Source organism: Dama dama, chromosome 13 (genome assembly GCF_033118175.1).
Source record: "Dama dama isolate Ldn47 chromosome 13, ASM3311817v1, whole genome shotgun sequence".
Taxonomy (NCBI): Eukaryota; Metazoa; Chordata; class Mammalia; order Artiodactyla; family Cervidae; genus Dama; species Dama dama.
Genome location: NC_083693.1, coordinates 33,503,455 through 33,791,812, shown reverse-complemented (window position 1 = coordinate 33,791,812; position 288,358 = coordinate 33,503,455). Strand labels below are relative to the sequence as shown.

The window sequence follows — 288,358 nt, the reverse complement described above, 5'->3', positions numbered from 1 at the left end:
CTTGGGGAAGGCAGGAGCACATAAATACTACACCAGGTGACAGGCAGTGATAGCGGGGCCTCTGTGGTCCTGTGGGGACCCAGAGTAGAGTCTTTTCCTCTCCTGGGGACTCAGGGAAGGCCGAGAGGCTGGCCAAAAGTGGCCCAGGTTCAGGAAAGATTGGTTTAGGTGCTTCTGGTTTTCACAGGAAGATCATAGGGTTATGTGTGTGTGTGTGTGTGTGTGTGTGTGTGTGTGCCTGGCCGGTGGGGGAAGTGGGGGGAGTGGTAAGCCTCTTAAGTAGAATACAAAACCAAATTTGAATACAAAATATAATATTGATTTAGAATGAGAAAAGAAATCACAACAAAGTATGATTTTTTTTAAGCTGGAAAATCTTACCAGCTTCACAAAAAATCAGAACTTTTTTTTTTAAGTCTTCACCACTACAAACCTAATTTAGGCTTTTTTAGGTTTTCACCACTAAAAACCTAATTTAAATCTCTAGTTATTATACCATACAATAATAATTATATATATAATAATAATATATAATAACTAGAGGGTTAAGTGTAACATAAAATATTTTACTACATTCTGTCTTTTTAGTGGTGTTACTTATTTACATCATTTTATAATTTTTGAAATTTTTTTTTGACATTGGATACATTTTTATTGAGCCTTTTAGTTTACAACATGAGGTAAAAGGCAAATCAGTTCTCTTTAAGTGATATTTTACACAACTGTAGTAAAATATTTTAAAGTTCAAGGGTTTATAATGGATTACATTTCTTAAAAGTTGAGGGATCAAGTAAACATGTTCTAACGAATTTTCCAGTTGATTCTTATCTTAACAATAGTCACCAGCTCTAATTAGATACATAAGTTTCTTCACGGCCATGTTTTATTGTTGATGATTTCTTAACTATTTCAGTCAATATCCACTAATTCCACTTTAAAGATAAGTTTTGCGTTTGGTGGAATTTTGGCATCAGGCTATCCTTTCTTTCCATAAGCCCATTCTGGTTCAGTCTCCAGTCAAGCCTTTTCTCCTTTACTCATGGTCAGGAGTGCTTCATCCCACCCTCTGAGAACTTTGCCTATCCCAACCGTAAAATTTAAAGGCTTGGCATTTTTCTTCTTCTTTGAACTCGTTTGAATATTAGTATCAAAAACAGTCCCATCTTGTAGTGTTCCTGTATACCAGCAGTGAACAACATCTCCCTTTTTGGGAAAGTTGGTTTTATCTCCTTTTTTAAGAACAGATTTTGTATATTTTGGTGGACTCTCATCCAGAGTCTCTTCAGACCTGGTTTCTTTGCGTTTATCTTCATTAAGCTTCACATTTTTCATCTGCTCAGACACTTTACTTATACTTTCAGTACCCTTGAAACGCTTACTTTCGAAAAGATGGTTATAGGCTGTAACCAAATGGTCCTTGTTAGCTGTCTTGGCCACATTTTTAATGTTTCCTAGTAATTTATGTTCTACAAGAAACGAATCTGAACCGTGATCCTGCAGAAACTTGATAATGTCCTTCTTGGGGAGGCTCCACGGTCCAGGCCAGCTGCGGAACGGCCGCCGCCATCTTCCCCCGGTGCCTAATTTTTGAAACTTTTTTTATTTAATTCTTTTTTAACTTTTTATTTTATATTGGAGTATAGCTGATTAACAATGTTGTGATAGTCTCAGGAACACAGTCATACATATACATGTGTCCATTTTCCCTCAAACTCCTCTCCCATCCAGGCTGCCTGCCACATAACATTGAGCAGAATTTCCTGTGCTATAGAGGAGGTCCTTGTTGGTTATTCATTTTAAATAGAGCAGTGTGTGCATGTCTATCCCAAATTCCCTAACTATTCCTTCCCTTCATCCTTCCCCTCTGCTAACCATAAGTTCATTCTCTAAGTTTGTGAGTCTGTTTCTGTTTTGTAAATAAATAGAACATAATATTTTAGTAAAAGAATGCTTAATATCTCTAAAATACTTTTGTCTGCATAATCTCTGATAGCCTCTGCATATGATATAAGTGGGTGAGATCAATTGTTTTTGCTAGAGAGAATATAAAAATAAATCAGCCTTTCCTCTGGCATGATGGATAAGAAGAAAAAATTTTATTGTTTTGATAATGTCACAATTTATTGTTTCCAAAGTCAAATAAATTTTTAAGATTGTTACCTATTTGGGAAAAGTTCTATCAAGGATAGTTCACATATAAACTGTAATATTTCAAGGCATTTCACTTTTCTTTTGCAAAGGTTTATCTTAAATTCTCTTTAAATTGATGGCCATTTTGTTACTGATAGATATTGGTAGTGCATGTTATAAAGTTCACGTTATCTTTGTCAATGTCAGTATTTATTACAAATCAGCAAGAAATTTTCTTTTCTAAATATGTTCATATGATTGCTCCTCTCCATTGACTGGATGATCAAACCATCCAAGAATGAATTGATTGCCTGTGTTGGAAATTTATCTCTTCTTTTTGATGAATTATATGCTTTAATTCACTCCTCAACTGTTGCTGTTGTTAAGTCTCTAAGTCGTGTCTGACTCTTTGCGACCCCGTGGACTGCAGTGTGCCAGACCTCCTTGTCCTTCATATCTCCCTGAGTTTGCTCAAACTCATGTCCACTGAGTCAGTGTTAACAGAATAATTTCTGTTAATTCTGTTGCTCGTCTTTAGAGCTTTTGGTCCATTTATTTTTATTTAAATATTCTCTCAAGTTTTTAATTAACTAACTGAATAATGTCAATAAAAGGATACCTTCATATATGTCCAAATCGGGAGTCTGTGATTTCTTATTTGTTTTATGGAAACATTCCAAAATGTCTTTTCAAACTACAGTTAAAATGGTATATTTGAGCTTTCTCAACTTTTTCAATAAACTTTTGCATCTTGTCTCAGTGTTTGAGTTCCTCTTCCAAATCTTACAAAATATGTCTAGATTCCTCAAAACACCCCAAGCCCACCTTGCAAGGACTGAAGCACACATTTTGGGGTTCAAACCAAGGAGAACTTGAGTTGGGGGTGCATTTAGTTTGTGCTAGTGAGGTTCACTGTCGATCTGATGTGAGGTCACTGTGTGCTGTCACGGTGTAGGAGGCTTCCAGGAATTTCCCCCTGGCCATTGTGCCAGCCCCCTCAGCATCCCAACTGGAGTGCAGGGCTGGGAGACCCATCCTGATGGGAATGTATCAGGTGGCTCCTCTAATGCCATGGACATGAGGACTTGAAGTTAATCACTCTTTTTTAAATTTTAACTTTATGGCTGTGCTGAGCAGCATACAGGATCTTAGTTCCCTTACCAGGGATAGAACCTTCACCCCCCGGACTGAAAGCATGGAGTCTTAAGCCCCCAATGGACCTTCAGGCAAGTGTCTGGATAGCTGCTCTTTGACAGCAGGACTTTAGAATGGTTCCCAGGGATTTCCGGTTTAGGCACTGTGCGCGACCCTGACGTGGGCAGTGCTATTCTCAAGGGCGATGGCTCCACCATCAGGAGGGAGAGAACCTGTTGGCTGCACAAAGCGACACAGTGGTACCGGGGGCGGGTGCTGTACGGTCCACCTTTGGCTCTCAGATTCAGCCCTCACATCCCTGGGAAGCAGCCAGGGTGATTGCCATCATTCCTATTTTACAGTTGAGGGATCCGAGGCCCGTGGGGCCTCAGATGACTCATGTGAACAGGTTAACAAGGCCCAGACGCCATGAGTCATCCTCCCGGGTGATAAGTGCTGGGCCCAGCGCCGTCTAGACAGTCCTGTGAGTTGTCATGAGACCCCTTGCCTTGGGACTATTGTGGGCATCACCCATCCTCTGGGACCACCGTTAACCATGCCCTTCCCATCCCCCACCCCCACCCCCACCCCCAGTGCTCTCCACCTTCAGAACACTGTGTAGCCTCCATCAACAAAAATATCCTAACCACTGGCTTTCTGCTAAACCCAGGAAGGTGTCGCCTACTAAAAACCACTGTGGTCACACAAGGAGTAAGTTATCAGCATTAAAGAAACGGTTGGTGGGGCTTCCCTGGTGGCTCAGTGGTAAAGAATCCACCTGCCAATGCAGGAGATACAGGTTCCATCCCTGATCCGAGGCGATCCCACGTACCATGAAGCAACAAAGCCCATGTGTCACAATGACTGAGCCCCTGTGCTGCAACTACTGAAGCCCTCGAGCCCTAGAGCCCGTGCTCTGCTCTAAGAGATGCCTACACAATGAGAAGCCCATGCAACATAACTAGAGAAAAGTCCACAAAGCAACAAAGACCCAGAACAGCCAATAAATAAGCAAAATTATAAAAATAAAGTAAAATCTTTTAAAAAGAGAGAGACAGAATTAAATGGTGGACAGCAGTCATGTACATTGAGACCATTTGGCCCACATATTCCAAGTTATCTGAAGCTTAGGGGCAAAGATACATGATTCACCTCTAGCGGGACCCCTGGAGAAAACTCCCAGTATGAGAGCCACCCCTTCCAGGTGCTGGACTGGGAGGGAACAGAGGAGAGGGCTGGCGTGTCCTTCAGGAAATGGAATCTCCTGCTCTCTGAGCCATGAAATCAGACATGCTCAGCCCGGGAGCTTCTATCCCTGCCCCATGGGAAGGTGCAGGAAGAGGGTTATTGACAACGAGTTTCCTGATAATTGAAGATTAATTTCCCTGGATCGGGGAGGGGGAGTCACGCTTGGGTGCTCAGCCAGGAGGGGTCTCTCCAACCTGAAGGTGGGGAGTACTGAAACGATCGGATCTGATCACAGGACAGGTAGGATCAGTGATGGCCTTGAGTGAGGCCATCTAATCTGGGACCCTGTGTGGAGTCCCAGTTGCCATCATTTCTAACCCATCTGAATCAAGGGAGTGTGGAATTCACCCTGAGTTGAGGGCTTCTCAAAGGCTGACAGGTGCGTGCTAGGCCCATGGCAACCCCCAGCCAGAGACCAGGGATAGAAAGGAGGGGGCATCGGAGACTAATCTTCAGAAAAGGAGCGTGATCCCAGGTGGGGGCTCACCTCCAGCCCAGCACGGTGTCCAGGGAAGCACAATCATGTGTGCCCAGCCTCAGAAGAGACAGCTGGTGTCCTCGGGAACCCACAGGGCAGCTGGCTGGCAGAAGGAGGTGGGGCACTTGGGTTCAGAGAAGGGTAAAATCCCAGAAGAGCCAGGCAGAGTGAGGGACCCAAACTGAAATGGGGTAGCTGAGAGCCGAGCCCCAGGCCTTGCGAGCTGGTTCACATGGGGCCTGGGGTTCTGAAGCCAGTGTGAACCCAAGTACAACTCAGGTCTGGGGCGGCCACAGGCAGGGCAGCGGGCCAAGGGCTGTCTTGTGCTGGGTCGGCTCGGAAACGCAGCAGGCTGGAGGCAAGGAAGCTGGGGAGAGACAGGTAAGGGCTGCACCCTCCCGCCAACTCAGACACAATGGTCCTCCTACACAAGGAAAGAAGTGTCCGTAGGGATGGGCATGGAAAAAAATACCTCCAAACACAGTGGATGTGGGCAACTTCCATGGAGATGCTCTGCTCTGGGGCCCAGAGAGGGCAAGCAACCCACCCCAGGTCATCCAGCATGTAAGTGGCAGAGTTAGAGTCAGAGCCCACAACACCCTGCTCCCTGCCCTGTAATAATGTGGGGTGGGGAAGATCCCTTGGAGGAGGACATGGAAACCCACTCCAATAATGTCTGACTCTTTGGGACCCCATGGACTGTTAGTCCACCAGGCTTCTCTGTCCATGGGGTTTCCCAGTCAAGAATACTGGAGTGGGTTGCCATTTCCTTCCCCAGGGACCTTCCTGACCCAGGGATTGAAGCTGTGTCTACTGCATTGATAGGTGGATTCCTTACCACTGAGCCACCAGGGCAGCCCTGCCCTTATTTTATTTAGGATTTCTTGGAACTAACTGCATGGAGGAGACTGGCTCCATCATATTATTTTTTTATATTGTCATTGTTAATTTGAACTCATCAGATTGTGCTAGCCCAATAAACTGATTTAGGGAATGTCCTTCTTTTCTGTGCACTAGACAAGTTTGAATATATATCTAATTATTTTTTCTTTTACCATTTGGAAAAACTTTTCCAGCTTGCTTTATTTGTGTGGGAAGATTTTTTTTAATGATTTTTAATGGGTATAGGCTCATATTTTTCATTCCTCTTAAGCAGGTTTTGGTAAATTATATTTTTCTGGAAACTTTTCCTTTTTAATCTAAGTTTTCAAATTTTTGATACCAAGTTCTCCACATCATTTTATGTTTTTAATCCTATAAATTAAAAATTTTAAACATAAAATATACAGAAGAGCACTTGCTCAAACCATGGTAGTTAACATCTCTGCTAGCCCCACCCCTTCCTTCTGTCTATGAAGGCCACCTACAGTCACTGCCCCAGAGGTCACAATGCTTACACTTTTGTTGATTCTTTCCAGACCTCCTTCTGTGTTTAAATCAACATGTGTTGATGTGTGCAGTAGATCAGTCATGGCCAAACCATTCTAAGTATCTGCTGTCTCTTAGAATAACAACAAGTACACATGTTAAAAACAAAACAAATTCTAAAGCTTCAGAGTGTAACTACTAACAGGGGAGGGGAGGACAAACTGGGGGAGTAGCATTGACAAGGGAGAGTGCTCTCGCCTGGAAGACCCCAGGGATGGAGGAGCCTTGGTGGCTGCAGTCCATGGGGTCGAGAAGAGTCGGACACGACTGAGCGACTTCACTTTCACTTTTCACTTTCATGCATTGAAGAAGGCAATGGCAACCCACTCCAGCATTCTTGCCTGGAGAATCCCAGGGACGGCGGAGCCTGGTGGGCTGCCGTCTAAGGGGTCGCACAGAGTCGGACACAACTGAAGCGACTTAGCAACAGCAGCAGCAGCAGCATCAACAAAGACATACATACACTGCATGCATGCGTACTGAGCCACTTCAGTCGTGTCCAACTCTTTGCAAACCCACAGACTCTAGCTTGCCAGGCTCCTCTGTCCACGAGACTTTCCAGGCGAGAATACTAGAGTGGGTTGCCATTTCCTTTTCCAGGGGATCTTCTCCACGCAGGGATCGAACCCAGGTCTCCTGCATTACAGGTGAATTCTTTTCCACTTGAGGCACCTGGGAAACCCCATACACACACTACCATGTGTAAAACAGCTAGCTAGTGGGAAGCTGCTCTATAGCACAGAGAGCTCAGCTCAGTGCTCTGTGACAACCTAGAGGGGTGGGATGAGGGGCGGGAGGGAGGCGCCCGAGGGAGGGTATGTATGCATACAGAGAGCTGATTTACTTTATTGTACAGCAGAAACTAACACATCGTAAAGCAACTATATTTCAATTAAAAAAATAGAATATAAATATAGAGAAAGAGCCTCCTATCAGCAGATCGACTCTGTCCAGCTTCCTCCCGCTCTGTGCCCCGGGGCAGTGGGCGCATAGGACCTGCCGGGAGTGGCGGTGACTCAGTCTGACCGCTGACCCAGGCAGGCCGGGGAAGCAGGCAGGCAGGAAATGTCAGGAGCGCATCAGAGGAACATGGCTCATCGATGTGGCACCAGCACCCGCCTGCGGGGAGCCCCAAGATGTGTTTGCAATCAAGCTGACAGATCCATTAGGGGCTGGCCCCAGCCACGTCTTCCAGGCTGGGGACCCAGCCCACAGCCAGCAAGTGGGAAGACACCCCCAGGTCTGCGAGGATCCTGCAGGGCATAAAAGGACATCGTACCTATGCTGACGATCACTGTAAATATGAGCGGCTAAGCGTGGACTCCAAGCCAGGCATTCTGAGGCAGGATTTCTTTTAACCCTCACAACCCCCATCCTGTAAGATTGTGCCCATTTAGAGATGGGAAAACTGAGGGTCAGAGGAGCGAAGGCACCAGCCTAAGGTTGAATGAAAAGGTGTCACAGACATGGTTCTTGGCCTCCTTAATCAATTGACTAGAGGCCAGACAAGAAATTCAGGAGAGGCTTTCTTGGGGTCTCTGCTGCAGCAGAAAGGGGAATGAGAATAAACAACAGATTCCCTTGCTGGTCGCTCCCTGAGGTGGGGGTGAACTTGTTCCTTATATGGGGTGAGGGTAGGGGTATGTCTGGGGTGGGGCTGGAGGGGTGGCTTAGGTTTCCTCATCCCTTAGGTGGTGTTGTGTGCAGGGGACATGCACAGGGCCCTGCTTTTGCTTCAGGCTCCTCAAAAGTGGCAACTGGATTTTTCAATCTCTTTGTATCTTTTGGTCCAGAATTTGCCCCCACTGCATATGCATGCAGTTATTTTTAGTCCGGTACAGTTTCTTTGTGTTCTGTTGCTGGAGGAGAGGTGAGTCCAGGCGCAAGCACTGCAGCGTAGGGTCCCAGGTCCCAGCCTCTCCCTTTGGGTTCAGCCCACATTCCCATCACAGTCTCTGTGGTTAGAAGGCACAGTGCACTGTCTTTGAACATTACCCTATAGGAAGATGCTTTTCTCCCCACTTGACAGATGAGAAAACTGAGGCCCTGCGAGGTTAAGATCCACACCTTCCCATCCTGAAAAGCCCTGTTCCCCTCTCCTGAATCCCAATGTGGGGGCGGCACTGGGGAAATTCAGAGAAGGATGGGAAGGTTGCATAACATCTCTTGTTTTCCGCCAAAAGCTACAAACACCCACTTTCCCCATTCACGAATCTGGGCAGTGAGTGGTGGGAGTCGGGGAAGGATATTTTAGAAGTTGTCTTCAGTCAGGGAATTTCACAGTATAATTACATAGTGAGGACATAAAATTAGCAGAGAGAGAGGAGAGCGTCAGCTGCGGCAGCCACACACCACTGCCTACATTGCCACACTCGTCGTCAGTTCACAGCCTCCCAGGTGGGCTGGGGAACTCTCCCTGTAGGTCCCAAATGCACACAGGATGCTCAGAGACCCCCCGACTCCAACTCCCACACAGTCACAGAGAGAGAAGCTGAAGCCGCAGAGGAGGAGTTTGGGCTAGAGGTCACACAGTGACCAGCACAGGATCAAGGGTTGGACTCCTGACCCCAGCTCCAGGCCTTCAGACCCACCCAGCCTCTCTGAAGCTGAGAGCCAGAAATAGACTATTGTTGGACTCCCAGAGTCCAAAATAAATTTGTGTAGAGCTCTATGCATTGTTGCCATGGTTATAGATAACAAGGGCCAAGGCGAAGCACAGCAAATTAGTTAATGATGAAAGAGAAACTTCCAACAGAGACACATTCCACACGAACAAATTGCTTTCCTAATTTGGCTGTGAGCTGGACCCCGGCGGCACGGCAAGTGTTGGGGGCGAGGGGAGAGTAATTACAGCAGGGGATCAGAGTGGGCAGGGTATGTTGTTCCCAGCTGTCCCCACCCCACTCCCTCCCTCCATCACCCAAACAGCATGTGAAAATCCACAGGCTCACGTGATCTGTTTCAGCTTTGCTTTCCCCTGGGCAGGAAGATCCCCTGGAAGAGGGCATGGAAACCCACTCCAGTATTCTTGTTTAAGAAATCCCATGGACAGAGGAGCCTTGAGGGCTACAATTCATGGGTTCGCAAAGTCAGACACAACTTTGCGACTAAAAATGCACACATGCACCATAGTATATATTGCTAATGTTGTTGTTCAGTAGTTAAGTCATATATATGCTACCATAATAACACATTGGAGAAGAAAATGGCAACCCACTCAGTATTCTAGCCTGGAAAATCCCATGGAAGAGGAGCCTGGCAGGCTTATAGTCCATGGGATTGCAGAGAGTCTGACAGGACTAATCTACTGAGCACACATGCACACACACCGCAGGCCTACAGGGAAAGGCGAGGCTGTGTTCTCCCCAAGACCCACGGCGGGCAGCAGCTGGCCCTTGCCTTGGTAGGGTGGGTGGTCAGGTCTGAGTGAGACAAGGCTAAAGACTAAGGACTGATTCCTTGGGGTATTTTTGCTCTCAACCGCCTGAGTCACCTGCTTCCTCTCATCACTATGGCAGCTGTCTGCAAAACTGGCTGCAGTTATTCTCCTCCTGGTACCCAGGCCTCTTTTAACTGATTTTGCAGCTCCTTCCATCAGGAGGAGGAGTCCCTGTCCCCCTCCCCTTGAATCTGGACTGTCCTATTGACCAGTATCAACTAACAGAATGTGTTGCTGGTTTAGTATTTTAGACAAAGACTAAAGTCCTTTGTCTCTGCCCCAGATGTCTTTTGTTAGCATCTCTGAACTGATGAGCGTTAAGTTAGGAGCATGTGCATGCAGGTGTGTCTCTGACTCTTTGTGACCCCATGGACTGTAGCCCGCCAGGCTCCTCTGTCCATGGGATTTCCCAGGCAAGAGTACTGAAGTGGGCTGCCATTTCCTCCTTAGGGGATCTTCCCAACCCAGGGATCGAACCTGTGTCTCCTATGTCTCCTGCAGGTGGTTCCTTTACTGCTGAGCTGTGAGCATGTGCATAGGATCCAATCACATCCTGCATCTAACACAACACAGGCCAGCTCTTGCCTTAGGATCCCTACACCTCTGTTCCTTCAGCTTGGAACACTTTTCCCTTAACAATCATATGGCTTTCTCTCTAAATTCCTTCAAGCCTGTGTGACTCCTAGTCCTCTAAGAAGCAGATGCTGAGATGGGGTTAATCATGCCAGTTTTTTATGGAGGGAAATGCCTTTATGATGGGAAATAAGAATGGAGCAGGGGGTTGAGGTCTGACAGTGACACAAGTCTGACCCCAAGGGAAGAAAAGAAGAAAAAAGGCAGAATGGAAGGGCCCTAGAATCTGGTGTTGTCTCAGGAAGTTTCAGCAAAACCTCTGAGCCAGAGTTTGTTGACGAAGGGTCCCAGGCTCCCAGGAGAGGTCAGTCACTGGCAGGAAGCAGCTGTGGAAGATGTAAGCTTCATACGAATGCAGCAGTGGATTTCAAAACTTGGTTAACTGTGGTCCTCAGTCAGGAATGCTCTCTGTAGTAGAAACCTGCAAGACTTATTCTATAGCTGCCATTAAACCTCTGTTTCAATGCCTCTTTCCACCAGGTCTTCCTGATCACTCCATAAAAAGAGAAAATCTCCCTCTATCATCCCCACCATTCTCCCCTACCCCTTAGGCTTCTTTGATTGCACTTGTCACCCACTGATTCTGTAATTACTTGCTTACTTATTAATTTTCCCACCTTTTGCCTCTAAAGGGTAAGCTTCATGGCACAGGAATTTTGCTCTGTTTTGTTCATGGCTGTATCCCTAGGACACTGAAGAGTGTCTGGCACTCAATAGAATTATTGAATGAATGAATGAACAGATGGATGAATGAATGAAAGAATAAATCTTTCCTGATAGGTTTTTTAAATTATTTTTTTATTTTTGGTTGTGCTGGGTCTTTGTTGCTGCCTGGTCTTTTCTTTAGTTGTGGTGAGCAGGGGCTACTCTCTAGTTGCAGTGCACAGGCTTCTCACTGGGGAGAATGGGCTCTAGGGTGTGTGGGCTTCAGTAGTTGCAGTTTATGGGCTCAATAGTCGCAGCCCACAGGCTTAGTTGTTCCGCAGCAGGAGGTATCTTTCTGGGTCAGGGATCAAACCTGTGTCCCCTGCATTGGCAGACCAAATCTTATCCGCTGTACCACCAGGGAAGTTCCTCCTGATAGCTTTTGTAGGGTCATTTTAAATTTGTGCAAGCCCATGTTACAGACTGAATGCTTATCCACCCAAATTCATGTGTCAGAGCTCTAAACTCAAATGTGATAGTATCAACATTTGGAGCTGTGGCCGCTGGGAGATAATTTGAGTTAGTCGAGATCATGATGATAGAATCCTTGTGGCGTGACTAGCACCCTAAAAAGAAGAGACACCGGCCAGCTTGCTCTTTCTCTGCACACACACTGAGGAAAAGCCAGGTGTGCACACAGCAAGAAGGCGGTCATCGACAAGCCAGAAACGGAGTCCTCACAAGACACTGAATCAGTCAACACCTCGAGTTTGGACTTCCCAGTCTCCAGAGAAGGAAACATTTATTTCTTAAGCCACCCAGTCTATGGTGCAGTATTTTGTTCTGACAGCCTGAGATGACTAAGACATTCCCCAGCCCAATGCTAGGTCACACGGGGAGCATCCATAAATTTTCGGACCATTCTGAATGATGTTCTGAAACAGGAATACCTTATCCTCCATAACCCCGTGTGTCAACCAGAAGTGGGAGTATTTCCTGGTGCCGGCTGCCAGTTGACAAACAGACAGGAAGTTGCAAATTGTGGCTGGTCGTGGCAGCTATATATGACAAAGGGAAGGGAGATGATATTTTTCGGTCAAACCTCTAATACCGCATCCATGTAAATTTCCTCTCAGAAAATCCCTGTATCATCCTGGACACACTCACGCAACAGTTCCTGGGAAAATGCAGTGATGGAGCAAAGTGGGCTGGCTCTGGACTCTCATCAGTCTCTGGGGTTTGGGGCAGTTTTCCCTACTTGGTTGCTATGGCAACAGAATCCAGCTACAGGTGCCCACCTGTCACTAACATGACAGCCAGACTTGCACTGCATCTGAGCACGCCTGTCAGAGTGGGGAAGGAGGGAACAAATATGGAAAGGCCTTGTGTAGTCTCAGGAAAATCCAGGTGGCAGTCAGGAAGCAAGTCCAGGCTGCAGATCTGTGGACCTGCCCTGCTAGACGCCCAGGCCCCTGCACAAAACTGCAATGCTGCCCTCTCCTGGTGGCAGGGGGCCTCTGTGAACACAAGGTGGTACCCTCACTCCTGTACCAACCTGCACTGGTGGGTTCAAAATGCAGGTACACAAGGCTATATTTAACATGGGTAACCAACAAGGACCTACTGTATAGCACAGGGAACTCTGCTCAATGTTATGTGCCAGCCTGGATGGGAGGGGAGTTTGGGGGAAAACAAATGAAATGTGCGTTAGTAGCTCAGTCGTGTCCAACTCTTTGTGACCCCATGGACTATATTCCCACCAGGCCCCTCTGTGCATGGCATTCTCCAGGGAAGAATACTAAAGTATGTAGCCATTCCCTTCTCCGAGGGATCTTCTTCACCCAGGGATCGAACCTGGGTCTCCTGCGTTGCAGGCAGATTCTTTACCATCTGAGCCTCGAGGAGAATGGACACACCTATATTTATGGATGAGTCCCTTAGCTGTTCACCTGAAACTATCACAACATTATTATTAATAACTGGTATACTCCAGTACAAAATAAAATGTTTTTTAAAAATGCAGGCAAGATACTTCCTGCTCGGCTCTGCCCACCACCTGCCATCACCCATGCTTCTGCCAGACACCACCTGCCATAGACCTGAGCCCATAGCCCAGATCTGTGACTTGCTCCCACGTCCACCTCCAAACCAAGGGAGGGAGTCGGGGCTCTTTCCTGCTCCCCAGGACATCTCCCCATGTAACATCTCCTGTGACCCACTCTGGCCCCAGCACCAAGACATCTCCAAGATGCCAAAGGGCATGTCAGGATGCGTCACTCCCAGCTTGCCAGGCATGGGGTCCAGGCTCTGCAGTCATTCGCCCAAGAAGCCCTGGGTGGGCTCTTCTCTCCTCCCTTCCCACAGGGAGGGCTAGCCAGCCCCCTCCTCGCCCCCTGGCCACCGTCCTGGGCCAGGCATATTTCTGCTCCCCAACTGGACTCCTGCAGAGCTTCCTAACCCAGCCCTAGTGACCACTTATTCCTGCCTGCTGGGCCCTGAAGCAGCTTGGGCTCAGGGTCTCCCCACACCCTTCCTGAGCATGACTTTAATGTCCTGGTCCCACACTCTCTCCAACAAGAAGCACAGCTGATTCCTAGAGCAGCCCCAGGGCAAGGGGTGGGGGGAGGTGAGAAAGAGGACAATCACTATGCCTCCATTCTCCTCATCTCCCCATCTCTACCACCACGGCTTGTACCCAAACCCTCTCTCCTCTTCTAAGCCAACAAGCCCCACACATACAAACACCAGCAAACAGACCCCTGGCAAAGAAGGTATTCCCAGTGACGGGGTAGCCACATGGCAGCTCTGTCCCAGCCAGGCCACCTGTTATAGCAATAGATGTCATCGTGGTGTTTTTTTAGCAGTGAGACTACTCATGGCTACAAGTCACAGAAATCCAGGACAGAACAGTGCACACAGCTACTATCTCACAGAAGCCCAGAGGCAGGGCGATTAAACGGTGATGACTTCAGCAGTTCAACATTGTTATGCACCCAGATTCGTTTTCTCTTTCTTTTCTGCCATCGACAGCTTGAGGTGGCTCATCTCCCTCTCATCACAGTCTCCAAACATCTGTCTCGGCTCCAGTTATTGCACAGTGACCGTCAACAAGCAGCTGCAGAACAGGACTTCTTAGCTCTCACCTTTTCAGAGCAAGAAAATCTTTCCAAGAATTCCCCTGGCAGTCCTTCCATCACATCTCATTGGCCAGAATTGTGTCCCACACCATTCCTAAGCCAATCGCTGACAAAGGGTGTGGAATCATCATCACCATGATTGGCTTAAAATAGCAAAGAGGCACACCCCTGGGGTGCAGCAGAGCCCTGTCCACTTGCTACTGCACTAAACTGGTGTCTGTGGGCAGGTGAACAGGACGCGGCTGCCGGGACACAATCCCCTGGTCTGTCTTTATATTCATATTTAAGTGACTCCACCAGGTGTGGCCAGTGCCCCTCCAAGGACAAGCTAGGGCCCAACTCTGGGAGCAGAAGAATGGGAGAGATAAAAGGACCAGTGACCAGCAGACACTGGAACAATCATTGCAATGGTTGAACCATGAAATCATGAACACAGAACAACGGCAACGGGGGTTAAAGTAGACAAGAGAAGACACAAGCAAGAGAATTTTTAGCTATTAGAATCAATGAGTCTGGGCAGCTCCTTGGATGTGGGGGAAAGAGAGGGCAAGGAAACCTGGAGTTTTCTAGCCAGATGCTTCTGAGGATGGTGGAGCCACTGGTGTTGATTCAGCTGGATGTATGTATCCCAGATAACTAAGGACGTCAGTGTGCTTGCACAAAGGACAGGACAGTTTTATTTATTTAAAAAAATTATTTTTTGGTCACACCTCAAGTCACATGGGATTTTTGTTCCCCAACCAGGGATCAAATCCATGCCCCCTATATTGGAAGGGTGGAGTCTTAACCACTGAATAACCAGGGAAGCCCCAGACTGGGTAGTCATGAAGGCCTTTTCACACTCACTGCTCTCACTTGTTCCTCACAGCCACCCAGCAAGGCAGGCAAGGTGGGACAGGTAATGGCTTATCTATTTTACAGGTAAAGATGCTGGCACTTGTTGGCAACATAGACCTCAGGTTCCCAGGGTGACAGAGCCTAGAATTGGGACAAAATCTGAGTACGTGAACTGGGGGAGTCAGGCTAACCTGGGCTGGGATCTCCTGGACTGATGCACTCAGTCTTTGCCCAGACTGCACCTGCCTCTATGTTCCGGCTTTAAAGACTGAAATTTCTCTTTTCTCTGTTGTTCATACCAGAGGTCCTTTAATTGGTCAGTTTCAAAGAAACTGACTTCCTTGCGCCATATGAACCTGCCATTTCTGAAGCACAATAATGGGCAGTTTTTGTTTTTGTCTCAGAATGGGGAAGGACCTCCCAAGTATAACAAACTCAGAAGCTGGGAAGGAGAGGGGGAGGGAGGGAAGGGAAAGCCAGGGCTGGAAAATCTAATAAATTGGACTCTGTAGAAGCAATCATTGCAAAAACCGCCATAAGCAAAATCAAAATGCAATCTAGGGAAAATACAGTATTTGCAATTCGTATCACAGGCAAAGGGCTAATTATTCTAATGGATAAAGAGATCTACGAATCAACCTGGGATTAAAAAAGGACCAGCAATCAAAGAAGAAAGTGGACAAAGGATATAAACAGATTTCAGAAAAGAAAACACACATGCTTCTTGAACTTATAAAAATATACTAAACCTCAAATTAAATATACAAGATAAACCATTTTTTTAACCAGAGAGATGGTTTGCCAAGAAGCAAAATGATTGATACTGTCTTGGAGAGGGTAAGAGAAACAGGAGCTGTCATAAATTGTTGGCAGAAGAATGAATTGTGATGAATTCTGGAAGAGAGGCAATATTCATCACTGGTATAAAGCTATACACAATTTCACCCTAAACTTCCACTTCTAGAAATTTCTCCCGCAGAGATACTTACACCTGCATCAAATCACAAATGTAAAAAGTCGTGTTGCAGTATTGTTTGTAAGAACAAAAGATGGAATCCTTCCTAGAAGTCCACCAATTAGAGACTGTTTTTTTAAAAAATTTTTATTGATGTACAGTTGATTTACAATGTTGTGTTAGTTTCGGGTGTAAAGCACAGTTAGACAAACACATATATCCACTCTTTTTTAGATTCTTTTCCCATATAGGCCATTACAGAGTACTGAGGAGAGTTCCTTGTGCTATTCAGCAGGTTCTTATTAGTTATCTATTTTATGTATATGTGCATGTATATGTCAATCCCAGTCTCCCAATTCATCCTTTCCCCACCTCTCCCCCCACCCCCAGTAACCATGAGTCTTTTCCGACATCTGTGACTCTATTTTTGCTTTGTAAATAAGTTATTAAGTGCTGATTTGTGGTTGTTTAGTCATTAAGTTGTCTCTGACTCTTTGCAACCCCTTGGGTTGCAGCACATCAGGCTTCCCTGTCCTTCACTATCTCCTGGAGTGTGCTCAAACTCATGTCCATTGAGTTAGTGATGCTATCTAACCACCTGATCCTCTGCCATCCTCTTCTCCTTTTGCCCTCAATCTTTCCCAGCATCAGGGTCTTTTCCAGTGAGTTGGCTGTTTGCATCAGGTGGCCAAAGTATTGGAGCTTCAGGTTCAGCATCAGTCATTCCAATGAATCTTCAGAACTGATTTCCTTTAGAATTGACTGGTTGGATCTCCTTGCGGTCCAAAGGATTCTCAAGAGTCTTCTCCAGCACCACAGCTCAAAGGCATCGATTCTTTGGCACTCAGCCTTCTTTATGATCCAACTCTCACATTCGTACATGACTACTGGAAAAACCATAGCTTTGACTATACGGACTTTTGTTGGCAAATTGATGTCTCTGCTTTTTAACAAGCTGTCTAGGTTTAATATGCTGTATGAGTGATGATACGTCTATGTAAAAAGAAAGAACTTTGATTGTGTTGATACAGAATGATCTCCAAGACACATTAACTGAAAAACAAGGTGTAAAACAGCATATATGATAGCATGCCATTCATGCAAAATACAAATATGCATGTAATGGTATTTGCACACAGATATGCAGAACTTCCCTTGGAGAGTGAACAAGAAACTGGTAACACAGGTTGTCCCTGGGGAAGGAGACAGAGTAATTGGGAACAGGAAAGCAAGAGAAGACCATTTATTATAAACTCTTTTACAGGTTTACAATTTACCATGTTAATTTACTATCTATTAATACACTGGATATAAAACAAGATTGTGGACTCCCCTGGTGGCCCAGTGGTAAAGAATCTGCCTGCCAGTGTAGGAGACACAGGTTCCATTGCTGGTGCAGGAAGATCCCACTTGCCTCAGCAACTAAGCCCGTGTATGATGACTGAAGCCCACTCACCTAGAGCCTCTGCTCTGCAATAAGAGAAGCCACTGCAAGGAAAAGCCCACTCACTGCAACTAGAGAGTAGCCCCTGCTCACCACTAAAGAAAAGCCTGCGCAGCAACCGAGACCCAGCATGGCCAAAATTTTTTTTAAAATTAAAATAAATAAAACTTTTAAAAAATTGGAGTGAAAAAATATACTGAAAGGATAAAAACTTTAATTAGCATGTAGTGGCTTCGAGTGGTAGGAACGGATATTCTACTGGTTTTCTATGCTGTATCACCAATGACCACCAATATAGCAGCTTGAACAACACATTTTATCACCTCATGGTTCTATGGGTGAGGAGTTCAGGCAGGGCTTAGCTGGGTCTTCAGCTCATGGTCTCACAAGACTGCGATCAAGGTGCTGACTGGGCTGCCTTCTTGTCTGGAGGCTTGACTAGGGAAGAATCCAATTCCAAGTTCACGCTGATTGTTGGCAGAATCCATTTCTTTGCAGCTGTATGACTGAATGCCCTGGCTTTTTGCTGGCTGTTGGCTTGAGGATTCTAGAAGAATTCTAGAATTCTAGAAGATTCTAGAAGAGAGATTTTTATATCATTTTATTTATTTACTGGCTGCACTGTGTTTTTGTTGCTGTGTGTGAGCTGTCTCTAGTTGCTGTAAGCAGGGGCTACTGTCTAGTTGAGGTGCACAGGCTTCTCGTGGTGGTGGCTTCTCTTGTTGCAGAGGATGGGTTCGTGGGCTCGTGGGCTTTAGTAGTTGGTGGCACATGGGCTCTTTAGTTGGAGCTCCCAAACACTAGAGCACAGGCTCAGTACTTGCAGCACACAGGTTTAATTGCCCCAAGGTATGTGGGATCTTCCCACATCAGGGATCGAACCCGTGTACTCTGTATTAGCAGGCAGATTCTTAACCACTGGACCACTAGGGAAGTGCAAGAAGAGAGATTTTTATAAAAACTAATCATGGAAAAAGCATCCCCAAATGAGGAGCTAAGCCTCAAGGCCAATCTGCTCACATCCCTCCCCCCAGGTGGGTCCCTGTGCCCCCAGGAAGGCACTCAACCTCCCCAGCTCGAAATTCTGGAACCATCACTCAAAGGGCCCCACAGCACCATGCAGGCTCATCTCCGGCCACAGCCCAGCTCAAAGTCTACACTGCAGCCATCCAGACAATCCTCGCTGCTACCAGAAAATACACTTTGGTGTCCCATCTTGGGAGACAATGGTCCCTATCCCAGACTGTCTGTCCCTGCACTGTCCTTCCCTTGCTCTATTCAGCTTCTCATTTCTGTTCTGTTATCATCTCTTCTGCGAAGCCTCTACCAACCCCGCAAGAGTCACCCCTTTACACCTCTCCGGATCCCTCTCAGCACTTACAACTCTGTAAATAGCTCCCACCATCTACTGAGCATCTCATGCAGTGCCCTGAGCATGCATCAGCTCTGCATTCGTGTATGTTAGTTGCTTAGTCGTGTCTGACTCTTTGTGACGCCAGGCTCCTCTGTCCAGGGAATTCTCCAGGCAAGAATACTGAAGTGGGTAGCCATTCCTTTCTGCAGGGAATCTTCCTGACCCAGGGATCAAACCCATGTCTCCTGCATTGGCAGGCAGATTCTTTACTGCTGAGCCACCTGGGAAGTAGGTGCTCCATCAGCTCCCAGCCTGACTTCCACTGAGTCAGTGCTCTGAGCTGGCCTCGGGAAAAACTGATCCCTGAAACCAGCAGACAGGGCCCCTGGGGCCCAACAGCCCCAGTGCTAAGCCCAGCCTTCCTGGTGTTAAAGGCAGAAAACAGCAGAAGCTCCTGGATGAAACGCTGGACTCGCCCCCACCCCAGAGGACACAGTGAGTGGGCTCACAGCAGCAGTGCTGTGTCAGGCTCCCAGACCCCACACTTAGGGCCACAGACCTGCTGTGGTGGTCAAACAGCTGAGGCCTGGGGACAGAGAGGAAGTGGCCAGGCAGCGGCCAGGGACGACGGGCTTGATCAGCATTCTGGGCCTCCCCCCAGGGCGGTGGCACCTGCCAGTCAGGCAGTGACAGGCAGGTGAGTTTCATCAGCCCTGAATTTCACCTTCGACTAAACAAAGACTGAGCTTGCTAAGAAACTGGATTCTAAATTTAGCACTGAACTCTGGGCACTGGTGAGCTGGCCTCTGCCGCCCGCGGCTTGGGGGGCTGGGAGGGCGCTGCCCCAGTCCTTCCTCTCTGGCCGTGCTGTCCTGAGACCCAGAACCTACCATGGGCTGCCAGAGGGGTGGACTGTGCCTCAAAGACCCTCCTCTGAAAGCCTGCTGTTCTGCTGGGGGAGGGAGGTGGGAGCAGGTGAGATCCTTCAGGAGCTCATTTCCAAGGCCTGATAGGTACCCCTCCTCCATAGCCCCACACTGTCTTGATCCTGCAGGGCCCCTAATGCCACCACCCCAGGGTCTGAGCTGAGCCTAATCCCCACTGGCCCTGTGTAAGATGGGGCATCTACCCACCTCCACCTCAGTCTTTCTGGGACTGGGGGGAGGTCCTGAGGCTGAGAAAGGGTGACTCCTACCCTATGATTCAGCCCCAAAGCTTTTCCTACAATGCAGAAGGCTGCATGTATGCATGGCTCCTGAATAACAGATTATAACTGGCCTCCCAAGCCCTCGGATCATCTCCCTTAATCCTTTCCCAAACCCTGGGAGGGAGGTTTTATGAGGAACTCATTTTCCAGGTTGGAAAACTGAGGTTTGTCATGGTTAATTAACTTAATTCTATACTACACAAGTGGGTCAGGACAATAGCAGACTCCTACTCTCTCTCTTTTTTTTTTTTTGGCCATGTGACATGTGGGATCTTAGTTCCCTGATCAGTGATCAAACCTGCATCCCCTGCACTGGAAGTGTGGCATCTTAACCACTGGGCCTTCAGGGAAGTCCTGAAGACCCCCGCTCTGAAGGGCTTCTCCTCCACACCACATGTCTCTCTGCACAGGGACATTCCGAGTCCCAGGGGCTGAAGTTGGAGCTCTGCCCAGCTCTTGTTATAGCTGAGTCCCCACAGCCCGCAAGCTGGAGCCTGGGTTAGGAGAAGGCTCAGGAACCACACTGAGTAAGCCTTACTGGCCGTTTGAGCCTGGGCATGTGAACCAGCCTCTCTGAGGCTCACTTCCCGTCTATAAGAGAGGGCAGTTCTCTGGTAAGCCAGCTTGGCCAGGCTGAACTGCATCTCCCAGGGCTCTCTTCCCTATGTCCTTCTGGTTGCTGCCCACAGGGCAAAGTCCAGGGTGAGCTTTAGAGGTGAGCGTGAAGCTGGCAGCCATTGTGTTAGTTTCTGCTGCACGGCAAAGTGAATCAGCTGTATATATACAAATATCCCCTTTTTATGGATTTCCTTCCCATTCAGGTCACCGCAGAGCACTAAGTAGAGTTCCCTGTGCTGTCCCTTAGGTTCTCATTGCTGTTGTTCAGTTGCTCAGACATGTCTGACTCTTTGTGACCCCATGGACTGCAGCATTCGAGGCTTCCCTGTCCTTCACCATCTCCCGGAGTTTGCTCAAACTCATGTCCATTGAGTAGGTGATGTCATCCAACCATCTCATCCACTGTCACCCGCCTCTCCTCTTGTTCTCAATCTTTCCCAGTATCAGGGTCGTTTCCAATGAGTTGGCTGTTCGCATCAGGGGGCCAAAATATTGGAACTTCAGCTTCAGCATCAATCCTTCCAATGAACATTCAGGGTTGATTTCCTTTAGGATTGACTGGTTTGATCTCCTTGCTGTCCAAGGGGCTCTCAAGAGTTTTCTCCAGCACCACAATTGGAAAGCATCAATTTTTCAGCACTCAGCCTTCTTTGTAGCCCAACTCTCACATCCGTACATGACTGTTCTCTTTAGTTACCTATTTTATACATAGTAGTGTGTTTGTCAATCCCAGTCTCTCACTAGTTTCTGCTTGCTTATCTGTCTGCTCATTTCTTTGCTGTGGGGCCTGCAAGTGTCCTACCTTCCCCTGGGCGCCCCCTCCTATCAGCTCCTGTAACTTCCAGGTCAGGTCTCTGTGTCCAGCCACAGAAGAGGGTACTTTCTTCTTCTGTGGGACATCCATGCCATCAAGGTTTGGAGGTAGCAAGAAGAGATACAGTTTTCAATCTGTCCCCTGGCTTCCAGTGAGAGTGACCACCTCCTCCTGGCTTGCCTGGGACTTTCCCAATTTACAAAGTACAAGTCTCACCCCTTGGGAACCCTCTCAGTCCCAGAAAAACAGGGACTTGGTCACCTTGTTCCAGTTTGTGCTTAGAGGATCCAGCCAGTCCTGCATCCAATGCAAATAAACAGCCTTAAAGGACTGCTTAACCAGCAAAGGGCAGCAGTGTAACATAGATGGGTGGATGGATGCATGGGCAGATAATAGATACATAGATAACAGATGATGGATGAATAAAAGATATAGATGATAGATAATAGCTAGATAGATGGATAGATATATAAAGAGACAGGTAAATAGATGAATGTCAACAGATGCCAGGTAGCAACTGTGTTTGCCTCACAGAGTTGTGAGCATTAAATGAGATACTCACATGCCCAGTGCCTGGCACAGAGGAAGCAATCAATATATATTAGTCACTGTTGTCACTTAAAGTGAAAGTGTTAGTCACTCAGTTGTGTCCCACTTTTTGCAACCCCATGGATTGCAGCCCACCAGGCTCCTCTGTCCATGCAATTTTCCAGGCAGGAATACTGACGTGGGTAGCCATTTCTTTCTCCAGGGCATCTTCCCCATCCAGGGATCGAACTCTGTTCTCCTACATTACAAGTAGATTCTTCTCTCTGAGCCACCAGGTTGTTACTTAAGGTGGATCACAAAGTTCTAGGACATAAAATGGTGGTGGCAACACCTGCTCCTCTGATCCTCAGAACCACAAGTTGTGGGTAAAATCATCTTGGCTGACAGCATTTCTCTTTGGTGGGGTACCAATTGAGAGGGGCATGAGGGAGCTTCCTGGGGTACCATGTTCTATGTTGTGATGGAGGTGGTGGTCACATATGAGAAATGTCACTGAGCTGTGCACGTAAGATGGAGACACTTTATTGCAATATGCTATCATCTGATAAAACATTGAAATTTTTCTAATGTGATGGAAGAACCAGAAAAACTATCTAGCGTTCCTCTGGCATCAGTTGAGTGTATGACCTCATGTAACTTCTTTGGACCACAGTTACCACATTCATGAAGTAGGTAAGCCTTGGTAGAGATCAGGGAACTGGTCCACTTGGCCTCCTTGTACCCCAGTTCCCTAGATATTTGTATCAAAACAGACAAGAAAAAAGAGGCAGCTACAAAGGAGGTTTTTTAAGAATTGAGGTGTGATCCAGCCCACAGAGTCAGTGCTTCCTTCAGAGGATGCTTGCCTTCTCAGGCACTGTCCTTCAGACAAGGACAATTGTGAGTTTGTGTGTCTACACCAGAAATGCATAGGAAAGCTCTTTGGAAAAGCTCTAATGCTAGAGACGAAGGAAGGCATTAGAACCACAAAGGAAGGTGTGTGCCCTGGACCTGCCTCATCACCCGGGGGGAAAGGATGAAGATACCCATGATTCATAGGCTCACTATGTACCAGGCTGAGCACCAAGTGCTTCACACACACCATTTCATTTTACCCCACCATGGAGTGATGCACAGTCACTAACAAGGAGATACATGTATGAATTTGGAGAGATTGTGTATTTCTTTACTCATCTGCATTTTCTAATTTTTTATTATCTATGGAAAAAATACTATAGAAATTTAAAAATGGAAAATGCATGATTGGCAAAGAAGCTCTTTTTCTCTCTGTGGGGAGGGGAGGCTGAGCATGATCCTGAAAGATCCTAAATTAATGCAGAATCAGGCAGTAACTGCACCTGCCATGTCACACAGGGACTGTGATTGTCCCCAGTGCCACGTGCTTGATTTCAACTTTGATTAACAGAAAACAGGCTTGGTTGGAGGCAGAGAGAGGAGCCAGGAGGCTACTGCAGTGGGAAAAAGTACTAGCGCTATTAGACCCTGTTGCCATAGAAACAGCACAGCAAAGCTATTTTGTTGTTAACTCCTGAGAGAAAAGGCAGGACCAAAATTAATGTAGTTATAGTACAATTTGGACTGTGGGTATTTAACCTCTCCCTCCCCCCCCAACTCCTATGAGTACAGTCAGTGTGTTCCCAGCAGCTGTCACTATGCCCTCTCTCTTCTAGTCCAGAAATCATACACTAACAAGTGAGGATGCAGGATTTGGGGATGATCCCTAGAACAGCGCTTTCAAACCATATTAAGCATCCCCTGGGGACTGTGTTAAAATGCTGAGTCTGACTCAAAGGCAGGTCTAGGATGTGCTCCAAGATGCTGCATTTCTAACGAGCTCCCAAATGATGCCAATGCTCTTGGTCCATGGACCACACTTTGAGTAGCAAAACCCTGGTCAAGACGGTTAACCCTTTTTACAAAGGAGGAAACCAGAACAACCATGCCTTGTCCCTTGTTGTCTCCTCCCTCTGGATCTAGCTTGGTACCTGGTACCCAAGTCGGGAGGGGAAGGAGCAGAAGGCTCAGTACACACTCTATGAATGAACAGATGGATGAAGAGATGAACATTGGATTCATTCACATTTTGATACTGATCATCTTAATTGAAAAGTAAGGGACTTCCCTGGTGGTCCAGTGGTTAAAACTCCACCTTCCAAGGCAGGGAGTGCAGGTTTGATCCCTGGTCGGGGAGCTAAGATCCCATATACCACTAGGCCAAAAAACCCCAAAATGTAAAACAGAAGCAATATTGTAACAAATTCAATAAAGACTTTAAAAATGGTCCACATAAAAAAAAAACTTTAAAAAATTAGTAAAAAATAAAATAAAATAACCTATACCCATGGCAAAACGTTAAACCTTATGAAAAAGCAAATCTTCCTTCCTGTCCGAGCTTCTGGTCACCTGTTCAACAGATTTTATTTACTTTATTTTATCCTCCCAGAAATTACTGTTAATATATATATTATTTTTTCTTGATGCAAGTGGGAGGATACTACAAGCCAGCACCGCTCAATATCTCATGGATTTTTTATCTTAAAATATGTATTAGAGATCGTTCCATATCTGTACATATGCATGTCGCTTCAGTCATGTCCGAGTTTTTGTGATCCCATGGACTACAAACTGCCAGGCTACTCTTTCCATGGGATTCTCCAGACAAGAATACTGGAGTGGGTTGCCATGCCTTCCTCCAAGGGATCTTCCTGACCCATGGATCAAACCTGAGTCTCCTGCAGCCCCTGCATTGCAGGCAGATTCTTTACTGCTGAGCCACTAGGGAAGCCCATCCATACATATAAATTTACTTTATTCTTTTAAACAGCCATATAGTGTTCTATTCCAAATATATTTAAACACTGCCCTGTTGATGGAAATGTCTGACCTTACAAATCTTTTGGCATCCCAACCCATGCTACAATAGACACCCTTGTATATATGTATTTGTGCAAATGTGTATATGAATGTTATCTGTTGGATAAATTCCTAGATGTGGAATAGCTGGGTCAAAGGGTGCATATATTTTTTAGTATGCTAGGTAATGTTTAATTGCCTACCAAATAAGCTGTACCAATTTTACACTCTCACCAACATTTTATAAGAATGTCTAATTCCCTATACTTTTAAATACTATCCATTTTTATTAACAACCTTATGAATCTGACAGTGAAAAAAGTTCCTGTTTTCATTTGATTTCAACACATGGAACTGTGCTCAGTATTATGTGGCAGCCTGGATGTGAGGGAAGTTTGCGGAAGAATGGACACATGTATATGTATGGCTGAGTCCCTTCACTGTTCACCTGAAAGTATCACAATGCTATTGATCAGTTATATCCAATAGAACATAAAAAGTTAAAAAAAATAGGAATGAGATTGTATATATTTTCACATTTTCCATGCTATTATATTAACTAGTAAAGTGTTGTTTTATTTAGGAAAGTTAATGATTTTTGTATATTGATTTGGGAATCAGCAACCTCACTGAATCTGCTTACTGCTTCCAGTTTTGTTTTGTTTTTTTTTTCCAGTTGATTTCTTGGCTTTTCCAGTTACATGACCATAGCATTTGAGAATGATAATAATTTTGTCTCTTCCCTTACAATTTTTATACTCTTCTTTCTTTTCTTATTGGTTCATAAGCTGAAGAAACTACCAGAAAACAGTACTGAGAGTGGGCAGCCTGACTTTAATCATTTTAATGTGTTTCCATCAGGGAATTCCCTGGTAGTCCAGTGGTTAGAACTCTGCTTTCACTACCAGGGCCAGGTTCGATCCCTGGCTGGGGAATTAAGATCCTACATGCTGTGCAATGTGGCCAAACTAAAAAAGAAAAAAATGGGTTTCCATCATTAAGAATACTGCTAACTTTGGCAAGAGATATATTTTCATTTTATTAAGGAAATATCTGTATTGTTAAGAGTTTCCCCAATTTCTATTTCATTAAATATTTTTTAAAAATCAGAATGAAGCACAAGAAAACACTGAAATATTGAATTATCTTTAACTCATGGAGTAAGCTCCACTTAGTTGTGGTACTGTCTTTCTTTTAACATGCTATTAAAGGAAATATCTTTCTTTTCATTGTTTCCATTTGCTATTATTTGATTAGGATTTTCTATTGTTCTTCATAAGTTAAGTTCATCTCTATTATTCTTTTTTATGCTTCTTGGGATTTGAAATCTGTATCATTCTGGTTTAAATAAAAATCTGGAGTGTTTATTTTGTAGTCCTCAAACTTTGCTTGAAAAAGACTTTTTTACAAATCATAAATGTCCAGAAATGGAGAATGATTAAATTTCTTTGTCTATAATGCTATGAGGCTATTTGTCTCAGCTGGGAAGACTGGGGAGGAGATGGCCCATTTTGGCAAGTTTCTCATTTTGTTCCCTGACAGTCCATTGGTTGGTTTCAGTTCCATTTATAATACTGAGTTGACCAAAAAGTTGGACAATTTCCAAAATTGATTTTATTGGGTTGACCATAAACTATTATGGAAAAACCTGAATGAACTTTTTGGCCAACCCAATATAATCAATTTTAGAAATTTTCACTTTCCTAGAAAATAATCCAGTTTTTTTCACATTTGCTTACATAAATATAAGCAAAGCGTTTTCTTAAAATTTATTTAATTTTTTCCATATCTATGATTACTTTTCCATTCTTATTTCTAAATTTATATATTGGTGCTTTCTCCTTTTTTGTCTTGTGTACATTAGCTAGTAATCTACCTATTTCAATATATGTATATTTTTTATATTTCAATTTTTCAAGCTCTTGGATTTATGTTCTAGTGTACTATTTCCTGAGACAATAATTAGTCTTCATTATTATAAGTCTTTCATTTCTTTCCCATACATTTGCTTTTTAATTATTTTTCCAACTTCTTAGGTTGTAATAACTAAGTCTCACCCTTTTATGTTTAGGAATGGAGTATCCTGAGAACCGGCTCCCCAGATAGAGGTAATGAATCCACCTGCCAATGCAGGAGACATAACAGACTCAGATTCAATCCCTGGGTTGGGAAGATCCCTTGGAGTAGGAAATGGCAACCCACTCCAATATTCTTGCCTGGAGAATCCTATGGACGGAGGAGCCTGGCAGGCTACAGTCCATAGAGTTGCACAGGGTTGGACACGACTGAAGTGACTTAGCACACACACACACACGACCCTGAGAACAACTGTAGCTGTAGCCTCCAGATCAATGCTGTTCAATGCAGTACTTAATAGCTATTTAAATTGTAATTCATTAAGATGAAATAAAAGGAAAACTTCAGTTCCCAGTGCATGAGGCACATTTTAACTGTTCAGTAGCCACAAGCGGCTAGTGGCTCATGTATCAGATACCCCAGATGTAAAACAATTCCTTATACTGGACACCAAGGCTGTAGAATGTAATATATATTTGTACAGGTTCAAACACCTCCAGTTGCAAGTGACAAAAACCCAACTTACACTCATGGAAAGCCCTAAAGAGAAAACATGAGCTCGGTACCTGCACAGCCCTGAAGTATCGCTGGCTTCAACACAGCTGGACTTACTGCTTCATTTCTCTCCATCTTTTCGTTCTCTTTGTCCTGGCTTCCTCAAATTATATCATCAGGGTTCTTCTGCCTTCTCCCTCTCCCAGTTCTCTTCCTCTCTGTTCAGTGTTTCTCTGCTCATCTTAGTCATGATATATAGCATAACAATGTATTAATAGTGTAGCAGCTAAAGGCTCAAGCTACAAAGTAAGACTTCTTGTACATGAACCCTTGTTCCACCATGAATGTAAGTGACACATTAATGAACCTCTTGGGACTTTCCTGGTGGTCCAGTGGTTAAGACTTTCCCTCTAATGCAGGAGATGTGGGTTTGATTTCTGCCTGGGGAGCTAAGATCCTACATGCCTCAGGGCCTAAAAGAAAATATAAAACAGACACACTACTGTAACAAATTCATGCACTACTGTTCAGTTCAGTTCAGTTCAGTCACTCAGTCATGTCTGACTCTTTGCAACCCCATGAACCACAGCATGCCAGGCCTCCCTGTCCATCACCAGCTCCCAGAGTTCACCCAAACTCATGTCCATTGAGTCGGTGATGCCATCCAACCATCTCATCCTCTGTCGACCCCTTCTCCTCCTGCCTTCAATCTTTCCCAGTATCAGAGTCTTTTCAAATGAGTCAGCTCTTACCATCAGGTGGCCAAAGTATTGGAGTTTCAGCTTCAACATCAGTCCTTCCAATGAACACCCAGGACTCATCTCCTTTAGGATGGACTGGTTGGATCTCCTTGCAGTCCAAAGGACTCTCAAGAGTCTTCTCCAACACCACAGCTCAAAAGCATCAATTCTTCAGCACTCAGCTTTCTTTATAGTCCAATTCTCACATCCATACATGACCACTGGAAAAGCCATAGCCTTGACTAGACGGACCTTTGTTGACAAAGTAATGTCTCTGCTTTTTAATATGCTGTCTAGGTTGGTCATAACTTTCCTTCCAAGGAGTAAATGTCTTTTAATTTCATGGCTGCAATCACCATCTGCAGTGGTTTTGGAGCCCAAACAAATAAAGTCTCTCACTGTTTCCACTGTTTCCCCATCTATTTGCCATGAAGTGATGGGACCAGATGCCATGATCTTAGTTTTCTGAATGTTGAGCTTTAAGCCAACTTTTTCACTCTCCTCTTTCACTTTCATCAAGATGCTCTTCAGTTCTTCACTTTTTGCCATAAAGATGGTGTCATCTGCATATCTGAGATTATTGATATTTCTCCCAGCAATCTTGCTTCCAGCCGTGCTTCTTCCAGCCCAACGTTTCTCATGATGTACTCTGCATGTAAGTTAAATAAGCAGGGTGACAATATACAGCCTTGACGTACTCCTTTTCCTATTTGGAACCAGTCTGTTGTTCCATGTCCAGTTCTAACTGTTGCTTCCTGACCCGAATACAGGTTTCTCAAGAGGCAGGTCAGGTGGTCTGGTATTCCCAACTCTTTCAGAGTTTTCCACAGTTTATTGTGATTCACACTGTCAAAGGCTTTGGTGTAGTCAATAAAGCAGAAATAGATGTTTTTCTGGAACTCTCGTGCTTTTTTGATGATCCAGCGGATGTTGGCAATTTGGTCTCTGGTTCCTCTGCCTTTTCTAAAACCAGCTTGAACATCTGGAAGTTCACGGTTGACATATTGCTGAAGCCTGGCTTGGAGAATGTACTACTGTAACAAATTCAATAAAGACTTAAAAAAGAAAAGCAATTAGAAATTTAAAAATAAAGTGATACATTGCTTAACGTCTTTATGTCTCCATCCCAATGTGCTCATTTCTCAAATGAGGACATAATAAAACCTAGTTCATAGAGTCGTTGCGTGGATTAAATGAGATAAGGCACATCTTACACGTAGCACAGCACCATAGTACACACTCACCAAATACCAGCTGTTGTACGAGTGAATCATCTCTCCGTGTGCTGGGCTGTTTGACCAGTGGCAGTTGCAGGCTCCTATCATCCAAGCCTGGTAGAAAAGAGGGAGGCTTCTCTGTTAGCTGTAAAATCTTAGCTGGGACTCTGCTGGCCCAACCTGGGTCAAATGTCCATCTCTAAAACAATCACTGTGGTCCAAAGAATGGTTGCTCTAGACTGTACAGGCCTGGGTCATGTGCCCCAATTCTGCAGTCAAAATACCATTAGTCACCATGATTAACAATCCCATTAGGGATTTTTCTGGTGGTCCAGTGGTTAGGACTCCACACTCTCACTGCCATGGCCCAGGTTCAATCCCCGGTCAGGGAACTAGGATCCCACAAGCCATGCAGCTCAGCCAAAAACAAACAAACAAACAAAAACAAATCCCATAAAAAGAGCAGAGTTTGAGGCAGAGATAGCTTCCAAAAAAAAAAAAAAAAATGGATTACTTTTAGCAGAAAAGAAAGTGAAAGTCACTCAGTCGTGTCCGACTCTTTGTGACCCCATGGACTATATAGCCCACAGAATTCTCCAGGCCAGGATACTGAAGTGGGTAGCCATTCCCTTCTCCAGGGGATCTTCCCAACCCAGGCATCGAACCCAGGTCTCCCACATTGCAGGCGGATTCTTTACCAGCTGGGCCACCAGGGAAGCCCAAGAATACTGGAGTGGGAGGCCTATCCCTTCTCCAGTGGATCTTCCTGACCCAGGAATTGAACCGGGGTCTCCTGCCTTGCAGGCAGATTCTTTATCATCTGAGCTACCAGGGAAGCCCACCAGGCTCCTCTGTCCATGGAATTTTCCAGGCAAGCATACTGGAGTGGGTTGCCTTTCCCTTCTCCAGGGGACCTTCCCGATCCAGGGATTGAACCTGGCTCTCCTGCATTGCAGGCTGATTCTTTACCTCTAAGCCACCAGGGAAGCCCTTTAGCAGAAAAGGAATGTGGAAAACTATGCTCAGTCATCAGAAACTCAAGCAGACAGTCTATTACATTCCACCTCAGAATACCCAGCATGTGTACACATATATGTGCACATATACACACATGTCTTCCCAGGCATGTAATCTTTAAATGCCTCCCTAATACAATGCAACTATCCTACATACATCAAATATATATAAACACCTGTGCATTTCTCTCAGTCACACATGGATGTGGCTCCTAATGGTCACACAACCTACAGACAGGGAATCATCCTAAACACAGTATACAGTGGTGAAGGAATAGTGGTACATACACGCGCGCACACACACACACACACACATGTTGAGAAAAGGAAAAAGGAAAAAACAAGAAGCACAGTCCTTGGTGGCCCAGTAGTAAAGAATTCACCTACCAATGCAGGGGATACAGGTTCGATCCTTGGTCCAGAAAGATCCAACCTGCCCCAGGGTAACTAAGCATGTGCCACAGCTACTAAAGCCCATACTCTAGAGCCCACACTCACTAAGCCCACATGCTGTAGCTACTAAAGCCTGTGCTCCGTAGCAAGAGAAGCCACCACAATGAGAAGCCCGAACACTGCAACTAGACAGTAGCCCCTGCTTGCTGCAACTAAAGAAAGCCTGTGCACAGCAACAAAGACCAAGTACAGCCAAAAAAAATTAATTAATTAAAAAAGAAGAAGCTCAGTCTCTAATCAACAGGCCCAGCCACAACCTCTACAGAGGATTAAACTGGCTCCGATGTCTGGCCATGGAGTGAGTTTCTTGGTCTCTCACTGTGGGTGCCCCAAATTTTGCACACTGAGAAAATCTCTCCTGTCTGAGATTTCCCTTCTGAAGAATACATAGCCCTAGAAGCCTATTTCCTGCTGGACTCCTAGGACTAAGGGGTCCTAGGAGTTTCCTTTGGGTTTAAGCCATGATAGATCCACTCCACCAGTGTGAGGGTATTAAACCACACAAATGTCTTTAAAATTCTGATCTTCTGCCAGAAAAAAATTGCTTCCTGGGGTCTCCTTTGAGCTGGAATTCCCACAATAGAAATCCTGCCAAGCTGTGGTCTTTGAATCTGAATCCTTCTCTTTTCACATCTGCCACTTAAAAATAATCTTTCCAGAAAATCTGGACCGATACAACTTTTGGTCAGTAGACTTTAGCTGCATTCTCATGTTGAATCTGAATTTATCCTGAAATTTTTAAAGAACAACTTGATTTAAGTATACCTGGAAATAACACAATGAAAACATTTTCTAAGATATCCAACCTTAACTCTGTCATAATCACATGGAAGCAGAAAAACCCACCCACTCTCCAAAAGTTCAATGGAGAATAAAGATCTACTTTTTGTACAACATGACTGAGAAGCACAACCATAATTATACTGTCAGCCATTCCTGCCATAATAATTCAGTCAGCTGGCACTCCGTTTGAAAACCAAATAAAATGTCATCATATTAAACTTTGGGGTACTCTGTAAAAATGGAGTTCAAACTTCACTCATGAGTATAAGAGACCAATTTTCGGGCTTCACTGGTGGCTCAGTGGTAAAGATTGCCATTGCAGGAGACTCAAGTTCCATCCCTGATCTAGGAAGATCCCACATGCCCTAGAGCAACTGCGCCTGTGTGCCACAACTACCGAGCCTCTGTTCTAGACCACGTGCTACAGCTACTGAAGCCTGTGCACCCTAGAGCCCGTGCTCTGCAACGAGAAGCCACTGCAGTGAGAAGTTCATGCATCGCTGCTATAGAGTGCAACTAGAAAACAGCCTGCGCAGCAACAAAGACCCAGCATAGCCAAAAAAATAAATAAAATTTTAAAGAGAGAGACCAATTTCCCCACCCACCCTTAATCACATTTGCGTGTCTGTCCAAAACAAACATGTTCATGAGTACCTAAATTAACCATCTTTCTGTTGGGTGGATCTACTCTCATTTGACAGAGTGGTCTGGCAGTTATCTGGTTCTTTTGATCAACACAGATAGCCATACTGATCAGGGTTCCTGGCTGCAAGCACAGAGACTGTGCGTAGCTGATGAGACAGCAAAGGAGTTCATTAAAGGGCAGTGCATTGCTCTCTGCCCTGTAGGGAAAGCTGAGCCCAGAGTCAAAGAATCCTAGACCAGGGATGAAAACCACACCACACTACTGTCCTGTTGATGAAGCCTCCCTCATGGCTGCCACCTCCACTGTCCCGGGGGGCACTCCACTTTGCAGTCACCCCACCTCCAAAAGTCAGACATCTCAGCAGCGCCTGCACCTGCAAAATGGCTTCCACCCAGAGCCTCCTCCTCACCTTCCTCTCTTTCGAATTAAAGCCTCAAGTAGATGAGCCCGATAGGGCTTCCCAGGTGGCACTAGTGGTAAAGAATCTGCCTGCCAATGCAGAAGACACAGGAGACGTGGTTTCAATCTCTGGATCGGAAAGATCCCCTGCAGAAGGGCATGGCAATCCACTGTGGTAATCTTGCCTGGAGAATCCCATGGACAGAGGAGCCTGGCAGGCTACGGTGAAGCAATTTAGCACACACACATGCAGATGCGTCTGATTGATATATATGAGGTCATGTGCATGTGTCAGACAGTAAGCAAGCTGGGGAAATAAGTTTTCAATGTTCTCCTTTAGGGAAGAAGATGGGACCTGTAAGCCTGGAAATTCTCTGAATGTAGCAACATGGCTCAGAAGACTGGAAGCATCCAAAGAATCATAGAATATGGTCAATGCCCACTACAAACATCCAAATGCCGTTTTAGTCAAGATATACACATATGAAAATTTAATCGGATAACTGCCAAAATTCTGTATCTATTGGAAGGACTGATGCTGAAGCTCCAATACTTTGGCCACCTGATGCAAACAGTTAAGGAAAAGGCCCTGAAGGCAAAAGGAGAAGAGGGAGACAGAGGATGAGATGGTTGGGTGGCATCACTGATTCAATGGACATGAACTTGGGCAAACTCTGGGAGATAGTGAGGGACAGGAAGCCTGGCATGCTGCTGTCCATGGGGTCACAAAGAGTTGGATACAACTTAGCGACTGAACAACAACAAAAGCTATAGAGATCAACTCTAAGAAGCCTATAGGGTAACTCATGGATAAAAAAATTGAGACCAAGAAATCGCTCTTCCTTCTTCCCCCAATTCTTATTAAGTTGGCTGTGAATAAACCACTACTGAACGGACTCCACGATGAACAGGTTTTGTTTAGAAGGAGTCTCTGCTCTTTACAAGACAATGAGACATTTCTTCCAGGCAGAGAATTTGCAGAGAATTTGAGACATACTTGGCATTCAGGCCTCCATTTACATTTGTTACGCCAGGTTGGTTATTCTTTTTAATTAATTAATTTGGCTGCATCAGGTCTCGTGGCACACAGAATCTTCACTGTGGTGCTCGGGTTCTCTAGTTGTGGTTCATGGGCTCAATAGTTAAGGCACAAGGGCCTAGTTGCACTGCAGCATGTGGGATCTTGGTTCCACTGCTAGGGACAGAACCCACATCCCCTGCATTGCAAGGCATATTCTTAAGCACTGGAAAACCAGGGAAGTCCAGGTTGGTTATTCTTAATGTGGTTGGTCACCTGACTTTGGATGGACCTCTTCTGGTTATAGGGGGGTCCCTTAAAGGCTGCTTTCTTTGTGCCTTCTCCCCCACCCCTTATGAATACCAGGAGCTGCAGCTAAATCTCAGTTTTTATTCCAGCACTTCATTTGATGAACTGGCTTTTCTTCAGCATATGGACAGGTCTTCCAATGCATTCACCAGGATGATAGCAGGTGACAGATCAAGACTTCTCTCCTTGGGAGTCACAGCCACAACAGAAGCCACTGTAAAAGGGAACACTGTCTTTTACCCCATCCCACCCCTGATTACTGGCACCTCCACAGCCCTCCCCTGAAAGTAGATTGTTAGGTTGATAATAGGGAACACTTGTCAATCCTCCTACAGAGACATTATTCAATATGAAAGAACGATGCAATTTGGAAAAGAGTGGGTCTTCATTTGCATACCATGAGCCCTGAAGGTTCTTCTGGAGCATTCTGATCCAAATTTGATAAGTAGGTTGAGCAAGAACAGACCAGATTCTAATTTCTACCTCGCCCTACCTCAATATCGCAAACACAAGACGACGAGGAACGAAGTCATAGATTTGATCATGTAGATCGGTGGCCTGGGCCACACAAATCTACTTATTTAGTTTTCTTTTGCCCTTAAATTACTTTTATTTTTTAAATTAATTTTTCTTGGAGTACAGTTGCTTTACTTACAGTGTTAGTTCCTGCTGTGCAGCAAAGTGAATGAGTTATACATACACGTATGTGGTGCTGGTTTAGTTGCTAAGTTGTGTCCAATTCTTACAACCCCATGGACTGTAGCCTGCCAGGCTCTTTGTCCATGGGCTTTCCCAGGCAAGAATACTGGAGTGGGTTGCCATTTTCCTTCTCCAGGGGATCTTCCCAACCCAGGGTTCAAACCTGGGTCTCCTGCTTTGCGGGCAGATTCTTTACCACCTGAGCCACAGGGAAGCCCTCAATTCATCCCACCCTAATTTGAAAACAGAGTTAACAAAGGCAGCAATCTCCTGTCTTTCCTCTTTTCATCTCCATATTTTTAGCTGATCTGGCATTTACCTCCATATTATGATATAATAGGTTTTCACCACCATTTCTTAATTGATCAGTTTATTGCATGGTTCAGTCTTTGCTATATTAGATGAGGATGTGGCTGTCTGAAACCTCTCCCTTCCCTTCACCTTCCCCCAACATCCTGAGATAATCATAGCACTAGTTGTGTGCAGTTGCACTCAGTCGTGTCCAACTCTCTGTGACCCCATAAACTGCAACCTGCCAGGCTCCTCTGTCTCTGAGATTATCCCAGCAAGGATACTGGAGTGGGTTGCCATTTCCTACTCCAACAGCTCCTCTTTTGGTTACTTTTGTAAATGTGAGCAACAAATTAATGCTGTATTTCCTATTTTATCAAGTCCTTTTCCCTTTCCAAGACGAGAGGCACAGTAACCCTTGCTTGCCTTCAGCTATTTCCCCCTCCCTCTATATTTCTATTTTCATTTTAACACTGTTTTCTGGAGCATCCTGTTTGGAAACAAAAATTAAGTTGTCTTTGCTTGTCTGTAGGATGCAACTAAATGCTGACATTCAATAAGCAGTGTTTGTATGCTTGTGGTTCTGGGACAATCATTCACTGCTAAGTAAGAATTACCGCTCATTTTTCACATCTATTTGCTTCTCCTGAAGTTTATAAGTTTATGTTATGCTCTATTCTGTATTACCAGTATTTCCATTCCCCGCCCCTACAGGCTCCATAATATCACCTATCAAGCCACCCTTTTCCCCAGGAACCTCATTCACAGAGGAATCTGCACAACCACCTCCTCCTGGCTTTTTCTTCACTGCTTTTCTGGGTTGATTTCCTGTTTCCTGAACCCCAGGTTTTTGCTTTCTTTGGTTTACTCCACATTCTCAAATAGCTTTTCCCCCGCAAAAAGTGGTGTAGAAGGTAATAGTTCAGGGTCCCTGATTGTCTGAAAATATCTTGATCCTATATTCTAATTTCAGTTTGGCTGGCTATACAATTTTAGGTTAAATTTTTTTTCCCTCAGCCCAAACAAGAAATTACAGGCTGAATGCAGAAGCTCATATGAGACTCCAGCTATCTTCTACCAAATTAGTCATTAAAAAGATTTCCAAAAATGCTATTTTTTATGAAAATGTTATTCCTGTTAACATATAATGGGTTTATTATTTTAAATGGATTAATACATTTTTATTGGTGTATAATTGCTTTACACTGTTGTTTCTGCTACACAACTCAAAGTGAATCAGCTATATGTATATCTGCATCCCCTCCCTCGTGACCCCCTCCCACCTCAGCCCCCACCCCACCCTCTAGATCAAGACAGAGCAACGAGCTGAGCTTCCTGTGCTATACAGCAGTTTCCCACTAGCTATCTATTTTATTCATGATCGTGTATATGTGTCAAAGCTACTCTCTCAATTCATCCCACCCTCTCCTTCCTCCTGTGTCCACATGTCCATTCTTTATATCTGTGTCTCTATTCCTGCCCTGAAAATACATTCGTCAGTACCATCTTTCCAGATTCCACATAAATGCATAAATATATGATATTTGTTTCTCTTTCTGACTTACTTCACTCTGTGTGACGAACTCTAGGTCCATCCACATCTCTACAAATGTCCTAGTTTCATTCCTTTTTATGGCTGAGTAATATCCCATTGTATATATGTACAACATCTTCTTTATCCTTAAATGGATTAATACATTTAAAAAATTTAATAATAATTTCCCCTCAAAACTTGGAAGGCAGTGTTCCATTTGTCCAGAATTTAGTGCTGCAAATGAGAAAGCCACTGTGAATCTAACTCTTGTTTTTCTTGAGATAACATGCATTATTTCCGGAGTTTTTAAGCTCTTCTTAGTGGCTTAATGTTTCAAAACAGTGTGGCTAGCTAGTGGCCTTCTTTCCTTGTTTTTACCACTCGCTAATCAAAATATTTGTGCCCTCAGCTCAGGGAAATAATTCTGCATTACTTTTTTTATTATTTCTGCCTATATTCTCTGTTCTAGCTTTCCAGAATTTTAATATTTCAGATATTGACCCTCCTCAATTGATTCTCTCATCTTTTTTCTATTTGTCTTTTTATTCAACTTCCTAAAGTATTTCTTCATATTTATCTCCCATCTCTTCTTAGAGATGGAAAAAAAGTTCTTTTTGAACTTTATTTTGGCAATGTCATTCTTAATTTCTAAGTGCTTTCTTTTTCCCTAACCATTACTTTTTCATGGGATCCTGTTCTTGGTTAATGAATATATCTTCTAGAGTCTCTACAGATACTAATTCAAGGTGTGTGTGAGTTTTTTTTTTTTAAGTTCTCTTTTGCCCCCTCCCTCCAAATTAATCTATTTTTTTCCAGCATAATTTTTTCTATTTGGTATGTCTCTTTCATGCTGGATGATTTCTTCAAATACATGATGGTCTCTGTTTTTCCTTCATGTGCAAAGATGAAATAGTAAGAAAGCTAAGAGAGAGAGAGAGTTCTCTGTGCATTCTGGTGGCCTTGTTAGCTTAGGGTAACAAGCAGGGAACCAGCTGGTGATCTACAAGTGTGACTCCTACATGCCAGATGGGATGTTCTTGGCTCAGGGCCAGTTTCTTTAGAGAGAGTCCTCCAGTGTATTTTCTTTTTTTATGGTAAAAAAGTGAGATTTATTGAGTACACTGCAAGGGAGCAGTGGGAGAGACCAAGAGGGGGGTCTGCTCTCAGGGGAGCTCTCAGAGGAGATAAACTGGGCTTCTTTAATGGCCCATTCTGGTCATGCTTGGTTAATGTTCCATCCATATGGTGGTTAGGGCTGGGCGTGTTGCTGTTCAATCTTCCTGGAATGCTGACTACTTCTGACTGCTGGTAATTTTCCATTAGAGAAGCGTGTGATTGTCTTGTCTTGAAAGAACCTCCCCAGCCTAAGATGGCTGTTCTATTGTTACATTCCACATTTCTCCCCTGAGAGACTGGCAAAGTCAGATCATTGACATCTCATGAGGACATCACTTTGGGCTCCCTTCTGCTGAGAAGGGGTGGTGTGGGATCCCAGTTTGCTAATCAACAATAGAACTATGGGAGTGAATGTGAATAGAAATTTTAGGAGGCCTGGACAAGAGTATATTGGTTCCAGAGGTTGGAATCCTTGTTTTGTCATCATTCATAGCTTGATGGAATAAAGTCAGTTTTGAAGCAATTCATTTAAAGTAGCTGGAGATGTTGGGAGATCTGGGTGGACTGTCCTCAAGGGAGAATGGAAAGCGAAAAGGGATCTCACTGCATGCCTGGAATCAGCCAGGAATCATTGCCGCTGCTGACTGCACCAGGTATGGAAGCGAGCAGTCCCAAGGTTAGGGCCAAAGGACACAGCCGCCTGAACAGTCAGGGATGGTCAGTCGGGGTTCAACCAGGTTTCAGGTCTGCCAAAAGTCGCCTCTGCCAGGGTGTACAATCCCCATCTCCAGGGACCTCAGACCATTGGCAGTGCTGAAGATGAGGAAAGATCATTTCCACAATGTACGTTAGGGCGACAGTGAGTTGAGTCCCATCCCAGAGGCCTCCGGGTCCCGCTGAGGAGTGGCCTCGACCAGAGACCTTTAATTGCCCTGAGTCTGTAGGCCAATTGATATCAAAAGCTCAGCTTCTCTGTGCATTGGTACAGAATTGAATCTCAGAGATAGAAATAGAAAAAGAATAGTTTTGGGTGAAGTGGGGGCACAGACAAAGGGGGGCACAGTGGGCTCCTGCCTCAAAAAACTATGTGTCCCAACTTGGAGAAGATAGTGAGAAGTTTTATAGTAATTGTCAAAAGAGGGCAAAATTGGCTTGTGGACATTCTTCCAATGGGCTAGTGGTGAGGTAAGAAGGAGTCAGAATCATCAACCTTCAGGTCTGGGGTCTACATGCTTGTGGGCACCATACCATCACTAATTGTTAACTTCTCCCACCTGGAGGGGTTTCAGTATCTGCAAAACAGCTCAAAGGTATTGTTGTGTGTATCCTTTGATGGGAAACCAGGACCTTGCCCCAAGGCTGCATTACTGTTTCTCTTGACTGTTTCTCCCTGATCTCGCATCCCCTCCCTTCCCTGATTAACAACTGCATGATTCTGCTCCATGGAACTCAGGGAAGGTCATGGAGGCTGAATGAGGGCTGTTCCCTGTAATCCAAGAAATGGTGGGGGGAGCACAGAGGGGCTTTGTGCTCTGTGTTGGAAGACAGATCAGAAAAGGAAGAGAGAGGAGAGAGATGCCTCCCATGTGCCACCAAAATGCCCTGGAGTGTGGCAATGGGGCTAGCAACGCAAGTGGTAAAAGAATTTGCCGAGTCTGAAGGAAGGGTAGAAAGTGAAATTTATCAGATACACTGCAAAAGAGAAGTGGGTGAGACAAAAGAAGGGGTCTGCCCCTCTGGTGTATTTCTTTTCCCCTGAAGGACAGACTCCTGGGTGTGTGTATACAGTCTGGGGGTGGGAAAAGGAGGATCAGTTCCTGTAAACAAAGATGTTCACCCACTGAAGCCTCACCCTCCCCTCCGCACCCCTGCTCCTCCTCTGCTCCCCGTGAGCTCGGTGTTGACACCTCAGCTCTGAAAAGAGATGATGCCAGGAGGTGGCACTCTTAACAGCTGACCGTCCTCATGCAGATTGTCTCCGCTCCATGAAAAATCGAGTCTCTACTTAAAGTAGCTTCTGTTGACGGTATAATGACTTTTATCAAAAGAAAAAAATAGATTCTATTCTGCCCCCTCTCCATCTCATTTTCTTCTCTTTATCCTGTTCCTCCTCCTCTTCGTCCTCCTCCTCATTCCCTCTTTCTTCTCTGAGCCATAAGCTGGCCAAGAGCAACCGTTGGCACTTGCTTCATTCCCTCTCGGGCCTTCAGAGATTGTTAAAAATAATAAACTCCCAGCTATGCTGAGTGTGGCACTTGTGTGCTCACAATCCATCAGGTGGCATCATTTAACACGGCAACAGCTTCATCATAATTACCAAAACCAAGGATTTTATTATACATCGAGTGTGCTCCTGCCATATGGTTCTGAAAGACAAGACATTTCTCAGAAGAAAGACTAGCTCAGGAAATGTGACTGTTTAAAATTCCCCCACAGTATTATAGCTCTTTGAAGTTCCTTTGCTTCTTAACATGAGCTTCTGGCAACTTACTTCTCCTACTTGAGGATACATTTGGAATGCAATCCTTTATGTTCAGAACATTTCAACCTGCTCTCTCCAGTCTCTGGGCGGGCCTGTGACTTGGGGTCTGGGCCACGCTCTGACATTAGTTCATTGCACAACCCAGCTTCTGAAATCTCCTTGCCATTCCTTCTCTGCTTTTTGTCTAAATATCAACATCTCAGGGAAGCTCCTGGTGGCTCTCAGACAATAAAGAATCTGCCTGCTATGCAGGAGACCTGGGTTCAATCCCTGAGTCAGGAAGATCCCCTGGAGAAGGGAATAGCTACCCACTCCAGTGTTCTTACCTGGAGAATCCCATGGACAGAGGAGCCTGGCAGGCTACAGTTGGGTCGCAGAGTCGGACACCACTAAGCAACTAACACTTTCCCTTTCAGGACAACTCAGTTCTCAATACCTCCCTTAGAAAAGCCTCATTGGCTTAAGTTTCTGGTCCCATAATGTCACAGCACACCAAGTTTCCCAAAGCTTCAGAAAAGATGCTCCCACCAGGAGACCTCTGGAAAGCTGGCAACTTGAGAAACCTGAAACCCTGAAACCTGAGATTATGTTAGATTAGATTTTGTTCAAAGATTTAATGTACTTATAAAAGTCAGAATGGACCAACAGCTCAACATGCAAATACTCTAGCTGAAATATCTGAGGGGCTTGGAGCCTAGGCAGCAAGCTTGAGCTCAGGAATACAGAAGTCTCTTTGAAAACTTTGGGCTTCCCAGGTAGCTCAGTGGTAAAGAATCCACCTACCAGTACAGGAGACCTGGGTTCAATCCCTGGGTCTGGAAGATCACCTGGAAGAGGAAATGGCAACCCACTCCAGCATTCTTGCCTGGAGAATCTCATGGACAGAGGAGCTTGGCAGGCTACAGTTCATGGGGTTGCAGAGAGTTGGACATGACTGAGCCACTGAGCATACATGCACACTTTGAAAATATTGAGAAGGCAGTGCTAAATGGTGACCAAAGAAACAAGCAAACACATGCACTGGTCTCCCTTGTGAAGAGTCTACCATGTCCTAAGCACTGCTGGGGGTCCAGGAGCAAACAGGAAGATGAAGCTGCTGCTCTTAAAGACCTTGTATTCCAATAGAGAGAGGTTAAGAACAGAAAGGAAGGAAAGAAGAGAAGGGAAATATCAGCTGGTGATAAGAGAAGCAGAATGGATTCTTGGGATGTCCAAGAGCTTTCTGTTTGGACTTATCCCTGGATCTGTGTCAAGCAGTAGGCTGCTGTAGGTGAACTGAACACAGGTTTTCTGAAGTAACTTCTTTAAGGAACTCAGCCACAATACACAGAGATGCAGGCTGGTGCTGCAGAACGCCGGGGGTGTCACAGGCAACAATGTGAACAGCACCCCCTGGAGTTGTGACAGGTACCAAATGTTCCCTAACTCAAGTGATGTGTTGCAGGAATAGCATCTCAGGTCTAGGTGGAGCCAGAAATACTAGTGGATTCTTTGTTTCTCTAAAAAGGTAAAAGAGGGACTTCCATGATGGCCCAGTGGTGAAAAGTCCACCTTTCAATACAGGGGACATGGGTTCGATCCCTGGTCAGGGAACTAACATTTCCACATGACTGAGGGTAACTACGTCTGTGCTGCGTGGCAAGTATTGAGCCTGTGTGTGCTACAGCTCATGCTCCACACAACTAGAGAAGCCTGTGCACAGCAACGAAGACCCAGTGCAACCAAAATAAAAGTATGCATCATTTTTCTAAAAAAGCACAAGAAAAGACCCTTCATTATCATCTGGCCCAGAATGCCAGCTTCTCCTGAGGCTGATGTCGGAGGACCACTTCCAGGGTTGGCTCTAAGCAGATGCCTCGTACTTCCTGGGCAGAGTAAATGAAGGGAAAAAGCTGGATACGGTTTCCTCCTCCTTCTATAATTCCCCAGCACCATCCTCCAGAGCTTTTATCAAAACTTCATAATGATATCCTCCATGAGTGCAGTTTTAAAATGTTTGGTTCTGGTGGGCGTTGGGGAAATACAATTAAAAACAAATCTCCTCCCAATCCAGAAAACCTCTCCACCAAGGTAGCAAAGAAAGGAAACAATTTTATTATTGAATAAGCATGAAACCAGAATGTGATGCACCTCTCAGGCAATCCACTAGGAGATGGCAAAGGCAGAAAGGCATCTCCTGCTTTTATACAGCAGAGAAGATACAACCAATTACAGAGATGGTCTCAAGGTAAACCATGACTAACCCGCAAGTAAAAAGTCTTGGAAGAACCGGTGGTCACACATAATTCATCTTAATTTAAGACGCATTCACTTGGTAGTTGGGATTACCACTCATGTTAGTTAACTGGCTTCATCCAAAGGAAAAATCAACTTCTCGTACCTTTAGGACTGGAGGCAGTTTTGCAGCTTAGAGGCTCCTGTCCTCCCAGAGAAACAGGCAGATAAAGGCTCCATCTTTCTCAAGGCTGACGATTCAAAGAGATGGTTCCGGTGGCCTTGAGAAAGACACTCCTGGTCATAAAGCTGGCAAGAGGCTTATTTAGCTTTTAAAAAGATTTGCATACATTTCAAAGAGACAGAGGAATAATTGACAATTACACGTTGATGAAATCAGTGCCCTAAGAAAAGAGAAGGGGGAAGTCTCCTCTTGTTTTCAACAGAAAGGAGTAAGCTTCTTATTTTTCATTTGTATTTGCCTTTACAAGCACAGAAGGAAGCAGTTGGCAAAACTTTGGTTTAAAATGGTTCTTTTATGTCTCTATATGTGGAATCTTAAAAAAAAAAAAAAAGGTACAAAGCAATTTATCCACAAAGCAGAAATAGAGTTATAAATGTAACAAATAAACATATGGTTAAGGAGGGGGCATTAAGGGAGGGAGGATAAACTGGAAGATTGGGATTGACATATACACAGTACTATATATAAAATAGATAACTAATAGGGACTTACTGTATAGCATAGGGAACTCTACTCATCACTCTCCAAAGGGGCTTCCCGGGCAGAACAGTAGCTAAAATTCGCCTTCCAATGCAGGGGGTGTGGGTTCGATCCCCGGTCAGGGAGCTGAGATCCCACATGCCTCACAGCCGAAAAAAACAAAACAAAACATAAAACAGAAGCAATGTTGTATTACATTCAAAAAAAGACTTTTAAAACATGCTTTTAAAAAAAAGAAAAAATATTCTGTACTGGCCTATATGGAAAAACAAGCTAAGAGTGGATATATCTATGTGTATAACTGATTCACTTTGTTGAAAACCTGAAACTAACATAACATTATAAATCAATTATACCCTGACAACATTTTTCAAATGATTCTTTTAAAACTAAATTATGAAATGCTTCTAACGTAGGGAAATCTTAATTTCTTAAAGAAGAATCTCAAGGGGAAAGGAAAGCCACACTCTTGGTGGTGTTAAGTCACTTTATGCAGAACGGTTTGCGCATTTTTAAGCAACTTCGAAAGTCGGTGATAGCACAACAGCAGTTGCCATGGCAGCAAAAGTTGGTGTTATTCTCATCTACTTGATGATGAATCGTCTGGAGCTGCTTCTCAGTAGAGGAAGCCATGTTCTGTGTGTGGAGTTGTTAGTTTTTGCACCATCTGATGGGCAGGAATAGGCTGAGCGGACAGTATGGAAGTCAGGGTGGAAACTGGAGCAGACATAACATAAGATCTGAGCAGCCCTGAGTCAGAAATGAGAGAAGCCTTGGAAAGGAGAAGGCCTTGGTTTCCGTCTCTCCAACCAGCCCTTGCTAAGGACTAGACTTGGGTTGGGATGGGGAGAGTGATGGCTACACAGAAATGTGGTAATTGTGTTAAGGGTACCACTGACTGAAACTGCCTGCCCCAGCCAGGCGCCATAGTAACCACTTGCACCAGTTATCTTACAACAGGAGGTCCTGGTAACGAATGAGGAATTGACAAGCTACCACCAACCAGAAGAATTTGGGAAAGATCAAAAGGAGAAAGGAGACACCAGTCCAAATGTCCTCCTAGAATCCTCCTCGTTGAGGAGGAGCCATTATGGCTGAGTGATGCATGTGCCACCAGGAAGGACCCTGAGTCGCAGTGACTGGCCAGAGACAACCCAGAAACTCACCCCATCACCATAAAACCCGAGACTTCAAGCCACACAGCAGAGCAGTCCTCCTGAGTTCCCTTACCTGCTGCTCTCCACCCAGGCGCCCCTTCCCAGTAAAGTCTCTTTGTTAGCAAGCGTCAGCAATTCCAAGTCCTTGGACAATTCATTTCTGAATGAAAGGCAAGAGCTCACTCTTGGGCCCTGGAAGGGGTCCCCCTTTCTGCAACAATCATTCCAATCCCTCCAATGACTCAGTATTGTGCCCATTTCCCCTGAGGACATGAGGGTTTATGAAGGCAAAAGAGACAGGTCCAAGGTCACAGAATTGGTGGCTGAGTGAGGAACAGAATCTAGGCTCTCGCTCTCATCATGGGAGGAGCTGGCATACTGATGTGAGAGGAAATTCAGAGAAGAAACTTGTTTCCCTGGAGGAGGGAGTGGCTGATCTCAAAGTCAGGAGAAAGAATAGAATCAGTATTGTTGGTGATTTTAGGTTCACGCTACCTAGAGAGAGAAAGAGATGGATGAAAAAAAGGGAGAAAGCCAATGGCATATGTCGGTGCTTCACAAGGATGGGGACTTTGTCGGTTTCATTTACTACTGGCCTTAGAGGAGGCCTGGGCACACAGAAGATCTTCAATAAAAAGTGGCTGAATGAACACTAAAGGAATTCTTGCAACAACTGAAGGCTGAAGGAAGAACACGATAGGAGTTTAACCATGTGGATTTAGGGTCTCAGTACATAATAAGAGCTGTGAACGACTGCCCAAGATTTATCCAAATAGATCATCTTCATGCAAGCTTTGGGAGGAATCCAGGCTAAGATACTTAAGGTCTGATGCATTTATGAAATTAAGCTTGCATTATAAGTCACTTCTATATTCTTTCCTTTTATTCATAAGAATCTGACTGATGAATGGTTACAACACCAAAACTCAGTATCTTGGGACTTGCCACGTGCTCCAGTGGCTAAGACTCTGAGCTCCCAACGCAGGGGGCCTGGGTTTGATCCCTGGTCAGAGAACAAGATCCCATGTGCTGCAACTAAGAATTCACATGCTGCAACTGAAAGATCTCATGTACCACAACCAAGACCTGGCACAGCCAAATAAATAATTAATATTTAAAACCTCAATATCTTCCCAAACTCCTCCCCAGCCCTCGGGCAAGGCGCTGCCATCCACTTTGCTGCTCTATCATTGTTTACCCCGACTTGCCTCTACAGAGGGATGTTCTCAGTATCATTACATAGAGCGATGATCCTGCAGCCAGGGAAATTAGTGCTAGTTTATTGTTAGCAGATAGTTTGTTAGCAGATAGTGGGACTTTGACATTTCTGGCTGTCTTACAAGCTAAGACCTCTCTGCTTGTTCCAGACGGTTGTTTTTCAATGATGTCTACGAAGTGAACAGCTTTAGAAGACAGAGATTGTGTTTCTGTCTGGAGCAAAGGGCAGGCATGTTTACTGACCATTAAAAGATGCTCAGGTTCCCTAAGTTCGGGGTTCCTGTCTGTAAATGCAGGTGTTACTTTCTGTCACCTTGAACTTTTTACATCATCCTGTGGAAGCAAAAAAAAAAACCCAAAACCAAACAAACAAAAGCCCCCGCTATCTCTCTGGCTATTGTTAATACCATGAGTCCCCAAGTCCTTTCTCTGACCCAGGAGATTTGTGGTCTTCTGCCACCATCAGTAGAACTCTGACAGGATATCGTAGTAGCTTGCAAGATTTTACTATGAATTCGTGCTTGCTTTAAATGAATACAACAGATTTTATATATATATATATATATATATATATATATATATATATATATATATATATTTTTATTCACAGGATATTGCTGATTAGGAAATAATTTGTTTTTAAAGTGATTCTTTGTGGGAATTCCCTCGTGGTCCAGTGGTTAGGACTCAGCATTTTTCACTGCCTGGGTGAGGGATCAGTCCCTGGTCATGAAACTAAGATTCCACAAGCTGTATGGCATGAGCAAAAAACTTTTTAAATAAATAGATTCTTTGTGCTTTCAAAGTCACAATGTTAATAGCTTTTTGAACATTCCCATTATAAAATAAAGATTTTAAGAAATCTAAGTTTAGCTTTATAGATGTGTGTGCTTACTGGATTCTTTTTGTATCTAAATTAAAGACATGTGAACACATACTTCAATTAGTGAATAAAATGCATGGACATTTGTTTTATCAAGTCTTTAGAGGACGTGAACAAAGATGTTTAGTATGTGTGTGCATGCTCTTTGCTCAGTCATGTCTGACTCTTTTTGACCCCCAAGGACTGTAGCCTGCCAGGCTCCTCTGTCCATGGAGTTTATCAGGCAAGAATGCTGAAGTGTGCTGCCATTTCCCTCTTCAGGGAATCTTCCTCACCCAGGGATCCAACCAGCATCTCCTGCATTAACAGGAAGATTCTTTACCTTCCGAGCCACAAAGGAAGCCCCAGTGTTTAATACAGTGTTGTTTCAAGTGACCAAGGGTTGGAGGGCATCAAGGTGTCCATCCCTGGCAGAATTAAAAGGTGGTAGGGGCAGATGAACATCACGGAATGTTCTATAGCAGTTACAATCAAAAGATCAGTGGTTCATATAACTACATAAATAGATCTTAGAAACATAGTGCTGAGTGAAAATAAGCAAGAAACAATGGGATTTATAACATAACACCAATAACAGCACTTAAAAATACATATCTACTGGGACTTCCTTGGTGGTCCAGTAGTTAAGAATCTGCCTTCCAATGCAGGGGACGCAGGTTCAATCCCTAGTTGGGGAACTAAGACTCCATATTCCATGAAGCAGCTAGAGAAGCCCTCAAGAGACCTCTTAAGTTGCAACTAAGACCCAACGCAGCCAAATACATAAATATTTTTTAAATTGTTCTGTATCTGGTTTAAAAAAGCATATCTACCAAACAGTGCACATTTACAGGAACACATACATATAAACCAATACACGTTAAATATATTAGAATGGTCTCCTGTGGGGAAGAAGGTAATGAGAGTGGAGAATGGGGATAAAAAGGGACTAAGAGGAAAAAAAGACTATTTTATAATAATTTTCCCATTTCTTTTTCCTTTGTGTGTACTTCGTATTTAAATTGTGCTTTTCCCCCTTCTAAATCAGGAAAAAAGCTTCCCACCCACACTATTCTAGGGAGAGAGATGAATATTCACCATCTAACTTTTGAAATTGACATTTATTTTGTGATTCAAGAAGAAAAGGTGGTGGGAATAAATAACCGGAGAATTTAATCCATAAAACTGGGAAAACAGGTTTTATTAATAAAATCTGAACTGGGTACATTCATCAGTTGGGGGGATTTATTTAGTTGATGATCTTAATTTGGATGGGGGGAGATTTTCATTAGTAACTTTGCTCACTTTTATGGGAATTAAGATTTTTTTTTCGTGTACTGTGGGTATACCTTCACCACTGGATGCAAAACCTGTTGTTCAGACATGATATTTGTGTTTGGTGGTGATTTTTGCATGCCAGTAGCAAAGGAACCCAAGTTTCCCTGGTGGCTCAGACCATAAAGAATCCACCTGCAATGCAGGAGACCTGGGTTTGAGCCCCGGATCGGGAAGATCTCCTGGAGAAGGGAATGGCAATCCACTCCAGCATTCTTGCCCGGAGAATCCCATGGACAGAGGAGCCTGGCGAACTACAGTCCATGGGGTCACTAAGAGTTGGACATGACTGAGAGACTAACACTTTCACAGCGATGGAACCCAAGGAGCAATCCTACAGAACTCTGAGCTCCAATACTGTTTTCTGCTTCTCCTGGGATTGGCCCTGCGATTTCAGCAGCCTCTGTGGCTTTTCTGAGCTGGTTCTAAGACAAGATTGTGAGCAGCACCTGGGTTCAGCTGAGCCTCCTGAAGAGGTGAGGCCTCTAGCTCCGATGGGTTTGGGGAGAGATCTCGAGCTGGCCTATGACTCAGGGCTCCCTGTGGTCTCTTTCTGCCAGGCCCTCAGAATTGGGCATCCCATTCTCGCTCTCTGGTGAGAGGTCAGTAGTCCGGAGTGAGGCAGGGAATTCACCATGAGACAGGCCAGAACCCGGGACCCTTCGCTGCAATGCTTGTAAACACAAAGAAACTATATTGGACTAAAAATAACTGTGTGCATGAGCAATTGGGGCAGACTCTGGACCTAAAGATACAAAGAGACCAAAAGACCCAACTGCCACTTTTGAAGCATGTATAAAGTCACTTCAGTTGTGTCCGACTCTTTGCGACCCCATGGACTGTAGCCCACCAGACTCCTCTGTCCATAGGATTCTCCAGGCAAGAATACTAGAGTGGATTGCCATGCCCGCCTCCAGGGGATCTTTAAGACCCAGGGACTGAAGAGCCTGGAGCAAAAGCAGGGTGGGCAAAGCACCTAAGCCACCCCTTTGGCCCAACCTCTGGACCCACCCTTACCCTCACCGCATAAAAGGAACATCCTCACCAGCCTATCAGGGAGCAAGCAAAGGGACCTACTGTTTGTTCTCACTCCCCTCTGCTGCATCAGGGACCCCAGTAGGGTCTCCTCTCCTGAATCTTTTGTCTGACCTCTATCAATCTCTACTGATTGGGGAAGGCCAAGAACCCTGGTGGGTAATGACCACAGGGCTTGCTGAGACCTTCTGTGGCATCTCTGGGCAGCGCTGCAAGGCTGCACCATCAGACCTGCTGCTAGAAGGCCCAGGGGGCCTTTCAGCAAGAGGATGCCCTTCCAGAGGGGATGCACTTACTTCTCAGACTTGCAGTGGTGGCTGCCCTAATGCACCACTTCCTCCAACTAGCAGCTGAGTGTCTCTGGGTAAGCACCCCCTCGACTTACAGAGTCAGTACATTTCAGGAGCTGCAAAGATGCATACAGCAAGTGAGTGTGCAAGGTCTTAAGTGCTAGTTCAGTTACCTATTGAGGTGTAACTCCCCAAAACTTAGTGGCTTCAAACGACAACCATCTTCATTTGCTTGAGGTTCTGAGGATCAGGAATTCAGACAGAGCACAAGTCCTTCGGCTCAAGGACCATCCTGGCATGGGTGACTGGGATGAATAGGAAGGTCCTAAAAGGTCTTACTCACCTGTCCAGGTGGTTTGTCTCTCTCTCCATGTGTTGGTTTCTTCATCTGATATCTCTCCAGAGGATGGCTTGGACTTCCGTATGGCACTGCAACTGGGTAAGAAAAAGCAGGAGACAAAAGCATTTACTTATCAAGCCTCTGTTTGCATCACACTTGCTGGTGTCCCATTGGCTAAAGCAAGTCATGGAACCAAGCTCAGAATCAATGTGGGAAGAGACCACACCAGGATATGAGAACAGTAAGTCCCGTACATAGGAACCTTCAAGTTGCAGGCTTTCAAGGATGCAAACGCACCCAGAGAAAGGGCAAAGAGAGACAAGAGGAAGAAGAAGTAGCTGAAGAACCGAAGAGATTCATGAAACAGGAAATGGCAGGGGAATTTTCTTTACTTGAGGAGGCACTGTTAGCTTTTGAGACACAAGACCCAAATGTGGAACGGTACATGAAGGTTGCAATAGCTGTTCATAATGCAATCCAGCACTACCGTGTCATCTATGATGAGAAGAAAAAAAAAGAGCGACCACCTAGACATCATTGAATCATTTTTTCAAGAGGGTAGAGAGAATTGTCTCCAATAAGGAACCAGAACCTGTGCCATCAACATCAGGCATGAGTGACACCTCAACTTGTCCTCTGTCTCCTATTGCTGATGACCCTTCAGCTCTACCAACTCCTACCTCCTCCATCAGTAACTCTTCTTGCCTGTTCACTCGATACCGTCCCCGGTGTGCCAGCTGTTATACTATGCTACTTTACCTTTCAAGGATGTACTATGAGATTAAAAATGTTTTCTTTATTTTCTGTGTTTGATTTTTATGTATTATTTATGTGAAAAATGCAAGGAGATCAAACCAGTCAACCCTAAAGAAAATAATCCCTGAATATTCATTGGAAGGACTGATGCTGAAGCTGAAACACCAATACTTTGACCATCTGGTATGAAGAGCCAACTCACTGGAAAAGACCTGGATGCTAGGAAAGATTGAAGGCAAAAGGAGAAGGGAGCAAGAGAGGATGAGATGGTTGGATGGCGTTACTGACTCAACAGACCTGAGTTTGCACAAACTCCAAGAGATACTGGAGGACAGAGGAGCCTGGCATGCTGTAGTCCATGGGGTTGCAATCAGACATGACTTAGTGACTGAACAATATGTGAAAAATATTATAAACCTACTACAATACAGTACTATATAGCCAAATGTGTTACTTGGGCACCCAGATTAACTTTGTTGGACTTAGAAACAAATTGGACTTATGAACACGCTCTAGGGCTGGAAACTCTTTGATATTTAGGGGACTAAATACTAGGAGGCATAGATCTTTGGCAGTCACCAAAGCATCAGTCTACCACAAGGTCTAATTACAGCTCTTACAGCCAGGCAGGACAGCCTACGGGTATAAGCAGAGGGAACTGTTTGTCATTCTAGAAAAGTCTAGAGTTTCATCAGCTGCTAAAGAGCTCAGCCAGGTTGTGGCATGTGGCTCCAGAGTAACCAGCAGTAAGGCCTCCCTAGCCAATAAGAAACCTCTAGAACTGGGAGTGAATGAAGCTGTCCTGAACAAGCCCCAAAAGGAATTCAATCACCAGTTCCATGAGTCTGGGATGGGATCTAGGCAGGAGAGTAGGAAATGGGAGGATGAATATACCAGCTTCCTGGCCCCTTCAGGAGAGCTCCACACCACCTCCCAGAAGTCCCTGGCAAGACTGAGCTCTGGTTGCCACAATGTCATCTGTTCATTTAATAGTTCCCATCCCTTTCCTGTTTTGCTTCTCCACTTATCTATCAGGGTTTCCACCCAAATAAGCCACTGATGCTCAAACTGGGCCTCAGGATCTGCTTCTGGGGAATTTCAGGTTAAGACATTGAGGGTTGTGGACCACTGTGTGATCTCAAGTCATTTCCAGCTGGAAAAGTCTATGATGTGATCAGTGATGTGGAGGTGTGGACTTGGTATCAGACAGTCATGGGCGGGAGCCCCCGCACCCCTGCTCACCAATTCTGTATAGAGAGCTTTCCTTCTCCAAGATGGCCACCAACAAGGCTTCTCATCCCTGCCTCCACATGCCATTCCTCTCATCAAGAGATGAAGTCTGTTTCTCCTCTCCTTGATTCTAGGCTGGCCCTATGCCTTGCTTTGACCTGGAGGGAGAAAAAAGTGATATTCCAGGACCTCTGAGCCCAGACCTTAAAAAGCCTGTAGCTTCTACTCTTTGGCCCTTTTGGAAGCTACCTGTCATGTAAAAAGCCCTGCCATCCCGCACGAAAAACTGACATGGAGAAAGAGAGGCCCAGTCAGTTCCCAGTTATTTCCAGGGGGTGGGTACTGGGAGCTTCTGAGATGTCCAGTTGAAAATGTCAAAAGGACAATTAAGATATAATTAACACTTCTGTATTTCTCTGAAGAAGAACCAGGGCCTTGCCTGGCACTTTGGCTTGGGCAAAAAGCTGCGTTGTGCCATCGGAAGAGCTCACAATTGTAAACGGGCAAGGCTGTACGCGTGTACGGGTACGAGCGCGTGTGTGGTGTGTGGGCTGAGTGTTTGAAACAGGCTGTTCATTTTCCCGTGCCCTCACAGGCTCCCTCCTACAGACCAGGCCTCAGCCACACCTGCCCCCGCGATGTCCAGACTGCGAAACCATCAAGCCTCCAGCATCGCCAGGACCTCCCTCTGCCAGCAGCTAATGTAACACTTGAGACCGGCGCGGGAAGCCTTTGGAACCATCCCAGGGTGCTAGCTTCTCCTCTAATGCGACCGCGGCTCTCCTGGAGGATGCCCTTCCCCGAGTCCCATGGAGGGGTCGCTGCTCAACCTTGCACACATACCCCCCACCTCAAGGTCTGGAACTTGAGTCACTATGCTCCGTGGCTTAGCATCCTCTGCTTCATCACACCACCGGGCACAGCACAGATAACCCGAAGTGGTGAGCCTAAGCCAATCACAGAGTTTCTGGTCTCTTGCTAGTGATTGGTATAGGAGTGAGCATGTGACTCAATTCTGGCCAATGAGATATGAGGGCAAGTCTGCTCAGGAGGTTCTGGGAAAGGATTCTTTGCTCCTTCTGGAAAGGAGACCCTGAAAGCTTTGGCTTATCTTTACTAATGACGGCTGGTGGGCCTGGCTGATTTGTGGAGCTTCTTGCTGCCAGCATCTTAGAATTATGAGGGACAACAATGACTAGAGGAAGCTGAGGCAGAGAGCTAGGAGGAAGCTTGATAATATGATTATATTACTGAGTCCTATTAACCTGGAAGTGAAAGACCTTACCTGCCTCCTGAGAAACCTGTACTCAGGTCAAGAAGCAACACTTAAAATTAGACATGGAACAATGCTAAGTCACTTCAGTGTCCGACTTTTTGCAGCCCTATGGACTCAGAGCCCACCAGGCTCCTCTGTCCATGGGATTCTCCAGGCAAGGATACTGGAGTGGGTTGCCATGCCCTTCTCCCAGCCCAGGGATGGAACCTGTCTCTTATGTCTCCTGCATCGGCAGGCAAGTTTTTTACCACTGGCATCACCAATCAGTTCCGTTCAGTTCTGTCACAAGTCTTGTCCGACTCTTTGTGACCCCATGGACTACAGCACGCCAGGCTTTACTGTCCATCACCAACTCCCAAAACTTGCTCAAATTCATGTCCATCGAGTCGGTGATGTCATCCAACCATCTCATCCTCTGTTGTCACCTTCGCCCACCTTCAATGTTTCCCAGCATCGGGGTCTTTTCCAATGAGTCAGTTCTTCTCATCAGGTGACCAAAGTATTGGAGTTTCAGCTCCAGCATCAGTCCTTCCAATGAATATTTAGGACTGATTTCCTTTAGGATTTACTGTATCGATCTCCTTGCAGTCCAAGGGACTCTCAAGGGTCTTCTCCAACACAACAGTTCAAAAGCATCAATTCTGCGCTCAGCTTTCTTTATAGTCCAAATCTCACATCCATATATGACTACTGGAAAAAAATATAGCTTTGACTAGATGGACTTTTGTTGGCAAAGTAATGTCTCCACTTTTTAATATGCTGTCTAGGTTGATCATAGCTTTTCTTCCAAATAGTAATTTCACGGCTGCAGTCACCATCTGCAGTGATTTTGGAGCCCAAAAAATATTCTCTCACTGTTTCCATTATTTCCCCATCTATTTGCCACAATGGACTGGTTCAAAATTGGGAAAGAAGTACATCAAGGGTGTATATTGTTACCCTGCTTATTTAACTTTTGCCAGCTGAAATATCAACAACTTCAGATATGCAGATAATACCACTCTAAGGGCAGAAAGCAAAGAGGAACTAAAGAGCCTTTGATGAGGGTGAAAGAGGAGAGTGAAAAGGCTGGCTTACAACTCAACATTCAAAAAACTAAGACCATGGCATCCAGTCCCATCACTTCATGGCAAATAGATGGGGAAATGGTGGAAATGGTGACAGATTTTCTTTTGTTAGGCTCTTGAATCACCGCAGATGGTGACTTCAACCATGAAATAGAAAACACTTGCTCCTTGGAAGGAAAGCTATCACAAACCTAGGCAACATATTAAATAGCAAAAGCTATCACTTTGTCGACAAAGGTGTGTATAGCAAAGCTATGGTTTTTCCAGTAGTCATGTATGGATGTGAGAGTTGTACCATAAAGGAAGGCTGAGTGCCGAAGAATTGACACTTTTGAACTGTAGAACTGGAGAAGACTCTTGAGAGTCCCTTGGACAGCAAGGAGATACAATCAGTCAATCCTGAAGGAAATCAACCCTGAATATTCATTGGAAGGACTGATGCTGAAGCTGAAACTCCAATACTTTGGCCACCTGATGCAAGCAGCCAACTCACTACTAAAGACCCTGATACTGGAAAAGACTGAGGGCAGGAGGAGAAGGGGCGACAGAGGATGAGATGGTTGGATGGCATCAGTGGCTCAATGGACATGAGTTTGAGCAAACTCCGGGAGATGGTGAAGGACAAGGAAGCCTGGCATGCTGCAGTCCAAGGGGTTGAAAAGAGTAAGACACGACTTAGCAAGTGAACAATGAAAAACAACATTAACCTGGAAGCTCTTTTACTTCTGGATGTATAACATGAGGGTGTGCTGTTTGTTTGTTACCTCTAGTCACCCTAGTGAGGCAGCCCTGGGCTTCTTTCCCACCTCCAGGGGCTGCTTCCCTGGAGGCCTCCCCTGTGCACTCAGCCACCTGTGTCAATCCAGAGGGTCAGAGTCCCCCTGGGTGTGCTACTGCCAAAATCTGCCTGCCAGGTTGAATATACATGGCAGAACAGGTGTGGGTTCAGGTTTTGGCATCACCCCTTCCTCACTGTACTGCCCTGACTTGTCTATCATCATCCTCTCTGAGCTTCAGTTTGTCTGTCTATAAAATGGGGGCAACACCTCTCCCACAGGGTTGGTAGGAGAATCAAATGAGAGAGGCTTTATACATGGTCCAGGGTAGGAGACTGTGCTCCTCTCCTTCCGCCATGATAGCCGCAGGTTCTCTATCATCATTACAGTCCCTATCTTCCTGGAAGTCCCAGAGCCTGACTGTTCCATTGCCCCATGGACACACTGGGGGGCACCGGCGTTTAGAATGGGCACCTCACAGTGCTATGAGATTCCTGCCTAAGCTCGGCTCTCTTGTCCTCTCTGTCCAATTCCGACCTGACAGACCAGTGAGAGTTATCTGTTTGATCCTGTCAACAACCAAAACAGAAACCGCAATCCAGCGACCCTGGATACAGCTTGTCACTGTCTTTAGAAGACACACATAGTGATGGGCTTGCTTCAAATTCTCTCTAGTAAAGGAAGGCGTCTCAGAAGCTAGAGGTTGAGCCCCTTCATCCAGGTGTGTGGTGGCAGAAGGAGGCATGATAATAAACTGGGGGATGGGTGGAATGCCCCCTTTGCCATGCAGAAAGCTGTTTGCTAGTCGTACCTGTACTGCGCTCCAGCACATTTTGCTCAGATTAATGGGAGCCATCATTTAAGAAAAATCTGCTCGGGGACTTCCCTGTTGGTCCAGTGCTTGGGAGTCCCCCTTCCAGTGCAGGAGACAGGGGTTCAGCCCCTGGTCAGGGAACTAAGAGCCCACAAGGGGAAGGGTGACTAGGCCAACTCACCGCACTACTGAAGCACCACAACAAAGACCCTTCGTGCTGCAACTGGGACCTGATGCAGCCAAGGAAATAAACATTTTTTTTAAAGTGCTAGGACAGCACATCCAACACTGCCAGTGCTCAAAGCCACTCTGCGAAGCCAAGACTGCTGTGTTCCTTTTATGGATGAGGAAACAGAAGCTGCAGAGAGGGTTAATAGTTTGTCCAAAGTCACTCAGCTGCAGAGGGCCCGCCCCAAGCTTAGCTCACAACACCATACTGTCTCCACCTCAGTGATGGACAGTTCCCATCCCTGCCTCCTGTCCCTGGCCTCCCTGGGTTCTGGCAGGCACAACTGGTTAAAGTGAAAGTCACTCAGTCATGTCCAACTCTTTGTGACCCCCATGGACTGTAGTCTGCCAGGCTCCTCTGTCTATGGAATTCTCCAGGCAAGAATACTGGAGTGTTCTTTCCACTGCCATTCCCTTTTCCAGGGGATCTTCCCAACCTAGAGATCAAACTGGCATCTTCTGCATTGCAGGCAGATTGTTTACTGTCTGAACCACCAGGAAAGCCCAAGAATACTGGAGTGGGTAGCCTATCCCTTCTCCAGGAGATCTTCCCGACCCAGGAATTGAATCAGGGGCTCCTGCGGTATAGGCAGATTCTTTACCAGCTGAGCTACCAGGGAAGCCCTGACCCCTTTGAGACTCATCATTGTTAAACAGACTCAGGGAACAATGCGCCAAGTGTTCCCAGGGGCCCCTATGTCTGTGTTGACTGAGTCCCCACCTTGATGCCTACTTCTTAGTCTGACTTTTGCCCTGCTAAAAAAAAAATCAGAAAGCGTCTGGGACACACAAGCAGAGTCTGCCCCAGGCCACCTGTTGATCTCCATCAGCCAGTCACCATCTCTCAAGCCTTCTAACTGGCCTGTGCTTCCAATCACACTGCCACAAGGATGGCGTCCAGCACTGGGGCATGGACTACTCCACTGTTTGGACCCTGGAGCTCAGGCAGCCCTTCTGTCTTGTTTAAAGTCCCAGAATTCTGTTACCAGAAGTACCCTTGAGAGTATCCTGCCTTTACTGACGTTTCTCTGTTGATAACCAGCCTCCAAGTATAAAGGCAGGAACCATCGCTCTGCAAGAAATGATACTCACCTAGATTGCTGATGGAAGAATGGTCTTTACCCATCTTGCCCACTCCTACACTGCAGAGAGGAGACCTAGGCCCAGAAAGGGGAAGAAGCACAGGGTCTCCTTGACCCAGAGTAAAATCTAGAACCCAAATCAGGTGGCAGCTAATCGATTATCAGGACATCTATTTGTGATTAGCAACTGGAACGGTTTACAGAAGCTAATGCTATAAAAATGTGGGGCTAGAGCACTATGGCCAGAATGGGACTATATAGGTTTTTCACCACCTAAAAAAAGTACCCCTTCTTCAGGCAGACCTAGCTCCTCACAAGGCAAAGGCCCAGCAAGCAGACCAAGGACCAGATTTCAGGTCCTGCTTGCCCTTTCAGCTGAGCATATTTGTGCAGTGAAGCACCTGAACAACTGTACACGGCAGTCCTGCATATAGAACATTGAAGTTATTTGCTTAAGAGTCTGTTTCTTTTACCAGAATGAGGGCTTGAGAAGGGAATTCTGTTTCATTAATCTCTGTATTGGTCCCCCTCTTGGCAAAAAGTCTGGCACACAGGGGCTCATGGAAGCTTGCTGAATTGATGAATGCATGAAAAACAAAAACAAAAATGAGTGGATAAATAAATGATTCACTCTCCCAACTTCACTACTTCCCTTCTTAAATATTCACTTAAGCAACTCGCATCTACATCTTAGTTAACTTTCTATAAGTTTTAATAACATTCTCTGTATCAGGGTACCCATGCAACAGGGAAGCACCAACTTCTGCTTGCTGTCCTTCTGACAGGAGTGCTGAGAAGATGGTTGGAAGTAACAACAGTTTTCTTATCTCCTTGGAGAAGGATCCAAGCTATTACTGGATTATTATAGATGAGATCCCCACTGTTCTCCGTAAACTCATGTTTTGGAGCTTCTGTCTCCCTGGTTCTGCATTGCTGACTGGCTGAGGTTATTCTGGGCATTTCTTCAAGTGTCACCGGTAACTTAGAACTCACCAGTGACAAGCTGGCAGATTCACTTACAGAATGCAGCTCTTGAAAACGACTAATGATGCTGCGAAGAGACAGGAGGCAGGAACCAGCAGTATTTGGTCTTCGGTTTAAGGCATAAATATCTGAAAATGAGAAATTCCTTGGAGCCAGCCTCCCAGATGGAACATTTAGTTCTTGGGTTACATAAAGAGCCACAGAAGTCGAGAGGTCAGGGCACAGATGCAGTAAGGTGGGGATGGGGGTGGGGGGGTGGGGGTGATGGGCCCCAAGAGGAATGAGCATCGCAGGGGGGGGCGGGTGGAGGGGGTTGAGGGTATGACCCAGTTGACTGTGAGTGGTGAGTGCTGAAATTCCTTCCATGCACTGTCCTGTAACCTTGCTGAGGTCAGAGCACAGCGCCAGGCACTGCAGGGAGGGGGTGGGGAGGGTGGAGGGGACTTTGAATGTGGCAGAATTCAAAAAATGAGCAAATCAGTGGTACTTTATGACACTGCAGGGCTTCCCTGGTGACTCAGAAGGTAAAGAATCCACCTACAATGCAGGTTCAACACCTGGGTTGGGAAGATTCCCTGGAGAAGGGAATGGCAATCCACCCTAGTATTCTTGCCTGGAGAAACCCATGGATGGAGGATCCTGGCTGACCACAGTCCAAAGGGTCACAGAGTCAGATACGACTGAGGTGACTGAGCACCATGATACTGCAGATTCATTTGAAAGAGAAAGCCTCATAAAGCAGTATGAGAGGAATCTCCTTTCTCCTCTCCTAAGAGCCAGCAGGGCTCACTTTGAGGTCTGCCCTAGGGCAATAGGGGGAGGCTTTTAATTTTTCAGAGCCAGACTAGGCTCTGGGCGTGTACAGATGTGAGAGTTGGAGCATAAAGGAGGCTGAGCACCAAAGAACTGATGCTGTCAAACTGTGATGCTAGAGAAGATTCTTGAGAGTCCCCTGAACAGCAGGCAGATCAAACCAGTCAATCCTAAAGGAAATCAACCCTTATCATTGGAAAGACTGATGGCTGAGGCTGAAGCTCCAATACTTTGGCCACCTTATGTCAAGAGCTGACTCATTGGAAAAGACCCTGATGCTGGGAAAGATTGAGGGTAGGAGGGGAAGGGGTCAACAAAAGATAAGATGGTTGGATGATATCACTGGCTCAATGGATATGAGTTTCAGCAAACTCTGGGAGATAGTGAAGGACAGGGAAGCCTGCTGTGCTGTTGTCCGTGGGGTTGCAGAGTCGGACATGACTGAGTGACTGAACAACAACAACATATTTTGTTAGACTTACACCTGAGTGTATGGGCTTCCCTGATGGCTCAGTGGGTACAGAATCCGTCAGCAAAGCCGGAGATGCAGGTTTGACCCCTGGGCTGGGAAGATTCCCCTGGAGCAGGAAATGGCAAGCCAATCCAGGATTCTTGCCTGGAAAATCCCATGACAGAGGAGCTTGGCAGGCTACAGTCCAAAGTGTCGCAAAGAGTCGGGCACAACTGAGCACAGAGGTGTATATATATATATATATATATATATATGTATATACACCTAAGTGTGACCTGTCTACTCAACTGGGCTAAGGGATGCTCAGATGGCCTGGGTGTGTCTGTGATGGTGTTTCTGGAAGAGATCAGCATTTGAATCAGTAGACGAAGCAAAGACCGTAGAGTGCCCTCAGAAATGCTGATGGGTATCATCCATCTGTAGAGGTCATGAATACAACAGAAAGGTAGAGGAAAGGTGAATTTGCCCTCTGTCTGAGCTTGGACAACTATCTTCTCTGCCCTTGGACATTGGTTCTTAGGCCTTCAGAATCAGACAGGGTCTTACACTGTTAGCTCCGTTGGTCCTCAGGGTTTGAATTCAGACTAAATTCTACCAGCAGCTTTCTTGGTTCTCCAGACTAATACACTAAGCCTTTCTCTCTCTCTCTCTCTCTTTTTTTTTTTTTTTTTTTGGCAATAGTAAATGACACTATTTTTAATCTTGTTTTTCATGTATTATTGCAATTTTATAGAAATGCAATTAATTTTTGCATATTGATCTTGTAACCTGTGACCTTGATGTACTCATTTATTAGTTCTAAGATTTTTTTCTCTTTGTAGATTCCTTGGGATAGTCCATCAAGTCATCTGCAAATAGGCATAGTTTTATTTTTACCTTTCTGACCTATATCCATTCTATTTCCTTTTCTTGCCTTTGAGCTATGTAGGACTTCCAGTACTATATTGAATTGTTCAAGTAAGAATTACTGCCAGTTCTGCCACTTCCCTGGTGGTTCAGTGGTTAAGACTTCATCTTCCAATGCAGGGGGTGAGGGTCTGATCCCTGGTTGGGGATCCCACATACCTCTTGGCAAAAAAAAAAAAAAACAAAAAAAATGTAGAACAGAAGTAATATTGTAACTAGTTCAATAAAGACTTTTAAAAAATTAATGCCAGTTCTATACAATCTCTTCCAGAAAAGAGAACACTTTCTAACTCATTTTCTAAGACCAAATTACCCTTATACCAAAATCAGACAAATACAGTTAAAAGAAAGAAAACTACATGTCTCCTTCATGAATAGGTGCAAAAATTCTTAAAATATTAACAACTAATATTCAGCAATATATAAAAATAATAAAGGGTTTCTTCTAGTGATGCAAGGTAGGTTCAGTATTTGAAAGTCAATCAACCATATCAACAACCTATCATATGAATAATCCATCACATTAACATGCTAAGGAGAAAAATCATTAAAAATTCACATTTTAATATCAACCAATACCCCAAAAGCACTCATTTTAATGTATATTTTCCTTTATGACTCACCCACCTATTGGAGAATGGTCAATAAAGAAACCCAGAGACTTTGATTTTGAGATGTCAGAATCCTTTGACCCACTTAGGTGACCTTGGGGAAGGGTAAACGCTCTGCTAAAGACAAGATGGGTGGTGAGAAGATCCTTATATTCTGGACATAAGAACCCAGTGCCATTTTGGACTTGAGTCCCAGTGTCCATAAAGCTTGGAGGAAAGTGTTAGTTCCAAGAAGGAGCACAAAGCTCCCCTTTGCTCCTCAGTGCTCAGAATTGCTGTAATTCAGTCCCCTGCAAGAGAAAGTCCATGCTTTTATTTAGGAAGCCATGTACCAAAATTCACACCAGGAAACATCAATAGAATTGGAAGGGTTTGGACAGTCTGAAGCAAAAGTCTCTTATTTCCCACATGGACCTGCGACCAATGAACTAGCTGGTTGAAGACTGAGAGGTCCCAAGTCATAAGCAAACATCAACCCACCATGGCTAAGAAAAAACCCCTAGCAGATTCAACCTTCTTCTCTGACAGATGGCAGATAGCAACCAGTGACCCAGAAAAAAATATGAATGGCCCCAAAGCTCAGACTTTGTTTTGATATGACTCTGGGTTCTGCCCTCAGGTTCATGCACAAAATGGCCTTTTGTGTACCTCTGTCATATCTGTCATCCAGGGCAGACAGAGAATCCCTCTGTGAGCCTCAGAAATCCCATCCCAGGGACCAAGAGTGTTTTTTATTTTTCACAATATGTCACACCCACTGGATGTGAGGGAGGGACACAGCAGGGCAGCAGTCAGCACCTGCTGCAGAAACTCTGCGGAAACCCTGAAGCTGCTGTGTTTGGATGTGACCTGCCACACACTGGCATGTAAGTCATTCCAGGCAGTCAGTTCCCCTTTCTGAGCCCTCATTTCTTTACCTGTCGAGTAAGGTTGGCAGGAAGAGGGATTCCCCAAGAAAGCCTGCCTCTTCAACAAGGGATGGTTCCAGCTCTTTTAATACTTATTTCTAATTTTTAAAATGTATTTACTTGGCTGTGCCATATCTTAGTTGAGGCATGCAGGATCTAGTTCCCTAACCAGGAATTGAACCCAGGCCCCCTGCATTGGGAGCTCGGAGTCTTAGCTGCTGGACCACTAAGGAAGTCCCCAGGGATGGCTCCAGTTTGAGCCACACATGGCACATACTGAAGGCAAAGCCATTCCATTCACATCCCTGGTACTGAAACAACTCTGGAAACAGAAGACAAATGTCTACTGTGTTCTAGCCATAACCTTTTAGATTCATTTGTGATAGAGCTCAGTCTATACCAACTTGGACTCTGAAGCTGACCTGGGGATTCATTTTCAGTGCCTCTGGGTCATGAAAAAAAGGCTCCTCCTTCTTGCCCGTGTATTCCAGTAATTGTACAAAGTGTAAGGTTTGATATATACACTACTATGTATAAAACAGATAACTTGGGACTTCCGTGGTGGTCCAGTGGCTAAGACTCTGTGTTGCTAATGCAACACATTGGTTCAATCCCTGGGTTCAGTCCCTGGTCAAGGAACTAGATCCCACGTGCCACAACTAAAAGATCCTGCATGCTGCAACTAAGACTCAGTGCAGTCAAAATAAATAAAATATTTTTTAAAAAACAGATGACTAATAAGAACCTACTGTAGAGCACAGGGAATGCTCAATGCTCTACTCAGTGCAGTGGGGTGACCTAAATGGGAAGGAAGTCAAAAAAAGAGGGGATATATGTATATGGACAGCTGATTCACTTTGCTGTGCGGCAGAAACTAACGCAACATTGTGAAGCAATAAAAATTAATTTTAAAAATATTTTTTAAAAGTGTAAGATTTGGAAGGGTGGAGACATCCTAAAAAGTTATCAGTTGATTATCCAATTCGGTCGCCTCAGCTATAATGAGAAATTCGCTCCTTGGTTTTTCTTTCTTTATTTAAAATACAGAAGAGTCTGATGATACTAGATTGATTTTTAGATCCATCTGAATTCCATGTCTTAAAATCCTCTCTTATTTTGGACTCTGCACAAAGAGACCCCCAAAAATCTATATGGAACCTTGGGACAACAATTCTTCATTTAATAACTCAGTAAAATCTCTCCTCCAGAACATTCTAGAACTGTGCCACACAAATAGATAAACTCTCTAAGTAGCTGAAGATTTGTCTCCTCTTTTAAGCACCACATGGTTTTGACTGAAGCCATCTCTCAAACTTTTTGCATGTCCCTGTCTTATTTCTTTAGTAGAGTAATTTTTTTATTACAAAAAGTAGAAAATTCAGATTTAAAAAAAAGAATACTGAAGGAAAATGGAATCAAAATGAGAAGCAGAGCACATATGCCTCTTCCCCTCCCACTCCCCTAAAATGATTCAAAAGATCAGATTAGCTGGGCCTGATTCCAATGAAGGGGGTGGGAAATCTTTGACTTACTGTTCCTATTCCTCCACTGTCCATGGAATTCTCCAGCAAGAATGCTGAAGTGGGTCCACCATTCCCTTCTCCAGGGTATCTTCCTGACCGGGTGGCTCAGACAGTAAAGAAACTGCATGCAATGCAGGAGGCTTGATTTCGATTCTTGGGCTGGGAATATCCCCTGTGCAATATTAGAAGGGAATGGCTACCCACTGCAGTATTGCCTAGAGAATTTCGTGGATAGAGACACGTGGCAGGGTACAGTCCATGGGGTCTCAAAGAGTGGGACACGGCTGAGCAGCCAGCACTTTCCCATTACTTTTCCACACTTTCCTATTCCTCTGTGGTCATGAGTAAATCATAGCCCTCTGTATGTCACAAAATTTATCGAGTTGCTAGATATTTGTCAAACTCCATATGCTGTGAACAGAGCATGTATCTTCTTTCCCAGAAGCCTCAGAACAATCACTAAATCGACCACATGCAGGGCATGATGATGAGGGCCAGATTTCAAAATAGCTGGTAAAGCAGTAAGAAAGAAATCACTGGGATAAGAACAGACCGGGGAGGGTGGGACTAACTGAGAGAGCACCAGTAATGCACACACACTGCCCTGTGTAAATAGATGGTTAGGACAGCACAAGGAGCCCGGCTCCGTGCTCCGTGATGACCTAGAGGGCTGGGATGGGAGGCCAGGAAAGGATGTCCAAGGAGGAGGGGGCATATGTACACACAACTGATTCACTTTGCTGCACAGCAGAAATTAATACTATATTGTAAGGCAACTATATCACAATTAAAAAAAAATAAGAACAGACAGAACAATAGGACAAAAAGCAACATCTTGAAATAGTCCTAAATAGTGACAAGAATTTGATCCCTGATAAAGATGCTACTCCTCATCAGTGGTAGAATTTGGGTTATTCAATCAAGGGTATTGGGACAACTTGCCAGCTCTTTGGGAAAAATTAACAATAAGCAAGACCCCAATTTCACTCTTAATGAATTAAAAGCATAAGTGAAAAAAATAAAATTGAAAAAATGAAGGAGAAAATATGGGCACATATATTTCAATCTTGAAGGAACTGGCACAAGAGGGCAGGAGATCTAAAATAAGAAACCATAATGAAAAAGATATATTTATCTGCACCCAAATTTTAAAATTTCTTACAACCCAAATAAAGACATATAAAATATATAGTTGTGAATGCATGCTCAGTCACCTCAGTTGTGTCTGACTCTTTGTGACCCCATGGACTATAACCCCCAGGCGCCTCTGTCCATAGGATTCTCCAGGCAAGAATACTGGAGTGTGTTGCCATGCTCTCCTCCAGGGGATCTTCCAGACCCAGGGATCAAACCCACATCTCCTGCATTGCAGGCAGATTCTTACCACTGAGCTACTGGGGAAATCCCTACAATATATAGATACATAGCATTAAAGATAGGCAACAAACTGTGGAGATTATTTGCAACACAGATTAAAACTGATGGTTAGTATCAATATCCAGGACTGACAAATAGATGGAGAAATGAATGCTCTCATCTCTGTGGACAGCCATGTCAAGAATAAAAGCTCTCTTTGGAAATCTATTAATAGGTATTAATGTTTCAAATGGATGTTTCATTAACCTAGAAATTTCAGTTTTTTGCTTAAGGGAGGGAAATGTATATACAAATATACTAATTGCATCATTATTCCAAAAGCTTAGAGAAGGGCATGGCAGTCCACTCCAGTATTCTTGCCTGGAGAATCCCATGGACCGAGGAGCCTGGAGGGTTACAGTCCATGGGGTCACAAAAGAGTCAGACACGAATGAAGTGACTTGGCACGGCGCAGCACAACACAGCATTCCAAAAACTGTGACTTGAAGATAACCCAAATGCCAAATCATAAAGAATCTGTTGATTAAAATTTGTAGTAATATTTGATTAAAATTTGCAGTAATATTGAGACAAACCTGGAACCCTTTGCTGCAGTGCTTGCACCTGGACACACCTCTCCTCCAGCAACAAAATACAAAGAAACTGTATGGAGCTAACAATAACTGCATGCAGGTGTAGTTGGGGCAAATTCTGGACCAAAAGAGACCAAAAACCCCAACTGCCACGTTTGAGGAGCCTGGAGCAAAAGCAGGATACTGCACATGCCCCCTGTACACAGCACCACCTAAGGGTGGGCAAAGCACCTAAGCCACCCCTCCAGCCCAACTCCTGGACACAGCCCTACCCTCACCCCATATAAGGAACCAGCTTGTCCCCCAACCCATGCCAGGGAGCAAGCAAGGGAACCTGTTGTTTGTTCTCACTCCCCACTCTCTCCCACTGCAGCAGGGACCTCGATAAAGCCTCGCCTGAATCACTTGTCTGGCCTCTGATCAATTTCTATTGATTAAGAAGGCCAAGAACCCTAGTCCATAATGATATGAAAATATGTCCTCACATACTGTTAAGTAAAGAGAGATGATAAAACAGCATGTGTTTCAGAATCTCATTTTGGTAAATATGTTAGCAACGAGGAAAGTCAAGGACATTAAATAGAAAAGAAGAAAATCAATGGAGGAGTAATCTCTTTATTTTCTACATTGCCTTAATACTTTACAAAACGCCTGCATTACATTTACAGTCCGACAGTATAATAAGGCTATTTTCACTGGTCAGAAAGTAAAAGTATAAACCCCTCACATCTACATATGGATCCTGGAGCAAAGCTAACAACCGAGCCCAAAGTTGGAGGAATGAATCCCCATTGGCAAAGCCTCTGTTTCCAAAACTCCTCTGACTCAACATATTAAATTCTTCACTTTTTTAGGTGATGTGAAAAGTACATTTTTCTTTTGGAGTATGGTGCCAAAAGACCAAAGTTTCTCTAAATGTTACACCTACACCACACATGCACCTCTCATGTGTACATCACACCACACACACACACACACACACACACACACACACACACACACACACACACACACACCCAAAGACTCCCTCTTCCCAGGGCCTAAAGGCAGGTCAGACTGACATAACTCCCAGGTCAACAAATGCCCAAGCTGAGCACTCTTCTGAAGCCCCACAGAAATCTCCCCATAAAGACTTATTAGGATTTTGGACTAAGCAATGTCCATGTCACTTGCTAGTCATTTCTAAATGCAGATCTCAAACCCACCAAAATACTCCTTAATTCTCCTTATTGTTTCCTTATCTGCAGAGACCTCAGCCCAGAGAGCTGGAAGTTGGGAGACCCAGAGAGCAAGTCCTCTGTGATGAGCTGTAGTTGAGCAGTCAGGATCCCCAGCACAGCGCCACCCTACGAGATTCTTTGCAAATGTTGCTTCCACTCTCCAGCCTCAGTTTCTCCATCTGTGAAATGGGATTATTAACCATTGTCCAAAAGCCTTATGGAGAGGATGGAATGAAACAAGGCAAAGCCCAGATGCACTTGTGAGGTCTGGTGGGCATCTTTTCCACCTTCGGAGAAGAGCTGGTCTCTGGCCTGGTAGACAGCATACACCATAGCTAGACATGCCCATCTCTGCCCGCTATGGCAGGACATGCCTACCTGCTCCCTGGCACCCCCACCCCAACCCAAACTGCAGCTGATGTCTCCTTAAGCAACTCCTCTGAGTGCATTCCAGTGGTCCTGAACTCTGGCTGGAGACCAGGGGGATGACCAGAGGGCCCCTTCACAGGCTCTGCTCAGGTTTCTGCCAATGGAGATTAGAGAGAAAGCAGTGTGTTTGCAGCTCAGATGGACATAATTAAAGTCCTAGGGCTGCTGTCACCTCCTCTCTCCCACATGAATACTTTGAGCCACATCCAACCTTTCAGTGTGGCCTGACCCACAAGGAATTCCTGCAGTTCCCAGCAGGAACTCCAAAACCAGCCAGAGGGGGCCATGCAGCCTCCCCAGTGCCAGCTGTGGAGAGCGAGGAGGTTGAGAGGGGATTTTCTTCATCCAAGCTTTAGATTGATGCTTCTCAGCCTTGGCTGTGCATCTGAATCAACCGGGGAGCTTTCCAAGTACTGATGCCCAAGTCCCACACTCAGAGGCTCCAATTTAACCAGCCTGGGGTGCAGCCTGAGCACAGAGATTTAAACAATCTCTCCGGAAGCTCTAAGCCCACCAGAGTTGAGGCCCACTGCAGTGCATTCAGCCCTTGTCTTGATTTTCACCTCTTCCCCAGAACCAGAAGATGGTTTTCCTCCTGCCTTCCTAGAGAGAAGGAACTCCTGGGCTGGTCTAAGCTCCAGGAAGCAGGAACTGTGTTTTGTTTATCACCATGTCCCCAGTGGCCCAGCCTCAGCCCTGACACAGACTAGGGGCTCAGTGAACACTGGTGGGATGAGGTGCATGTGACTGAATGAATGAAATGATGAACAAATCCTATCCCTTTCACCTTTTGGGTACCCGAAATTCTCGAAAGTGTGGTCTGCAGACCAGCACCGTCATATCAGCTGGGAGCTTGTTAAAAATGCAGATTCTCAGTCCAAGGCCCAGCCCAATCTCAGGTGGTTCATGGGCAACAACTATATTACTGGTTCTACCATTTATTAGTGGTTCTCCCACTTTGCTGCACATTAAAATCACCAGTGAAAGTATATTACCTGCCTGTGGCCTTTTGGGTCCCCAGGTGATGGCTAACTGTCCCCAAGTGATTCCAGTGTGCTGTCCAGGTTTGGAACTCCAGTACCATAAGTCTCTCTGGCCACAGCAGCCTCTAAGCAGACCCAATCTTTTTCTTTTCTTTTTTTTTTTAACCAGAGTATAGTTGCTTTTGAATGTTGTGTTAGTTCAAAGTTTCAACGTTAGTTTCACTTTGTGGCTGTATCACAAAGTGAATCAGTCATAGGTATACGTATACATATATCCCCTCCTCCATGAACCTTCTTTCTATCCCCTTCCCATCCCACCCTTCTTGACCATCACAGAGCACTGAGCTGAGCTCCCTGTGCTAAGCAGCAGGTTCCCTCTAGCTATCTGTTTTACACACAGTAGTGTATATATGTCAACTCCAATCTCCCAGTTAATCCCCCCTCTCCTTCCCCCACTGTTTCCACACGTCAAGCAGACCCAATCTTGGCTCTGGCCCACATGAGAGAGGCCCCCTTTTAGGATAAAGGCCAAACCCTCTGCAACACAGCAACCAGTCATTCAACTCTACATAGCCAGTGGGGAGAGACCACCAAGTTCAAATCCTGCCCCTGCCACTTTCTAGCTGAGTGACTCTGAACAAGTCATTCAACCACCCCAGGCCTCCATTTCCCCCTTCTGTACCATGGAGCTGATGAGGGGAGAGGGGAGGGGATGGACACTACTCCTAGAGCTGTGTGACAATTAGATGGCTTAGTCAATCTGAAGCACTTAGAACTGAGGCTGAAGTTTCCTTGGCCTCTGTATCAGGCTTCCTAAGAGAAGAGTTTAGAGGAAGAGAGACTGGATTAAGAAACTCACTTCTGGAAACTCTGCTTTCACAAAGAGGGCAGAAGAGAAGTGAAGGTGGTCACAGTGCAGGGACCCTCTTGGGAAAATCGAGACTAAATGAAGAGTTTTAGCCATCACCCTTCTTTGCTTTCACTATTCGTGAAGAAAAATCCTTAGAGAGCGTTCCCAAGCCCAAGCGTGGGAACTGAGAGGCAAGAGTAAGGCTAACTCGGTCAGTTCCTCCCTCAGAATGGTCCCCATCTTAAAAAGGCAGGCTTTCGCCATTGTGCCCAGGACCGGGGCTGTTCCAACTTAGGCACGGTCGGGTGTCTCTCCGTGGATTTCCTGGGGCCTTCCCAGAGCTTATTCCCAGGCCCTTCCCTCGCTCCAGACCAGGGTGAGTGGGTGTGGGGTGTGAGTGTGTGAGTGTGTGTCGGGGGGGGGGGGGGGGTATGTGGATGTGTCTGTGTGTTGCGCGTGCGAGGGAGGGAGGTGGGGTGCCAGCAGATTCTGTACTGAAAAAACGGTGCCCTTCCTTCCTCCCTCCCGAAGGCTGCGCTCCCGCCTGTCCCCGCTGCAAACAGGCCAGGCCTGGCTGGGGGGCGCCGCTCCCGGCCTGAGCTGGGCCGCTGCCCTCTGCGGCAGACGACGGTGCGCGATTCCAGCTCCAGCGCCCCGGCTGCCCGGCGGCCAGCGCGCCCTCCCGGTGCAGCAGGCGGGCGCTGTGACGTTCCCGGATAAATGCCGTGTAACTGTGTAGGCGAATGCGAGCTAAAAATAAGAACGGAAAATCTATCATTAAGGTATCATTGCGCCAGCGCAGCTATTTGAAGGCTCCCATGGTCCCTGGCGCCTGCGTTTGAAGCCCGCCTTCAGGCTTTGGAGGGTATTTGCAGAAAACTGCCAGCAGCGGCTCGCTAGCCAGACCTCGGGGCGCAGGGGTGGCGCCCGTAATTAAGGCAACACTCAAATTAAAATAAATGCTCACTTCCCCCCTCCACATCTCCGCCTGTATTGTCCTCAGGTCTCTGGGGAAGCCACCAGAAGTAGGGTTGGATGCTGAAATGATGTGACCTGGCCGGTTAGGCAAATATTAGAACTGAAAGCTCTTTCAGGTCCATTTCGCCATCCACCTTCCTCCATCCACCTCGGAAAAGAAAAATAAAAGTACCAGGAGGAAGCCTCTGGAGGAGAAAATGACAAATGGGACTTAACCCCAGGTCTACAGTGCGCTGCGGCGGGGCGCAAAGACGCCAGCTCCCAGGATGGCGAGCCTCTGGTGTTCCTTGGGTTAAACGAAAATTGATCTGGTTTGTTAACACCCAAAGAGAAGAGGAGATCGGGGGAGGGAGGACAGGATTTGTGTTTGTGCGTGCGCGTGTGTCCGGGGAGAAGGAGGAGGCGCCAAGGTGCAGCCTGCGCGCGGCTCTGCGCCTCGGCGGGCTGCGTGCGTGTGTCCCTGTCCGCGCTGCTGAAACGGGCTCTTCGAGGGATCAGCGTCACATGACTCCGCCTGCCCCTCGCCAGCGCGCAGCTCGCCAGTCCCTCCGTTTGCCCGGCGCCGGGGGAGGGTCGGGAGGCATCTCCAGGGCCCGGGGGCTCTGCGGAGCTGAGAGGAGGTTCTGGAGGGGAATGGTACATCTGGATTCCTGCAGCCGCGGCTCGGCGCCAGATCCCAGACTGTAGAGATTTGGGCGGGGGAGGGGAAAGCGCGAAGGAGCGAGCGACAGAGAGAGAGCGCGCAGCGCGCACGGACCGGGGCTGCCGGGTTCCGCGCGGAGAAGATGTAAGCGCGTGGAGTCGAGCTGGCCTCCGAGCACCATGCAGAAGGGGATCCGGCTGAACGATGGCCATGTCGCGTCCCTGGGGCTGCTGGCGCGCAAGGACGGAACGCGCAAAGGCTACCTGAGCAAGCGGAGTTCGGACAACACAAAATGGCAAACCAAGTGGTTCGCGCTGCTGCAGAACCTGCTCTTCTACTTCGAGAGCGACTCGAGCTCGCGGCCCTCAGGGCTGTACCTGCTGGAGGGCTGCGTCTGCGACCGCGCGCCCTCCCCCAAACCTACGCTCTCGGCCAAGGAGCCGCTGGAGAAACAGGTGAGGCCAGCCCCGGGGTTCCGGGCCTTTCGCCGGCCGAAGGCGCCCGAACTTTATTCCCTCTACTTTCAGCGCCCTCGGAGAGATGGGAAGGTTGGCCTAAGCGGGCTGTAACCCGCGGTGGCCAGAGGGGGCCGGGACTGCAGGCAGGGAGCGGGTGTGGGCTGCGGCTGTCCTGCACCCGGCGAGCTCGGCAGGAGGCGGGTACAGAGCGGGCGAGACGCGGAGGTGCGGAGGGAGACGCGGTTTGGAGAGAGCTGGGGTTTCTTGGGACAGACAGAAACAATGAATGTAGAAGCACATCTAGCCAAAAATGGTGCTCCCACCCCGGAGAGCCCCGGACAAGGTAGCTGAATTTCCCCGCGCTTAGGCCCGGAAAGGGTGAGACCGAGACGTCCGAGCGCCGCGGCCCCTATCTCACCGCGGCGGGAGCGAAGACGAGCCAAGTTGGGGACTGCGCGCAGGGGTCGGTTCGGTACCATCGACCGGTGGTGAATTCCCAACCGTCTCCAAGCCCAAGCAACAAACCGAAGGGTTCCGGGGACCCTTCTGACGCGCTGGGGCCGGGTCTGGGGCCGGGGCCGCTGCGGAGGCCGCGGGACAAGTGGGCACATCTCTCACCCCCGCCCCCTGCGCCTCCGCCGCCGCCGCCGCCGCCGCAGTCGCGCCTCTAGCGCTGCCCTGGGGTTTCCGGAGTTGCGAGGCTGAAAGTCGAGGCCTGGATGGACCGGGAACCGGGGTGCCTCGGAGGTGAGCCTTTGGCGTGGGGGGATGGAGTAGGACCTGCGGCCGCCGAGTGAGAGCCGCAGACAGCCGGAGAACGATTTTTATGCTTGCTGCACTCTCCAAAGGCATCCATCCCGATGCCTCGGGGAAGGTAAAGTCAAAGATAGCTGATGCTAAAATGTCACCGCTGCGAGGGACCTGCGATCCGAGGGGACCTAACCAGCTGGTTACTGCGTGGATGAAGACCAGAGGCCAAAAGAGAGAAATTTGCTTGCCCAGTGTCATCCCAGGAGTTAAGGCCACCTTAAGGTTCTGAGAAGAGAACTGAGGGCTCGAAAGCCGTTACTGCAGGCAGACTGGCAGCGATTGAATTGAATTAAATACAAGCATCCTTGAAGTCGCCCTCCTGATGGTCCAAGACAGAGCTCTGAGCTCAGACCCTGCAACATGTCTCTCCCTGCCCTGCCCACAGCCCATAGGTGTTGGGAGATGAATTGGGAGGCTGGGAAAGGTGGACAGGAGTATTTGAGGATGGATCTCTGAGAATGATGTGCTGCCTGGCAGATAGGGGCCCTCAGAAGGCAAAGTGATGCAAAGAACGGGCAGCTCCTTAAGCTCAAGGCAAAAATGGGGCCTGGAAGACTCCCCTGGGAGAGGCACACCCAGCCTGGGCCAGAGATGCTCTCACAGCCCTTGACAACCTGCTCTTTGCTGGCCTTCCAGAACAGTACCAACACTTGCCGGCCAAAGTTCACCCATGGCCTAGAGCCCCAGGGGCGCCCATCCTCAACCTCTTATACCAGAGCACAGAGCTGAGCTCCCAGGCAGGCAGGGAGAAAGGGCTGGAGGAAACTGAGCTGCTATTGGGCTCACAGTGTCTGCTCTCAGCCCCGTGGACCAGGAACAGGCCTGAGATGATTCGCAGCTCTGCAACTTCCTGTCTGTGTGACCTCAGTTAACACACTAAACTTCTCTGAGCCTCTGTTTTGTAATCTACAAAGTGGAGGTAATAACATTTATCTTTTGGGGGTTTTGAGAACACGTATAATGTGTATGCAAGGATGCTCACAGTCCATTTTAGTTTGATGTTTTAGTTTAATCTGAATGATACCCACCTGGCCAGGGAGTAGAGGCCTCACATAAAATGTTGAAGCTGAAAGGAACCTCGGAGAGATCATAGGACGCACTCCTCCCATTTTACAGACAGGGAACCCTGGAGAGCAGATTGGGAAGAGCATTATCTACCTTATTCAGATTGAGTGGCAGAATTAAGACCTAGAATTCATCCAGTGTCTAAGAATTCCTAAAAATGCCCTCTTACATAGATTCTAAATCATTCACCTTTGGGCTCAGGTGTTGAATCATGCTAGCAGTGGATTATGGGAGGGATGAGTGCAAAGCCAATTGGTGGTGTCCTCACGTGATCCAAGCCATTTTCCCAGAAGAGCAATGGTCAAGGGATCCTCCAGTATGGTCATGAGAGTAGCCTTCCTGGCACAGGAGAACAGAAGAGGGTTGAGAATAGTAGGTGGCCATCTGGTACTGCCCAGCTCAGGTGCAGATTTCTGTTAAAGACGTGTGCTTTGTCTTATACACTTCTGTAGATGGTCCATTTGACTCCAGGCCAAATTTGGCTGCTCCTTTGCACTGCAGGTGTCTATAAAATTTTATAGCTTTTTGTTTTCTAAATCTTTGAGTAAAATTGATGGTGCCAGCAGCAGATCAGTGTTCCTCCTTGAATTGGAGTCCCTGTGGCACCCACGGTGCACCAGCATGAGAGGCCCAGCTCCAAGCCATTCTGTGACTAGATTTGCCTTGCAAACCACAGGAAACCTTGATTCAAAACCAGCTGGGCATGTGGCAGAGAACCCACATGTGAGGGGCCACAAAAAGGCTATGAGTTTGACTGGACTGGCCAGTATCTAGTGAAGACTCGATTTTAGCAGAATGTCATTTTTATCCAGGTCTAAGCAGGCAGTGGAGAAGGACATGGCAACCCACTCCAGTACTCTTGCCTGGAAAATCCCATGGACAGAGGGGCCTGATAGGCTACAGTCCCTGGAGTCTCAAAGAGTTGGACACGACTGAGCGACTTCACTTTCATGTTTCACTTTCATGCATTGGAGCAGGAATTGGCAACTCACTCCAGTATTCTTGCCTGGAGAATCCCAGGGACAGAGGAGCCTGGTGGGCTGCCGTCTATGGGGTCGCACGGAGTCGAACACGACTGATGTGACTTAGCAGCGGCAGCAGCAAGCAGGCAGCATGTCCACCTGGGAGGATCAGGGTTAGTTTCTCTAGAAATAAAAACCAAGTCTTGGCTGGAAACTACCCCAGTGACAGGGATGCGTGAGGAATGAAGCACACAGTAGGTGCTCAGGAGGTACTTATGAAGCTGAACTTATTGGTGTGTCCTTGTTAATTCCACACTCCATGTCCTCAATACTGACTGTACAGCAGTCCAGGCCCTGAGCTGTGCCATAGGCCCAGGAAGCTTGGGTGTCATAGTCCGCAACCCCCCAGGAAGATGAACACAGCTAGCCTGTGAACCCAAGTCCGTGCATGTGTGCTAGAGCTGTATAGGCTGTGAAGATGCTCAAGTAGGATATGCTGGGGCTCTGGGAGCCCAGGCCACCCTAACATGATGTACTGTCCTCTGGCTGCTTCTGTGCTGGTCTGACTGCCTCTGGTGCAGCCCTAACGTCTTGGAGCCCTGACTTGGGATCCCAAAGCCTCATAAAGTCACAGGGGCTCAGCCATGCTCCCCTGCCAACCGTGAGCACTCCCTACACACTGGCCTGAGCCCTGCTTGTTCAGTCCTGACCCCCTCGCCTCTGACCCTATGGACCACACACTGACGACCAGGAGGCTCTGAACGGAAAATTTGGGTTCAGAAATTGACCCTGGATGTTCTTTTTTTTAAGATTTTTTTTTTATGTGGGCCATTTTTAAAGTCTTCATTGAATTTGTTCCAATACCGCTTCTGTTTTATGTTTTGGTCTTGTGGCCACAAGGCATGTGGGAATCTTAGTTCCCTAACCAGGGATCGAATCCATACTCTTTGCATTGGAAAGTGAAGGCTTAACCACTGGACCACAAGGGAAGTCCCAACCGTGGGTGTTGTTGCTCTGCTTTGGCATGGAGGCACCCCACACTGGCTTTTTCTACTGTCATTCCCAGCTCTCTGAAACAGAGCTGCCAGCCCCAACTTCTCAGGCGTGGACTTGACCAAACCAACCATAGGACTCCCTTATCACCCCACCAGGGAGGGTCAAAATGTAGACCCCAGGCTCTTCCTGATCTCTTCATCCAGAACCTCATCATTGATATGAGCAGAGGGTCCAGAAGCTGGGGGCCCACAGTACCTGTTGTCCACCTGTGGGTGCCTTTCCCTGGAGACCAGATGAAGGCCCTCTCCTGGTCCTTTTCTCTGGGTGGCCTGGTGTCTCCATGTTAAAGACAGCCATAAGTCTATGAGCATTCCCGCTTTGCAGATGAGGAAACAATCTCATCCGCACCACCAAGCAAGGTAGTGGCCGAAATGCTCTCTGGCTTTCTCTGCAGAGGCACTGTCTTCACCACAAAGCCTGCCCTCCAATTGCTATAGCTCATCCTGCCTCTTGGCCAATCAGAAAAGCACAAACCTGGATGCAGGGAAATAAGCTTACTCTAAAAGCAACACCCCTCAGACACAGGGACGTTACACACACACACACACACACACGTGGGACCAGCAGCTCAGCCTGCCATACTTGCACCTCTGGAAGGACCAGCAGGGCTGTCCCCTTCTCCGGTTTCAGACCAGGGCCGGGCCAGGAGATGTGGGACCCCAGGGTTCACTGTGGAGGGGACTCATGTCTCCATCCCAGCCCCCAAATATTTCTAGCACTGACACGAGGTTGAAGAGCCTCAATAATTACACCGTGTGTGTGTGTGTGTGTGTGTGTGTGCGCGCGCGCGTATTCAGTTGTGTCCAACTCTTTGCGACCCCATGGATTACAGCCCACCAGGCTTCTCTGTCCATGAGATTTACCAGGCAAGAATCTGGAGTGGGTTGCCATTTCCTCCTCCAGGGAACCTTCCTGACCCAGGATCGAAGCTGAGTCTCCTGCACCTCCGGCACTGGCAGGCGGGTTCTCTACCAGCTTAGCCAGTGGGGAAGCGCTAGTGACACCTTAGTTGGGATGTTTATTTGTGCACTACACAATTTGGCTCTCGGTGTCAGGCCGATACCCGGTCCTGTGGATACAGAAAAAAATGAAATTGATTCCCTGTCTTTAAAGAGCTCACCATGGAGTAAAGCACACCGTAAATGCCAAGTGCCAGAATTCTCCATACTCAGGAGTCCAGACTCTCTTCCCACCCCTGCCTTGGGTCAGGAGCTCACAATGTTAGGCTTGATATGTTGGACTCGCTCACATGGTCCCTCCTTGCCCCACACCAGTCCCTGGCCACATGGCAATCCTTGGGACTGAGCTTCTAGAGGATAAACGTGACTATGTTCTAGGTCCCTGAGCATGTCGCTGTCTTCCATTGCCTTTGGGAAAAAATGCAGGTTCTCCAGCATCACCCAGAGCACCCAGCAGGCTCCAGCCTCCGCCTGCCCTGCCAACCCTGCCCCATCCCCCCCCCCCAGCCCTCCTTCCTCACCTGACCCTGCCTCCTCTTCCCCACCTCAAGGCCTCTGCAGAAGCCGCTCCCTATGCCTGGAATGATCCCCCCATCCCCAGGTTTAGTGACCAACTTCTCCTCCTTCAAAGACCTCCTTTTAGGTCTTAGCCTAAAAGTCATCTCCTGAGCACCCCCACCCCCACCCTGTGGGAGCTAGAGGAGCCCCAGATCCCCCATCACAGGCTTGCACAGCCCTCTCTCCTTAATCCACATGGCTTATCAGGCTAGGCTTATTTGATGTATTTAGCTGGTGGTTTGTGAAGGGTCTTCCTTCTCCCTATAGAATGTAAAGGCTGGAGGGCACGTCTTACATCCAGTCCCTTCCCCTCATTGTCTTGACAGCCCCATGAGGTTATCCCTGATAACCATTTTTGAGGTGACAAAACTGAGGCTCAGAGATGGTCAGTAACTTGTCCAAGATTACAGAGCGCATACTTGGCAAAGCTAGCCTGTGAACCCAAGTCCGTGCATGTGTGCAGTTGTGTCCAACTCTTTGTGACCCCATGCACTGTAGCCTGCCAGGCTCCTCTGTCCATTGGATTTCTCAGGCAAGAATACTGTAGTGGGTTGCCATGCCCTCCTCCAGAGGATCTTGCCTATCAGGAATTGAACCCAAGTCTCCTGCATTGCAGGTGGATTCTTTACAACTGAGCCACCGGGGAAGCCCGAACGCAGGTCCATGTGACTCTAAAACCTGCGCTTTCCAACCACAAGCATAGCACAGAGACGGGCTGAGAGACTGCTTGAGTTTAGCATCCTCTGCCAAGAGAAATGAAGAAAGAGAGAGAGAGAGAGAGAGAATTAACAGCAAGCAAAAGGATGGTGCTGTCTCTCTGGTGACACCTGGGAAGCAGCTTTTGTTTCTGCTTGGGTGGGAGACTTGCAGCCTGAGTCCCTGGAGTTGGGGATAAGCCCCCCAAGGCAGGCATCCATACCCCATGGGCTGTCTGGCATCTGTGGGAGCCTGGAGCCAGTGCCTGCATGCACAGAGCCAAGAACAGGACTCAGCCCCCTGATGTTTATGCAGGAGAGTCGGTGACGCGTGCACTTAAGGGGGGCCCAGAACACTGCCAACGCCTAGACGCCTCCAGGAGGGCCCCTGTCGTGCTGGGAGCAGCTGTGAGCCTCGGACACCCCCGCTGCCCATCCCCTCCCCAGGTCGGAGAGGAAGGCGCAGCCCCCAAGCACATGGCTTCAACTCCCGGCTCATTCACTGAGGGGTTTGTCCACCCCCAGCAGTGACGTGGAATTGGGTAAAAGCCACATGGACTGACTTTGGATTCTGGCTCTGCCAGCTCCCAGCTTGGGAAGGTCTGCAAGCTCTCTGAGCCTCAGCGTCCCCATCTGTGAGATGGAGTCTGTAACTCAGCCTGCCCTGCCACTTGTTCTGAGTGTCCTACTGGGTGCTGTTTGTAAAGCCTTCGCTTAGTACAGTTGCTGTTGTTTAGTTGTTCAGTCATGTCTGACTCTTTGTGGCCCCATGGACTGTAGCCCACCAGGCTCCTCTGTCTGTGGAATTTTTCAGACAAGGATGCTGGAGTGGGTTGCCATTTCCTTCTGCAGGGGATCTTCCTTATCCAGGGATTGAACCCAGGTCTCCTGCGTTGCAGATGGATTCCTTACCACTGAGTCACCGAGAAGCCCCCTCATAGCACAGTAGGTCCAATCAATACGTTATAACTATTGTGGCTTCCCTGGTGGCTCAGACCGTAAAGAATCTGCCTGCAACACAGGAGACCCAGGTTCGATCCCTGGGTTGGGAAGATCGCCTTGCAGAAGGAATTGGCAACCCACTCCAGGATTCCTGCCTGGAGAATCCCATGGACAGAGGAGCCTGGCAGGCTACAGTCCATGGGATCACAGAGAGTCAGTCACGACTGAGCAACTAACGCTTTTGCTTTCATTGTGGCTTCACCTTTCATGGTTATGACAAGGCTCTTCCTCCACAAAACAAAGACCCAGATCCCCTGTGTCTCTGGAAGGTTTGAAGTGAGCCAACACAGACCCCTGACCCTGGATATAAAGATAGGATGGGAAATCTTAACTCAAAGAACCTATGGGTTTCTGAAAAGGTATGAGTGAGCATGCCCCTGAAAGAGGGAAAGTGGTTGCAGGAGCTTCCTTCATCCATGGTGACCATGCCATCACCCAGCCCTATGGATTTCACCTCCTAAATCTCTCCCAGACCATCCTGTCTGGTCCCTCTCTTCCTCCAATGCTCCGGTCCAGGCCACCATCATCCCATCTGGACTTAGGTGCAGGCCTCCTAACGAGTGTACTAGTCAGCATGGGTGACGTCATGCTGCAATAACAAGCAAGCCCCCAATCTCCAGGAACACAACAGAGGCTTATTTCCTGCTCAGACTTTAGGTCCCATATGGTTGGCAGGACGGCACTGCTCACTGTGACTGCTCAGGGACACAGCCTGACATAGATTCATCCTGACGCCTGCCTCCACAGTCACCTCCACCGAGGGCAGATATGTGGCCAATCTCTCCCTGGTTCTTAAAGCTTCCCCCCACACACAGAAGTGGACCACTCTGGCCACAGTTCAGGGTGACAAGGCAGGTCACGTGGCTTCAGTTCAAAGGTGGTAGGGACATGCAGATCAACCATGAAAGCCGGGCTCTAGAGGTGTTGGGAGAACCGTCTCCATACATTCACCGCATCCTGCCACGTATGTGCCTCTCTGCAGCCAGAGCACTTTCCAAAACGCAGATCTAGTCGTCTCTCTCACACACACACACACACACACACATACACACACACACACGAGTAGCTGAGAGAAAAGCAGAAGCGCCGTCGTGATGGGTGTAATGACAGGAAGCAGAGATTGTGCCCAGCAATGTGTGCTCACACCTACAGGGCATCTCTTCCCAGCCTGGGGGCATCAGAGAGACTCCACCCAGAAAGGGGCAAGTAGGACGGTGAATGAGGCTTGCAGAGAAGACAGAGCTGGCCCCTAAAGCCCATGTGCAGGTTACAGAGCACAGCGAGGAGCTGGCACAGGTCTCGATGCTAGAACGGACTGCTGTCAGCTCCAGGCTGGAGAGATCGAGAAAGAGGGAGGAGAGAGAGGAGGAAAACCCATCAGGAGGCAGGAGGTCAGGTCGGAGAAGGCTGTCGAATGGAACCGTCACAAAGGCCTGAATTTGGGGAGTGTGAGAGCACTGAAGATTCCACCCTCTCTATTATGCGTCACCCTGCACTGTGCCCCTGAAACCATCCCTGGCTCCCACATGCCCTGGACTGCACAACCTCTGGATCTTCCTACCTCCCGGGCTCGGTAGTGAGCCCGTGCAAGCTCCAGGTGGTCTCCATACCTTCTCCTCCAGCCACCACTCTGATAGAGCACCTTTGCAGCTGACGGCTTACAAAGCTCTTTCCATGCCTAGCATTTCGTGCAACACCAAGGTAACCCTGCTGCTCCTGCAGTTGTACATGGGTAAGAGCTCACCCTTGCTCGGAAGAAGCTCAGAGAGATGGAGCTCATCTCTCCACAGACACCTAAGTGTCTGTGTCAAGCCAGACCCCGAGCCCTCACTAATAAATGTCAGGCTTCCTGGTTCTGGTTGTTAAGATCAGAGGACATCCAGGCCTCTGTTGTTAAGTTCAGCAATTTATACTTAAAGACCACATCTTACTAAACGAGCAAGGCTAATGCTGTTTCTTTCCCCTGAAAAAGAGAGAATTATTTTCAAGAAGATAATTCCTAGTTGAATTTTGATTTATTTTTCAAATTGGAAAATCTAACTAAGACCTTAAAGTGAAATTAATTTTAGAAGTGTGAATGAATGAATTTTTAGCCGCTGTAGCTGGCATTCCAAAAACGCGTCTGGAAATTCAGACAGACTTGATTGACTTTTCCTCTGTCAGACTATATGAGTGAAATATAACCAGCTTTGTGGAATTGCCTCTTAGACTCTTAGCCAAACTCAAGGAGTTAGTGAAATAGCTTGGAAGCACTAGTCAATCATGCAGCATTCTCTGTGTGCCCGTTTACCTTACCCCTAGCCTGCTGCTGCCCGTCTACCCTTTCCCCGACAGTGGGTCTTCCCTGCCCTACAGCTACACTGGTTGTCGCCTGGACTCCCCTCACCTCTCTGTCGGATCCACAGGCTTTGGGGAGCTTGGGGGAAGGACTGGTGTTCTGGATGGAGAGCCCATACAGTGTGGGCACAGGTGAGGAGAGGCAGGTGTGTAATTACATCTGAGAGCTTCCTGGTAGTCTGGGCACAAAGGGAAGCCAGCCAATTATGGAACACTCATTGCCTCCCAGAAAGTCACAGTGCAGTTCATCCAGTAGGAGCACTTGTATACCCCCAGGGGCTTACATATGGGAGACTGCTGGGAAGTGATGAGGACTTCAGGGGCGGAATCACTGCAGAAACAGAGCTTCACCCCCCATCAGTGGCTCCCACTGGCTCTCAGGGCAGGCTGATCATGCTCACTGAAGATCACACTCCTTGAGGCTACAATGCTGAGGTCCAAAAGATAGTGTCCTGGTGACTGGATAATGCAGGGGGCAGCTTGGATAACCTGGGAAGTGGATGGTCAGTTAGGCACTCTCAAACAGCCACTGCCTTTTATTTTAAAATTTTAGAATTGGTAATATAGTCCCATGGTTTGACATTCAGAAGTTACAAAGACGTATGCAGTGATAATGCTGCTTCCCACTGCTAACCCTGGCAATCTGGTTCTCCTCCACAGAGGATTTTGATGTCACCAGTTGCTTATGCATTCTTCCAGAGAGATTATACATGCAAATATATGCAAAGGTATATAGATGTATGGCCATATATATGCATGTCTGTATAATTATATAAATGGCAACATACTGCAAGCACTATTCTACACGTTTTTCTCACTATATTGTGGAGATAGTCCTCTATATTGATTGTCTTCATCCTTTTTTACAGCTACATAGAAGGAATTTTTGCTTTGCTGAAAGAAGGAAAAAATTCCAGTCTGGCTAGGTCTGTCTTTCACCTTCTGTCAAAAACCCAGTTAGAAATGACCTATGTACAAATGTGTTTACTAATTTCAGGTCTGTTTATAAGAAAAAAGACTATAAATTACCCAAATGTCCCTCAAGAGGAGATAAGCTAAATAAACTGCAGCACATCCACACAGTGGAATACTATGCAGCTATAAAAAAGGTGAGGGCAGTAAATATACTTATAGAGAGCTATCTCCACAATATAGTCAGAAAAACACATGTAGAATAGTGTTTGCAGTTTGTTACCCTTTGTATAATTATACAGACATGCACATATATGGCCATGTATCTATATATCTTTGTATATATAATCTTTCTGGTGTGGTAACCAGGCCCTAGGAGGACCATGACTTGAGAACTCAGAGGCAGAGGTCAGTGAAATGAGGCCACTCAGAGCAGGGTAGGTGGGAGGGCAGGTAGGGAGAAAGTCATGAAGTGGCTTCCAGACTCCAAGTGGAGTCATGTCAAGTGAGGTGGAGGGTGTGAGTAGGCAGGGTCCTTTCTGGGTTGGTGTGAGAGTACCAGTGGGGCTGGTCAAGGCCAGTACTTCTGTTGAGTCGGACCATTTGGAACACACTGTACCCAGGGACACCCCTCTGTATGCCCCAGACACAAGGGTGGTGCAGCCAGGGCAGGGAGGAAGCAGCCTGAAGAGCCATTCACTGTGCTACAAACACTGTGAGACAGGGCAACGTGCAAGCGTCTGAGGGGGCCTGGCCTGAGTCAGCAGGACCTCTTCTGCAAAATCCAGAGAGCAGATGGGCTTCCCCTGGGATCTCAACGGTGAGAGGTGGAAAGGGGCCTCAGCTGATGGGGAGCCTGAGTGGGTGGCCCCTTATGGAGGGAGAGGTGGACTTCAGGCAGAGCACTGCACACACACACACACACACACACACACATATATACACATGCCGATGAGGCCCCTTCAGGTCCTCTCTAGCACAGTCCTGTTTGCACTGGGACCTCCACAGCATCAGGCAGAGAGGGCTGACTGAGGGACAGGGCCAACTGGGACCATGGTCCCAAAGATGGACCAGGAGGGAGGAGCCAGGCCCGTGGGGGAGAAGCTAACCGTATCTAACCAGGCCACTGGAGTGGAACCAAGAGGAAGGGGTGGGGCTGACCAAGAGTGATGGCCTCCATCCTGCCGCTGACCCCAGCCGACCTCCCTCTTGGAGGAGACAGCGAGCAGAGGCCCAGACAGGACAATGGGTCTGGTTTCTGGTCAAGGAGCATGAATCAGAGGGGATAAGACCAGGGGCAGGGAGACCAGAGGGAATGGTTTACCCAGTTGGAAGATGAGGAACCTTGGAAGCAGGCACAGTGGTGAGGATGGAAGAATGCACAGTGCCAGAGATATCCAAAGCAGAGAACTTGGTGACCCATTGAATATCAGAAATGAGGAAGAAACAGGAGCTGAAGGTGTTGGAAACAACGCCCCAAATGGCTGATTCAGAGTAATCCTTTGATCTTAATACAGCTCTGACGCTTCAGTTTCTAAGCCTCTCCTGTGCCTCTCGTGTGTGTATCTGTGCATATGCATTGTTTATTTGAGGAGGGTTAGTTTACAACAGCAGTGTATTCCCTCATAGCTCCAGAGGCTAGAGGTCTGAGACCAAGATGCCTGCGGGGCCATGGTCCCTTTGCAGTCTCTGGGGAAGAGTCTTTCCTTTCTTCTGCTGGCTCCTGATGGCTGCCAGCAATCCTTGGTGGTCCTTGATGTGTAGATTTATCTCTCCAGTCTCTGCCTCCCTCTTCACGCGACTTCCTTCCCTGTGTGTCTGTCCAGATTTCTCTCTTTTTATTAAAGCCTCTTCTTGTTAATCCAGTATGACTTCATCTTCCCTTGCTTACATCTGTAAAGATCCTATTTTCAAATAAGGTCTTTTTAAAAAAAATTTTATTGGAGTAGAGTTGATTTACAATGTTATGTTAGTTTCAGGTGTGCAGCAAAGTGAATCAGCTGTACGTATACATATATCCCCTTTTTTAGATTCTTTTCTCGTATAGGCCATTACAGAGTATTGAATAGAGCTCTCATTAGTCATCTCTTTTACATAGAGTAGTTAGTATATATCAATCCCAAACTCCCAATTTATCCCTCCCTCACCTTTCCCTATTGTAACCATAAGTTTGTTTTCTACATCTGTGACTCTATTTCTGTTTTGTCAATCAGTTCCTTTGTACCATTTTTTTTACATAACACATATTTGCAAATAAGTTCTTAGTCACAGATTCTGATGGACATGAATGTTAGGAGGGCACAATTTGTACCCAGCATGTATATGCACAAGTGTGTGGTTTTTCTAGTAATTGGTCACTGACTAGTTGTTTTGATGGGGCTTCCCAGGTGGCTCAGTGGTAAAAAATTCCTCCTGCCAATGCAGGAAACTCTTCCATGGATCAAGAAGATCCCCTGGAGGAGAAAATGGCAACCCCCTCCAGTATTCCTGCCTGCAAAATCCCATGGACAGAGGAGCCTGGTGGGCTACTGTCCATGGGGTCACAAAGAGTCAGACATGACTGAGTGACTGAGCACACAGCTTGTTTAGACCCATCACTTGGACCTGGCAAATGATTTGAGTGGTTTAAAAACCATTATTGAGCACTTTTATGAACCAGGAGCTTTCACAGCATCATGTTTTGCACAACCCTGTGAGATTTGTAATATCCTCCCCTTTTTGTGAAAGAGAAAACAGGTCCACAGAAATGAAGAGATATATTGAAGACACCAAGGCTAATAATATATAATGAATTTAAACCCAAGTGACTCCAAAGCCTAGCATGTGCCACAGCTCCAGGGTCCCAGAACACTGGTTTCATGGAATGTTGATAGATCTTCCAAAAAATGAAAAGTGTTCCATGGTGAGATAAGTTCTGGAAGAAGTTCCTTCAGGGACTCCCCTGGTGCTCCAGTGGCTAAGACACTGCACTTCCAAAGCAGGGGCCTGGATTTCAATCCCTGGTCAGGGAACTCTATCCCACATGCCACAACTAAGACCTAATACAGCCAAATAAATAAATATTTTTAAACAAGATGCATCATTAAACATATTTAAGAAAATAAGTCCCTTCATTGCACGACTGCTCAGGGCCTTTGTGAAGTGAGTGGGCCTCCTCTCCCTAAAGAGACATAAGCCTCGTTAATGGAAAGCCATGGCCCACACCTTTCCAGACAACTCACCCACCTGAGAAGTAAATGCAATGCCACCTGCTTTGTGGCATTTGCTGTGCATCAATTAATTAATGATCTGGGCTCCCGTGCCGTGGTGACGCATGCATTCAGTCACCCATTCAGCAAACGAAGGCCATTCCAAACCATTCCAAACCCAGGCCAAGGCACAGTGCCAGGCTCTGGGGACATTCTTGGTCAGGAATCATTTGTTTGAAAGGAGCAGGAGCCCATTTAAAGCAGCTTAAGCAATGCAGGATTGTATTGTATACAGTAGTACAAAGGAATGGTTACTGTGGTAATTAATGGAACCCACGGAGCAAACCTGTGTCCAGGTCTCCAAGGCCTGGACCAGAAACATCTCTCTCTGCCCTGTCCTCCCCACCCCCACTCTAGTTCCATGCTCTCCTGTCTCCACTTCTCTCTGAGACGTTTCTGCCTCCTCCTTTGTTGTTGATACTTCGAGTTCAACACACACTGCTCATTAATTTGGTCTCTCCCTGTCACTGTTCCAAATAACTGAAAATTCCTGAATGGATGGCATGCGTCTATGGCTGCTCCAGGACGAGGAGCTCCAGGAGAACATGGGGGGATGAGTAGGGGAAAGAGGTGCTTCTTCTGCAGACACTGCTCCCTGTTAGGGGTTCACAGCACTGGGTGAACACTGGGACCAACAGGAGGGCTTTGAAAAACACCAGTGCCTGAAACCTATCCCCTCCCTGTTCCCTGCTCCCACGTTCTGGTTTAATGTGCCTAAAAACGGCTCGAGCATCCATGTCAGCTTAGATTCTCAGGTATCTCTACTGGGAGGCCCAGATCGAGACTCTCTGCTCTACAGCAAGTCCCCTACATACCAACCTTCAAGTTGTGAACTTTCAAAGATGTAAACGTGTGTTCGCATGTCCAGTCACTTGAGTTAGTTCACGTGTCTGGCGTACCTTGTCACGTGCGTGCATCCTCTCCAAACGGTTGTGCCTCTGTGCACTTTACTGTCCAGTACTATGTAGAATACAATAGTGCAGTGTCTTTTTTGCAAGCCCAGGATGTCTGGAAGCAAGCATAAAAGCAGCGGTGATGTGGCTGGTACTACTGTGCTTTTCAAGGTACTGCATTGTTAAGACTAAAACTGTTTAATTTTTGTGTTTGTTTTTTATGTATTGCTAGTGGGAAAAGTATTCTAGACCTATCACAGTACAGTACTATGTAGCCAATCTTGTCAGTTGGGTACTTAGACTTATTTTGTTGGACTCATGAAGAAATTGAACTTACGATCGTGCTCTTGGAACAGGACTTGTTGTATATAGGGGACTTACTGTGATAGGAAAGATAGTAAAAAGTCATTACAAGAGGATAATGGCTTTGATGGAGAAGCATAGGGGCTGGCATGCCAGACAGTCCAGAGGGAGCAGGAAAGACATCCGTTAAGGCCTGAGGGTGAGAAGTGCCCGCACCTTGCAGAAAGCACTAGGTTTCACAGGCTTCCACGTTTGTCGCTGATTACTACCGTGAGATGGACAGTGTCTGGGTTTACAGTGGAGACAAAGAACATAGGCTGAATTCACAAAGGAGAAGTCACTCAGGTAGAGAGTGAAAGGTGGAGAGACCTTGACTTTGCGTGACTGAGACCACTCATGCGTGGTTGACCAGGTGGGTGTCAGAGTCATGCCCACTTGCCAGGAAGCTTCCCAGCTGGCTCAGATGGTAAAGAATCTGCCTGCATGCAGGAGACAGGTTCAATCCCTGGGTCAGGAAGATCCCCTGGAGAAGGGAATGGCAACCCACTCCAGTATTCTTGCCTGGAGAATCCCATGGCTAAAGGAGCCTGGCGGGCCTACACTCCATGGGGTGGCAGAGTTGGACATGACTGAGTGACTAACACTTTCACTTTCCACTTGCCAGGGGGAGAAGCAGAGGCTGCCCAGAGTCCCTGGTTCTGAGTCGCACAGCCAAGCATGGACCCCACTGTTGGGACTTCCACCTGCTCCACCTTTTGTAGGGTGACCAGGGGTCCTGGTGTGCTCAGGACTATCTTGGTTTTAGCTCCAGAAGTCCTGTGCTCACAGAAGTGCCTCAGTTCAGTTCAGTTCAGTTACTCAGTCGTGTCCAACTCTTTGTGACCCCATGGACTGCAGCACGCCAGACATCCCTGTCCATCACCAATTCCCAGAGCTTGCTCAAATTCATGTCCACTGAGTCGGTGATGCCATCCAACCATCTCATCCTCTGTTGCTCTGTTGTTCCCTTCTCCTCCTGCCTTTGATCTTTCCCAGCATCAGTCTTTTCCAATGAGTCAGTTCTTTGCGTCAGGTGGCCAAAATATTGGAGTTTCAGCTTCAGCATCAATCCTTCCAATGAATATTCAGGGCTGATTTCCTTTAGGATGGACTGGTTGAATCTCCTTATAGTCCAAGGGACTCTCAAGAGTTTTCTCCAACATCACAGTTCAAAAGCATCAATTCTTCAGCACTCAACTTTCTTTATAGTCCAATGCTCACATCCATACATGACTACTGGAAAAGCCATAGCTTTGACTAGACGGACCTTTGTTGGCAAAGTAATATCTCTGCTTTTTAGTATGCTGTCTAGGTTGGTCATAGCTTTTCTTTCAAGGAGCAAGCATCTTTTAATTTCATGGCTGCAGTCACCATCTGCAGTGATTTTGGAGCCCAAGAAAGTAAAGTCTGTCACTGTTTCCATTGTTTCCCCCTGTATTTGCCGTGAAGTGATGGGACTGGGTGCCATGATCTTAGTTTTTTTAATGTTGAGTTTTAAGCCAATTTTTTCACTCTCCTCTTTCACTTTCATCAAGAGGCTGTTTAGTTCCTCTTCACTTTCAGCCATAAGGGTGGTGTCATCTGTGTAACTGAAGTTACTGATATTTCTCCCAGCAATCCTGATTCTAGCTTGTGCTTTGTCCAGCCCAGCATTTCGCATGATGTACTCTGCATATAAGTTAAATAAGCAGGGTGACAATATGCAGCCTTTGATGTACTCCCTTCCCAGTTTGGAACCAGTCTGTTGTTCCATGTCTGGTTCCATGTCTGGTTTCTTGACCTGCATACAGATTTCTCGGGAGCCTGGTAAGGTGGTCTGGTATTCCCATCTCTTGAAGAATTTTCCACAGTTTGTTGTGACATATAGTCCCAGGCCAACTGGGATGTTTGGTCACCGCATCTGTCAGTGGTTCCCCCATGTTCTGCACCCTGTGGAGGTGCGGAAGCCCCCCAGCCAGTTGGGATAGGCAGGAGGCGAGGGGGAGGCTAAGCACAACCAGGGTCGCTGGTCATCCCTAGAAAAGATGGATATTGATAGCGTTTACCCAGAACACCCAGAGACGCCCCATCTGCCTTCTGGACTACAAGCCTGTGAGATCCTCAGGCGGTCGCTGGCGGTGGAGCACTCTCTGGTTCTCTATGGTAGTTACAGAGCTCCAGGGAGCTGGGCTGGCCAAAACGAGGCCTTGACCCCAGGATCTAGAACCAAAGCAGGCCAGTGGGTCCCCCATTCCTGCCTAAGCCCAGGCCCCTGTCGCAGGTCATAATTCTCTGGCATCTAGAAAGTCTGTCCCCAAACACCCAAACCAACTAGAAAGGAGTTTAGGGAGGGGAGAGTGTGTGGGGGCCCAAGGACATGTGTCTGGGCTTCCCGGACAGGGTAGAGAAAGAAAGAGGAGCCCCTAACCCTGGAAGCAGCCAGTCACCAGCCTGAGCAAGAGGAGCCTGAGCAACTCAAGGAAGACAAGGGCCCCATATTTGGGCTGGTTTCTGCAACTGGTGATGCAGCTGTGGCCAGGTGATCTCACTTGCCATGTGGACAGAGGCTGGGAGAAGGGGCAGAGGGACTTGGAGGGGTAGAGAGGAGAGAGGCAGCGAGAGAGATACAAGGGGAAAGGGACAGAGAGGTGCAGAGGTTCAAAAGGGGCCAAGAGACAGAGAACAATGGAAATAACAAGATTAGGTGACTTTCCTGGTGGTCCAGTGGTTAAGACTCTGCCCTCCAGTGTAGAGGGTGAAGGTTCCATCCTTGGTTAGGGAATTAAGATCCTACATGCCTCATGATGGTTTAGTTGCCAAGTCATGTCTGACTCTTGTGACCCCATGGACTGTAGCCCCCCAGGCTCCTCTGTCCACGGGATTTCCCAGACAAGAATACTGGAGTGGGTTGCCATTTCCTCCTTCAGGGGATTTTCCCAACCAAGGGATTGAACCAGAGTCTCCTGCATCTCTGGCATTGGCAGGCAGGTTCTTTATCACTGAGCCATAGTGCAGCTGAAAAATAAGAACAAAATCAAAGAACCAGAGAGAAGGGGAGATGGTATTTTTCCTGCTCTAAGAACCAAGAGGTAGGCTCCTTGGAGCAGCCAAGCCAAAGGCAGCCCCACTCCCCACTGAGGATTCAGTGATGGGAAACAGCCTCACCCTGGGTCCTGAGGGCCATCATCAGGACAGAGCTTCAGGCTCAGGCATACCAGGCCAGCCGCTCTCAACCTGGCATCCTGTCTCTCGTGCACACCTGTGGGCAGCCAAGCCCAAGGGTTGGCATCCAGGGATGGGAGTGGGGTGGGGTGATTGCAACCAGCAGAGGATGGGAGGTCAGTCTTGAACATCCTTTGGGTAGGGACCAGCCTGTTTCTTGCTGTGCGGCAGTGCATCTACCCACAAGATGGGCAGTTGTTCCTTTGATGTTGCCCTGAGCTGCTGAAGTGGCTCAGGGCTGGACAGTCATCACATTTTTGCTCCCAAGTCCACAGCAACCCATACAGGCCAAGAAGTCACCTATTTTGGGAACTCCCTTGGTGGTCCAGTGGTTAAGACTCCATACTCCCAGTACAAGGGGCCTGAGTTCCATCCCTCATTCAGGGAACTAGATCCCACATGCCACAGCTTAAAAAAAAAAAAAAAAAAAAAGATACTGTGTGCCACAAGGAAGATTTGTCACAGTCAAATAAATAAATTGTTTAGTATCTGGCCTTCTCTAGTTGCTCAGATGGTAATCTGCCTACAATGCAGGAGACCTAGGTTTGATCACTGGATCGGGAAGACCCCCCTGGAGAAGGGAATGGCAACCCACTTCAGTATTCTTGCCTGGAGAATCCCATTAACAGAGGAGCCTGGTGGTGGGCTACAGTAAACTACAGTCCATGGGCTTACAGAGAGTTGGACACGACTGAACAACTAACACAACAAAACATCTAAAACATCCTTCTTTCTTAGCATCCTCCTGGAGCCTCTGGCTCACCCGTTCTCTCCGTAGGTGTGGGTTTCGTTCTTTCACGGTGAACTGCACTTCCTCTCTCAGTCTCTGTGCCCCTGTGTGCTTTTCCTTCTGTCTCTCTGTACTTCCCTGCAGCTCTCCCTCATCCTTTGTCTCCATTTCCCTCATCTCCCAAGTCCCACGTCCAGGGAAGTCTCATTTATTTGGCTGCCTGAAGTCAGGTGGGGTGATGACTCAGAATTGCCAGGTGGAAGTTTTACTTTCCCTTAGTGAACACTTTCTGCTAGTCAGTCAGGCAACGTGGTTGTACAGGCCAGCTCTCAGTGGGGAGGTTTACAAGCACAGAGGGAACACTCTAGTCATCTGAAGCGCTTACATTCCAGCCCAGGGCAGCCCTCAGTCCTGGCTCAGCTGGGCCGTTTCCTGGCTGGTGACCTTGGGCAAACCATGGTGCTTGCCTCCGCTTCCCCAGTTAAGTGGAGGTGATCCATTTCACACCTGGGGTTGAGGTGATAATGTGTGCTGAGAACCTGGCCTGATGCCCAGGGCCTCTGATTTCCCCTTTATCTACAGCCAAGCGCCACCACCGCTCCCAGCTGCCAGCACTGCAGGCCCTTTGGTTTCTGCCCTGAAGATGCTCTGCAAGTTCTCCAGAGCTCACTGTGACATCCGTAGCCAGCTTCCTTGGAGATGCAGTGGCTCTTGCCTGCTGTTATGGCCGTATGCACATCCCTCCAGCCAGCAGGCCACTTCACCTGCACTTCTAGCCAGTCGGTTATTCAGGGTCTAGGTGCTATCTCTAAGGATGAGAGATGCAGGATGCTTGTGGGAGAAAGGTCCCAGGACCTGAACTGGAACAGTGGCGATGGGGACACATGCCAGGCCACACAGTAGTGGGATGGACGGAGGGGTAAACTGGCAGCTTGCGGTGGAGGGGGTGTGAGGGGCTGGGGAAGGGGCCTCTGGGAGCCCTGTCTCTGGTCTGAGGGACAGAGAACTGAATATCAGCACCTGTCGAAAGCCAGAGAACTCTCCTAGAGACTGCCCTACGGAGTGACGTAAGTCAGGAAGAGAAAAACGAATATCGTATCTTGACGCATATATGTGGAATCTAGAAAAATGGTACTAATGAAGCTATTTGCAGGGCAGAAATAGAAAGGCAGATGCAGAGAATGGGCTTGTGGACACAGGAGGGGACGGACAGGTTGGGACGAATTGAAAGAGTAGCACTGACATATATACACTGCATGTGTAAGACAGATAGCTAGTGGGAGGCTGCTGCACAGAACAGGGAGCTCAGCCCTGTGCTCTCTGATGACCTCGAGGGTGGGCTGGGGTGGGGTGGGAGGGCGGCCCAAGAGGGAGGGGACATATGTATACATAAAGCCGATTCATTTTGTTGTACAACAAAAATTAACACAACATTGTAAAGCAACTATATTCCAATAATAAATAAAGTTTTGGATGTTAAAAAAAGAAAAAACAAAGCCAGATGTTTCTGAAGGCCAGATTCAAGCTGGGGCTGGGGAGGAGAAGGGAGGCGACTTTCCTGGCTTCCTTCCTCACAGTCAGTCGTCCAGCTGAGGTGAGGTGGCAGGGGGTTACAGTACACAGGGTGGCAGGTAGACATCTGCTTATCCGTGAAGCAAGACTGCTTAGAAAGAAGGTTCTTTTTAAAATTATTTATTATTATTTGGAGGATAAATGCTTTACAATATTGTGTTGGTTTCTGCCACACATCAACATGAATCAGCCATAGGTATACATTTGTCCCCTCCCTCTTGAACCTTCCTCCCACCTCCCACCCCATCCCACCCCTCTAGCTTGTCACAGAGCACCGGTTTTGAGCTTCCTGCGTCATACAGCAAATTCCCACCAACTATCTGTTCTACATACGGTAATGCATATGTTTCAGTGCTGCTCTCTCAATTTTTCCCACCCTCTCCTTTCCCTCCTCGTGTCCACAAGTCTGTTCTCTAAGTGTGCGTCTCCACTGCTGACCTGCAGAGAGATTCATTAGTACCATTTTTCTAGATTCCATATATATGCATTAACATACTATTTGTTTTCCTCTTTCCATAATATTTGTTTTCCTCTTTCTGTCTTCACTCTGTATAACAGGCTCTAGGTTCATTCACCTCAGTAGAACTGACTGGTGTGTGTTCCTTTTTATGGCTGAGTGATATTCCCTTGTGTACGTGTACCACAACTAGAAAGAAGGTTCTGCTGGGAGGGAGGGGCCTCAGCCAAGCCCACCACCTGCTTGCAGCTCTGAGTAGCCAGACTCCGGGGCCTCCACCAAGCCCAGCTGGCTCCTCCCCAGGGCGAGCAGCTCCGGGTCCCCCCACGGCTCTTGGGGGAAGGAAACTACGCCTGCCCTGGGAATGGCCAGGGCCACGGGTGAGTCCAGCCAGCTCTGACTGTACCGAGTTCCCCTGGGGACTCTCTGGGGACCCGGCAGCCCTGCTGAGCCCGTGTGGAGCTGAGAGGACCTTGTTTTGGAGTTAGGACCCTGAGCCTCCCCTGGCCAGAAGTGCCTTCAGGTAGGGACCTTGCCTTTTCCATCCTTCACCCCAGCATCAAGCCCAAGATCTGAGTGGACGGTAGGTGCCCGGGGGAGGTGTTATTCTGGCTCCTTTCCTTTCCAGCTATGTGACCTTGGGCAAGTGGCCTGACTTTTCTGCACCTCACATTTATCTGTGGTCAACAGATCACAAGACCTGTTCCACTTGATGCATTTGGGGATACACAAGATCACAGGGCTCCCAGAGGCCCCTTCCCCAGCCCCTTCTACCCCCTCCACTGGCATTTCATCGTATAGCCAGATCTCTGAACCTGGAGCCTATTAGACAGAGTGAAGTTAAGTCAGGCATGTGTGAGCTCTCAACCCCTGGGGATATGGAGAATGTGCTAGCTTGTCGCCCGCAGCTGCATGTGTCACCCGCTGCCTTCTCCAGGGAGGGGGGAGTGCCCACCGGAGCCTTCCCAATTCAGTTACGTGTGGCTGCAGCTGACATTTCATTCTACAGCCAGATCTGTTTCCTAGGAAACGAGTGAGAGACATTGACTGTGCAGCGCACACGCACATGCACACACACACACACACCCCACGGGCTGCCACCAAGAATGACAATGAACAGAAAGACAGTAATGTCAGCGGAAGCAAAAAAATAAGTTTATGCCCTTGTGCTGTTGCTCCCTGCTGCCCGGGCTGCAGGGGAGGGAGGAACAGGGGACAGCACTCCCTGACGCAGGACCACACAGTGGCCTGCAGGGCATCTTGTGAACAGGCAGGTTTTGGGGGGCCCCCTCTGCACCTCGCAGCCTCTCTCCTCCAGGGCCAGACCCAGGTGGCCTCCGCAGGTGGGGTCCCAATTCGTTGCTTATGCACCTTCTCTCTGACTGAGTCTGCTCCCAGCTTCCCTCTCCATCCTGAAACTGGCACCCTAGACTCCTGTCTGCAACCAGAAAGACACAGTCCTCCAGGCACACACAGTCTGCATGTCCACTCCCATCCTTGACTCCCTGACACCTGCCCTTTATCCTGCCAATGCCTCCTCCAGTCTCTTACATCCCACCCTCCTAAGGTGCTCAAGCCAGAGACCTGAGAATAGTCCTTCCACTCAGTTCCACCATGCAGGCCTCTCCTCCCGCCCAGCCTCAGCTCTGGCATGCCTTATTCCCACCCCTGGTACATGCCGTGCACTCTAGATGTCCATGCTCCCTCCATGTTCTTCCATCGACTGAAGTAAAACCTGGACAAACACCTCGTCCTCTGGAAAGGCCTCCGCTTTTCCTGGGCTGAATCAGTGCGTGACTTTCCCTGGGCCCTTTTTGCTTACCTCCATGAGGGTAATGATCATTGCACTGCATTAATGATAGCAAACATGTGGGCTTACTAGATTTCCGGCATTCTAACAGCTTAACAGGTATTCGTTCATAGAATGATATTACACTTGTGTCTATTGTTGGCTCTTTGCTGGCCTGGCAGCTTGGAGAGCAGGCCCCCCATGTGACCCAGCTCTAAGTCGGCCACCAGCTCCCAACATAGAGCTGGCTTCTGGTGAGCTCTACTAGGGTCTGTTTCTTGCTCTAAGGCCAGGACATAGTAGAATACACAGAATGTTTTTGTGGAGTGAATGAAATGAATGCTGCCCTGAGTGGGTATCCAGTTCCCAGAGGGGATGCTCTCTTGGTGTGTTTCCTCTGCCTTTCTCCCAGCATACCTGATGGTTTAAAACCGGCTTTTGTGCAGTCTATTGGCAAAGAGGGCTCTGTGGGTTTTGCTTCCTTCTTACAATAACCTAAGCATAGGTTCTATTACATTGTACAAAGCCTGCCTTAATCAGAGCTTGAAACTGCTAAATAGAATGGCATTGAGATGATCATAGATAATGAGTGTGTGCCTAGCAGATGTGGCAGCAGAGGGTTTTGCAAAGCAGCCAGATGGATGACAGGAGACGCTGCTGATTCCCTGCCCATCACCCTGGTAATTGGGGCTGTCTTCTTTTTCTTTGGGCAGCACTATTTCACGGTTAACTTCAGCCACGAGAACCAGAAAGCCTTGGAGCTGAGGACAGAGGACGCCAAGGACTGTGACGAGTGGGTGGCGGCCATCGCTCATGCCAGGTACGCCTCGGCCACCCCAAGGTCCAGGCGGGAGACTGGGCCCCGTCCTGGGCAAACTCAAACCCCGGGAGGGGAAGACATGGAGAGGGAGCACATGGAGGGAACATGAAGCTATAAGAAGGGCGTCTTGACAGGTCCACCCTTAGAGACCCGGGGCTCTGATGTGCTTCTCCGGGGTGCACAAGGAACCAAGCGCCCCTGAGGAACAGCAGGGTGGCCTCCTGCCTCCAACCAGATGAGCTTCTTTTATTATCCCAGGAGAACTGAGTCCAATTTGATTGGATTATAGGGTTTTATTACAGGACTTCCCAGGTGGCTCAGACGGTAAAGAAGCCACTCACAGTGCTGGAGACCCGGGTTCAATCCCTGGTTTGGGAAGATCCCCTGGAGAAAGGAATGGCTACCCACTCCAGTATTCTTGCCTGGAGAATTCCATGAACAGAGAAGCCCGGTGGGCTGTAGACCATGGGGTCACAAAGAGTCAGACACAGCTGAGTGACTAAGCACAAGGTTTTATGGTCACCAAAAGCTAAGACTACCTGAGTTCTAACCCGGATACTGCAGGAATGTGCTGGTCCTGTCTTTTTTCTGGGCCTTGGTCTTCTCTATAGACTGAAATTCTCTGTGCTTAGATGTGCAGATTCTTGGCCAGCTCTTCCCCTCCTTCCCATCCATGTGTGCCCCTCTCTGGAGGGACTCACTGGGCCAGGTGGGGAGAAGAGCAGAAGGAGAGTGCATGCAACAGAGAAAACAGGGGCTTCAAACTGAACGGAGTCTTCCTAGGTTTGGGGGAAATGATGGGCTTGGGGGCTGGGGTGTGGCCCCAGAGCTAACAATCCCCAGCAGGGCTGAGTACTCTCAGGGAGGATGGACACCCAGACTCACCCCTTCAAACAATAGACCTTTCTGGCTGAGTGGATAATGCTGTGTTTCTGTATCTACTTTTCTACAAAATGTAAGCTTTTGGGAGCAGGGACCAAAGGCCTTATACAGACAGTTCAGTTCAGTTCAGTCGCTCAGTAGTGTCCGACTCTTTGCAACCCCATGAATCACAGCACGCCAGGCCTCCCTGTCCATCACCAACTCCCGGAGTTTACTCAAACTCATGCCCATCGAGTCAAAGATGCCATCCAGACATCTCATCCTCTGTCGTCCCCTTCTCCTCCTGCCCCCAATCCCTCCCAGCATCAGGGTCTTTTCCAATGAGTCAACTCTTCCCATGGGGTGGCCAAAGTACTGGAGTTTCAGCTTCAGCATCAGTCCTTCCAATGAACACCCAGGACTGATCTCCTTTAGGATGGACTGGTTGGATCTCCTTATAGTCCAAGGGACTCTCAAGAGTCTTCTCCCACACCACAGTTCAAAAGCATCAATTTCTCGGCGCTCAGCTTTCTTCACAGTCCAACTCTCATATCCACTGGAAAACCATAGCCTTGACCAGACAGACCTTTGTTGGCAAAGTAATGTCTCTGCTTTTTAATAGGCTATCTAGGTTGGTCATAATTTTCCTTCCAAGGAGTAAGCGTCTTTTAATTTAAAATAGCTGTGAAAAGAAGAGAAGCGAAAAGCAAAGGAGAAAAGGAAAGATATTCCCATTTGAATGCAGAGTTCCAAAGAATAGCCAGGAGAGATAAGAAAGCCTTCCTCAGCGATCAATGCAAAGAAATAGAGGAAAACAATAGAATGGGAAAGACTAGAGATCTCTTCAAGAAAATTAGAGATACCAAGGGAACATTTCAGGAAAAGATGGGTTCGATAAAGGACAGAAATGGTATGGACCTAACAGAAGCAGAAGATATTAAGAAGAGGTGGCAAGAATACACAGAAGAACTGTACAAAAAAGATCTTCACGACTCAGATAATCACAATGGTGTGATCACTCACTTAGGGCCAGACATCTTGGAATGTGAAGTCAAGTGGGCCTTAGAAAGCATCACTATGAACAAAGCTAGTGGATGTGATGGAATTCCAGTTGAGCTCTTTCACATCCTGAAAGATGATGCTGTGAAAGTGCTGCACTCAATATGCCAGCAAATTTGGAAAACTCAGCAGTGGCCACAGGACTGGAAAAGGTCCGTTTTCATTCCAGTCCCTAAGAAAGGCAATGCCAAAGAATGCTCAAACTACTGCACAATTGTACTCATCTCACACGCTAGTAAAGTAATGCTGAAAATTCTCCAAGCCAGGCTTCAGCAATACGTGAACCGTGAACTTCCAGATGTTCAAGCTGGTTTTAGAAAAGGCAGAGGAACCAGAGATCAAATTGCCAATATCCTCTGGATCATCGAAAAAGCACAAGAGTTCCAGAAAAACATCTATTTCTGCTTTATTGACTACACCAAAGCCTTCGACTGTGTGGATCACAATAAACTGGAAAATTCTTCAAGAGATGGGAATACCAGACCACCTGACCTGCCTCTTGAGAAACCTGTATTCGAGGGTCAGGAAGCAACAGTTAGAACTGGACATGGAACAACAGACTGGTTCCAAATAGGAAAAGGAGTACATCAAGGCTGTATATTGTCGCCCTGCTTATTTAACTTATATGCAAAGTACATCATGAGAAACGCTGGGCTGGAAGAAGCACAAGCTGGAATCAAGATTGCCGGGAGAAATGTCAATAACCTCAGATATGCAGATGACACCACCCTTATGGCAGAGAGTGAAGAGGAACTAAAAAGCCTCTTGATGAAAGTGAAAGAGGAGAGTCAAAAAGTTGGCTTAAAGCTTAACATTCAGAAAACTAAGATCATGGCATCTGGTCCCATCACCTCATGGGAAATAGATGGGGAGACAGTGGAAACAGTGTCAGACTTTATTTTTTTGGGCTCCAGAATCACTGCAGATGGTGACTGCAGCCATGAAATTAAAAGAGTTACTCCTTGGAAGGAAAGTTATATAGACAAGGGCTCAGCAAATGTTGAGTGCAGGAATGCAAGGATGGATGGACAGAAGTTGGATATTGAGTGTATGTGTGGGTGGTAAATGATGGATAAGTGGATAAATGAATAATAAATGAAAGATGGATAAGTGGTGAAAGTGAAAGTCGCTCACTTTCACTTTCAAAAAGTCGTGTCCGACTCTTTGCGTCCCCATGGAATTCTCCAGGCCAGAATATTAGAGTGGGTAGCTGTTCCCTTCTCCAGGGGATTTTCCCAACCCAGGGAATGAACCCAGGTCTCCCACATTGCAGACGAATTCTTTACCAGCTGAGCCACCAGGGAAGCCCAGATAAGTGTTAGAAGTGTACACAAAGGGGACTTCCCTGGTGGTTCGGTGGTTAAGAATCCACCTTGAAATGCAGGGGACATGGGTTCGATCCCCAGTTGGGGAACTAAGATCTCACACACAGAGGGGCAACTAAGCCTACGAGCCAAACTAGAGAGTCTGTGTGCCACAATGAAAGGTCCTGAATGACCCAACGAAGAGTCCTCCTGCCACAACTAAGACCTGATGCAGCCAAAGAAATTAAAAAAAAAAAAGACAGTAGCAAATGTTGGAGAGGGGGTAGGGTAACTATAAATCACACGATGCTGGTGGGAGCATAAAGTGGTTCAACCACTTTGAAAAATTGTTAGGCAGTTCCTTTAAAAGTGAAACATATACCTACTCTGTGACCTAGCAGTTCCACTTCCTAGTATTTATCTCGAGAGAAATAAAAAACATCCACAGAAAGTCTTACATGCAAATTTCCTTAGCAGCTTTATGCACAATAGCCCCCAAACTAGAAATAGCTGAGGTGTCTATCAACAGGCAGATGTAGGAAAGAACCTTGATGCATCCTTGCGATGGAATACCGCTCAACAATACAAAGGAATCCACTGCAAATATGTGTAACAAAACAGATAGCCAGGATGCGGAGTAAAAGAGCCAGACACAAGACAGTACATGCTGTCTGATTCCTGTTATCTGAAAGTCTAATAACACAGGCAGAACTAAACTGTGGTGACAGAAATCCAAACAGTAGCTACTTCTGGGGTATGGACTGATGAGGAGGGGCACAGGGGAATTCTGGGGTGTTGGGGATTTTCTTTATCTCAATCAGGGCATATGCATTTATCCACCTCAATCAAACTGTACATTTACGGTCTGTGCATCCCATTCCCAAATTCCCCTCAAATTTGTTAAATAAATTATGTCTGTTAGCATGTTTTAGTTCTCTACTGCTACAGAACAAATGTTCACACACTTAGTAGCTTAAAACCATACCCATTTCTCTCAGTTCTGTGGTCAGAAGTCTGGACTGAGACTTGGCTGTGGTCTCTGCACAGAGGTCATGGACTGAAGTCAAGGAGTCAAACTTCTGACCTCGAAGTTCTGGAGATATCTCTGCTTCCAAGCTCACTCCTATTGTTGGCAAGAGTCAGCTTCTTATAGGACCACATCCCTGCTGGCTGGTGGTCAGGGAAGGCTCTCAGCTCCATCCTGTAGCACAACAGTCTGGCCATGTGGTCCCCTCCATCCTTGAGCCAACAGTGATTCACCAAATCCTTCTCCAGCCCCAAATCTCTGACCACTCCTTCTGTGACAGCCAGAGAAAGCTCTCCATTTTAAGAGGTTCATGTGGGGCCTTCTCTAGTGGTCCAGTGGTTAAGACACCACCATCCAGTGCAAGGGATGTGGGTTTGATTCCTGGTTGGGGAGCTAAGATCCGACATGCCTCAGGGCTGCAACTAGGACCCAGTGCAGCCAAATAAATATTGTACAAATTAGATGAATAAATAAAATAAAGGCTTATGTGATTAGGTAAGGCCCACCTAGAGAATCTCCCTATCTTAAGGTCAGCCCAAAGAGTGGGCGTCCCAGGTGACTCACTGGTAAAGAATCCACCTGCCAGTACAGGAGACATGGGTTCGATCCCTGGGTCAGGAAGATCCCCTGAAGAAGGAAATGGCAACCCACTCCAGTATTCTTGCCTGGAGAATCCCATGGACAGAGGAGCCTGGCAGGCTATAGTCCATGGGGTAGCAAAGGGTCGGACACAACTGAGTAAGGAACACATTCACAGAGGAGCATCTTCTGATCCTTTTCTGAGGGAAAGTTTTATTTTCAAAGAGAATGGGAAGAGAGGTTGGAAGAAGAAAAAGGAGAGACCAGAAGTCCCAAACCAATTCTGACTCCTCAACTCTTGCCAAGGCCACACTGGACTCAGACACAGGCTTTTTTGCTTTGGGCCAGCACATTTAAGGGGAAGATAAAAACTAGCTGCTGAAGCTACAGTTAGGTTGTCTAAGAGATGTGGGCATTTTGGCCCATGAGATACCTGCAGAGAGACAGTGAGCTGTCCCCGGCTGGTGTCAACCCAGAAGTCATGGCCACCCAGAAGCTCTTCAGGTCAGATACTATGCGGATGGACAACCGTAGCACAGACTGAAGGGCTGAGAGAAGCCAACAGGGTCCAGTCTGGCACCGAGCGTGCAGGTCTAGATGTGTTTTCAGAGGCATCTTTAATTTGTGGAGCAGGTTGGCTGGCCATAGGTCTTCCATGGTGGCCTGGCAGGCTACAGTCTGTGGGACCACAAAAAAGTCAGAGACAACTGAGGGACTAACACTTTCACTTTGACACAACATAGTAGAAGATATGTACAACAAGGTATGTACAAAAATAAGCACATAGTGTAGGAACAGGTATAGAGACACAATGTACTCTGCCGCTGTATGCATAGTAGTCTAGTATTATGGGATGCCTTTGGGCTATGTGTCTGTACAGCAATGTATAAAATGTAACACCAAGTGTGGCTTATGGTCTGGAGCTCAGTAAGGAGAACTAGATGGAAACTGGACGGCCACCTGGAGAGCGCAGACCTGACTCTTCAGGAACTGTGCTGCGATTCCAGCTCCAGCTTCAACGCTCAGTGACTGACTGTCATTCAGGGGGGCAAGTCACCTCCCCTCTCTGGGCCTCAGTTTCTATGTTTATAAAATGAGACAGTTGGCCTTTCGTGATTCCTGAGTGTCCTTCCAGCTCTGAGAGTCTGTGAGTCTATAAAGACAGTGCTGCACAGAGGTGCAGATGGGCCTAGCGTGTGCTATACAGAGTCAAGGAAGTCAGAAAGAGAAAAACAAATTTCATATAGTGTCACTTATATGTGCAATCTGGAAAAATGGTACAGATGAACTTATCTGCAACGCAGAAATAGAGTCACAGATATAGAGAACACACTTACGGACACCAAAGGGGCAGGAGCAGGGGGAGGAATCGGGAGATTGGGATGGACATATATACACTGTGTATGAGACAGATGACTAACAAGAACCTGCCGTCCCACACAGGGAACTCTACTCAGTGCTCTGCAGTGACCTAGAAGGGAAGGAGCTCCAAAGAAGAGGGGATATATGTACACATATAGATGGATCACTTTGCTTATAGCAGAAACTAACACAACATGGTAAATTTATGCTCCAATAAATCGTGTTTTTAGAACAGGAAACTGGGGGAGGAGGAGGCAAGGGAGGCAGGCAGAGAAGACAGGGGAAGGGGAGAAAGGGAGGCAAAAACAGACCAAACTGTCCTGCCAATAAGACTCCAGATCCCAGTTTTGAAGCACCAGTAAGAACAAACTGATGAAGGCTCTGAATTTTCACACTGGTGGAGCAAGGAGGAGAGACCAGCGGTGTGAAAACGGACTCCTTCCTGCTCTCAACTGCATCTCCTTTGCAAGTCAAGATAATTAAGCCTCTTGGGAAGTTGGGAAAGCATTAACACCTGATACTCTAGTTTAAATTCATTATAAGAGATGTACCAAAGCCTTATTTTAACCAAAGAGTTCTCTCTTGTAGCTTGTCGTTTACCTCTAGAAGGGGGTAGGGGAGCAAGCATGGAGCTTTGATTTGAGGATCAGGTGTTTTCCTCCAGGTACGGGCTCCAGGTCCTCTGCCCACCCTCTGCCCCTGCCACCCCCCTGAGGAGAAGCTGCCAGCTCTTTCCACCACCCCTCCCTGCCCCTTCAGAGCACCGCTGGGCAGAGCCTCCTTCTCTGACACCATCAAGGGTCCAGTCTCCCCTCCCCACCGCCTCCGTCACGTAGCCCCTCTACTAGAGCAAAGCTGTTTCCCTGTCCTCAGCCTCCTGGGATCCTCATCTCCATCCTGGGGGCTTGTAGGGAAGCAATTATTGTCCCATTTTGCCATGAGGGTCCCCCATAGTTCTCTGGGACTTAAAGAACTTGTGTGAAGTGGCTTCTGAGTTTGTGACAAAAGCCACTGTCTCTAAGCTGGCTTGCCACTGGCCAGCTGCATCCAGGGAACCTGGAAGGTCACGTCAGTAGATTCCAGACTGAACAGTGTCCCCCCAATTTAAGCAGGAGGTCATTGGTGACCCCAGAGAGGCAGCCGCTCCTGTGGGTGCAGTGTCCTACCTGCCCTTTCCCTCTGTCCACAGCTACCGGACCCTGGCCACGGAGCACGAGGCGCTGATGCAAAAATACCTGCACCTGCTGCAGATCGTGGAGACCGAGAAGACAGTGGCCAAGCAGCTGCGGCAGCAGATCGAGGACGGGGAGGTGGAGATTGAGCGACTGAAGGCAGAGGTGACCACAACCCCGGGAGCAGAGGAGGCTGGCCAGGGATCCCGGCCTCCAGCCTCACAACCAGGCTCCCCAGGTTCAGGGAGACACAGGGTGGGCAGGAGGGACCCACTCCCAGCCACAGCTGTGCCAGCCCCAAACTTAAAAGGTCGGGTGGTCAGATCTGAGTTCAAAGCCCACCTCTGCCTCATAACAGCTGCAACCTGAAGCAAGTCCCCCAGTCTCTCTGCACCTCTGTCTAGGTTGTTGTTTAGTCGTTAAGTCATGTCCAACTCTTTGCGACCCCATGGACTGCAGTACACCCAGCTTCCTTGTCCTTCACTATCTCCCGGGGTTTGCTCAAACTCATGCCTTTTGAGTCGATGTTGCTATCCAACAATTTCATCCTCTGTCGTCCACTTCTCCTCCTGCCTTCAATCTTTCCCAGCATCAGGATCTTTTCCAGTGAGTCAGCTCTTTACATCAGGTGGCCAAAGCATTGGAATTTCAGCTTCAGCATCAGTCCTTCCAATAAATATTCAGGGTTGATTTCCTTTAGGATTAACTGGTTTGATCTCCTTACTGCCCAAGAGACTCTCAAGAGTCTTCTCCAGCACCACAGTTCAAAAGCATCAATTCTTTGGTGCTCAACCTTCTTTCTGAAGAACAGGCTTTTTATCGTTAGCTGACAAGGTTGTGAAGATCAAGTGAGGTCACTGATTAGCAAGCTCCTGGTTACTCTGCTGACAACCACGTGGACTAAGGGGGCAGGTGTGGGGCCAGCGTGTGGCTGGTAAGTCCTCAGAGTGTGGGCTGAGAATCAGCTCCAAGACGGTCCCTTCCTTCTGCCTGCTATGGCCGTCTGGAGGCTGGTTAAGTCTTCTAGAACTTCTAGAACTAGTCTTCTAGCCTTGCTAGGTTAAGTCTTCTAGACCTTCACTACTCAAAGTGTTATATGGCCCATCAGAAATGCAGAACCTGGGGTCCCACTTAGACATGCCAAGTCAGAACCTGCACTTTAACAGCATCCCAGCAATTCTCCTTTACCTGAGAGATGCTGACTCTCAGCCCTTAGATGCCCCTCGCCAGCTGTTCTTCGCCTGCACATGATGATCTGATCACCTCTCACTGCCTCATCTCACCAGGAGGTCACAATGTGTGTGTTATTTGCTCAGTGATATCTGACTCTTTGTGACCCCCATGGACTGTAGCCCACCAGGCTTCTCTGTCCATGGGATTCTCCAGGCAAGAATACTGGAGTGGGTTGCCATTCCCTTCTCCAGGGTATCCTCCTGACCCAGGGATCGAATCCCAGTCTCCCACATTGTGGGCAGATTCATTACCATCTGAGCCACCAGGGAAGCCCCCCAAAATGCAGGGGCATCAATTCTTCAGAGCTCAGCCTTTTTTATTGTCCAGCTCTCACATCCATACATGACTACTTGGGAAAAAAGTCATAGTTTTGACTATATAGACCTTTGTAGGCTACAGTCCATAGGGTCCCATAGAGTCGGACAAGACTGAGTGACTAAGCACACATGCACAGGGAACTAGATCCCACATGTCACTGCTGCTGCTGCTGCTAGGTCACGTCAGTCGTGTCCGACTCTGTGCAACCCCATAGACTAGACAAGACCAAAAAACTTAAGGAAGGAAAAAAAAAGGAAGGAAGAACTGAGCTGTGTGGCAGCTATCTGAAAAGCAAGAACTACAAAGGTCTTTAGTAAAACCTTGGTGGGTAACAAAGAGGAAAACACCTGGGTTAATTCCACCATAAATAACTGCTCTGACTAAATGCATTCTGGACTAAAGACACTGCCTCTTGAGGAGGGAGCAGGATGGGGCAGAAGCTGATGCACCGTGTCTCAAAGTTGGGGTGGCAAGCGGGGTTTTTCTCTGATGGATCAAGGAAGCCAGACCACCGGTGGCGAGTGGGCAGGATCCAGCAGAGACACCTGGCTTTGAGCCTGGTCAGGCAGCCGAAGCTAGACTCTAGCCGGTGAGTTGGGCGTGAGCCAAAGTCCCCACCCTGCATGGCCTTCATCAACAAGGGTCAAGTGAGCAGACCCTGGATGTCTAGCAAGCAAACCAAGGTCCAAAGCAGAGCCATCTCCAGAAGAGACCTGCCAGGGTCGGAGAAAGGCTGCCTCCGTGGGCTCACCTGACCCTCGCTCCAGGCAGAGATGGGCCACAGCCCAGGACTTGTGCGGGGTCCCAGGCTTGCAACTCCCTCACTAGAGCTTTGCCCCCGACCCTGGACCTGATGATCCTTGAACAGAGGCTCCAAGGCTGCCAGTGCTACTGTGCATGCAGCATAGCGCCTGACCTAATTGCATCTATTTTTTGCCCTGGTCCCTGCTGAGTGGATGTCCTGGAATGCCTCTTTCTGAGACAAGTGCCAGGTTTAAATACAGGACGGACACACACACACACATATAGCACACACACACACACACACAACCCACCATGCTAAAGAAAAAAAAAAAAAAAATGGTTCCATGTGCAAAGCTCAAAAGTGGCAAAGAAAGCAGAAGGTGATAATAATCAGGTCGAATGTGGGCATTGACTGGGCATTCCTGCATCTCTCAGCTCTCTAAGAGCCTGCCTGTGCGTCTGTGTGTTCGCATTTGTTCCTCAGCCCTTTAAAATACAGATCAAAGAACCAGCCTTTATTTCACTGTGCAGATGTTCCCAGAGAATCGAAAGAAAAGGTGGGGGGTGGGGGAGAAAGAAGAAAAGCCTGTGTCGGCGCTGAATATGTCTCAGTTAGATATTTTCAGCCGCTCTTCAAGCATAGGCCAGGGTAATTTTAGCAACCTGCGAGTGGAGAGCGGGTAACTGTTCCATTTTGCTTTCAGAGTGCTCAATTCGCTCAATTGTGAGAGCCCATTCATTCTGCAGTTCAGCAAGTGGCCTTGAGGGGACAAAGCCACGTGCTCTGAAGAGGAGCAGAGGCTTTGTGGCAGTGTTTGTGGAGTCCCCTGGGCTGTGTGGGGCTCGGTGACTGTGGTGTTTTCCTGTGGTTGAGGTTTTTGTCGCTGCTGTGGTTCTGACCCTTCTCTAATTGACTTATTTCTGTAGCCAATGAATATCTTTCGGGTGCCAGCCCCATGCTAGGCACCCAGAACCCATGAATGAATGAAACGGTGTGGTCCTTCCCCCATAGATACTATAGTTGTGATGGCATACACAGGCAGTATCAGCATTTTCAGGCTTCCCAGGTGGCACTAGTGATAAAGAATCAGCCTGCCACTGCAGGAAACCAAGAGACACGGGTTCAATCCCTTGGCTGGGAAGATTCCCTGGAGAAGGAAATGGCAACCCACTCCAGTATTCTTGCCTGGAGAATCCTACTGACAGAGGAGCTTGGCGGGATACAGTCCATAGAGTTGCAAAGGGTCAGACAAGACTGAAGCGACTTAGTATGCATGCATGCCAGCATTTTCACTGGAAAGTACACAGCCCTGGGAGCCCTGGTGAGGGATCCCCAGCAGAAACTTGCGGACTCTGGGGTGGCATGATGGAGTCCCACCAGGGAGGCTGCACCACTGGCCTGTCCACCTGAAGAGTGCCTGAGGCCCCCGGCCACAGTGTGGCTTAAGGCGCCTCTTCTCCTGGGCGCCACCCTGTTGGCTTTATTCTTGCAGCTGGGCAGACCTGTCTGATCCCAAATCTGGCAAATATAGATTCTTAGATCAGCTCCAACACTCGTTTAAAGAGCTGTTCCATTTTTCTAGGCCAGCAGTTCCCAGGCTGTGTTCCAAAGAGAGCTCCAAGTCAGAGAAGTCCTTCAGGGTTGTCCCGGGAGGGGACAGCCAAGCCAGCAGCACTTCCAACTGAAGTCCTGCTGGGGTTCCAGGACAGTTTTGTTTGAAAAGACAAAGGGACTACCCAAGTGTCCATTGATGGATGAATGGATCGCAAAATAGGGTTTGTACATACAATGGATGTCCTCCCTAGTGGCTCAGCGGTAAGGAATCCGCCTGCCAGTGCTTGAGAACAGTTTGATCCCTGGGTCAGGAAGATCCCCTGGAGAAGGAAATGGCAACCCACTCCAGTATTCTTGCCTAGAAAATCCCATGGACAGAGGAGCCTGGCAGACTACGGTCCATGGAGTTGCAAAGAGCTAGACACTACTGAGCAACTAAACAACAATACAGTGGATATTACTCAACCTTACAAAGGAAGGGAAGTCTGACATAGGTGAACCTTATGCTGGTGAAATAAGACAGACACAGGTAGACAAATACTGTCTGATTCCACTTAGGCAAGGTACCTAGAGACATCAGATCCACAGAAAGTAGAATGGTGGGTGCCAGGGGCTGGGGAGTTAGTGTTTAAATGGGGACAGAGTTGGGGAGGATGAGAAAGTTCTGGAGACAGATGGTACAGATGGTTGCACAGCAGTGTAAGTGAACTTGATGCTACTGAGCTGTGCACTTAAAACTGGTTAAAACAGTAAATTTTATGTTATGTCTATTTTACCACAATAGAAATTCGAAGATAAAGGAACTGAAGGTTTAGGAAGTAAGGAAGATGATCACAGATTTGGACCAAAGCTCCCAGATTACAAAGGGATTGCCTGCAGCCCTGAGGGTGCCCCGCCCAGGGTCACTCAGAGTCAGATCCCAGCTGCCCTGGACCCGGGTGGACGAGCACCAGGTCCAGTGCTCACTCACAGATGTCCGGCTTGTAACCTCTGGCGGACAGGAGCTGCAGTACCTCCGTTCTCATGGAGTTCGTGGGACGGCACTTGCCCACCACGCCGCGCCTGGTGGTGCCTGGAGGGGTGGGACTTCTGCCGCTGCCGCAGCCCCCCCACCCCCAGCAGCTGACCCATGTTTCTGTTGCAGATCGCATCTCTGCTCAAAGACAATGAGCGCATCCAGTCCACCCAGACCGTCACCCCCAACGACGAAGACAGTGACATCAAAAAAATCAAGAAGGTCTGTACCGTCCCTCAGGGCTGGCAAAGCTGCCTCAGTCCTCTTTAGAGAGCCCCACCCCCAGCACAGCCCCGTGTCCACAGTGTCCCCCTCTGTCCCCCTGCTCCCAGTGTGTCCTTCCACTTCCACTCCAAAGGCAGAACCAATAGCCCCTCACCTCTGACCGGCACCTCATCGAGCCATTTCTTCGGGCTGTCTCTGTGAGGTAGGATGGTTCAGCCCATTTGATAGATAAGAAAACCCAGGCCCCAAAAGATGAAAGAGTGGATTGAGCCAGGGCAGGAACCCAGGCTATGAGACTCATAGCTGAGAGCTTTCCTCACGACCCTGGGCAGCCTCAGTGAGACCCCAGGCCACTCTTCCATCCTCCCAACCTTGCGTGCCTGCCCGCCCCCTCACCCCAGCCACTGTCCTGCAAACACTGCTTCTCCCAACTGTACCCTTTGGTGCCCAGCAGAGGTCAGCATGGCAACTGACCTCTGTGACACACCAGGTTGGCCCAGCTGGTTTTACTCTGTTGGAGTCCAGGAGGGGTGGACATCTCAGGAGGTACCAGAGAGCTGCCCAGTGGCAGGGATACTGACCAGCACCGTGGGCCACCCTGTGGAGGGGAAGAACATGGTCTGTGTTTGCAGCTGGCCAGACTTGAAGCAGGGAAGCCTGACTCACCCTAAGAAAAACAAGCAAAACCAGAAAACCCTCCTTGTTAAGAGCATAAAAGGACCCCAGCACCATCCAGACCAGAAGCTGCAAACCGGCTTCCCACAGGCCAAGTTCAGCCTCCCGGCGTGTTTGGGGTTTTTAGCCCATACGGTGTCTTTTTTCCCCCCTTTTTAATGTGTTGCCAGTGCTATAAACGCTAAACATTTCACATTAAAAAAAAAGTCTATATTTCTGGTTTCTCAGAAATAGAAAAAGCTAACATCCATTATGCACTTTCTATGTGCCAGACACTATTCTAGGAGATTTATGCAGATTAATCTCTTCCGAACTGAGAGCCCTCTGGAGTTTGATTGTTATCTGCATTACACAGATGAGGGTACAGAAGCCCATAAGGGCAAAACGATTTGCTCAGGTCACACAGCCAGGTATTGGCAAAGTGACATTTAAACCCCAGTCGCTGAGCTCCAAAGCCCACATCCTCAGTCACTGGGACACACCATCTCTTGGAAAAGCAGGAGGTCTTGCAGCCCCAGGCCCGCCTCCTGCACACAATGTCTGCTGGCTCTAGGCCACGTGCCTGCCCACCTATGATCCATAGGACCCCCTGGTACCCCATGGACATTGGACTTGCCACCAGGGGTCTGAACCAAGCCCTACCCACACAGGGATGTGCAGACCTGCCTTCTCTTCCATGGCCCCACTGGACTTCCTGGCCCATTTTGAAAGCCATTCTGGTGGGAACACTTGGTTAAGTCCCAGCTGAAATGCACTGTCCTCCTTTTATTGTCACCCTCCTGGGGCCTCTGAGCGAGGCTTCCTATCTTCAGAGAGAGCTACTGTGACAAGGTCAGACTGCTCCTCCCCAGGGCAGTCGGCCCTGGCCACAGGTCTGCACTCAGAAGGCCACACTTGCTGTTCATGGTGAGTGCCCTTTTCAGCTGATAGTGTTTTGATGAGCACCTCAACAGGCATCCCCTGGATCCCCAGGATCCCCCCTCCGACCCAGCACCATGCAGCACCCTTGTTCCTGGGGCCCTGGTCCCTCCCCGTGCAGCCCCTGAGCTTGCCCACAGCTCAGCAGCAGGAATGGTGAGGAGCCTTGACTGGAAGCATACAGATCTTCACACAGTCCTCTGAGTCTGGGAATCAAAGCCCTTCCCAAGTTATCACCAAAATGAGGCCAAGCCAAGCAGCCCAACTCAAGTGACCATGTTCTTTTCTCCCCACGGAGGCAGGGGAGAGCCTCTGGCGGCGGCCGATGAGGTCCAAGCATGAGATGAACTCATCTGCCATGTTCAGTTCAATGTTATAATCGCCTTCTGAGCAGACAAGCTTAAATGGAAACTTCTGGGCTCTCAGACCAGTCATTAGATGAGAAGTGTGAGCTCCACCCAGCACAGCCTGGCAGCTCTCTCTTCTCGCGGCCCCTCCCGTGGTGGGGACTTGGAGCCGCATTTTCCCTCTGTCTGGGGATGCTACCAGAGCAACCTGGGGGACCTGGTTTGAACACAGAGGTCTGGGGTGGGGCCTGGGGTTGGCATTTCTAACAGAATCTCAGGAGATGCAGCGTAGGCTGATGGGCGGCTCTCCTGCCGGTCTCGGGGCCCAGGTGCAGAGCTTCCTGCGGGGCTGGCTGTGCCGGCGCAAGTGGAAGACCATCATCCAGGACTACATCCGGTCGCCGCACGCAGACAGCATGCGCAAGAGGAACCAGGTGGTGTTCAGCATGCTGGAGGCCGAGGCCGAGTACGTGCAGCAGCTGCACATCCTGGTGAACAACTTCCTGCGCCCGCTGCGGATGGCCGCCAGCTCCAAGAAGCCCCCCATCACGCACGACGACGTCAGCAGCATCTTCCTGAACAGGTGAGCACCTGAACCTCAGTCCCTGCCTGCACCCACCCCTACCACCACCACCACCGCTGCCTCAGAGCACTTGGCCAAGGTGGGAGGAGGGAGCCTGGCCAGCAATGAACTTGACCACAAGCTCTCCTCTAGTTCCCGCCAAGTGTGTAGGAGGAAACCGAGCCCAGAGAGGAAGGCGGCCACCCGAGGTCTCAGGCCTAGAAGCCAGTGTTCTGACCCTGACGGGCAGGATACAGATAGAGGCCCACAGAGTAGATGTCTGAACCCGGGGGTTTAGCTGGGGCAATGTCGGGAGACGTTTTTGATTGTCAGAACTTGGTGAGGGGGTTAGGGGAAGAGTTTGCAAGTAGCATCTAGTGGGTAGAGGTCAGAGATGATGTTCAGCATCCTACAGTGCACAGAGCAGTCCCCCCAACCCCAGCAAAGAATTATTCCACTAGAAATAATCGTGCCATTACCCTGGTGGTCCAGTGGTTAAGACGCCAAGCTCCCACTGCAGGGGTGCAGGTTTGATCCCCAGTCAGGGAGCTAAGATCCTATGCACCAGAAAAAAATCAATCAATAAAAATAATCAAGCCAAGGTTGAGAAACCCCAACCCCGGATCAAATGTTTGAGAACAGTACAGAACCCTGTGTTGAGAGGCGGGTTCATTATCACTTGCACCACATGAGACGAGTTGAATTACATGTTTACAAATTATAAATCAAGCTACAAAAAACCAAGCGTGTTCCATCGCTCTACCTTAATATCATTGTCATAATGATCAAGAAACAGGCCTAAATTTTTAGAATTTTCAGGCTCGTTAGAGTTCAGCTGTGTACCATGTTACCCACACACCATATGAAAGTGGTTACTTTTTCCAAATGGTGACCCTGGGCATTTGTGTGGGTTTGGCAGTGCCTCAAAAGGCTGAGCTGACGGTTGCCCTTCTGCTGTCCACCTCTTTTGAAAAGGAAAGTCTTAGGAAGTGGTTTAAAGGAGCTTTGTGGTAGCCAATAAAATGGAGTAAACTAGGTAAAAGCAACAAACATAAAAACATCAACAGAGTGCTATTTCCAAACGATTCTCATCTAGGAATTAAAGTAAATCATATGTGCTTCAGGGTATTCATTCAGCTGCACTTCCTTTAGCATAGTCATCGTTCAGTCACTTCACTAGTTCCAACTGCCTCATCCAGGTATTATGCAGAGATGTTTGGGACCCTCCCCCTGGGCCCTGCTCTGCCCCTTTACCTGCCAGGGTGCTGTAGCAAGTTTAAGGACTTGTGTGTCACCCGGGAGGAGATGGGGGAGCCAGTGGACACGGGTCTGATTCTGAGGGGTTGAGCTGAGATGCTGAAGGTGGCTGGGAGAAGGACCAGGCTGACATCATGGATGTGGAGGAGACGTCAGAGTACAGGGACATGGTGGAGGTGGGAGCAGAGGAGAGGAGCAGCTTCTAGCCTCAGAAAACCTTGTAGAAACTGAATCACTGGGCCTTACAAAGTTGCTTTATTTTAATGTATTTATTTGGCTGTGCCAGGTCTTAGTTGCAGCATGTGGGATCTTCCTTGTGACATTCAGGCTCCTAGTTGCAACAAGAGGGCTCTAATTCCCCGACCAGGGATCCAACCCGGGCCCCTGAATTGGGAATGCAAAGTCTTAGCCACTGGACCAGTTGGGAACTCCTGAGCATGACTGCCTTCTTATCGTTCACACCTCACTACATGATCCACTGTGTGCACAGGACAGTATAAGGGTCAGTCACTGTCTTAAATACTTTGCTTTTTGTGAGCAGAGACCAGCTTAATTATTTTTTTCTTGAAAAAATAGCAGCACTGCACAGCTTCTGTGCATGACTGAATGTTCTGGACTGCCCTCACCTCATTAAGCTTTGCAGGGCCAGCTTTATGCCAGGCTTTCTGAGCACTTGGCCCGAGTGATTTCCAATCCTGGGAGATGCCCCATCAGGCTGGCACCAGAGCTCAGAGAGGTGATGGATGGGATGTGCTCGGGGTTCCAATGGGCTGTGATTTTAATCCAGTTCCGTTTTACATCAAGGCCTCTGCTTGCCCCTGCTGCCCTATTAAATGATGGGCTGGATCTTCGCTTACCCCCATCCTCCTTTTCCCCAACGTGTACTCATCACAACCCAGGTCTTGGAAGGCACTGCCCCCACCCACTTCTGCGCTATTGAGAACTTTCTATTGTGGGTGAGCCCAGCCTCCCCTCTTGCTGGGGAAGTGCCTCCCCTCTTTCTGGGTAAGTGCTGTGATCTCTGGGGTCTCCCTGCCTTGGACCACAGCACAGAGGTCCGTGTGTACCACAGGCCAAGGGCAGAGGCTGCCAGCCCACTCACTAGAAGGCATTTCTACACGTGACTTCCCCCTGGGTTTGCTTTTAGACCAAAATGAATTCAGTGATTCAGCCACACTAGAAACCCGATGCTACTTTGGTGATATCATTTGCCAGAGCTCCTTAAAAGAAGTCCTTGAGAAGAAAGAGGCCTCTCTCCAGGCTGGCAGATTCCTGGAGGGTGCTACGGAGCTGGGGAGGGGGTTAATTGTGTGTTTCTACAATAGTGGAGGGTGGAGGGGAGGGGCGGAGCAATCTTGGAAGTAAACACCTGCAGCAGGTTTTGTTTACCCAAGACAATGAGCGCAGAGACTTGGACTGTTTCCCTTTAATAAAAACATTGCCCGGCGACATGTGCTGAGAACCACAGGCATGGCCCTGTGATGAGAGCATCCCGCCCGGGTGACAGATGGTTGGTACCTTGATGCCGCTCTGATTGATCAGCGGTGGCTGGGAGTCCCAGGCTGAGAAGGATGGTGAGGCTCTGTGGGGGAGTGTGCTGCCATCCATTCGTCATGTCTGCATGGGCTGGGGAGTGAGGAGGGACGGGTAGAGGGCAGGGCAAGAGTGAAGAGGCCTGGTTCTGCCATCCTCCTCCGGCCCAGCCCTGTAGATCTGAGAACGGCTTGGGTGAGTCACATTCCTTTCTGGGATCAAGAAGAGAACCAGAAAAAAATGAGCGCTTCCCAAGTAGACAGGTCGCTTCCTCTCCCTCGAATTCTCCCCACCCTACTGTTCTCCCTGTTTTCCTTATGACAACTCTCTCCTACTCTTCCTTCATGTTTTTCTTGGATGTCTCCGACCACCCCATGCCCCTTGTCGCCATTGGCTTCTCTTCCCTGGTTGTGTGCTTCCAGGGCCCCCTTTTGTAGCATTCATCACACTTAAACATAGGTTTCTTTTGTGTAGATTCCCTGCTGCACTCTGAGTGAGCTGTGGGGAGAGATAGGGCCGGAGAATACAGTTGCCCTAGCTGTGCACTGCACAATTCAGGGACAGCATTCACATAAACTGGGTCTCGGCAGAGTTCTGTCAAGGGCCAGATGGTAAATATTTTAGATCTTGAGGGCCAGAGGGTCTCTGTCAGAAGCAGGTGGACTTAGGCAATCCTTATGATCGGTTGAATGAGTGCGGCTATGTTACAGTAAACCTTTACTGATGGATGTTAAAATGGTAATTCTATATAATTTTTACTTACCATAAAATACACTTTTGATTTTTTTCAACCATTTAAAATTATAAAAGTCCTTCTAAACGTGCAGGCTGTACAAAAACAGAAAGTGGGCCGGCATTCTGGATGGCAAGATTCCATGTCATAAATGTCATTTCACCCAAAACATGCTATGAAGTTAATATAATTGCAATTGAAGTTCAGCCTAGCAGAGTGATTTTAAAGTCCATCTGAAGGAATAAATACATGTAAATTGATAATCATGTTCTGAAAAAAGAACAATGAAAGTAACATTTCCTACATTAATTAAAATATATTGTAGGCTTATAAATATATTAAAAGTAACAAAAACAGCCTGACACTATTGCCAGAACAGGCCAATAGACCATCAAAGTAAAATAGGAAGTTCAGAAACAGACATACCCATGTTTGAGAATTTAGTGACAATAAGGTCAGCTTTGAAAGGCAGGGGAAACAGCTGGAGTATTGGATAAATAAAATGGGACAGTTGGCTAACCAAACTGAGAGAAAGATTACATTTATATCTTTTATTCACAAGCTACACCAAAGTAAACTGGAGTTAAGTATTTTTAAAATTATTTATTTATTTTGGCTGCACTAGGTCTTCGTTGCTGCGTGGGCTTTCTCTAGTTGCAATGAGTGGGGGCTACTCTCTAGTTGTGGTGCTTAGGCTTCTCTTTTGGTGGCTTCTCTTGAGGCTCCTGGTCTCTAGAGCACAGGCTCAGTAGTTGTGGCACATGGGTTTAGTTGCTCTGAAGCATGTGGAATCTTCCAGACCAAGGATCTAACCTGTGTCCCCTGCATGGCAGGTAGATTCTTAACCACTGGACCACAAAGGAAGTCCCCTAGTTAAGTAGTTATATGTAAAAAATAAAATTATAGATGAGTGTGTATGCAGTCTAGGAAAAGACATGCTCAAAGCAGAAAAAAAAAAAAAAAGAAAGAAAATGGTACACCCCACGGCAAAGTAGAAAAACTTTAAATGACACTAAACACAAAATCAATGGAAAATAGCTGAAAAAAAAAAAAAAAAAAGTCTGCAATGTAGATGTTCGATTGTACAGTTAACATGAAGAGTTAGTTTAAATTAATAAAACTGAAAATAGTAAATGGACAGGACTTGGCAGTTCTCAAAAGAAGATGTTCAAATGGCCAATACAAAGGAAAATGGAGCCTTCATCAACTGTATTTTTATAGTCCTGGCTTATGATGTTCCTACTGTGCTACTCTACCAGTCCGTGCCCTGTTGGAATCTAAGAGGGTGGGTTTCCTCCCTGGTGTTTCCGGCAGCCGTATAAGGGGACTCCCTGGGAGTGGGGCCCTGAGTCTTGCTGTCAGTGCTTGGGGTCATTCGTCACCTCCTGGCTCCTCAGGAACCTGTGATAGTCTTTCTGCCTCCACCCTCCCCCACCTCAGGGCCCATGTTCACCCTTCTGTGCACTACCATGCACCCCGGACTCGTCTCATTTGAATTTTCCAAACGCTCTTCCCACGTGGATGACTAAAGCTCTTCAGATTGGCACGGTGTCTATTTATCTGTTCAATTACTAGTTCAGGGGCCATGGACAGGCAGAACCAGCCTGGTCACAGGTGCATCTGTTGCAGACTCGATGCCTGAAAACTGAAGATGACTTCAGCCATCAAAGGGGAACCCTAGTCCAGAAATCACCCTGTCAGCACCCCTGGAGGCCGGTTCTCTTGGGACTTTAGGGAAATGATAGTTAATTCATGGTAATGACTGAACCACACTCAGGAATGAGAACTCGGAATGTTTCCACGACTTTGTTCAGTAGCTCGGTTGTGTCCAGCTCTTTACGACCCCCATGTACTGCAGCACGCCAGGCTTCCCTACCCTCTACTATCTCCAGGAACTTGCTCAAACTCATGTCCATTGAGTCAGTGATACCATCCAACCGTCTCATCCTCTATCATCCACTTCTACTTTTGCCTTCAATCTTTCCCAGCATCAGGATCTTTTCCAATGATACCTGTTAAAGACCCCCCTGGCCCCAGCCCTTCCCTTCTGAACATCCTGGGGGTGTGATCAGTACAGACTTTGCTCTGCAGTGCCCAGGCACTGTGTTCTGTTCTCTTACCACTACCACCACCCCACCTCTCAGCTTCCTTCTCCCTTTTTCTCTTGCAGTCTTTCCCTCTTTTCTTTCTCTCTTCACACAGTATGTTTTCTCTGCAGAGTGGGGGTGCTCAGGGCATTCCAAACCCATCTGGGGTCCAGGAGCCCCATGCCTCTCAGGCCTTCCGTGCACGTGAGGTCCAGGCCCCTCACTGGCCTCCTGTGCCTCGCAGCCCAGGGGCGCCCACCCAGCGCCTTCCACCCTTTGCTCTTGTCCTGAGAATGAGACCTCACGGTGGTGGGAGTTTGCCTTCAGGGCACAGACTGCTGGGAGGACGGACAGCACCCCAAGCTGGAAAACACCAGGGTCTCAGCGACCAGCCAGGGTGCTGGGAGAGCCTGGGTGATGGAGCAGAGAGTGTAGCCATGGAGGGGTGGTGATACGGCAGAGAAAGACAGAGAGTGTTCCAGGAAGAGGGGAAGACAGGGCCCAGAGCCCCAACTCATGGGAGCTCACTCTTCCTCTCTGGGCCTCAATTTCCCTTTCCATAAGTGGAGCGCACATTAAAAAAGAATTTTTTGGCTGCGCCACAGGTGGGATCTAGTTCCCTGACCAGGGATTGAACCCCATACCCCCTGCTCTGCTTTGGAAGCACGGAGTCTTAACCACTGGACCACCAGGGACAAGTCCCCACACTTCAGCATATTTGGTTCTTTTGGCTTCCTCTGTGATTCAAAGCAAGCCCAGACATGCTGGGGAGACCCCCAGGTCTTCAGGGTGTAGGAGCCAGGATGATGAGCAGGAGCAAGGGAAGAACAGGAGGAGGGGGGCCCTGCAGGATGGAGCAGAAATTGGCCCATCTCTTGGGTTCTCTGCGTTCTCACAGATTGGCTGTTCTCTGGAGCCAGCCACTTGGGGAGCAGTGGGCAGAGAGGAGGGTGTGGGAAGGGAGCCACGGCAAATGTGGCTGCCTGGGAAATGTTTTGAGGCCTAATGAGAGTATGTGCACCCCCAGCATTCCAGGTAATGACAAAGCAGGCACTTTAGAGACTCTGGGTTTCTGTCCTTTCCTCAGTGGTTTTTTTTTTTTTTTTCCTTTTCTAACCTTTACTCAAAAGGGGGCTGGTGAAGAGCTAGCATTTGCTGAGCATCACTCTGCTCTAGTAGATGTACAATACTTTCAGAAGAACCACATTTCACCTCCGTGTTTTCCATGGAAGGACCTATGGTTCAGAGATGTTAGGCATCTTGCTCAGGGTCACACAGCTGGGAACGGGCAAAAGGCAGCAGATCTGAGCCTCCATCTGTGTGGGTCTCAAGCCCTAGCTCCTGTCATGTCCTCAGGACATGAGGACTTTTCCTCTGAGTTCTTCAGGATCCCTCAGGGGCACCCCCAGCCAGCAGGGACTTGAGGGAGCTAGGGAAGCCAGCAGCCAGAGCACTACCCTTCTCGGCCAGCTTGACTGGCTTTTGATTGCATGCTGAGAAGAGCCTTTCTGAATTGTACGCTCTGCTGTCACCATCCTGAAATACACTTTATTTTTTTGGAGACCATTTTTTTCTTAATTAATTAATTTTTTTTTCAGCTGTGGTGGGTCTTCTTGCTGTACACAGGCTTTCTCTCCTTGCGATCAGTGGGGGCTACCCTTCATTGAGGGGCACGGGCTTCTCGTTGCAGTGGCTTCTCTTGTTGTGCAGCACGGGCTCTGTGGCGCGCAGGCTTCAGTAGCTGCGACTCACGGGCTCTAGAGCACAGACTCAGTAGTCGTGGTACACGGGCTTCATTGCTCCGTGGCATGTGGGATCTTCCCCAACGTGGGGTCCAGCCGGTGTCCCTTGTGTTGCAAGGCGAATTCTTAACCACTGGACTGCCAGGGAAGCCCCATCCTGAAATTCTTAACCATTTTGTTAACAAGGGGCTCGCTTATTTGTTTTGCATTAGGCCCCACAAATTGCATAGTCCATCCCACTGAACTGATTTTCAGGTTAAGCATCACCTGAGAAGATTTCCTTAACTTGCGGGAGGGGACGCTTGGAGGGACAGGATGTCCTGGCCTGAGCTTACCCTGTGGTTTTTCTTGCAGTGAAACCATCATGTTTTTGCACCAGATCTTTTACCAAGGCCTGAAGGCCCGCATCTCCAGCTGGCCCACGCTGGTCCTGGGTGAGTAGCAGCCCTGGCAGGGGTCCTCTGCCCCTCCGTCCCCACCCCAACCTGGGAAGTCCATCTACAGTGGCCACCCCCTCCCCCGCCACCCCCAGCTAGCAACACTTTTGTCCTTGCAGAATGTACCAGAAGGGCCCTTTAAAAACTCCCAGGAACCCTCAGAGGGCTCAGAGGAGGAAAGACAAATTGGCAAAAGCTACATTTCTGGGAGGAAGTGATATATTTTTAGTTTATCTGTTTTTCCCTTTTAAAAATAAAATATATGTACCCATTTGAGAAAATTCGAGAATCCAGAAAAGTAGGAAATGGTTAAAAATATCAGCCATAGTTCTGCTTCCCAAAGATAACTACTGTAAACACTTGGGTTTGTTTCCTTCCAATTTTTTTTTTCTATGCATAGATCTTGGTGTGTTTTTTTTTTCCCATTTTACATAATTGCAAACATACTGAATATAGAATTTGAATCTTACTGTGGGTTTTTTTTTTCACTTAACATTATTGCATAAGCGTTTTCTCAAGCTAAAGCACACTTTTTGATGACTGTGTAGTGCTCCAGGGCCCTGTGAATCTGCCACCGTCTATGTAGACATCTCCCCCTTCTTGGCTCTTAAAGATGTTCTGCCTTTTTGCTGTTACTAGAAACAATAATGTCTACATATGAGGTGGTCTCCACATTAGAGAGCAGTTCCCTGAGATAGGTGTCCAGAGGCTGAATGGCTGAAACAAGGGGGGTGGACTCCCCGCTCTGTACTGACCATCACATTTCTCTCCAAGTCCTCACTCCTGAGAGTGATGTATAGGGGTACCTCTCGCTTCTTGTCTCTCCCACCCTGGGTAGCATCTTCCTTCCACCTAATTCAACAGGAAAAGGTGAGTTTTGTGTCACTTCTGCTGTGAAGTCAAGGGAAAAGGCTCAGGAAGGTGAAGGGACCGCTGAGAGAGGAGAGTCTCCCCTGCCCACAGGCCAGGAGACTTCCACAGGGAGTGAGTGCTATTTCTGTTTTTCTCAGGTCAAAGAGACCTGTTTTCTCCAAGATCAGAAGAAGAAGCAGGTGACTCAGTGGTAAAGAACAGGCCTGCCAGTGCAGGAGACATAAGAGCCGTGGTTTGATCCTTGGGTCAGGAAGATCCCCTGGAAGAGGAAATAGCAACCTGCTCCTATATTCTTGCCTAAAAAACTCCATGGACAGAGGAGCCTGGCAGGCTACAGCCCATAGGGTCACAAAGAGTTGGACACGACTTAACGACTAAGCAAACACACACACATACACTAGAAAGAAGAAAAAGGCTGTACTTCCTGTCCTCATAGGATTGATGAGGTGATCCACTGGGTAGGTGGATGCCTTGCGTGAGAGCTCCCACTTAAGAATTTGTTACAAGGAAATTTTTTCCTTTTATTGAAGTATAGTTAACTTACAATGTTGTGTTCATTTCAGCTGTACAGCAAAGTGATTCAGTTATATCTATATATACGTTCTTTTTGTAATATTCTTTTCCATTATGGTTATTACGGGTTATTGAATATAGTTCCTGGTGCTATACACTGGATGTGTGCGTGCTCAGTCGTGTCCGACTCTTTGCAACCCCATGGACTATGGCCCTCCAGGCTCCTCTGTCCATGGGATTTTCCCAAGAAGAATACTGGAGTGGGTAGCCATTTCCTCCTCCAGGGGATCTTCCCTACTCAGGGATCAAACCTGCGTCTCCTATGTCTCCTGCCATAGCAGGCAGCTTGTTTACCACTGAGCCACCAGGGAAGCCCTGTGCTATACAGTAGGACCTTCTCATTTATCCGTTCTATATGTAAAAACTTAGAAATGCTAAACCCAAGCTCCCACTCCATCCATCCCCATCCCCCTCCCTCTTGGCAACCACAAATCTGTTCCCTAAGTCTGTGAGTCTGTTTCTGTTTTGTATATAAGTTCCTGTCATATTTAGATTCCACATATAAGTGATATCATATGGAGTTTGTCTTTCTCTGTCTGACTTACTTCACTTAGTATAATCATCACTAGCTGCATGGTCTTTCTCTTTAATGGGGTTAGTAAGCAGATGTTTTAGAACAATGGTCCCTAACCTTTTGGGTACCAGGGACTGATTTGATAGAAGACAGTTTTTCCACGGATCAGGGTTAGGGGGATGGTTTCAAGATGTTTCAAGCACAGTACATTTATTGTGCACTTTATTTCTAATCTAACGCTGCTGTTGATCTGACAGGAAGTACTGGCCTGGAGGTGGGGGGACCCCTGTTTTAAAGGCTCCATCCCATCCCATCAAGTGTTGAGGGGCAGGTCTGGGCTTTCGAGAGCTGGAAGGACAGGATGCTAGACACCCAGGAGGTTGAGACTGACGGGCCAGCAGGGGCTGCAGAGCTGGGAGGGTGGAAACAGGGGACCCTCATGTGAAGGAACAGAGACTCAGGAAAGCATGTCATGGGGTGGAAAGCCCTGGAACAAAGGAGTCGGGAAACCTGGTTCCAAGCCAGCTGCTGACTCACCTTGTGGCTTCTGACAGGTCCCAGTCACAGATGGGACACTCTGGGAGGGAAGCCCCCTGGAGGGAGGAGGGCACTGGGGTGATGTAATTACAACAGAGGCCAAGGGCAACCCCACAGGCGCTCTGAGACCCAGGTGGCCCCTCAGAGAGGGGCATTGACTGGCCCGAGGGGCTGGTCATCGAGGCAGGGGCCGGCCTTCACACCCCCCTCCCGGACTGTCATGGGCCCAGCTTGTGCAGGGCAGCTTCCTTCAGCGGAGAGCAGTTCCCACACAGGGAGGACCCAGCTGATAGCCAGGGGAGAAGCACCTGTGTCCTAAAAGGGGCCCAGGGGCCCCCCCACAGCACCCTCCACACCTGCTTTCTCTGGCCCTCTAGGTGTCAGACTAGATAGGGCTCCATCTCAAAACCCTGTGGTTCTGATGTGATTGATCCTAGTGCCTGGGGCCTCCCTGTCTCTCCTAGGAGAGGGCGGTGGGTCCAGGGTCGGCTCTGAAGGCAGGGTTTTCTCTGGGACCTCCCGGGCAGGGCTGGGGAAGCCGAGGGCCTGGGGGAGGGCGTCAGCCCCTCACCCCACACCGAGGGCGCCCCCGCTGCCCGCTGAGCCCCGCCTTCTTGCAGCCGACCTGTTCGACATCCTGCTGCCCATGCTCAACATCTACCAGGAGTTCGTGCGCAACCACCAGTACAGCCTGCAGATCCTGGCGCACTGCAAGCAGAACCGCGACTTCGACAAGCTACTCAAGCACTACGAGGCCAAGCCCGACTGCGAGGAGAGGACGCTGGAGACCTTCCTCACCTACCCCATGTTCCAGGTGTGCCGCCCCACCTGCCGCCCTGCCAGGGCGCATGCGCACATGGGTGGCTGGGTGGTGGGGCCGGGAGGGGTGCGACTGGCAGAGAGCCAGGCCTGTGGGGCAGGGCAGGGGTGGGGGTGGAGAGGCTCGTCCCACCCAAGACCCTGGCTCCAAGTCTGAGATCGGGAGAGTCTGAGATCGGAAGTGCAATGGGGGTCCTTGGTGCTGAGAACCCTTGTCTTTGCGCCCCCATCCCTCTCCGGGGCTCTGTCTCTCCCTTGTATCACTTCATCGCCACCTCTCTCCTGCCTCACCTCCTCGCCCCTGCAGATCCCCAGATACATCCTGACGCTGCACGAGCTCCTGGCGCACACCCCTCATGAGCACGTGGAGCGCAACAGCCTGGACTATGCCAAGTCCAAACTGGAGGAGCTGTCCAGGTAAGCCCAGCAGCAGGTCCCCACAGCAGGGAACCCAGGTCCCCTCATCATGGGGCAGGCCCAGGCTTGAGGGTGCCCCCACTGGGAGTTCGCTGAGCCCAAATGGCCAAAACTCATGTTTCTGGTTAAGATTGTGAGGAGTGGGGACCCATAGCCTGTCCCACCTGGAGGCAGAATCCCCAGGAGCAGTCTGAGGGGTTTACAGCTCCAGTCCAGGTGGGCACCAGCGAGATGGGATGGGTGGCTTGATGTCCCTGGCATAGGTGGAGCCCAGCAAGGACCTGGGTGGTCAGTGGGCCCATCTCTGGGACTCGCAGACACTCTCTGCCCATTTCCTTGGTTCTCCAGCGTCAGTGTGTCAGTGCTTGTGGCTTTAGGGGCTCCATGGGGTCCCGAGTGTTGGGCCCTCATGTATCCCAGGCTCTGTTCAGCAGTAGGCAGTGTCCATGAGTGGACAGGCCATGGGCAGGCCATTGTCAGAGGCCGAAGCCCCATAGTCAGGGCCTCCCCTGCTCTCCCTCAGTCCCTGGAGCACAGTCTCTGCCCGGGCAGGAGCAGAGGGACCAGGGAGGAGGGCTGCCACACCCAGGTGATGGGGAGGGGGGTTCCCCATCTGTGGGGGCGGGGGCAGCATGGAGGGGAGGAGCTTCAGACTCTAGTGTTTCCTGAAAATGGAACCCACTAGAGTTTCTGATGGATGAGGTAAGAGAACAGAGAGAGAACATAGGAGTCGAAAGGGAGTCTGAGCCTGAGCAGCCTCAAGGATGGCACCGCCACGATGCAAGGTGTAGAAACCGCTGGAGGGGCAGGTTTGAAGGGGTCTTCTTCACTTCATGGGAGCTCTGTTGGGGGTGTGTTGGGCCTGAGATGGACGACAGCAGTGGAGATGACAAGGAGGGAGAGTCGGTGTTTGACTCTGGAGTTTAGGGAGGCGAGGTGGAACAGGTCATCAGCTCAAACATGGTATTTAAAGTCACCAGCTGGGACTTCCCTGGCGGTCCAGAGATTAAGACTTTGCACTTCCACTGCAGGAGGTGTGGGTTCGATCCCTAGTCAGGGAACTAAGATCCCACATACCACATGGTGCAGCCAGAATTTTTTTTAAAAAGTCACAAGATTGATGAGATCATCAAGGGAGTGCGTTTAAGCAGGAATGAGGTATGAACCAAAGGTTGAGCCCTGGGGCATCCCCCAGCGGAGGCCAAGAGGTGAGGAGGGGCCTTATGGTCAGAGATGGGTGGGTCTGCACGGTGTGGGGCTCAGCCACCAGCCCTGCTGGAGCCCCGCCCACCACCCAGAGCCCTCAACAGCTTCCTGAGTTCAACAAGTGGAAGTTGTTGGGCAGCTGGGCAGAGGGAGGACCAGTCTGGCCTGGGGCAGGGCACAGACCCCACAGTGAAGAATTCGGGAGAAGGTGTAAGCAGGGCGTGACTGCAGACTAACAGAACCATTGTGGGGTGTGGGCCCCAGTTCTCTCAGGCCACAGGGAGTCAGTACAGTGTACTCTTCCCCGGGAAGAAGATGTGGACCCCCCTGTGAGTTCCTGGACCCTGCGGGATACCCTGTCCCAGTGCAGGCAGGGGTACAGGAGGCACGTTGGTGCCAGGGAACTTGGCCCAAGACCCCAGTCCCCTCTCCCCCCTGGTGCTGAGTGTACAGACTGCTCTTCCTTTGTCCCCCCGCCCATCACCTACACCTGGTCCTGAGCCCAGCCTGAGCAGCACAAAAGAGGGTTTTCCCATGTGACAGCAGCCCTTTCATCCTCCTCCCACCTTCCCTGGGGCCTGAGGAAAGCTGCAGCTGACTAGAAGCCAGAAGATAACCAGCCCCTCCCTGGGCAACCTCAGAGCCCTGCACCCCTCACCTCTGGGGGCATTTGTCCCACTTCCTCTCCTGAACCCCTCACTCCTAGGCTCCAGGATAACCCAGGTCATCACTTCCAGTTCCCCCAGGAGCCTCAGGCCCTGGAAATCCCAGGCCGCCTTCCCAGAGTCCCCCAGCTTCCCTAACCTAGGCTCCCCCATCACAGACTGCAGCCTGGGTCTGCCGTTTACCCTGAGCCCATGCAGTTTATACACGTCTAACAGCCATGCCCAGATGGCTCAGGGCTAAAGAGCCCACCTGCCAGGGCCAGAGACATAGGAGACCTGAGTTTGATCCCGGGGTCCAGAAGACCCCTTGGAGGGAAAAATGACAACCCACTCCAGTATTCTTGCCTGGAGAATCTCATGGACACAGGATGCTGGCTGGCTATATAGTTCATAGGGTCCCAAAGAGTCAGACATGACTTGGCAACTAAGCAACAAAGTTGTTTTTTTTTTTTTTTTTTTTTGATGTGGACCATTTTTTAAAGTCTTTATTAAATTTGTTACACCATTGCTTCTGTTTTATGTTTGGGTTTTTAATGCTGAGTCTGACAGCGCCTGGGATCTTAGCTCCCTGACCAGGGATCAAACCTGCGACTCTGCATTGGATTGTGAAGTTTCAGCCACGGGACCGCCAAGGAGTCCACCCCCTCATTTTGAGCACCTCTAGCCTCTTCAGCCAATCTCTCACTCTCTGCAAGAGAGTCTGATTGCCTTGGGCTGCTACCAAAAGTGAAGTACTTTTGGAGGCTGGAGGAAGGATGGCTACTTCCATCCACAGAACTACCTGAAAGGTCCCTCCCTGGCCCGTGCCTGTGTGTTTTCCTGAAGAAGGCTAAGGCCTGGAAAGAGAAGAGCATTGCTGGGAAGGTGGGGGGTGGGATGGGTAGAAAACCAAAGCTTCTAAGGCAGAGACCTCATCTCGATGCCCCAGTCTGATAGCCGGCAAAAATGACAAGTTATCATATATCACCTTTTTTTAACAATAACATTTTCGCAGCCCTGATAAGGGCAATGGTCACCACCTTTTATTTAAGCACCTGTCATTGCATGAGGTCAGCCCATGCAATGCATTATTTTCCATCCTCACCCCAACAGTTACAAATGGGAAGCTAAGTATTCGAGGGGTTGAGGAATGCGTTCAGCATCAATCACGCTGATTCCCCTGTTCACAGCTCCAGCTCCACCCATGTCATCTCTCATTGTTACGGGGTTTGAATTGGATCATGTCTACGAGAGAACTCTGTTAACCACTGGATATTCATCAGCTCTCTGAGTGGTCTTACTTGTGGAATTTCAGGCATCAACAAAGAGGAGACTTTGTGCTTTCCTTAGAGTAGGTGGGGTACTTTTTCCAGACCTCCTTCCAAAAAATATATATATTCACTACTTTCCTAAGACTCCTGGAAACACATGGAGGATCTTAGCAAAGTTGTTAAGTCACTCCTACCTTTTCCCACCAATGCTATTTTAAAAAGCAGTTAAGTACTGCCACCTCATGGAGAGGAGCAGTGTTGCAGCAGTCAGAACCAGAACAGAAAGTTGCAAGTGTTCTTAGATGAAGGGGCAAACTGTGTCTTGCTTAAACCTCCTAGTTGTGCTGGAGCCTATAGAAGTAAACTGCAGTCAGTCTTTCCTTGAGCCAACTGGATTTCCAGGTGCTCCAAAAATAAGTCATTCTGGAACCCAAACATTAAGGAAACAACCATATAAAGAGTGTACAAGAGGGGAGAAGGAGGTGTGACAAATTGAGATAGTAGCATTGACATATATACACTAGCACATGTAAAATAGCTAGTGGGAAGCTGCTGAATAGCACAGGGAGCTTAGCTCAGTGCTCTGTGATACTCTAGAGGGTGGGTTACTCTGTGATACTCAGTGGGAGGAAGGATCTAGAGGGAAGGGACATATATGTGTGTGTATAGCTGATTCATCTGAATATTACTACTGGAAAAACCATAGCTTTGACTATACAGACCTTTGTCAGCAAAGTGATGTCTTTGCTTTTTCATATGCTGTTTAGGTTGGCCATAGCTTTCCTTACAAGGAGCAAGTGTCTTTTAATTTCATGGCAGCAGTCACTGTCTGCAGTGATTTTGGAGCCCGAGAAAATAGTCTGTCACTGTTTCCACATTTTCCCCTTACATTTGGCATGACTCATTGGAAAAGACCCTGATGCTGAAAAGATTGAGGGCAGGAGAAGAAGGGGGCAACAGAGGATGAGACAGTTGGAAGGCATCATCATCAACTCGATGAACATGACTTTGAGCAAACTCTGGGAGATAGAGGAGAACAGGGAAGCCTGGTGTTCTGCAGTCCATGGGGTCACAAAGAGTCACATACAACTGAGCGACTGAACAACAACAAATAGCTGATTCAGAGTATTATATAGCTAAAGCGACTGTACTCTGATTTCAAATTTTAATTAATCTTTTTAAAAGAACGTGCAGAGGGGAGAAACAAACACATTTCCCCGAGGCAGGAGTGAGCTTGGTTTGTTTTCTGGATGGAAATGAGGCCGGTGGTGGGGTAAGAGGCAGGTAATGAACAAAGAATGTCTTCTATACGCCCATCTTCTTCCCAGCTCTGCTGTCTCTCCTCCATGTGGGTCAGACCATCTTCTCAGCCTCCCAGAGCTGTTGGAGAATTAGAGGAGCCCGCGCCTGTAAAGTGCACGCACACAGTGGGCTCTCTGTGCGTGTAGGCTCTCTCACCTTTGGTGACCACAGGTTCTATCCGAGAATCCAGGCTCTCTTCCCAGGTCCAGCCAGAGACCCGGCATTGCATCCTCCCTGGGCTGGTCTCTGAGTGTTCATCCTCACAGGATAATGCACGATGAAGTCAGTGAGACCGAGAACATCCGGAAAAACCTGGCCATTGAACGCATGATCATTGAAGGCTGCGAGATCCTTCTGGACACCAGCCAGACCTTTGTGAGACAAGGTATGGCCTCTCTACCCTGTGTCCCGCACCCATCCCCGGCCAGGTGGGCCCCGGCAGCAGGAGGCAGGCCACACTCAGTGACACCACCAGTTGGCTCGGCTGCCGCGTGCCAAAGCCTGCCGGCATGACTGCGGCGTATTCCGGGCCTGCCGGGGGATATGTGACAGCTATATGTAGACGGTGGTGTCTATACATACAGACACCTGATATTGTCAGTTTTCACAGTTTCCTTGTCTCTAGATGTAAACACAATTCTTCCCAGATGGCCTTGGTTTGTCTACTGTATACCATCGTAAACACTGACGTGTCCTTTGAGGGAGAGAATACGGGGTGGAGGATGAGGCCAGGTTCTGACTGGCCCCCTGAGTCGTGAGCAGTTGCAGTGTCCAAGGTGGCGTTGACAAGGGTCAGTCCCTCTGTCCTGTACTCAGCCTCCTTGGCCTCTTGGGGAGGCCGTGATCACAATGGTTCTGGGTGCGGTCCCCTCACTCTTGGGCTTCAGCTGACCTTGGGGACACTGTTGAGAGGCTCAGCCCTAGTGAGAAGGGTGGGTGAAGCTCTCTGGAGCCCAAGGGACTGACTTCCAACTTGGGGATGTTAGAGCCACAGTGCCTTTAAGGTCAGCTCATTCAGATTCGATGGCCTGTGGGAAATTCAGTGTCTCCTTTCATGCCCAGAGGTGATGCCTCAGGACAGACCTCCACCTTCCTTCCTTCCTTCCTTCCTTCCTTCCTTCCTTCCTTCCTTCCTTCCATCTAGTCCTGGAGGTCTCTGACTACATGAAAGGCTGGCCTGAGCAGCTGTCACTGGTCCCCGCTGCCCTTGGCCTGAACCCCCTCTACTGGGAGTTTGTTCTGAGCCCCTGTGTCCTTCCCCAGGGTCCACCCTCGGACCTGCTGAGCCCAGAGCCAGCCTAGCCTGTGACCCACTCCCCTGAGCTGTGCTGTGCCCAAACTGAGGGTCTGGGCTGGACCTGGAGATTAAACAGGGAGCCCAATAAGCCCTTTCTCATTTATTCTGTCTCACCACCTCCGTGGATGCCTGCCCTATTCATGCCAGTCCAGCTCAGATCTCCAGGGATGCCCAGAGAGTAGACCCTGCTCCTCCCTCCAGGGCTGAATGTGCGGGGGAGAGGGGCTCAGGATACAGGGAAGGGGGTCCATGCAGTGATGAATGTGGGCAGGACGCAGAGAGGTGGCCCAGAGCAGGACTAGGGAGAATCAGGGAGGGCTTCCCGAGGAGGTGGCATTGGACTGCAACAGAACACACTGTGATCAATTGGCCATGTCAACAGTGGCTACATGTGGCAGCAGGGACTTAATGTGTCTTGCTAATCTCTCTGGGCCACAGCCAGCTCCCCACTTCTGCAGTCTCCTGCCACCCCCAGGCCCCAGCCTAGTCCTGCATTCTCACCCTAGGGGCTATGTCCTTCAGCGTTCCTTTGCTTTCTAAGGCCCTGGCCCTGGCTGGGTGGGTCAAAGTTCTGGCATGGAGTTTCTCTCGTCATCCCCCGCCCCCCTAAACCCCACCATGCGGCCCCAAGGAAGGGCTTTAGGGGGTGTCTGAGTCACCTGTCTGCTACCAGGAGCCAGGATTGCCTGGTCCCACTGCCATGGCCACCAGCATCGCCACCCACGTGCAGCTTCAAAGCTGGCTCAGAGGCACAGGTTGTCCTGGGAGATGGACTCAGGGTCTCTCCTCCATCCACAGGTTCCCTCATCCAGGTGCCCATGTCCGAGAAGGGCAAGATCACCAGGGGGCGCCTGGGGTCCCTGTCCCTGAAGAAGGAGGGCGAGAGGCAGTGCTTCCTGTTTTCTAAGCACCTGATCATCTGCACCAGAGGTTCTGGCGGAAAGCTTCACCTGACCAAGGTAAGGCCGGGGCTGGGGAGCTGCTGGGGCTGGAGGTCGGACACCACAGTGACCTGGGGGTCCTGACCAACACTGACCAGGGCCCAGACAGTGGGCAGGGGTGTCAGAGACGCTCAAGTATACACACACACACGCTGACTGCTCCAACTGGAAGCTTGGAATGAGCGAACCATTCATGGGTTTTCTACTGGAGAAGTCATGGGAAATGAGAAAGTGAGTACAAAGGCGACCCCCCCCACCCCACAGCTGGGAGCTGGGTCAGAGGAGCCAGGGGGTTCTGAGAAGCTCTTTCTTACATTTTTATTTCTTTATTTTTAATTTATTTCTGACTGTGCCGGGTCTTTGTTGTTGAGAAAGGGCTTTTCTCTAGTTTTGGCAAGTGGGGGCTGCTCTCTGGTTGCAGTGCCTGGGCTTTTCATTGCAGTGGCTTCTCTTGCTGCAGAGCAGACTCCAGGCCCACAGGCTTCAGTAACTGCAGCATATGGGCTCAACAGTTGCAACTCCTGGGGTCTAGAGCACAGGCTTAGTAGCTGGGGTGCACAGGCTTCGTTGCTCCAAAGCATGTACGATCTTCCTGGACTGGGGATTGAACCCATATCTCCTGCATTGGTAGGCAGGATTCTTTACCACTGGACTACCAGGAAAGTCCCCAGATAAGCCCTTAAAAGTCCCGTGTGTGTATGTGAGGGGCCAGTGGAGGATGGTCACATCTGGCTGAGGCAGAGCAGCACCCAGAGCCTTTTTCTCATTTCCAACCAAAAAGGAGATCAGACAGCACCCATTTCTGACGCCTTTGAGCACTCACACCTCCAGCACCCTAGGCAGAAGCTACTGCTCCCCAACACAGCACATGGCTTATCCCACTGTTGAGAGCTCAGGATTTGATCCCACCTCTGTTTCTCACACTGTGTGAGCCCGGACACTTCCCGCGCCGGTCCACACCTCACTTCCTCATCTGCTTTGAAATAAGGGTGGCTGTCCTCACCAGGGGTATGCACAGATGCAGGGAGGTGCCCATAGACCTGCCCTGGGAGGTGTGATGCCCTTGCCTCTGTAGCGACAGCCTCCCCAAACTGTGTTCATCCCCATGAAGGCTTGCTTCAGCAGATTTCAAGTCTGAACACGCTGTGGCCTTGAGAGGGCCAGAAGGAGCCCTTAATTAAAGCAGAACATCAGGGAAACCATTCTTCCAGACCCTGGATGCCTGGCCCGTAGCTTCCTGCAGCGCTAATAGATCAAGCAGTGGCTTCAGGGAACCTACTGCTTATGTTAACGTGTCGACAAATTAGCTGGTCGGCTGCATGGGGGGAAATTAATTTACAAACATGGAATACTCCAGTTTCAACCAAATTGTGTGTCGAGGAAAGCATTCATTATTTATTAGCTCCGGAGTTTCTTTTGGGAAGATCTCTGTCCAGGCTGGAGGAACAGTTCTTCCAGCAGGTGGGAGTCAGTAGGGGTGCTTTGGACCGGAGACTTGAAGGCAGCTTTTCAGTCTGAAAGCACATGCCTTTGTGTTTGTTCATTTTATCTTACTTTGGTTTGGGGGGTTGTTTATTTATTTGTTTGAGTTTTAAAAGTCTCTTAGTATACTGGTAAAGATGGAATGTGGGCACTACTCAAATTCTAACCTTGCTACTTACCCGTGGGTGACCTTACTAAGCCCCAGTTTGCATGCATACTTAGTCACTAAGTCATGTCTAATTCTTTGCAACCCCATGGACTGCAGCATACTAGGCTTCCCTGTCCTTCACTATCTCCTGGAGTCTGCTCAAACTCCTGTCTATTGAGTGGGTGATGCCATCCAACCATCTCATCCTCTGTTGCCCCCTTCTCCTGCCCGCAGTCTTTCCCAACATCAGGGTCTTTTCCAATGAGTTGGCTTTTTGCATCAGGTGGTCAAAATATTGGAACTTCAGCTTCAGCATCTGTCCTTCCAATGAACAGTCAGAGTTTATTTCCTTTAGGATTAACTGGTTTGATCTGCTTGCTGTCCAAGGGACTCCCAAGAGTCTTTTCCAGCACCACAGTTTGAAAGCATCAATTCTTTGGTGCTCAGCCTTCTTCATGTCCAACTCTCACATCCCTGCATGACTACTGGAAAAACCATAGTTTTGACTAGATGGACCTTTGTGAGCCTAGGCTGAGGGATTTCAGACTTCTGCAGACTTAGGGCCACCAGGTGATGCCTCGGAGCTGCTGTGAGACAAGAAGCGACGTGCAAGCTCTCCATCCCCAGCCCAACCTCACCCTCCTCCAGGAGAGGCATCTCTGAGCCAGTCCCAATTGAGTCACTTCATTGGGCTTCTTTTTAACATTTAATTTTCTTTTAAGATTTTTTTTTATGTGGACCATTTTTAAAATCTTTACTGAATTTGTTACAGTATTGCTTCTGTCGTGTGCTAAGTCACCAGTTATGTCCAACTGTTTATGACCCCATGGACTGTAGCCTGCCAGGTTCCTCTGTCCGTGGGGATTCTCCAGGCACGAATACTGGAGTGGGTTGCCATTTCCTTCTCCAGGGGATCTTCCCAACCCAGGGTTTGAACCCGTGTCTCTTACATCTCCTGCACTGGCAGGCGGGTTCTTTATCACTAGCGCCACCTGTGTTTTGGTTTTTTGGCTAAGAGACACATGGGATCTTAGTTCTCCGACCAGGGACAGAACCCATACCCCCTGCACTGGAAGGTGAAGTCTTAACCACTGGACCACCAGAGAAGTCCCTGGGCTCCTCATATGAAGATAAAATTCTTCAACTTAAAAACCAGAATACCCTCTTGGCTATGATGTGCACATACACGTGCGTGTCTGTCGCTTTTAGAGTCCCTCCTCGTACTGACATTCTGGAACTCCGAACCTAGAGCATCTCCCCCCCGCCCCCACCCCCGATTCAAGGTGGCCCCGCTCTTTTTCAGAACGGAGTCATATCCCTCATTGACTGCACCTTGCTGGAGGAGCCGGAGAGCACAGAGGAAGAAGGTGAGCGCGAGGCCACCTGCAGGCCAGTGTGTCCTCACACAGATCACACACTCTCACCCCGAGAGGTGGAGCCCAGGCTGTGGGAGGAGAGGAGGATGCTGAAGTTCGGGGATCATTGTCCTGGATCTGGAGAGGCCAGTCTGGGTCTTTAGAGAAGGAGCTCCCTGGCCCAGCGGGTGACCACCTCCACCGCCTTCCTGGTTCCTTCCAAGCTCCTTGGGTCCCTGGGTTTGGGGGTCCCGCAGGTCAGAGAGCACCCTCATTAATGCATCCATGTGCTGCATGCATCGTTGCTCACTGGACAGCCAGGAAGATGCCAGGGAGGTGCCAGACCCAGCTCTGTCCTCCAGCGCAAACAGGTGGGGTGTGCAGGGACACACGTGCTCCCACCAGAAGGAACGTAGGGGACCATCCCCCACAGTGAGGCTGGTGGGACCAGGACCCAGGACGGGAAACAAGACTCGGGGAGAAGGGAGCATGTGAGGGGGACCTCAGCACACCAGAAGGGCCAGGTAGGGGGGCCCAAGTGCCTGGAAAGCCTTGGCATGGGGCTGTCTCTGGATTTCTGTCTCCCGGGGAATTAGAGTTGGGGGATGGGCCTGTTATTTGGGGTTAAAGGGTGGGGTCACTGCTCTCTCTCGATTGGACCCAAGTTGCTCCTCGTCTTCCTGCTTCGTGACTCCCCAGCGAGGCTCCGGATCCCTGCCCTAGGGGTACACCGGCTGGATGGGCCATCTCTGCCCTTCTCTAGATCAGGACTCCATGGGTGGGGCTGTGTCTGAGGACCTCAGATTCTAGTCCCAGCTTGGTCTCGGGCTCAGGTTTTGCTGAGAGCTGGGAGCCTCATCCACATACTCACATACACACACGCATGCCCTGGTCAGCCCCAGGGAGCTGAGCTCTGCACCCCTCATGACCCTCCACCCAGGGCAGAGCCAAGCAGCCCCCACAAGGCAAGAATAAACCTGTAGTAGTTCACCTGAGGCTCTTAGCAGCATGATGGTCTTCAGTCTTGGCCACAGCCGGTCCAGACCCCGGTGGAACTATCAGTCCCCAAGCCCTTTTTCCTCCAAGTCCAGGAAAGGTAGAGACACAGCCCCAAGCACCCCCACTCGACATGCAGACACCCCACTTCCGAGCAGCCGAAACCATCACATCCCCGGGTCACCACACGGAGCAGGAACCCCTCTCCCCAGCAAGGCACCTTCAGATTCTCAAGTGTCAGCACCAGAAGGGTCGGAGAACTCAGAGCCATCACATCCCACTCTACTTGTGGAAAGACGTCTGAAGCCCAGAGCAGGAAGGGCACCCCCTCCACCCCAGAGTCACACAGCCAGCAAGTAGAGCCCAGAGCTGTAGCAGGCCCTGGGCAACACTCAGGCCCGTGAATGTGGAGACACTGGAAGGAGTCCCTGAACTGTGATCTTAGTCTTTCCAAATAAAGAGAGTTCAAGGAGCCCTACAGGTTAAGAGTAGAAATAAAAATACCCAGGATTTACTTTGGCTTTGGGGACCTCTCAGCTGAGATAAATGTCCAGCCCAGCAGCTCAAGATCTAAGGTTCTCCACCTGGCCCCCGGATCACCTTGGCAGAGCAGGAAGTGAAGTGAAGTGAAAGTCACTCAGTCGTGTCCGACTGTTTGCGACCCCATGGACTATACAGTCCATGGAATTCTCCAGGCCAGAATACTGGAGTGGGTAGCCTTTCCCTTCTCCAGGGGATCTTCCTAACCCAGGGATGGAACCCAGGTCTCCCTTTTTGCAGACAGATTCTTTACCAGCTGAGCCACAAGGGAAGCCCAGGATGCAAAGCAGGAGGACCTGGCTTAACCCCTGCCCGGCAGGGGGGTGGGCGTGTCTTACAAAAGTCCTCCCTGAGGACCTCAGACCCTCACTGGGGTTAGGAGAGCAGAGTCAACTGGGGAATCCTAAAAGCTATTCCGACATGGAATCAGAGCTGTCCCTGTGTGGCTGGAAGCTACTCTGTACTCCAGGTCTGTCTTACCATCTTTGAAATGGGGATTCCTCACCTTAAAAAAGAAACAAAAGTTCTGATTTAGAATATGAACTTACGGTTTCTGGGAGGAACAGGATTGTTAGGGACTTTGGGAAGGTCATGTACACACTGTTATATTTTAAATGAATAACCAACAAGGACTTCCGATATAGCACAGGGAACTCTGCTCAATGTTATGTGGCAGCCTGGATGGGAGGGGAGTTTGGGGGAGAATGGATATATGTATATGGATGGCTGAGTCCCTTTGCCATTCACCTAAAACTACCACAATATTGTTCATTGGCTATACTCCAATACAAAATGAAAAGCTTGGAGTTTGGGAAAAAATAAAAATACACCAAGGCATGAATCCAAAGAAGACAAAAATATAGTTCTGAAGCTAGCAAGAGGCCTGATGTCCTAGCGATGCCATGCCTTCACCACCAGGTGAGGCAGGCATCATGCAGTTGTTTTCCAACTCAAAAAAGGCCCACACTCATCCTGCTAACTCTGTGTTTTGCAACTGGAAGCCAAAGGGTCTGGCCAAGATGTAGACCACTTGGATTTCAAGATCGGGGTGGAACCAAAGGATTCACCACCCTTCACGGTCATCCTCGTGGCCTCATCCAGACAGGAGAAGGCGGCGTGGACTAGTGACATCAGCCAGGTGAGTGGTATCACCTGTCCCTGAGGGCAGGTGTTACCTTCCTTCATGCCTGCACTGTTTGGAGGAAAGGGCAGCTGCAGGGTCCTAATGGGAAAGACGCAGGTATCAACAGGAACAGCCCCATCCAAGGCTGAGCCCCGCTAGCTGTCTACTCCCCCAAGGCCCCTAGGCCTCCTGTAGGTGTGGGGGCCCCTTGCATCCAGAACATCTGTAGGGCAGGTTTGAGAACCCCAGGTTCCTGGGCTCCCTGTTGGTCCCCTGAGTTTACTACATTCACATCTCTGGTATGAGGCCTGGGAACCTACACATTAGCCCTGCAGTGGGCAGAGGACAGAGGAGGCTGGAGGCCCCACTGAGTTGACCTTCAATGAGAGAGACCCCAGATCACTGTGGATCTGATCCTGTCCTTGACGTTGGACCTCAGAAATCACCCCGAGAATGGCCAGAGTGAGACACTTTCACTTTCACAAACACCCCAGGGGAGGGGGTGTAGGAATCATTATCCCCATTTTGTAGATAGGGAGGCTGAGGCCCAAGTAGGTCAAGTAAAGTCCCAAAAGGTCACTGAGCTAGGGACTTGACTTCTGGCCAGAATCCACAGGATGCTCTGTGTTGACCCTGCCCTTGCCTGGATGGTGCTCTTTGACCCTGTGTCAGGCGGGGGCACGTGAACCCTCACTGAGCAGAGCCCCTGCCAGGCCTGTCTCAGCACAGAGACTGAGGCTCTGACTGGGAGCCCTCTCTCTGACTCCAGTGTGTGGATAACATCCGGTGCAACGGGCTGATGATGAACGCCTTTGAGGAAAACTCCAAGGTCACGGTGCCACAGATGATCAAGTAAGTGCCCAAGCCCCATGTGGTCTGGGCTGAGCTCCAGAGACCGAAGGTCACACAGTGACGTCAGGGGGCTCGGGAGATGCTGAGTGTCACCTCTGGGGTGCTCTAGGCATGTGTTTGTTCTGAGTTTACGTCTATTTGGTTGATGGCTTTGATTTAGTTTTTGTGGTTTTTGTCCTGAAAATGTGTATTTTTTTATTGTTGTTCAGTCGTCTGACTCTTTGCAACCCCATGGACTGCAGCACACCAGGCTTCCCCGTCCTTCACCATCTCCCCAAGTTTGCTCAAACTCATGTCAGCGATGCCATCCAACTATCTGATCCTCTGTCACCCTCTTCTCCTGCCTTCAATCCTTCACAGCATCAGGGTCTTTTCTAATGAGTCGGTTCTTCACATCACCTGGCCAAAGTATTGCAGCTTCAGCATCAGTCCTTCCAATGAATATTTAGGGTTCATTTCCTTTCTGATTGACTGGTTTGATCTCCTTGCAGTCCAAAGGACTCTCAAGAGTCTTCTCTAGCACCACAGTTCAAAAACATCAATTCTTTGGTGCTCAGCCTTCTTTATAGTCCAACTCTCACATTCAATTAGGCTGTTTAAAATAGAATATCAGGAATGACACTTAATGCATTCTTTTTTTTTTTTTTTTAGGAGATGGCTTTTTTAAAAAATATTTATTTGTTTATTTGGCTGCACCGGGTCTTAGTTATGGCATGTGGAATCTAGTTCCCTGACTAGGGATTGCGCCCCCTGCATTGGAAGTGAAGAGTCTTAGCCACAGGACCACCAAGGAAGTCCTTATTTTTTTGTAATTTTTATTTTTTCTTTATTTTTTAGTTGAAGGAAAATTGCTTCACAATATTGTGTTGGCTTCTGCCATACATCAAGTTCCCTATTTTTTAAATAGCTATTTTTCTTTGGTTTGAGCACCCCAGGGAGGAGGGACCAGGGGGTGTCCTCCTGCTGAACTCAGCTTCCTGAGCCCCACTGGGCAGTGCAGCCCTGACCTGTACCAGGCCTGCTTCTCCTCCAGCATCCACTCACCTGACCCCCTCATGGCTCGCCCTACCAAGGTGGCCTGCTGGCCCTCTGACCTCCATCTGAACCTCTGAATCCCCAGCCTGCTCTGTCCCCCTTACTGACACCAGGAGCCAGCTGACCCACCCTGGGGATGTTGTCCTGCCCAAAGCAAACATCGGGACCCACTGCCTCTTTGCCTCTTGAAGTACACACTCTGGGGAGCTGCAGACCATTGTGGAGCAAGTGTGTGAAAGGGTCCCCCCACATACCCGGTTTCCACGGCAGGCCTGATGGAGCGAGCGCGCCAGGAGCTAGGGGCTAGCCAAGGCAGTGTGATGTCCATCAGGTGTTCTAAGCATCTGGATGAGTTTATGAGGACTTCTCCCCACCCCAGTGGGTTTCAGTGTATTCACAGTGTCGTGCTACCATCACCGCTAATTCCAAAATATTCCCATCACCCCCAAAAGAAACCTCATGTGTGTTAGTAGTCATTCCAGTTCCCCCCCGTTTCTACCCCCTGGCAACCACTAATCTACTTTCTGTGTCTGTAGATTTGTTCGTTCTGGACAGTTCATGGAAATGAAATCTTGCAACACGTGGACTTTTGTGACAGGGTTCTTTCACCTGGCATGTTTTCAGAAGTCATCCATGTTGCAGTGTATATCAACATTTCATTCCTTTTTATGGCTGAATAATATTCCGTTGTATGAACAAACCACATTCTGTGTATCCTTTCATCAGCTGATGGACATTTGGGTCGTTTCCACTTTTCCACAATTATGAATAATGTTGCTCTGAATATCCATGTCCAAATCTGCTTTGTGAACAGATTTTCTTCATAGCTTGTGAACTCGGCAGCACATTATTCATTAATTTATTTATATTTAGTTTTGGCTACACTGGGCCTTCACTGCTGCACTCCGGCTTTTTCTAGTTGCAGCGAGCAGGGGCTGCTCTCTAGTTGCGGTGTGCAGGCATCACATTGTGATGGCTTCTCTGGTTGCAAAGCACAGACCAGGTATTCAAGGAGTCAGCAGTTGTGGTGCACAGGCTTAGTTGCCCCATTGCATGGGGGATCTTCCTAGACCAGGGATTGAACTCGTGACCCCTGCGTTGGCACACAGATCCTTAACCACTGGACCACCAGGGAAGTGCAAGCAATATATTATTTTTAAGCTTATTGTATTTTATCTAGCATTTCTAGGAGTTTTATAATGTCAGGTCATCAGGCATGATTGGGAAAAAGAAGTTGTAGCCCATTCTTTCACAACTTCAGTCTTCCAAAGCTTTCCTTGTTCCCATCATAAGCCACCGCATCCTTGATTATTGGTGTGTTGGGGAGACAGTGATGTTTGGACCATGGTCCAGCCCTTGGGGAGAGCACGGCCTGGCTGGGGAGACAGCCATGGACTCAGGCACCTTCAGACCCAAGTCCTTCCTCCATCCCTCCCTCCTCCCTCCTCAGGTCTGACGCTTCATTGTATTGCGACGACGTGGACATTCGCTTCAGCAAAACCATGAACTCCTGCAAAGTGCTGCAGATCCGGTACGCCAGCGTGGAGAGGCTACTGGAGCGACTGACCGACCTGCGCTTCCTGAGCATCGACTTCCTCAACACCTTCCTGCACTCTTATCGTGTCTTCACTACCGCCGTTGTGGTCCTGGACAAGCTCATCACCATCTACAGGAAGCCCATCAGTGCCATCCCCGCCAGGTGGGCAGGCTCCTCCGCACCCCCCACCTGACCCCACCCCCCAGCCCCGCCTCGGGCTGATCCACAGACCTCCTGGGCCCCGAGGGAAACTGAGTTCAGCCCCAGGCTGGAACTCAAGGGGCAGATGTGAGAGCCGTCCCAGAAACGAGCCTGCCCTCTGCAAAGACGTGGGAGAGGGCTGGCCAGCCTGACACTCCTGCTCGGCCCCAGCTTCCTCCTCCTGCCTCCAAGCTCCGGGGGTGGGGTAGAGTTTGGGGGTCACCGTGTTGTATCCTCCCTAACCTCCTTGAACCGTAGGGCCTGCCCTTCTTCCCACCTTCCCCACTGAAGAAAGGAAAAAAAACCAGAAAGGGTGGACTCAAGGAAAGAAAGGGGGAGGGTGGGAGGAAAGTCCGAGAGAGGGAGAATCTTATCCCTTTTCTGCTTAGACCGCATCTTGCTGTAAAGAGAGGAGGTAGCCCCTTTTTGCACACTCGGGCTGGTTCCGCCTGTGGAGGGCAAGCACCCAAGTGGAACGGAAAGGACACTGGGTTTAGAGTCAGGAGGCATCAGAGGAGTCATTTCCCGTCTCTGAGCCCCAGCTTCCTTGTCCATAAATTGTGTGGACCTGGGTGAGGTCAGGGCATGTAGGTGACACCAGGCCTGTGCGGGGGACAAAGGGAGCTTTCTTAGAAGCCTACAGGTCAGGGGAACCCACAGAATGTCACGTCAGCCGCTGCTGCTGACCAGAGGGAGGTGAAGAGGGAGCTTCAGGCAGACCCGCTGCCCCACAAAACCCATGCCCGCCCCCCAGAGCAGGACTCTTAGGCCCAGAGAAACCTGGCCACTGGCCATTGAACCACATGGCCCCTCTGGCGTGGCCTCCTCTCAGACCTGCCTGCTCAGAGGACCTGCCCGGGGTCAGGGATCATGAAGATGAAGGAGCCACCACTCTGGTGGGGACCAGAGACAGAGGACTCCCGCGGCCTGGGCAGGCAGGCAGGCTCCACTGGGCTGACCGTCTGTTTTCATCCCCCACCCCACCCACCCCTGCAGGTCACTGGAGCTCTTGTTCGCCAGCGGCCAGAACAACAAGCTCCTGTACGGGGAGCCCCCCAAGTCTCCGCGTGCCACCCGCAAGTTCTCCTCACCACCGCCCCTGTCCATCACCAAGACGTCATCGCCCAGCCGCCGGCGGAAGCTCTCCCTCAACATTCCCATCATCACGGGCGGCAAGGCCCTGGATCTGGCCGCGCTCAGCTGTAGCTCCAACGGCTACACCAGCATGTACTCGGCCATGTCACCCTTTGGCAAAGCCACGCTGGACCCCAGCAAGCTCTACGTGTCCAGCAGCTTTGCCAACAAGATCCCAGATGAGGGTGACGCCAACACCGAGAAGTCCGAAGAACCCTCTGCCCTCAGCAAGCAGAGTGAGTGGATGTCCCCAGACTCAACAGCCACGGAGGCTGGCCAGCTCCCTTGGGACAGGAGGGGTAGGCTGAGGGGGTCCAGCCAGATTACGGTGGCCATGCAGAGGCTTGGTGGGGGAGAAGCAGGCAGAGACACCCAGAAAGGTGGCTGACTGTCCCCGCCATCATCAGGTGTCCCATTGTCCTAATAACTGCTTCCTCCTGCATCCTTGTATCTGTCCATCTCTGCAGCAGACATGCCCTGGGCCCGGCCTCGGTCAGGGCCTGCGAGAGAAGAGGGCAGCAGACCTGGCTCCTGCCCCCAGGATTCACAGTGTGGCTGAGAATCAGGGCTAGACATGGAAATAGGACTCCTGATGCGTATTGTGTTGGAGGGGTGCTCAGGAGACCCTGGGGAGAGTCAGAGAAGGCTTCCTGGAGGGCCCGTCAGATCTAGATGTGTCACATATAGAGGAAGGGAGAACATTCTAGACCAGTGGAATGGAGTGGGCGAGACTAAGGGGTGAGGAAGAGTGTTGTGTGTTCAGGGAACAGCGTGAAGCGCAGCACACACCTGCGACGCTGGGTGTGGAGATGACGGCTACAGGTGATGGTGGCCAGGCTGGGCCCTCACTGCTCTCAGAAACCCGACCATTCCAGGACGGTGTCCCTTTGGAGGGTTGTCTGGCTCTGTCTGGGGTTAGGTCAGCCCATATCCTGGGTGACACCAGCCTTGCAGTGGTTAGCATACATATGCATGCACACACACACACGCACGTATACTCAACCCTGGGCTGGACAGAAGCCCCCAGCCTTCAAGGAGCAGGCCTTGGAAAAAAATTTAAGATGGTTGGAATTTCTCTCCTCTGAGTTGAGAAGGGGGAAGGCAGGGGAACCTCCAACAGAGGGCATGGCTGGGAAGGGGTGAAGCCCCCAGGACCTCCATACCAGGTGACATTTACTGTGGCGCGTGCAGTAAACGGGATGCACACGGCTGAAAGTCAATTACCAAAGTGACAGCCTACCAGAGAGCCCCAGAGGCCATCCTGCAGGACCAAGGGGCAGAATCCTAGCCAGGAAACACCACAAGTAAATGTCATTTGGTTTCCGAGGTAGAATCCTAGACTACAAAGGGGACACTGGGTAGAAACTAAGGAAATCTGAATAAAGCATGGCCTTTAGCTGAAAAAAATGACTAGGGACTTCCCTAGAGGTCCAGGGGTTAAGACTCTGTGCTTCCAATGCAGAGGACCTGGTTTAGATCCCTCGTTGGGAAACTTAGGACCTCGAGTGCCACATGGTGAGGCCAAAAATATTAAAATCTTTTTGAAAAAGTCAACGATTATTTGAGAAATACCAGATTGTTTCCTTCTTTCCTTCCAGGCTCAGAAGTCTCCATGAGGGAAGAGTCAGACAATGATCAAAACCAGAGTGACGATGGTGATGCTGAGACATCCCCCACCAAATCTCCAACAACACCAAAATCGGTCAAAAGCAAAAACTCCTCAGGTACAGCTCACCAACCCAGAACTGCAAATAGATTCCAGACGTTTTGTGAGATGCAGGTGGGGGAGGGCAGCAGGTCAGGCTGAGGGAGACCAGTGGGTGTCACGCCTTGTGTTTCATGAGTGACTCCTCAGTGCAGGAACCCGGCTGCACTTCCCAGCCTGGGGGCAACTCTGGGGGCTGCAGCGCTGGCTGGGAAATCCTGCTGTTCTTCTCGGCAGTCCCCCCACCGACCTCAGACAACGCTGTGTAACCCACCCTATCCAGGTGGGCAGGAAGGCCCATCTTTTGGCTTCATTTATGGAAGATCCGGGTTTCCCTGGTGACTCAAGACGGTAAAGAATCCTCCTGCAATGCAAGAGACCTGGGTTCAATCCCTGGATCAGGAAGATCCCCTGGAGAAGGGAATGGCTGCCCACTCCAGTATTCTCGCCTGGAGAGAATTCCATGGACAGAGGAGCCTGACAGGTTGCAGTCCACGGGGTCATAAAGAGTCAGACACGACTGAGTGACTCTGACTCCCTCATTGAATTTGTTGCAATATTTCTTCTATATTTGGGTTTTTTGGCCCTGAGGCATGTGGGATCTTAGCTCTCTGACCAAGGATCAAACCAGCAACCCCCGCACTGGACGGTGAAGTCCTAACCAACCGGACCACCAGGGAAGACCCAGAAGGAGCTTCTTGAGCTGCTGCTACACGTCAGGTTCTGTGTTGGCTCTTTAATCATGTGACACCTTGCAGCGGGGCCTTCCTGTTTTTCATCTGACGGAAGAGTCTCTGGGAGGTTGTGATGATGCCGGGTCCAAGTCTCAGACCCAAGATCCAGGAGGGCTCTCAGGGGGCCATCCGGGTCTCTGATTCCCGTAAAGCACCTCCCCACACATAAGGGGCAGGGGCGGGGGGCGCCCTGAGGAGCCCAGAGCTGAGGCATGAGCTCATAGAAGCCCCTTGTGTCTCCAGCTGCCTCCTCAAGCCCCTGCTCCCACATACAAAGCGCAGCCTGAACCCCAAACTCCCCGATTTCCCAGGAGACCCAGTAAGTCACAGGGTCACCCACCAGCAGAGAGAGACTGCCAGGACATTGCATGGAAGCAGAACTCACAGACAGCCAAGTTCCAGAAATAAGCCTTGAGTTTTAAGATCAATCATTTGCTCCTCAGTGCCTAAGGACTAGTACTTTGTCCTAAGAATGGCTGCTTTCCAGAGATTTCTCCAAGATGAAGCTAGAGGTTTCTGGAATGAGATTCTACTAATATCACTGCTTAAAAAAAATGATGATTGTTATTGCATTGATATTCCATGGCATATATGTGTTGTTGTTCAGTCACTAAGTCTTGCCCGACTCTTTGCCACCCATGGACTGTAGCCCACTGGGCTCCTCTGTCCCTGGGATTTCCCAGGCAAGAATATTGGAGTGGGTTACCATTTCCTCCTCCAGGACATCTTCCTGACCCAGGGATCAAACTTGCATCTTCCCGCATTGGCAAGCAGATTCTTCACCACTGAGCCACCAGGAAGTCCATGGGCATATATATATATCTTTTCATATATCTTTTCACATATATATATATATATATCTTTTCATATTTTTTTTTTCACACAGTACTAAATACTTTCATCTGTGTTAACTCCTTTAATCTTTACATCCACCTTTTGAAGCAGGTATTATCCCAAGATTACATAGACTCAAAGAGGTTAGGTAATTTACCCAAGGCCACACAGCTAGTAAGGGGGGTGAGGACTTGGACTGCGGTGCTCTTTCCACCCCCACGATGATGCCAGGGAGCCCGTCAGTGTGAGTTATCCACGTCAGACTTTGCACAGGTTATGTGTTCATTCCAAATAGGCATAAAGGGTGAGATAATACACCAGGCTGTCCCTGAGTAGGCCTGGGCCCAGCTGAGCCTACAAGGTAAAAAGTTTGGGGCTGCAAAGAGATGCAAGGGGTGGCTGGACTTTCTCCAGAAGCAGGAGGGCTGGTGGGACCGTCTCATCTCAGCAGGAGAAGCAGAAGGAGGCAGACAGGGGCTTTCTCTGCCCTGAGGCAGCCCTGGGGTGACACAGAGTGGCATGGGTGTGTCCCTCCCCGGGGACCGCAGCAGAAGACCAGACCCCATGCCTGCCACCTGACCAGCCCTGGTTGCAGTGAACACAGCCTGCCTGTCCAGAGGCCTTTCTAGCCTTGAGACCCATGGTTTCCTGAGCCAAGGGCTGGATCAGCGATGGCTGAGGCTTGATCCCCTGCTCCCCACAGAGTTCCCCCTCTTCTCCTACAATAATGGAGTGGTCATGACCTCCTGTCGTGAGCTGGACAGTAACCGCAGCGCCCTGTCAGCAGCCTCTGCCTTCGCGATAGCAACTGCGGGTGCCAACGAGGGCACCCCGAACAAGGAGAAGTACCGGAGGATGTCCTTGGCCAGTGCAGGTACAGGGTTGGCTCACCACCTTGATGACAGCCCAGGGGCTTGTCCCCCTTCTGATATGGAGTGCCTGCTGCCCCAGGCCCTGGCAGTGCTGAGCCTCCTGCCTGGGGGCCCCTTCCTCCCCACCCATCCGCTCTGCGACTTGGCAAACCTTTGCTTGGAGTCAAGCCCACTGCCTGACGGATGCCCTGCCACCTGCTCTGTCTCCCACTTTCATGGTGGAGTAGAGGCCGCCAGAATCCTCCAGCGGCCCCTGAAAGCTGCAGAGGTCCGGGAGAAGCGGGCCTGTATGGACTGTGTCCACAGGAAGTTGAGCCATCCGGACTCCTTGGTCAGAACCTGGGCTGGTTGTCAGATATTTTCTCATCCCCCACCTAGAGCACCCCCGTCCTTCCCCCAGCTCCCCCCGATCTCGGGTGTCTTATCCTCACTACCCTCTCCCCTCTCTGTCACCTGTGTGCCAGGCTTCCCCCCCGACCAGAGAAACGGAGACAAGGAATTTGTGATTCGCAGAGCAGCCACCAACCGCGTCCTGAACGTGCTCCGACACTGGGTGTCCAAGCATTCTCAGGTGGGTGGGACCCCCAGGGATGCCCCACAATCCAGGCGAGCTGCTGGGGACCCAAGATCATTGACCCAGGAACCAGCTGCCCTGATATTCTCGGGAGGGCCTGCTCAGATTCCCTACAAGGGGACCTAGGACATTCCAAGGGGACAAGGGGCCTCTGCTCTCCACCTCTGTCTACATCAAGGCTACCTCCCAGGGCCTGGCTTAGGGCTGTAGCAATCAAGGGATGCTCCTTGACCTTACAGCGCCTTTTACCTCCAGATCAGTCGGCTCCACTGATGCCTGGCAGGCAGCTGGGGAAGAGGGAGATGAGGCAGGAAGCCTGAGTGGGCAGACCCTGCATCCTTCCGCCCTGGCCAGGCAGGGACCACCTCAGGGCAGCTGGAACAGTAGCCAGAGCTGCCCTCCTGTCTTCCCTGCAGGACTTTGAGACCAACGACGAGCTCAAATGCAAGGTCATCAGCTTCCTGGAGGAGGTCATGCATGACCCAGAGCTCCTGACCCAGGAGCGGAAGGCTGCGGCCAACATCATCAGGTGGGGGCTGGGGACAGCCTACTGAATGGGGGCCCTGCCCTCTGCCTGCGCACGGCCAGCCAGAGGCGGGGGGCAAGGGGGAGGAGGGCCCTCCCCAGACCAGAGGACTGTCTCAGGCCGTTGCTCTGGGAGGATCTCGGAGCCCTGGGCAGCCTGGGGGCTGGACAACACCCCTGCAACCAGGATCTGGAGTGGCTTGTCCATGTGTGTCCTCCCCTCTACCTACCCACCTCAGACCTGAAGACAAGAATGGTGCCTGCTTCCCCATCCACACCCACTGCTGATACCCAGCTATTCCACACTGACCTGTGTGATAGCCACTAGTGATGTATGGGTGTTAAATCTAAATTAATTAAATAGGGACTTCCATGGAGATCCAGTGGCTTAAGACAGGGTGGCAGGGGGGCGGCCAATGCAGGGGGCCCAAGTTCGATCCCTGGTCGGGGAACTCGATCCCACATGCCAAAACTAAAGATCCCACGTGCCTCAACTAAGACCTGGCACAGCCAAATAAATAAAAATAAATATTTAAGATTAAATACAATTTAAACTCTAGTTCCTGAGTCACATGAGCCACAGGGAGCTCGTGCCTCCACAGGGGGCAGCTTAAAGAACATTCCCGATTCAACTAAATGGAAGTAAATCCAAAAAAGGGGGGATATGTGTATGCATATAGCAGATTCACTTTGCTGTACAGCAGAAAGTAACCCAACTGTATCCCGATAAAAATTTTAAAATAAAAAAAAATCTAAAATGCAAAATTTTGTTAAAAGAACATACTGTCATGGAGGAGGGCTTTGTCCAATTGCACTGGCGAGCCTGTCTCCAGGTGCTCCAGGGAATATGGTCGAATTGAATTAAATTGTCCCCAGACCTATCCTTTTTCCTCCTGTGCCAGATTGGGCCTTTCCTGGCAGAGGTCAGAGGTCAGGCGGCACATATCCAAGCCCTGCTGGCTGAGTGATGCACTGTGTGACCTCAGGCAAGTCCTGTCTGTGAACCTCGTTTTTCTTCCTCTGTAAAATGGGTGAACAACACCCACTTCCAGGGTTGTGGTGAGGCTGCGGTGAGATCACTTCTGCAGGTCTCAGGGGTGTCAGACGCAGGCCCTGGTCCACCCACCGCCCACCCCTGCTGACTCAGGCTGCCTTCTGGCCCTGCCCAGGTGCCTGGACTCAGGGTTAGGCCTCCCGACCTCACTTCCTGTCCGGCTTCAGCTTTCTCTCCCTGCCCCGTGGTCATAGACTTGCATCCGCTTTCTGGCCGACAACCCAGTCTCCAGGCTTCCTCCAGCCAGACCATCCAGTTTGCTTTCCTGAGGCCCGGGCTACAGGTCCATAATTCCTGCAGGCTCCACATCCTAGCATTGCTTCCAGACCACCCTCCCTGCCATACCCACTGCCTAGACACACACACACACACACACACACGTGCACACACACAGTCAGCCCCCAGGTCCTCCATGCCCTTCCTCCTCATCCTAGGAGACGTGCAGGACTGTGCTAGACCTTAGGTCTATGGGTCAAGTCAGGTCAAGTGACCCTCGGACAGGGAGCTTGTTTGGACTGCTGCTGAATGCAGGGAGTCAAGTGGGCCCTGGTATGGATGGTGGACCCAGAGAGCCCCAGCTGTGGGTCTGCTTCCTTGGAGGGAGAGTGTGGGTGGCTCAGGCAGGCCCTCCGGACTGTCCCCCAGCCATGGCCTGCCTCTTTGGCCCCGTCCCCCAGACTCACGATTGCTGTCAGAGTGAGGGCTCAGCATTTTGGCCTGACGCAGGAGCTCTGCCCTCATCCCCACCAGTGCTCAGGACCCACTGCTCAGTCGCTGTGAATGGCCTCCCACCTCTGGGCCTTTGACCACGACCTTGCTGCTTTCCCCTGTTCCCCCTGCCCCGTCTGGAAGGCTCCCCAGCACCTCTGGCCTCTCTGATGCTCCAGCCTGAAGCTCCTTCCACTCATTCGTCCCATCACCCCACCGGCCGGTGCATCGGCCACATGCCAAGCCCAGTCCCAGGTACCTGAGCTACAGGAACAAAAGGGACACCAGCCTGCTTTCAGAGGCTCCTGGCGGATTTGGAGGAGTGGACCAGGCACAGGCATGGCTGTTCCCAGCTGGGGAGCCTGGGGCTGAGACCACAGGAAGCCTAGGAGCTAAGGGAGCCCCAGAAGGGGGCCTCACCTATCCAGGAGGGTCAAGGAGCTGAATCATTGAAGACATCAACGACAAGAGAGGGGCAAGGGGGCTCCTGGCCTTGGAAATGGCAGAGCAGAGACAGAGGCGGGTTGCGTGTGGGGGCAGGGAGGGGACTGCCTGAAGGCAAGGGGTGTCACCAGCTTCTCGGGGCTCATCATTCCCTCTCACCCCCCAGGACTCTGACCCAGGATGACCCAGGTGACAACCAGATCACACTGGAGGAGATCACACAGATGGTGAGCCAGGCCTGCCCTCTCGCTCGCTGGCCAAGTCTGTCCTTCCCTGGCCACCTGGCTCCCAGGATCCCACCCCCAAGGCCCCCCAGTGGAGCTCAGTCATCCCCTGTATTGGTTCCTGGAGCTCCCCTAACAAAGAGCCCCAGAATGGGGCACTTAAAACAGCAGAATTTTCATCTCGCATAGTTCTGGAGGCCAGAAGTCTGGAATTGAGGTGTTGCTGGTCCCATGCTCCGTCTGGAGTTTCCAGGGGAGGGTCTTCCTGGGCCTCTTCCATGTCTGGTGGCCCTGGGCATTCCCTGGCTCATAACAGAGGATCGCCAGTCTCTGCCTCGGTTGTCACATGGCCATTTCCTCTCCGGCTGTCTCCACGTCCTCTTCCCTCTGTGTGTGTCGGCCCTATGTCCAAATTTCCCCTTCTTAGAAAGACACCGAGATGGTTAGATAGCATCACCGACTCAACGGACATGAACTTGAGCAAACTCAGGGAGATAGTGGCGGATTGGGAAGCCTGGTGTGGTACAGTTCATGGGGTCTTAAAGAGTCAGACATGACTGAGCAACTGACCAACAGTAACAACATACTGGATGAGGGCCCCCTCTAGTGACCCCATCGTACCTGAGTACATCTCTGAAGGCCTTATATCCAGTAAGTTCATGGTCACAGGTCCCAGGGTTGAGGACTTCAACATACAGTATGTCCCCTACATACAAAAGAGTTCTGTGAGCATGCTCCTAAGTCCAACTTGTTCATGAATCCAACAAAGTCAGCCTAGGTACCCGACTAACACAGTCAGCTATATAGTACTGTAGATCATAGGTTTATAATACTTTTCACACAAATACAAATACAAATTTAAACAAAATTCAGAAACAAATACAAAATTAAAGAAGACCGTTTTAATCTTATAATACAGTACCCTGAAAAGTACAGTAGTACCAGCTTCCTCACCTCTGCTTGTTTGCTTGCTTCTGGACATCCTGGACTTGAAATAAAGACACTGCCCTGCTGTCCTCTATATAGGACTGTACAGTAAACACACACAGCACAACCACTTGTAGGATGCATGCATGTGATAGTGTACACCAGACACGTGAACTAACTCACACGACTGGACCTGCGAACACATGTTCACCTCTTTGAAAGTTCACAGCTTGAAGGTTCATATGTAGGGGACTTACCTTATCTTTTGGGGAGGGAGATTCAACCGATAACACCAACTCCTCTGTTTTCTTCATCTTCTGCTTTCATCTCTCCCCTAACCAGCCGCCTCTGTCTCTGCTCACCCTGTCCCTGGAAGGAGGAGGGTAAGAAGTCAGGCCTGGTGTGGACAGGCTCCCCACTGTGTGCCAGAGTCTTAAGGACTTTTCTCAATAGTGCTGTGGATCTGTATCTTTATCCCCGTCTTCCAGATGAGGCAACTGAGGCAGGGGGAGGTGGTAGGTGGCCAGGTCATGGTAGGTGGCCACCTGCCTGGCAGTGAGGGGACCCCGGGCAGAGCTCGAGGCAGGGTTCCATGCGGTGGAAGGGATGATGGTCTATGTGCTTCCGGGACCTGGCTGGGCCCCCTCTGGGCCCCTGTTGCCCTTCACTGCGACCAAGGAAGCTCAGGGCCACCTTTGACCTCCCCGGAGGTGGAGGCCCACTCATCAGACTGAGTGATATCCAGCCTGTTCAGAGTAGCTAATGGGAAGACTCAGGCCTCTGAGTCCTGCACCCACTGCTTCCCTCCCATCCCCTCTCCTGACTCTTAGAGTGGGTTCTCTTGGCCCTGGGGGTGGGGGCAGCCATCCGTGGGGCAGCTGGCGCCCTGCCTGCACCCCAACCTCAAGAGCAGTGCTACAGGGCTGTGCCCCAGGCACCCGCCCAAGGACCCCGGCCAGGACACTCAGGCAGCAGCCACACTGCTCGTGTTTCCCAATAGGGGCCTGACCGGAATGTTCACCCGTCAAGAGCCTGAGGGCCCTCGTTCCAACTTCATGTGTAGCCAAGTCTCTTCAAGAACAAAGGGCCAGCCGCCCACCCAGCTGCACCCCCAGCTCCCCCCCTGCAACCCTGACGTGGTTCCCAGAATCTGAGGGCCTGCGTGGGGCACGTCCAGTCTGGAGGAGGCCCCAGGGCCCTCCAGAGAGCAGTGGGGCTTCTTGTGACGACGCTCACAGGCCTCTGCTCCAGGCCCTGCCCCTTCTGGGGGCCGGCCAGCTCCTCCTGGGCAGCACGCCTCCAAGCCAGGCCCATTCCTCAGGTGTCCATGCCCTGGGCACCCACCCCAGCTCACGGCCTCACCCCAGGACAGGCCTGGGCCTTCAGGGCGGGCTGTACTGGTTGCCTGTCGCCCCTGCTTCAGAGGCTGGGGGCTCCTCCTCATGAGGGTCCTGAGCATCCCAGGTGGCCCATGCCGCTTTCATCCCCACGTCTCCACTGCCTTCCTGAGATCTGTCATTCCTGATGGCATCGTGTCCCCACACCCAGGCTCCTGTATCTGGACTTCTGCCCAGACCATGCCTGGCCCAGGCCGACTCTGTTGGGGGGAGTACATGGATGCCCACCACCCACACACACACCCCACACACACATGTACACATACACACCACACACATGTACACACCACACACATGTACACAGTACACACGTACACACACCATGCACACATACACACCATGCACGAGTACACGCCACACCATGTACACTCCATACACACCATGCACACACACGTACATACCACGCACACACCATGCACACATCACACACATGTACACACCACACACATATGCACACAATGTCACACACACCACACACAGGCTGCAGTAGGAGCTCTTTCCTCCACTTGCCCACACTCTATCCCTGCTCTGAGCCTGTGCCTGCAGCTCCTAAAGCCAGGACTGTGTTTTCTGGTCTTTTCTTCTCACAAGGATCTGCCTGGGCGGTTCTCAATGACCGTTTGCTGAGAACTAGGCAGGAAGACACCGTCCAGGATGGAGGCTTGTTCCCCTGACACGGGGTCACCCCCGCTTTCCTTGTCATTAATGCTACTGGCTGGGCCCTCTGGGTGGGGTAGCTAGCTGTCTCCTCCTATACAGCCCAGTCGGCACCCAGGAGGGGAGCAGGGGCATCTGTGTTCCTGACTCTCCTCCCATGAGAGCCCAGTTACCCTTTCCGGATCCACCAGACTTTCCCAGAGGCCTCTGGGCCGCAGGCCTCCTCTTGTCTGATCCCAGCCATGGGGACATCGCTTCCCTAGAGTGCTTCCTGAAGATTTCCCCAGTCGAGGGCTTGGGGAGTGGTCACCTTTAAACGTGGTGTCCATTGTGGCCCTGGGGCAGGGACTTGTACCCAGGACGAAGGCAAGCAGCTGTGTTGTGGACATGGGTCGGGGGTACAGGAGGTCATTGCACCTGTGAGTCCTCCCCTAAGGAAATTTAAAAGGAAGTTCTGTGAAGCAGGTGTGGACAGACAGGACCCAAAGGAAGAAACAGGTTCCAGCCTGAATCAGACGGCCTGGGCTCTGTCCCCATCAACCTGGCTGAGCGCCTTGGGCTAGTCATTAACCTCCAGACGCCTTTGTAGTCTCACCCGTGTGTTGGCGTAAGGATGACCTCATGAGTGACTGAAGCGCAGCACAGGCCTGCAGACACACACACACACACATGCACACACACAGACAGGGCACAGCAGATGATGGTTCCCAGCTCCCACCGTCACCTGCTGGCCAGTCTCCCAGGGAGGGGGGGCCCTCCCCAGTCATGCCTCACCCTCCCACTTACCAGAATCGAGATGGATGTTCCCTCTAGGAAGGGGCTCCAAAGCCAGAAGGGGCCCCTCACGGGCCTGACTGGGACCTTGCTCCTCTCAGGCTGAAGGCGTGAAGGCCGAGCCCTTTGAAAACCACTCAGCCCTGGAGATTGCGGAGCAACTGACCCTGCTGGACCACCTCGTCTTCAAGAAGATCCCTTATGAGTGAGTGGGCATGGGTTCTAGCCCCCGCCTTCCTCCTCAGGCACCATCACAGCTGAGTCCCCCTCCTGAAGCATGTGCGCTAGATTTCCAGAGCTGCATGGTTGATGCTCCACAGAGAGAAGCATAAATGCATGTGCCGGCAGGGATGGTGAAGGATTCCTGTCCCTTCCTGTCCCCAGGCTCCCTCCTTCCCTATCAACTGCACCTGTGCACGCACACACACCTGCACACATGCACACATACACATGCACACATGCGCGCACACACATACACATGGATACACACACAGTTTTCCAGAAGCATCTCTAACTCTGTGCTCCTTTTCTGGAGGTCTAGAAAGAGTATGTGTTCACATATGTGCACGTATGTACGTGTGAGCAAATGTGTGCACACGCATGTGTATGTGTCTGTGTGTACGCATGTGCAAGAATGGACTCTGGGGACAGCTCTGGCCTTTGAAGAAGCCCCAAGGCCTGATCAATACCTCCTCTGGCCTGTAGTCAGTCACCCCCAAGTAGTCATAACTGTACCACCTACATGATTTGTATCACCTTTTCTTCATCTGCCCCTGTGCCAGAATGGTATCTGTGAACACCACCTTTACTAAGTACACTGTATCTCTAGCAGTGCACCAAGCCTTGAGGTTGTTTTCAGATTTCACTTTTATACTTAAAGGTGGAGGTCAAAAAGCCTCTTCATAACTAAATATATCTCTGGGTTTCTGACAAGTGTCCTAGAATGGTTTCCTGAAATTGGAGTCACCAATTCTGAGGTCATAAATCATCTCAGGACTCCGGATCTCTGCCTTCTAGAAAGGTAGCCCCACCGGACACACACAGAGGCCCCCTCTGACACGGGTGCTGCCCCCGCTGGTTGTGGAGTGTCAGCCTTTTATAAACCTGCCACATCTCCCAGGCGTAGAGGCAGTAGTTACTGCTCACTCTTGCCCGTGGAACTCTGTCACGGTCACTGTCAAATAAGGAGCTTGTCCTGGAGGCCTGGACAGCCTGTGGTCCTGTGAGGTCGCCATTCCCAGAACACGCTGTGGCATGGCTTGTAGGCACCTTTATCTGTCTGTCTGGCCCTTTCTGTGGCCTTCTGTCCTTCCTGTTCTGCAGACCAAAGTCTGCAGTGTGACTTTAAAATGGAGGGTTTTCCCTGTCAGAAGCAAGATCCAAAACCAGACCTGACGTGCTCTCAGCACCAAATCTCAGTTCGGCCTCTCCATGACCCTGTAAGAGTATTGTCATTATTCCCATTTCACAGATGAGGAAACTGAGGCTCCAGGGGCTTAGCCAGAGCCACACAGCTGATATGGGGCACAGCTAGACCTGACCCCAGGGTCCCCTCATCTCAAAGGCTCTGCAGAAAGTCACTTCCCAGTAATGACCACTTCAAAAAGCAGAGAACTCAGAAGAGAAATCAGTAAGAACAAACCTAACCCCACCCACTCTGGGTTTCTCCCTTACTTCCTACAGGGAGTTCTTCGGACAAGGGTGGATGAAACTGGAAAAGAGTGAGAGGACCCCTTATATCATGAAAACCACTAAGCATTTCAATGATGTGAGTATAGGGGTGAGGGGTGCAGTGCCTTTTTCTGCAGGTTTCTCTTTGGTGGGACCCTCAGAACAGGCTGTACACCTGCTGGATCCATAGTAGCTGGGTCCTCTCTGAGCCTGTGAATTATGTGCAAAATAATTTCTTTCAAAGTTTACACTCATCCCAAAAGATGGGGCTGTCATCGCCCTTTAGATATGAAGACACCAAGACTCTGAAAGGCAAATGCCTGAGGTCTCCTAACCTATGTCTGGTAGCTCATGGCCTTCCTCCCCTGCAAAGCCCCAGTCCTGGGGAGAATATCCCTTCCTGATTTCCCCACATCTGTGCTAGTTCCAGCGCTTGAACCACAGGGACCCGTCCACTCCTGGCCTCGTGACAACCTCAAGGGCGTCTGCACTTAGCATCATCATTCCTTTGCATTTAATCATCAACACAAGAGCCTTTGATGGCTGGAAGTGGGAGCGCATGATCCCACTTGTCCTGACTGCCTGGTCAAAGCCACATGACGCCAACCACAGCCAGGGGCGGACCCTCATCCCGGGAGGAAACACAGACAATCCAGGCTTCGGAGCTCGGAGAAGGAGCCCTGTCACGAACACGGCTGCAGAGTGGAAAGCAGCATGTGTGGCAGGAGAGAGGACGTGATGAAGTGGACGGGGCCCTCAGGAAACACACACGAGGCCTGAGTCTGACCACACCTGACTCACAACTCTAACCACAGCAGGAGGCAGCAAAAAAGTCCCTCTTCCCCCCCCCACCCTCCCCCACTGTGTGCCCAGGACTCAAGTAAGTGAAGGACGAGACAATGGAGTGAGCATTTATTACATGTTGACCACGTGCAAGGCACTGTGCTCAGGATTTCATCAGCCTCATCTTATTCTCTGTTATGGATGAAGAAACTAAGGTTTGAGGAGGTTAAATTTCATCCCCAGTCATCAGCAGGAGAGCCCACTTTGAACCCACACAGTCCACCTCCTGCGGAGGACTGCCGTCATCACTACCTGGCGTGTGGCCATCTCTGTTAAAAATTCACCTTTTTTTTCAGGTGCACAGAATGGGCACCCCTTTGATGGTGATAATCATGGCCTGAAACTCTGGTTCTTAATCTCTCCCTGACACAGGGTTTGGTTTTGGTTTTGTCTTTGCTGGGTTCCAGCCCTATTGGCCTTAATTCTTTGTCTTACCTTTTAAAACAAATCTTCTTTTAAATTTTTAAAATTTTATTTAATTTACTTATTTTGGCCTCACTGGGTCTTGGTTGCTGCACCCTGGCTTTCTCTAGTTGGAGTGAGAATGAGGGCTATTCTTTGTAGTGGTGCATAGCTTCTCTTGTTGCAAAGCACGGGCTCTAGAGCTTGGACTCAGTAGTTGTGGCACATGGCCTTCTTTGCCCAGTGGCATGTGGGCTGTTTCCAGACCAGAGATCGAAACTGTGTCCCCTGCATTGGCAGGCAGATTCTCAACCACTGGACCACCAGGGAAGTCTTCTTGGTGTTATTGAATGGTATTGGCTGGAATCTCCAGGATCAGGGCTGAAACTGGTGTGAGTCAAATGAAGTGCTCAGGGACAAATTTAAGGAACTTCTCACCTTCAGGTGCATGCACTTGCACTCTGGGTGCCTCTAGACCTGGCCCCCGGACCACAGTCTTCAACAAAGATGGTGATAGTGAATCTTGTTCTTGGTTTTAATCTCTATCAGTGTTAGTCACTCAGTCGTGTCCAACTCTTTGCCACCCCATGGACTGTAGCCCATAAGGCTCCTCTGTCCATGGAATTCTCCAGGCAAGAATACTGGAGTGGGTAACCATTCCCTTCTCCAGGTGATCTTCCTGACCCAGGGATTGAACCCAGGTCTGCCACATCGAAGACAGATTCTTTACCATCTGAACCACCTTAAAGAGTGCTTCTAATATTTCCCCATTTAGGATAAAATTTGTTTGTTTATCAAGTTAAGGAAATTCTTTTTCTTATTCCTTGTTTGCTAATAATGGTTTTTACCATAAATAAGTATTGCATTTTATCAACATTCTTCTGAATCTATTGAGATGGTCATATGGCTTTTCTCCTTTCAGTCTATTGATGTGATGAATGACAGTTATAGATTTTTCTCTAATAGTCAACACCCTTGCATTCCATGGACAAATCTAACATAGTCATATTATATTAAACAAAAGGATGTGTACTTTTTCCTTCTTTTAAGGTTATCTTTATCTGGTGTTGGTATCAAGATTATACTAGCTTCGTAGAATAAACTAGCAAGTATTCCTTCATTCTCTCTTCTCTGGAAAATTTGACTAATCTATTCCTTTTTTAAAAAATTACATAACGTGTAAAACTGTTTTGAATTCAGTATTTTCCTTATGGAAAAAAATTTCCATTTAATTAAGGCTTATAATATGTGTGCTATTTTGTGCTATCATTCCTTCCTGATTCACTTCAGTAGTTTTCCATTCTTACATCATTTTATAACTGATTCTTATTTATGTATGTCCTTTAGAAATTTTTCTAAAGAAGAATATTTCTGGGTGGTAGAGCCCTATAATTTATATTCAGCTATAAGTGTCCTCTTTATTTTTTAATAACAAGTCATGTTTTTTGTACTTTTTATTTTAAAACAATTGTAGACTCAAAGGAAATGCAAAGAAATGTACAGGCAAGGCCAGTATTTCCTGCTGCCCCAGTTCCTTGCAGTTCTAGTTCTCTGATGTTTGAGCTCCAGCTTCTACCACCTCCCCAACCCCTGGCTGCTCCAAGTCCAGCCCGCATTTAGTTTGTTTGTGTATGTGTGATTATTTGCTTTGGAGGCAGGGTAGAGGAGTCCTTGGATATGTGAACGAGACAAGGGTTGCCCCAAAGTGTGTATCTTCTCCAAGCTTTAATTGTATCGTGGGAGATTCCCTCAGACATTCACTCTTATTAACTGTTCTTCCAGATAAACTTTAGAATCACTTTGTCAGACTTTCAAGATAACTCCCATTGCATGTTTTATTGGATTGCATTAAACGTGCTTGTTAGTTTTGAAAAAAGACGTATTTACATTCCCATTTTGAACTCTAATCCTTTTCTTCCTTAATCAATCCTCTTATTACCTTTGATAACTTTATTTTTCATGGAGCATCCTACATAGTTCTCATTAAAGTTTCCAGGTAATTTACAGATTCCCACTGGTATTTTGAAGGTGATGTCTTTTTCATTGTATTTTCTAATTGGTGCTGTTTTTCAGTCACTCAGTGGTGTCCAACTCTTTGCAGTCCCAAGGACTGCTGCACATCAGGCTTCCCTGACTTCCACTGTCCCAGAGTTTGCTCAAACTCATGTCCATTGGGTCAGTGATACCATCCAAACATCTCATCCTCTGCTGGCCCCTTCTCCTTCTGCTGTCAGTCTTTTCCCCACATCAGGGTCTTTTCCAGTAAGTCAGTTCTTCACATGAAGTGGCCAAAGTATTGGAGTTTCAGCTTCAGCATCAGTCCTTCCAGTGTCAGTGTTGATTTTCTTTAGGATTGACTGGTTTGATCTCCTTGCTGTCCAAGGGACTCTCAAGAGGCTTCTCCAGCACAATTTGAAAGCATCAGTTCTTCAGCAGTCAGCCTTCTTTATGGTCCAACTCTCCTATATGTACATGACTATTGGGAAAACCATAGCTGTGACTATACAGACCTTTGTCCGCAAAGTGATATCTCTGCTTTTTAATATGTTGTCTAGATTTGTCATAGCTTTATTTACAAAGAGCAAGCCTCTATTAATCTCATGGCTGCAGTCACCATCTGCAGTGATTTTGGAGCCCAATTTGGTATTGCTACTATATTTTTAAAAGTTATTTTTGTATACTGAATCTTTAAACAGCTTATGAGCTGATGAGCTCTGTTGGTTATTCTAGCAGTTTTCCAATTCATTCTTCTGGGAATTTTCAATCATTTCATCTGCAAATAATGGTGATTTATCATCTTTACAGTACTTATTCCCTTTACTTTTTTCTCTTGTCCTATTGCATGGGCTTAAAGATCAGTAACTTGATCGCTTCAGAAATTGTCCGCAACGAGGACATCAACGCGAGGGTGAGCACCATCGAGAAGTGGGTGGCCGTGGCCGACATATGCCGATGCTTACACAACTACAATGCTGTTTTGGAGATCACCTCGTCCATGAACCGGAGCGCAATCTTCCGGCTGAAAAAGACGTGGCTTAAAGTCTCTAAGCAGGTACCAGCAGGAAGGTGGGCTGGGCTGGAGCTAGGGCAGGGAGACCAGAGACCGCCACCATTCATAGGCGGATGAAGGACAGGGTGAGGGCCAACACTTCAGGTAAACTAGAGAACTCGTCTCCCGTTTCACCTGAGACCAGATATCAGGCCCACAGTGTGGCAGTAGCACTTTGTGGGACTTTAATTCCCACTTGAATAGTCAGTACCTCAGAGTGGGACATATGACAGTAATTGTTGCTCCCAACATGCTGCTCCTTGAGTTGGGACAAAGGAGTGGTGACTTTTGGGGGATCTCAGTCCAAACCTGCAGGTTACCAAGATGGTGGTCAGATGATCCTGCAAGTCCTCTCCTCAGACTTTGATTTCACAGCCCTTCTGGCCCCGAGAGAGTTAACTTGTCCCTGTTACCCATTAGACAGTTGCTGATCTTATAAATGAACTTAACAGTTATTCACTCAGAACCTGATTCTGAAAAACCATAAGGCAGTGTCTTCCTCAGAGTAAAGCTCTATGCCCTGGGGTCATGAGGAGACAGCTCTCCTGAGAGGAGGCATTTGGGCCACCTCCTAGGTGCACTGGATGTCCCTGAAAGCTGGACAGGGACCACCAGGGGTCAGGGGATGCCTCCAAAGGCATCAGTAATATAGTGTCTGGTCTTACAGCCAGGTGAGTTGTGTGGGGCCCAGGGTCTCCAAGGAGCCTGCTTCATCTGGGCCATTCTGAACTGGCATGCTGTGTCCCCTCATGGTTCTGTTCATCACCCACTCCTCACTACTCTTCTAATGCCAATGACAGCTCATGATTCCATGCCCCCAGGGAGGCAGCAGGTCCATAAATCCCTCCTCTTTAGATAAACAGCCAGACTCAGGGTATCCTGGGACATCTCTGCTGCCCTTCCACTGCCAACCAGTCACTCCAGCTCCAGATGACAGCAGGACTGCAGAGCACCCCTACCATCCACACCTCACCCAGTGAGGCTGGGCCACTTGCTTCTTAGCACACAGGGATGCCGGGCTCAGGACAAAAGCTGAAAGATGCCTCCCTTGTGAGTGGAAGAACAGGGGCTGGCAGTGCAGGAGCTCAGGGAAGCAGGCCACATCTGTTCACCTCGTGAACTCTTGGAGTCTGAGGTTGAGCGAGGCTGCCATAGAACCTCCAGGTCACCTAGGCTGTTCAGTCTGTCGAGGTTCAAACATGGCTATGGGCAGAGTCCAAGTGACCCATTTCAGGTCAGCATCTTTCTTCTTCTGCCCTGTTCCATCAGAATGATGTCATCTTTTCCAGAGGCCTTCTGACCAGGCTTTGTTTTCCCATCCCACTGGGGGTTTGGGAATTTTTTGGCTTCATTCTCTACATCACCTTTGTCATAGAGTTGGGAGGGAATTGCCTAGACCATCCTGAAGTCCCATTCTCTTAGGAGAGTGCAACTTGAGGGCAGTTAGACGGCAAGGTGTGTGATCTGGCCTGCCTCCAGGATGTCATTCAAGACATAGGGCCAGCCAGTGTGTGCATGTGCTCAATCGTGTCCGACTCTTTGAGACCCATGGACTGTAGGCCACCAGGCTCCTCTGTCCATGGAATTCTTCAGGCAAGAATTCTGGAGTGTGTTGCCATGCCCTCCTCCAAGAGATCTTCCCAACCCAGGGATCAAACCTGCATCTCTTACATCCCCTGCTTTGTTACATCCCCTGCTTTGGCAGGTGGGTTCTTTACCACTAGCACCAAAAAAAGGTTGAGCACCATAAAATTGATGTTTTCAAATTGTGGTGCTGGAGAAGGCTCTTGAGAGTCCCTTGGACAGCAAGGAGATCAAACCAGTCAATCCTAAAGGAAATCAACCCTGAATATTCATTGGAAGGACTGATGCTGAAGCTGAAGTTCCAATACTTTGGCCACCTGATGTGAAGAGCTCACTCATTGGAGAAGCCTCTGATGCTGGGAGAGATTGAGGGCAGGAGAAGGGGGCAGCAGAGGATGAGATGGTTAGGTAGCATCAACGACCCAATGGACATAAGAAACTCCAGGAGATAGTGTAGGACACAGGAGCCTGGCATGCTGCAGTCCATGGGGTTGCAAAGAGTCAGACACAACTTAGCAACTGAAAAACAATGACAACGAGCATGGTGATGCCTCACTGGAGCCATGTGAGTGTGTAACTGCTGTGTCACCCACAATTCTGGACTATCTGAATGAGCATTGCCCTTAAGGAACATCTGGACCCACCCTTCCATTTTCTGGATATGTGTTGAGTGTGAACTTGCCTATGGATGTATTGAGTATGGAGGCAACAGAGCCTACCAAGGGCTCTGACCCTCAGTCCCCACATCTGGCCTCAGCAGCATCTCATTTCTCTGCAGGTGGAGGGGACAGAAGAGGAAGCGAGGGCACAGCTCTGGAAAGAGGCCAAGTTCAGGAGGGTGGCTGGGAGCCTGGGGTGGAGGTTGGCCTGGGCATCTGAAAGCAGCCATCTTGAAAGCAGAATCATCCACCCTTGGCCTGGTGGGGCTTCTTCCTTCCTACCATGTGTCTCTTTCATCAGACACAGAATACATTTTTGCTTTGAGCAGGATTGGTCCAAACCAGGCGACCACATTTCTAATTGACATGGAAGGACCAGCATGGAGGGACGGTGTGTTTTGCCATTCTCTCTCCTTGAAGAGCAACACTGATCTCTTCTTCCATCCGAATGAAGACTTGGCTTATTGTTTTCTGTGGGTAGGTTTCTCATATAAAAATTAATCTTATGGTGCATGGCAGGTCTCTGGCCCGATTTCTCAGCCATGTTCTGGATCTTGGAAAGGAAGTCACTACTCATCTCATCATTTTATAAATGAGGGCGCTGAGGAGCTCCGAGGTGAGGGACTTTCCCCAGGTCATGCAGGGGAAGAAGCACAAAGCCAGGCTCAACCCAGGACATGCTTCGCAGCACCCACCTGGACCCTTAAGACAAACACCAGCCACCTGAGTGGCTCCACCTAATATGTGGGCAGGGCCTTCCTTGGTCGTTTGGCAGAGAGGACCCTCTGCTGCAGACTTTACTCTTCTCCATCAAGGGCTTTTCTTCTTTGATGATAAGTTTATTCACCATCTTTTTTTTTTTATTATTAAATTCACGTGCTAAGTCGTTTCACTCCTGTCTGACTCTTTGCAACCCTATAGACTGTAGCCCACCAGGCTTCTCTGTCCATAGGACTCTCCAGGCAAGAATACTGGAGTGGGTTGCCATGCCCTTTTCCAGGGAATCTTCCCTACCCGGGGATCGAACCTGAGTTTCTTATGTCTCCTGCATTGGCAGGCAGGTTCTTTACCACTAGTGCCACCTGGGAAGCCCGTTAAATTTGGGTGGTGCCCCTGATATATAAAAGTGAAGGTGTGAGGAGATGGTCACATCCTTTGGGTACAGTGATGAGAAAGGTCATGATGGTGAAACATCAGTGATGCCCTGTTCTGGGTCCGGCTGTCTGGAGTTACCCATCACATCCTTCCCAACAACCCAGATCTCAGGACCCCAGCACTTGGGCCCTCCTGGCCCCACCCACAATTTCTGAAAGATGTATGAACATGGGCACACAAAGCAAAGATCTTTGTCCACCTCCTCACGAGTTCAGGATCAAGTTTCTAGACCCAGGAAGTCCCCGAACCCACCTGCCCCATCTCAAGATGGAACAAGGCCCTGGAGTGTGGGCCAGAGCTGCAGGCTTTGATCTGTGCTGTGTGCTAGTAAATGCTTCTCATTCCTTCCAGACTAAAGCTTTGATTGACAAGCTCCAAAAGCTTGTATCATCAGAGGGCAGATTTAAGAATCTGAGAGAAGCTCTGAAAAAGTAAGTTGTGTGTCATTTTGTCACCATTATTTTTTAAATCATAGAACTGCATTGCAGTGGCGTTCGTGTGCCTCACCTGGCCAGAGCAGGAGGCCTGTCTGTCTGTCTGTCCATCTGTCTGCCCACAAGACCAATCCCTACACATCCCCAGACCCCCAGGGCAGGGCAGCTTTGTCCTCCATCATCTCCCAAAGAAAACTCATGGTGTTTGGGCATTTCCAGAGAGAGACACAGGAATAGTCTTGAGAAGTGTGGTAGGTGTGATGGCAGTTATAGAGGTGCCAGATTCCTTGATTCCAAAATGCACATTTTATTTTATATTTTACCGTTTCTGATGTCAGGCTACATCTCATAGTCAATGCGTTTATTTCATATGATTACATTTCATTTTTGTACTTGATAATTAGTCATCAAAACAAGAATGCGTTTTATAGACAACGGCATCTTGGAATCAAACAAATACGATTTTACTAATAATTGACACTTTAGAGTTTGCAAAGTTGGTGACTTCCCTGGCCTCGTTAACACTGCCCAGGAGGTGAACCTTCTCAACCTCGGTCCTCTTGTCCTTTTGTTGTTGTTAAGTCGCTCAGGCACGTCTGACTCTTTTTGACCCCGTGGACTGTGGCCCTCCAGTCTCCTCTGTTCATGAGATTTCCCAGGCAAGAATACTGGGTTTCCATTTCCTTCTCCAGGGGATCTTCCCAACCCAGGTACTAAACCTGCATCTCCTGCATTGGCAGGCAGGTTCTTTTACTTTTTTTCCCCCAGTCTTGGGGCGTGTGGAATATTAGTTCCCTGACCAGGGATCAAACCACACCACCTGCAGTGGAAGTGTGGAGTCTTAACCACTCAACCACCAAGGAAGTCCCTAGACCAGGATAGTTTTTGTGGTGAGGGCTGTCCTGTGCATGAAAGAATGCAAACATCCCTGGCCTCTATGCATGGTACCAGTGCCCCCATCCCTCTCACCCCCGCCGAGTTATGAGGACCAGGAAGGTCTCCAGACATGGCCAGATACCCTCAGGGAGGCACAATTGCCCCCACTGAGAACCATATTGTGAGACAAAAATCTCCCATGATGTTTGTCCAAACGAGGACACTGAGGAGCTAGTGGCTGGCCAGAGGATTGGGGGAAATGGTGACAGAGCTGGGCCTTGACCCAAGCCGGTGCCCTGTGGTTTGCCTGAGAGGCCAGGCCATCTGTCTCTGGGCAGCAGTGACTTGGCCCCTTGTCACATGCTGAGGCTGCACACCCACCTGAAACATGGGTTTGCTGTCACTCTCGTTAGATGCTCACTTGGGGTTCCTCCACTAGTCTCTGCCTCCGTGTTCCTCTTGGACACTCGAGCACATGGCCTGTTGGGCTGGCCCTCACCCTTGCTCTCCGTTCCTAGGTGGCCACTTGATGGACCTTCCAGTGCCTGGGAGATCCCAGGGCCTTGGCTCCAATGGAGCCTGGGAGCGCCTCTCCTCCTTTCCAAGAGGGACCCCATGACCACTGCCCACACCAGGCCCGCTAAAGCCCCCAGCACCTGGGGATTGAACCCGTCACACCTCCAGCCCCTCCAGGGACTTCAACACCCCACACCCCCGCCCTGCCAGCCCCGTCCACCTTTCTCATTTCTCTCCTGTCATCCCTGGTGTGTCCCTCGTGCCAGCTCTGTGTCCCATCGCCTTGACCATCATCTCCACTTTGTTTGTGTCCTCAGACAGATGTTCCACCCATCTGTGCTGTCCGGCCGTGTCTCCTCCGCCCGGGCTCCGCGAGCCCCCGTGGACTGTGCTTGTGGGGAGCTGCCCCCCACATTCACCAACCTGTCCGTCCGTCCGTCCGTCTGCCCCCAGATGCTGCTCCATCTGCCTCCTTCACATGGCTTCCTCGCCCAGCGCCACCACAGCCTCACCGCCTCCGTGGTCCCCATTCTGTCTGCGTCCCCATCCTGACTGTCTCCCCTCTTTCAGGTTCCCCGTGGGCTTGTGTAAGTGCCTCTCCTAGACACCTCTTCACCCAGCCATGCAGGGCACAGGTGGCCTTCAGGTGTTCTGGCCACTGAGACCTTTATGCAAACCAGGTTCCTGCCTTACGGAGATGCAGGCCAGGCCAGGCAGGGGAAGGACAGATTGGGACATGTGTTTATCCCCCTTTAATCCTGAAGCACCAAGATTTACGCATAAAGCAGCAGTATGTGAAGACTTGGGGGTCATCTCACCAGGCAGGGGGCAGAGGTCAGAGGGCATGAGGTGGTGGGTGGGCACAGTTGGTGAGTCGCCCAGACAAGGAGCTCATGATGGGCCTCACCGTGTGGGTCCATGGGTCCTCAGACCTGTTCTGATGTCCTGGGTGTCCTTTTGAGTCTGTCATCATAATATGCAGCCTTGTGCAGCACCCAGGCTAGCACATGGCCTTTTAGCTTTACCAGCCAAGACTGCACCCCCAAATCCTACCTCCTGTCCCCAGCTACTCTCTTAAATATCTCCTGGGCCACCTACAAGGCTTGCTGTGTGCACCCCATCAGTCCGCTGCCCCAATGCCCCCACATGGACGTGATCTCACCCTTCTCCTTCCTCAAACCACACCCTGGTGAAACCCACAAGACTGTCCCCTCCTATCATCCACCAAGTGACCAGAAGCTGCCCACAGCTCCACTCAAAACATTTTGTTGTAAAATTTGGTCACAAGCTCTTGAGGGGCCAGTTCCAGCTTTGCCCATCTGTGTAATCTTAACCCAGCAGATGCTTGCTCGTTGGCACATCTGTCTTTAGTTTGAATAGGATGCCTGTGGAGGGCACGCAGGAGCCAGGCTCTCGCTGCTCCTGTCACAGCCCTTCCCCTCTATTCCCCTAAGTGGAGGATGGAAACAACTCTGGGGGAGCAAGTCTGCTGGCCGAGCAGCAGGCCACCCCATGCGACCTCCTGATGGTGTGGACATCCATCTATGTACGTGGATGTGATGGATCCACAGTCCTGGAGTTTCAGGGGCTCCAACAAGAACAAATATCTGTTTGCATCTTTATTTTCAGCCTGTGGCCACAGAGCAAAGCCCAGTCTCTTGCTCATGAAACTACAGAGCAGGTAGAATCCAGGTGGCAAAAATCAACGTTGGATTCTGAGCCCCACCCCACTCCCAATCCATTACCAAAAAAAAAATTTCCCCAAAATCTGAGGACCTGATTTCCCTGCACCACATACCAGAACTGTTGGTCCTGACCCCAGGGATTCCAACCCAGCCCATGATGTCCCTCATCCCCTCCTTGAGAAAGAGAGGAGATCCCAGACTGGACGCTTGTAAGAGAGGGCAGTCCATCCCACAGCCAGGGGTGGGGGACAGAGCAGAGGGTGACCCCTGCTTGTCACCACCCCTTTCCTGGGGTTCGGTGGAGAACCCCATCAGGCAGCTGCATCTTGCTTTCAGTCGCTGGTGCCAGCTCATTTCTTTCATCCCCTTTGACATCATCAGGAATTTCTTGGCAGAAACATCAGGCTTGGGGGCCCCAAACGATCATAGATAAGATCCAGGTGCCAGGAGTCACCAGGTGTTGGCATGCATGTCTAGGTGCTGCCTGGGAAACCAGAAGCAGCTTTTAGACTGGGGGGTGGGCACTTTCTTTCTGCTCCCTAGAACGTCAGGTACAGGCATGTGAGGGCTCTGCCCCTGCCCATAACAGCCTTGTTGGCCAGGCCCTGATGCAAGGCAAGGTTGGACCCCACCCGACAGGCCAGATGCCCACGTGGAGAGTTAAGAGCTAGCCGCACATTGGGTGTTTTGCCCACACGAAGCCCCCAGTGTGCTTCCCGGTACACTCAGATGCTCAGCACGGTCTGTGTCCACACAGTACTGCCCTTTGGGGGCCCTCCTCCAGCCTTCTCTGCCCCCACCACCCCCTACTCTGGCCACTCTGACAACACCATATATTTCCCTCACAGCTCTGGACTCTGGGGCGGAGTGTGTGTGTGTGTGTGTGTGTGTGTGTGTACATGACTGAGTGAAGTCTGCTGTTCCCTAAAGCCCCTCACTATGCAGGTGATGAACAAGAACAGAGTCCGGGACTGGCGGTGCCACATGCAAGTGACTAAATTGCCCGCCCATCATCTTTCCACACCTGGAACATAACCCCCCGTAAATCATTCAGGGAAATCACTGAGTGGCCCGAGGACCCCAGGCATTTTTTCACTGATCTGGGTGGTCAGGACCCCGTGAGGCATTCAGAAACATCCTGCTTCCTTCAGTCATTCACAGTCAGCGAGCAGTCACTTGGCCTTCCCTCTGCCTCTGTCCAAGATAAGGGGCCCTCCAAGCTCTCCAGGCTGCCTGGTGCCCACCAAGCACAGGAGGAGTGGAGCACCCCCAGAACCCACCAGTCAGCCCTCCAGCCCCAGAGTGGCTTCTCAGACCTTTGAACTCTTTCTCCATCAGATCCACCAGCCTGTGCTTCAGATTTGGAGTTTGATGGAAAACCAGGCATGTATTGGGTTGGCCAAAAAGATGATTCTGGTTTTTCCATAAGATGTTAAAAACCGGAACAAACTTTTTGGCCCACCCGATAACAATCATGGACTATTAATGGCCGGAAGGACTCAGAGAGGTCTGCCGGTGACAGCATGATTCTTGCCTTTTTTTTTTTTTTTCTTTTTCACAACCTGCAGTAAAGAAAAAAATAAAATTATATTCGACAGTGTTACCCTGTATACAAACGCATATATGCCTAACGGAGACAAAAATGTCTCAAAGCAATTTTAGACCATGCAGTGGACTCAGATATTCCCTATTCTCTCTTTTGTTAAACTTTTAAAAAAATCTGATCAACACTCACCAAATTGATTTTAACACCCATGAGTCAAGACCGACAGTTCAAATAATATTTCTCCTCTCCACTGTTTCTCAAACTCCAAAAATCCACCTTTAAGACTTTGCCATACTCATGTGTCAGCTGTATTTGCTTGTACTTAATGGTCTCCTTTAAATTAACTATTTCCCATAAATAAATATTTAAATTTATTTATTTAAAGAAGAAAAACTATCATGACAGCAAGTGGGAAACCAGCATATTTGCCATAATATATATGGTTACCATAAAAAATAAATACAGTGAAAACAAAACGATGTTATTAAATTCTTACCAGATCCTGATATATGCCAAGGCTCTGATCCTTAATGAGTCCTGTTAGTGTTTGTTCAAAAAAGAAAAAAAGAGTGAGGGAAATGGCAAGTGTTAGGAAGTGTCAAAACCATGATGCTGACACTCATGATGCTGAGTGGTGGGGGTGAAAATCAAATGTTTATCATCATATGAATCGATTTATCTAAACAGTGTCTGAGCATCACCTAAAATCAACTGTCAAATCACCTAGAATTGTCTCAGCTAATATGAGCGCTGTTGTACAGGGGAGCCTGAGGACCAGAGGGAAAGATATGGCTCAGGGTCACACATCAAGCAGACAGGGGACTGAGACCAGGTTCTGTCCTTGGTCTACCATCCTCCCTGTCTTGACCCCCTCTGGAGAGGCAGAGTTGCCACAAGGAGACAGAGGTGAGATGGGCTTGAAAGGAGGGTCGCTGTGGCTGTGTGCTGAACTGAGAGGAGTCTGTAGAGCACTGTGTGGGGAGTCCCTTGAGGGAGTTGTAAGGAGCTCTGCCGGGGCAGAGTGACCACCAGAGCCATCACAGCATCACCCCCTGACCCAGCACCCCATAAGAGGCACCAAAAGGGCGTGAAGGACCAGTGACTGGAACCCCTGCTTCAGAGCCACAGATCAGAGAGGCCTGGCCCGTCCCCCACAAAGGCCGTCAACCCCCACCGAGACCACATCCAGGACGGAGATCTCAGAGAACAGCGCTTTCTATGCTGGTAGCTCAGTGCCTGGGTGGGCAGAGGTCCCAGTGGGGCGAGAAACAAAGGCAGAGACATCTCCGGGAGAGAGTGTCTGGAGGTGACTGGCGGGAATGGGGGTGGCGCTACAAGGCACCCCCAGGACATGATTCTGGGATTGGGTTGTGATGGAGCGTTTCAGGGGAGAGACAGAAAGGAGAGCCTGGCAGGGGCTGGTGCCCAAGCCCCAGGACTCCGTCTGGGACGGGGAGCAGACAGGTAGAGGGGAACCTTCAGGCTTGGGGTGGGAGGGGATGGTCCACGGAGAAGCCCCAGCCGGCACCATGTCTCCCCCACCATCTGGAGGACCGACCATCTCGCCCAGCTGGTAATTCAGGCCCAAGCGCCACTGTTAACTCTTGGCGAATAGAAACCCCTTTCCGTCCAGCAAAGCGAGCGATCCACAGGGGTGTGTCTGTCCTTGGGAGAGGCGCCAACGTTTTAAGTGAAAAACCTCTGTCAATGCCGTTTGCTTCAAAGTTGCGACCCGCCCTGTGTCCCTTACCTGGGGATGTACCTCACTGACCTGGCCTTCATCGAAGAGGGTACGCCCAACTACACGGAGGACGGCCTGGTCAACTTCTCCAAGATGAGAATGGTGAGTTCCCCGCAGCAGAGGGGGGCAGGGGCAGGCGGACATCAAAACCCGAGCCCGGGCCCACCGGAGCTCTGCCTCCAGGCCTGGCCGACTGGCAGGGAGCCCGAGCCCAGCTCCTCCTGTAAGAAGCGACACCCCCTTAAGTGGCAGTTAGCACTGGCCTGCCCTGAGCCAGCTGTACCTCCATGCCCTCCTCTAACACCTATAGGCTGAGGAGTGGGTGTTGTCTACTTCACAGGGGAGCAAGCTGAAGCTGGGAGTGATCCAGGACCAGCCCAAGATCACCCCTAAGTAAAGGGCAGAGCCGGGTCTGGGGCTCTGTCTGACTCCAAAAGGTCTATCTTTATTCCAAGCCCATCCAGTGTCGTTCAGATAAGCACTTGCTTTTTTTTTTTTTTAACTTTATTTTATTTATTTTTGACTGTGTTGGGTCTTCATTGCTACACATGGGTTTTCTCTGGTTGCGGTGCACAGGCGTCCCATCGCAGTGGCTTCTCTTGCTACAGAACACAGGTTCTCAGGTACACAGGCTTCAGTAGTTGCAGCTCACAGGCTCTAAGCACAGGCTCAGCAGTTGTGGCACATGGGCATATTTGCCCCGAGGAATGTGGGATCTTTCCAGACCAGGGATCAAACCTGTGTCCCCTGAATTGACAGGCGGATTCTTAACCACTGGACCATGAGGGAAGTCCTAAATAAGCCCTTGCTTTATGTGGCCGCAGCAGAATCATTTCTGCAACACCTAAGCAAGTAGGTTTCCAGTTTCCCCAGGGAAGTCTAGAACCTGGGAGGGGAGATGAAGACCCCTTTCCAGCAGGGAGCCTTGTTTGTACCCATCCTTCTCCCCTGTTGTCTGCAGCCAAAGAGCCTCTTTTTGTATTGGTTCTGTGTCATGGGCTTCCTCCTAAGGTTTTGTTTAATTGGTAAGATTTCTCTATCAAGGGCAAGTTGGCAGCACTGTCCTAGTGGCAGGATGGGGAGACTTTGTGTGGTCTTGCACACCGTGGGCAACTATGGAGAGTGGCCTTTAGCTGTTGCTGGAGTTGAGGGGAGCCGTTTTAGGATGTTGGATAAGCTGGCACCACTGATCAAGTGATGTGTTTCTCTCTCAATCACATACAGTGATTTTTGTTGTTGTTCAGTCCTTAAGTCGCGTCTGACTCTTTGTGACCCCATGGACTGCAGCACACCAGGCTTCCCTGTCCTTCACCGTCTCCCGGAGTTCACTCGAACTCAAGCCCATTGAGTCAATGGTGCTATCTAACCATCTCATCCTCTGCCACCCCCTTCTCTTCCTGCCCTCAATCTTTCCCAGCATCAAGGTCATCAGGATTTTTTTTTAGCAATAAAATCACTCATTTATTTTCACTACTTAAAGAAAATGGTAATTTTCTCTTACTATATTATCTGTGAGTCTTTAAAATAATTTTCATCATCTTTAGTGTGATCTGGCTGAATATATGTTTTACATTTCAAATATGCATCTTTTTATTGAAATATAGTTGATTTACAATACTGTGATAGTTTCACGTACATGACATAATGATTCAGTGTTTTTATAGATTATATGAATGGATAAAGAAGATGTGGTGGTGGTGGTGGTGGTGGTTTAATCGCTAAGTCCTTTCTGCCTCTTGCGACCCCATGGACTCTAGCCCACCAGGCTCCTCTGTCCATCGAATTTCCAAGAATTCTGGAGTGGGTTGCCATTTCCTTTTCCAAAAGAAGATGTGGTGTGTATATGTATATGTATGTATGTGTACATACATATATATTTATATATATACACACACGCATACACATATGCTGAAATATTATTCAGCCCTAAAAAAGAATGAAGTTCTAAGAGGTACAAAATGTTATGTATAAAATAAGCTATAAGGATGTATCGTACAACACAGGGAATGTAACCAGTATTTTATAATAGCTACAAATGGATTATAACCTTTAAAAATTGTAAATCACTGTACTGTGCACCTGTAACTTATATAATAATGTGCATCAGCTATACTTCAATAAATAAATAAACTGAATGAGGTTCTGCCATTTGCAGCAACGTGGATGGACCTCAAGGATATTGTGCTTGGTAAAATAAGTCAGATAAGGATAGATAATCTGTGTTACCCCTTATAACCTATAGATTTATTGATTCTTACCAAGGATCAGCCTTTGAGGCAGGTTGCTGGTATAAGAAAAATCATGATGCTTCAGTAGCATCTCCCAGGAGGTGAATTAAGAGGCTGAGTTGATGGCTATTGATGTTCCTTCTGTTCTGCAGGGGGAGGGGGTCCAGGGGTGGTACTAGGAGCAAATTGTTTCTAAAACTCGCCTTCCTGGGACTTCTCTGGTGGCCCAGTGGCTAAGACTCCATGCTCCCAATGCAAGAGACACAGGTTTGATCCCTGGTCAGGGAACTAGATCCCACATGTGGCATCTAAGACCTGGCACAGCAAAATAAATAATAAATATAAGTTAAAATAAATATTTAAAACTCTCCTTCCTTCCTGCAGATATCTCACATCATCCGAGAGATCCGCCAGTTTCAACAAACTGCCTACAAGATCGAGCACCAAGCAAAGGTGAGCTGGCAGCATTTGCAGTCACTTCTGATTTCTCATGAGTGCTGTGGCGGCAGCCCCTTCTTCCTGCCTCTTCCCCTCCCCCTCCAAAGCCAAGCGTTTTCTGCCTTGAGTTCCCTGGGCCCCACTCTTCCAGGAAGCCCTCCTCCCTGTGTCCTGTCCCCTGACCCGCCACGAGTTCCCCCTCCTTCAGACAGAGCTTCTGTTCATCCCATAGTTCCCGTCTGATCTTTACCTGCCACAGGATGGCTTAGAATCATGCCTGGTCTCCCTGGAGGCAAGAGAGCCGTGTTTACCACATCTTTTCGAAATGCTCACCAGTTTCAAAATTCACAGCTAGAAAGGGCACCCAGCAGAAAGTCCCCCAGCTCCAAGTAAGTTCCCCTCCCAACGCCAACTGCATCACTCATTCTTTGTGTATGTTTGCAAGCACAACAAAACTTTTTTTTTACTCTGTTAGCAGGCTATACACACGCACATATTTCTTTGGGGCTTCCCACATGGCTCAGTGGTAAAGAATCTGCCTGCCAATGCAGGAGACCTAAGAGATTTGGGTTCAACCCCTGGATCGGTAAGATCCCCTGGAGGAGGAAATGGCAACCCAGTCCAGTTTTCTTGCCTGGGAAATCCCATGGACAGAGGAGCCTTGTGGGCTACAGTCCATGAGGTCATAAAGAGTCGAACACTACTGAACATGCATGTACTCCTTTGTGATAGACTTGCGCTGTCTCCTGCCAGGTTCCATGAACTCACTCTGTCTTATAGCTGATAGCCACAGGGAGAAGAGAAACCTTAATCAAGTGTGCTGCTTTTTCCTTGTCATTCACTCATTCTTTGATTTGGCAAGTGCTTATTGAACACATACCAGGTACCAGGCACTGTATTAGGCCTTTGCCCCCTTCTTAAACTTGCCCTTGAGCTCCAGTGTGCAAAACAAATAAATGTTACTGCCCTTTAGACTTGGAGAAGGAAATGACAGCCCACTCCAGTATTCTTGCCTGGGAAATCCCTTGGACAGAAGAGCCTGACGGGCTACAATCCATGGGTTGCAAAGAGAGGGACACAGCTGAAGAGACTTAAGCATACTAAGCATGCCCTTCAGGCTCCTTCTGTTAACAGCTTTGCAGTGGTGGTGGTTGCTGCCAGTCTCAACAGAAGCAACACTCTTAGGGAAACAAATGCTCATGATGGAGAAAACTGACCAGTCTGCTGACTTCCAGTATATTTGGAGGGTTGAGATTTTGTGCTCTATAAAGAACTGTTTGTATGAAGCTACTAACTACATATAAAAGTCTGGTCCTGGGACTTCCATGGTGGTCCAGTGGTTAAGACTCTGCCCTTCTACTTCAGGAGGCATGGGTTTGATCCCTGGTTGGGGTACTAAGATCCCACATGCTACATGGCATGGCCAAGAAATAAAAATAAGTAATTTTTTAAAAGACAGAAAAAATAAAAGTCTGGTCTATTTCCCATAGCTGTAATATTGCCACGTCTTTATCAGAGTTCGTCTAGACATGAAATCTGAGGTCATCTTCCTGGAGGTGCTGGTTGAGAGCCATTAATCAGACACAGTAACCTTTTCATTGGTGACTAATGGTCAGCATCCTAGACAGCCAGGTCAGTCCCTCACAGTAGCAGAAGGTCAACTAGCAAAGAAGCTCACAAGGACTTGATTTTTCTCCTGCAGCTATCAGAAGGTTCCCAATTACATACTAAGAAATGAAATTGTTTTCTTCCTCCTGATCTAAGTATCTGTGGAAAAACGTGAACCTTCAGCTCCAAACAACTGACAAGTCACTGAAACTTGGAAACGTGAAAGTGTTTAGTTGCTCAGTCTTGTCCCACTCTTTCTGACCCCATGGACTGTAGCCTGCCAGACTACTCTGTCCATGGAGTTCTCCAGGCAAGAATACTGGAGTGGGTTGCCATTCTCTTCTCCAGGGGATCTTTCTGACCCAGGGGTGGACCCCAGATCTCCTATGTTGCAGACAGATTCTTTACCATCTGAGCCACCGCTGAGCCTTGGAGAGATTCTTCATGAAGGGTGGGGTCTACCTGTGAGATGTGGGCTCTGATCTCTCATTGTACATTTAACATGCAGGAGTCCAGCAAAGCACTCAGGAGCTGGGTGAAGTGGGGTACATGGAGTAAGGAGAATAGTTTAATCCATGTGGTGACTCTTTCTGATTTTCCACTCTAAGATTTTGCCCTGGAGTGAGCCTCGTGAGGAAAAGAACAGGGAGCCTCCTTTCTCACACAGCCTCAGCTTCCACAGTCGGCTCCTGGGGGATTCTCTCTCATGCTCCGTAATCCTGATGTTTAAGAACATTTTTCCAACATATGGAAATGCTGAAAGAACTGTCTCTGGAGTTGGAAATGATAACCCACTCCAGCATTCTTGCCTACAGAATCCCATGGACAGAGGAGCCTGGCGGACTACAGTCCATAGGGTCACAAAGAGTCAGACACAGCTGAAGCAACTGAGCACACATGCACGAAAGAACTCTGAACACCTGTACATCCACGGCCTACATGCTACAATCAACATTTTAGATATGTAGATACAGATGTGAATGTGAATGTGAAAGCTGTTCATTCATGTCCAACTCTTTGCGACCCCATGGACTATACAGTCCATGGAATTCTCCAGGCCAGAATACTGGAGTGGGTAGCGGTTCCCTTCTTCAGGGGATCTTTGCAGGTCTCCCACATTGCAGGCGGATTCTTTACCAGCTAAGCCACCAGGGAAGCCCATAGATAGAGATTATTATATTTTGAAATATCTATTTATTTGGCTGCACTGGGTCTTTGTTGCACCATGAAGGATCTTTAGCAGCAGCACTTGGACTCTTAGTTGCAGCAGGTAGGGATCTAGTTCCCCAACTGAGATGGAACCCCGGCCCCTTGCATTGGGGGTGTGAAGTCTTAGCCACTGGACCACCAGGCAAGTCCCATAGATATAGACAATTTTTTGATATGAGCCTAAAATATGTCTTCTAACACTCAATCACATGAATGGTGGTCAAGAGTAATTTTGACTATATGTGATTTTCTATTACTATGAAGACAAAAAATTAAGACAATACTAAAAAATAGTATTAAGACACAACAGAGACTTCAATGGTGGTCCAGTGGTTAAGAGTCTGCCTTCCAATGAAGGGGACACAGGTTCAATCCTGGTTGACGAATTAAGATCCCACATGCCTTGCAGTGCAGCCAAAAAAACAATAACAATAAAGAAGCAAAATCATAAACATTAAAAACACGCATTGTTTTTAATGCATTTTTGCCTCATGTGCAAGCCTGATGCCCCTCTCTCCTTGACGCTGCCTGATTCCTGGGAGACACTCAGTGACCACCTAGTATATTATGGAGATTGCATCACGTTGCATTCCTTCTTCTCTTTTCCTTTCCTCAGGTAACCCAGTATTTACTGGACCAATCTTTTGTAATGGATGAAGAAAGCCTCTACGAGTCTTCTCTCCGAATAGAACCAAAACTCCCCACCTGAAGCCAGTACACAGCCCAGATCCAGCCGCTCCCATGGACACGTGCTATATGATACTGTACATAGTCGTTTGGTTTCTCTGGGTTTTCTTCTTTAGTATGTGCTTCTCCAAGAAACAAATCCGTTCTTGTTCTTAGATTCCCATAGAATCAGAATATGAATTTCTGCACCGTTTAAGACTTGGTCTGCCCGCCCCACCCCTCGTCTCCTGCAGTGCCTGGTTCTTTTCATCAACCGTCCTTTCAGTCTGTCCTTCCCGGCCTCTTACTCTTCTCCGAAGGGAAAACAGACCCCGCACATACACGACTCTTAGGCACCTGTCCTGCTTCTGTCTGTCGCCAGCCCAGGCCCCTGGGCTGAGTTGGCCAGGCAACATCCTCCGGCATGTTCCATGTAGTTGTGATAACTGGGTGGGGGGTGGGGGGAGGCGGGAGGGGGAACCATACCCCGGAGTCTGGTCATTGACAAATCTTCCTGCTGACGGTGACGCCGATTTCCAGAGCAGCTTTTCCAGCCCAAATCGCAGGTCTCCAAACTCCGCACCTCCCAGTGACCCAGAGGGAAGAGGGTCCTGTCCGCTGAGAACCACGCCCCACAACAGCCCCCAAGGCCACCGCCTCGTTCAGGCGCCATGCCGCTCCTGGTTCTGGAAATAGCACCCGGAGGCATGACCATCAGTCTCCGTAACCCTGGACAAGGCCCCAGAACTTCCCGAGGAAAACAGAATCACAACACCAAGTCGTGTCGACTTTGCCGAAGGCGGCCAGCATCCTCTGCAAGTCGGGAACATGTGAAAAATGTCACTTTTCCTCTTTGAGCCGCCTAATGGTCACGACAAAGCTTACGTTGAGATGCTCCCAGTCTGTATGCCTTGTGAAAAATAGTACCACACTGTAGATTTAGAAACTCAATAACCAAGTGTTTTTATTGCATATACTGTAGTCCTGTCTAAATGCCTTCTAGCAGGAATATAGTACCGTAGTGCTTATTCTGTGAATACTACCATCTATTTTTTACATTGTACAGTATAGAAAACACAGGTCAACTCTGAAGTGGCAGGCATGCTCCACTCCGACAAACAGACAACTTTTGCTGTAAGCAATACCTAGTGGTATGAGAATTCTATTTCAAGTCCTATAATATTTCAACTTACAGCTTGTTTGGAAAACAATTTCCATTTTTGTAAAAATATATGTTTCCTGATTACCTCTTGCTAATAAATCTATTCTATCTCAGGGTGAACGGTGGAATTTTGATGGGTTTCATTTATTCACTCGAGGAATGTTTGATGAACACTTGGTCCTTCTCAGCCTCTGGACTCAGACCAGAGGTCTGGAGTCGTCAGGGCACCCATTCCTGCTCTTTGGGGGAACTCATAGTCTGATGTCAAAGAGCATGAATTTGAGCAAACTCTGGGGGATAATGGAAGACAAGGGAAGCCTGGTGTGCTACAATCCATGGGGTTGCAAGGAGTCAAACAAAACTAAGCAACTGAACAACAACAACATAGGCTGATGAGGGAGACTGTTGCAGTTTTCTATTGTAGCAGGAAGAAATAGCTCCAAAACTTAATGGCTGAAAACAGTTTTGCACAGTTCTGTGGGTTGTCTGGGTCCAACTGGTGGTCCTTGCTTGGGGTCCCTTGTGAGGTGAGGATCTTGGTTCTCTGACCAGGGATGGAACCTGCACCCCCTGCATCGGCTGCTGGGGAAGGAGTGTCTGGAGAGGTGGGTTGTAGTTGTCTCAGGAGTATGGCCATACCAATGGTGGGTGGTGACACACCCACCAGCCCCCCAAGAATTTATATCTAACCTCTGGGCATGCATACCTCAGTAACTATAAGCCTGCCCTGATCCTGACCTCCTAGAGCTCATGGCCTGGTTGAAGAGAAGAAACACAAAGCAAATAACCTTCATGTTCCTAACTGCAGCTCACATCTCCTCCAGGCTCCTCAAAACAAACTACCTAGAGGGCTTCCCAGGTGGCTCAGTGGTGAAGAATTTGCCTGCCAATGCAGGAGATGCAGGTTCTATCCCTGATCTGGGAAGACCCCACATGCCATGGGGTAACTAAGCCCGTGCACCACAACTACCTGTGCTGTAAAGACTGGTAGCTGCAACTCCTGAAGCCCATGCTCCCTAGAGCCTGTGCTCTGCAACAAGAGAAGCCACAGCAATGAGAAGCCAAATATTATCCATCACAGCTGGAGCTCGAAGCAACAAAGACTCAGTGCAGCCAAATAATAAACAAACTACATAGAAACTGCCACCACCGGGTGCCCGAAGGGCCCCTCACTCTACTGGACCAACCTGACCTCATCAACTCCCCCACTGCCCCAGGTCTCCTTAGCACCCCTCCCTGTGGTACGAGCTAGAAACCCAGAGGTCATCCTGACTCTAAGGGGTCACCTGATCCGGGCACTGTTAACCCCTAACTACCTCTCCACACTGGCCACAGCTCTTCGTCACCTCTACCACTACCTTGGATGAGCAGTTCCTGGTTTTTTTTAATCTAAGAGACCCCTCTATACTCGCAAAAACTATCAAGGATCCCTCCCAGAAAAAGACCATATAAGTGGGTTACATCAGTAGGTATAATTGTATTACTGGTTATTTTATTTTAAAAACTTCAGGAAATTTTTAAATAATTATTAATTCATTTAAAAATAGCAGTAACACCAGCAATCCCACTTGTGGGTATTTGCCCAAAAGAATTGAAAACAAGGTCTCAAAGACATAATGGTACACTCATTTTCATAGTAACTTATTCACAATAACCAAAAGGTATAATCAATCCAAGTGTCCATCAACAGATGAATAAACAATCAGTGGTAGACAAACAACAGAATGGGATTCAACCTTTCAAAAGAAAGAAATTCTAGGACTTCCCTGGTGGTCCAGTGGTTAAGACTCTGAGCTTGCAATGCAGGGGGCTCAGTTAGTTCAATCCCTGGTTGGGGAACTAAGATCCCACATGCTGCACCATATGCCCTCCCAAAAATGAAATTAAAAATGAATAAAAGGACACAAACTATTGTTGTAGAATCTGAAGTCACAAAACACACCTCAGAGGACACTCAAGACAACGGAGAACAGTTTATCACGCCAGCGGGTCTAAGGGGAATCGCTTCCCAACAAGGTCTATGCTGATTTCGGAGGACTCAGGTTTATACCCTCCACTACATGACTGGTTACACGTTAGTAATTAGTTTTACAACATGCAGGCGTGGAAGAATTAACAATTACAACATGCAGGTGCAGACGCTATCATTAATCTCAGACAACCTGACCCTTACTTCCAATCGTTGTTTGCCACCTGTGAGAAGGGGGTTTCCTGGTTTTTCTTTAACGATGGCTAACAAGGTCCGTCTAGTCAAGGCTATGGTTTTTCCAGTGGTCATGTATGGATGTGAGAGTTGGACTGTGAAGAAAGCTGAGCACCGAAGAATTGATGCTTTTGAACTATGGTGTTGGAAAAGACTCTCGAGAGTCCCTTGGACTGCAAGGAGATCCAACCAGTCCATCCTAAAGATCAGTCCTGGGTGTTCATTGGAGGGACTGATGCTGAAGCTGAAGCTCCAATACTTTGGCCACCTCATACGAGGAGTTAACTCATTGGAAAAGACCCAGATGCTGGGAGGGATTGGGGGCAGGAGGAGAAGGGGACAACAGAAGATGAGATGGCTGGATGGCATCACCGACTCGATGGACATGAGTTTGAGTAAACTCCAGGAGTTGGTGATGGACAGGGAGGCCTGGCGTGCTGCAATTCATGGGGTCGCAAAGAGTCGGACACGACTGAGCGACTGAAATGAAGTGAACTGAACTGAACAGGGTTCAGGCCCAGTTCACATCCTGTCTTAAGTCTTCAAGATGGAATCCCTCTTGCCCTCCTCCCAGCGACCCCAACACTACCACTTGGATAAAGCTTGAAGATGTTATGCTAAGTGAAATAAACCAATCACAAAAAGGTAAACACTGTACAATTCCACTTATATGAGGTCCCTAGAGCAGTCAAATTCATAGAGGCAGAAAATAGAATGGTGGTTACTAGCATTTGTTGTTGTTGACATTTTTAAAATTTAAAAAAAGACATTCACTAACTGATAGCTCTCTTCCAGTATTTTTTAACCATTCAGATGTATTTCGTGGGAATATTTATTCACATAATTTTCCTTAATACATTTCTTTCTACACAAGAGTGAATTTAAAAGTCTCTGTAACATTTTCAATTACAGCAATAACACTTTAATAAATTATAAATTAACAGAATCTTCATGTTTGCTTTAAAAAAATCATTTATCAAATGTTAAATTGCACAAAGGCAAAAACATGGCTCATTCATCCACTTCTGCTCAGCACCAAGCCTGGCATGTTGTGACATTCTGCACAGAATGTTTGTTGAATGAATGAACCACATCACTCTTCAGATTGTGAACCCTGAGCCAGCAACACTAACATTGCCTGGGAATCTGGTAGAAAAGCAGGATTGCCCCACCTCAGACTTCTTGAACCTGAATCTGAACAAGCTCTCTAAGTGATGTGTGAGCACATGACCATTTTAGAAGCCCTGGATTTGACCAAGTCATTCCAGTCCCTGAATATGTCGGTACACTACTTCTCCAATTGCACCACCCTCTATGCCAGTTAGACCAAACTACTGACTGCTCTCATAATCAATTTTTTATTTTTATGTCAGTCAATTCCACTGTTCTTCAAATCTCCTTCTCAGAAGACTTCACCAATTTTCTCCAATCAGGGCCTTCATCTGTACCCATCTCAGGTTGATCTCTGCCTCACGTCAAGGACCTGTGTCATTTCCCTCCTGTGAGATTCCACAAGGACTAGGTGGTCTGACTCAGCCCGTGTCTCCTGCGGCTCCCAGTACCACACCTAGCCCATGAGAGATGCTCTTGTCAGGTCTGATTCAGAGTGGGGCTGCCAGGAAAAAGAAGTGAGAGGAAAAATAAAGTAAACTTCATCAAAATTAAAAACTGTTGCACATCGAAGAACATTCTCAAGAAAGTTAAAAGACCACCTACAGAATGAAAGAGAATCTTTCTGCAAATCATATATTGGATAAGAGTTTAGTATCCAGAATATATAAAGAACTCTAACAACTCAAAAGCAAAAAGACAACAAACCAATTTAAAAAATGGTCAAAGATGGGACTTCCCTGAGGTCCAGTGACTAAGACTTCTAATGCAGGCGGCCCAGGTTTAATCCCTGGTCAGGACACTAGATCCCACATGCTGTAACTAAGACCTGGCCCAACAAAATAGATAAATAAATAGGTGCGGGGGGTTGTTTTTTGCTTTGAATGGACAAAGAACTTGCATAGACATTTCTCCAAAGAAGATATGCAAATGGCCTATAGGCACATGAAAAGATATTAAACAACATTGGTCATTCAGTTCAGTTCAGTTCAGTCGCTCAGTCGTGTTCAACTCTATGTGACCCCATGGACTGCAGTACACCAGGCTTCCCTGTCCATCACCTACTCCCAGAGTTTACTCAAATTCATGTTCATCGAGTAGATGATGCCGTCCAACCATCTCACCCTCTGTCATCCCCTTCTCCTGCCTTCAATCTTTCCCAGCATAGAGTCTTTTCCATTGAGTCAGTTTGCATCAGGTGACCAAAGTATTGGCGCTTCAGCATCAGTCCTTCCAATGGATACTCTACTCAGGACTGATTTCCTTTAGGATGGACTGGTTGGATCTAGTTGCAGTCCAAGGGACTCTCAAGAGTCTTCTCCAAAAACACAGTTCAAAAGCATCAATTCTTTAATGATCAGTTTCTTTATTGTCCAACTCTCACATCCATACATGACTACTGGAAAAACCATAGCTTTGACTAGATGGACCTTTGTTGGCAAAGTAATGTCTCTGCTTTTTAGTATGCTGTCTAGGTTAGTCATAGCTTTTCTTCCTGGGACCAAGAATCTTTTAATTTCATGGCTGCAATCACCATCTGCAGTGATTTTGGAGCCCAAAAAAATAAAGTCTGTCATTGTTTCCATTGTTTCCCTATCTATTTGCCATGAAGTGATGGGACCGGATGCCATGATCTTGGTTTTCTGAATGTTGAGTTTTAAGCCAACATTTTAACTCTCCTCTTTCACTTTCTTCAAGAGGCTCTTTAGCTCTTCTTCACTTTCTGCCATAAGGGTGGTGTCACCTGCATATCTGAGTTTACTGATGTTTCTCCCAGCAATCTTGATTCCAGCTTGTGCTTCAGCATTTCTCATGATGTACGCTGCATATAAGTTAAATAAACAGGGTGACAATATACAGCCTTGATGCACTCCTTTTCCGATTTAGAACCAGTCTGTTGTTTCATGTCCAGTTCTAACTGTTGCTTCTTGACCTGCACACAGATTTCTCAGGAGGCAGGTCAGGTGGTCTGGTATTCCCATCTCTTTAAGAATTTTCCACAGTTTGCTGTGATCCACACATTCAGAGTCAATAAAGCAGAAGGGGTAGTCAATAAAGCAGAAGTAGATGATTTTCTGGAACTCTCTTGCTTTTTCGATTATCCAGCAGATGTTGGCAATTTGATCTCTGGTTCCTCTGCCTTTTCTAAATCCAGCTTAAACATCTGGAAGTTCACGGTTCATGTACTGTTGAAACCTGGCTTGGAGGATTTTGAGCATTACTTTGCTAGCATGTAAAATGAGTGCAATTGTGTGGTAGTTTGAGCATTCTTTTGCATTGCCCTTCTTTGGGATTGGAATGAAAACTGACCTTTTCCAGTCCTGTGGCCACTGCTGAGTTTTCCAAATTTGCTGGCATATTGAGTGCAGCACTTTAACAGCATCATCTTTTAGGATTTGAAGTAGCTCAACTGGAATTCCATCACCTCCACTAGTTTTGTTCGTAGTGATGCTTTCTAAAGCCCACTTGACTTCGCATTCCAGGATGTCTGGCTCTAGGTGAGTGATCACACCATCGTGATTATCTGGGTCATGAAGATCTTTTTTGTATAGTTCTTCTGTGTATTCTTGCCACCTCTTCTTAATATCTTCTGTTTCTGTTAGATCCATACTGTCCTTTATTGTGCCCATCTTTGCATGAAATTGTCCCTTGATATCTCTAATTTTCTTGACGAGATCTCTAGTCTTTCCCATTCTGTTGTTTTCCTCTGTTCCTTTGCATTGATCATTTAGGAAGGCTTTCTTATCTCTCCTTGCTATTCTTTGAAACTCTGCATTCAAATGAGTATATGGATGCAATCTCAAAAACAACAGAATGGTCTCTGTTTGTTTTCAAGGCAAACCATTCGATATCACAGTAATCCAAGTCTATGCTCTGACCAGTAATGCTGAAGAAGCTGAAGTTGAACAGTTATACGAAGACCTACAAGACCTTCTAGAACTAACAACCAAAAAATATGTCCTTTTCACCATGGGGGACTGAAATGCAAAAGTAGGAAGTCAAGAGATACCTGAAGTAACAAGCAATTTGGCCTTGGAGTACAAATTGAATTAGGGCAAAGGCTAGCAGAGTTTTGCCAAGAGAATGCACTGGTCATAGCAAACACCCTCTTCCAACAACACAAGAGAAGACTCTACACATGGACATCACCAGATGGTCAATACCGAAATCAGATTGGTTATATTCTTTGCACTCAAAGATGGAGAAGCTCTATACAGTCAGCAAAAACAAGACCGGGAGCTGACTGTGGCTCAGATCATGAACTCCTTATTGCCAAATTCAGATTTAAATTGAAAAAAGTAGGAAAATCCACTAGACCATTCAGGTATGACCTAAATCAAATCCCTTATGATTATACAGTGGAAGTGACAAATAGATTCAGGGGATTAGATCTGATACACAGAGTACCTGAAGAACTATGGATGGAGGTTCATGACATTGTATAGAAGGCAGTTATCAAAAGCATCGCCAAGAAAAAGAAATGCAAAAAGGCAAAACGGTTGTCTGAGGAGGCCTTACAAATAGCTGAGAAAAGAAGCAATGTGAAAGGCAAAGGAGAAAAGGAAAGATATACATTGGTCATTGAGTGAGTGAAGGAGTGAAAGTCGCTCAGTTGTGTCTGACTCTTTGCAACCCCATGGACTATATAGTCCATGCAATTCAGCAGGCCAGAATACTGGAGTGGGTAGCCTTTCCCTTCTCCAGGGGATATTCCCAACCCAGGGATCGAACCCAGGTCTCCCACATTGCAGGTGGATTCTTTACCAGCTGAGCCACAAGGGAAGCCCACATTGGTCATTAAAGAGATGCCAATCCAAACCACTATGAGATACTATTTGACACCCACTAAGGGGACGACAGAGGATGAGATGGCTGGATGGCATCACCAACTCGATGGGCATGAGTTTGAGTAAACTCCGGGAGTTGGTGATGGACAGGGAGGCCTGGTATGCTGCGAATCATGGGGTCACAAAGAGTCGGACACAACTGAGCGACTGAACTGAGCTGAACTGAAGATGGTGATGATAAAAGACAAAACAAAGACAAAACAGAAAGTAACAATTCTCTGAAAGAGAACTAGGAATCTTCATACATTGCTTGTGGGATGTAAAATGGTGCAGCCACTCAGTCACTGTGGAAGATAGTCTGGCATTTTTTCCTCAAAAAGTTAAACACAGAATCACAATATAATCCACTAATTCCACTCCTAGTGTATACCCAAGAGAAATTAAAACGTATGTTCACTCGGAAACTTGTACATGAATGTTTATAGCAGCATTATTCAAAATAGCCAAAAGGTAAAAAAACCCCAAATACCCATCAACAAATAAATGGATAAACAAAACATGGTACACATACCATGGAATATTATTCAGCTTTTAAAAGAAGCAAAATGGTGATACATTCCATAAGTTGGATGAACTTTGAAAACATTATGCTACATTATAGAATCCAGACACAAAAGATCACAAGGTGCATGATTTGTTTCATATAAAATGTTCAGAACAGGCAAATTCATAGAGACAGGAAGTGATTAATGGTTGCCAAGGGGATGGAGGGAGGGAGGGTGGTTACTTAAAGGACAAGGCTGTTCTTTAGCAGAGGGTTTTTTAAAAGTTTTGAAACTAGAGAGAGGTAGTGCTTGCACAATGCTGTGAAGGCACTAAATGCCGTTGAATTCTATACTTTAAAGTGGTTAATTCATGGGACTTCCCTGGCTATCCAGTGATTAAGACTCCATGCTTCCACTGCATGGAGCATGGGTTTGATCTGTGTTCATAAAACTACAATTCCCCCCCCCCAAAAAAAAAAACTACAAGCCCACATGCTATGCAGTGCAACCAAAAAAATAAAAATAAATAAAACAGTCAATTCACATTATGTGAAATTTACCTCAAAAAGAGAGAGGAAGAACTGACTGTAGTTATTGTTCAGTTTCTCAGTCGTGTCCGACTCTACAACTCCATGGACTACAGCACACCAGGCCTCCCTGTCCTTCACCATCTCCCAGAATTTGCCCAAGTTCAGTGCTCACTAAAAAGTACTCCTGATGTAAATTTTATCAGTTATTGTATCAGAAATTATATCAGTTAATGGGAGAACTCTGAATTGTATGCTTTAAAATGGTGAATTATATATACTACATAGATTTCACTTCATTTGAAAAAAAACAGTAAGAAATAAAACAGGGAAAGGGGCTGGTCAGAGAGAGCTTCTCACTTCTCCCAAGTGTCCCAAACTGGGCCTTGAAGGACTAGAAACCCCAAGTTTTCTGGCTGAGAGAAGAGGGGGGCCTGAGTGTCTCTGATGAGGGACAGCCTGAGTGATGGCTGAAGAGGTCTGGTGAGATGCTCAGAGAGAGGGCAGGGGGCGGGGGCGGGGGGCGCTGCCAGGGTCCCTGAGCAGCTGGCCGGGGAGTCATGCAGGGCCTGATGGTGAAGTGGCCCAGCCTGATTCTATTTTCAGTCCATCAGCCTCTTATCAGCACTTATCACGCATATGCCGTAACGTATGTTTACTGTGCAATTATTGCCCACACTCAGATCAAGTGACTCCCAGCCCAGGAGCAGTCAGGGTCCACTTCTCGTCGCTGGGAGGGGAAGTCAATCTTGCTCGCACAGGACAGGGTCCAGGCAAACCGGCTGCTCCTCTTTCAGATCTAGAGCCTCCCAGCGGCCCCTCCAAGCTTCGTGCCCACCCATAAACTCCCTACACCCATTCTTGTTACTCCCCAGGGGTCTCATGCAACAATCCTAAAGGAAATCAATCCTGAATATTCATTGTAAGGACTGATGATGAAGCTGAAGCTCCAGTATTTTGGCCTCCTGATGCAAAGAACCAATTCATTGGAAAAGACCCAATGCTGAGAAAGCATAAAGGCAGGAAGAGAAGGGGGCAACCGAGGATGAAATGGTTGGATGGCATTACCGACTCAATGGACATGAGTTTGAGCAAACTCCGGGAGATAGTGAAGGGCTGGGAAGCCTGGCATGCTGCAGTCCATGGGGTCACAGGGAGTCGGACACAACTGAGAGACAACAACAACGTCTCTCACGGCCACTGTAAGCCTCATCAGGAGAGGAGCATAGAACCTCCAAGCCTCTCTCAGCCAGGACCCGAAGCCCCTCAAATACCACCATTAATGCCACCAGCGTTTTATCATCTGACTCACAATAAATAACAATGACTACTGCTGCTACCACCTCTGTCCAGCCTGCAGCATTTCCGGCTCTGCTTCTGAGCATGAACTCCCGGGTGTTTTTAACCTCCATTTCACAGAAAAGGACAAGACACAGGAAACCTGATTTTCAAAATATTTAACTGCCATGAGTTATGGCATGAGTACTGACCACCAAGACTAACGGCCAAGAGGGTGCAAACTGGCTGAAAATCAACCAGTTCTGCAGGGCACCCTCCAAAGTCATACAGGCTAAAGCATCACATTGCAGATACAGATGATGAATTCAGGAGTTGAGGAAGAGAAAGTTCATGCAGAGGCGGGAGGAAGGGGTTGGAGGTTGGGCTGAGTCAGGACAAAGAGCTCAGCTATGGACTGGTGTGAGGAGTGCAGTGGAGCTGGACACTGCAAGCAGAATAGGGACATATCAAAGAAGGTCTTAAGGAAAAACAAAGGAGTGCAGACCATGACAATTTGACATGCTCTGGGCTCCAGCCCCCAAGTGCCAGGGGCAGGAGTGAAGCAAACTGAACAAGGGTAAGTGTCACCACACAGGAATGGCTTACAAAAAAGTCCAGAAACTGGTGCTCCCTCATAGGGCCAGGACAAGGGTGAAAGAAGTGAGACATACACCCCAGATGCAAAATTTAGGATGTGCATGCTCAGTCGTTAAGTCTTGTCCAATTCTTACAACCCCATGGACTGTAGCCTACCAGGCTCCTCTGTCTAGGGGATTCTCCAGGTAAGAATACTGGAGTGGGTAGCCATTTCCTCCTCCAAGGAATCTTTCTGACCCAAGGATTGAACTTGCATCTCCTGCATTGGCAGGCAGATTCTTTTCCACCGAACAAGCAGGGAAGCCCACAAATTTTAAGGGAATGTCAGAAAACTCAGTCATCAAGATACATAATATTTTAATACAATATTATAAAATAACAGAAATTAATGCAAAAATCTTTGATGAGTAACGTATCACATGTTAATAAAGAAAACAATGACAGGATCAAACCCTGTACTCATTCAGCATAGCCTTACTGTATTCTCCCAAATCCTCGCCATAATGACATATAGCTTCAGGACTTCTCTACCAGCCCTCACACTTTCTTGGATGTGAATGCAGCATCTTAGGACTTCACCAAGCCAGTGGTGGTTCCCGTGTTCCCTAACTTCTTAGAGGACAAACAATGCCTTCTCAAGCAGCTGGAGGACATTTTTCAGGCCCACTTCTCTGACTCAGGGCAAGGGAAATAACCAAGATGGTCAAACAGGATGTCTCCTTGTCAACAATGGAACTCGGAATATCTGTTTCTGTGAAAGTGAAAGTGCTCAGTCTTGTTCAGTCATGTCTGACTCTTTGTGACCCCATGGACTGTAGCTGGCCAGGCTCCTCTGTCCATGGGCTTCTCCAGAAAAGAATACTGGAATGGGTTGCCATGCCTTTCTCCTGAGATTGAACCCAGGTCTCCGCCATTGCAGGCAGATTCTTTCCCAGCCCAGGGATATATATATATTAGGTATATATATATATATATATATATATATATATATATATGTATACCTAATTCTCTTTGCTATACAGTAGAAACTAACAACATTGTAAAGCAACTATACTCCAATAAAGATTAATTTAAATAAATAAATAAAAATATAGAGGCAAACTATTATACATAGGATGGATAAATAACAAGGTCCTACTCTAGAGCACAGGGAATCATATTCAATACCCTGTGATAAGCCATAATGGAAAACAACATGAAAAATAATGTATATGTGTATAAGTGTGTGTAAGTGAATCACTGGGGCTTCCCTGATAGCTCAGTTAGTAAAGAATCCACCTGCAGTGCAGGAGACCCTGGTTCAATTCCTGAATTGGGAAGATCCACTCGAGAAGGGATAGGCTACCCACCCCAGTATTCTTGGGCTTCCCTTGTGGCTCAGCTGGTAAAGAATCTGCCTGCAATGCAGGAGACCTGGGTTTGATCCCTGGGTTGGGAATATCCCCTAGAGAAGGGAAAGGCTACCCACTCTAGTATTCTGGCCTGGAGAATTCCATGGACTGTACAGTCCATGGGGTTACAAAGAGTCAGACACGACTGAGTGACTTTCACTTTCATTAAGTGAATCACTTTGCTGTACAGCAGAAATTAACACCATATTGTAAATCAACTATCTACATTCAATAAAAATTAAAAAAAAAAAAAACAATGGAACTAGCAAGAGGTGCAAGTTCATATTACAATCCAATCGAAGTTGCTCTTTGATGCAGAATTATACACTTCCTGCATTCATTACCTTTTTCATTCTACAAATTCTCTGGTCACTCATCTCTATATCCACTGATCCATCCTTCCACTCTTACATCCATCTACCCACCCATCCATCTATCCATTCATCCACCCATCCATCCATTCATCCTTGTTTCTAACCAAGCATCCATTTAGTCATTCAACCATAAAGCCATTTACCCATATATCTATCCGTCTATCCTTTCATCCATTTATGCATCCCTATAGACCATCATTCACCCAAACCCCTTAATCAACCCTCTGCTTACCTACTATGCAAAATCAGCATGTGGGTGTGAAAAGAGCCCCATCACTTACCAGCACACCTACTTAACTCTTCAAATCTAATTTCTTCATCTAGAAAGTGGGTGTGTGTCTTCTCAAAGAACCTTCATAGTGTTGTTATGAGCATGAAAGAACAAGATCCATGTACATGGTAGTTATTATATTATTATGGCAATTATTATTATTGTAAGATGCTAAAGACAGAAAGAAATAAATCTGGTGAGGGGCCCAGTTTTCCAGCCAAGGTGTTCACTCTGACAAGTGATCTGGAAAACCAGTTAAAGCCATAAGTAACAGTTGCAGAAGGTATAAAATTCTGAGGGGATGAGAGGAGTGACCAGCAGATTTGGTTTAAAGAAAAAGGACAAATGAAGGTGGGCTGAGCAGTGATTCCTAGAACAGTAAGCAGGAGGCAACCTTTTTTTTTTTCTTTTGGCCCCACCATGAGACATGCGGGATCTTAATCCCCTGATTAGGGATTGAACCCATGTCCCCTGCCATGGCAGGCAGATTCTTTACCACTGAGCCACCTGGGAAGCCCCAGATGCCCACTTTGTGGAGAACCCTGGACTCAGTTGGCCAGGAGTTCAAACCCCAGCACTCTTAGGTATTAGCTGTGGGGCCATAGCTACTTAAGTGCCTCTGTCACCTCTTCTCTATCTTGGGAGGGGAAACAGAAAGAATTAAGAAAGTTTATTCACGTAGAGTACACACGCTGAGTCTAACACATCCCTAGAGGAGGTTGTTGAAAAAAATTTACGCGACATGAGAGTTGGAAGTTAAGTTTTATTTGGGTCAAAATGAGGACTGCAGCCTGAGAGAGCACCTCAGAGCTCCGAGAAACTGCTCCAAGGAGGCGGGGAGGGAGCCAGGTTATACAGAAGTTTTGCAACAAAGGGCAGATAATCAGAAGTCAAAAGGAAAGAAAAAATAGATATCCCAAGTTAAGGAATTAAGCGGTTTTCCATGTATGGGGAGATGCAAGAGTCTGGGCTCACTGAAATCATCCTTGATGTGCACCTCAGCTGTCTAGGGCCAGTATCCTGTGTTTGAACATCCTGTTTCTCAGGGCTGCAGTCTGATGGCTTTGTGATGGCACATGTTCTTTCCTTCCTGAGTTTCCCAAGGCTCACCAGCTTAAACCAGACTGTGATATCCTTTGTTTACTGATAAGGCAGGAAATATTTCATTTCTCAAGGTAATGACTCCTGGGTGTGGAGGATGAGACCTAATGTCCCCTCTCAGCCTGCCCAGACTCCAGAAATGCAGCAAGTTGGCACCAGAGCCTGAGACCACACACACCCAGCCCTCTGTCCCCAGAGGCACCAGTCAGCCTGGGCATGTCACCTGCTATACTAGTTTCCGGTTGCTGTGCACAAGATCACCACAAATGTAGGCACTTAAAACAATGCAAATTTATGACCTCACATGTAGAGAAGTCCACATTGTCAACTACAAATTGGCACTTGCCATCCACCTCTACAAGGATTAAATCATGTGTTTCTGCAGCTGCTGACCTTCCACACCTCCGGAAAGGCGTTCAGGGTGGAGAGCAGAAATGAGGCATGCTGTACTTGGGGGTGGAGGGTGGAAACTGGCAGGACAGGTCGTTAGATAGTTAAATATTTTCAGGAGCCATTTTGATAAGCTCAATTCTTGTGTCTCCTCATATTTAGAAAAGCAGTAAATTCCTTCATGGTGATATCTGCTCCCCATGACTAGCAGAAACCTTCTGCAAAAAAATATATGCTTGATTGCACATACTCCCCCTTCCCCAAAATCATGTCTATATTGACCTTCCCCCCGCTGTCTCTTTGGAGCAGTTTCTCAGAGCTATCTGAGGTGCTGACTCCCAGACCCCAATTAAGCTTAACTCACAATTCTCATATTGTGCTTTTTTTTTTTTTTTAAGTCAACCACGTGACTTTGGCCAGTTCCTCTCCAGGTCTCACACAGCTGAAAGCAACGGATCAGTGAGGCTGCCTTCTTTTCCAGTAGAAGTGGTGGAGATGAATCTGCTTCCAAGTTTATTCAGGTCATTGGCAGAATTCAGCTCCACATGAGTGCTGGACCAAGGTCTCCATTTCTTTACTGGTTGTGCTCTGGGGTCATTCTTAGCTCCTAGAGGCCAATCACCTTCATTGGCTCATGGCCCGCATCAAAGACAGCAATGGCAGGGACAGTCTTTCTTTCTTTCCTTTTTTTATAATTTAATTTAAATTTATTTGTTTTTAATGGGAGGATAATTGCTTTACAATATTGTGTTGGCTTCTGCCATACATCTACATGAATCAGTCATAGGTATGTGTATGTCCCCTCCATCTTGAACCTGTCTCCCACCTCCCACCCCTTCCCGCTCCTCTAGGTTGTCACTGCTGCTACTGCTAAGTCGCTTCAGTCGTGTCTGACTCTGTGCGACCCCACAGACGGCAGCCCACCAGGCTCCTCCGTCCCTGGGATTCTCCAGGCAAGAACACTGGAGTAGGTTGCCATTTCCTTCTCCACTAGGTTGTCACAGTAGAGTCTTTTTCATGGTTCGAAGTTCTCTGACCTCCCCCTGCCTCCTTCCTCTGACCCTTCTGCTTTCTTCTGCTGCTTGGAAGGACCCCCATGATTACATCAGGGCTCTTCAGCTAATCCAGGATAATCTTTCAAAGTCAGCTGATTGGAAGCCTTCATTCCACCTGCAAAGTCCCTTCCCAGCTCTGTGTAGATCATGTTTGATCAAATAACCAAGGCACGGAAACTAGAATTCTGCCTGCCACCCCTGGCTCAGGGCTCTGTTGCCAGCACCAGTCCTCAACCTCCCTCTGTAGGAGCACAGAGAACCAGGACTGTAGAGAAGCCCGCGCAGAGCTGATGCCCAGCTGGAGCCAGAGGAGCCGATGAACTCACCATGCAAGCGGGTGCAGGCAGCGAAGGGCAGAGACAGAACCCAAAACTGAGCCCACATCTGGGTGAATCACTATTACAGTGCCATGTTTGGGGCCAGTGTTTCACCTATAACTAAAGTGTACGGATGTGACAGTTGGTCCGTAAAAAGGCTGAGTGCTGAAGAATTGATGCTTTCGAACTGTGGTGCTAGAGAAGACTCTTGAGAATCCCTTGGACAGCAAGGAGATCAAACCAGTCAGTCCTAAAGGAAATCAACCCTGATATTCACTGGAAGGACTGATGCTGAAGCTGAAACTCCAATACTTTGGCCACCTGATGCGGAAGAGCCAACTCATTGGAAAAGATCCTGACATTGGGAAAGACTGAGGGCAGGAGGAAAGGGGGCGACAGAGGTTGAGATGGTTGGATGGCATCACCCACTCAACGGACAGGAGTTTGAGCAAACTCCAGCAGGAATGAAGGACAGGGAAGCCTGGTATGCTGCAGTCCATGGGATTGCAAAGAATTAGACATGACTTAGTGACTGAACACACACACAAAGTGTAAACCTGTATTTAACCACTGTGGAAGGCAGCACACCTACCCCCATTTCACAGATGAGGAATCTGAAACCCCATGTGACAGAACTACCAGTTTAGGTCATACAGTGAATGTGTGATAGGACTAGAACCAAACATTACTCTAAAACTGATCAGGCCAGTGCCGTTCGTGTTTCGGGCCTTCCCGAATGATCCACCAAGGAGGATCACTGGGGACCCAGCACAGGGAACAAGTTTGGGGTCTGAAGTCTAATATTAAGGCCCTCAGTCCTGCCACTCTCCGGGTGGCTTGGATGGACAGAAAGAGGAGCGGTCCCTGCACACCTGAAGGATAGAACCTTGCAGAGACTGGCCAGGTTTATCCCAAGGCCAGGGGCTTAAATTTCCAAGTAGCAGCAACCATGCAGGGTCATTCCTCAGACAGTTGCCTTAAAGCATACCCAAGGGGAGGCCCAAGGGGCATCCAGACAAGGGCTGATTTATAAACTGATAAAGATCTGCTTTACCTGAAAAGACAGTGTCCTATGGCACTGCTAATCTTCATGCAGATTCAGTGTCCACCCAGAGGCACTGAGCGACCACCGTGAGGCCCTGTAAGTGCAAATTCACGAGCTGTACCCATACAGATCAAATCCAGTACAGAATTCCAGGAATCTGCTCCCCCAGGGGGCCGCACAGGCAGAGTCAGGCAGAGATGGAGGTTTCCTCCTGTCTGAGGGAGGGAGAGGGCTCAGGTCTGATGGGCCAGTGCCAACAGGCTCTGCCGCACCAAAGGCCTAGGACTCCAGAAGAGCAGAGTGAGCAATCGTGGTACTGGGAAGCACACTTACTGGGAACATTAGCATCAATGCTTGGAGCCTCAGTTTCCCCATCTGTAAAATGGAAGGGCAACAACCTGCCCCTTGGCAAGGTGATGATGTAAGTGAACAACCCGGCCCCACTGGGTGCTTGACAGGTTGTTGCAGGCAGGTCTAAGTGCCCTCTCCTCTCCCTTGAAGCAATCAATCCCTGAGCACACTGCCTTAGTTGGAAATGTTCCCTGTTCTATTTATCTCACACCTGGACTCTTACACATCCTATTCTTTTTTTTTTTTTTTCAGATTTGCAAAATAGAGAAAATGGCCCTACAGCTGCTAATATGACTTTCTCGACAGAAAGACTAAAACTCCCTGGGGGAGGGGCTTGCAGGTTTGGAACAAAGTCATAAAAACAGCGGTCTGACTGCTCTAGTTTGAGTTCATCCCAAGTCTGAAGGGCCCATCAGGGTAAGGTGAATAATGAGGGTGGGAGATGGGAGCCCTGGCGTGAGGAGAGATCAGGATATGGGGAATCTGGGCTGAGGACAGGCACCACCCTGGCCCATCCGGCCAGTCCTGGCAGATAAGCAGATGGGCAGGACCTCTGCAGACTGAGTGGTCCAACTTGTTCTTCCTTGCAGAGGAGAAGAAAGCGGAGTGATGTCCCCGGAGGAGAGGTGGACGATGAGAAGAGGGTAAGAAGGAGGCGACTGAGACCGAGGGAAGTCGAAGGCCACCATCTCTAAGGAGCAAGGGTTCCCCGGGTTGTTTTCACCCCCCACCTCTCCCAGCTCCTCCTCCCCCGCTTCCTCTCCTCCTCCCACACCCCCTCCCTCCCTCCTGCCGCCCCGCCGGCCTCCCGGCCCCGCCCCTCCCGCCGTCCCGAGCACTTTTTGGCCGCCTGCCGCGCTGCCCTCCGAGCCAGTGCGCGGGCCGAGCCGTCACAGCCGCCGCGATGTGGGCCGTCCTGCCGCTGCTCTGCGCGGGAGCCTGGCTCCTGGGTGCCCCCGCTTGCGGCGCCGCCGAGCTGGCCGTGAGCTCTTTAGGTACGGGGACTGCGGGGACGGGGACGGGGACGGGGCGCCTCCGGAGAGGAGTCGGCAGGTCGGAAACTCTGGAGAACTTGGGCGGGTGGGGACTCCGCGCTTGGGAGGAGCCGGGCAGCGCACGTCCCAGGCCCTAGGCCCTGGGGCTCTGTGGGTCGAGACCGGAGTCCAGGAACCGTGGCCTATGTGATGGGTGGGGGATGTCGGCTGGAGAAGGGGGCGGTTTGGAGGGTGAGCGTCTTGCGGGACCCGAGGAGCCAATGGATAGGTGCCCGGGGGGCCCCCCTTGCTCAGGGGTGCTAAGAGGAAACGCCCCAGTGTCCCCTTCTGCTCTCCACCCCGTACCTGGAGACTCAGAGGACCCGGATCTGCCCCTGCCAGAAGCTAGCAGGGACTTCCCAGCCTTTTCTGGCAGCTCCCAGGGACTGGGCACAGGGGATGTCCCCTGGGGTGCCTTGAGAGCCTGTTGGACCTGCCCTTTCAAGGAATGACTGTGCAGAGCCATAGCAGATTTAGCGCCTGAAAACTGAGGCTGTTTGTTCCAAAGACCCAAGGTCAAGCCCCAGGGCTCCCCTGTACAGTCCCAGGGCTTCCACTCAGGAAGCTGAGTAGTCCAGCTTCCTGCTGCTCTTACCCTCCTTCTGTTGCTGCAGATCCAGCCACCTCCCCAAGCTAAAGGCTCTCCTGAAGGCCCTCCTGCCTTGCCCACTGCCCACCACCCTCAGCCTCAACCCACCACCCACAGGCTCTGACCTTCCAAGACCGCCTGCATCCTCACCCTGAGGACAAAGAATTGTAGCCAAAGAGCAGCCTGGGGATAGGACAAAGATATCTGAGGCTGAATCTTTTCCACTAGAATCTTGCCTCATTCCTCCAGACCCATTGATACAAGGAAGCCCCCCAGTCTTGCAGACCTGGGAGGACGCCCAGCTCAGTTCAGTCCCAACTTAAAGAAACCCAGCTGCTCGCAAGCCAAGGCCGTGTGGCCTTCATGGAAGAGGAGGGCTGGTGCTGGAAGCCGTTCTTCCAGAGTAGGGTTTGGCATGCTTCTCCTGTGAATGGCCAGATAGTAAATATTTTAGGCTCTTTGTGGACCACACAGTCTCTGATCAGCTACTTAATTCTGTGCTGAAAGCAGCCAAAGGCGGTATGTAAATGAATGAGCCGGTTGTGCTCCCAGAAACTTTTACTTAGACACACTGAAGTTTGGATTCAGATGATTTTAAAGTGCTACACAATGTGGTTTTCAAAAAACATTTTTAAACGTGGATATTCTTAGCTCGTGGGCCATACAAAAACAAGTGGCAGGTCAGAGTTCTAGAATCCCTGTTCTAGATAGTACCATGTGCTCCCCGAAACAGCACATAAAGAAAGGATATGTGCTTTCTTCCAAAAGTCACAATGGACTGAAATGGGTCTGAGTTTAGTGTGCAAGTGTCACCAGATGTCCTTCTGGCCCCACTCCAAGATCACTTCTGGCTTTTTTTCCCTCTGACCTCCAACGAATGAGAAGTAGTGCTGGATTTTCACACCTGTTTGTAGCTTTTGAAACCTCTGCAGGCAAACATTGGTCAGTTGTCCTAAACTCCATCTGCCTCAAGCCCTGGTCCTAAGCTGAGATCTGTCTTCCTCTAAAGCCATCAGGCTTCCCTGGTGGCTCAGATGGTAAAGAGTCTGCTTGCCAATACAAGAGACTGGATTTGATTCCTGGGTTGGGAAGATCCCCTGGAGAAGGGAATGGCAACCCACTCCAGTATTCTTGCCTGGGAAATCCATAGACACAGGAGCCTGGCAGGCTGAAGTACATGGGGTCGCAAAGAGTCAGATACAACTGAGCAACTTTGACTTCACTTTTTCACTTCTGAAGCCATCAGCTATAATGGCTAACCAAGATTTGCAGTCCTCTAAACCCCAAGCAGGGCATATCCTGGAGAAATGTGCATTTCTTTGTCAGGAAAAATGGCTGTCACTTGGTTTCTGGAACAGATCTATGACCCACAGGGGAGAGCTAGATTCCATACAACTGTGATCTTCGAACTGCAGGGTGTGAATTGGTGGCACACATGTGTGTGCTTAGTTGTGTCCAGTTCTTTGTGACCCCATGGATGATAGCCCGCCTGGCTACTCTGTCCATGGGATTCTCCAGACAAAAATACTTGAGTGAGCTGCCATTTCCTCCTCCAGGGGATCTTTCTGACCCAGGGATCAAGCCTGTGTCTCCTGCATTGGCAGACAGATTCTTTACCACTGCACCACCTGGGAAGCCCGTGGACCAGCAGAAGAACACAGAAAAGTACCAAGTGATACCAGTACAGACAGTAAATCCATTTCCACACCGTTTACTTCCACGTGTCAGCTGCTGGGGTCCTAGAAATAATGTTTAGTAATAGAGTGCCATGTGATGTGAGGGTGTAGAAAGGAGTAGGAGGAATTGCGTGACTTTGCTCTAAAACTTGCCTTCTGTTCCCAGAAGCAATAAGCAATCCTGCTTATCTAAGCAGAATTTCTCAACCCTTTGAAAGGGCTGAGTCAAAGATCAGATTTAATGCTAACCCATTCAGAAAAACAAGTAATAATCACTCATGAATATATAAATCCATGGGGAGGGCATTGTTAATTAAGTTTAATTTACCTCATTAAGAGATGCCTCTCCAATGCAAGTTTGCTTTTTATGTTTAACAATTACTTTTCATTAGGTGTAATGTATTTGACATGTTTTTAATCAGTTGGAGTCTTAATAATGATGATGACTTCATTCAGAATGAACTTTTATAATATCCAGAGATATATGGGTCACCAGGAGTAACAGTAATTTAAATTTATACTTTCTGTGCTTGTCATTGCATAAAAGGATACTAGAGCAATTAAGTATAAACAGATACTCCCTGGGACTTCTATTGTGGTCTAGTGACTAAGACTCTGCACTTCCAGTGCAGGGGCATGGGTTTTGATCCCTGGTCAAGAAACTAGATCCTACATGCCCTGCAATGTAGCCCCCCAAAATAAATTAAACAGATGCTCCCTTAGGATAAAATTCTGTGAGATGTGAATGGAGATGGGGGTTCAAGGAGAAAAAGAAACTATATGAAATATTCAGCTCTTATAGAAGGGCTTGTTCATGTTACTGATGGTGGGTATCACGTCATGATGGTATATGGAATTCTTTGGCTAGCATCCTTTAAATACGATGGAACAGTTGTATTTTTAAATGTCATGAATTGCAATAAACTGGAGTACCTCCTTTGCAGCTATTTAAATTTGAAATGCAATTTTACATTTAAAAATGTACAAGGGTGGATATAGGAAGAGTCTACAAACAACTAGGCAGCCTGTTTTTGTAAAGTTTTCTTGAAACAGTCACACCCCTTCATTTTCACACGTAGGGTAGAGTTGAGTAGTTGTAACAGACTGTAGAGATTGCAAAGTCTATGATATTTACCATCTGTCCCTTTTAAAAAAATTGCTGACACGGGGTATATAAGGGTTTTTTAAGTATTTATTTGTGTTATCATGAATAACTAGCTCTCTGTTAAATTCAAACCTTTCGTTTTTATTTTATGTATTTATTTTTGGCCTCGCCATGCAGGATGTGGGATTAGTTCCCCAATCAGGGATCAAAGCCCCTGCAGTGGAACTACAGTCTTAATCACTGGATCAATAGGGACGTCCCGGCATATAGGTTTTTAAATTAACTTCTTAAAATATGACACAGAAGAGAACACAAATCATTAAATATGCATTTCAGTGAATTTTTCGTCATCTAAACATACTTCTGAAACTGGCATCCAAATGAAGCCACAGAACATTACCAGCACCCCACAAGCCCCCTTTGACTCCTCACTAAGTATTACCATTATCCTGATTTTTAATACCATAGCTTAATGGCATGTACTTTTTCAAAATTAATTTGGAGCACAAAAACAGTAAGAATTTAGTTCCTTTTCAAATTCTGTCTTATATACCACCATTTTGGGTGCTTTAAATTTAACCCAGTGTATTAAAATGCGAATCAGTTCTCTTGTGCCCCCACTTGGCTATAGACGTGACCACAAGGCACACAGACCTAATTTTTTTTTCTTCTTTTTGCAGAGAAGTTTCACTTTCAGTTATGGATGGTGCAGGTCAGTGTCCAACTTCTTCTTTCTGAAGTTTCTCGTTTCACTGTTTTCTGTTATCAGAACAAACTGTCCTAGATTTGAGACGATGAAGGAGGAATTACCAGCCCCCTTCCCCTGGGTCTTTCTCACATGGGGATGAGTCAAACGCTGCAAAAAGATTTGGTTAAGTGAGTTCCTTCCCACAGTGGTTTGGTCCCCAGTGGTGAAGTTGGCTAGCAGCCTTGGAAACCTTCAGATTCATTTACATTTTTTGCATTCAAATCACATTGTGTAGCTGCCTGCAAAATCAATCGAAAAACACTGGTGTGCGTATTTTTGAAAAATGGTGTTATCTGCCATGAACTTGACCTTGTGCCAGTTGCAGCGTCCAGGGCTGACCTAAGCATGACAGGTCATTCGCCTGGCCTTCTTGGTCTCCTGACTGACTCTACGGCAGCTGCATAGGCTTCATTCTGGCCACAGGCCCCTAGAGGCAGAGGGGTTCCTATATAAACTTCCCCATGCTGTGCTGAGACCCAGGGCAGTGTCCCACCTCTAATACAGTTTTCGCCTGAGAATCATGGCAGGAAGAAGACCTCCATTCCTCCTCTTAAAAGACAAAACCGTTACCCTCTGGTGAGCAGCGTCCTGTTTCCGTGACTTATTGCTGATGTGTTTATTTCAGCATCAAAAGAAATACAACTCAGAGGAGTACCGCCACAGGCTGCAGGTGTTTGCCAGCAACTTGAGGGAGATCAACGCCCACAACGCCAGGAACCACACATTTAAAAGTACGCGGAGACACCTTGCCTCCAAGCCACTTGTCCCTGGGAGGAGGGAGCAGCTCAGATCTGGAAAGAAATGAATGATTACAGGGTCCACTGGGCTTGGGAGCAGGGCAAGAGGAGAGCAGCCACCCAGGCTCTGAAGCTGGGCTTGGCCGACCTCACATTCCAGCTCTGCTGTTGTTCTCTGAGATTCAAGGGGTTGTAACTGTAGGGTGTCCCTCTGAAGGGTTGTGGTGTTCCTGCCTTCTGAGGGTCCAGCCCAGACACTGAGCCCCTGGGCTGCCGAGGGGAGCAGTGCTTCTGGACTTAGGAGCAGCTCCTTAGGACATCTACCTTCAGTCTGGGTTCATTTCACTAGAAACACATGCTACATACATTGAGGACTCAGAAGTGACGGCAATGTCGACTAAGTGAGTAACGTGGGCAGAAGCGTGAAGTGGAAGGAAACCTCAGTTTGAAACTCTTTCCTGCCTAATATTGGCTGTGTCAACCCTGGGGGGCATTGACAGCTCTGAAGTTTCACTTGACTGTCAAGTGGATATCATAAGGCTCCCCCTGCCAGGTTATGAAGACTGAAGGAGGTAACAGGTGGTGGTTCTGTACCCAGATGTCCACCAGACCTACTAACCGGGCATCTAAAAAATGGGTGCCCAGGCCCCACCCCAGGCCCACCACGTCTGCATCTCTGGGGTGCAGCCCAGACACTGGTACTGTTGCAAAGCTCCCCAGGGAATTCCGAAGCACAGTCAGGCTGACCTTGGTGTAGTAAATTACAGTTGACCCTTGAACAGTGTGGGGTTAGAGGCACTGACTGTCTGCACAGTTGAGAATCTGAGTATAACTGATTGTCTGCCCTCCATATATGCATTTCCTCCATATGTGCACTTTCTCTGTATCCACGGTTCTGCATCCCATGTTTATACCAAACTGGGATCATGTTGCACTGTAGTATTTACTATTGGAAAAAAATCCATGTATAAGTGGATCTGCCCAGTTCAAACCATGTTGTTCAAGGGTCAACTGTAAAATCAACTATAACTCAATAAAAAAATAAATTTAAAAAATTGTTTTAAAACAGTTCAACTGTGTCCGTTCCGTTTAAAAATTTAAAGGAGCCAAGTTGAAGGGCCTGTAAATAGGACATGAGGGAACATGAGATTTCATTATTTTTTCTGTTTCTTTATTAGTGATCTACTGAACACCTCTGTTTTGTTTTGTTTTTTGTTTGATTGTTTACTGTTCTGCCTTCTCTTTTTTCAGTGGGACTGAATCAATTTTCAGACATGAGCTTTGCTGAATTAAAACGCAAGTATCTTTGGTCAGAGCCTCAGGTGGGTATTATTCATTGAGACCAAATCTGAGTCTTTTCTGTTTGGCTTTTTTTTTTTTTTTTTTTATTTTCGCTGTGCTGAGTCTTCGTTTGCTGAGGGGACTTTCTTAGGTTGCAGCGAGTGGGTGCTACTCTCTGGTTGTGGTTCACAGCCTTCTCCTTGCAGTGACTTCTCTTGTTGCAGGCTCTAAGGTGCATGGGTTTCTTGGGCTTAGTTGTGGCACTTGGGCTTAGTTGCTCCGGAGCATGTGAGATCTTCCTGGAACAGGGATCAAACCTGGGTCCTCTGCATTGGCAGGCAGATTCTTGACCACTGGACCACCAGAGAAGTCCCAATGAATAATATTTTTGCATAAGTCATATCCAAAGTATTGCATGGGATGTACATTACAACTTTTTCATCATTGATCTAAAATTCAACTTTTAACTGGGTGAACTGTATTTTTATTTGCTAAATCTGCCCTCCCTGTCCTAACTGCCCCAACCTGAGCCCCCCAAAGGACCTGTCACTTAGCATTTGGAACTCATAGGATGCGATAGGATGGCTCTGACAACCATAATCTTTCTCATTCTCTTGTGGTGACTATTTTAATTACATACTTTTCCATCAGAAATGGGTTTTTTTTTCCCCTGAAAAAATTGTAATTTGTCATTTCAGAATTGCTCAGCCACCAAAAGTAACTACCTTCGAGGTACTGGTCCCTACCCAACCTCCATGGACTGGAGAAAAAAAGGAAATTTTGTCACACCAGTGAAAAATCAGGTATGCATGATGGTCCCCAGTTTTTCCTCCAAAACAGCCACATTCTCAGACAGTATGCCAGGAAGAAAAACTCAAGACAATCCTGAAACACAAAGAGTAATATCCCCCACTCCATCATTTTCATTATCTCTCTAGCTACCTTCCTCCAAAAGGCCAGGAGGTCATTGTTTTTATGGATGTAGTTCCTCTCTGGGCTGAAGTGTACCCCTTCCCTCCCGCTCCACTGCACTGTCTAAAGCTCCCCACTGACCCTAGGTGTTTCCTACAGTCACCCTAAATATCTGTGCCCTTCTGTAACTGGATACAAGACCCCATTCCTACACGTCTTTTCTTCCTGTCCTCCATCCACTCCACAAGGCACCAGGTCCAGCCCCTCCCTGGCCCTCTGCTTCCCTCAAGGGAGCTGCAGGTGGTCAAGGACCAGCGTGGAACCCAGCATTGCAGATGTGCTCTGAAGAGCGCCTCCTGCAGGGCACAGCGTGCCAGGCAAGGCAAGTGGTGGCACGGTCCTGTGCCGAGAGCTGAGGGCTGGGCGGCTGGCTGGAGGGCCCCACACACTGCTGGGTCCTGGAGAGTCTGGGCCTGGTGTCCCTGGAAGCGACAGTGCAGTGGCCATCTTCAGAAGCTTTCCCACCTCTTGCTCCCAGGAAACACAGGGTGAAGGTTCCGCTCCTGGTAGCACTTGGCTTTCTGCCGAAACTCACCATGAGAAACATTTTCTCTTTTTCTGAAACCCATGTAATGCAGCCATGATGCCCCCAGGCTCCCTGGATTCCCTGAGCCTGCCTAGTGATCTAGACGGTTCAACCAGAACCAAGAAACCAAAACGAGCCTCTGCTCCAGCAGAGGGATAGGATGAAGTCAGTCCCCTCCCCCAAGACCCCAAGGTGGCTTTTAAACCATCTGAGAATCCCGGGACAGTTCAAAGCCCAACAGGTATTCAATGTGGAAGCCTGAACCCCCTCACCCTCTGGGCAAGGAAGAAACAGAGGTCTGCCAAGAATGTTCTGGGTCCTCTCGTTAGCTAGCTATCAGGCAGGAGAGAGACCCCTGAGCAGAGGGGCCGGAACAAGGTGGTCACCCCTGTGGGTGTGTATGGTCTCTCACTGTAGCCACCATATGGTTACAGGTGCGGCGACAGGATCTGACATTAGCTCAGCATCCTCAAGGGTTCCTCACTTTACAGAGGAGGAGATGCTGAAGGTGCAAAGCAAGTGGGTCTCCGCTCAAGGCCAGGGCTGGCGGCTCAGACCTGCTCTGTCTGTCTCTTTCTTCAGTGGCCAAGCCCACCTCCTTGACCAGCCAGAGACACTCTGATCAAGCCCTCCCCTACCGCTGCCAAGGGAAGGATTTGAGAGGAAGAGACTGGGGATGGGGGGAGAGTGAAGGCTCTTTCCAGGAGACAAGCGAGGAGGAGTGGACAAGAACAGTGAGGAAAGGATCTTAGGAGACGTTTCAGAAGTAGTCTACGGATGGTTGACCCAGTGAAGGGCGGAAAAGAGACAAAGATGGGGATGAGAGAAAGATGCTAACAGCAGCTGGTATTACTGAACCCGTAGGGTAACTGCATGACTGGCAGGATCTTATCTGCGCTTCTGACAGTTCTGTGGGGCAAGCATGGTGGTTCCCGTTTTACAAGTGATGAAACTGGGGGGGTGGAGAGATGCCCCTTGCCCAGCTCACATGGTGGGTGGGGGCATGACTGTGATCTGAAGTAGGCAGGCAGGCTCCAGCACCCGACTCCTGGCCCCAGTGAGGTGTCAGGAGAGTGGTCAGTGGCTGTGATCATGGTAGAGGATGGGGAGATGGATGGCTGGGGCAGGACACACAGGGTCTATGGTATCTGGGGTATATACAGGTGGGGTCCTCTGGTAGACAGGTGTTCTGGGTCTGGGCAGAGGTCAGGGCTGAAGTGGGGTCTGGGAAGTTGTTAGTTTAACAGGACTATGGGTGAGGTTGGAGGGGTAAAGGTGAGAGAGAAGTTTCTGAAAATAGGACTTTGGTGCATCCTTCTGTTGGGAGCAATAGGAAGAAGAGAAACCAGCAGGAGATTCAGAACCAGAGGGACTTCCCAGGCAGTCCAGTGGTTAAGACTCCGAACTTCCACTGCAGAGGGTGTGGGTCGATGACTGGTTGGGGAATTAAGATCCCCTGTGCCTCGTGGTGCAAGGAAAGAAAAAAAGTAGGACATGTAGAACAGCACAGAATGGAGTCGGGAGGAACTCCGGCCCTTGCAGGACAGTGGGGGTTGGTCAGCGAGGGGCCAGATGGGGAGTGCACAGCTGCTGTTGCCCCTTTTTCACAAGTTTCAGTCTTCTCATCTGTAACATGGGGAGAAGGAAGCTGGCCACTTGGAGCTTGTGAGGATCAGCACGGACAGATGTGAGTTGGGGCTTGGTCCACTGAGGTTCTCAGGAGCCTGATGGGACCAGATCATGACTCCCCTTCTCCACTCTGGCCTCCAGGGCGGCTGCGGCAGTTGCTGGACCTTCTCCACCACCGGGGCCCTGGAGTCTGCTGTCGCCATAGCAACGGGGAAGTTGCCCTTCCTGGTGAGTGACCAGCCACGGGGCGGGGTGGGATGTGGGGGAGCCGTGGGGTCAGGGTCTCCTCCTGCAGGGGTCACAGCTTGACTCCGAGCCCTGACTTGGTGGGACAGGCCAGGCCTTCAGGCTTCTTCAGGGCTTTAGATGACAGTGGCCATGTCAGCTGGACTTTGTGTCCAGTCTCATGGACATTTGGCATGCAAACCTCCCCTGATGGTTTGGAAGGACTGAGGCTCATTCCTGAGTGGGTCTGGGTGTTCCTCAGTCTGGGAACCCGGGGCCTTCAGGAAGCAGAGCCTTCCTGGGAGGCAGCCCTGTAGGAGCTGCACCCCCTCCCAGGCTGGTCATCTTCCTGCAGGGGAGAGCGGGGACCTGTGTATTCACCCCCAGAGCCCCCAGAGCAAGGGGTGACTGTCAGACCACGGCGTCCTGCATAGGGAAGCAGGGAAAGAGAGGGCTAGACTGGCAAGGGCCACTAGGGCCCGGGAGTAGGGAAGGCCTGTCCCCTCCCTCCCACATGGCACCATGGGGGCCCACCTACCTGCACCCTTCAGGCCCCTCCTCACCCTCTCACATGCCGGCTTGGCTGCCAGGTCACTACTGAGCTCTTCCCCAGAAGGCACTGGCTCTGGCCTGGCTCCTCAGACACAGAGATGGACCTTGCCCTGGGGGAGTATAACCTGATCCTCCTGACCCAGAGCTGGCGGGGCCGCGGGTGTGTGGTCGGCTTAGGGGGCCCTGAGCTGGGGGCTCTCCCGGTGAACGCATAGCTCACCGGGTATGTGTTCCTTCTCCAGGCTGAGCAGCAGCTGGTGGACTGCGCCCAGAACTTCAACAACCACGGCTGCAAAGGGTACGTCCCAGACCAGGGTGGGGAGGCCTGGAGCCCCTTCTCATTTCCTGGCATTACTTCTTTTGGGTCTAGGAGGGGCTGAGACTCTGTCCTGGGTGGGAGCAAAATTGGCCCCGCTTAGAGGATGGTCACCCCACATACCCGAGGTCCCTCAGCTGGAGTGGGCAGAGCTGTATGCCAGGCCCCGGCCTGTCTGCTCCCAGAATCTGTCCTCTTCCCTGCTGTCACCTGGCTGTCGCCTCTCAGCACATTTGGCCTCATCCACCACCTGGGCCTCTGGGTGAGTGGCCAAAAGAATTCACAGAATGAGAAGCGCATCGTCCTGCAGGAGCAAGACCCACACACAGGTGTCTGGTCGGCTGTCTGCGAATTCTCTAGGGTAGCAGTCCCCAACCTTTGGCACCAGGGGCTGGTTTCATGGAAGACGATTTTCCCATGGACTGGGGGTGTGGGGAGGGAGATGAAGTGGGGATGGTTTCAGGATGATTCAAGTACAGTACATTTATTGTGCTTTTATTTCTAATCTAATGTTGATGATGACAGGAGGTACCCATCCGTGGCCGGGAGACTGGGGTCCCCTACTCTAAAGCTCTGGCTGCCCCAGCTCGGCAGGCTATGTGAAGGAGCTTTTCTATAGGTGAGGTGCCATGTTCAGGCAGAAACACTGTATTTTGCCAAGCCTGCTCTCCTGGCCCATTTATTTATTTATTGAGGTCTAGTTGAACTAGTGTTGTGTTAATTACTGCCATACAGCAAAATGACTCAGTTATACACATCATTGTTGTTCAGTCGGTAAGTCGTGTCCGACTCTTTGCAACCCCGTAGTTATACACATATTAAAAAGCAGAGACATCACTTTGCTGACAAAGGTCCGTATAGCCAAAGCTATGGTTTTTCCAGTAGTCATGTACCAATGTTAGAGTTGGACCATAAAGAAGGCTTAGCACCAAAGAATTGATGCCTTTGAACTGTGGTGCCGGGGAAGACTATTGAGAGTCCCTTGGACAGCAAGGAGATCAAAGCTGTCAATCCTAAAGGAAATCAACTCGAAATACTCATTGGAAGGACTGATGCTAAAGCTGAAACTCCAATACTCTGGCCACCTGATGTGAAGAGCTGATTCATTGGAAAAAACACTGATGCTGGAAAAGACTGAAGGCAGGAGGAGAAGAGGGCAGCAGAGGATGAGATGGTTGGATAGCATCATTGACTCGATGGACCTAAGTTTGAACAAACTCCGAGAATTAGTGAAGGGCAGGGAAGCCTAGCATGCTGCAGTCCATGGGGTTACAAAGAGTCAAACATGACTTAGCAACTGAACAGCAACAGTTATATACACATACATACATTATTTTTCATATTCTTTTCCATTATGGTTTATCACAGGATATTGAATATAGTTCCCTGTGCTATACAGTAGGACTTTGTTGTTTATCCATCCTAGATATACCAGTTTGCATCTGCTAACCCCAAACTCCCAGTCTGTCTACCTGCCTCCTGGCCTATTCTTCAAACGGGTTGTTAGGGATTGACTCACAGTTCCCAGTGTCTCCAGCCCTCATCTCCTCCTCACGTGCAGTGCTCTAAGACCTTTCCTGTGCACACAGGTATAAAGCCAGGCCCCTCATGTTCCCCCAGAGCAGGCTCCCAGCCTTGCCTCCCGCCCCCTCCCAGCGGCCCAGCCCTCTCCCAGGTGAGTCCTGCTTCAGCAGCAGCCAGCACAGGGGTCTCCTGCAGGGAACCACGCTCAGGCTCGTCCTGGGACTCAGGGCTGAAGTCACTACCACGGCCCTCCAGCCCTGCCAGGGCAGACGTCTGGCATGCCCCCGTCCCCGCAGGCCCTACCTCTATCGGGGCCGGTCCCAGGTAGGCACAGCTGTGTGTGCTTCTTGCAGGGGTCTCCCCAGCCAGGCCTTCGAGTACATCCGGTACAACAAGGGCATCATGGGTGAAGACACCTACCCCTACAGGGGCCAGGTAACTCAGGCAGCCTGGGCTCCATCTTCTTGGTCTGCAGGGCGCTCCATCTCTGTGCTCCCAGCCTGGGCTCCGTCTTCTTTGTCTGCAGGGTGCCGCATCTCTGTTCTCCCAACCTGGGCTCCATCTTCTTGGTCTGTAGGGCCCCCCTGGGCTCCCCCCATCTTTGTTCTCCCAGCCTGGGCTCCATCTTCTTAGTCTGCAGGGCCCCCATTTCTGTTCTTCTCCCAGCCTCAGGACACACCCCTCCCCTGCACCCTCTTGAAGACTCCTACTCCCTCCTGAATTCTCAGTGCTGTCTCTTCAAGTTCACTCCTTCGCCTCCTCTGTTCGTCTGAGCTCCAGTGCTCAGCTGTCCTGGGGCCTCTTCGCCCTATCCACGGCAGCACCGTCTCTGCGCGTGGCCTAGCCCGCACCTTCTGCTGAGGGTGCACCAGAGTGCCATCTATGGGCTTCTACACTCCGTGTCCGTGCAGACAGTACTCCTGGGCCCAGGGCCTCCCCTGCTCTCACCTCAGCCCCGCCTGTGCACTGCTGGGCACCCTGACTTTCCCCCAAACCCAGGACTCTCCTCTGGTGTTTCGCCTCCCAACAATGGGAGGCACCACCTTTTCCAAAAACCTCTTGGCTACCTGTGTCCCTTTCTCAGGGCAATCCCCCTGCCCAGACCCTCCCCCGACAGAGACCTTCTTGCTTCTGCTCCTTGGTCTGTCCTGTGTCCCTTCCCCCCCTCAGCCCTTGGTCCCCCTTCATCCTGGATCCCTGAGGGTGGTCTGTCCTGGGGCCACCCTACCCCAGGGGCTGCCAGAGTGGCCTCTCAGACCAAGCTCTGAGTACAATCAGTTCAGAACTCTTCAAAGGCTTCCCAGGGCCTGCAAGATAAACTCCAGAGTCTCCAGCCTGCCTTCCAAGTCCCTCTGCCCGAATCTGTCTGCCCAGTCTTGTCTTAGACTTCACTCTCCCCTTGGAAACCTTCCGCTCCCACCCAACCGCTTGCTACTTCCTAAACTTCAGGTCCTGCGTTGTCATCCTGACTGTCTCTCCGTCTCAGAGGGGCTTGCTCTTCCCTGCATGTGTCCTGCCTCTTGGTCATCTTTCCTGGACTGAGACTGGCCTTCACTCCCCTGCCGTGCAGGCTCTTACTTGGTTCCTTTCTCGGCAAGCCTCCTTGGACTGGGTCAGGCCCCTTCCTCATGCTCCCACCAGGGGCCACTTGAGCCCACCTCTGCCAAAGCCAGCACAGTCTCCTCCCACTGGACTGTAACGTCCTCGGGGACAAGGATGCCTCTGATTCTCTCCTAAGTGATCCCCCTCACCCAAGTCCTGGTACCTGTAGCTTTTGCTTTGTCAATGTTATCAAATTGCACGGGGTGGCGAGGGCTGGGTGAGCATCCCCAACCTGTATCCCATGACCTTTGCCCCCCGAACAGGATGGTGACTGCAAGTACCAGCCCAGTAAGGCCATCGCTTTTGTCAAGGATGTAGCCAACATCACACTGGTGAGTACCAACCCTTCTCTGCGATGGGGAACACGTCCTGATCAGGTGGCAGCCTCCACTGCTGTCGGATGCCAAGGGACATGGCATGGCAGCCTTTCTGGGCAACACAGCCCTTTGATTGAAAAGTTTTTGATTATCAATGAATGTCAGTCACCGTGATGGCAACAGGGTGTAAGTCGGAAGGGACAGAGCAGGAGTCGGCGGTCAGGTGCTCTGGTCCTGGCCCAAGTCTGCACAAATCTTCATTCTTTCTTATTTTTAATTTTTGGCTGCACTGGGCCTTCATTGCTGCACACTGGCTTTCTCTCGTTGCAGTGTGTGGGGTTCTCATTGCAGTGGCTTCTCTTATTGCGGAGCATGGGCTTCAGCAATTGCAGCATGTGGGCTCAGCAGTTGTGGTGCTCGGGCTTAGTTTTAGTTGCTCCGTGACACGTGGGACCATGGACTGAACTTGTGTCCCCTGTGTTAGATGGCGGATTCTTAACTACTGGATGACCAAGGAAGTCCCAATATTAAACACTTTAAATTACAGTCACTCAAAGATTACTTGTACTTAACAGTGAAATGATGTATATGCATCTGTGGCTATGAGTCTGGTTCACTTTTTTTTTTTTTCAAATTCACTTGTTTGGCTGCGCTGCATCTTCATTGCTGCGCACGGGCTTTCTCCAGTTTCAGCGAGTGGGGGCTACTCTTTGTTGTGGTGCACGGGCTTCTCACTGCAGTGGCTTCTCTTGTTACGGAGCACAAGCTCTAGGTGCATGAGCTTCAGTAGTTGCAGCACACAAACTCTGTAGTTGTGGTGCATTGGGCTTAATTGCTCCATGGCATGTGTCATCTTCCTGAACCAGGGATTGAACCCATGTCCCCTGCATTGGCGGATGGATTCTTAACCACTGGGCCACTAGGGAAGTCCCAACAGTAGCTTCCGTCTAATCGAAGTACGTGCCATGCAGTCGGCACTAGTAGTAAACAGGCAGTTTATGGAGTGTTCACTTCAGTTCAGTTGCTCAGGTGTGTCCAACTCTGCGACCCCATGGACTACAACACGCCAGGCTTCCTTGTCCATCACCAACTCCTGGAGCTTGCTTAAACTCATGTCCTTTGAATCAGTGATGCCATCCAGCCATCTCATCCTCTGTCGTCCCCTTCTCCTGCCTTCAATCTTTCCCAGCATCAGGGTCTTTGCCAGTGAGTCAATTCTTCACATCAGGTGGCCAAAGTTTTGGAGTTTCAGCCTCAGCACCAGTCCTTCCAATGGATATTCAGAGTTGATTTCCTTTAGGATTGACTGGTTTGATCTCCTTGCAGTCCAAGGGACTCTCAAGAGCCTTCTCCAACACCACAGTTCAAAAGCATCAATTCTTCAGTGATCAGCTTTCTTTGTAGTCCAACTCTCACATCCCTACATGACTACTGGAAAAACCATAGCTTTGACTAGATGGACCTTTGTCGACAAATTATGTCTCTGGTTTTGATTATTTGTCCAAATTGGTCATAGCTTTTTTCCCAAGGAGCAAGTGTCTTTTAATTTCATGGCTGTAGTCACCATCTGCAGTGACTTTAGAGTCCAAGAAAATAAAGCCTGTCACTATTTCCATTGTTTCCCCATCTTTTTGCCATGAGGTGATGGGACCAGATGCCATGATCTTCATTTTTTGAATGTCGAGTTTTAAGCCAGCTTTTTCAGTCTCCTCTTTCACGTTCATCAAGATGCTCTTTAGTTCCTCTTTGCTTTCTGCCATAAGGAGTGTACTAACCACTTAACTTGTGTTATTTCCTATAGACTCAAGACAACCTTAGGAGATAAGGGTCATTATTGCCTTCCTTTTATAGATGAAGAAAGGTTCAGAGTGGTTAAGTAACTTGACCAGGGCTGCAGAACTAGAAGTGTAAGCTGGATTGAAACAGAGATCATGGCATTCCAGAACCTTTAATTGGGATGTTTCTGACTATGATACATTTATCTTGAGATAATAGCCGGTTTCACTTAGACACACTCCCCAGGGGCTGACCCACTCTGGCCCATTTGAAGCCCATTAAGAGGTGGATTGGGGGTCAATCCAATCCCTTTTGCCTGGTGCCCGAGAGAAACTTGTCTGTGACACGTGCAGACCCTGAGGAACAGGCCAGCATGGGCATCCAGCCCTCCTTGGCCATGGGAATGGCCAGCCCCATGACGCCCACCGCCTCTTGGTGGGCAGGCCTTCCTGGTCTCACCGGCCCTGACAAGACCTTTGCTGAGCACAGGGAAGGAAGCAGCTTGCTTTCCAGGCAGTCATTTGCCCTTTGCAGCCAGGTCTCTGCCCCTTCTCCAGGGAGAGAGGACTGAGGAAGGCTGGTACCCTGACCTCTTCAGCCTGCCCCTCCTTCAGCAGAGCCCTGGCCTCAGCTCTTCCTTATTTCAACTCCCCAAGGTCTCTAGCCAGGGGAGTGGCCTCCTCAGCTCATGGTAACCCAGTGCTTCCCAGCACAGATGCTTTAAGAAATGCTCCTGCCTTTGACCCACCCCAGAGATGCTAACGTTATTGTCTGGGGTGCAGCTTGGGCACTGGGATTTTTTAAAGCCCCCCCAGGTAATTCTAGGGGCTTCCCAGGTGGCGCAGTGGTAAAGAATTCGCCTGCCAGTGCAGGAGACTCGGTTTCGAGCCTTGGGTTGGGAAAATCCCCTGGAGGAGGAAATGGTCACCCACACCAGTGTGGGTCACAGTCCAGGGGGTCGCAGAGAGTCCGACGCCACTGAGAGTGTGACACAAGCACAGGCGGCTCCAACCGCGGCTGTCTGCAGCTCCGCTTCAAAGCTGCGGCCCCAGGAAGCCCCGGACTTCCTCCACTGCCCCACCCGACCCCACACTGACGGGGCTGAGTCCTTCTCGGGCACACGGTCCTTTGCCAGGTCTTGTTTCTACCACCATCTGAGCCTTGTCTGCTCACGGACCTCTAACCCCGGTGTTCTATCAAAAACAACAATGAAAGCTCCTTAGACTAGATTTGTGGGCGCAGGGGTCCTGGGGATGGGAACAGGGGAGTGCCACTCACCTCTGCACCCCCGGAAGCCTCTGGCACACGGGAGGGCTGTGGCATGTGATCGTGAGTGAGTGAGTGAATGAGTCCCCACTGCACCCTGGGCTCAAACCCAAGGGGTGCGGGATTCTCTTGGAGCGAAGCAGGGAGGTCCAGCAAGGTCCAGGGAGGTCATAGGGGAGCCAGGGTTTTGAAGGAGGAGCGGTAAGCAAATAGAAAACACAAAGGATCCTGGCTGTTCACGCACAAGAGGACTGTGCTGTGCTTAATCACTGCCGTGTCTGACTCTTTGCAATCCTGTGGACTGTAGCCCACCAGGCTCCTCTGTCCATGGGATTTTCCAGACAAGAGTACTGGTGTAAGTTGCCGATTCCTTCTCCAGGGAATCTTCCCAGCTCAGATCGAACCTGTGTCTCTTTCATCTCCTGCACTGGCAGGCAGGTTTTTTACCACTGCACCACCTGGCAGGGGACCCCACACCAGCCCCCAGTGTCCAGGGCAGGCTCTGCTTATAAGGAAGGGCATGGCAGCTTTTTGGTCTAACACCCTTCTCTGTGCCTCTGTTACCTACTTTGGGGCAAAGGGCCACATTTCTCACGTGGGGTGGAGAAGTGGCAGAGACAAGTGTGTCCACCTGTCTGCCCCTCTGTCCCCAGAACGACGAGGAGGCGATGGTAGAGGCGGTGGCCCTATACAACCCCGTGAGCTTCGCCTTCGAGGTGACTGCTGACTTTATGATGTACAGAAAGGGCATCTACTCCAGGTGAGCAGGAACCCAGCATCCTCAGGGAAGGAGGGGCAGGTGAGCTCCCCATGGCCGGGCCCGGGACTCACTCTGAGCCTGACCATTTCTCCAGCCATGCCACGTTTGCTGGCCTATCACATCGCCCTGCAGCCCTGAGGGTCAGGATCCCCGGTCCCCCAGTTGGGGAGGAGGAGAGTCACACAGCGGGTCAGGGGCCCCTGTTTGAGCCCAGAGCTCCCCCTCACTCAGCAGACGAGCTGCCTCTGGTGATGAACACCTGTGTTCAAAGCTGTGAAGATATGAAACAGGGAAGGGAAAGCAGCTGCTCCCAGATGCCAGAATCCCGTGCTGAAGGGTCATCGAGGAGTTCTCTAGCATGGGCTTCCTCTCATCCATTCCTCTTGCCTGTTTTACAATGAGAGTGAGTGCAGCCACTTCCGGTCAGTCTAGCTGGTCCTAAATGCGAGTGTGTTCCAGGACTTTCTCCTCTGCTCTCTTCTTACACATGCCTTGAACTCCACGGCCAGCTGTTTGCTGAGTCTCCAAGCCCCCTTCCGCCAGCAGGTCTCTTGAGCATTAGACCCTGAGAGACAAGGGCCTCCCCACCACATGAAGCTGGACGGCCCACAGGGACCTCAGATCCTGCCTGTCTCCTCCCCCTTATCAGAGGCTGCTGCATGATCACTGCTCAGAAACATGTCCCCTCTCTCCCTGCATCTCTCCTCACCATTGCCTCCTTACTGCTTTGTTCCTGTGCCCCGACTAATGGTCCACCCTTCACCCGGAGCCAGTCAGCTTCTGAACACCCTTCTCGCCACACCACTTCTGCACACACACACACACACACACACACACACACCCATTGTCTCACATTTTAGCTTGGCTCGGGGAGCCTCTAGCATCTGTCCTTCTTTCTCCAAGCTCAAATCCCATCAGAGCCACCCTCGTCCTCCCTGTTCCACCCTGCTCCTCTGCCCATGGAATTTCCCAGGCAAGAATACCAGAGCGGGGCGCCATTTTCTACTGAGCACCCACCTTCCCAGGGAAGCCTTCCTTGCCCCCCACACCCTGCCCGTTCTGTTCCCACTTGGTCGGCTCTGCTTCCCTTGGGCTCTTGTCAGCCCCCCAGTTGTCACTGTATAGAACCAGCCTCTTTGCCCACCTGCTCCCTGCCAAAGGGAGCTTCCTAAATCCAGCAGCACAGTTGGGCACGCTGCTGGTGTCCCACACCTTGCCCCAGGCCTGACACGTGTCAACAGCTCAGTTACATATCGGTTGAATGATTGCATGACCACTGCAGCTCGTCTGCTTGAAATTCTCAGAATTTCCTCATGAGAACTAGTTCACTATCTTAAATGAGAAGCCTGTATAATTGCCCTAAATACAGAGTAATCATAAAAATTAAATACAGTGGCAACAAAGCAGTGTCATGTGAAGCTCTAGCTGGACAGTGCTGCCCTCAGAAGGCGCAGAGAGGGGCGGCTCGCTCCTTGTACTGTGAGCGGTATTGGAAAGCATCAGGTGTCAAGGCCCAGCCAGCTCCATGCTACATCTCGCTCCTTTGGGTCAACAGAACCCAAGGGGCTGAAGAGAACACTTCTGCCCTGTGACTAAACAAACGTTAACTCACCACCTTCAGTGCCTCCCAGTCCCCGCTCTGGAAAACATTGCTCTAAATCACTTGTTGGGTGTGACTGAATCATCTTTTATCCTTTCATCCTTTTTTTGGCCACGTGGCATGTGGGATCTTAGGTTCCCGATCAGGGATCAAACCCACACCCCTTGCATTGGAAGCACAGCGTCTCAACCACTGGACTACCAGAGAAATCCCACCCTTTCCATATTTTCAAGCCTTTGTTTATTTTCCTTTTCCAGTACTTCCTGTCATAAGACTCCGGATAAAGTAAACCACGCAGTGTTGGCTGTTGGGTACGGAGAAGAGAAAGGGATACCCTACTGGATCGTGAAGAACTCTTGGGGCCCCCAGTGGGGAATGAAGGGGTAAGCAGCTTCTAGGTTCCATGTGCCGAGAGGGAGGCATGACTGCCCAGGTCTGAGGGGCCCTTGGTGGGAGGGAGGGTGTGTGTCTCCTCCATCTCAGTGTGGCTTCCGAGAAGGGGCTGCTCAACGGAGGCTTAGCCCAGGCCAGAAGGAGGGGAATTTGAGGATGTAACCCTCATACCCCTCAAGAACCCTCCAGCAGCCCCTCTCCCATCCCAGACCCCAGATTATAATGACTGTGTATCCAGGCACAGGAGTCCGTTTGGCTCAGTGGGTTCTGTGACCACCGCTAGGAGATAGTCCACAACACAGGGCCCAGCTGGGATTCAGCCATATCTAGGAGGCCCTGAGGGAGAGAAACTAGAGGAACGAGTTTACCAATGGTGGACAGACCCTCCTTCTAGAAGGGGCTGCAAACAGGTGGCCTGGAGATGTATCTCAATGTGACTTTGTGTCTCTCCAAGTCTCAGACTTGATGTACTCATCTGAGGAGGGGTCCCCAACATGAGGCCAGCTAGGCAAGGCTGAGAACGGGGCCCTCAGGAGATCCTGGAGAGAAGTGAAGCAGGGACAGAATAATGGGAGAGTTCATGTGGTGGCCAAGTCAGAGGTTTCCTGGAGACCAGTAAACCCGGCGCTACTCTTTTGTGAATAAATGGGAGGGCCTAGCCCCTGGAGTCAGATCTTGGCCAGGCCTCAGCCCCTCCCTCTGCCCAGGTACTTCCTCATTGAGCGCGGGAAGAACATGTGCGGCCTTGCAGCCTGTGCCTCCTTCCCCATCCCCCTGGTGTGAGCCCCGGCGGCAATGACGGGTCAGTGGAGAAAGTGAGGACCAGGCAGTCGGGGGCCCAAGATCCTGCCCTGGAGGACGTGTTGGGAGACCACCCCCAACCCGTGGCCCTGCACTCTGCACCTCACCCCCACGCTACGCCTGGAAACCGAGAGAAAACTGGGAGGTGAATCCCACGGCGCAACAAGCCTGCCCACGTCTTCTGCCGCAGAGGTCACCACCAGCCGCGTGCCTTACGTGTGGTTTCTCAGTGATCAACCCCTTGTGGACAAGGAATATTCTTTCTTCCCAGAAGGGCTGTGTTTCACATTGGGGAGAAGCTCCACTGTCTCTTCTGTGGTCTTTAATAAACCTACAGTGGGCACCTCCTGAGCCAGGTCTGTGCTGTGGGCTGGGGTCTGGGTCTGTCTCCAGGCCCAGTCTCCTAAGAGGGAGGCACCCAGGGGTGGCTGGCTCTCTGGCTGGAAGGATGGCATGCAAGGGTGCTGGTGCAGCTGTCTCCCAGGTCGGGGGCCCTGGATGAAAGAGCAGGTTTTGCTTGATGCTTTGAATATCTGGGGAGGGAGGAGGAAGTACGCCAGGCTCTGGCAGGGCATGACTTCAACCCACAGCATTGGTTAGGAGGCCTTACTCTCCACATGGCTTCCCCATGCTCAGCTTCCTGCTCCCCATTCGCCTGCCCCGCCCCTTGGGATGCCCCTCATGTCTCCCTCACCAGCCCCTTCCTTCCCGACCCTCCTGCCACATCCACCATCCCTTCTCTTTAGAGAAAATGTGGTCTCAACCCAACATGTAGCTGTGGAGCCTCTGGCCCCTGGGGAGCAGGGTCTGCAGCATGAGTTGGTGCTGTTGTCCTACAGGTCACACTTTCCTAACAAGAAAAGCTTTCTAGACTTCCCTGGCAGTTCAGTGGTTAAGACTACACTCCCAGTGCAGGGTCGTGAGTTCAAGCCCTGGTTGGGGGAATGAAGATCCTGCATGCTGCATGGACAGCAAAAGAAAAAAAGAGGAAAAAAAAGCTTTCACGTCACTTACAGCAACTGTATTCATAATTACCCAAATGTGGAAATAACCACATTCATCATCTGACAGAAATGAAGAAAATGTGGTCTGTGCGTATGACGGAATGTTGTTCAGACATAAAAGGGAAGAAGTTCTGATACAGGCTACCACAGGGATAAACTTCAGAAACAGTACACTGTGTCAGTGGAAGACCACACGTTGTGTGATTCCATCCACCTACGATGTCCAAAGCTGGTAAATCCAGTTTTATACTTTTAAAGAGTGAATTTTACGGTATGTGAATTTCTTTTCGGCTGCACCAAGTGGCATGTGGGATTCTCAGTTCCCCAACCAGGGATTAAACCAGTGCCCCCTGCAGTGGAAGTGCAGAGTTCTAACCACTGAACCACCAAAGTCCCTGAATTGTTTCTTCTTAAGAAAAGCCTGTCTAGGATTGTGTGCCGTCTGGGATTTCCACAGGAGGCTACCCATGTAGCTAGGCACTGGCTCTGCAGCCAAGAAACCAGGCCCTTCAGAGATGAGATTTCTGTGCTGAGCTGAATGGGCTTATTTAATGAGGAACAGTGAAGGCGTTCCACGTAAAGGGCAGATGATGTCAAGAGCTCAGGAGAGGCAGAGAGCATGGCGGGGCAGCTCTGTGTGGAGGCCTCTATGTGGCGGGGAGTCGAGTCGGGGAGGTGAGAGGAGGAAAACGCCACACCAGTGAACCTGGAAAAACTGGAGAGTGACAGGCTCCAGTACGACCTCCTGTACCCCTGTGAGTCCCTGAGGTTTTACTGGGAGGATACTTGTCTTCACCCACGCCCCCTCCCCAGAACCATGTGACCTAGGCCTGTGGATGACACGCTTCACCCTCCCAGCCATGGTGACTGGTCCAGGGAGCAGCACAGGGCTCAAGATGGGTCAGTCAGAAGCAGTGAATGTGGGATTTTGTGGGAAGCATCAAAAAGGCTCTTCTGGTGATCACTTTGTAACATATAAAAATATTATATCAGCCTGCTGTACATCTGGAACTAACACAGTGTTAAGTCTAATACAGGTCGATTATGCTTCAAGTTAAAAAACAAGAGGGTTTGGAAATGCATTCTTCCCTAGAGCCACCAGAATGAATGCAGCCTGCTGAAAACTTACTTGTTTCAGTGAGAGTGACCTCCCAAACTGTCAATAATGAATGTGTGTGGGGCGCTTTAAGCCAAAAAAGAGGGGCAGGGCGGAGTGGGGCCTCTTCCCTGGGTGACCAAGTTACTAAGACATAACTTACAGCCTCCTGTTTGGCCACTCTGCTGAAATGTGCAAATGCCAAAATTGAAATGAAGCCAAAAATAGAGGAAAACAGGGTCAAGGGATGAAATATTCCAGAGAAAACGATTTAAGCATCTGGATCAATGCCTGAAGCCTTTTCAGAGTTCTCAGTTACATAAGCCAATGAACTCTGAGCTGGTTCTGAGTTACAACTATCATTTGCAATTAAAACCACCCTGATGAATGCAGTAGGCTATGTTCAGACAAGTATGTCTGTGTGTACTCAAGACCTAGAAACGTGAAGACACGTGAACTGTGGAACACCAGGGCCCACGCTTGCCACCATTAACATTAAGTAAACAAGGCCTCTCCCCATAAGAACATGTCTGTTGGTGAGTGAGATAACTCAGGTGGCATTTGTAGGAGCCAGTGTCACATCTGGCCCTTAGTGCTCAGAAGAGGGTTATCTCCACTCATTTTCCCAAGCGTTCAAGTCAGGTCTGGGAGCTACATTCACAAGCCCACAGGCTTCCAACCAAGTCACCTTTTTCCCCTCTCTGAAGATAGCCAAGAACCACCCTGCCAGGTCTCACGTGCAACTGTTGTGAAGGTTTCACCTGTGCAGATCAGTACCTCATGATTAAGCACCTGCTGCAGGCCAGGCTCCGTGCTCGGGCTTCAGTCACCAACTCCACTCAGTTCCTCCCTCCTTGGCAGACAAGCCTTTCGTAAACTCTCCTCCAACTACCCCACTGAGTGGCCCTTTTCTCGTGTAGGGATGCTGGCTGGTATTAATACAAGGGGGTATGTGAAGGGTAGTACCATCTACTTTCTATGATTCTTGGTATATATATTTTTAACATATTAAAGTAACTATTCTAACATGAAGTGATAGAGAATTTGAGTCTAAGCTAGAGACAGAGAACAGATGTTCACTATTATGGGAGAATCCCTTGGCTATGACTATGTGATATTAAGAGCAGCAAGCTATTCCAGGTGAGGAAAGGGGTTTGCTGTGTGAGGTTTAGCAGAGACTGTGAGGTTCGGCAAAGACTGCCTCTCTCTGGATTCCAGGGGACAGGGTGGACCAGTCTGCACAGGAAACCGGAGGATGAAGTTGGGGGCAGCCATGGGGGTAGTCTGGGATGGCCCTGAAGCAGGCACATGGCAGGAAAGACCCTGAAGGGGACACCACCACCACCCCGCGCCCTCCCTTCCCCCGGAGAATGGCAGAGACCCCCTGGTGGCTGGCCCAGATTAGAATCAACAGGTCCAAGGAACAGCTGACAGAAGCCCCCAAGGACCCTGGCAGATGTCCTGCTCCAGGGAGGGAAGGCTGAACCAGTGACAGCCAAGGGGCGCAGCTCTAGGGCCCAGAGCGGGGTGGCCCCGCAGCCCCCTACACGTCCCCAGGTGCAGGCAGGCCAGCGGACTCTCGTCAGCGACACTTGTGATCACCACAGTGAGCGCACAGGCCTCATTTTCTGATGTCCCAGTCCAGCTTGGGAAGAACTGACCCTTGGAATTCTCTTGACATTTAGGGGATGGGTGATCTAAGAGGAAGGCATTGATGTAAGATTCATTGCTTATGAACATAAAGGCTTGAGCATCACTGGAAAAGTAAAGATGAAACAGCATGTCCCAAGCTGGTAACACAGGTCCTTCCAGGAACCTCTGGGGTCCCAGACCAACCCACCCATAGGGGCATCTTTGTGTCTCCAGCTCTGGCACCAGGAAAGGTAGGATGATCTGGTCCCTGAATAAAAGCACAGAGCAGTCTCCTACCCGTGCACATGGTGGAAAGCATGTGGTCTTTCCTGTGTATGCTCACTCACCAAAGGGGTGGGACGGGGTGGGGATGGTAGGGACATCAATGCCACCATAATGCCACCACTGCCAGACCCACAGGACGACAAGCTCAGATCAGAGCTACGGCTCTGGCCATGGTTAACTTCATGCTAGAGAACATCAGATAAAGGACACACCAGCCCTCAGGTTTGTCCATCACTCCCAGACCCAACACCCTGAGGCCCACCTCCACCCCAACCCCTCCCGGGGGCAGAAGACATCCCCCCAGGCTCAGCTGCCCTCCAGTCTCCCCCAAGGCTGCGTGACAAAGCACAATCCATCTGTTCTTCTGAGGCCACTTACCCATCTTTCATTTCTTCTTCCTCATTTTCGATTCCTACTTTTCTATTTATTCTCAACATTTAAGTGTTGCAACATGAATAAAGCAATACTTAAGACTATTTCAGTTTGGTTTTTTTTGCACCTTTCCCAAACCAGATTCTCCTGAGGGTGCTGGGACGAGCCCAGCCTGGCAACCCCCCTGCATGGCCATCTGACAACTGGCTTATCAAGACCACAGGACGGCAGGGTCCCCTCGGGGCTCATCTGTCCCCTCGGCCCTGGCCCCAGTGAAACTCAAGACGTGCCCGTCTGTACACAGGAAAAGATACAGGAGGACCTGCACCACATGGCTAACAGCATTTAACTTGGGAATGGTTGTGAAAAAGAATCAAAACCGTCAATCTGGGTCAACTTTCCTTCAATAAGGCACATACATCTTTGTAACTAAAGTCCTGGAGCTGTTAACTGCATCCCTCTCCAATTCCAGTGCTGAGCTAAGAAATAAGCAAAGGCATTGCAGGGACGCATTGCAGGGACTAAGATACAGTATCTGCTTTATTGCTCGATCTCACAAGCCAAGGGGGCACTTGACCCACCTGCCTTCCCCCCAGGCTGCGCTACAAACACAGGGGTGCGGGGATCAGGGCACACAGTGGACTTCAGAGCAACCTGAGCATGATGGAGGGGTCAAAGTCAGCTGCAATAACCACCTTCTTGTCACTTTGGACAAATCAAGACAAATATGAAAGACATGATCATGTGTTACAGGGGAGTGAGGGGTGAGGGAGGCACAGCTCTCCTTCCCAAAACTGCCCAAGTGGGTCCCACCAGTTGGCAACACCTCTTACTATTCTATGGACAAAGAAGCTTCCCCTTAGAATTGTATTTAAGGAGTTGTGTTTTTTCCCCAAATCTGTTTGGGAAGTTTACATGACCTATGTATCTGTCCCCGTCCTGTGAATCCCCTGAAGAGGTCCTGCTCCCTTCTACTTATTCTGAGGGTTTGCCAGAGAAATAGAGAAGGGAGGATCCCCAGTACTCTTCACTGCACATGAGCATTTAAAACCCTCTTGAGTTCAACCAATTAGCTTAATATTTGGTTCCTGTATCAGTGTGAACTTGATCTGGCTTATCTTTTTCACAAGTAACAGTGCCCTATTTCTGGACAGAGAATATTGTTAACCCTCTCCATCACCTCCCCCTCCAATAAATTAGTGTATAATGAAATCTCTAGTCCAGCTTTTCTCACACAGGATCTTGCACTGAGACTTATAAATGCAACTATTTTTACTTTCAAATGATTCAGAGAAATAAAAGTGATTTTCTGTGGAGAGTGCACGTGTGCACAAAAATGTGACAAAGACACAAGAGGTAAATCTGAGAGGGGAAGAGCACACAAGAAGTACTCATCTACTACTATGGCAACTTTCTTGTGGGATTGAATTTGAAGAAAACAAGTTGCAAAAACTTTGAAGACAGATGTGTGAACCCCATGCTGAGCCTGCTGGCAGAGATTCTCCCTGCTCCCCTGGACAATGAAGTCTCCGATGGGTAAAAGAAAACGTGAGGTTACTGTGCAAGTGACAGTTGAAAGCTCACATGCAAAGGCATTCTGGACACCCACACACACCTCTAACCTGCTTAGGTGACAGGAAAACCTCGAACTAGCAAAGGTGCCAACCTTCTAAGTTTTCCCGACTCACCAGGGGACACTGAGGGGTAAGCACCGAGGGGTTCCATGTAGATGGGGCGGGGCTGGGAACCTCGAGGCATCTGTGTTGACAGTGGTGCTTCCAGGCTAACGAGGTGGCCTTGTCAGCAGTGGGGGAACCTCTGCAATTCAGTGTCCGGTCTCAGCCTGTTCTTCCTTTGAGCAAAGTCACATCTGCTGAGCCATCTTTTTGCCAAGCCACAAAAAGAGGGGAAAAAGATTCCAGGGCTGATTCTGTCCCAGGACAACCAGGGTAAAATGAGAGCTATTCTTCTTCATTGAGGAGGGCATGGCAGCCCTCTCCAGTGTTCTTTTCTGGACAATCCATGGACAGAAGAGTTTGGCAGGCTACAGTCCATGAGGTCAAAGAGTCAAACATGACTGAACAACTAAGTACAGCATTCTCCTTCATCACAATGACAACTCATCTGTCAACAGTACATAACCACCATCTGGTATGTTGTCAACCTCATCTCTCAGACAAAAACAGACTGAGCCTCAGACAGTGAGTGACGGTCACACAGCTGGGAAAGAATAAAAACAGCTCTGAGCCCAGCTCTCTGCTTCAGAGTCCAGCTTCTGGCCAGTAGATTCTATGGTTTGTAACCATTCCCAAGAATACCTGGGCACTGGGGCAGGATGGACTGTACAGGGGAACAGAAAGGAAATCATGGGATGCTCCTAGAAGCAGAGATGAGATTACTTTAACTTCAAGAACTTCCACAGAACAAAGGTGAGGGAGGTCAAGGAAACACAGGTCAAACCCTCTCCAGGAGGTCTGTATTTAAGCTGGGGGAAGGAGCTCAAATTTTAGGCACTGTGAATAATGTTGGTAAACACCTCAAACAATTAGCAAAAGACTAGCTAGCTGTCACACAGCTAAAAACTCCCTCAATGCTCAAAATTTACATTCCATGCAAAGTAGAGAAATAGTCATTATAGTCTAACTTTCAGCCAGAACTCAAGAGAGCAGACAACCAAAGCTGCTCTGGCAGATGAAGGTAGATACTAAAGACAGATCAGGAAGGCAAACTTCTCATCCCACAGAAAACAAGACAATCACTCGCCTCAAAGAAAAATCACTGAACACGAGCAGACACACACAACATACAAAGGTTCTGTAATGCATCCACACAAGTACACTGCTCCTTGAAATTTAAAGAAAAAATTTATTGAAGATCTGAAAAACAATTTCTAAAAGATTAACTTTTCCAGAAAACTGTAGCTACACAATGCATTGCGTCTATCATGTTAAAACGTGCATTAGACACAAATACAAAAACCATGAAACAAGCCACCGTTCTTCAACAATCTGAGCAAAGATAAAATGCCTAAGGAACAACATGGATGGATGACTCGCAAAGGATGGGCTCTTTACTTTAAGCACCATAAAAAAAAAGGGGGGAGCACAAATGGATGAGTGTTCAGTTATATACACTGAATTGAACCTTTGGCACTAGGAATCAGAGCATTCTGTCATATAGCATTAACACATATTATAAAAGTGCGTAGTGTCAAAGGAATAGAAACCACCAGCGTTCAAAAGCAGCTTTGTCAACGAAGCAATAAAACACTCTACAGTATGTCTCTCTGTTGTCCATCACTGAATACACTGGTAGCAACTTTGAAATGAAAAAAAGGAAAGAAAAGGAGCTGTAACTCCTTTTATTTTCTCTGTTTAAAATCAAACAGAAAACAAACATCAATTTTGTTATACACGAACATTTCCAAAGTACATTGTTTGTACAAGAGAAGGACTAAGAAACAAAAAGGTGTTTACAGAGATCAAACATGAGTGGGTGCACGCGCCTCACACGGCTTTCCGATGGTACTCGGGGGGAGCCACTTCATAATCACTGGCACTAAACAAAGTTGCAGAGTTCTTTGCCAGGTATCTAAAAACAAAATGTTATCCATTACAAGTATGAAAAAGAATTGTATTTTGATCCTAATCTCTTATCAATTACATACAGAAGCCACACAAAGCACTTTAAAATACATATCACAACCATGTAATTACAACTTAGATCAATAGGGTTACATACCAGACAATGCATTAAAAAAAAGGATGGAAGTCTATAGAGTTACTCCCCTTATTTCAAAGAAGCAAAAACAGGAGTCACTAGAATACCAACCTGAGTGCTTGGACCACCCTTAACAGGTATCATTACCCTGAAAGAGTTAACAGCTAGGATGTCTTCTTTAGCTCTTTGAAATCCATCATACTACAGATTCACAAGTTGACAAGTAAATCTCAACTTGAAAGTAACACCATAAAAATCTAAGGGCCCTAAAATGTCAAGTAGTAGAGCACTTTTATTTCATAAAGAAATTGGGGGAAGAGAGAGAATATTCATCACTTTTTTGTAGAAAAAAGAGGAATCATACCAAACTCAATTGCCATCTAGTTTTTTTAAATTGACACACCACGGACATCTTTCTTGATCAGTATTTGTAAACCTACCTTATCCATGAATAGCAATTTAATAAAACATGCTTGGAGATCTTTGTGCATATTAAGTATTTCTATAGGACAAGTTTCCAGAAGCCTAACTGCCAGTCATTTAAAACGCTTATATATATTACCAAAGTGCCCTCCAGAAAACTGTAAAAACCAGGACTGCACTTTCCATTTTCCCAAAAATATAAGCCATCCCTAGTTCATCCCCAAAATAACAGGAGACATTTTAACTATGCTAAACATACACTGTTTTACTTTAGTTCTATTCCAGTATCTACAGTGCCAATCTATCAAGAGTAATTTGCAGTACACTAAACAAATTCATGTTTTTATTTATTTTTTTTTTTTTATCAGTTGGAGGCTAATTACTTCACATCATTTCAGTGGGTTTTGTCATACATTGGTATGACTCAGCCATGGATTTACACGTATTCCCCATCCCAATCCCCCCTCCCCAAATTCATGTTTTTAATTTCAAGCATTAATTTTCAGACTTACTTTAGGAAATCGTGAAGATAATTCAGTAATAAAGCAAGGCTCTTCTCATCCAGAGGTGTATAGGCCAACATTGCTCCAATTCGTACTATTTAAAAAGAATGAAGTCAAAGTTACATCCAAGGTAGCATTATGAGCATATACTTAAATTATGTGAGCAAATGCAACCATCACTAATTTCCTTAAAGCATATGATTTTAGAAACTGACTTTATATTTTTACATGACATAGAAGTTCAAATTGGAATTAAACAGTCTTTTAGAATGTTATTTTATGTTACCCCTTAATATAAATCAGGATACCAAAGGCCCCAGGCGAAAAAGTAAAACTATTTTCTAAAAGGGGTTATTACCAAACAGTCTCAGGAGATGTGGCGCCCCGTACACCTGGGACATGGGTGCATCAGGGTGGTCCGCAAGGATCTCAGCGTACTGCGGCCTCTCAAATTTGTAGAGCAGTTGAGTGCCCAACATCACATTGAAGTATTCCTTTATCCCGGCCACAACCTCATTGACTGCATACTCCCTGACAAGGGAACAAAAGTATCTACCTTCAGAGCAGGTCACTGAATGAACTGAGAGATGAAGATTCAGTCAACCAACATGAGGGTAAGAAATTAAATGCTAAACCAATGACAATGAACCTCTGCTAAACACAAGACAGATTTAATAAGAGGTAAGAAATTAATTCGAAGAAACAAACCACTGGTGAGCACACTACAACACACAGGTTAAGGATGGATTTTAGTTTTCACATTTTCAAACAGTTGTATTTTGAATGGCTATATACGTAGTTACTTAGAATAGCTTTTTCAATGTCACCTGGAACATTTACTGACTTGGCCCTTTAATAAATGTCTACCAGCTAAACCTTATGTCTAAGCAATGAAATTCTATCTGGCTAGTTTCTGATGGTATTGTTTTAAAGTACATGTTTCAGATAATTTATCCAGAAATAATGTTTAAAATGTCTTTAGTATACTTCAAAGATGTATGTATTTTCTTACTTATTATCTGTGTTTCCTCGCGATTTCTTGTAATTTGCATAATCCTCTAGGATGGAATCCACGTTCTTCTTGGCGGGAAGATAGAAGAGCTTTGAAAACAAAAATATACTTGAATACTAACATTCTTTTTCAAAGATAAAGTACACTGGAGAAGTTTTAATGCACTAAAAGATCACCTAATAGTATTACCAAAAAGAAAAGGGCACTGTTCAGCACTTGAAACATGGATCATGTGGCTGAGGAACTAAAAATTTAACAGCCAAATGCAGCTAGTGGCTGCCACACTGGACAGACACACTCTCACTACACGTGGAGTACACCTGCACATAAACTCACCTCTGACGCGTTACCAAGTCACCACGTATCATTCTGCCTGAAACACTTAGCTTAATATTCACATAAAGGTTGGGACCCAGTGTTCCATTAAACGTAAAAACTAAAACACAAAAAGCTGCCAAACACAAAGTGGGAGAACGGAGCTAAACCTAGCCATTTAGCTTCAGAGTCAGATCAAGAATCAAAGTCCACATATTGCACAGCCTATGACTGGTGCCTATCCCACACAGTCCCCATTTCTCCCCTATCCCTGGTTGTGCTATTTTAAGAAATTGATTCTTCTGTCTTACAGAGTCCCTCACTCTGGACTTTGGTGGCTATGCCACTGTGACGTTACATACATACATCACAACGTCTCTTTCCTGTACACTTGTAATTAAAACCTCGGAGCTTGATCAGATTCAGGTTCTTCTGGAAATCACAAATACCTGCAGGTAGTAGTTGTGTGCTTCCTATTTCTACATTCCATCAGCAGCACTGTATGTGACGATGTCCCACTTTCAATGATATTAAGCAGGAAATAAAATGGTTCTTTTTTTCATCTATTTTCAGAATGATGTATTCGTGTCCTAGCCACTGCCAACAGTTATCTAAACCTTTATAAAAGTAACTGTAAACACATGGTCTTTTGTACATGTATCTTACTTATTCCTCTCCCAGTCCTTTCTGATAATCAAGGTGCTCGGTCTAGTCCCTGAATTAAAATTCCCATCAGTCATACCTTCGATGTCTACGCAAGTCTACAGCCTTTTCCTTTAGAAAAAAAATTTTACACTAGCAAGACCATTATCGTATAGATTACAATCTATGTAACACCAAGTTACCTGCTTTTGCCGGGTAATTAAGTCCCAGTCATCAACAAGCCATGGCTTCAGTTCTTCAGGAATCTTGACTTTAACTTCAACTCTGCTCATAAATGTTTCCTCCTAAACAAAAAGGAGAGTACTAAACACTGTTCGTTCTAGCTGAGGAACAGCTCCAAGAGTTTTCTAAAAGCTTTTCTGAACCTTTAGAGGCACTTGGGATAAATTCTTTACTCAAACGGACAGCTGGAACTGTCACTTGGAAATAGTAAAATGCGTTAAGATCATACAGGTAACTCCTGGGAGAAAAGAATCTTGATAGTCTACTTGATGTCTTTTCATGTGAAGGCATTTTTTTTTTTTTTTTTAAACAAATTTCCCTTCTTCTATAAATGGTCTCTCCACCTTGCTGCATTTTAACTTAGTATTTTCAAAATTTAATCAATTCGAATAGCCACATCTCCAATAATGAAGCCCAAACACGACTATCTTAAAGTTACATCTTTAATGTATAAGATTAAATATATCTTCTAATTTGTCAGTAACTGCCTAAAAATGTCTGATCTTCAGAACATACCAGTGTTTTAACCTCAGCTTCAGAAACGTAAACCGTCAGTTACACTTTTAAAACCTCTCTTTTCAAATTCACAACTCTGGAGATTATAAATATAATAAATTAGACATTTAATTCACTTATGTAAAAATTCTAAACTATTATACCCACACATATACACATGTAACTGATAGGCTTTCTTGGCATTTTTCTGTGGGTTTATTAAATCAGTAAATCAATTTAATGTGACCTAGGAATTCAATTCAATCTTAATACCAAAGAACTATTTAGCCTTATACAAGAACACAGGGCTCAAAATGAACATTTGATGATGAGTTAGGGGTAAAAACTGGAAGGAATACATCTAGTGCAACACATGAAATAAAGATATATACAAATATATCCTTTATCTTAAAAAGGAGAATATTTTAACCTCAGTAATTAAAGCATGCTATAGCAATGCTTCTGAGACTCAAAAGTTCTATGACTATTTTATCCGTGCTATAAAACAGGACAGATTAAAAATTCTATCGTGCTATTATTAACATAAATTGAAGGAAAAACTCACATTTTCAACAGTAGGATCTACTCGAGCCCTTTTTTTGCGAGGAGGCTGAGGTGTTTCACTAGTGCTGCCACCATCTCCATTTCCAGGTGCTGTAAAAATTTGGGGTAAGGAAGGGAGATTGTTAGCTTAATGAGTAACTCTTTACTCCTTGACCCTTCCATTACATAGATATTACTAAAATCTACATTGAAGAATCATATTCCTACCAAAAATATACCTCTCATGAATAGCTCTAACCAAACATCTAGTACAAAGCAATATTTAATATTACCATGTATTTTTTTTACCATGTATTTTTAAAATATAATTATCTCACAGTCAGTCATTAAAGAACACAAATACAATAAATGCTTATATTTCTCCACAGTATAAAGAATGTCCATTCTCTATGGCTATGTACCTAACTCTGTAACACTGCTGTGACTCATGAGACCATCAACATATGCTTACTCTAAAACTTCTTAACTTAAAATTTAACAATGAATTCAAAATGCAAATGTTATAAAGGCAGAATAATTAATTCAAACAGTTAATATACTTACTCTTTTGTTTGTTTTTTTTTGTCTTCCTGAAAGGAAAAAAGAAAAAAGCTAATTGTCGCTATTGTTTCTAGTTTAAATTCCCTTCTACCAGGTTGAGTCCATAGAGAAATACTGCCTTGATGGTAAGATCAGGCAGCGATCTTTGCCTGATCTTATTTCCTGCATATTCTTATTTACTACTCAAGACTTAAGGACTTCTTTACTGATAGCTGGTTCAATCCACATCTCCCTCTAGACAGCAGAAAAATCAAAACCATATCATGAGATCTTCTCCCAGGGTTTTATCATTTATGTCTATTAGTAAGTTTATAGCATGTAAATTATATTAAAAAGAACCTGCCTCATAAGACTATTAGTTCGAAAAACACAAAAAAGCTCCAAAGATTAAAATATTTTCCTCAATTACTTTGGAACCAGCATAATTTGACGTTAGACTTACTATGTTTCACACCAATGCATTATTCTACTCTCACTGGTCAAATTCTGTTTCACTTTAATTCTTCTTGAAGCTACATTACTTTCTTTACAATACTAAAAACTCTGCTCACCCACTCAGAACAAAGCTTGTGTCTAGACTATTATGTCTAACAGTAATTTATCTCATGGCTGTTTATATATGCACCAACAGTAAATTACTAATCCTAACATAATATCTAATTATTTCTGGAGCACAAAGAAAAAAGTTTATAAAGCCATGATTATAGATTATGCCTGGAGGGGCCATCACATTACACCTGAATGTGTTTGCTTTTCTACAGTTTTAGTATTAATAAACGTTAAATACCTGTGTTTAAGTTTTCCAAAGATCCAGATCATGGAAGTATGTTACTTATTAACAAATAAAGCTATGAATCAATCTCAAATAGTAATCCTTGCCAAGTCAATCAATTATCTTACCAAATCAATTATCTTGCCAAATTCATTAATCCTTGCTTAATTATCTTCTTACCCCAAAAAATAAAACTGCAAACATTTCAAGATGCATAGTTATCTTCAATACTGTCATTTAATTTTTAGGTAGTAAAGTCAGACTAGTCATGGTCTAAAAGCAATAGAATCTAATCTCAAGGAAAAAGATACTGAAAGGGCAAATCTACCCCTCAAATCTCAAAACTTGTGTCTTGAGAATCCAATGCTAATGCTTGTAAAAGAAAAACACATTACGTGCACACATTTGTTCTAATTTGAATGATTATAAGGGACTTCCCTGGTGGTTCAGCTGTTAAGACCCCACACTTCAATTACACAGGGCAAGAGTTTGATAACCTGGTCAGGGAACTAAGATCCCACATGCCACCCAGTAAGGCCAAAAAAGTAAAGATTAAACAAAGGAGGGGTTGGTTATGTACTTAATGCCACCCAACTGTACACTTAAAAATGAGTTAAGTGGCAAAAAAAAAAAAAATTGCTAAGGAGAATTAAAGAATCAGTATGTAGTTTCAATAACCCAATACCAGTGGGATTCTCACTGGCATTTTTCAAATCACAACAATGTTCCAGTTTCCACTTTCAACAAATTGTAATACACAGTGTATCAAGCTTGAACTTCAGTATAAAATTAAAGAGCTTCTTACACTTCAATATTTTTTTGTTGTAGCCCAGCAGTCTTCTTTCCAGGGGCAGCCCCTCGCATCTTCCCCTCTGCATACTGCTCCCTTCAAAAATAATTTCAGTGATATATCATCATAAAATATTTATATAGAAAAATAAATTGATAGCTTGATTCCATTTTTAAATTTATATTCAAATTGAAGTTCCAAGGCTATACATATTCTGGCACAAAATTTTTATTAACAAGTTGGACAAAGAGAGAACACATTTACAAAAATCAATTCAAGAAAGGAAGAGTAAAAAGGCTACAAAAGGCCTCTCTGATCACTTGAGGTCAAAATCCTAACAGCAGCTGAAAGGTAGCACGAATCATTTTAAAAGCAGGCAGCCAACATGATTTCTGCTGTGGATTCCATTTCCATAAACTAACTTACAGCCATTTCTCCTCCTATTCATGTTGCAAACAAACTTACTGATTGGCTTTTTGAAGTTCTCTCTGTTTTTGTAAATTGGTATCCACGTACTTGAGTACTCTGCTTTCTGGAACCCATTCATCCCAACTGAAAGAGAAAAGTTAAAATATCATTCAAAAATATTTCATTAGCATACAGACTCTATTCTACAATTTTTTCTTTTAAATCCAAGAGGCAAGAGTTTGGACTTCTCTGAACTAAGTTGAAGAACTGGCATTACAAATCCATTCTCAACTAGACTGAAAGTCTAGAGAAAATCTGTTCTATAAAATGGTAATATAAACATTCTCAGAAGCAATACCCCAAATCGAAAGTGCCAGAGTCCAAAAGATTATCCAAATCGTTTGGTTAAAATGGCTTAAGAGTACAGCATATAATAGCACACAATCTAAGAGCCCCTAAGTAATTGTCCTTACAGAATAAAGGCACCTGAAAAACTTTAAAAAAAAAAAAAAAAAAGGGCACAGGAATCCATAAAATGACTTCTTAAAGCACTAAAAAAAAAAAAAGAACTAAAACCAGCTGGTTATCTCTGATACAAAATTTCAAAACTCACTGTGCCTTAGTTTCACCTGTATAATGGGGATAAACATCCATCTATCTCACAGGACTGTTAAGAGAATTAAATAATAGATATAAAATACTTGAAAGTTTTGATGCATAGAAGATAAACACTCAAGCTCCATGAGAAACATACTAGAAGGTCTACAAAACAATACCACCTAAATCAACTCACTTAAGACTGAAGTGTTACAATGGTTATCACTCACTCACAAATCAATTTACTAATTTCCAAGGCAAAATCTTTTTGGCTTTCTAAACATCAAAAAGTAGAACCATCCACTCTCTTTAAAATATCTAGTTGCTAAAGCATTCTGGCACTCAGAAAAGCTTCAAAACAAGATTTCAAAAAAAATTATTTTGATATGAAACTGACTTATGTTAATTACTATACAGCATATTGATTCTATAATACATTATACACACACACTCCTTTCATAATTTTTACCATTATGGTTTATCATGAGATACTGAATATAGTTCCCTGTGCTACACAGTAGGATCTTGTTCAAAACAAGACTTCTGATGTGGCTTTTTTCCCCAAAGAGAAAAAGACAGGATATTTCCTAGGCAGTGCTGAACTTTTTGTGCAAAGTAATTTTTTTCCTCCTGCTGATGGAGCTCCTTTAGTGACACAATTAGACTGTATCCTCAAAGTCTTTTAATGATTTCCCACCTTTGACCTCTTATGCAAGGTAGCCAAAAGAATAATAAATAATAAAAAGCAACCCTCAACATGATTTCCTAGAGAAAACTTTAAAACATGCATTTACCTAGAGGTCAGGAAGGGGTGGTGTACTGAGGGAGCTCCTTCAGGAACAGGAAAAAGGGCTACAATATCCTCATGTGTCTTCAAAGTTTTTTCAGAGCGCCTGGGCCTCACAGCACTTCTGATACAGACAGCATAGTACAAAGTAATCTCAGTAACTAGGTGTAGAATTCTGCTTACGCTTTATTAAGATTTATTTACAAATGGAATATTTAAATGTCTGTGTCAACAAATTGAGTACCTACTGTGCTTTTGAAGAAGTATATATTTACTGAAGTTTAAGAAAATTCCAATTTGCAGACTGGGCTTCCATCGTAGTCTTTTCTAAAAGCATGGTATCTTATAAACCATTTTCAAAATTGAGGATCTTATTCCTACTGCTAGTTATATCTGTTCCTATTTTCTCTAAAGGGAGTTAGCAAATTTTTATTTACTAGAAAGTTCCATTTGAGAACTGTGAAAATTCCTTTCCTCCCATAAAAAATGCATCTAAATAAATAAGAACATTGATCTAAAAACAAAAGTCCATTTCAGAGTTTCTCTTGCACGCCAGGCGCTGAAAACAGTTGCTGACCCACGGGAAAATGATGTCTTTTGCTCTGAGGAATATCACTATTGGGGGGGGTGGCCAAACATCCAGAAATTCTTCCATACAGCTCAAACAGAAGAATTTCAGAACTTTCTAAAGGTAGCTTGTCATTAATTCCCAAAGTCACAATGATCCATGGCATTAACTTACACGGCACTAAATAAAAAACATTCTGTACAGATTTAAAGGCCCCTCCTAAATAGTTATTAAAGATCAGTATTACAAATTACATGTATTTATCTACATACCAAGACAACTACAAAACACACATCCTCTACAAAGACACAAAAAAACTATGCAGCCTATCATTTATTTGTTACTAGGTAATATAACAAAGGAAAAAACATTTTCAGGCAATATTATAAAAAAATACAAGCTTTTTATGTATTTCCACAATTTTAAGTTGGAAATGTCATTTAAGACCCAGTCTTGAAGTTGTACACATCTGCAAGGAATTTAACAGAAAATACTACACATGAAAAAGTTAAGCACAAAAGTTGTGTCCACAGCTATTAAGATGTAATCCTAAATTATCTTAAAGTGTACCTGGGGATGGGGCACAGATCTAGTCCATGAATCTATTTGTTTTTCTTTTATTTCCTTTAAAGTTCCCATTCATGATATGCATAAATATTTGCTTTCCTATACAGAATTAAGATTTTCATGGTATCTAATACACTCTCAACTTTACCAGGATATTTTTATATTAAAACATTAAGTGTAATGAAAGACACAGTTTCAACATTTTTTTTAAAGGGAAGGGAAAGCTGTAAAATAATGGAGATCCAGAAGACAAACGTTCCTGGATATTTGAACCAATTTAATATTAATCCTGAAACCCCATTTAAAATCAGAGACAAGTTTACTTCTGTTAAGACCAAAGGGATTAAAAGCTCACAGGGTCACTTTGACTTACTATATTACCATCACTACCAGGAATATTTTAATTATTAACTGGAAGAAAAACCAACTTATTGAACGTGCTTCTATACATTTTAGATTTCCACTTTTCTACAGTTATACTAACGGAAGAAAAGACAAAGATCTGATACTATTTCTTAGCTATAGCTATCGTGTGAAAAAATCTTCTAACTAACAAAATTAACTGAGTTGGTCACTGGCTAAGGGACTGTGTGAAAGACCACAAAAACAGAGTCAGTAAATGTCAAAAAAAAAAAAAAAAACCCTTCCAAAACAAGAGTATACATCAAATCAGATGGCATGGCCGAGCTGGCGTAAAGCTTTAAAAAAAAGACCTCAAGAACTACTCTTTTTGGCAGTGCTATCTTTGAAGGACAAAACACCATTAGTAAAATTAAAAACCTCTCAGACTAAATATTACAAGCTATTCAATTACAAGCACCAAAAGTGAGTCAATTATCAGATGTGGTATTTGTGAGATCCAAGAAGAAAGACCCATCACTGACAGAGCTCCACAGCCTGAATATTCTAGAATGTGCTCAGTCTGCAACCACTGTCCATCCCCAGCAACATCAATACATCACTGCTTTTATTTTAAAAAAAAAAAAAAAAAAAAAAGCTCTTCAGAGTGGAAAACTAGGTTCTGTAATTACATTTCTGTACCTGTGTTAAACCATATGCTAAAAGTGAACTACATGAATTCACTGTTAGTATATAATTATGCTTTCAAAGTTCAAAACATGATTTGGTCAATACATCAACCAAATAAAGCAATTTTTAAATCTTTTCTCCCTTCCTTAGTAGAAAAACATAACTTTGAGTCTAACTGGTTGAAATACCATTTGTAGTCACTAAGTCTGTGTTATAAGAAAAAAAACTCAAGCTGTCCTAAAACGTACCAAAACTAGAAAATAGTCCAGCTAATGAATATTAGACATTATACCAGAACACAAGAAATAGGCCACAGAATGTAAAACAAAATGGCAGTAAACCCTAATTTCTATTATATTTCAACATATTACAAACAGTTCACCTTTGCCCCAATATGTACTTAAAGTAAAATTGTACAAGAATTAAAAAGCACAGGCTTCTATCAGTTTATGACACAAAGCCAACTTGTTAATTATAAATAAAAATTGCTTTAAAAAAATCTAATACTCACTTTTTATTCCAACCACTGTAATGGATGAAGTATTTGACCTGTTTATCCTTTATGGCAACTTTTACACACTGAAATAAAAAAGAAACAAATGTATTTAGAAATAATGAAAAAAAAAAGACTACCTGGGTAATTTTGAACTATCCAACACTGAAACTGTTTGGTGGCCAAAAAAAACCTGATGAGACTCTTGAACACTATTTAAGCCTTTAGACTAGTATTCAAAGTTACACTGCCAAACAGTTACAAGTCATTTGTTGGGAGTTAGTCCAACAAATCTAAAGAACCATAAGCACTGAAGGTGACCCTAAACCTTCCATCAGTGGGCTAGATAGGCTATCCAAGAACAGCTAATGAAAGCTGCAGTTGTGCTTTCTCAAAGTCCGGCTAGTCAAAAGCTACATTTGGATAAACAAATTCAGCTCAAGAAAAACATTTACACCACATTATTTTAAAAGCTCATTAGTTTACACAAGGCAATAAGCTATTCTACTGATTATCAGCAACTGAGTGACAGATGAAAAACATCTTGTCTTCTTGTGTACTAAGTCACTTCAGTTGTGTCCAACTCTTCGCAACCCTGTGGATCATAGCCCGCCAGGCTCCTGTCTGTGGGATTCTCCATGGAGGAATACTGGAGTGGATTGGCATGCCCTTCTCCAGGGAGTCTTCTCAACCCAGGGATCAAACCTGTACCTCTTATGTCTCCTGCATTGGCAGGCAGCTTCTTTCCTGCTAGTGCCACCTGGGAAGCCCCATGTTCTTCTTAAAAGCAGCCAAACAAATTAAAACTGATTAGTGGAAGTCATTAACCATGAAAAGGTGCTGACTATCTGGTTTTGGATTTTAAAAAATTTTATCAGAGGCAAACCAAGAGAACCACAATAGTTTAAGTTACTCCAACTGCCATTTGAAATTGTTCCCTGGTGTGTTTTTGCTGCCAGAGCAGAAAAAGCTGCCTGTTTAGGAGAGTCTGCTAGAAGCTAGTTAACAAGAGAAACAACATTCAGCAACAGAAATGATCACTAGGACTCAAAATGCATTTATAAACTGTATTGGTATTATCCATTAAGATGTATGTACACATACATGAAGTTCTTGACCATCTCAGAAATCCAATTTCAGTCATTTTAGAACTTTAAAAACATACACCTATTATGTATTCAAAATAAGTAAAATGGTTAGCAACATTGACACTTTACAACTGTTAAAAGACTTTTTCACAGACAAAAAGTATTCACCAAGAACTTACATAGAAAGTGCCTTTACAGTTTATTTTTTTTTAAACAATTGTCAAAAATAGTTGACACAGCTTAAATATCTGTGCTAAAAGTTAACAGAAACAAGACACTAAAAACACTAATGCAGCATCCAATTATCTTTGTTTAAATGTAAAATCAGTTTTTTATAACCTCAGTGCAACACTGATACACAGAAAAGGAATGCCCCAGGATTCAAACTTTGCCAGACAAAACTAACAAAAGTTAAATGTACTCATTTGAAATGTTAGCTTTACCCTCAACATAATTTTCCTCAGTGCTTACTCAGCATATTACATTTGCCAATAAAATTGACTTTGGCAGTATTTTCTCCTAAGTCATTAACTAACAATGCTATTTTGTTTCCATAGTCAAACCTCTACCTTTCTGTTCACTTTCCAACTATACAGTTGCCTTAAGCAGATCAGTAACACGAATGGCAGGATGCTTTATGTGAACCGCTGAACAAGCAGTGAGACAACGATAAAAAAGATGAGGAACTATGAAAAAATCTATGAATATCTATGAAAAAAGGTACCTCTCACTAAAGCTACCCATCACTGAAATCTAATTATCAAACCAGTAGTTTCAACTATCAAACCAGTAGTTTCAACTAACTTCTTAAAAGAAAACAGGTTTTGTACCTTTGCTTCATACAGAAGAGGCCCATGAAAGCACAGCACTCTCTCACCTGTAAAAGGAAAAAACAGGGAAAAAGCACTGCGTTAGTTGTGATTTCTCTTCATATATAAGAATATTCACATCTGGGAGAGCCGTCACCCTTGTATTATGGTGTTCCTCAAAAAACTAACAAGCAAGTGGATAAGGGAATGTATACATCAACACTTCAGATGGAATTTCAAGACAAAAAAACACCTCTGCATTTGATGGAAACAAAAACAATTAGGATATCAATCTATTTAAAATCATCAAATCATCTATCACCTGCTAAACAAATAAAATCTACTATAGCTATCTACTGACAGGGTTGATTTTTCAATGTACATCTGAGATTTAAAAGAAATTTTAAGTTTAGAACCTTCTGCTCTACCTATTCTGTGCTTCCAACCCGTCAAAAGAAAGGGCCCAAGCTGAGGAAATATTAATACAAAAGCACAGATGAAACACATAAGTTCTTGTGCAGTGGCCCACTGTGAGGAACCACTGCCTGATGCTAAGTCTATGCCAAACTTAAGTGGAGACTAGAAACAGGAAACCAGCGACTTCTCTCAAAGTCAGGGATAAGAACAGAAACAGGTATGATAAGACAGCTAAGCCAAAGTAGAAAGTTTAAACTTGACTTCCAGCATGGTGGAAGTATTATCCAGAAAAGGAAATGGAGAGAGGGTTTCAGATCAATTCTGGAATAAGTTACAGTAGCTACAGGACCCAAACTGGAGCCATCTAGTAAGCAGTTGAGTACATATGTCTGGAGCTCACGAGAAAGCTGGGCTGGAGCCACTGCTGAATACTACGGACAAGAATGAGACCACAGGGACAGAGGAAGGTAGAGTCTACTCCAAAGCACCAAAGATGGGAGACCTGTGTGCCTAATTTTAGTCTTTCTTCAAAGGTACCCTGAAAATAGTCTTACCAGTGTCTCCCTCCTTTTGGTTGCTGCCACCAAAGACAACCACACTGAGGCTAAGGCCCTTTGACCTCCATTCTAGCTACCTGTCCCTAATATCCCGCTGAAATATACAGTAAGTTGAGGAATATGACCCAGCAAAACAAGTGCCTAATTTCTCCTGGAAGTGGAAAGACTGTTAATTGGGGAAGGAGCAAACCACTGTCTCACTTTTTTTGAACTTTTCCATCCTTAATCCTTAGTAGTATTCAAAATGCAAAGCTAATTTTGCCCAATGCTCTCAAATTCAAAGGTGATGAGATTCCAATTCCTCATCCTCTCATTGGTTTTCTTACTAGGAACACTACTCAAATTCCAGCATCAGCCACCCTCCTGACAAGCCAAAAGGTCTCCCCCTCCCCTCCCCTCCCCCTACCACACGGGTTAGATGCCCAATAGTTTTCTTTACTTTTTGCTTTAACATTTCAAGTGGAAGACCAACTGCAGTGCAGAACAATCACTGTGCTGAAAAAATGCTTGTAACATGTGTTGCACCATTAATTAACAAGAGAAATTTTCAAGTTTAAAAGAATCAGGGAAAAAACTTTACCATCATTCATATTTTTACCATCACAGAAGCTCAATTCTTCTGCAGTGTTTTAATATAATTCTGTTAGTTTGAACAGACTATTCCTTTTTCCTTACAAGATATTCTCTTCTAAATAACTCAGTCCTGTCCAACTCTTTGCAACCCCATGGACTGTAGCCCACCAGGCTCCTCTGTCTATGGAGGTTTTCCAGACAAGAACACTGGAGTGGAGCTTTTCCTTCTCCAGGGGAGCGTCTCTACCCACGCAGAGAACCCTTAGCTCTCCCCGTCTCCTGCACTGGCAGATGGATTCTCTATCACTAGGGTCACCTGGGAAGTCTCAAAATGATAATTTCTTAAAAGATGGTTATACAACTCAACTTTGACACAGGAATAGCAAACATGTCTGCAAAGTGCAAAGACTCTTAGGTAGCTTTCAAAACCATAGAGGCTCCTTTTGTTGTTCAGTCGCTCGGTCGTGTCCGACTCTGCGACCACAAGGACTGCAGCACCGCCAGGCTTACCTGTTCTTCACGACCTCCCAGAGTGTGCGCAAATTCATGTCCACTGAAGTCTGTGATGCTATCTAACCATCTCATCCTCTATCGCCCTCTTCTCCAATTCACTGTTACAGCAGCATATGGATTCTCCTTCACTCTACCATCCCCTCCAGTTTAGAACTAAAGCACTTCCTCCAGAAAGCCATCCTTAACTGTCCCAAGTCTGTGTCATTTTTCTTTGATGTCCTACAGTGAGGATTAATTTTTTTGTGCAATGGACCCTTCAGTTTGGTTAAGTCTTTGGGCCTTTTCTCAGAATTTTTCTACAAACATGTAAAACAGTACTACAAAAGTAACGAACTATACTGAGACAGATAAAAACATTTAAAACGTGTGTCATGGTATTATATTGAGCTCCTTAATTGATACAATAAACATTTAGCTGCTTATTCAGGGAACTACACCACAATTCTGAAACGAAAAGAATACATTACATCTGAATGTATCTTCTACAACTTTAATTACAGCTACTACTACTGTGGGAGGGTCTTGTTTTGCTTTTCTGTGGAGGAGGAAATCTACTATCATAACTGAACTATTAATTTTAGTTAGAAAATAGAAAAAAACTTTTTCCTGTCCAAGTACAAGGGGTGCTCTGAATTATAAACACCCTAGATCAAGAATCCTTGCTCTAAAACATCTGGTTTAAAAAAAGCAATCCAAGCAATCCACAGTCATCTTCAAAGAGCTTCTCAGGGTGAGAGAAAGCAGGTATTAAAAGCCAGTTACAGGGAAAACACCGCGGCAATCTTTTAAATATTCCATACTGTTACAATAGGCTTGGGTTTTGTGTGTATGACTCAAACTAATTCTAACGCACATCAAAGTTTGAACATCCCTACAATTTTTTGCAGACGTCTCGACATCCACGGTATCTAACACGTACAACCACAATAATGTGAATGAGAATTTTAAAGTGTTCTTGCTTGCCTTACATAATTTTATCTCCACTTTATGTTAAGCCTCCACTATATAAATTAATAGATGTGGTAACTGTGGAAATTACAGAGCTGTCTTCCTCTGGAAATCAGGCTCTCTACAGTCAGCCTACACATTTATCAGAGACAATAAAAACTCAAGTTTCAAATCACTGTTAATCAATTATTACAATTAACCAAACCACTGCCGTACTTGAAAGGCTGACATCAAGGCAACGGGACTTCACATAAATGAGGACGCAACACCGCATTAAGGCAGTTTTTAATTACTGCTTTACAAGCCACCGCGCAGCCAAAGCGCGTTCACGTTCCCATAGGACACCGACACCGCTTTTCCGAGAGCAAAGGGATGCCTTCGGGCGACACAAAGCCGACCCGGACGCTCGCGCTTTTTTCCCATCCCCACCCACCTCCCCGGGGCCAGCGCCGAAAAACCGGTTCCAGATCGGCGGCGGGGGAAGAAGGGGGCGCTCCTCTGCCCTAAAGCGGCGTTTACGGCCGCGAGCCGGGGATCCAGGCGCCGGCGGCCATGATGGCCCCGCCATCTTGCAGCGGCCATCTTACAACGCAGTTCTCCCGCCCCGAGACGCGAAGCCAACCCCCTCCTGCCGCTGCTCTGCGGCTCCACCGCGAGCTACTGGCTCGCGGCTCGATGGTCGCCACGGAGTGCCAACCCTCGGACGCCCACGCGGACGGGGAACCCCCGCACCGCGCCTGAAACGGCCGCCGCCACCGCCTCCCCTCCCCCACGCCACATCACTTCCCCTAACGGCCGCCATGGCGCGCCCGCCGCCTCCCTACAATAGGCTACTTTCTCCGCGCCCTCTTCCTCTCAACAACAAACAGCACTAAAGCTGTGCCACGCGGCAACGGCTCCCTCTCGCACTCTAATGCCTGCCTAACGCTTTCGCCTCCCAAAGTGTTTTTATCCTCACGACGCACAGAAAAACCTCGCCGCAATGCGCCTTCTCCGCACAAAGCCCTGCCCGCCGCCTCCTCGGGGCACGGCCCTCACCATCCCCGGCCCCCAAATCTGAACCGCCCCGAGACCACCTCCCTCTCCGGGCCGTTAGATGCTTTGTCCCCAGGGGATCAGACTCACCCTCCTGGAATTTAGGCTTCGGGTCCTGCTTCGGCGCCATTTATAAAAGATTCACCGCCGCCGCCTCCTCCTTCTCCCACCACCCCTGACTACCGCCCCCTACTCTCTACCCCACCCAGCTCCGCGTCAGACGCGCCGTCAGGCACCGCCAACTCTACATCCTGGGCCCGATTTGCCAGCGTCCGCAGACCGCCCAGCACCGCGACCCGCGCAACTGCCTCTCCAGCCAACGGCTGCCCGGCGCGCACGCGCCCCTGCGCCCGCGCCGCCCCGGGGCACGCCGGGATTGGTAGTTCCGAGGCGCTGGAGGCGCCGAGGGGCGGGGGCGGGGCGGTGGCCTCCTCCCCGCCCCCACCCCTAACACCCTGCCCCACCCCCATCCCCGGGGGCGGCAGAGTTTTTACTTCCTAGATTTGATTTTACGTTTTTCTCGGAGCGAGGGACAGCAGGGCTTTGCCTAGCCCACACAAAAGAAGGGGAAAGGCCCAGTTGCGGAGATCCACGGGCAACATAGGGCCGCAACGATATGGGCTTGGGAATGGCCAGAGCGAAATGGCGGCCTCTGAAGCCCCTTTTCAGTAGCATCTTGTGCAGTTTCGGAGGAGGCAATGGCACCCCACTCCAGTACTCTTGCCTGGAGAATCCCAGGGACGGGAGAGCCTGGTGGGCTGCCGTCTATGGAGTCGCACAGAGTCGGACACGACTGAAGCGACTTAGCAGCAGCAGCTTCAGCAGTTTCTGCACAGGGAAGCTTCAGGGCCAGCAAACTTGGCCAGAAAGGGTCATGGAGTCTGTGGATGTTTCCTCGTTCAGCAAGCTCACTTAAGTTTGTTTGGTGGGACTGACGGCCATCTGTGGGGTCCTGTGCCTCCCCTTCCGCACCCGAGTCCTGCGGAAATGGGACGAAGCGGACGACACTGGGCAGGCTGAGAGGTCGACCTCTGGCTTTTAGAGATGCTGGAGCTCGACTCGCCGCCGAAAGAGGCGACCGTGAATAACACTACACCATAACGACGTCGGGGTTCTGCACCTGCCCTATTTGTGCAATTTTTTTGTTACCTAGTTGTTATTAGGGCACAGTTAGTTGCCGTTACTGAATATACACGAGTCCGCCTGCAATGCAGGAGACGCGGAAGGCACAGGTTCGATCCCTGAGTTGGGAAGATCCCCTGGAGAAGGAAATGGCAACACACCCCAGTATTCTTGCCTGGAGAATTCCAAGGACAGAGGAGCCTGGTGGGCTCCAGGCCATGGGGTCTCAAAGACTGAAAGACTGAGCACTGACTATTGAATATACACATGATTTAAAGGAATTTTCTCCCGTCGTTCACCTGTTCAAAAAGTCTGTAGTTTGCTTAGCTGCAAAAGGGGGAGAATAAGACCACCTTCCCATCGGGTGAGAATTGCACAGACAGGCTGAATGGTGAACTAGTGCTCTACACACGGTTACATCCCAAAGTCCTTACCTTGGCGTTTGAAGTCCTTGCACAAATAGCCCTCAACCGTCCCTCCAGGCTTTATACTTGTCCCCACACCTTGCTAAATTCTGCCCCACATCCCTGTGAATAGGCTGTGCACCCCATGGGTTCCAGACTCCTCTCCATTTATCTGACTCGTTTCTCCTTCAACCTTCCCTTAACACAGCCCCTTCCCTAACCGCAGAAACCCACAAAGAAACCTCACTCCATTTGTCTGTACAGCATCTGCTCTGCATTACTCCTGAAAATAACGAAGAAAGGGGCAGGGGCCTCCTGCCGACCCCACCACCACACCAAAACTCTGAAGTACACGTCTTGTTTTAACGTTTTGAATACAAAATATTTTGAAATTATTCAATGATTCAAAACACTTTTAATATAAAAATGAGGACAGTGAGACTTGTCCTGGGTCTGTGCTTCCAGTGCAGGGGACCCAGGCTGCATCTCTAGTCAAGGAAGTAAGATCCTACAAGCCACCCTAGGTAACCAAAAAACAAACAAAAAGCAGAAAAACAAAACAAGGCTTTGTACTGGTCAGCTATTGCTCTAGGCTCCAGGCTCTTCTGTTCATGGAATTTTCCAGGTAGGAATACTGGAGTGGGTTGCTATTCCGTGCTCCAAGGGATCTGCCTCTTACAGGGCTGAACTCAAGTCTCCTGTATTACAGGTAGATTCTTTACCATCTGACCAACCAGGGAAGCCCTATGTTCTATACTTATCTGCAAAATATACCTCGTTGGCTTAAAAATCAGGTACTATGCTTGAAGCTTTAAAAAAAAATAAAGTGAAGATAGAAAAAAGACCCTTTCCCACCTCAGTCCCTCATCTGTTCCTACCGCCAACAAAGGTACAACTATTAAAAGTTGTTCAGTATCCCAGCACCCTCATTGCCTTCTTTCTCCATATCTTTTAAAGTTAATTTTTTTGCCTTTATGTTTGTGTTTTAATTATACAAATAATATTTACTATTTGAGTCTTCCAAAAAGCAACAATTCAGAGACATAAAATACAGGGCAAAATTTGAGGAACCTTTTATTTTTCCTCATTTTCCTCCCCATCATTTTGCAGGGACATTTTTCTCTCTAATTGTTTTTTTCTTTTTACCATAAATGGACTGTATATATTGTTCTGTGTCTTCCTCTTTTTAAATTTCATAATATGGCTAGGAAGTTACTGAAATTACATGTGCCCATCTCACATTTTTAATTGTGATGTAGTATAAGTAGACCATATTTATCCAACCTTGGTTCTGTTGCTTTTAGTTTTTTCACTGTTAAAAACATATGCCTTTCAACCTAAATCTTTGTGCCCATTGTTTTTACACTTTTACAACCCTAGATGTAGGGTCCTAAACATAACGTTTAATGAATAAATAATAAAAAATGAATTTAAACTTGTTGAAGTCTTCATCAACTTACATTTCAAACAACAATTTAAGAGAGGACTTGATTCCCCACATATTTGCCAAACATGGTATTATCTGTCTCTCAAAACTTGTTTTAGTCTAAGAGGAAGTCATGTGCACAGGAAGTCAGACACCAAAGACAGTAGACTTCAACGATGGTGTTAGAAGTTTGGATAGTGGTTAGCTGGGTTGGAAGGGGGAACGGACTAGAAAGGAGCGTTAGGGAATTTCAGAGTGCTGGAAATGTTCTATGACCTTAATCTGGTGTGGTTCCATGAGTGTTTACATATGTAAAATTTTTCAAGTTGTACACTCACTAGTAATGCGCTTTAACACCACACCTATCAGTTCAGTTCAGTTGCTCAGTCATGTCCAACTCTTTGTGACCCCATGAACCGTAGCACTCCAGGCCTCCCTGTCCAAAACCAACTCCCAGAGTCCACCCAAACCCATGTCCATCAAGTCAGTGATGCCATCCAACCATCTCATCCTCTGTCATCCCCTTCTCCTTCTGCCCTCAATCTTTCCCAGCATCAGGGTCTTTTCAAATGAGTAATTTCTTCACATCAGGTGGCCAAAGTATTAGAGTTTCAGCTTCAACATCAGTCCTTCCAATGAACACCCAGGACTGATCTCCTTTAGGATGGACTGGCTAGATCTCCTTACAGTCCAAGGGACGCTCAAGGGTCTTCTCCAACATCACAGTTCAAAAGCATCAATTCTTTGGCACTCAGCTTTCTTTATAGTCCAACTCTCACATCCATACATGACTACTGGAAAAACCATAGCCTTGACTAGACAGACCTTTGTTGACAAAGTAATGTCTCTGCTTTTTAATATGCTGTCTAGGTTGGTCATAACTTTCCTTCCAAGGAGTAAGCATCTTTTAATTTCATGGCTGCAATCACCATCTGCAGTGATTTTGGAGCCCAGAAAAATAAAGTCAGCCACGGTTTTCACTGTTTCCCCATCTATTTCCCATGAAAGGATGGGACCGGATGCCATGATCTTAGTTTTCTGAATGTTGAGCTTTAAGCCAATTTTTTCACTCTCCTCTTTCACTTTCATCAAGAGGCTCTTTAGTTCTTCTTCACTTTCTGCCATAAGGGTGGTGTCATCTGCATATCTGAGGTTATTGATATTTCTCCCAGCAATCTTGATTCCAGCTGTGCTTCCTCCAGCCCAGCGTTTCTCATGATGTACTCTGCATATAAGTTAAATAAGCAGGGTGACAATATACAGCCTTGATGTACTCCTTTTCCTATTTGGATCCAGTCTGCTGTTCCATGTCCAGTTCTAACTGTTGCTTCCTGACCTGCATACAGATTTCTCAAGCGGCAGGTCAGGTGGTCTAGTGTTCCCATCTCTTAAAGAATTTTCCACAATTTATTGTGATCCACACAGTCAAAGACTTTGACATAGTCAATAAAGCAGAAATAGATGTTTTTCTGGAACTCTCTTGCTTTTTCGATGATCCAGCGGATGTTGGCAATTTGATCTCTGGTTCCTATGCCTTTTCTAAAACCAGCTTGAACATCTGGAAGTTCGTGGTTCATGTATTGCTGAAGCATGACTTGGAGAATTTTGAGCATTACTTTACTAGCGTGTGAGATGAGTCCAATTGTGCAGTAGTTTGAGCATTCTTTGCATTGCCTTTCTTTGGGATTGGAATGAAAACGGACCTTTTCCAGTCCTGTGGCCACTGCTGAGTTTTCCAAATTTGCTGGCATATTGAGTGCAGCACTTTCACAACATCATCTTTCAGGTTTTGAAATAGCTCAACTGGAATTTCCATCACCTCCACTAGCTTTGTTCATAGTGATGCTTCCTAAGGCCCACTTGACTTCACATTCCAGGATGTCTGGCTCTAAGGCAGTGTGAGTGATCACACCATCGTGATTATCTGGCTCATGAAGATCTTTTTTTGTACAGTTCTTCTGTGTATTCTTGCTACCTCTTCTTAATATCTTCTGCTTCTGTTAGGTCCATACCATTTCTGTCCTTTATCGAACTCATCTTTGCATGAAATATGCCCTTGGTATGTGACAGAATGTTGTCCACTGGAGAAGGGAATGGCAAGCCACTTCAGTATTCTTGCCTTGAGAACCTCATGAACCGTATGAAAAGGCAAAAAGATAGGACACTGAAAGAACACCCCAGGTCAGTAGGTGCCCAATATGCTACTGGAGATCACTGGAGAAATAACTCCAGAAAGAATGAAGGGATGGAGCCAAAGCAAAAACAACACCCAGTTGTGGATGGGACTGGTGATAGAAGCAAGGTTCAATGTTGTAAAGAGCAATATTGCATAGGAACCTGGAATGTTAGGTCCATGAATCAAGGCAAATTAGAAGTGGTCAAACAGGGGATGGCAGGAATGAACGTCGACATTCTAGGAATCAGCGAACTAAGATGGACTGGAACGGGTGAATTTAACTCAGATGACCATTATATCTACTACTGTGGGCAGGAATCCCTTAGAAGAAATGGAGTAGCCATCATGGTCAACAAAAGAGTCCAAAATGCAGTACTTGGATGCAGTCTCAAAAATGACAGAATGATCTCTGTTCATTTCCAAGGCAAACCATTCAATATCACGGTAATCCAAGTCTACGTCCCGACCAGGAATGCTGAAGAAGTTGAAGTTGAACGGTTCTATGAAGACCTAGAAGACCTTCTAGAACTAACACCCAAAAAGTATGTCCTTTTCATTATAGGGGACTGGAATGCAAAAGTAGGAAGTCAAGAAACACCTGGAGTAACAGGCAAATTTGGCTTTGGGGTACAGAATGAAGCAGGGCAAATGCTAATAGAGTTCTGCCAAGAGAATGCACTGGTGATAGCAAAAACCCTCTCCCAACAACACAAGAGAAGACTCTACACATGGACATCACCAGATGGCCAACACCGAAATCAGATTGATTATATTCTTTGCAGCCAAAGATGGAGAAGCTCTATACAGTCAGCAAAAACAAGACCGGGAACTGACTGTGACTCAGATCATGAACTCCTTATTGCCAAATTCAGACTTAAATTGAAGAATGTGGGGAAAACCATTAGACCATTCAGGTATGACCTAAATCAAATCCCTTATGACTATACAGTGGAAGTGAGAAATAGATTTAAGGGACTATATCTGATAGACAGAGTGCCTGATGACCTATGGGCGGAGGTTCGTGACATTGTACAGGAGACAGGGATCAAGACCATCCCCATGGAAAAGAAATGCAAAAAAGCAAAATGGCTGTCTGGGGAGGCCTCACAAATAGCTGTGAAAAGAAGAGAAGCGAAAAGCGAAGGAGAAAAGGAAAGGTATACCCATTTAAATGCAGAGTTCCAAAGAAGAGCAAGGAGAGAGATAAGAAAGCCTTCCTCAGCGATCAATGCAAAGAAACAAAGGAAAACCATACCTATATCATACCATAAAAATACCTTTAAAAATCACCTTATTTTAGATTTTATTATGAAAATTTCAAATGTACAGAAAAATGGAACAAGATATTACATATCATTTTAATTCAACAATTGTGCATATTTTCCCATATTTGCTTTATATGTGTGTGTTGTGTGTGTGTGTTGTGTGTGTGTGTGTGTATAAAGACGTCAGGACCTATTATGCCTGATTTCTTCGGTGTGTACTTCTGAAATAGAAAGGCATTGTCCTGCATACCACAATACCATTATCACACCCAACCCAATTAACCATAATTCCCTAAAATTAGGTAATTCCTGTTTCATATTTCCTCACCTGTTCCCAAAAATTTTTGTTTCTTGTTGCTTATTTTTTTTTTTCCCCCAAAACAGGATCTATTTCTTAAATCTTTTAATCTAGACAGAAAGTTCTTAATGTAGGTGTCCATGGATACCATCAAAAGGTCCATGAACTTGGATGGGAAAAAAATTTACATTTTACTGTCATCAAATTCAAGGTGAAATTTAGCATTTCCTTTCATTATAAATAAAGATAACAAACCATGATAAAATCAGCACCTGTGGTTCTCTCACAATAAAAATAAGTTTTTTCATTATCACTTTAGTTCTTGCCTATATCTCAGAGATATTATTTACAGTCACCATTGCTTTGAAATTACTAAAGTTATTAGATCTTGCCTGTGCATGCTGAGTCCTGTTCAACTCTTTTCAACCCCTATAGCCCTGTAGACTCCTCTATCCATGCAATTTCTCAGGCAAGAATACTGGAGTTGGTTGCCATTTTCTCTTCCAGGGGATCTTCCCAACCCAGGGATGGAACCAGAGTCTCCTGCTTGGCAGGCGAATTCTTTATCACTGAGCTACCTGGGAAGCTGAAGTTGATGACAACTACTTAATGTAAGGTATCCTAAAATAAATTTAAAATAAAAATCGCCTCCCCAGTAGAACACTGACTGCATTTGCTTCCTGGGGCTACCATAACAGAATACCACACACTGGATGGCTTAAACAACACACGTATTGTCTCAGTTCTGGAGGATAGAAATTCAAGAGCTAGGTGTTGGTAGGGTTGCTTCTTTTAGGAGGCCCTGAGGGAGATCTGTTCCAGCATTTTCCCTCAGCTTTTTTATTTTTAAAAAATATTTATTTAGTTATTTTTGTTGTGCTGGATCTTAATTATGGCATGAAGAATCCTTAGTTGCAGCATTTGGCATTTAGTTCCCCAGCCAGGAATGGAACCCCGGGCCCCCTACATTGGGAACTCGGAGTCTTAGCTACTGGGCCACCAGGGAAGTTCCAGCTTTTGTGTTTTTTTGCTAACAATCCGTATCATGTCTTGGTTTATAAACTCATCACCCTGATCTCTGCCTTCATTGCATATAGTACTCTCCTGTGTGTCCAAACATGCATTTCTAGGGGCATGCCTGTGTCCTTATTTCCCTCTTTTATAAAGACACCAGTCATATTGGATTAAGTGTACATTCTACTCTGATATGCCTTCATCTTACTACATCTGCAACAACTCTATTGCCAAATGAGGTCACATTCTGAACTATTAGGGGTTAGGACTTCAATGAATGAATATCAGGAGAACACAAATTTAACCCGTATCACTGATCTTCAATTTAAAATGGATGTATATTTAAAAGTAATATATTATCTTAATTGACTTCTCATCAGTTTACCAGTTTGCTTTTTCTCTGATAGAGTTTGCCTTTTGAAAAATTGTACCTTACTTCCCATCACCTAGAGATGAAGGATTCTTTTGTAGTAATAGGAGTATTTAGGGATCTTCATTTTCAATTGCAAATTTTTCCATGTGTTTCTTTCAAAGTCTGAAATTGTATCTTGAACAGCTGATAATAGCATATGATAATTGTGGAGAATGTTTGATAATTACTGGGAATGACAGAAAATATTTCAGATAAGAAAAGAATTTATAGTTCTGAACATAAAAGCATAGTTTTGCCCTAAGAAATTGAGTTATTTCAGGAAAACATATGAAGGAAAAGATAATTACTTGCTTTGTGAGCATGCTCAGTTGTGTTTGACTCTGCGACCCCATGGACAGTAACGCACCAGGCTCCTCAGTCCATGGAATTTTCCAGACAAGAATACTGCAGTGGTTTGCCATTTCCTACTCCATGGGATCTTCCTGACCCAAGAATAATACCCAAGTCTCTTGGGTCTCCTGCATTGGGAGACAGATTCTTTACCACTGAGAGACCTGGGAAGCATGCTTTGAGATGTTTTTTTTTAAATTGAAGTCTCAGTTCAGTTCAGTTCAGTCACTCAGTCATGTCCAACTCTTTGTGACCCCATGAACCGCAGCATGCCAGGCCTCCCTGTCCAACACCAACTCCTGGAGCCTACCCAGACTCATGTCCATTGAGTCGGTGATGCCATTCAACCATCTCATCCTCTGTCATCCCCTTCTCCTTCTGCCCTCAATCTTTCCCAGCATCAGGGTCTTTTCAAATGAGTCATCTCTTCACATCAGGTGGCCAAAGTATTAGAGTTTCAGCTTCAATATCAGTCCCTCCAATGAACACCCAGGACTGATCTCCTTTAGGATGGACTGGTTGGATCTCCTTACAGTCCAAGGGACGCTCAAGAGTCTTCTCCAACATCACAGTTCAAAAGCATCAATTCTTCGGCACTCAGCTTTCTTTATAGTCCAACTCTCACATCCATACATGACCACTGGAAAAACCATAGCCTTGACTAGATGAACCTTTGTTGACAAAGTAATGTCTCTGCTTTTTAACACGCTGTTTAGGTTGGTCATAACTTTCCTTCCAAGGAGTAAGCGTCTTTTAATTTCATGGCTGCAGTCACCATCTGCAGTGATTCTAGAGCCCCCCAAAATAGTCTCTCACTGTTTCCACTGTTTCGCCATCTATTTGCCTAGTTGATTTATAATGTATTAATTTCTGCTCTACAGCAATTCAGTTATACATATATATATATTCTTTCTTATGTTCTTTTCCATATGGTTCATCAAAGGATATTAAATGAGATATGCTTTGAGACTATAGCATTGCTGCTGGAAATATGTTCGGTTTGGGTTAAAAACTTAGGGGAAAAAAAAGAATTAAGGAAGCCCTGTGTCTGTTCTTAATAGCTCCCTGATTAATCACTGAAACAATGAAATAATCTCACAGTGATTTAAACAGCCTATAATAGTCACTATCCCTTCCCAAAGGCATAAAGTAAATTGATTTACTTAGAGGAATTCATGGATATGAAATAAATATGCATAGTATAAACCCTGTGAGATAGAGTTGGTCTCTGAACTAATTTTCAGTATTGAGAGCATATAGTTAAAATTATGCGTTTCAAACATTTTGACAAAGATCACTTCAGAAATATTTATGAACCCTTTCAATTTCATTAATCTTTCATGTCTTCTGTCTCCTAATCTTCAGCATTCCACTGCCCTTGGAATAGACTACTCCATAACAAATATTTTCCTACACAGATAATCTTTAACTGTGTATTTATCATACAAAATTGTTTACTAGCTTCATTGTTCCCTGTTTTAACTTGTTCAATTGTAATAGTTTTTAATGCACTGAATTGTGTGAAAATAAAAAACTCTGGACTGAGGTCAGTTATATGCTGAGTTGTTCGAAAATAAGATCCTCTGGATTGAGATCAATTATTATGAAGGATGAAAACTGATAGTGAATTTGAAAAGTTTGGGAGAACAACCACCCAACGTGGGACTCAAACCCTCAACCCTGGGATTAAGAGTTCAGCACTCTACCAACTGAGCTAGCCAAGAAGCTAAAAGTGGTCCTTTTTCTATGTCTTCTCTAGGTAATAAGATCAGTTTAACTTGTTCCAAGACTTAGATTTTGCATTTAACTTTTTTACTCATAATTTTTTGGGTCAAGTTTTTACTACTCTCAGAATTGTGTTTCATTTCTGATTCTGTGTACATAAATTTTCATTGTTTAATAATGTATGTAAAAAAAAAAATGTATGTAAGCAGTCCTCTAGTGGTCAGCAGGGAAGAAGGCTGATGCACACAATTCTGAACTACTGCCAGGAGAACCGATCTTTTCTACTTTCTAGAAAAGATCAGAATACAAAACACAGCTGTAGAGCGGGCTGGCCTTTCTAGGCCTGAGTGGCTTTGTGGTTTCTGGCACTTTTCTGTGGCAGGAGTGTGGTTCCATGAAGCCATGCCTCATTGTTCACATACGAGAAGATTATTAAAAATGATAAACTGGGAGACTGTGATTGACATGTATACACTACTATATATAAAATACACAACTAATGAGGATCTTTTGCACAGCACAGAGAGCTCTATTCAATGCTCTGTGGTGACTTAAATGGGAGAGAGGAGAACTCTAAAAAAGAGAAGATACACATATGCATATGGGGGCTTGCTTGGTGGCTCAGTGGTAAGGAACCTGCCTGCCAATGCCCCAGATGTGGGTTCCTGGGTTGGAAGATCTTCTGGAAGAGGAAATGACAACCCATTCCAGTATTCTTGCCTGGGAAATCCCATGGACAGAGGAGCCTGACAGATACAGTCCAAGGGGTCACAAAGAGTTGGACATGACCTAGTTACTAAAACCACCTCGTATATATGTATAGCTGCTTCACTTTGCTGACAGCGGAAACTAACATAACATTGTATAGCAACTATACTCCAATAAAAATTAACTTTTAAAAAAGGCATTGCTATAATCCAGTAGTTAGGGGAAAACAAATAGAAGTACCATACATTTAAAAAAAAAAAGCAAATGCAATCTCAGAAATAAATTGAATTAATTTTGATGGTTGCTCACACATAGAGCTATTAATAAAAGGTAAAGTCATTTACCCTACTGTATGTGAGCACCTCTGTGTGGGAAGAGACCATTATTCCAAACCTCTCTCCACTAAAATAAAAAAAATTAGACAAATTTATTCTGCTTTTTCAGTAGGAACTATAGTTTCCAGTAATCAAACAGACCCAGTTGATGAGGGAGTGTTCTACTTTATAGGGTGGAGTGGTGGGGGGGTGGGGAATGTAGGATTAAAAAAAACATAAACTGGCAAATCCCAGGATTATCCATTGAGGTTAAACTCTTTGGTAACTTTCAATAAGGATTACACAGGGTCAAAGCAACACTACACAGGTCACTTTCTAGACCAGGATCCCCAGCCTCTGGGATCTTATGTCAGATGATCTGAGTTGAGCCGATGCGATGAGGATAGAAATAAAGTGCATACTAAACGTTAATGCGCTTGAATCATCCCAAAACCATCCCCCTGACCCCTGACCGTGGAAAAATTTTCTTCCACGAAACCAGTTCCTGATGCCAAAAAGGTTGGGGTTCACTATCCTAGATGCAAGGGGTCACTCTAACTGTACCGTGAAGAGATCAGGCTGTCACCACCATACTGAGGAATTAGAGTTTTGCCAATGGTTTACTAATCTTCAACGAGATTGTGTCTTTAGTGGTGATATAACAAAGTACACAAGCTCAATGGTAATTATTTATGCTAGCCAAAAAATGTTTTACATGGATCCATCAACCATTAGATATTAATTCCAGTTTACAGGAAATAAAGAGAGATGAGAAACCAAATGAACAACAGCACAAAGAAGCAACAGGACAAAAATCAGAAAGTGGGAAATTCCACAGGACAACCAACCAGGTGTCTTCAACAAGTAAGTACTTTATTTTCTAAAAGTATCTTCTAAGTTAAAAGAGAGAGAGTGGCCATAGTAATCAGATGCAATAGGTGATCTTGGATTGAATACTGTTCTGTATTGTCTATGTGTTTCCTTTCTTTAAATTATGGTAAAATAAAACAATATTTACCATTTTAACCATTTTTAGGGGCATAGTTCAGGGGCATTAGTATATTCACATTGTTGTGCAACCATCACCACCTTCCAGCTCAACTCCGGAACTATTTCATCTTCCCAAATTGGAACTCTGTACCCATTAAACATTAAATGGCTTCCCTGGTGGCTCAGACGATAAAGCGTCTGCCTGCAATGCGGGAGACCCGGGTTTGATCCCCGGGTCAGAAAGATCCCCTGGAGAAGGAAATGGCAACCCACTCCAGTACTCTTGCCTGGAGAATTCCATGGACTGAGGAACCTGGCAGGCTACAGTCCACGGGGTCACAAAGAGTCAGACACGACTGAGCGATTTTCACTTATCCATTAAACAGGGCTCCCTTGGTGGCTCAGTAGTGAAGAATCCGCCTGCAATGCAGGAAACCCAGGTTCCATCCCTGGGTCAGGAAGATCCCCTGGAAAAGGAAATGGCAACTCACTCCAGGATTCTTGCCTGGAGAATTCCATGGACAGAGGAGTCTGGGAGGCTACAGTCCATGGGGTCAAAAAGAGTTTGACAGGACAGGACTGAGAGACTAAAACCACCACCACCATCACCCGTTAAACAACTTCTTATTCCCCCTCTGCCCCTGGCCACCACCATTCTACTTTTTTAATATTTATTTATTTGGCTGCACCAGGGACTTCCCTGGTGGCTCGGCAGTAAAGAATCCACCTGCAATGCAAGAAACCCGGATTTGATCCCTGGATCAGGAAGATCCGCTGGAGAAGGAAATGGCAACCTACTCCAGTATTCTTGCCTGGAGAATCCCATGGACAGAGAAGTCTGGTGGGCTACATTCCATGGGATCCCAATGAGTCGGGCATGACTGAGCAAGTAAAACCACCACCACCTATCTGGCTGTTCCAGGTCTTAGTCAAGGAACGAAGATCTTCCATCTTTGTTTCCAGCATGTTTCTGACCAGGGGGCAGACCCTGGCTCCCTATGTAGGCAGTATGTAGTCTTAGTCGCTAGACCACCAGGGAAGTTCCCTGCTTCCACCTTTGACTCCTGTGAATCCTGCTGCTCTGAATGTGGTGTACAGATATCTGGTCGATTCCCTGCTTTCAGTTCCTTTGGATGTCTGTCCAGAAACAGAATTGCTGGATCACATAGTAATTCTCTGTGTAATCTTTGGAGGAAGTTCCTTTGGAACTTTCCCCTCTATTGTAAGTCACCTCCATAGTGCTGGGCTCTGTCTCTTCTTCTACAAAATATGAGACAGAGGGAAAGACGAGATGAGAGTGAGGAGGGGAGGTTGAGGCTGAGATGGGATGGGTGGGAAAATGGATAAGCAGAATGTGGTCCATGCTCACAGTGGAATATGACACAGTCACGAAAAGGAATGAAACTCTGATACGGGCTACAATGTGGATGCTCTTTGAACACACAGTGCTTAGTGAGAGAAGCAGACACAAAAGGATGCACTGTCTTAGTCTGATTGGGCAGCCATAGCAAAAAGAAGGCTGAGGGCTTCAGCAACAGAAATGCATTTCCTACCGCTCTGGAGGCCAGACGTCTGAGATGAGACTGTCTGGATGGTCAGGTTCTGGTGAAGGTCTGTTCTTGGTGGGGGTGAAGAAGGAATTCACAGGGCCTGGACTCCATCTCAGGCCTATCCGTGCAGGTCGTGCACAGCCACCTCTCCAGTGGACTCTGAACTCTGTGCTTAGCGCCTATGGGAATGACAATGGAAGGATAAGACCCCCTCTGGGCAGGGGAATCTTGAAGATCACATCCAGGTTACTCATTGCCTAAGAGGAAACATACCGTAATCACCCCTGCCTCCAGACAGGTCATAAATTTTTTTCCATATCTATCGGGATGTATTGATTATTACACGGGCTTATTGATTATTAACTGTTTGGAATGTAACTGCGGGCTTATTGATTATTAACTGAACACATAACACGTGAATGATGGGGTTATTGTAGTTGTATTTACCCTTCCTTTGTTTATGTAAGTTTCAAGGAATTTGGGGTGGTGGGTTCGGACACGTACACATGGGGTATAAAAGATTTTCACAAATGCTAGTCGGGGTCCTTGGCTAAGAGGAGACTCTGCCTTGGGCCCACCGGTGTAATAAACTGCACTCCACTATCTGCATTGTCCTTCTGAGTGAGTTTGTTTCCCGGAACGCATGGCTATAACAGTGGCTGGAGTCTTCACTACATGCTCACATGGAGGAAGGGCTGAGGGGGCTCCTTGGGAGTCTCTTTTATAAGAGCATTAATCACATTCATGGGGTCTCTACTCTTATGACCTCATCACCTCCTCAAGGATCCCCCTCCTCCCACCATCACCTTGGGGTTAGGTTTCACCATGTGAATTTTGGAGGGACACCAACATTCAGCCCAGAATAACCACAAACTATATGATTCCACTTACAAGAAACATCCAGAACAGGCAAACCCAGAGAAGTGGGTGAGTGGTGCTAGGCACTAGGGGAGGGGAAGGGCAATGGGAGGGCCTCAATAAACCCTGCATTTTAGGATGTTCAGGAATAAGCCAGTTCTGACTCCATGTTGGAACTGTTTCTTTGACTTGCTCTCTGTTAATTTTGTTACTGTAATCACACATAATGGCCCACCTCAGAGAATCCTGCCCCTCTGCTTGACTGTTAAAATAAAGTGCCTTTGTTCAGAAGAAATTAACACATCCCATGTCTGAGGCTTCCTGTTGTTCTATAAGATATGATTAATGGCCATTTTAGTTTGTCTCCTTACCTCCTCCATCTTTAATTCAGGAAAGAACCTGGCATCCAGACCCTGACAAAATGGTTATTTGGAGACGTTAATTGGCTATCTTCTTTGTCAGCCAGCCCTCAGAATGCAGTCCTTGCCTCCACACCTGGTGTCATGCAGGGAGCAAAGCAAGCTTGGACTTCTGCGTGTCCACACCGGAGGGACCCCTGACCTTGCTCTTGACCTCTGCCCTCAGCTGATTTTAATCTGCATCCTAAGCAGCTCTATGCCAGAAGGTAAAAAGTAAAGTAAAAAGTTTGTTGAAAAGAAAACTACCGACCAGTGAGCTCAGCGAAAGAGGCATGCCTTTGAACATTTAAATCCTTTATAAGGGGGTAGTTCTCACAGTCTTTGCCTTCCCTCAGGCCAATCATCTTGCTTTGTTCCCCCCACCCATTTGTCTGTACAGCACCTGACTCTGTGCTAAATACATCCCCTATCTGGTGTTTACTCTTATAACACCCTTCCCCTTGTAGTTACACCTCAGAAAGCAGACCACCGAACTGCCAGACTCAATTAGTGCATTACTGACGCAAGTTTATGAATGTCTTTGAAACAATGCAAGAGGAAGAAATCAAGATCCTGTCACCTTTGTTCCTCATCACTGACTCCTGACTGCGAGCCCTCAGCTTATATAAGCCCCTAAACTCCTCATGGGGGGTGGGGGGGCATAGTGCTTAAGCTCGAGCCTACTGTGTTCCCGTCTCCGCCAACTGAGAATTACAGCCACTTTCTATTTCCTCCAAACTCTGTCCGTAAATTTTATTTGGCTTCACCAGACAGAGAAAGCCAGGATTTTGGCCAGCAGCAATTCTAGTTCTTAGCCATTGTCAACCATGCTGCCCTGAAAAGAAGGGTGCGCGGGTCATGGTGAATTCTGATTTTCTCTGGGTCTAAGTCCAGACGTGGGATTGTCGGACCAATGGTTTCTGGATGTTTAGTTTATAAGGAACTTCCTTGCTGTTTTTTATCATTCCTGCACCCGTTTACATCTGTACCAAGAGTGTAGGAGTGTTCCCTTTTGCCTCCATGCCCTGCCAGTCGGATTCTCTGTAGATGTTTTAGATGGTGGCCATTCTGACCTGTGTGAGGGGATTTCTCATGGTGGTTTTGATTTGCTGGGGCTTAGTGAGCAGAGTACCTTTCCTGGTGTTTTTTGATCTTATACAGCACGAATACAGTTTGCCTCTTGAAATTCTCTTCTTGAAAGTTGGCCCTGTTTGAATTCCTTTCCGATGATTTACCCCAAGACATGACTGAAGGGCAGGTGTCATTTACAGACCTCCAGGCCTTGTGAATATTAAGAGCCTAACAGCACCCATTTTAAAGTTGTCTGGAAAGCAGTCCTGAGGAAACAGCATTACTTCCTGCACAACTCTGGTCCTCAGGCAATGAGTCTTATGGAAAACTCTGCTCCTGAATCGTCAACTAAGGAGAATGTGCCAGAAGAAACACCCAAGGCTTGGGTCTCCTTTCTCCTCCCCCTTACCCTTTATTCCCAGAACACATTCCAGTTCTTGGAACACCACTCTGCAGAGGGTGCTATCATCTGTCAGTGGGGCAGCCCGAAGGACAGAAGCTGGAGTTGGGAAATCCAGCCTAGGGGACACATGGTGCCCAGGGGACCGTGCAAAGTTTTTCCGGCCCAGAGGCTCCACCATTTTTGGGGTGAAATAGGTGTGGTTTCTCTGCAGGTGGGCCCACCTGGATCTGGAGATTGGGTGCTCATGCAGATAGCAATAGGCCCTCCAGGTCCATCATAGGGAGAACATTTCCTGCCACATGCTCCCAGCTCTGTCTGCCCCGAGGCCGTCCAGTCTTGAGACCGAAGCCTGCTCAGGCTCCAGGGATGTGACACCAGGCCAGGTCATATGGTGTGCATGCAAGAGTCAGCATTCTTTATTTCTTTTCTTTTTTATGTTTTTATTCCCTAATTTGAATTGCAATATATAGCTGAATGACAAGGTTGTGGGTTCTTTTTTTCTTCCATTTTGGATCTATAGCAACTAGATTCACTTACACATAGTTGTACATATGTTCTTTTCCATGTTCTTGTCCAGTGCAGGATATTACATAGTGTTGAATAGGATTCCTGTGTTACACAGTGGTTCCTGGTAGCTTCTTTTTATAATATAAGCCTCCCTATGTTAGACTGAAACAGCTCTTTTCTCCCTGATCCACACCTTTATTTCCTGGGGACCACAGTTTCTTTTCTGTCTGTGAGACTGACTCTCTTTGGTAAAGAAGTTCATTTGTATCCATTTTTAGATTTTAGCTAGAAGTAATATATGCTAATATGTCTCCCTGTGTCCCTCACTTCAGTTAGTATGGTCATCTCTACTTTCTTCTCTAAGGCTGGACATAGCATTGTGCTCTGCTTCTTTATGGCTGAGTGACATTGCTTCATGTCTATGTACCCTGTCTTCCTTATCTGTTTATTGGTCCTTCTGCACCTAGGTTGCTCCGTGTCTTTGCCCAGGCATATGATTGCTAGGTCTGAAGGTAGTTCTCTATTTTGTTTTTTAAGAACCTCCATACTGTTCTCCCTAGCAGATCTCCATTATACATTTCCCACCACAGTGCGGGAGAATTCGCTTCTCTCCTCACTGTCTCTAGTGAGGACTTTTGGACAAACTTTGAGATGGCCATTCTGACCTGTGTGAGGTTGGACTTTGCTTTGTGTTTGTGTAAGAATTAGTGATGCTGAGCGTGTTCTCATGTGCCTAATCACAGTCTGTATGTCTTCCTCTAAGAAATACCCATTTCTATGTTTGGCCCATTTGTGTCGTGGGTTGTTTGTGTTTTTGATATTGAGTTGTATGAGCTGTCTGTATGTTTTAGAGATGAATTCCTTGTGCGTGTCTTCATTTGCAAACGTTTCTTCCCATTCTGGGTTGTGATTGTCTTTCATTTAGGGTTTCCTTTGCTGTACAAATGTTTTATGGTTAATTAGGTCCCATTTTCTTACTTTTAGTTTATTTTTCATTAATCTAAGAAGTGTATCCATAAAGACCTTGCTGTTTTTTATGTCTATATGTGTCCTGCCTATGTTTTCCTTAAGCTTTCACAGTATCCATCCTCACACTTAGATCTTTTATTCTTTGGAGTTTGTTTTGTGTATGGTGTTAGGGAGTATTCTAACCTCATTTTCTTTGCCTCAATAACCGTCACACCATCCTTCACAGTGTCTGTGACCAATTTATATTCCCAGCATTAGGGGAGGAACATTCCCTTTTCTCCGCACCTTCACCGGCAGTTGTTGTTTGTAGAGTTTGTTGAGAATGGCCACTCTAACTGGTGTGAGGTGATAACTTGCTATGGTTTCAATTTGCATTTCTAATATTTAACAATGTTGACATCTTTTCATGACATTCTTTTTAAAGGGTCAAAAATTTGATATTGTGTGAAAAATGACAGAATGATCTCGTTTCATTTTCAAGGCAAACCATTCAACATCATAGTAATCCAAGTCTATGTCCCAACCACTGATGCCAAAGACGCTAAGTAGAACGGTTCTGTGAAGACCTACAAGACTTTCTAGAACTAACAGCAGGAAAAACGAGGTCCTTTTCATCATAGGGGATTGGAATGAAAAAGTCAGAAGTCAAGAAATACCTGGAGTAACAGGCAAGTTTGACCTTGAAGTACAAAATGAGGCAGGGCAAAGGCTAACAGAGTTTTGTTAAGAGAACACACCGGTCATAGCAAACATCCTCTTCCAACAACACAAGAGACGACTCTACACATGGACATCACCAGATGGTCAATATCAAATCAGATTAATTATATTCTTTGCAGTTGAAGATGGAGAAGCTCTATATAGTCAACAAAAACAAGACCATGAGTTCCTTATTGCCAAATTCAGACTTAACTTGGAGAAAGTAGGGCAAACCACTAGACAATTCAGGTATGACCTAAATCACATCCCTTATGATTATACAGTGGAAATGACAAATAGATGCAAGGGATTAGAGCTGATAGAGTGCCTGAAGAACTATGCATGGAGGTTCATAACGTTGTACAGGAGGCCGTGATCAAAACCATCCCCAAGGAAAAAGAAATGCAACAAATCAACATGGTTGTCTGAGGAGGCCTTACAAATGGCTGAGAAAAGAGAAGCGAAAGGCAAAGGAGAAAGGGTAAGATACATTTAACTGAATGCAGAGTTCCAGGGAATAGCAAGGAGAGATTAGAAGGTCTTCATTAGTGAACAATGCAAAGAAACAGAGGAAAACAAAATAATGGGAAAGACTAAAGATCTCTTTCAAAAAATTGGAGATGCCAAGGGAACATTTTATGCAAAGATGGGCACAATAAAGGAAAGAAATGTCAAGGACCTAACAGAAGCATAAGATATTAAGAAGAGGTGGCAAGAATACAAAAAACTATACAAAAAAGGTCTGAACGACGTGGATAACTGTGATGGTATTGTCACTCACCTAGTCCCAGACATTCTGGAGTGTGAAATCAAGTGGGCCTTAGGAAGGATTATTATGAACAAAACTAGTGGAGGTGATGGAATTACAGCTAAGCTATTTTGAATTCTAAAAGATGATGCTATTAAAATGCTGCACTCAATATGCCAGTAAATTTGGAAATCTCAGCAGTGGCCACAGGAGTGGAACATGTCTGTTTCATTCCAATCCCAAAGAAAGGCATTGCCAAAGAAAGTTCAAACTACTGCACAATTGCACTCATCTCACACACTAGCAAAGTAATGCTTAAAATCCTTCAAGCTAGACTTCAACAGTATGTGAACTGAGAACTTCCAGATATACAAGCTGGATTTAGAAAAGGCACAGGAACTAGAGATTGCTAACATTTGTTGGATCATAGAGAAAATAAGGGAATTCCAGAAGAACATCTATTTCTGCTTCATTGACAACACTAAAGCCTTTGACCGTGTGGATCAAAACAAATTGTGAAAAAATTCTTAAATAGATAGGAATACCAGACTTATGCCTCCTGAGAAGCCTGTATGCAGGTCAAAAGCAACTGGACATGGAACAATGGACTGGTTCCAAATTGGGAAATGAGTACTTCAAGGCTGTATATTGTCACTCTGCTTTATTTAACTTATGTGCAGAGTACATCATGCGAACGGCAGGGCTGGATGAATCGCAAGCTGGAATCAAGTTTGCCAGGAGAAATGTCAACAACCTCAGATATGTAGATGATACCACTCTAAAGGCAGATAGTAAAGAGGAACTAAAGAGCTTCCTGATGAGGGTAAATGAGGAGAGTGAAAAAGTTGGCTTAAAACTCAACTTTCAAAAAACTAAAATCGTGGCATCTAGTCCCATAACTTTATGGCAAATAAATGGGGAAAAAATGGAAACAGTGATGGACTTTATTTTATTGGGCTCCAAAATCACTGCAGATGATGACTGCAGCCATAAAATTAAGACACTTGCTCCTTGGAAGACAAACTATGACAAATGTTTCTTCAGCCATTCAGTCATGTCTGACTCTCTGTGAACTCATGGACTGCAGTATGCCAGGCTTTCCTTTCCTTCACCATCTCCCAGTTTTCTCAAACTCATGTCCATTGAGTCAGTGATACCATCCAACCATCTAAACCTCTGTCGTCCCCTTCTCTTCCTGCCCTCAGTCTTTCCCAGCATCGGGGTCTTTTCCATTGAGTCAGCTCTGCATCAGGTGGCCAAAATATTGGAGCTTTATTTTCAGCTTCAGACCTTTCAATGAATATACAGGGTTGATTTCCTTTAATATTGACTGGTTTGATCTCTTTGCAGTCGAAAGGACTCTCAAGAGTCTTTTCTAGCACCACAATTAGAAAGCATCAATTCTTCACTGCTCAACCTTCTTTTTGGTCCAACTCTCACATCCATACATGACTCCTGGAAAAACAAGAAGCTTTTACTCTCACATATGGGATATTAAATTTGTCTTCACACATTTTCTGCTATTTTTAGACTCTTGGTTCATACTCCATGTAACCATGTAGTGTGGTAATTAAATACAATTAGAAACAAAGCTTTATTTTAAGGATGTGGTTTGCCTACCAGCATTGTAGGAATGTTCCATTTTCTCTAGCCCCTGTTACTTTGGTATGACATCTCAAAATTCAGAAACTCTTACTTGTTGTTATGATTATCAATTTCATTTTAGTTCAGTTTGAACAGAGAAGCAAAAAAATGAGGGGGCCAAGTTTTTCAGGTCTCTTTAGGGAGAGAAAGGAATCTGTTAGAAGACAAAGTACATGTAGCTTGTGGGCTCTTTGGGTCACTCATTGCTTGAGGGAATTTCCTTGTCTTTTTTTCAAGTGTGATCTTTCATTCATATAATAACAAATAACAGAATTAGAAGAAACTAATTTGAAATGATGGCTTGCTTCTACCCAGAAAATCTGAGCACAAAGGAACCAATGTGAACCACAAAGATCAGGGTGCCAAGATTTTAAGAATATTTTAGGTTTGCAAATAATAACTAGTATGCTTGTTTTTTCAAGAGTACATTTTTACTCTGATAAACAATAAACTTTTCCAGAAGGCTGTCAGTGTGGCTCCTACTGGAAGCCTGGAATGCTGGAATCAGGCCACTTCCTGTCTGTCATTACAGGACACTGGGATGCACTCTAAGAATATCTTGGCTCTCCCCAAGATCTGAAGCATCACGGGGCCACAGAAATTGGTACCAGTCTTGTTTTGCCTGTTGAAATGTTTAATGACAAAGGTTCTTTCAATTCCTGATGTGGGTGAAGTGTGGAGCCCAGTGATGAGTTCTTTAAGAAAGGTACATTGTAGTTCCCACACAAGGGTGAGCCCCATGTCCAACGATGAGAGACCCTGCATGTGTGTGGCCTATGCCTCGTTGGAGAGCATTTTTCAGCTAGTTTAAACCTGACCAAGTTGTGTCTACATGGCAGATTTAGACCTCTCTGAGTCCTGTCTAGGGGTTCCCTTGTTGCTCAGATGGTAAAAAATCTTCTTGCAATGCAGGAGACCTGGGTTTGGTCGCTGGGTTGGGAGGATCCCCTGGAGAAGTGAATGGCTACCTACTGCCAATATTCTTGCCTGGGGAATTCCATGCACAGAGGAGCCTGGCAGGCTATAGTCCATGGGGTCACAAGTGTCAGACATGATATCACTTTCATTTCACTTTTCAAGTCCTGTCTACACTGATTATGTTTAACAAGACCGTGTGCTTTTTGCAATGAGAACATTTAGACCTGACCGTGTTCTGTGTTCACCAGGACATGGAGACCTGGGTAAGAGACCTGGCCTGGCCTCTGTCCTGGAAAACTCCGTGCCTGCATCTGAATGTCAGTGCTCAGATGTTTGGGGTCTGGGGCTGAGGTGGGCTTCTCTGGGTAACCGTGCTCTCGTCTGAGTGGGGTTCCATGGTCCTCCCAGGGGTCAGTGCCGCGGTAGGGTTCGTAGTATTTCCCCTGCCAGGTTCACCTTCCCTGGGGCTCCTGGAGGCTCCTCAGGTGGGCTACCTGGTAATCATTCCAATTTTCCAACACATTCAGGTTGAGTAGGGAGGCAGGTTCACCTGGTGAATTGGTTCCAGGGCACAGGGATCGGGCATAAAGCCAACGGGCAGCAGGTGAAGTTGCTGCTCTGGTCTCTTTCAAGTTGACTCCTCCGAAGAGAACAGAGCTGCCCCGCGTCTCTCAGCCCAGCTCTCCTGTTTTCTCAGCACCTCAGTGGGACAAGAAAGACAGAGCCTGCCAGAACCAAGGTAGTGTGTTCACCTCTAGCATGAGCTTTCAAATCAGCAAAAATCACATAGAACCACAGTGAAAATAGTAGGGGCCTGACTTCTCAGGGACAATTGAGGGGAGAGGAGATGGACCCTACCTTCTTTCTAGGATCCCAAGGGGTCCCATAGACCTGGCTTGTTTACACATTGGGGGCTTATTGACCACAGCCATGGTGTCCTGACCGAGGGGATGTGTGACCCCCACCTGGGGTGGGACTTTGTGAGTCTTACCCCATCTGCATGGGTCAGGATTGTGGGTGCAAGGAGACCACACACACAAAATAAGAAAAAAGGAAGAATACATGAGAGCGTCATTTGTGTTTAGGAATTAATACTTTATGGTATTCACTTTATCCAGGCATATGCCTGTTTGCCTCTTTACCCCTGGGAAGTTCACCCCTCCTGGGGCTCCTGGGGACTTCTCAGGTGGCTGCTGCTAAGTCACTTCAGTCGTGTCCGACTCTGTGGGACCCCATAGACGGCAGCCCACCAGGCTCCCCCATTCCTGGGATTCTCCAGGCAAGAACACTGGAGTGGGTTGCCATTTCCTTCTCCAATGCATGAAAGTGAGAAGTGAAAGTGAAGTCGCTCAGTCGTGTCCGACTCTTAGCGATCCCATGGACTGCAGCCTACCAGGCTCCTCCGTCCATGGGATTTTCCAGGCAAGAGGACTGGAGTGGGGTGCCATTGCCTTCTCCTCTCATGTGGCTACCTGGTAATTATTCCAGTTTACCAGGACGAGCATGGCGAGAAGGGAGGCAGGTTCACCTGGTTAGTTGATTGCAGGGCACATGGATCAGGCAAAAGCCAGTGGGCAACAGGTGACGTTGCAGCTGTGATTTCCTTCCAGTCAACCGTCCCTACTCAGCAGAAAGCAGACCCGGCCCTCGTCTCCCAGCCCTGCCTCTGGCGTGTTTTCTCAACACCTCAGTGGAACAAGAAAGAACCAAGCCTGCCAGAACCAAGGTAGTGTGTTCAACATTATCATGACAGCTGTAGAAACAGTTAACATCGCACAGAACCAAAGGGAAAAGAGGAGGACTTCTCTGGGACAAGTGTAGGGAGAGGAGACCAACCCTACCTCTTTCTACCATCCCAGGGGGTTACAGGAACCCACTCGCTTCCACCTTAGGGGCCCAAGCAGCAGAGACCTGGTGACCTAACCAAGGGTCAGGGACCCCAGGTCTGGGGATTGTGTGGGCTCACCCCATCCACATGGGTCAGGTTCCTGTGCCCGGAGGCCCCATATCTGCTCTTTACCTGCAGTGTGTCCTGTCCCCTCGGAGCTTCCCAACGTCTGAATTGAGGGTGTTGCCCTGATTAACCTGTGTTCCTTTTTCTTCCCTTCACCTTGTCGCATTCATGTGGGGTCAGGCACCTTTGGGTGGGTTGCTGCTCTGTGTTCTGCTGAGTGAAAACCTTTGATGGTGTCATTAGTATCATAGCATATCCCATATGTAATCATAGGGGTCACCACCTGGTGTCCCCTAGACCAAACTCAGGTAATTTAATTTGTAATTTGTTATTTTATATTGGAGCAGAGTTGATTTCTGGTGTTTTGTTTCAGGTATATATATATTTAGGTATATAGACTTGCAGGAGACATGGATTCGATCCCTGGGTCGGGAAGGTCCCCTGGAGAAGGAAATGGCAACCCACTCCAGTATTCTTGCCTGGAGAATCCCATGGGCAGAGGAACCTGATGGGCTGCAGACCATGGGGTCACAAAGAGTTGGACACAACCGAGCGACTAAACAATAGCACCTGTTTTAAGGTTTATATATTGATCTGAACCAGCTAATTATTCCCTGCTCCCTCCTTTCCATTTTGGCAACAATAACTTTCTTTCCTAAGCCTATGAATCTGTTTCTCTTTTGTAATGAAGTTTGTTTTTATCCATTTTTAGATTCCACCAGAAGGGATATTCTATGGTTATCTGTCTTTCCCTGTCTCACTCACTTCATGTAGTATGATCACCTCTGGTTTCTTCCCTGTAACTGGAAACGGCATTGTTTCATCCTTATATTTGTCTGAGTAATACTGCACTGGGTATATGTACCCCATTTCCTGTATCCATCCGTCTGTCCTAGTATACTTGAGTTTCTTCCTTGTCTTGGTTATTGTGCCTTGTGCTGCGATGATATTTGGGGTGCGGGTGCGTCTTTAAATTTTGGTTTTCTCTAGATCCAAGGCTAGGTATGAAATCGCTGCATCACTCTGTACTTCTGTGTTTAGTTTTTTAAGACCCTCCATAATGCATTCCCTAGTGGGAATATATTGTACTATTTTATATTGTGCTTGTACTATTACAAGTACAAATATTTGTACTATTTTATATTCCTACCAACAGTGTAGGAGGGCTGCCTTCTCTTCACACCCTCTGCAGAATTCATTGCTGTAGGTTTTTTGATACGGCCATTCTGATCAGTGTGAGGTGACACCTCATTGAACATTTGATTGTTTTTCTCTAAGATCTCGTGATGCTGAGCATCTTTTTATGTGTTTTATGGCCATCTCTATGACCTCTCTGGAGAAATGTGCATTTAGATCTTTGGGTGATTTTTTATTGAGTTTTTTTTTGTTGTTGTTGTTCATATTCAGCTGTACTAGCGATTTGTATTTGTTCGTTTCAAGTGTACAGGAAATTGGTTCAGTTATATTAAAACATCAGTTCAGTTTAGTTGCTCAGTTGTGTCCGACTCTTTGTGACCCCATGGACTGCAGCACGCCAGGCCTCCCTGTCCATCACCAACTCCCGGAGTCCACCCAAACTCATGTCCATTGAGTCAGTGATGCCATCCAACCATCTCATCCTCTGTCATCCCCTTCTCCTCCTGCCCTTAATCTTTCCCAGCATCAGGGTCTTTTCCAATGAGTCAGTTCTTTGCATCAGGTGGCCAAAGTATTAGAGTTTCAGCTTCAACATCAGTCCTTCCAATGAACACCCAGGACTGATCTCCTTTAGGATGGACTGGCTAGAACTCCTTGCAGTCCAAGGGACTCTCAAGAGTCTTCTCTAACATCACAGTTCAAAGCATCAATTTTTCGGCACTCAGCTTTCTTCACAGTCCAACTCTCACATCCATACATGACCACTGGAAAAACCATAGCCTTGACTAGACGGACCTTTGTTGGCAAAGTAAATGTCTCTGCTTTTTAATAGGCTGTCTAGGTTGGTCATAACTTTCCTTCCAAGGAGTAAGCGTCTTTTAATTCCATGGCTGCAATCACCATCTGCAGTGATTTTGGAGCCCCCAAAAATAAAGTCAACCACTGTTTCCATTGTTTCCCCATCTATTTGCCATGAAGTGATGGGACCGGATGCCATGATCTTAGTTTTCTGAATGTTGAGCTTTAAGCCAACTTTTTCACTTTCCTCTTTCACTTTCTTTAAGAGGCTCTTTAGTTCTTCTTCACTTTCTGCCATAAGGGTGGTGGCATCTGCATATCTGAGGTTATTGATATTTCTCCCAGCAATCTTGATTCCAGCTTGTGCTTCATCTAACCCAGCATTTCTCATGATGTACTCTGCATACAAGTTAAACAAGCAGGGTGACAATATACAGCCTCGACGTACTCCTTTTCCTATTTGGATCCAGTCTGCTGTTCCATGTCCAGTTCTAATTGTTGCTTCCTGACCTGCATACAGATTTCTCAAGAGGCAGGTCAGGTGGTCTGGTATTCCCATCTCTTTCAGAATTTTCCACAGTTAATATTAACACATAATATTAATCTATTCTCATCTGGGTTCTTCTCTCATATAGGTGATTAGAGTGTGTTCCATAAACTCCCCTATGCTATTCAGTAGGTACTTGTTGATCATCTATTTGATGTATATTGATGTATATACATTAATTCCAATCCCTTAAATTATCCTGCCTGCATCTGGAGGATAACAGGCACTCCAGATCCATTGTGGAGGCACACAGCCTGCCACATGCTCCCAGCTCTCTCAGCCCCAGGACACTCCAGTCTTGGGACCCAAGCCAATCAGGCTCCAGGGAGGTGACAACAGCCTTTTTTTTTTTTTTTTTTTTGACCCTTTCCTATTTAAAGTTTGTGGGGTTTTTTGCTTTTTAAAAGTTTTTACTTTTTAAAAATTAATTTTATTTTAGTTGGAGAATAAGCACTTTACAATATTGTGATGGTCTTTGCCATACATCAACATGAATCGGCACAGGTATCCGTGTGACCCCGCACCCTGAACACCCCTCAGCTCCCTCCCCATCCTGTCCCCCTGAGCACCAGCTTTGGGTGCCCTGCTTCATCGAACTTGAGCTCGTCATCTATTTTACATATGGTAATATACCTGTTTCACTGCGATTCTCTCTCAAATCATCCCATCCTCACCTTTCTACCACTGAGTACAAAAGTCTGTTCTTTACATCTATGTCTCTGGTCAGAGTCAGCATTTTTTTCATTTTTTCTGTTTTTTCCCTTTTGAACTGGAGTATGTAGGTGAATTACTATCTTGTGGGTGTTTTTTGTTTCTTTTCCTTCTACCACAACTTGCTTCAAATGTGTATATATTTAACACATGAGTGTGTATATATTTTGGTTTTGTTCCATACAGGTTATTACAGAGTATGGAGTAAGGTTCCTTGTGTTATACAGTGGGTCCTGGTCATTTATTTTATAAACAGTATTGGGCATGTATTAGTCTGAAGTTGCTCATTTCTCCATGCTGCATATCTTTATATCTTGGGGACTGGAAATTTCTAAGTCTGTGAGGCAGGGTCTCCAGGCAAGAAGTTCATTTTTATCCATCTTTAGATTCCACCTAGGAGTGATATCATATGATACTTGTCTCTCCCTGTCTGCCTTAGTTCACTTGGAATGATCTCTACTTTCTTTTCCGTGGCTGAACATGGCTTTATTTCCTACTTCTTTATTATTGAGAAATATTGTATTGTGTATATATCCCCCACTGTCTGTATCCATTCATCTGTTCTTCTTCAATTAACTTGATTCCCTGTCTTGGCTGTGGTATATAGTGGGGCCAAAATCGCAGGGTGACCCATCTCTTTTAAAATTTTGGTTGTAAAAAAAAAAAAAAATTTTTGGTTGTCTCCACCTAGCCGTTTTGACCCCATCCCAATTCAGACATGAGACACAGCCTGCTCAGGCTCCAGGGGTGGGATAGCAGCCCAAGAGAAGGAAGTGGCAAGGAATAAACTAGACATTGTTTTTTTTCCTTTTCTTTTCCTCATGCCAATCCTATGTTGGAGCATAGTCAGTTTGTAGTTTTGTGCTTACTGTCAGTGTACAACACTTGATTCAGTATTGACATATACATACAGGATGTCTATTCTTTGGATTCTTTTTCCACAGAATTTACTGCAGAAGATTGAGCAAAGTTCCACATGCCTGTATGTACCACATCTCCTTTAAGCTTTGATCTATCTGTGGACATTGTGGTCAGAGGTTTGTCTCGGCTTTTGTAAGTAGTGCTTCAGTGAACGTTGGGGGGTGTGTGTCATTTTGAATGATGGTTTTATCAGGATACCAGGCCCAGGTGTCAGATCCTAGGCATAGTTCCCTTGAAAGTTTTTTTTTTTTTTTTTTTTTGGCATGTGAAGACGGTCTTTTCTAGTGGCTATTGCCAGTGTCCCTTCCCACAAACCGTGTAAGGGAGTTCCCTCTCCTCCTGGCCCTCTCCCCCATTTATTGTTTGTAGACTTATGAAGGACGGTCATTCTAACTGGTGTGATTTGATTTCTTGTTGTTGTTTTGATTGGCATTCCTCCTGTAATAATTCAGGATCTTGAGCATCTTGTCCTGTGAAGGTATGGTTTTTTCTTTTTTTTTCCTCTTTCATGGTTGCAAAGAAAATATACCTGTTGCAGTTAACTCTTTGATAGCAGGTTGCATTTGTAATTTATTTCTGCAGTGTTTTCCCTAGGACCTTTCCTGAGGGCAACTGTCATTAACGCCCCCAAGGTCTTGTGAATTGGAGGTGCCAGTAAGCACAGGTCAGGCTTCCCTGGCGGCTCAGATGGTAAAGAATCTGCCTGCAATGCAGGAGACCCAGGTTCGATCCCTGGGTCAGGAAGATCCCTGGAGAGGGGAATGACAACCCACTCCAGTATTCTTGCCTGGGAAATCCCGTGTTCAGAGGAGCCTGGCAGGTAAGCACAGGTGGTCAAGTTGTAGTTACAGAAAATGTCCACACGGTGGCAGCAGTTTTCATTCCCAGCTCTGGTTCTTGGGACAACTAGAATCTAAGACTTGGCTTCCTATGCTGTGAACTGGAGTGGAACGTGCCTGAGCAAACCCCCAAGGGCTTGTGTCTCACTACTTTTTCCTCTAACGCTTCACCCCTTTCCTCCAGACTCATCCCAACCGGGGCCACAGCACCCTGCTGAGGTGCTAGGAGGCTGCACTCTCAAGAAGGAGGCTTAAACTGGGAACCCCAACCCCAGGAGAACTGAAAGCTAGGTGGCATTTCCAAGGTCCTTGAGGCCAGACGGTTGTCACAACATCCTTTGGGTGCGCTAGGGACTATGGGCCCTGTCAGAGCAAACCAGAGGTAGAAGCTTAAGTGGGGCTCAATTAAGAGTACCCTGTCTGATGGTTTCAACACCCACCCCAGTCCAGCCTTTGGACTGAAGCCTGCTCAGGCTGCAGTGATGGGATAGCAGCCTGGGTCAGGAAAGTCAGCAGGAATAAACTCGGCAAGTCTTTCCTTTTTTATTCTTTAATTTCATGCCTGTGGTATGCTGGAGTATAGTCGTGCAGTGTTGCTCCTGTTGTCAGTATCCAGCGACCTGATTGAGCAATGACATGTATGTAAAGCATATGTTTCTTTTTCAGATTCATCTGCTGTAGCAGTTATTACAGAAAGTGGAGCAAAGTTCCCTGGGCTGAACATCATGTCCTTGCAGAGTATCTGTTACATATACAGATTTCTGTGGATATGGTAGAGATACAGATCTCTGTGGAAGGAACAAAGAAAGAAAGAGGATAATCCTTGTGGATTATCTACTAACATACACGTTTTTGTGTCTGTGTTAGTCCTGACTTCCTAATTCATCCCTGGCCCTTTGGTTTTATTTATTTATTTTTTGAAGTTCTTTGTGTTTGAATTCCCTGAGGCTCTTTTTATGTTGTAATTGAATTCCTTTTGTCTCTTTTTTTCTTTTACCTGAAGGGACATCACGTGCTAGTCTTCCTCTGTCTGGCTGATTTCACTTAGTGTTTGATCCTCCAAGATCTATCTCTGTGACTACCAGCAGCATAATTTCATGATTTCAGTAGTAGCTTTTCATTCCTGAGTAATAGTTCACTTTCTGTATGTACTACATTGTTTTTAAGCTTTAATCTGAAGGTGGGCATTTTGCTGGGTCTGCTTCAGGCTGTTTTAACTAGAGCTCAAGTGAACGTTGGGATGCATGCAACTTCTTGTAATATGGTTTTCCTGGGATATAGGCCCAGGTGTGGGAATGTCAGATGGTAGGTTTAGCTTGCATTTACTGTTTGTAGACTTGTGAGGATGGTCAGTCTGGTAAGATTTGATTTCTCCTTGTCATTTTGGCATTCCTCCTGTAATATTAGAGATGCTCAGCATCCTGTCCTGTGACAGTAAGTTTTGTTTTTCTCTCCTTCATGGTTGTGAGGAAAATTTACCAGTTTAGTTGATTTTTTTTAAGTCAGTTGTGTTTATATTTTTTTCTGCAATATTCTCCCCAGGACCTTTCCTGAAGGCAGCTGTCATTAACAGCCCCTGAATTCTGTTGAATTGGAGGTACCGGTAAGCACGGATGGTCAAGTTGTAGTTATAGAAAATGTCCACAAGGCGGCAGCACTTTTCCACACCCAAATCATTCTTCAGGCAACCAGAGCCTGAGGAAGAGCTGGCTTCCTGGGTTGTGAATTAGTGTGAAGTGTGCCTGAGCAAACATCCAAGGGATTAGTCTCAATACTTCTTCCCCCTAAAGCTTCACCCCTTTCCTGCAGACTAATCTCGGCCTGGACCACAGCACCCTGATGAGGTGCCTAGGAGGCTGCACTCTCAGGAAGGCTTGAGCTGGGGACCCCAGCACCAGAAGATGTGGAAGCTAGGTGACTTTTTCAAGGCCATCTAGGCCAAAGCGTCAGGACACCATCGATTGTGTGTCCTGGGGACTGTGGTCCCTGCCAGATCAAACCAGAAAGTACAAATTTAAGAAGGGCCTTAATGAAGAGCAAGAGCTTCCTGGTGGCTCAGACGGTAAAGAGTCTACCTGCATTGCGGGAGGCCCAGGTTCAATCCCTGGGTCCGGAAGATCCCCTGGAGAAGGAAATGGCTACCCACTCCAGTATTCTTGCCTGGAGAATCCCATGGACAGAAGAGCCCGATATGCTACAGTCCCACCACAGTCCAGCCATGAAAACAGCCTGCTGAGGCTCCAGGAATGGGATGGAAGCCCAAATCAGGTGAATGGTTCATATCTGAGGACGAGATTGTTGGATGCATCTAATATTCATATACAGGTCAATGGACATGAGTTGGAGCAAGCTCCTGTAGGTGGGGAAGGACAGGGAAGCCTAGCGTGCTGCAGCCCATGGGATTACAGAGTCAGGCATGACTGAGCAAGTGAACAACAATATATCCTATATGAACACATGAGTGCAAATTTAATGAATGAAAATACAATTTTCTATATTTCATGTATGAAAATGTGTGAATATTTCATGTCTAAAAATGTTCCTTATTATATGAAAGTATGCATGAATTTTCATATATAAAAAGATGGGTACATATTTCATGGATGAAAAATAGAATTTTCAATATTTCATATATGAAGAAATAGGTGCATATTTTATGAATAAAATATAGTTTTCTATAATTTATATATGAAATCATGGGTGCATATTTCATGGCTCAAAATGAAATTTTCAAAGTTTTTTATATGAAAACATGGGTGTATAGTTCATGTATGAAATAGAATTTTCTGTATTTCATATATAAATCATGGCTGCATATTTCATATATAAAAATAGAATTTTCTGTATTTCACATATAAATCATGGGTGCATATTTCAAGGATGAAAATAGAACTTTTGAATGTCATATATGAAAACATGAGTGTATATTTCATGCATGAAAATGGAATTTTTAATATTTTATATATGAAAACATGGATGTATATTTTATGAATGAATATAGAATTTTCTATATTACATTTATGAAAACATGGGTGCATATTTCATATATGAAAATAGAATTTTTTATATTTCATATATGACATGGGTGCATATTCATATATGAACATAGAATTTTCCATATTTCTCATGTGAAAATATGGGAACATGTCATACATAGAAATAGAATTTTCTATATTTCATAGATGAAAATATAGATGCATATTGCATAAATGAAAACATTTTTCACATTTCAGAGAAAAATATGTGTGTATTTCATATATGAAAAGAGAATTTTCTGTATTTTACAGATGAAAATATATGTACACATTTCATATATGAAAGAATTTTCCATATTTCAAAGATGTAAATATAGGTACATATTTCATATATGAATAGAGCATTTTCTATATCTCATAGGTGAAAATATAGGTGCCTATTTCATATGTGAAAAGAATTTTCTATATTTCATAAATGAAAAGTTAGGTGCAAATTTTATATATGAAAATAGAATTTTCTATATATCATAGTTGAAAATGCGGTTGAATATTTCATATATGAAAATAGAATTTTCTACATTTCATATAGGATAATATAAGCCCAGCTATGATAATGTCAGATCCTAGGCTTAGTGTCTTGATAACTTTTATTCAGCAGACATTGTCCTTTATTGAGGTTGTTGCCACTGTACGTTCTCACCGACCGTGTAGGAGGTTTCCCTTTACTCCAAACTCACTCCTGCATTTATTGTTTGTAGACTTGAGTGTGGCCATTCTGACTGGTGGGATTTGATTTCTCCTTGTCATTTTGATTGGCATTCCTCCTGTAATGATTAGGGATGCTGAGCATCCTGTCCTAGGTGGAGGTATGGGGTTTGTTGGGTTTTTTTTACCCTTTAAGTGTGTGAGGAAAATAGGCCTGTGGCAGCTGACTTCCTGAAAGGCATTTGTGTTTGGAATTTATCTTGCAATACCTGCCGCAGGATATTTCCTGAGGGCAGCTGTCATGAGCAGCCGCCCAGCCCTTGTGAATTAGAGGAGCGGGTAAGCACTGGTGGTCAGTTGTAGTTACAGGAAATGTCCACAAGGCGGCAGCACTTTTCGATGCCCACCTCTGGTTCTTGGGGCAAGCAGAGGCTTCGGGCAAGTTGGCTTCCGGGCTGTTAAACAGAGTGGAATGTGCCTGAGCAACCACTGAAGGGCCTGTGTCTCACTGGTCTTTTCTCTTAATGCATCACACACACACCCTTCTTGATAGCATCACTTTTTCCACTTTAGCCCTTCTTGAAAGCTTTTTTTGAACATTCGGAGTCTGACCATATACTGACTGTAGCCAATGTATCTTTCCGCCAACAGCTTAGGGGATTCCTTTCCTTCCATTCTGGCTCCTGTATTTACAGTTTGCCGAATTCTGACAACAGCCATTGTGACTGGTGGGATTTTATTTCCCATTGTCATTTTGATTGGCATTCCTGCAGTCATTAAGGATGCTGAGCATCTTGTCTTGTGGCGGACATTTGATTTTGTTTTTTAGTTTTTTTTTTTTTTCTTTAACGGGTGTGAGGACAGTTTACCTTTGGCAGTTGACTTCCTGAGAGTTGGCTGGTTTTGAAATATATTTCTCCAATATCTGCCCCACGGCATTTCCTGAGCGCAGCTGACAATTAACTGAACCACGAGTCCTTGTGGACTGAGGTGTCTGTGTGCACTGGTGATCAAGTTGTAGTTACAGAAAATGTCCACAAGGCGGCAGCACTTTTGCCTGCCCAACACTGGTTCCTGGGGCAGCCAGATCCTTAGGGCCAGTTCGCTTCCTGCGGTGTGAAATAGAGGGGAGTCTGCCTGAGCAAGAAGGAAAGGGCCTGAGACTCACTACTTTCCCCCTAAAGCCTCACACAAGCATCCTGTCCAGACTAATGCCTTCCGGGTCCAGAGCACACTGCTGAGGGCATTTAGGTGCCTAGGAGTTTGCCCTCTCAGCAAAGAGGCTTATGCTGGGAACCCCAGTGCCAGGAGAGGTGGAGGCTAGCTGAATTTTGCCTTCAAATTCCTGGAGGCCTTCATGCAATGTGGGACTCTGATTCCCACCCCCCCACCCCACCCCACCCCCCCACCCCCCCAAAACATAACAGATATGCTAGGTTACTTTAGTCGTGTCCAACTCCTTGCAACCTCATGGACTGTAGCCTGCCAGGCTTCTGTCCGTGGGATTCTCCAGGCAAGAATACTGGAGTGAGTTGCCATTTCCTTCTCCAGAACGTAGCAGATAGTAGTCCTTTAAAAAGAGTTCAATGAAGGGCACTGTGCCAGGCTGTGTCAACTCCTCCCCAGTCTAGCAGTTGGACCCCAGCCTGCTCAACCTTCAAGGATGGGATTGCATCCCGAGTGAGGGAGGTAGATAAAAGAGCAGGCACTCCTTTTCTTTCCTTTTCTTTAACCTCTTGCCGATGCTTCTTTGCAGAATAGTTGATTTTCAGTGTTGTGATTGTTGCCAGTGTACAGGTGCCTGATTAGTATTACATATCTATGGCATCTCTCTTTTTTTTTTTTTTTTAACTTTTGCCATAGAAGTTCAAGCAAAGTGCTGAGCATCAGGTCCTTGGGGATGTCTATCTCAGATACACTTCTGTGATAGCAAAAAGGAAGGTAGTAGATCACTTTTGTGAATTATTTCTTCGTATAAATTAGAGATACGTATTTCTGTGTATATGTAGTAGGAAGGAAGAGAATAATTCTTGTGGATTATCTATTACAAATATAGATTTCTTGTCTATGTAGGTTTCTACCTCCTAATTCATTTCAGGCCCTTCAATTTTTTTTTTTTGTTTCTGGAACCCTTTGTTTGACTTGGAATACTCAGAGTCCCTCTTTGGCTTGCCTGATGCACTATGGATGGAGGTTTGTGACGTTGTACAGGAGACAGGGATCAAGACCATCCCCATGGAAAAGAAATGCAAAATGGCAAAATGGTTGTCTGAGGAGGCCTTACAAATAGCTGTGAAGAGAAGCAAAAAGCAAAGGAGAAAAGGAAAGATATTCCCATTTGAAAGCAGAGTTCCAAAGAATAGCAAGGAGAGATAAGAAAGCCTTCCTCAGCCATCAATGCAAAGAAATAGAGGAAAACAACAGAATAGGAAAGACGAGAGATCTCTTCAAGAAAATTAGAGATACCAAGGGAACATTTCATGCAAAGATGAGTTCGATAAAGGACAGAAATGGTATGGACCTAACAGAAGCAGAAGATATTAAGAAGAGGTGGCAAGAATACACAGAACTGTACAAAAAAAGATCTTCATTACCCAGATAATCTCGATGGTGTGATCACTCACCTAGAGCCAGACATCCTGGAATGTGAAGTCAAGTGGGCCCTAGAAAGCATCACTATGAACAAAGCTAGTGGAGGTGATGGAAATTCCAGTTGAGCTATTTCAAATCCTGAAAGATGATGCTGTGAAAGTGCTGCACTCAATATGCCAGCAAATTTGGAGAACTCAGCAGTGGCCACAGGACTGGAAAAGGTCAGTTTTCATTCCAATCCCAAAGAAATGCTCAAACTACTGCACAATTGCACTCATCTCCCACACTAGTAAAGTAATGCTCAAAATTCTCCAAGCCAGGCTTCAGCAATACGTGAACAGAGAACTTCCAGATATTCAAGCTGGTTTTAGAAAAGGCAGAGGAACCAGAAATCAAATTGCCAACATCCACTGGATCATCAAAAAAGCAAGAGAGTTCCAGAAAAACATCTATATCTGCTTTATTGACAATGCCAAAGTCTTTGACTGTGTGGATCACAATAAACTGGAAAATTCTGAAAGAGATGGGAATAACAGACCACCTGACCTGCCTCTTGAGAAACCTGTATGCAGGTCAGGAAGCAACACTTAGAACTGGACATGGAACAACAGACTGGTTCCAAATAGGAAAAGGAGTACATCAAGGCTGTATATTGTCACCCTGCTTATTTAACTTATATGCAGAGTACGTCATGAGAAACGCTGGGCTGGAGGAAGCACAAGCTGGAATCAAGATTGCCGGGAGAAATATCAATAACCTCAGATATGCAGATAACACCAACTTTATGGCAGAAAGTGAAAAGGAACTAAAAAGCCTCTTGATGAAAGTGAAAGAGAAGAGTGAAAAAGTTGGCTTAAAGCTCAACATTCAGAAAACTAAGATCATGGCATCCGGTCCCATCACTTCATGGGAAATAGATGGGGAAACAGTGGAAACAGTGTCAGACTTTATTTTTTTGGGCTCCAAAATAACTGCAGATGGTGATTGCAGCCATGAAATTAAAAGATGCTTACCAAAACCCGCGCACTGACTCAAGTCCATATTGGAAACTGTGGTCCTCTGGGTTCTGACTGACGTGTGATCTCTCCTAGCCAACACACAGGCTCATACAGAGTAATTCTACCTCCTTAAAAGATAAAACCCCGTGCTCCACCTCGGGGGGGGAAAAAAAAAAAAAAAAACGCTTACTCCTTGGAAGGAAAGTTATGACCAACCTAGATAGCATATTAAAAAGTAGAAACATTACTTTGCCAACAAAGGTCCATCTAGTCAAGGCTATGGTTTTTCCAGTGGTCATGTATGGATGTGAGAGTTGGACTGTGAAGAAAGCTGAGCGCTGAAAAATTGATGCTTTTGAACTGTGGTGTTGGAGAAGACTCTTGAGAGTCCCTGGACTGCAAGGAAATCCAACCAGTCCATCCTAAAGGAGATCAGTCCTGGGTGTTCATTGGAAGGACTGATGTTGAAGCTGAAACTCCAATACTTTGGCCACCTCATGCGAAGAGTTGACTCATTGGAAAAGACCCTGATGCTGGGAGGGATTGGGGGCAGGAGGAGAAGGGGACAACAGAGGATGAGATGGCTGGATGGCATCACCGACTCAATGGGCATGAGTCTGAGTAAACTCCAGGAGTTAGTGATGGACAGGGAGGCCTGGTGTGTTGCAGTCCATGGGGTCGCAAATAGTCAGACACGACTGAGCAACTGAACTGAACTGATGTCTATTTTTATTTTTCCTGGCAAGTATATCACATACCATAGATTTCCTCTGCCTGCCTGACTTCCCTTAGGGCATTATCCTTTAAGGTCCATCCCTGTGGCTCCCAGTTTCATAATTCCCTAATTTCAGTGGTGATTTTTAATGAGTGAGAAACAGTCTGCCATATATATGTACACTTCTTGTTTAAGCTTTAACTTCTTCGAGATTTTGGTGACTGTGTGTCTCAGCTACTGGAAGTCGTGCTGGAGGTTTGTTGGGGTGCTTGTGCCTTTTGATCGATGGCCTTCTCAGGATACAGGCTAAAGTGGGGGAATGTCTGATCCTTGGCTTAGGACTTGATCGATTCTTTCAGGCATTCGGAGATTGACCACGATACTGGCTGCTGCCAATGTATATTCCCAGAGCTAAGGGCAATTCTTTGTCCCCCAGACTCCATCCCATATTTATTGTTGCAAATTTGTGACGTTGGCCATTGTGAGTGGTGGGATTTGATTTCCCAACATCTTTTCGATTGGCATTTTTACAGCAATTAGGAATGCTGAGCATCTTGTTTGGTGGGGGAGGTTAGGGTCTGTGTTTCCTTTTTCTTCTTTAAAGAGTGTGAGGACAATTTAGCTTTGGGAATTGGCTTCCTGAAAGTCGGCTGTGTTTGGAATGTATTTCTCCGGCGCCGGCCGAAGGACGTTTCCTGACGGCAGCTGTCATTCACAGAACCCCAGGCCTTGGGAATTGAGGTGCCTGTCAGCAAGAATGATCAAGTTGTAGTTCCAGGAAATGTCCACAAGGCGGCAGCACTTTCCAGGCTCAGCTTGGTGTCTGAGGGCAACCAGAGCCTTAGGGCAAGTTTGCTTCGGGGCTGTAAAATGGAGAGGAACGTGCCTGAGCAGACCTTAAGGGGCTTGAGTCTCACTACTGTCAGGGAATGTTTAGCGGGAGGATTCCTACGTGCTGTTTCTCATAAATCCTCTGTTCCTTATCAGCTTCTGCTAGAAGCCAGTAGAACTGCAAGCAGCTCTCGGGACTGAGGTAGTTGTGTGAGATGGGCTTGGGTCTCCTTTAGTAAACTTTCTCTTTACGACAAAACTGCTTAGTCTCGCCCCTTTTTTCTTGAGATATGGATTGTCTCCTGACCTTGTGACCATTATTATCCTTTGTTCCCTTGGTAACATTTACTGTACATTTGGTTTTCTAATCTTTATCATTATCGAGAGAAATTTCTTGTACTACAGCCTATATATACTCACAGAAAAATCATTAAAGCACCTTTGCTCCATCAGAGCTTGGGTCCCCGTGTCTGTCTTTCTTTTCTTTCTTTCGTCTGTCCCTCCCTCCCGCTCTCTCTTTCACTTTCTTATCGCTGACTCCGGACCGCCAGGTCCCGGTCCATTAAAGAACCCAACACACTGCTTTTTCCCCTAAAGCATCACAGAAACACCGGGTCCAAACTAATCCCTTCAGGGTCCCCAGTTCACTGCTGAGGGTGCTTAAGGTGCTGGGAGGCTGCACTCTCAGGAAGGAGGCTTGGACCCCCAGCACCAGGGGAGGTTGAGGCTAGCTGAATTTTGCCTTGAAATTCCTCAGGCCCTTGATGCTAGGTGGGACTCTTGTCCTAGCCAGACAGAGCACACAGTAGACCTTTCGGAAGTGTTCAATGAAGGGTACCCTGCTGGGCTGTGTCCACCCCATCTGAGTTCAGCAGTGGGACCCAGCCTGCTCAGCCTCTAGGGATGGGACAGCATCCCACGTCAGGGAGGTTGGACCTGATACAGTAGGCAATGCTTTCTTTCCCTTTTCTTTAACATTTTGCCAATACTACCTTGCGGCATAGACTATTTGCTTTCTGCCTTTAGGGTGGTGTCATCTGCATATCTGAGGTTGTAGATATTTCTCCCAGCATCTTGATTCCAGCTTGTATTTCATTCACCTGACATTTCACTTGATGTACTCTGCATGTAAGTTAAATAAGTGGAATCACAATATATAGTCTTGACGTACTCCTTTCCCAATTTTGAACTAGTCCGTTGTGCCTGTCTGGTTCTAACTATTGTTTCTTGACCTACATACAAGCTTCTCTGGAAGCAGGTAAGGTGGTCTGGTATTCCTCTCTCTTTAAGAATTTTCCACAGTTTGTTGTGATTCACACAATTAAGGCTTTAATTCTTTGAAAATTTTTAATTTTATGATGTAAAAATAGATACTTTATGTGTGACATATATACCTTTATTTTTATACATGAGATATATATCTATATTGTCATATAAGGGATATATACTAATATTTTCACATAATACGCATGTACCTATATTGCCATATATGAAATATATACATCTATCTTCATATATGAAATATATATTGAATACTACTCAGTGAAATAGCAAAATGAAAATGGGAAATTTTTAAAAATAGATTCCATCAAGATACTGATTTTAATGAGATTTTTAAAAATCACATTAAGTAGTTTCACTCTTTTAATTTATGCTTTACAAAGAATTTATCAGTGAAGTCAAGGCAATTAATCTAAATATATATATTTTTTTTTACTTAAGATGCTTCTGTCAATGTTCTCTGACAAAACATTTTATTTTCATTAGTTTTGATGCCTGCATAGTGATTTCAGTTCGCAGTGCTCTATAAATAGGAATTATTTGGCAATCTTCTTGGAGAAGGAAATGGCAACCCTCTCTGGTGTTCTTGCCTGGAGAATCCCGTGGACAGAGGAGCCTGGTGGGCTGCTGTCCATGGGGTCTCACAGAGTTGGACACAACTGAAGCGCCTTAACATGCATGCATGCATTGGAGAAGGAAATGGCAACCCACTCCAGTGTTCTTGCCTGGAGAATCCCAGGGACAGAGGAGCCTGGTGGGCTGCCGTCTATGGGGTCCCACATGGTCGGACACGACTGAAGCGACTTAGCAGCAGCAGCAGTCTTCTAGTTTCAAGTTAAGTCTTTTGCACGTATTAAGATGTAAGAGAGTGTACTTGAGTTAGAAGGATTATCTTAAGTCTTTAAAAGCATTACTCAAAAGGCACAGTAATGATTTTCATTATGGTCCCTGGTCTGGTATTTGCAAAACTTCTAAATCAGAAGTTCTGGAACTGCCACCTGAAAATTTTAGTTAATAAACCCTCCAGGTGAATCTGAGGCACTGAAGCAAACTGAAGTTTGAGAACTATTGCCCCAGAAGGGTTGGCAAAACTCATATTTTACTAAGCCCAAGCTGTACGAATTATGAGTTATAGTTAAATTTTCACATCATTATGAATTATAGTAAAATTTTCATGCTTTTGGTTACAGAACAATTGCAAATGAGTGTACTCTGCAAACATATATGTATAGTTTCATATATGAAATATATACCTGTGTCTTCATATATGAAATATATACCTAGGATTTCGTATTTAAAATACATACCTAGGTTTTCATATATGAAATATATATCTAATTAGCTATAAAGGCAATTAACATAATGGCATTTTCAGCAATATAATCCTAGAGATTATCATAGTAAGTGATGCAAGTCAGAAAGACAAAGAGCAATACCATATAATATCACTTATATGTGAAATCTAAAGTATGACACCAGTGAACTTATCTATGAAATGGAAACAGACTCACAGATATAGAGAACTAGTGTTTACCAGTGGGGATAGGATGGTAGAGGGGCAAGATAGGTGTAGGGGATTAAGAGATAGAAATGACTATGTATAAAATCAATAAGCCATAAGGATATATTGTTTAGCACAAAGAAATATAGCCTTTATTTGTAATACTTTTAAATGGAGTATAATCTATAAAAATATTGAATCATTATTTTGTATATCCCAAAATAGTGTTGTAAATAAACTATACTTCAACTTTAAAATTGTTGATGGCTATCTACAAAAACAAGAAATAAAAATAAGTGAAATAAAAATGGGAATTTTTTAAAAATAGAAGATTCTATCAAATAATGGATTTAGATGAGAATTTTGAGAATCACATAAAACAGCTTAACTCTTATACTTTTTGCTTTCCAAGAACCTATTAGTCAAGACTAGCCAATTAATCCACCTCACACTAAACCTTACCCAGCTAAGGGCACTAAGCCCATTTTGTCACCAAGATTTTCCAAGATGACTCTGGTTGGCAAAGGTTTCTTTAACTTTAACCTCTCTTGTCACTGAAAGTTGCTCAATTCTGTCCAACTCTTTGCAACCCCATGGATTATATACAGTCCGAGGAATTCTCCAGGCCAGAATACTGGAGTGGGTAACCTTTCCCTTCTCCAGAGGATCTTCCCAACCCAGGGATCGAACACAGGTCTCCTGCATTGCAGGCAGATTCTTTACCAGCTGAACCACAAGGGAAGCCCCTTCTTGTCACTGACTGTAGCTATTCAGGAACAACATTGTTCTGGTAGCAATATCGTGTGGTCCAATGGGTTCTAAGACCCCATTACAGAGGGTTTTCTTTTTTTCTTTTAGTTTTCATTAAAAAGCTTTATCAAAACTTCCCTCTGCCCTTCAAAACAAGGGTTTTCTTTTTGAATGAGCAACTTAAAAGAGTTGTGCTGTACTTCATCTTGTCAATGTTAAATTCTCATGGAGAATAAGTCATTTGTGAAGCTGTTAGCCCCCCAAAGCCTTCTATTCTCCCCTTAAAGTGCGCCTGTCTTGCATTATTAGGAATTTGGGAACTGCAAAGTGAAGAGATTACTTTGTTGAAGGAGCTGGAAAGTAGCCCATTTGGAGCAGTCCATCTGGGCAGGTGGAAGGGGCAGTGTGATGTTCTGTTAAGGTGACCAGGGAGCGCTCCATGTCAGATGAATTCTTCCAGGAGGCCCAGACCATCATGTAAGTTTCTTCTGGGGAATCGTGGTTTAGCCCTCACCATGAGAGGATGTTCATGGTAACAGGTCTGTCTGTAACATCTGTAAGGCCTGAATCAAGAGTCCACATATCATAGAATATATAATGGAATGTTACTCACTCGTAAAAATGAAATAATGCCATTTCAGCAACATGGATGGATGTAGAGATTAGCACATTAAGTGAAGACACAACACAGACAAACAAGGCCCTCCTGTAGAGCAGAGAGAACTATGCTCAATATTTGTAAAAGCCCAGTAATCTGAGAGCATGTATGTAGGTGCGTTTTATATGTATGTGTTCAATATGTTTATATATAATAAATATAATGTATATTATACAATACACATGTAATTTATCTAACTGAATCCCTTTGGTATACACCTGGAACTAATACAACAACATGAAACAACTATTCTTCATTAAAATGCACCAGTTTTCGATAGAAAAAAGAGAGTCCACATATCATTGATGCAAATATTTGAAGTTTAAATCAATTTAAAACATCATTACACAAATGCACATCTTTATAGCTGCTTAAAGATGCATAACCAAGCTCATTACCTTGAGTAACATGATAATGCATGTCCCTATAGTTAGACTAAGAAGAAAATAAATATGTAATAAATCCTTATCTGTGAAAAAATTGTTGAGATGTCAAACCTAATTTATTTTACACATCTGAAAATTAAAGATTCATCCTGAATGCTCCTCATTGTTAATTATTTAAGAAATGCAAATCAAAACTTCAATGAGGTACCACCTCAAACTGGTCATAATGGCCATCATTTCAAACTCTCCAAATAACAAGTGTTGCAGAGGGTGTGGAGAAAAGGGAACCCTCCTACACTGTTGCTGGACAGTAAATTGGTGCAGTCACTGTATCGAAGAGTATGGCGATTCCTCAAAAAAACTAAAAGTTACCATATGATCCAGCAATCCCACTTCTAGCCATACATCCAGACAAAGCCATAATTCGAAAGGATACATGCTGTATTCTAAAAGAATTCGTGCACACCAGCTGTGGATCTGACTGGAAACCTTTATTCTTACAGCTGAGATATCAAATTTGATTTCACATGTTGTCTGCTATATTTAGACTCTTGGTTCATACTCCATGGAAGCACATATTGTCATAATTAAATCCAAATTGAATGTTAGCTTTATTTTTCAGATGTGCTTTCCCTCCAGCAGCCTAGGAGCATTCCCTTTTCTCCAGGTCCTGTTTCCCTGGTATGACATTTCAAACCTTAAAAACTGTTACTTGTTGATATGAATATCGATTTCAATCTAGCTCAGTTTGAATAGAGAAGCAAAAAATCAGGAGGTCTATGTTTTTTGTTTTCTTCATGGAGAAAAACTGTGAGAAGAAAAAGTACCTGCAGCTCGTGTGCTCGTTGAGTCACTGCAGGAATTTTCTCTTATTTCTTTTTAAGTGTGACCTTTTATTCATGTAATAACAAATAACAGAATTAGAAGAAAGTAGTTTGAAGTGATCCTTGCTCCTACTTAGAAAATCAAAGGAAACAATGGAAATCTCAAAGATCAAAGTGCCAAGCTTTTAAGAATATTTTAAGTTTGCGAATAATGACTAATATGCTTGCAATTTCAACAATATATTTTTATTCTGATAAAAAATATCCTTTTCCAGAAGGCTTCCAGTGTGGTCACCTCCTGCTGGAAGCCTGGGATGCTGGAATGAGGCCACTTCCTGTCTGTCTTTACAGGACACTGGGCTGCACTCTGAGAAGTTCCTGGGTCTCCCCTGGATCCTGACCATCACGTGGCCACAGAAATTGGTAATGTTATCATTTTGTCTGTTGAAAGTTTAATGACACCAGATCCTTTCAGTTTCCTCATGTGGGTGAAGTGTGGAGCCCAGTGATGATTTCTTCTTCAAGGAATGTACATCCTAGTTCCCACATGAGGGTGAGCCCCCTGTCCAATGCTGAGAGACCCTGCATGTGGGTGACCCGTGCCTCCTGGGAGACCAGCCCTGAACTCGTCTGAACCTGACCAAGTTCTGTCTATGTGGTAGATTTAGACCTAAGTCCTGTCCGCACTGATGCTGTTTAGACGAGACCACGTGCTTTCTGCAATGAGAACACTTAGACCTGACCTTGTGCTCTGCGCACTAGGACATGGAGACCTGGGTAGAGACCTGGCCTGGCCTCTTCCTGGAAAACTCCATGCCTGCGTCTGAATGTCAGTGCTCAGATGTCTGGGGTCTGGGGCTGAGGTGGGCTTCTCTGGGTAACCGTGCTCTCCTCTGAGTGGGGTTCCATGGCCCTCCCGGGGTCAGTGCTGCAGTAGGGCTCCTAGTCTGTCCCCTGCCAGGGTCACCTTCCCTGGGGCTCCTGGAGACTCCTCAGGTGGCTACCTGGTAATTGTTCCAATTTTCCAGCACATTCAGGTTGAGTAGGGAGGCAGTTTCACCTGGTGAATTGGTTCCAGGGCACAGGGATCGGGCATAAAGTCAATGGGCAGCAGGTGAGGTTGCTGCTCTAGTCTCCTTCCCATCGACTCTCTCCTCCGAAGAAAACGGAGCTGCCCCGCGTCTCTCAGCCCAGCTCTCCTGTTTTCTCAGCACCTCAGCGGGACAAGAAAGACAGAGCCTGCCAGAACCAAGGGAGTGTGCTCACCTCTAGCATGAGCTTTCTTTTTTTTTTTTTTTTTTTTAATTAGTTGGAGGCTAATTACTTCACAACATTTCAGTGGGTTTTGTCATACATTGATATGAATCAGCCATAGATTTACACGTATTCCCCATCCCGATCCCCCCTCCCACCTCCCTCTCCACCCGATTCTTCTGGGTCTTCCCAGTGCACCAGGCCCGAGCACTTGTCTCATGCATCCCACCTGGGCTGGTGATCTGTTTCACCATAGATAATATACATGCTGTTCTTTCGAAACATCCCACCCTCACCTTCTCCCACAGAGTTCAAAAGTCTGTTCTGTACTTCTGTGTCTCTTTTTCTGTTTTGCATAAAGGGTTGTCGTTACCATCTTTCTAAATTCCACATATATGTGTCAGTATGCTGTAATGTTCTTTATCTTTCTGGCTTACTTCACTCTGTATAATGGGCTCCAGTTTCATCCATCTCATTAGAACTGGTTCAAATGAATTCTTTTTAATGGCTGAGTAATATTCCATGGTGTATATGTACCACAGCTTCTTTATCCATTCATCTGCTGATGGGCATCTAGGTTGCTTCCATGTCCTGGCTATTATAAACAGTGCTGCAATGAACATTGGGGTGCATGTGTCTCTTTCAGATCTGGTTTCCTCAGTGTGTATGCCCAGAAGTGGGATTGCTGGGTCATATGGCAGTTCTATTTCCAGTTTTTTAAGAAATCTCCACACTGTTTTCCATAGCGGCTGTACTAGTTTGCATTCCCACCAACAGTGTAAGAGGGTTCCCTTTTCTCCACACCCTCTCCAGCATTTATTGCTTGTAGACTTTTGGATAGCAGCCATCCTGACTGGCGTGTAATGGTACCTCATTGTGGTTTTGATTTGCATTTCTCTGATAATGAGTGATGTTGAGCATCTTTTCATGTGTTTGTTAGTCATCTGTATGTCTTCTTTGGAGAAATGTCTGTTTAGTTCTTTGGCCCATTTTTTGACTGGGTCATTTATTTTTCTGGAATTGAGCTTCAGGAGTTGCTTGTATATTTTTGAGATTAATCCTTTGTCTGTTTCTTCATTTGCTATTATTTTCTCCCAATCTGAGGGCTGTCTTTTCACCTTACTTATAGTTTCCTTTGTTGTGCAAAAGCTTTTAAGTTTCATTAGGTCCCATTTGTTTAGTTTTGCTTTTATTTCCAATATTCTGGGAGGTGGGTCATAGAGGATCTTGCTGTGGTTTATGTCGGAGAGTGTTTTGCCTATGTTCTCCTCTAGGAGTTTTATAGTTTCTGGTCTTACATTTAGATCTTTAATCCATTTTGAGTTTATTTTTGTGTATGGTGTTAGAAAGTGTTCTAGTTTCATTCTTTTACAAGTGGTTGACCAGTTTTCCCAGCACCACTTGTTAAAGAGGTTGTCTTTTTTCCATTGTATATCCTTGCCTTCTTTGTCAAAGATAAGGTGTCCATAAGTTCATGGATTTATCTCTGGGCTTTCTATTCTGTTCCATTTATCTATATTTCTGTCTAGCATGAGCTTTCAAAGCCCCAAAAATCACACAGAACCAAAGTGAAAACAGGAGGGGCCTGACTTCTCAGGGACAATTGTGGGGAGAGATCAATTCTACATTTCATTCTAGGGTCCCCAGAGGTCCCAGGGTCCTGGCTTGTTCACACATTAGGGGCCGGCTGACCACAGCCATGGTGTCCTGACCAAGGGGACGTGTGACCCCAGTTGGGGGGTCTGGGGACTGTGTGAGTCTCACCCCATCTGCATGGGTCAGGATCAGGTGTGCAGGGAGACCACAAACAAAACTAAGAAAAAGGGACGAATAATGAGAGCTTCGCTTGTGTTTAGGAATTAATATTTCACGGTATTCGCTTTATACAGGCCTGGGCCTGTGCCTCTTTACCCCTGTGACGTTCACTCTTCCTGGGGCTCCTGGAGGTTCCTCAGGTGTCTACCTGGTAATTATTCCATTTTCCAGCACGAGCATGGAGGGAAGGGAGGCAGGTTCACCTGGTGAGTTGATTGCAGGGCACACAGATCAGGCAAAAAGCCAAAGGGCAGCAGGTGAGGTTGCTGCTGTGACCTCCTTCCAGTCGACTGTCTCTACTCAGCAGAGACCAGACCTGCCCCTCGTCTCCCAGCCCTGCGTCTGGCGTGTTTTCTCAATACCTCAGTGGAACAAGAAAGGACCGAGCCTGCTAGAACCAAGGTAGTGTGTTCAACATTATTATGACAGCTGTAAAAACTGTTAATATCACACAGAACCAAAGGGAGGAGACGAGGACTTCTCAGGACAAGTGTGGGGAGAGGAGACCAACCCTACACTTCTTTCTACCATCCCAGGGGGTTACAGGAACCCACTCATTTCCACCTTAGGAGCCCAACCAGCAGAGACCTGGGGTCCTAACCAAAGGTTGCGGGACCCCAGGCCTTGGGTCTGGGGAGCTGGTGTCACCTCGGAGAGTGCGTAAGTGTGTCCCCAGGTGCAGTGTCTGGGGATTGTGTGGGTCCCACCCCACCCACATGGGTTACCTATCTGCTGCAGTGTGTCCCTCAGGGATTCCCAACGTCTGAATTGAGGGTGTTTCCCTGATTATCCTGTGGTCCTTTTTCTTCTTTCACCTTGTCACATTCACATGAGCTCAGGCACCTTCGAGTGGGTTCCTACCCTTTGTTCTGAGTGAAAACTTTTGGAGGTGTTGTATTAACATCATAGCATATCCCTTATCTAATTCATAGAGATACCTCTGTCTGGTTTTCCCTCCACCAAGCTCAGGTAGTTTAATTTGTGATTTAATTTTTATTTTATATTGGAGTAGAGTTGATTTCCATTGTTTTGTTGATTTTATATGTACAGGAACTTGATTTGATTTTGTATGGAGAAGGAAATGGCAACCCACTCCAGTATTCTTGCCTGGAAAATTCCATGAACGGAGGAGCCTGGTGGGTTACAGTCCATAGGGTCACAAAGAGTCAGACACTACTGAGCAACTTACTTTCTTTCTAGGGAAAGGGAGAGAACAAATTAGCCAAGATGGTGTGCTCAGGCTCTCTCACCCCACAGCCTCTTGCTCTGGGCTTCGCGTTTTGTAAATAGTGATTATGTAACAGCTGAGATCACTTATAACACTGGGCACGTGCCTCACGGGGTACTTGCTTGGCCATGAGATACTTCTGTTCTGTGAGCATGTATAACTCCGTCTGGAAAGCCCTTGCGGTTATACTAGGTTACGTTATGGCTGCTGCGTCCACCAGGAGAGAATAAATGTGTCTGCAGTTTCTACAGCCCCTCGTGTCTTCTTGCAGCTCCCCTCTCGTGCCTTGCCTACCATGGGCTCAATGAACGATGTTCAACCAACAGAGACTGTTGGCAATGTGAGCAGGATCAGCAGGACAGTAGAGGTGTATCTACTCTTTTCCATTTTTTTCTCATATAGGTTATTACAGTTTTTTTCAGTAGAGTTCCTGATTGTATTCAGTAAGTCCTATTTGATTATCAATTTGAAAAATATTAGTGTGTATATATTAATCTGAAACTCTTAATTTGCCCCTCCCTTCTAGCTCTCTTGATGATCATAATTTGGTTTTCTCAGTCTGTGAGTCTGTTTCTGCTTTGTCCATTAGTTCATCTGTATGAACTTATGGATTCCACTTGTATATGATATGCTGTTTGTCTCCTTGTCTCTGACTTACCTCACTTAGTACAAAAATTCTTCAGACCGTCCACGCTGCCGCAAATGTCATCATTTTTTCTCTTTTATGGCCGAGTAGTATTCAATTGTATGGTTGTATCACGTAGTCTTCATTTTTCTTCAGTGGACATTTTGGTGGGTTCTATGTCTTGGCTACTGTAAATAGTGCTACTCTGAAAATCGAGGGGCACATGTCATTTCGAATGATGAATTTCTGCAGATCTAAGCCTGGGAGTGGGATTCCAGGGTCATATGATAGCTCTCTGTTTAGTGTTTCAAGGAACCTCCATGCTGTTTTCCACAGTGGTTTCACCATTTACACTCCCACCGAGACTGTAGGAGGATTCCCTTTTCTGTACATCCTCTGTAGTATTTATTCTTTGTAGATCTTTTCAATGATGACCATTGTGACCAGTGTGTGGTGATACCTCATTGCAGTTTTGATTGGCATTGATTTGATAATTATTGATGTGGAGTATCACTCCATGTGCTTGTATTATTTTACACCTTGTGAGTACAGTTTACTTCTTGAAACTGGCTTTTTGAAAGGTGGCTCTGTTTGGAATTCCTCTCCAATGTTTTACTGCACGACATTTCTTGAGTCAGATGTCATCTCCAGCCTTGTTGGACTTCTGACTGTTAAGAGACTTTCAGCACCTGTTTCATGGTGTGTCTATTAATCTTAACCAGCTAATTGCTCCCTGCCTCCTCTCAACTTTCTTTTTTGGTACCCATGAGATTCTTTTCTAAGTCTGTGAGGCTGTTTGTCTTTTGTAAAAAGTTCATTTTTATCCATTTTGATTCCACCAAAATGATATCCTATGATAACTGTCTTTCCTGTTTCACTTACTTCACTTAGTATGATCACCTCAAGTTTTTTTTTCCCCTAAAATGGCATTATTTCATCCTGTTAATTTCTGAGTAATATTACATTGTATATATGCACCCCATCTTCTGTATCCATCCATCTGTCCTTCCACACTTAAGTTGCTTCCCTATCTTGGTTAATGTACCTAGTGCTGCCATGATTGTTCGGTTGCAGTTAGTTTTTAAAATTTTGGTTTTCTCCAGATCTGCATCTAGGCATGGGATTGCTGGGTCACTTCATACTTCTATGTTTTGTTTTTTAAAGAACCTCCATAAGGTTCTCCCTAGTGGATGTACCCATTTACATTTCCCTGCCACATTGGCAGGGTTTTCTTCTTTCTGCACCTTCTGCAAATTTTATTGTAGATTTCTTGAAATGGTTATTCTGATTTATGTGAGGTGATACCTCATTGGACAATTGATTTGTCTTTCTCTAAGAACTAGTGAGGCTGAGCATCTTTTCTTGAGCTTTATGGCCATTTCTATGCCTTCTTTGGAGAAATGTGCATTTAGATCGTTGGCAATCTTTTATTGGATTGTTTGTTTTTTGATACTGTGATGCACAAATTCTTTGTATGTGTTGTAGATAAATTCCCTGTGGGTATCTTCATTTGCAGAAAAACATCTACTTTCACTTTATTGACTACATTCCAGTTTTCTGAGACTAGTTCCAGAAAAACATTTACTTCTGCTTCATTGACTACGCCCAAACCTTTGACTGTGTGGATCACAACAAACTGTGGAAAATTCTTCAAGAGATGGGAATCCCAGACCAACCGACCTGCCTCCTGAGAAATCTGTATGCAGGTCAAGAAGCAACAGTTAGAACTGGACATGGAACTACAGACTGGTTCCACATCAGAAAAGGAGTACATCAAGGCTTTATATTATTACCCTGCTTATTTAACTTATGTGCAGAGTACATCATGTGAAATGCTGGGCTGGAGGAAGCACAAGCTGGAATCAAGATTGCTGGGAGAAATATCAATAACCTCAGATATGCAGGTGACACCACCCTTATGGCAGAAAGCGAAGAACTAAAGAACTTGATGAAAGTGAAAGAGGAGAGTGAAAAAGTTGGCTTAAAACTCAACATTGTGGCATTCAGTTCCATCACTTCATGGCAAATAGATGGGGAAACAATGGAAACAGTGTCAGACTTTATATTTTTGGGCTCCAAAATCACTGCAGATGGTGACTGCAGCCATGAAATTAAAAGATGCTTACTCCTTAGAAGAAAAGCTATGAACTACCTAGACAGAGTATTAAAAAGTAGAGACATTAATTTGCCAGCAAAGGTCTGTCTAGTCAAAACTATGGTTTTTCCAGTAGTCATGTATGGATGTGAGAGTTGGACTATAAAGAAAGCGGAGCACCAAAGAATTTATGCTTTTGAAGTGTGGTGTTGGAGAAGACTCTTGAGAATCCTTTGGACTGCAAGGAGATCCAATCAGTCAATCCTAAAGAAAATCAGTCCTGAATATTCATTGGAAGGACTGATGCTGAAGCTAAAACTCTAATACTTTGGCCACCTGTTGCAAAGAACAGACTCATTGGAAAAGACCCTGATACTGACAAAGATTGAAGGCAGGAGGAGATGGGGATGACAGAGGATGAGGGGATTGGATTGCATCACTGACTAAATGGACATGAGTTTGAGCAAGCTCCGGGAGTTGGTGAAGGACAGGGAAGCCTGGTGTACTGCAGTCCATGAGGTTGCAAAGAGTTGGACACGACTGAGCGACTGAACTGATTGATCTTCGTTTGCTAGAATTTTTTCCATTCTGAGGATTGTCTTTTTCTATCACTGGTGGTATCATTTGCTGTGCAAATGCTTTTAACATTTATTAGGTCCCATTTGTTTATTTTTTTTCCATTTATTTTTATTAGTTGGAGGCTAATTACTTTACAAAATTGTAGTGGTTTTTGCCGTACATTGACATGAATGAGCCATGGATTTACATGTATTCCCCCCATTTGTTTATTTTTGTTTATTTGTCCTGATTCTAAGAGGTAGATGAAAAAAGAACTTGCTCCATTTTATGTCAAAGTGTATTCTGCTTTTTTCCTTAAGAGTTTCATAGTATCTGTCCTTTTATTTAGACCTTTAATCTATTTGCAGTTTATTTTTGTGTATGGTGTTAGGGAGTCATCTAATTGCATTCTCATTTTCATTGCAGAGGAATCTGCCCAGTGTCTTCCACAGTGGCTGCTTCTAATTTCAATTCCCTTAATCAGTGTAGGAGGGATCCCTTTGCTTTACACCCTCTCCAGCATTTATTGTTTGTAGAGTTTCTGCCTATGGCCATTCTGACCTGTGTGAGGTGATACCTCATTGAAGTTTTGATTTGCCTTTCTCTCATATTTGGTGATGTTGACATCTATTCATGTGTTTCTTTTTTAAACAGTGTCAGTTAAACTTACTTGCTGAAACTGGCTTCTTGAATGCCTGCCGTATTTTGGATATTGTCCTATGACCTTGCCTAGGACATTTCTTGAGGGGGGTTGTAAGGTATAGTTCGGGCCAAGGCAGAAAAGGAAAGACAATCTCAACAGAAATGAAGTGAAGTGAAGTGAAGACGCTCAGTCGTGTCCGACTCTTTGCGACCCCGTGGATTGTAGCCCACCAGGCTCCTCCGTCCATGGGATTCTCCAGGCAAGAATACTGGAGTGGGTTGCCATTTCCTTATTCAGGCAAGGAGGGGCGACAGTCGGCCTAACGACCAGGCTGAGCGCCAAGAGGGATCAGGGAGGCTCCATATTTATAGGGAGGTTTGTGGAAGCGATAAGGGAAACATTAATCAGTTGGGATGTTGGGGTATTTTTCAGTTGAGATGGCATTTGTAGTTGGGCAGGGGGTGATAAGTCTTCTGGGCAGGTATGGGGGTGGAAGGTTTCTGGAGGGGGGGTGATAAGTCCCAGACAGATGTAACAGGCCTGGAGCATCAGGGCAGGACCTAAAGTTCTGTTTTGTTTTCTCCAAAGTTAGATGATTCAGCAAGGGTCTTTGAGACTGTTGTTTTCTTTTCTAGGCCCAAAAGACTCCTTCAGGGTGTCTTATACTTACAGCCCTGCAGACATTTTGAATATTAAGTGCCCACGAGCAATGGTTTCAAAGTTGTTATGGGAAATGGCCACAAGGTGGCAGCATGTCTTTATGCCCAACTCCGTTCACTGGGGGAACCGGAGCCTTGGGGAAAGGCCTGTTCCTGGATTGTCAGTCAGGGCGGAAAGTGCCAAAAGAAACACCCAAGGCTTGTGTCCCATTCCTTCTTCATTCCTTACCCCTGTCCCCCAGACACATGCCAGTTGCTGCAGCACCACTCTAGGGAGGGTGCTTTCGTCCATAGGTGGGGTGACCCTAAGGAAGGAGGCTGGAGGTGGGCACCCCAACACTAGGAGACATGGAGCCCATGCCTTTTCAAAACTCTTCCATCCCAGAGGCTCCACATCCTTTGGGTTCAGTAGGTATAGTTTCACTGCATCTGGAGCTTGTGGGCTGATGCAGAGGGGGCCAGGCTCACAGGGCCACGGGGCAGGGCTCACTGGCTGGCACACCCTCCCCAGCTCCGTCAGCCCCGTGACAGCCCATCCGTGGGAATCAAGCCTGCCCAGGCTCCAGGGACGTGACTGCAGCCAAGGCCTGAGGGGAACAGAGCTGGCATTCACTCTTTGTAATTCGTATTTTGTATTGGTATGTAGGTGACTTACAATGTTGTAGGGTCTGTTTATTTGTTTTTGTTTTAGGTGGACAGCAACATGGTTCACTTATGCATAGACAGGTACATGTCCTTTTTCGGGCTCTCTTCCCATATGGTTTATTATGCAGTGTTGAGTAGGGGTCCTCGTTGCTTATTTATAGAGTAGTGTGTGAATGTTGGTCTCCATCAGCTCATTTCCCTCTGCCCACCACCTTTCCCTTTTGGTAACTATAAGGTGCTTTGCTATGTTGTGAGGTGTTTCTGTTTGTTAAAGAAGTTCATTTGTATCCATTGTTAGAATTCAGCACTAAGTGATATCATATGATATTTGTCTTTGCCTCATGCCTGGAGAATCCCAGGGATGGGGGAGCCTGGTGGGCTGCCGTCTATGGGGTCGCACAGAGTCGGGCACAACTGAAGTGACTTAGCAGCAGCAACAGCCTGTCACTTAGTATGATCGTCTCTACTTCCTTCCTTGTTGCTGGACATGGCATGATGTCCCCCTTAGTGTGATGAGTAACGTGGTACTGTGTGCGCGTACCCCCTCCTGTTTATCCATTCATCTGTCCTCATCCATGTAGGTTGCTTCCATGTCTTGGCTGTTGTACAAGGTGCTGCCATAAACATAGCATGCAGCTGTCTTTTAAAATAACGGTTTTCTCTGAATCTATGCCAAAGAATGGGATTGCCAGGTCCCGTGGTACTTCTTAGTTTTTAATGAACCTTTCTTCTTTTCTCCTTCATGCATTTACTGACTTTCATTCCCACCAACAGGGAGGAGGGTTCTTTTTCTTCCATACCCTCTCCAGCATTTATTGTAGATTTTTTAATGCTGACCATTCTGACCCTTGTGAGGCGATACCACATTGTACCTCTGACCCACAGTTCTCTAATACTTATGGATGCTCAGCATCTTTTCATGTGCTTCATGGCCACTTCTATGTCTTCTTTGGGGAAATGTCCACTTAAATCTTGTGCCCCTATTTCATTGGGCTTTTTTCATTGATGCTGAGGT

The 288,358-nt window shown here is 46.9% G+C and overlaps 3 protein-coding genes and 1 pseudogene across 5 annotated transcripts; 2 read left to right on the top strand and 2 right to left on the bottom strand.

The window, feature by feature from the left end:
* Positions 1–870: 870 nt before the first annotated feature.
* On the bottom strand, positions 871–1,567 carry LOC133068378 (peptidyl-prolyl cis-trans isomerase FKBP3-like; annotated as a pseudogene).
* A 68,462-nt stretch (positions 1,568–70,029) lies between these two features.
* On the top strand, positions 70,030–171,412 carry RASGRF1 (Ras protein specific guanine nucleotide releasing factor 1). Its single transcript, XM_061159618.1, has 27 exons — positions 70,030–70,305; positions 93,610–93,716; positions 101,098–101,245; positions 106,075–106,167; positions 108,440–108,693; positions 116,379–116,458; positions 119,579–119,772; positions 120,085–120,194; positions 124,884–125,002; positions 126,713–126,873; positions 129,789–129,852; positions 132,378–132,514; positions 133,269–133,351; positions 135,837–136,085; positions 137,121–137,494; positions 138,857–138,982; positions 141,235–141,405; positions 141,868–141,974; positions 142,394–142,506; positions 144,875–144,935; positions 148,789–148,892; positions 150,371–150,455; positions 154,458–154,655; positions 158,402–158,481; positions 164,833–164,950; positions 167,461–167,529; positions 170,948–171,412. The coding sequence occupies exons 1-27, from the start codon at positions 70,030–70,032 to the stop codon at positions 171,038–171,040; spliced, it is 3,774 nt and encodes a 1,257-aa protein (XP_061015601.1). The 3' UTR covers positions 171,041–171,412.
* Positions 171,413–189,340: 17,928 nt separating this feature from the next.
* On the top strand, positions 189,341–210,274 carry CTSH (cathepsin H). The gene is made up of 12 exons (XM_061158835.1): positions 189,341–189,497; positions 193,587–193,618; positions 194,280–194,385; positions 195,643–195,713; positions 196,371–196,475; positions 198,941–199,027; positions 199,819–199,874; positions 201,770–201,851; positions 203,282–203,350; positions 207,031–207,137; positions 208,995–209,120; positions 209,838–210,274. Exons 1-12 carry the CDS (start codon positions 189,407–189,409, stop codon positions 209,911–209,913), a joined length of 1,008 nt encoding a protein of 335 aa, XP_061014818.1. The 5' UTR covers positions 189,341–189,406; the 3' UTR covers positions 209,914–210,274.
* A 7,392-nt stretch (positions 210,275–217,666) lies between these two features.
* MORF4L1 (mortality factor 4 like 1) lies at positions 217,667–234,984 on the bottom strand. Of its 3 annotated transcripts, none has more exons than XM_061158832.1 (13): positions 234,819–234,984; positions 230,707–230,753; positions 228,807–228,874; positions 226,139–226,255; positions 224,805–224,891; positions 224,355–224,435; positions 222,781–222,806; positions 222,239–222,327; positions 221,139–221,240; positions 219,979–220,067; positions 219,325–219,497; positions 218,976–219,060; positions 217,667–217,911 (listed from the first exon to the last, which is right to left on the bottom strand). In XM_061158832.1, the coding sequence occupies exons 1-13, from the start codon at positions 234,856–234,858 to the stop codon at positions 217,827–217,829; spliced, it is 1,089 nt and encodes a 362-aa protein (XP_061014815.1). In that variant the 5' UTR covers positions 234,859–234,984; the 3' UTR covers positions 217,667–217,826. The 3 variants fall into 3 exon arrangements, with proteins under 3 accessions (XP_061014815.1, XP_061014816.1, XP_061014817.1); XM_061158833.1 differs by having other exon boundaries at positions 226,139–226,252; XM_061158834.1 differs by lacking the exon at positions 226,139–226,255 and having other exon boundaries at positions 234,819–234,980.
* Positions 234,985–288,358: the final 53,374 nt, after the last annotated feature.

What these genes read in the sequence shown, in the direction of transcription:
- MORF4L1 (XM_061158832.1), bottom strand. Translation starts at nt 234,858, where the DNA reads ATGGCGCCGAAGCAGGACCCGAAGCCTAAATTCCAGGAGG. An exon ending in TAATTACCCGGCAAAAGCAG is followed by an intron (nt 220,068 to 221,138) that starts GTAACTTGGTGT and finishes TTGTTTTCAAAG; the next exon opens with CTCTTCTATCTTCCCGCCAA. An exon ending in ACATCTCCTGAGACTGTTTG is followed by an intron (nt 219,061 to 219,324) that starts GTAATAACCCCT and finishes CTTTTTAAATAG; the next exon opens with TACGAATTGGAGCAATGTTG.
- CTSH (XM_061158835.1), top strand. Translation starts at nt 189,407, where the DNA reads ATGTGGGCCGTCCTGCCGCTGCTCTGCGCGGGAGCCTGGCTCCTGGGT. An exon ending in AACAACCACGGCTGCAAAGG is followed by an intron (nt 199,875 to 201,769) that starts GTACGTCCCAGA and finishes TGCTTCTTGCAG; the next exon opens with GGGTCTCCCCAGCCAGGCCT. An exon ending in CCTACCCCTACAGGGGCCAG is followed by an intron (nt 201,852 to 203,281) that starts GTAACTCAGGCA and finishes CCCCCCGAACAG; the next exon opens with GATGGTGACTGCAAGTACCA.
- RASGRF1 (XM_061159618.1), top strand. Translation starts at nt 70,030, where the DNA reads ATGCAGAAGGGGATCCGGCTGAACGATGGCCATGTCGCGTCCCTGGGG. An exon ending in GGAGAGCACAGAGGAAGAAG is followed by an intron (nt 129,853 to 132,377) that starts GTGAGCGCGAGG and finishes TGCAACTGGAAG; the next exon opens with CCAAAGGGTCTGGCCAAGAT. An exon ending in GGCTTAAAGTCTCTAAGCAG is followed by an intron (nt 154,656 to 158,401) that starts GTACCAGCAGGA and finishes CATTCCTTCCAG; the next exon opens with ACTAAAGCTTTGATTGACAA.